This window comes from Amblyomma maculatum, chromosome 5, assembly GCF_055883805.1.
Source record: "Amblyomma maculatum isolate TAMU_Amacu chromosome 5, ASM5588380v1, whole genome shotgun sequence".
Classification (NCBI taxonomy): Eukaryota; Metazoa; Arthropoda; class Arachnida; order Ixodida; family Ixodidae; genus Amblyomma; species Amblyomma maculatum.
Window position 1 is genome coordinate 42,720,267 of NC_139348.1, and position 276,752 is coordinate 42,997,018.

General features: G+C 46.8%; 1 protein-coding gene and 1 pseudogene across 1 annotated transcript; one reads left to right on the forward strand and one right to left on the reverse strand.

Moving 5' to 3' along the window:
* Nucleotides 1-51,923: 51,923 nt before the first annotated feature.
* On the reverse strand, nt 51,924-52,832 carry LOC146188184 (uncharacterized; annotated as a pseudogene).
* Nucleotides 52,833-82,830: 29,998 nt separating this feature from the next.
* On the forward strand, nt 82,831-206,827 carry LOC146188185 (cytochrome P450 3A11-like). The gene is made up of 15 exons (XM_084603666.1): nt 82,831-83,024; nt 84,384-84,480; nt 86,872-86,924; nt 87,070-87,166; nt 92,908-93,033; nt 101,481-101,730; nt 110,882-111,012; nt 119,652-119,766; nt 139,078-139,165; nt 140,437-140,545; nt 150,280-150,368; nt 165,350-165,490; nt 181,497-181,662; nt 186,562-186,653; nt 206,520-206,827. Exons 1-14 carry the CDS (start codon nt 82,969-82,971, stop codon nt 186,640-186,642), a joined length of 1,599 nt encoding a protein of 532 aa, XP_084459792.1. The 5' UTR covers nt 82,831-82,968; the 3' UTR covers nt 186,643-186,653; nt 206,520-206,827.
* Nucleotides 206,828-276,752: the final 69,925 nt, after the last annotated feature.

The following is a 276,752-nucleotide window of genomic DNA, read 5'->3' on the forward strand; positions in this document are numbered from 1 at the left end:
CTTGACAAGGTCAATTTGGCATTTGCAGGTTGTCCACAAAGCAAAACATGCTTACAAAACAGGATTCCTGGAAACAGGCTCACTTAGAGCCATTGGACCATCACCACATATTCACAAAACTTATCCATGCCCACAGGCGAACAATAGAGCGCGCAATTGCGGATGCTTGGTCGTAACAAGACTGATTGACCAAAATGCAAATCGTAGATTCAGGCTCACATAGCTGGTGGTGTCTTCATTTTCAGCGCCAGCACACTGGACCCAAGCCATCATTACACACTACTTAATAGCACGTAGTCATCTTTAACTAACGCAGGTATCACGTAGGTATCAGGTGTTCTGAATCTTATTGAAAATCTTAAGGTCTCCTCCTCCTGCGGTGTTGACAATATTAATTCTAAGTTTCTGATAAACACAAAGTCATCCTGCTCCATAATCCTTACTAAATTATTTGATCAGTCTCTTGAAACAGGTTGAATTCCCAATGATTGGAAAGTTGGGAAGGTGATTCCTCTGCATAAGTCTGGAAATAAACATTGTCTTCACAACTTTCGCCCTATATCATTCACTAGTATCTCTTGTAAAATCATGGAACATGTTATATACTCGCATCTTGTTTCTTTTTTAGAGTCGAATTCCTTTTTCAGCATAACCCAGCATGGATTTCGTAAGTCATTTTCTTGCGAAACTCAGCTAATATGCTTCACACATGGCCTTCATTGCATCATTGATCGCGAGCGTCAGGCAGATTGTATATTTATTGACTTTTCTAAAGCGTTTGACAAGGTCTCTCATGAGCTTCTCTTCCTTAAATTAAATAACCTGAACACTGACTCTAAGGTGCTGGCATGGCTGTAGAGTTTTCTTTAAAACCGTTCCCAGTACGTTACAGCAAATAACGTTGATTCACATTCTATACCTGTCCGTTCTGGCGTGCCTCAGGGGTCCGTTCTCGGACCCCTCCTTTTCTCATCTATATAAATGACTTACCGGCTAACATTTTTTCAATTAACCTTTTTGCTGATGACTGCGTTATTTACCGTGTAATTATTGATGATAATGATGCCTCTTGCCTAAAGTCTGATATTAACAAGGTTCTTGATTGGTGTAAGGAATGGAATATGAAATTAAATAATAATAAGTTTAAGCATGTGCACATTTCTCGTAGTTCCAGTATACCCACTACTTATCAGATTAACATGTTTCTCTTGAGACTGTATTCTTACAAGTATCTAGGTGTTTACGTTTCTTCTAACCTATCTTGGAAACCCCACGTTGACTATATCATAACGCAAACCGCACGCTATTGTACCTTCGGAGAAATTCCTCTCGTTCATCCAGTTCTCTAAAATTATTGCTTTATAAAACTCTGGTACATCCAAATTAGAATATTCTGCATCTGTCTGGAGCCCTGGCATTGATTCACTCGTTTCCGATTTGGAAGCTGTGCAGAACCGCGCCTGTCGCTTCATATTGTCAAACTATTACAGAACAAGTAGTGTAACTGCAATGAAATCAAATTTGTCCCTTCCACTTCTATCTCACCGCAGATCAGTAGCATCATTATCCCTTTTTCAAAACATTTACCACAACAGCTACCTGAAATAAAGATTACTAACAAGACCATCTTACATATCAGTGCGCATTGATCGCTGCCATAAAGTTGGGGTTCCATCTAGTCACACAAAATGTTTCCATGGCTCATTCATACCTAGAACTTGCGTCAGTTGGAATCACCTTCACCATGATATCGCATGTATACCAGATAACGACGCATTTCGCAAAGCCATTGTTATTGTTTGAATATATCTATGCTTGTTACTCCGTTAATATTTGCCCTTTACTACCTGAACATAATTTTTCCTTATCTCCACTGCATTATGAAGTTTTGTTTCCCTTTTCCTTTTTGCGCATGTTTTTTGTGTACTTGTACTGTATTTGTTCTCTAACTTTGCTCTACTTTCATATACTTTTATGTATCCCACTCCCTCTGTAATGCCCCCAGGCGCTGAGGGTAAATAAATAAATAAATGTCGTCGTTGACGCCACCGTAGCAGATCCACCATCACCATTCGTCAGCACATCTTTATTGCTTCACTGTGAAGTAACCTCGTCTCCATAGCTTACTCTCTATAGTTTCCTCTACAAGGAATGCGAACCTTCCTCAGACAGCCACAGTAGCTGTGGCCCGGTGACACAGATTGTGTGCTGAACGGTGATGGAGAATGAAATATATCGCCTGATGACGCATACATCAGATGATACATGCTCCCATGTGCAGGTCGTCAATTTTCTGTTGTCGCTGGCCGGTGTGTGGTTTTGTGGCAGCAATGACAGAATTAAGCATGCCTATTTGTCTGTTCATAGATTCATCTGCAATGCCACGAGGATGCCATATAACCATCGACTTCGCTGCCTACCTGTTCTCCTGTGTCCCTCACTCTTTCCCAGAAAGATAGTGGGAAACTAGAAAGCTTGGCGTGATATGGTTTATAAGGACACACAGAGTTGGACGCGACTGAACTCATTCGTCTGCAGAGGCATGACAATGTGACTAGCCTCATCGCAATGGAAGCACAAGAGGCAGTGGTTTGAATTCCTCCATGCTCTGCTTTCCTGGGGCTTGGGCATCGCTTGTATGATGGGAGGGTGGCGTCCCTTCAACTACTGGTTCAAGTCAAAGAGGGTCTGGAGTGCAGAAATGCGACCCAGACTTTGTACTATAGAGGCATAAGTTATGGCTAGAGCTTCCACTACAGTCAAAAATGGCCAGTAGGCAAATGCATGCTAGACTTCTTCATGGACGTCCATAAGCATTGCCACCTGAGGCTGTTGGAACAACACTAGCAGCCAGCCAGCCTACGTCTTCCCGAACTATCTCGCAAATAAGATCCCGCAAGTTATCTCTACTTGTACGTGTGCAATCGTAGTGGCTTGCAGAGTATTTGAAGTGGTTGGTTGAATAATAGAGCGCAGAGAGTTAGAACATTTGGAGCAACGAGGAAGTAGTCATGCACTACTGCAATCAATCAAGATAAATATTGCTGCATCTCGCATTAAAAAAATTCATAAAGCTACATCTCGGCATAACAGCGTCAACAAATGAACAGCATAAATCTTTGGGTAGCATTGTTGCATGCAGTGATACTCATCTTGGAAATGGAGTAACTGTTCTAGAAAACACGGACAACAGAAACAGAAGTGGCCATGGACGTATACAGGCTCACAATTGCATTTTACTAACCGAAAGATGACATATATACAGCAAGCAAAAGTATAGCATTGAGCATGCGGTTTTGTGCACTTTATATGTGTCATCTTTACTTAGTAAAATCCAGTTGTGAGTCTGCAAGCCTCCTGTCCACTTGTTTCTGATGTCCAAGTTTCCTAGTGCCCTTACCGTATTTACAAGATATGCACCACTGCATGCTGCAATTATTGCTGTAAGGAATACAGAGATGAATTCTGCGACTGTTGACAAATACCTCAACTATGAAGGTCACTGCTTGCATGCTTGTCCATATTTTACTGAGAAAGGTAGCCTAAAAAAATGTTCCAAATTTTTTGAACGCAGGACATAAGCCAACACTTGTCTGAAAAGGCACAAGGTACTGACCAATTGAGGCAGACACAAGACAAAGTAGATAGACACATGACAGCTGTACAAAGATGTTCGGCAGTTCATTGCAAAGTGGCAGCTTTATACATGCGCCCTACCTGTTACCATCTCAAAGTTTCGTTCTTGAAATAGTCAATAAAAGCAAAATCCCGTGCTACGCTGCCAAACCCCCCGTCTACAGCTTTCCTAATACTGCTCATTGCCTTGTTGAAGGCAACATGATGAGGCTGCAGTACGACACCTCCAAACAGCTTGTAGAGTAGAGGCCACAGGGGGTAGGCTGGATCACTATAGATCGCATATTTATGACCCATGGTGATCTTCTGCAGGTTCTCAAAGTGCACCGTCTCCTTGAGGATCCCTAAAGATAGCAAGAATTAAAAATATAGCTAATGCGGGTCTACACCGGTGCCTCTGTCCTCTTTGTATAATGAGATGTAATTACAGTGGCAAGTTTTTAGATACAATTTTTTCCTGCAAATTTATAAAATGCCACATGTTACACAATCTTGCATCACATACTTAAGTGCCGCGTTTCTTTACAAATGAAATGCTGTTTTTCATGAGGTGGGTCATTGAGTACCTTTCCCAAAAACCAACTCAAAAAATATAAACGTACTTGTGGAATTTTTGCAGCAGAGATGTTAGGCTTTAATTTGGAAATGCACTCCCCTGGATATGAAAAACATATTATTTATTTATTTACTTATTGTACCTCAAAGGCCCCTGTTATGGGGCATTACATGAGGGATGGGCATGACAGGTAAAAAATTATGGTTTCGATCTTTTTCTTGAAATGGATAGGGTTGATAAGGTGCACGGCTTCCGGCGGCAGATCGTTTCAGTCCCTAGATGATTTCACAAAAAATGGTCGGAGATGAGCAGACGCTTTGGCAGGGGGAGGGTAGACGGTCTTGTGGTGGTCAATTCGACTGGAGAGACTATGAGCTGGTGATATGACTGATGCTCCTAGAGATGAATGATAAAACTTGTGAAAAAGGCACAATCTAAACATTTTTTGCCATGATTCAAGATTAGGTAATGAGGCTCGTGCTTTTAATGCAGACACGCTAGTATGGTATGAGTAATCTGAATATATAAAGCGGATAGCATGATTTTGAATTTTTTCTAGTGTTAACGATAGGTTAGCTTGATGAGGGTCCCATACTGATGAAGCGAGTTCTAATTTAGGCCGGACGAAAGTTAGGTATGCTAACAATTTAATAGAAGGGGTAGCAAAACGAAGATTACGACGCAAAAACCCAAGAGTGCGATTAGCGTTATTACTTATATGTAAGGACCAATTAAGGCTATGTGTTAGGGTAATGCCTAAATACTTACAGGTGGAAACGGGAGACACTTCAAAATGGAAAAGAATGCCTGCGATGAAAAGAGATCAAGCATGTTTTAGTAATATTAAGAGACATTAAACAATTGTTACACCAAGTTTCTATTTCTACAAAATCTTTTTGAAGGATGTCGGCGTCAGCGCGGTTAGAAATCGGGCGGTAAATTACACAATCGTCAGCGAATAAACGAATGGTAGAGGTGATGTTAGACGGAAGATTGTTAATTTAAATGAGGAAGAGCAAGGGCTCAAGCACGGTACCTTGGGGGACACCCGAGGTGACTGGAGAACGAGGGGAAGAGTATTTATTAGCATATACGAATTGTTCTCTGTTAGTCAAGAAGTTTCGAAGCCATTCCATCACCAAATGGTTAAGGTTTAGGCGCAAGAGTTTTAGCAGTAATTGTTTATGCGGAACTTTATCAAAAGCCTTTTCAAAGTCTAGTAAGAGCGCGTCAACCGAAATATTTAGGTCAAGGTTAGAACTAAGGTCGTTAATAAAAAGGGCTAGTTGGGAATCACAGGAAAGCCCTTTAAGAAGCCATGTTGGTTAGGGTGAAAAACGTTGACCGATACAAGAAATTTGACAATGTGTGAATAAATGACATGTTCCATTGACTTCGAGCAGACACTTGTGAGAAAAATGGGGCGGTAGATTTTACATGTAGAAGATGGATCTTTTTTCGGGACTGGAATGATCTTACCGATTTTCCAGTCTGGCGGAAGTACACCTGATGAGGACTGTTCGGAAAGGTGGCATAAAAAGACACTAACAACATTTTTAGTATTTTTTAATACTTTTGAGTTTAGGCCATCAATACCAGATGAAGATGTGACTTTCAATGGTTCAATTAATTTCATTATTCCGTTAACATCGAACAAAATGTCTTGCATGGCTGGGTGATCTAATACAGGGAAGTTTGGCAGTATGGTGTCGGGTTCTTCAGGAAAAACTGAGCAAAAAAACGTGTTAAGAGTGCAGCTAACATCGTGTTCTAGAATGGTGTTATTGTCTTCGTCGAGTAACGTTAGTGGCATGGGGCGTGTAGGGTTAATAGTGTTCCAAAACTTCTTGGGGTTGGCACGCAGCATGGACGGCAATACTGTAGAAAAAAAAGGAACGTTTTGTTTGGCTGGCTAGAGATAAGAATGCTTTTTCGGCACAATTATATTTCCTCCACGCGAAAGCGGTGTTCAAGCGTTCGCCGATCGAAACAGTCTTTTCTTTTTGTTGTTGAGGCGCTTCAACTCTTTACAGCTAGTTACTGCAATGAAGACATGACTGAACAGGCTGACCTGCATCGTGACGCCTGCCTTTAAATAGTCCATCCAGCTGGCAGACTATGGCATTGGCACACATCAGTGCCTGCCTGATATTTCTGCACAGGCTCCACTTGTACCCAGAGAAGTACTCCTTCTGAGCCACAGACGGTCGACAAATTTTCCTTGCTGTGCCATGATGAAGCCCCAGCAGTTGAGCACAGGGGCCTTCCTTTGCATGCACCGCCTGAGGAGGAAAAATTGAAGCGGATGCAAGCAACGATCGCTTATAGAGTCCCTATAAAGTGGTCACGAGAAAATAATGTTTCAGTGTGCACCTTCTTTACTGAACCGCAGCACAATACTTGTTGCATTGCTCTCGGAAGAGTTCACTAGAGCTCCCTCGTACAGGCCCATCAATTTTGAGGTGAAAATCTTTAATGGCTCATACTGTCGGCATTCCTTTGTTTGGTCACACTATAGCTGTCAATCAAATGACGTCATCATGATGCCATCAGAAAAAATTAAAATCCTGTTTCCACTGGGAGCCAAACCTCTATCCCTCGCATCCCCATCCGAGTGCTTTAGCCAAGTGTGCAACGCTCGGGATGGTGAAACACACATCAAAATTCTCCTTGTCTACTGTAAGGATGATATTAGTGATGACAATGAAGTTGGAATTAGCAGTGATAACATTAGCATTGATAATGACGGTGCATTTAGTTCATACTGATGATGAGAGCAAACGTGATGCACCGTGTGCACCAGCAACGCTTAGACTTTCACATTTCTGCAGTGTAGATTCCACAGTGCTCCCGGAATTTTTCAACACTATCATTGACATTTGATTTGTTTTTCAAAGCAAGCGAAATTCAGAAACCTACACTAGGTTATTTTCTTTTTTTTTTGTAATTGAAAGATCATATATACATCTCACTTTTGCTAACAGCTTGAGACAGTAAGGATGTAAATAAAGACCAGGTATTGCACAGCAGTTATGTGTCAAATCAAAAATGAACCAGATTCTGCTGATGTGCAGATGGAAATGAGCCAAATCTATTTTATTCTTGACAGCTTTCTTTCTCAGCTTTAGCATGATAGGGTGGACTACTGCCAGTGTAAGTTCAATTATTTCTTCTCCAAAGCTACTTCCTTATCGCTGCCTAGGATACGAAGAGATCAGAGGAAAATCTGAAGCCAGAAGATAAAACACTGCGAACATAGCCCTGCAGCAGACGAAGCAATTTGTGCATAAAGGTAGTAAAATAACATATAAAAGACTACATTTAGTTTAGCCTGTTGGCAATTGTCACCCGTTAATAATTAGGAGGTATTATTAACGATGCGCCCTTAACGGTGCGCACACTCCCAGACACCCTTAGAGTGAGTGGGGGTAGCTGTTCCGGTCGCGAAGGAGATGCCCTCGACCTGCGTGGCAAGCTCAGCCGGAATTCAACTACCTTGTAGTGACAGAAGGGGGTGGCCGTTTGGTGCCCAGCTGTCGCCGGTTCAAACCAGAGTAAGGGTCGGAGTCAGAAGTAACAAACAAAACACAATTTATGTAGAGCAAGAGATGATACAAAGGAATACACAAGATCACTTGAAATACAACAGACGAGAGGTTCACAGAATACAAACGCTAAGCACGCATCTACAGAATGATTCAATAACACAGAGGCTTTCCAACAGATCAAACACGAGAGAGTTACATAAACAAAGACCAAATTGTTCACCGGGCACTGTTGCAGTCCGACGCCTCAAGAGTCACGATGTGGCCGCCATACAAGTCGAGCGCCGCTCCCTTGCAGGTCCGTGGGCTTGCCAGCAGCGGGTGATCCCCGGGAGTCCAGCCGAAGCACAGGCGAGCACGTCGCAAAACACTGACGAACTGACTGACTGACTAAACAAGCGGCGCGGTCGCTTTAAATAGGGCGCGCCGCGTCTGTTTGTTAGCACGCGTCAAAGCTAGCGCGCACACACACTTAGCTTCGCTGGTTATAGCTCTCTCTTCTCCTCCCGTCGAGCCGCGCGTCGTCATTGGCTAGGTCACATAGAAGATTCTGGAATTTTCTGGCGTATTCCAGTCCGTTGAACCACCGTCCTCCCCGGGCAATGGGAGGAGGAGGAGGTAAACTTTATTAAAGAAGAGGTCGTAGGCGCGGGGTGGGTTGGCGTTCCCGTCCCCGCGGTGGGCTCCTCTTCTAGGCCGGACGCCAGGTGGCCGACCGACGATGTCGTTCGGCGAACCTCTTCGGCTCGCTCCGTGACTCGGAGTTGAACCTCAGGGTCGGAGCTGAGCAGCGCGGCCTCCCACTGAGATTGGGTAGAAAGCTGCAGACTCTGTGATGGCTTGTCTTGATTACATGAGTATAGGATGTGTGGTGTGTCTGCCTTTTGATGTCCACAGAGAGAACAGACAGGGCTGAACTGCTCTGGGAACCATATGGAGTACATGTACGGATTAAAGAAAGTGTCTGTTTGAAGCTGCCGCCAGGTGACTTGTTGTGTTTTACTTAGAGATCGATGTGGTTCTGGGAAGATTTGTCTTTCTTTCTTGAAGTGGGTAGTAATTTCTTTGTAGGTTGTCATCCGCTCCCTAGCCGACCTGAGCTCAGGGCAGCGCACCTCCCGGTTAACTACGAATCCTCGGGCAAATTGGTGCACTGCCTCGTTCCCAGGATGGTCCGAATGGGCAGGGACCCAGATCAATGTGATAAGGCGGGTATGGGAGATTTTTTGTAAGATTTTGATGGCTGCGGAGTGGGCCCTTCCTTTTGCAAAATATCGAATTGCGGTTTTAGAGTCGCTAAGGATGTATTTGGCAGTGGTGGAGGTAATGGCTAAAGCTATGGCAGCCTCTTCGGCCTCCTCCGGAAATTTTGTTTTATTGATTGTCGCCGATGCGAGGGGAGAACCTCGATGATCGACAACTGCCAGGGAAAAGGCATCTCTGTCCGCATGTTCTGCCACGTCCACGTGCGCCGTGTCTTTCTGTACTGAAAATCTTTCGTGTAATTTTTGTGCTCTAGCCCTTCTTCTGTCCGTATCATATTCTGGATGCATGTTTTTAGGCAGAGGACGGACTATTAATTGCTCGCGCACGTGTCTTGGAAGCGGCAAAGTGTGGGCCCGGGTCCCTTCATATTGTATTCCTGCTTTGTTTAGGATGAAACGTCCCGTTTCAGTGCTTGACAGTCGTTCGTACTGTGCGGTGAGGTGTGCTTCCACCATTTCCGCTAAGGTGTTATGAATTCCTAACTTTAGTAGTGTTTCATTTGGGGTATTGCGAGGGAGGTTAAGCGCAATTTTATAGGACTGCCTAATTAGTGAATCCAGGTCGTCTCTTTCTCTAACTGTGAGGGTGACGTATGGTGTAGAGTAGATAACTCTGCTAAGAACGAAGGCTTCTACTAGTTTCCTGGTCTCAGCTTCTTTAACTCCTCCACGCCTATTCGCGATTCGTCTCAGGAGGAGGGAAATTTGGTTGACGGTGTTTTTCAGTTTCTTAATTAGTGTGTTGTTTTTTTGGTTTGACTGTATGAGCATTCCCAAGATTCTTAGTGTTTCCACTTCTTGGATGGCTGCACCTTCCGCGTAGATTTTTATCGCAGGCGCTTTATTCTTTCTTTGACGCTTTGGGTGTAGAATGAGTAACTCAGATTTCTGGGGGGAACACGCGAGTCCCGCGGCTTGCGCCTCCTCTACGACTACGTCTACCGCTTGTTGTAGTGTATCTTGTATCGTGCCAATACTCCCCTTGGTGGTCCAAAGGGTGATATCGTCCGCGTACAAAGAGTGTCCTAGGTCTGCGATTCTTGCGAGTTCGTGCGCCATTTTGATTAGGGTTATATTGAATAAAAAGGGGGAGAGGACCGATCCTTGCGGAGTTCCTCTATCTCCTAAAGTGAAGGTGTCGGATTTGATAGTGCCAATTTGAATTTTAGCCGTCCTATCGGAGAGAAAGTCTTTGATGTAGTTAAACGTTCTTGCGCCTACATTCAGCAGTGAAAGAGATTCTAGGATTGCTTTGTGTTTAACGTTATCAAAGGCTTTGGTTAAATCTAGGGCTAGGATTGCCCTGGTACTCCTTTCTTGCTGAGATAGGACTTCGTTTGCTAGTCTTAGCATCGTATCCTGTGTTGATAAATGTGGTCTAAAGCCGACCATAGTGTTTGGATATAAATTCTCTTTTTGCATGTGGGATTGGAGTCTGTCTAGTATGACGTGCTCTATCAGTTTTCCTATGCAAGAAGTAAGCGAAATAGGTCTGAGGTTTTCGAGCGCGAGCTTTTTGCCAGGTTTTGGGATGAATTTAACGATGGTATGTTTCTAAGACGCTGGGAGTTTTCCCTCCCTCCAACACTCGTTCGCAAAGTCCGCGAGGGCTGTGATAGAAGCGTCGTCTAGATTTCTGAGTGTCTTATTGTTAATGCCGTCCTCTCCTGGGGCGGATGTTGTACGTACCTTAAAGAGGGCTGCTCTTATTTCCGCCATTGTTATGTCAGCATCCAGGATGGAGTTAGGCTCTCCTTTATAATTCGGCAGGGACTTCGTCTCACGGGTTGTGCAGAAGTATTTCTGTTGTAGCGTGTCTATAATATCTTGATCCGTGCCTGGGTTTATGTTTAAAATTTTGGTGATTTCCTTTTGAGTGGTAGCTTTGTTGGATTCCGGATCAAGGAGATGCCGCAGAAGATTCCATGTCTGCCTCGTGCCTAGATTGCCATTCACATTTTCACAGATATGGCTCCACTGCTGTCTCGCTAGTTCTGCGGTGTGGTGTTGAATTTCTTTCGTGAGTGTGACGATCCTGTTTCTAAGCTTTTTGTTATATTTTTGCTTAAGCCATCTTTTTTCTAGGCTCTGCCTTGCCTCCCACATGTGCGTAAGTCGGCTGTCAACCGTATTTACTCCTAAGTCATGTACTAGTACCTTAGTGGCCTTTCCCATATCCGATAGGAGGGTCTGTGTCCAGTGCTCTAAGTCTATGATTGGTTCGTTGTTTTGGTCGCGGATAGTCCTAAGTTTGTCCCAGTCGGTGATTTTGTTTTTTCTGGGTTGGGGTTTGAGATTGGCAATGGTGATTTTAGACATTATGATATAATGGTCACTTCCCAAATTTTGTCTGGTGTTGCTCCAGCTTAAGTCTGGGAGATTTTTGCCTATCGTTAGGTCCGGGCACGTGTCCCTGGTCACGCTGTTTCCTATCCTAGTAGGTTGCATGGGGTCCGTGTATTGGGTGAGCCCTCTTTGCTGGATAAAATCCATTAGGGCCGTTCCTTTCCTGGACATGGTTGCGTGTCCCCATTGCACGTGTTGAGCGTTGAAGTCGCCCACAATTAGGGTTGGGTTTTGGCCTGCGATTTGGAGGGTTTTGAGTATAGCGGCTTTCGCTGGTCCAGCCGGTGCCCTGGGGTGGCTGTATGCGTTTAGTACGAACAGACAAGAGGAGTTTCTTCGGCTAGGCAGAATTTCAATTAATATACAATCGAGCTCTACGTTTTCAATCTCGTGGTTAACCACGGTAAGATTTCTATGTACCAACGTAGTGGTTAAAGGCTTTTCTTCGATGTGACATGGCTGAACCGCCCGGTACCCTGGCAGTTTTAGTCGAGACATTCTGGGTTCTTGAATCGCTATAACGTCAGGTTTTTCGGATTGCGATTGAATGTGTAACTGCAGATCTGTTTTTTTGTTGCGCATAGACCTGCAGTTCCACTGCCAAATTGTTACGGTTTTAGGATTGGCCATTTTGCTGGGATAGATCGATTGGCGCCCCTTGAGCTAAAGGGGGAAGCCGGTGTAAAATTTCCTGTAAAACGGTGTCAATTACTCCGAATTTGTGATTTACATCCTGTATGTGTTGTTCGAGTCTTTGTGTTAAATTATCAACTCTTTGGGTTAGACTATCGAGTTTCTGGCTGTGCTCCTCCACTTTTTGTTCGAGTTTTGGGACTCTATCCTCCTCTGAGGTATTTCTTACGTCAGCTGCGACTGCTCGTTTTTTGCGAGGTGTTTCTTCCTTGCTAACTACGCTTACTGGGGTTTCGACTGAGGCGGTCACAGTAGTTTCCATTTCTGTGACTTCCGGCAATGGGAGTGGTTTCGAAGGTGGGTCCTTAGATATGGCGGGTGCTTTTAGTTTACTATTTTCCTCCTCCAAGTGTTTGATTCGATTCGTGAGAATTTGAATGTGATGGAGTGCCTGATCTAGTTTAGACTGTAATGTCTGCAGCTCCATCCCCTTCCCATGAGAGGCCACTCCTGCCCAGCTCACCTGTTTCGGCCCGGGGCTCTGAGTCCGGCTGCTAGTGCTGGCGCCTCCTCCATTGCTGCTGCTTCCGTTTCGTCCGCCGCTGCTGCTCCGTCCGCTACGGCTGCTGCTGCGTCCGCTGTCCAAGGACGGGAAGGAGCTCGAGCGGTCCTTCCTTTCGGTAGATGTTGGGTCGTCACATGTCCGTGATTTGGGTCTTGATTGGTGCTCCGACATTTTCGTTTGGTGTCGTTGAAATCGCTTCTTGCAGCTGTTATCGCCTGTGCGGTGCCCTCCTCCGCAGATAATGCAGACCGGGTCGCAGACTTCTTCTTTCAGTTGTTGGTTTCCGCAGTACGGGCACCGTTGTTGCGGTGGCTCCGGACATACGTCTCTTCTGTGGCCGACTCTTCTGCAGTTTGTGCCCGCCTCTACTTTAGGAATGAAGGGGTAAACTGGGTACAGGACTCCGAAGTAGACGATGCTATCTGGGAGTTCGTCCGCGTCGAAGTGAAGCAGGAGGGACTTTGATGTTCTTCCCATGGTGCGTGCTTGAACGATGTCCGGGTTTCTTTTTCGGAATTCGGTCATCATTTCTTGGTGCGTTTCGCCATCGTAAGCCCTATAGATAATGCCCTGCAGGGCCCTGTCCAGAGGGGCGATGTACGACGTCATAATGGAAAAAAGGGTGACGGCAACGCGTACAAAGCTACGCGCTCTCCCGCGCGGGGAAGGAGGCTTTTCTCTCCATGCTTTTGCACGCGACGCCGCGCGGGCCTCGCGCCGTGCCGGCTTGATGAAAATGTGCGCCGATTTCGTGACAGCAGCGGCTTTCTGCATTTAGCAACTTAAGCAAATAGCTGAAACTGGCAAAAAACAACAATATTTGCGGCTGTCTTGTCGCTTTGCATCCTTTGTGCGTCCCCGGCAATACAATGGTGCCCTGAATTAAAATAGGTAGTCATTAAACACATTCCAAATAATTTCTACCGATAGAAAATAGACTCACATCTTTGCTTGAAGCAGAGGCCCACTAAGCATTTATTTGCTCAATTTAGAGCAGATTAGTGCTGCTGATTGTGTGACAATGAATATTCCAACTCTTCATCAGCTGTATTTACAGGTATTATTTTCACAAAAAGACTAGAAACGACTCTGAAAAAAAATTCATTCAGTCAAAGTAGGGTCAAATATAGATTTTCATATTGATAAGGGCCAAATCCAAAATTGCTTATATTGTTTAAATTATTGCATAAAATTTTATAAAATTTCTGTGTGGAGTATTTCCAACACATGAAGCAAATTAAAAAATAATTTGTGCTGATAACAACCTTTTGCGTATTTCTCAGTTTGTGTTTCCGTGGACTTCCCTTATTTAAAAAACATTCACTTGTGTGTTAGTGTGTATGTTGATGACCTTATGCTGTGCTAATAGGAAAGATCGAAAAGCAGCATAGCACTGGTTGCATTAGGGACGTTAAACCGTTTCACTAAATTCGATGTCGACAAGAGACCCCTTCCCAAAGCTCTACAACCGAATTGGAGAGCAGGGGTATATATGCCTTTGCACAAGTGCGCCTAAGTTGATTAACGTAAAAAAAATGATTACAGCAGACGGCCGGTGACTGGGCACGAGTCAACTGCAATCGTTAATGTATATTATGTATTACAGTAGCCAAACTGCTCGCCTGCTAGGAACGACACAATGCCATTACGCGCCAGAGAGCACTGGCCCCATGCCGCCATCCCTAGGAGCATGAGCGCTGGTGCCTTTCGACTACAAAATGGTAGGGTTTTGACGTAGTTATATCGAGTAAAAGGCTCGGAGCGTTTATGCACACATGGAAGATGATAGAGATGATGTGCAATGAATAGCGCGAGAGTGCGTAGCAGTGTGCACGCGGGATGATACAACATCCCGCACGGCTTCTCACAAAGAATTTATCCCTTTAAATCCGCTCCGGCCTTTTTTTATTTGAAAGCGCTATAAGCGGTCGCAAAAGTGTTAGACTGTTTTGATGCGCTCTGACCCTCAGGATTAGCGCTAATTCGCATTCAAAGATGTCTACTGAAACGCTACAGCCAGTCAGCTTTGCTTTACATGTTTCGGCAGGCATATTTATTTGACACAGAAAGCACTGATATCAATAGTTTGGCTTGTAACCGTCAAGCCACCACAGCCACCACACCGTGCACTACTTACCTCGGAGAATCGATGAAGAGCTTGCAGATCAAGCCACTTGTCAAACCGTAGAGTAGATGACCGAAGTAAAAATCGAACTGTGCCAATGTGCCTCGGAGCCGGAGACCCTGACACGCTGCGCACTGATGACCTCGTTTGGAATTAGAAGGGCTAAAGCAGGAGACACATGTGCGAAAGCTTGACCGGCATGCCGGAGCGAACGCCGCAAAGCCAGCCGGGACACAAGGAGCACCGTTCGTCCGGCGAGCGAGCTCCCTCAAGCTCCGCCCACAGCCGGTGTCCGCGCAGCGGAGACGAGACTGTTTGGCTTGATAACCTTCACATGAATTCACGCTCGTACAAGAAATGACAAAACAGCGATGTTATCAGAAGGGTTGTCTACTGTACTCGTGCAACAACAGCATGCCTGAACACATATGAAGCGTTTGGCAACGATGCCACCCGCGGACGCGCTGGGCGACGAACTCCACCGATTCGTGCTTGCCCTAGTCGTCGCTAGGCCTAGTCGGTGTACCGAAGAGGCAGCGGACCGCGCTTCGAAACGGGCCGACGCTGTAATAAAGGTTCGAATTTTATCACCAGCGTAATGAGAAGGCCATCTTATAATAGAATGAATATAAGCTCCATTTGAGCGGCGCATTCGGCAGCGGAGCGAGCAGACGTTTGGCGATCGACCGGGCAGCAGCAGTGGTTGTGCGAACAAACTCGCTTGTGTCGCAGTTATCACTCGTAGCAGCACTTCAGTATTGGCCGGCGATCTTCACAATTTACTTGTAGTTGACAGTGCTGTATTTAGTGACTTTTTATGTACACGAAGAAACAATACTGAATTGTTTTTCAGATGCCAGCGGCCGGCGTGTCCGCGTCGTCTGCTCGGCAGCGCCTCGGAGTCGACGGTGCAGCCATAAAGAAAGAGATTGGTAAAGAGCGGTCACTCGGCGAAAACTGGCCTCAGGAAATGACGCGCGACTTTTTGCGCTGCGCCGATTGATGGATGGCGGCACCAACGTGCGCATGCGCGGACGCGCGCGCGACGGCACTCGCTGCAGCGGCATCCCGCCGGACCAGACGACAAGAAGTTGTCGAAGGGAGCGGTTGTGTGCTCGTGCCTCGCCGCGCTTGTGCGGCACAGACCTCTCGTGGGCTGCTGCGCGGAACGACAGCAATGTGAGCAACGTTTTTTTGCTTAACTATGCTGCATTTCAAGCAGTTTACGCTGACCATGCCGACCGGTGCCAATATGTTTCGCAGCTCGTGAACAGGCGCGCCGGCTGGTCAGGCGCAGTTCGTTACGCCGTAACTCTGGCGGTTCCCAACCACGGCGAGGTGTAATATGTTGTGTTCCCGAGAAACAACTTCATTTCGAACAGTTTAGCTTGTCACGCTTGACAAAGTGGCAGGTGAAGGCACCAAGGCACGCCGTTGCGCCAAAATGGCATGTTCGCCGGCCGGTGCGGCCATGCTGACGCAGTTTGTCGAACGGCTAGTTTTGCTAAGTGTCGCGTTTAGCAGAGCAACGGTAAAGTGAGAAACGTTTCATTCTTGACTTTCTTGTCAAACTGTGCAGTATTTCAGGCACTTTAGCTCAGTACGGCAGCGACTGCGCTTCACAAAGGCGCGCGTGAAGGGCAAGCTAACAGGCATGACAAGGCGTGCTGACCGCCGCGGTGACGTAACATGGCGATTTTGCGAACGGCTAGTTTTGCGTGGTGTCGCGTTTAACAGGGCAACCGCAAGGTGTTAAATGTTTCATTCTTGTCAAACTGCGAGGTATTTCGGGCACTTTAGCTCAGCATGGTGGTCTGCGCTTCACAAAGTCGCGTATGAAGGGCAAGCCAACATGGCATGCCCAACGGCCGCAGTTTTGCGTGGTGTCGCGTTGCATTTAACGTTAAAGTGAGAAATATTTTATTATGCAGCAAGGTTCATTGCTTCAGCTGTTCAGTGTTCTTGAGGAATATTCTTAATTTCGTGGCTGTTATTTCACTCACTGTAAAAATGCATTTTCAGATAGGTTCGGTTAGCCTGCATTTCCTGACCTCTACGTTGCAAGAGTAGCTTTTATATCAATTTTACGAATCACAGCTTTTCTGTTCTGGACCATAACTGCGGTTCACCAAGTCTTCAGTACGCACCCACATGCACAGATGTGTGCGCGGGGCAGGGGCCTTACATTTCATTGCAACCTTCTGCATCATATTCATTCCTTTTCCAACAGCACCGAATGGACCCACGGGCTGCAGCCGAAGCACGGCAGATGCGACGAGTGAACGGTGTGGCCTTCCCCCAAGCGTCAGTACTCCTCTCTGCCCTGAACAATACAAGTTACCCTTGCTAAGGCAGCCGCGACTGGGACTGTGTAGTTTATGTATAATGCCTGTTTTGTTACATATCATTTGCTATAATTCGGAAATCGACGTTATGCTATTTTTGTCTCTACCTAAGTGCTGTTTCTCGCCTTGTGTATTTTTATTTTTCTGTATTTTGAACATCGCCTAATGTGTGCCAAGTTTTGTCAATGTATCCGTCTACATCTGTTGCGTCTCTTGTGTGTTTTATATGCAGCAAAATAAATGTTCATTTCACAAAGCACTTGGCGTCTTTTCTGCAATACTGTTTTGCAAAGGCTGTGGCGCAGCTGCGTTGATGGCCAGTTTAGGGAACTGGGAATCTATTTTTCATGTTGTTATGCATGCTGAACATAAATAGAAACACTAACAGACCGTATAAAACCAAAATAATGCGCCAAAAGGGTAGGGAAGGGCACAGCGCATGCTAGCATTCAAATCACGCGCCTTTCAGAAAGGCCGGAAGTAGTTGCCGCCGGCCGCTTGGCGCACTACAGTCAAATGTGCCGCTGGGCCCTATGGGAGTGTCCGCCACAGCCAAGAGGCCCTCCACCGCACAGCCCCCTACGTCATCGTGACGTCGCCGCTGTTCGCGCTCGCATTGGCTGCAGCCACCCGCCGGAGCGTCGCTTCGCCAGGCTTCGCATGCGGACTGCCGGAGACATCTGGCCGGTTGGACGCGGGCGGCGAGCGCCGGTTTGCCGGATCGGACTCGTCCGGACGTGGCGCGCCGGAGTGGATCGCACTCGCTTTTCGGACATGTGTCCCCGCATTTAAGGTGGAGCATAAGTGCAACAACCATGCTTCACTCTTAACTGACATGACTGAGGCTTGCATTACACTGATGTCCTGTATCATTCTACGGATTCTGGAAGGTGTAAAAAGACCCATTTAGGTGCGGTTTTGAGAGTCATCAACATCGGAATTATAACCACAGCACGGCAAAGGCCCTCTCATATTCCTCTAATTACATCCACTTGAGCTTCACAAAAAAATTTTCTATAACATCCACCCACATAACTTTCTACCGCCCCCTGCTACACTTACCCTCCATTTGTAATCCAGTTTGTCAATCTCTGTTCACATTACATGTCCTGCCCATGGTCATTTCTTCTTCAATACCGTAGGGGCCTGGGCATGGTTTAAATGGGAGGTGTTCTATTTCACAACATAAGTCGTGAGCTGTAACTGAGATAGGTAGGAAAGGTAATTGATTTGGTTTTGTTTAGTGGTTTTTAACGTCCGAAAGCTATTTTGTGCCCTCTGCTGAAATTGCTACCTGAGACAGGACCCTCTGTTAGGCCATGTGCCTATAGTTCCTGCTCCACTTTCACTGCAGAAAGAAAAAATAAAGCGACTCAGTCTATGAGAGGTGCCATAGTGGGGAGTCCGAGAGTTTCGACCACCTGAGGTTTTTTAGCGTGTACTGACATCGCCTAGCACATGGGCACCTTGTTTTTCGCCTCCATCGAAAAACGGCCGCCGCAGCCGGGATTCGATCCTGCATTCCTGCGCAGAGGAGTCTAATACCCTAGCCACATGGGAAAGGAAATTGAATAGAAGATTCAGAGATGGGGTAATCTATTTAAGTGCAGTTCCTGTCTATATGCTTTACCAAAAGTATTGCTGAATGTCTTGCAGCAGTTGACTACTAGCAAAGGGTTGCCTGTGATTCATAGATCTAAATGTGATAACCTTGTCTTGGTTCATTGATTATTTCTATGAGACCATGATAGTGCATTAACAAATTTGTACTTAGCATATCTTTAATAGCTATTTTTCATCTTTTCATTCCTTCGAATGCTTTGTTTACTTTGTTTTTAGTTACCTGCAGGAAGTCTGATTTCTCTGCATTACTGCTGCTCCCATTATCGTCCTGATTGCATAGCCTACTATGTTGACCAGAGCGGCACTCCTTGGCAACTTTCACTATCCTACTGACGTATGGAAATGAAAATGCTTACTTACCTTGTCTTCTAGCTCATCGTTCAGATTTTTACCTATACCTAGACCATGTATTATTCGTTGTTTATTTAAAATTTGGTAGATGGTTTTTGGCACTTATATACTTTTTGAAATCAGTGTTTGTTTTGGTTAGTTGTGTAATGCAAACTAACATGCAGTGATTATCGCTGATAAAAATTCTCGAACCAAAAAAGATTAGAGAAGCAAAAGGGCACAAAATTCATTGACCTTGCAGCATATGCTACTTACAGTTGATTGCAATTATACTAGCATAGTTAAACCGACTCCCATCAAACATTCCAGCGCGCTTTTTTGTGTTGACAGCATGCAATTTTGAGAATTCTTGCTCAACATTAGCGCTTGGCATAGGAAAACCAACAATGTCAAAAGAAGCTTGGGCTAATATTGGCCAGCCACATGCATGCAGTTTCCAAAACAGAGAAGGCTAGGCAACAGCACTCACACTGTGCTGGTGGTAACTGTGGAACTCTGACTCAAGCTCCTTCATATTGCTTTTGCCCCGCACTACAAGTCTGTTCATACAAACTACATTCATTTGGCAGTTCTCTTAGGAAGACTTTTGCGGTTACTTCCATGGGGAATACTAGAGTGTTGTCTGCGAACAAGTCATTTCGGATGGAAAAATTCTTTACGAAGGAAGTGGTCCATGCCTACAGCAGAGACGCTGTTAGCATGTGCGGCTTGACAGCTGGAGGAACAGAGCCTCCAGCTCCCTCCTCCCAGACTTTTTTTCCATGTGGCCGCTGAGCCATTTCTGTACACTAAAGGAATGGAAAAGGGAATTTTTTTCGTGAATAGTGGGTCTTAGGCTATCACAGACGTATCAAAGTCATCTTTTTCAGTTTTATACAATTCTGCAGCATTTTCACCATCAGATGTTTATTAGCTTTTTTCGTTTAAAACCGGACAGTATGTGGTCTTACTACCTAGTTTTCTCATGACTGCTTCCAGGCTATTGCCTTTATTTAGAATATGCTCAATCTTTGCACTATTATGCTTCTTTTAATCAGTTGCTGTATGCTTTATGACTACCGTCAATAACTCTGCCAATAGTATTCTGTTGGTTGGATTAGAGGCTCTCATGCTTTGACAGTTATTAAATATCCTGTTGCTTGCTTCTACATTCACTGAGTAACAATATTTGTGACCTTGAATTTCTGTACTTTAGTTGTAACCTTACTTTTTTTCGTTGAGGTGCATCTTAATCACTAGTTCATTCTATTCTTTCTCTGAAAGTATACTGAGTTGAGACCTCAACCATTCGGTCGTATATGGATCGCTCCATTGTGATGACCTCTGCATCATAACACATGGTTTTGAGCACATTATGAAGTCCGTTATTTTTGGTCCCCCCATTCCAGCTTTTGCATATCTACTTCTGGTTTTTCTCAAGATGGTAATCATTACCATCTCAAGATGGTAATGGGCCTGCTACTGGCTTTGTAGCTGGGCCACCTCCGATGCCTTATGCGGACAGGAGAAAGTAGAGAAGAAACAAAAAGAAGAGGGAGAAAAAGACGCGTGCCGCAACAGCCATCGTCCACCACATAAGCGGTGGCGGGTGCAATGACGGCCTGCAACAGATAAAAATTCGGTGGCTGGCTAGCCCCCGCCACAAGCGGCGTTGACCTACCCGTCCCAGCCCCGTAGGGTCAGGAAGAGCCACGCTCCATCACCTTCCTTGCAAAGTCTGAAGTCACCTAAAAAGAAACAGAGCAAAAAAAGAAAACCACAAGCACAAACAGACAAAGGAATGAAAAAACAGAGAACTGTTTCAGGAGCCACTCATGGAGTGCTAGCTTCATTCATAAACTCTTTCAGGTCTGCGAACAACCTGCGCACAATGCCTGGGTGCTTGTTTTCTGAAATGAGCTTGCGCATTCTGCCTGCCTTCAAAAGCATTAGCTCATCCGAGCTTAAATTGCCTATACAGCCATGTGTGCACTTTTGTGTTGGTTTTTCATCCATTTTCTTTACACACAGAGCAAGAAGCACTTCTGCTGGCGTATGCTCTGCAGTCCGCCGTTTCCTCCGGATGACTCTTGGTCGTTGCGCGCTGCCATCTTCAGACAACCTCGTGTCATTTGGAGACGTGTGGGCACCGGGGGTGAGTTGCCAGAAGGTCCAACTTGTGCTTGCGCCAGGTCCTGTTGGAAATTTTACTGCTATATTTGGACAATTGATTTGGAGCAAAGCATGATTACATGGGCGTAATTGTCAGTATAAGTTGTTTGATCTGCCCGTGCAAACAGTAAAAGCACAATCCAAATTACCTGATGGCATTGTTTTAGTATTTAGAATAACCACTTGCTAGTAATGATTTAGTGATTTTTCTTTTATCTGCTATTCATGGCTCCCCCACTTAAAGTTGTAGGAATTATGTGTTGCTACCACGTAACTTTACTCGCACTGAATCAAGCGTTTGTAAATGGTGAAGAAAATTCACTCACACTTTGTAAAGCGGGCAACGGGAACCTTTGTGTCCCATTTGGAACGGGGTCACCGGAGGTCCCCTCCTCGATGATGACCTTATCTTGGTTCATGTTGGGCCCAAAACTGTTTTCATCTGCCGACTCATTACTTTGGCTCCATGTCTGGCACTGAAGGAGGATATCTGCAGGAAATTTCACATAACATACAACCACGCCAACAATGCAGAGAGCACTGTACAGATATATTGTAATTCGAAGGAAGGAAGCAACAGAATTACCTTCTGCAGTCTGGTGTGCTTGCTCAAGTGAGGCAGCTTCCAAATTGGGAGCGTCCTGCTGTATGCTTTTCTCATACAAGTCTCTCCTGAAGAAAATATGAGCGTGGTCATGTCAGATTAATTTCATTTCAACAAAGAGCATAGTTTCAAAAGAGGTGCTCCATAGCCATGATAAGAGTATGGTATGCTGAAAACCATTAATGTTTCGCTGATGCACTGAGAATCTGCATGTATGCTACAGATACACTTTAACCTTGTATACATGTGCATGTTGTCCCAGCTAAATTGAGGCAATGGCTAAAAAAGGCACTGTAAATCAGTTCCATACAGCTGCCTGCAGTATTGCATGCAAGGGAAATTTTTGTTTTTTCAAATAACTTCCCGAGTTAATTTTAATTTCTAATAAGTACAAGACTGCACAATATAATTTACAAAGTTTGAGTGCACCGCCAGAATTTCCCATTCCATTATGTGCAGTAAGAAAAAAAAACTTCACCTGAGTCATTTTGTCAGCCTATCTAGAAAACCTGCCCAAAATACAAAAAAAAAACTCCATGTGAGTAGCTCATTCACGTGTCACAACCGCGCTGCCTTCTCTGAGAGAAAGAAATTGGCTGCAGCAGTAGCTATGCACGGCACCGTTGCAGCGGTAGGCCGATGCGGCAACTTGGCGATAGTTCCTTCGCACGCGTCAATTAATTGGCCCGTGAAGATGCAAGCTGCAATTTACAAGCGCGGCGACGTCGCTACAACCATAGCCTACAAAACGGCGCGCCGCCGCACCGCTTCAAGGAACATGGTGACGCGGGAATACTCTAGTAACGAGATTTTAGTTTCGTATTTCGCGGGCTGTCTTTTTTATCACAAGTGGAGAATGAGGGTTTCTGGAGGTACACTGTGACCTTGCAAATCGAATCTATTGCCTCAGAACCGGTGTTTAGATATGTATAAACATTGCATTTCCATGTTAATTGCAAAACACAAAAAGCTCCAGCTGACAGATGTATGCACACGCGGATGTGAAATAGGCCACTAAATTTCGACTTACGTACCTCCGACTCGACGCGTGATCACGCAGGAACGACATCATGTGGAAATACGGCCAGCACCTGATGACCGTTCCTCCAGCTGAGCCACTCTTCGGCTTTTTATTCAGGTCTTTAAAAAAACTTATTGCGGAGATAAGCCCGTTTATTTTTTGTTGTTGTTTTTTTTACGGAGTCCACCTAAAAAGGAGTTAACAGACAAGTGTGACAATTAAATCCGACAACCAAACTGTCAAGTGACGAGACAAAGCTACAGTCAACCGCAAATGGAACAAATGAAATGGCACAAAATCGCGATAATGCTTTTTAAAATCCTGTTTTGTTTGTTTGATTTCTCCCCCGTGCCAACACAATGCCCGCGAAATTCAAAGACACATCAGTGCGCGCGATGTCATATCGCACGCAATATATTGGTTTCTCAGAACTTCCGTGTTGACGCGTCTAGGACAGGCTATCACTGTAAGCTGTGAAGCATGAGTGTTTAATGATGGTGTGCTGACAGCGATTCGAAAGCGAGGACGTACAGAGCGCTCTAAATTCTGAGCTCATTGCGTACGTGTTGATGCCTAACTCACAAGAATGTGCGATTTTCTCTTGCTTAATTGGTGCAGATGTGCGCCACGTGCCGAAACAGACGGCATGCAATTGATATTACGCCAGTACAGGTGCAAGTATATAGAGCACGCCGGACACGTTTTAATTGTATACAAAACGGAAAGCTGCGTTCACTGGCATATGCTGATTAGTCACAGTTGCGAATGTTGAATACTATACTTAGGACAAAAGGATGCCGTCAGAAATTGCACTTACCGTTGATGCCCAGTTCCTCTCCAACGGCTGCCCACACAAGGACCCTCCCCGACTTGTTTTTATAATTTGATGACGTTAAATCATAAAGAACGGGGTTCAATTGAACTATTTCGTTTAACTTCTGAGTGGCCTCATCAGTCCATATCTGGGACTCGTTTCCCAAAGACGCCTGTGAGAAACTTGCGGGATCTGCCATCTCGACACCACCTGCTAAGATACGCAATAAAGTCGCTTGTGCGAAGTTCGAAGAGGGCGGAATCAATACAGAAGAATGGGTGCGACCATAATCCTCTCCCTCGCGCAAGCCACGTGCTGCCTTTGTGCACGAGCGAAGCACTACACACGAGCCAAAAAAATATCTTCCGTGGATTGGTTGGTTGGGAACTTTGGGATGTTCACGGGGGGTGGGGGGGAACCGGACACGCGTTATGCCGGCCTAATGTCGCGGCGGCACTCTTGGTGTCGGGGGGATGGGGAAGTGGGATGTTGGGAGGGGTGAGGGGGGGGAGATCGCCTTGTCGTCTTGGCCCGCACCAAGCAAACAGCCCGGTGAGCATCGGCAGGTCGGTGGTCCGGTGCGCAGCCTCCGGTGCAGCAGCGCTTGCGGGGGGTCCAGGCGAAGCCTGGTACTGCGCCTCTGCGAGGCACAGGAAGGACTGCTGGTGACAGCAGGACGCCACGGCGATTGGGGCAACCGCCGCAGCAGGAGGGGACCGCGATAGACTGCTGCCAAGGCAGCAGCGCGGCGGGTGGCGCTGAGGAGACCGTCAGTAGACAGCGCGCCGAGGCCCGCGAGCAGGGAGCCCACGGGGAGCCGTCCCGGAGTATCCAGGTAGCAGCAGGAGGGGGTGCCAGGATTCACGAGAATACGTGGTCCATGGCGGCGAGGTGGAGCCGCCTCGGTGCACACAAGTGGTGCTGCGAGGACGGCGGGTGGCTTGCACGTGGCAAGCATGCTGGCTTGGCTGGAAGCGCGAGCGCAGCGAGGACTGCGGCATCACAAAGATGTCAGCAGGGAGTCACCGCGACGACGAAGTCGGGCGGCAACTGGGGAGGCCGCCGGGAACTGCTGCAGCAGCAGCAGCAGCAGCGCGGCGGGTAGGTCGCCGGATCCACAGCAACACATGGTCCGTGGCGATGGGGGAGGCAGGGTTCTCGCGCCACGAGGGTGCAGCGAGAGTTAGCCAGTGTGCGCGTCCCAGATCCAAGGAGCTGCAGGAAGCCGCGGGCGGTTCTGCAGGCTGCTGTCCATGAAGTAGGGAGGGGGGGGGGGGGGGGGGGGCCGCCGCCGCCGCAGCAAACGACGGCGGCCCCGAGGAAATCCTTTTTCGAGGAGTAGGGCGCCGCGGCCGCCGAAGCGGCCCGCCGAGCTAGGCCTCTAGGAGAGGTAGCGGGTGGCCGCTGACGCGGCCGACTGCTGGGAAGACCTGCTAGTAGAAGGAACTCGCCGGCGCTGGGGAGCGCGCGACGAGCGAGGACGTACGCCTGCCGCTACGGACGGTAGCGGGCGCAGGCGAAGGTGCTCGGCGGCAGCGAAGCTGGCGCGACGGAGCGAGGCGCGACGATATTGCGGGAGGCGAGCAGGTACACATCCGCACACCTCAAAAGCCTGAACGAGAATGTTCACAGAACTTTGCACGGTATAGCTTCTGCTAGGTAAAACCTCTTTCAACGCGGCTCGGAAACCTGCCGAGGCCGCGGAGCAGAAATTCCTCTGTCCTTTGTTGCTGTGACGGTAATGATTGCATGGTTCCAGGAAACCCTTCCCCAGCTGAGGAAAGCCGATTCCGCCATCGTTCCCCGGATATCCCGCCTGCCCTTCCCGACCTCTACGAAGGGAACGGAGAAGGGAAAAGCGCACTTGTGCATGGACAGCTTGCTAGCAGTCTGAAAAAATAACGTGGTTTACGATCGGTACATTACATCTGGGGCTGTCAAAAGACGGCAGTCCTCAATGCAACTTTTCCATGTAGCGGTACTGCGCATGCGCGAAACCTCTTCAGCCGCCATTCTCGCCGGGATGGCATGCGAAAATTGGGAGAGGACTTCGATGCACGTGCTTTTCAAGAAAACGACGATCCTCGCTTCGTGGATGCGAGGAACTGCAGCACAATAATTGCGTGCAGGGCTAGCATCTTCAAGGTCTTCGTTATGGACGCATTGTATTATCTCCGCCTCCGCTAGCTTGCCTAGCTTGCCTCAACAAAGAAGACATGGCCAGATTTTTCCAGTTTCCTGTTCTCATTGTCATAGTTTAACAGGGAGAAAGGGGGAAGGGGGTAGTGTGTCAAGGAATATTCACAGATAACTCACGCAGCCGGTCGTGACTCACGCATCTCCTCGAGACCACTTTGAACTACTGCTTGGAAAATAAGGCCATCCCACTACTAGGAATGAATTTCTGCACAAATTGCGGTACTGGAAAAAGGTACATTAAATGCCCACATATATGCACAAAGCCTTTAAAACCATAGAATGATTGAAGGCATTTAAGAAGGACAATTGAGCAATTATGTAATGGGAAATGGCAATAGCAAGACCAAAAAAGGTGGTGAAGGATGTTGTCAAGCAGCTCGAGGACTATATATATATATATATATATATATATATATATATATATATATATATATATATATATACGAAGGAAAGAAGCCAACAGTCGGCGAGGCCAAGGAAGCATTGGGGAGTGTACTTTGTCTTCTTTTTTTTAATTTTTACGTCGATAATCACATAAATTAGTAAAGTAATCTGTAACTGAGCTACATCGGCCGCTGTCCCACCTGCTACTTTCTTGGGTATTAATGTTGTCTGTATACTAACCTTGAGAGTGTTCACCATCGCCACCCTCAACTATAGCAGTGGACTTGGAACGTCCTGTGTTACCGCCAGCGTCACGTAGCACGTGATCAAGGGTGAGGACGAAAGCTGTGCTAGAATCCTCTTGCGCTACCTATGGCTTCAAGAATCCCAGAACCGAGACCCCCGTAAGCTACAAGCAGATAAATGAAGGGGAAATGAGGGTGCTCGTTATAATACACGAAGGAAAGAAGCCAACAGTCGGCGAGGCCAAGGAACATTGGGGAGTGTACTTTGTCTTTTTTTTTATTTTTACGTCGATATAATCACATAAATTAGTAAAGTAATCTGTTTAGAGGAAAGATAAATAAACACAAAGTAGAAGAAAAAACAACGTGCCGATGGTGGGAACCGAACCCACGACCTCCGAATATCGCGTCCGGTGCTCTTCCAACTGAGCTACATCGGCCGCTGTCCCACCTGCTACTTTCTTGGGTATTAATGTTGTCTGTATACTAACCTTGAGAGTGTTCACCACCGCCACCCTCAACTATAGCGGGGGACGTGGAACGTTCTGTGTTACCGCCAGCGTCACGTAGAACGTGATCAAGAGAAGAGCACCGGACGCGATATTCGGAGGTCGTGGGTTCGGTTCCCACAATCGGCACGTTGTTTTTCCTTCTACTTTGTGTTTATTTATATTTCCCCTAAACAGATTACTTTACTAATTTATGTGATTATCGACGTAAAAATTAAGACATAAAGTACACTCCCCAATGCTTCCTTGGCCTCGCCGACTGTTGGCCTCTTTCCTTCGTGTATTACAACGAGGACCCTCATTTCCCCTTCATTTATCTGCTTGTAGCTTAATGGGGTCTCGGTTCTGGCAGTCTTGAAGCCATAGGTAGCGTAAGAGGGTTCTAGCACAGCTTTCGCCCTCGCTCTTGATCACGTTCTATGTGGCGCTGGCGGTAACACAGGACGTTCCACGTCCACCGCTATAGTTGAGGTTGGCGCTGGTGAACACTCTCAAGGTTAGTATACATTAATACCCAAGAAATTAGCAGATGGGGCAGCGGCCGATGTAGCTCAGTTGGAAGAGTACCGGACGCGATACTCGGAGGTCGTGGGTTCGGTTGCCACCATCGGCACGTTGTTTTTCCTTCTACTTTGTGTTTATTTATCTTTCCCCTAAACAGATTACTTTACTAACTTATGTCATTGTCGACGTAAAAATTTTTTAAAAAAGACTTAAAGTACACTCCGCTATGCTTCCTTGGCCTCGCCGACTGTTGGCTTCTTTCCTTCGTGTATTATAACGAGCACCCTCATTTCCCCTTCATTTATCTGCTTATATATATATATATATATATATATAGCATGCAAGCTACACCATAAGCATTCATACAGCATATGTACATACGTATACCAATTATTATGTGGCAATATAAATGGTATGATAATAGAAAACTGGGCATGTTGGTAAGTATTCATCTTGTGGCGCTACAGGGACGAGGACAGATAAAGAGAAAGACAAACCAAGTGCTTACTATCAACTGTCAAAATTTATTGGGACATGTAATATATATGAAAAAAACAAAAGAATACAAAAATAACCAAAAGGCGACACATGCGCACTCCGGTCCATGGTTACAAGGCTCATATCAAAACCGACCTGGTGTCAAACCGTATCACCGTATCAAATGTTTTAGATAGTCAAATTCAGCAACAAGCAGATAAGGACGGCGCGCTTACACATTTGTCGGATGACTCTTTTATTTTAAACGCCTCCACAGTTTCTCGGGCTGTTTTGTCATTATGTTTCCAGATAACGCGTGATTCATGGAACAGCGGTGTGCAATCATGACTCTTGACATGCTTGGAGAAGTGTGTCCCCGACCCACCTTCGAGTTACCTGGCATGCTCACGTAGGCGCACATTAATACAGCGACCCGTCTGACCCGTATAGTGCAGGCCGCAGGAAAACGGAATGGTGTAAACCACCCCGCCGGCACATTCCCCCAACGGATCTGAGTGCTTAACACCACACCCATTCATCTGCACCCGCGGAGTGTCTCTCCGCTCGATAGCAGCACATAATCGATCCAGTTTATTTCTAGACGAAAACACCATGTTCACGTCGTAACGTCGAGCCACCTTCTTAAGGCCGTGGGAAACATCGTGAAAGTACGGGATGACGGCGAACTTTTCTTTCTCTTGGCCTCTTTCTTTTTGTGACCTTATGGGCACTAGGCTTAGATTCAGTCGCTTCAGGATGCTCTGCGCTGCCGCTGCCAACACTGAGCCTGGAAACCCTGCGTTTCTCAGCCTGGTCACCTGATCCGCAAAAGCTTTGTTAGTTTGATGTGGACATGACTTGGTAAGGGCCGAACTCAATGCATTAGAAGCAATGCCGTTCTTAATCAACTTCGAATGACTTGATGACAAATTTAACAATGGATTAGAAGACCTTTGTGAAAAAGACCAGCACACGTACTGACACTCAAAAAACAGACAGATCCAAAACTTGGATTGTCCCGTTATGAGGGGCTTCGCAAGTGAAGTTCAAACCACCGCCCCTTTCTTTGAAAGCCTTCAAAACGTTGACCATAACACGATTGGGGTCACAACAGTCCACAAAAACAAGATTCTTGGTCTGTCGTTCTCTGTACCTGTCCTCGCCCCTGTGGTGCCACAACAAGATGAATATAAATATAGTTACTGGCAAATAAGGAAATTATGTGCAGTTTACTACACACTGCGTGCCTTCTACAGTATGTTCTAGCTGCTGGCCCAAATTTGCTCCACAGGGCTCATTGTGCTGCTGTAGGAAAAGTCGAGAAGCATATATCTTTTATCACTTCCCACCGATAACGGTATCAAATAAAACATCTCGTGTAATATGTATAACAGAAGCTAGAATGTTCTCTTAATGTTAACTAATGTACTTGAAAAAGAAGGTCTTAAAAATACTGTGTCATGCACCAAATGTGTATGTTACTGTGCGAGTTGGTTATTCATAGTCAGAGAAAGAACGCTAGCAGACAATGGACCAGGAAGAGGAGGACACACACATATGCGCTCACTAACAACTTTATTTTGGAAAACAGCCGATCCGCGCCTTATATACACACAAAGAGTAAAAGTGCACATGGGCACGGTTATCAGAGCTCAAGCATCCAAGGAACGGCATCTGATATTGAACACAAATTAACGCTGTGACACGAAAAGTGTGGGGTGGGGCAGATGCAAAAACAGAACTGGAGTGCACGTAAAGCCCAGATAAAACGATAATTGAAGACAGCCAACAAATAACATGGCTAAAAGCGAAAATGAAAGCATGAGAACAATAACAAAAACAACAAAGCGCGGGCATAAGCTCAGTCTAAACGGCAAGGCTGTATAAGTCAGCGAAGCTTCCCCCAAGCTCTGTTTTTCTCTATTTCTTCTGGGTCATGTGTGTCAAGAAAACAGGCACAGGCATCAATGAATCCAAATACAGAAGCCATAGCACAAGGGAGGCGTCTGAGCTCCGCTGGCAAGGCTCATAAACGGCCCCAAGCTCAGCGTAGACACTCGCAAGTGGTCCCAGCGGACGGCCCACCTTCACCCACCTCTTCATCCTGCAATAAACTTGTGCGACCGCGACTTGAAAATGCCATAAAACTGCCCCCTCTCCTCAACAATGCGCCAAGCGCGCGATGCACTGTTATCCGGAAGAGTCCCTTCCATGGAAACTTCTCGCTGTCATTACAATTTCTGCTTTTTTTTTTAAGAAGCCCTCCGACAGGCGCACCCCAATCTCGAACAATTCCCACCAAAAGTTACTTTTCCGCCATTAACAACACCCTCGCAATACTACAACCAATAAACGAGTTTCCCGCCGCTTTCTCCAGAATTAAACACTTCATATAGAAATGAAAAACAGAACACATCACACAACAGCGCAGCTGCTCGCCACTCTGGCTAGTTAGCCTAAAAAAAAATGCTCGGTGCCCGATGCCCGGACTTGCGCTCCTCCGAAAGACAACACGGTTTTCGGCCGTTCGGACGAGAAACCCGAAACTCAAGCCTTGGTACCCTCGGAGTGCCAAACATCAATCTTTCCTGGAAGCGCGACGCAGTTTTGTGGTCAAGCTACAATGCCCTCTCAAGCAAGAGCCCCCTCTGCTTGCGTCTCTGCAGCGCCTTTGAAGAGTCTAGCCCGCTCGGCCTCTCCGTCCTCATTTGGCCTACGTGCACTAGTCCTTTCGCCCAATGGAGCGGAGAAGGCGGCTACTTTTCCTCAGAGGCATGCTTACATTAAAGCAAGCCCAGGTTCAAAATAGAAAAACATGGGTCCGCCCTTTGTGGCACCGCAGGAAGGCTGAAAGCGAATACTACACAGCGGTAAGTTCCATTTTATTATCGCTGAAATTTTGCCAGAACTGTAAAGTAGCTGTTTTTTCTTTTTTTTTCCTGTAGATGCAGGTCATGCGGGAACAGGACCCAGGATATTTCTTCAGGTACTACCGCATGACGCCTGACTTGTTTGAAAAGCTCACAACCTTGTCAAAGAAGGAAATACGAAGCAACATTTCGTCCGGGAGCCGATCACCTCCGGAGAGCGCCTGGCATTGACTCTGCGGTGAGGGGCCGGCGAAGTTAAACCTAATATTCTACGGGATCGCCCATCTGCTAGCTTATAGATGCAAATTGCTTTTCGCCTCAATCAGGTAAGACAAATTAACGATTTCCAAAGAATTTTTGGAACTCGCAACGTAAAAAAGCGCGCCAACCTTCGAACCCCGTTTATTCATTTCGTTTAAATTTAGCGATGAGATTTTGCGTCCAATATGCTGCAGTGCCCGCTGCTCATCTAAACAAGGCTTATCTGCATGCATATGCCATTTGATCTGTCTTTTGTTTGTTTTATTGAGCTCATTTTGTAGGAGAAAGTCAGCGAGAAATGCGATGCCGCTTAATTGAAACTTCTCACATTTCTCCTCAGATACCTCGCTTCGAAGAATGCCGTAATAGAAATTGCCAAAGAGTTTCGAGTGGGACTAGAAACAGCGCAAGAGGCTATTCATCTCACCTGTCAAGTGTTGTGGCAGGAGCTGGAACCATGTTACATGAAGATATGTGTTACTACACATTAAAGGGAGGAAAGCTATATATCTTAATGCCGAGTTCGCGTTAAGTATAAGAAATAATGTTACATACATATAATTAGTAGACACAAAAGGCCGGCGGTAAAAAGTTCATGAGGCCATATCAAATTTAGTTGTTTTGAAAATTCTACAATCTAGTTGTTTACACAGGCGTCCTACTATCTTGTCACAGAATACCTATGCAGTAGCGCTCGAAAAATTGTCACATCCATTTCAAAACTGCAAATATGCGCTATTTCAGACACCCACAAAGAAGGAGTGGCTGGAAATCGCAGCCGCCTTTTGGCAGCGTTGGCAATTTCCGAACTGCCTCGACGCTGTCGATGGCAAGCACGTACAAATCCAAAAGCTTCCCAGTACGCCTCTATTACAACTATAAGGTGTACGTATTCGAATTTCGAGCATTCTCTGTCCGCGAATTCGTGGCACAAACATAATTCAGCTGTATACGCTGCTTCATGCTTCTACATGCAGTCAGCTCTATGTCTGTCGTCTTGCAGTGCACTTTTTCCACAGTTTTAATGGCGATAGCGGACAGCAGGTACTTGTTTTGGCTGATCGGTGTCGGTGCCCCGGGACGCATCAGTGATGGTGGGACGTATTCAAGCGATCGCCCATGGGCAAACGGCTAAATGGAGGATTGTTGGATATCCCACAATCAAACCAGCTGCCAGGCTCCCGGACAACTCTGCCATGCGTCTTGTCGGCGCGAAGCCTTTCAACTTCGGACCGACTTCATGAGGCCATAACCGGGTTCCAGAGAAAAAACTTCTGAGCGGGTGAGCTATCGGCTCAGCCGTGCACGCTAGGTCTACGCAGCACTGTTCGCCTGGTATATCTTTATGTCGTGTACGATAGCGTGTCATCTAAATTTACTTTCGCACGACGCAAATGCGGCTCGAACATTTCAGACTTTGAAATTATAATCTTTGTACACTTTTCTTTTTACATGAAAAAGAGAAAGCTGACTTTGCAGAACAGAACCACATTATTTAGACAAGTTAAATTACAAAAAACTATATTTGGGCTAGCTGTTGAGCACTACAATTCTTTCTGCTAATAAATGGGGTATGGTTTACACAAAACGGCAGTTATACATTCTGCAGATGTATATTTTGCTTAATAATAATGTTTAGTGAGCATCAGCTATACCTAGTTGGATTACTGATTAAATTTTTCGCGTAGCTAATACTCGGTTTCTATGCTTTTAAACAGCTGAGTGAGCTGCCACATATAAAAAAAGAAAACCCCTATGCATGTTATACTTTTCAAGCTTGCCTTAGTTATCTGGCTTGAAACGATTTGAACCCCGAAAATACATGGTTCGGATTATATATAACGATTTCAATGAAATTCCTTTATAGGAGGTGTGTGGAGAACGCATTTGGGATCATGAGGGCACGATTTCGAATCTTCCGAGGGCCTATGAAGCTGAAGCCGAAGAATGCCGAAGGAGTAGTAAAGGCTGCATGTGCCCTGCACAATTTTCTACGCATTGACGGCCGCGGGCCCGCCCTTCACTGCCCTACCGGCTATAGGGACCATGAAGACGCGTTTCGAAATACCATCGATAGCGCATGGAGAGCCGACATTGAAGCGGACACAGCCACATTTGCCCTGAAGGCTACGTGTGCCAGGAACAGCCCGAGATCGGCGCAGGAGGTATGTGCCTCATATGCTGGTTTTTTTGTTTGTTTTTTTTTTTTGCAAGAGAGGGACATGGTCCCCTGGCAGTGGGATCTCTTGGAGATACCCCAGCCGAACAGCTAGGTATCCATGGACTCTAAAAAAATGAACAGAATTCTGTGTAAAATAGATGAACTTCTTTATTTATTCTATACATTCATACTTCGCTGCCACCTGCAGACACTCAATCTCCATTTCGGTGCGAAGGTGTCTTGGGCACTGCCGCAATTTTTCAGCTAGTACGAAACCAAAGTGTTCTGCGGAATCGGTTTCTTTAAGACCATTTGACCCAGTATGTTGATTTCTTTTTCAAATGCCTTTTCTGTTATTTTTTTTTTTTTTTTTTTGGTGGTGCACCGGGAACAACCCCACCTGTGCCGCTCGGTGTTGATGCGGCTACACAGACGGGTCGAGCTTCCGCATGTCTAGGAGTGTCCTGTAAATTGTCTGTCGATTCCTCTTCATCTACCGCGGATTCTTCTGTTGCCTTTTCATCATATATGCCTTCAAGCAGCGCCTCTGCTGCAGAGCAGTCTGCTGACCGTTTCCATTAGTGGCACGTTTCTACTTGTCCTGAATAAAATAGAAGAATATCGAAGGCATGACAACAGCTGCATTAAGTTCCGGAGAGTAACGGCAAATCTGTCTTTTTCGCATTCATCCAACTGCTATTATAATGCAATGTGCTCGCGCGGTGGTCCAGAACACACTGTGCTTTATTGCGCGGATTATAATGTAACTGACGTGTGTTTCTTGCTTGTGTTACTTATTTGTACCTTTAGGCTCCAATGAATTTTTTTTATATCTGGGCTGGGCTGCTCTTATGCCCAAAAAAAGAAGGCAATAATTTCAGCCAATAGTATTTCTCCCGAATTCTTGCAAGCGTACGACTAACTCCCAAGTGGCAGGCGAACGGTTCATCGCGACAAGCGCTCAAGATGCGCAGGTACTACCAGTAGAAATGTCTCTTTTGATCTTTCAAAATTGCGCTTGTAGAGAACTCCACTTCGTAAAGCGTATGACTGCAAGCCACGACGAAAAACAAGCCGTACTCTACCACCGCGTCCTTCCAGATAATCGATGAGCGGCGCCAGCTCCGGGTCTTTGCGTTGAAGATCAGCCATATGGGATTGGGTAATGGCCCAAATAAAGGGAAAATCGTCGGCGTTTTCCACTCCAGTGGAGTCCAATGGCGCGCGTGACAAGCAATTCCGCATCTTGGTGTTTATGTCCCGACTTATAGACAACAGTAACGTCATACTCTTGAAGACAGAGGTTCCAACGAGCTAAGCGTCCAGACGGGTCTTTAAGGCTTGCCAGCCAGCACAAGGAATGATGGTCGCTGACAATACGGAAGGGTCGTCCATGCAAATATGGTCGAAACTTGCTGACGGCCCAGATTACCGCAAGGCACTCCTTCGTTGTCGAATAGTTCGCCTCCGATTGCGAGAGGGTTCGGCTCGCGTAGGCGATAACCCGTTCTACTCCGCCTTGCCACTGAATGAGTACGGCGCCGAGGTCAACGTTGCTGGCATCAGTATGTACGTTAGTTGCGGCGTCTTCATCGAAATGGGCGACTATTGGGGGTCTGTGTAAGCGGCTTCTAAGCTCCTGGAAGGCTTGTTCTTGATCGTCTCCCCACAGGATGGGTATGCCTTCTCTGGTGGTTAGTCCTGTTAGTGGTTCAGCTATCTTAGAACAAACTTGGACGAAGCGTCGGTAGTTTGAACAAAGACCTAGAAATCGCGGAAGTGCCTTTTTGTCGGTGGGGCGTGGAAAATTTGACACTGCGGTAGTCTTCTCGGGATCAGGGAGAACGCCCTGTGTACTGACAACATGGCCAAGGAAGCGTAGTTCCTTGAAAGCAAAGTGGCATTTCTCAGGTTTGATCTTTAGTTGCGCGCCTTTGAGTGCTTGAAGCACGGTGCGCAACCGGTCCAAGTGTTGCTCGAAAGTAGGCGAGAAAATAACATCATCTAAGTACACCAAGCACGACTGCCACTTCAGACCTGATAAAACCGTGTCCATCATACTTTGGAACGTGGCCGGTGCAGGGCAAAGACCAAACGGAAGCACCTTAAACACGTATAGGCCGTGGGGCTTCACAAATGCAGTCTTCTCTCGGTCTCTCTGACCCACCTCGATTTGCCAGTATCTGCTTTTGAGGTCTAATTGTATCATGCTTCTAAAAGACGCAGGCTCTGATGGCAGCAAGCTGCTACGCCGACCAACGAATGCTCTCTCGGCGGTTTAGCTTCTGAGCTGATAAGCTGCAGTCTGATACCCATCTTCTCTTCCCAATAAAAAAATTATGACACTTGGTGAAAGTTGCTGTCATAATGAAGCCTTCGAGGTTCCGCACGTTGCCTGGTTGATCTTCGTAGGCTTCGCGAGTTGACTGAATGATCTGTACCAGGCGTCGGAGTAGTGCGATTTACCGTGCTTGGTCTAGGCCTTTGCGATTGTTGAGGGCTTGCGGCATCCCGGCTTGATCCGTGAATTACCGGTGTCGCATCCATCATATGTTGTTGGTCCGTGTCCGCGTGTCCCCCACGGCCGTCGATAATCTGGTCTTCACTTCCTTGAATCTGTTTTGCAGGGCTGCCGACGTTTTCGGGAATGGGTAGTAGGTGTTGCCTGTTCCGTCTCAGGAGCCGCTGGTCTTCCGTTTCCACCACGTACGACCTCGGTGCTGCTTTCTCAACTACCGTCGCCGTGCGGGCCCAGTTGTCGCCTTGGACGCGAACTGAAGTTCCCTCCTTGAGTGGTGACAGTACCTTGCCTACCGAAGACTGCCGATGTTTCAGCACTGCGACGCTTGGCTGCTCGTTGTACAGAGTCAGGGAACAACGGAGGTGCCGGCCTTGTAGCAGTTCGCCAGGAAAACGGCCATCTTCCAAGGGAGAAGAGCGATACGCTAACAGACCCAACCAAAAGTCGCTGCGTGACTCATTGGTCATAGGATGTGCTTGACTATTTGAACCCTCTTTTCCGCTAACCCATTAGACCTCGGGAATTCAGGACTCGACGTTATGTGGTGAAAGTCATACCTTTGAGCGAAGAGACGAAACTCTCTCGATGCGAACTGGGGCCCATCGTCAGTATAAACTTCTACCGGGATGCCGTGGCGCGAGAAAATAGCAGATATTTTCCCTATGACCTCTTTTGCCGTTGTGCCTCTTAGCTGCTCCACTTCATGGAAATTCGAGTGGGCGTCATATACTACCACATAGGAGGCGCCCCCGAACTGAAAGAGGTCAATTCCTACGCGATGCCATGGCCTATCGGGGGTAGGCTGCATGAGGAGAGGTTCACTCTGCTGCTTGTATGCATACTTTTGGCAAGTACCACACCCCCGAATGAGCGCCTCAATAGCACTGTTCAGGCCAGGCCAGAATACCAACCTCCGTGCTCTGGCCTTGCATTTTTTCAATCCGAGGTGCCCCTCGTGAACCCGTTGAAGGATTTCTTCTCTCATAGCTTTAGGTATGACGACTTTACAGCCCTTCAGCAGTATTCCGTTGTCACCCGTTAATAATTAGGGGGTATTATTAACGATGCGCCCTTAACGGTGCGCACACTCCCAGACACCCTTAGAGTGAGTGGGGGTAGCTGTTCCGGTCGCAAAGGAGATGCCCTCGACTTGCGTGGCAAGCTCAGCCGGAATTCAACTACCTTGTAGTGACAGAAGGGGTTGGTCGTTTGGTGCCCAGCGGTCGCCGGTTCAAACCAGAGTAAGGATCGGAGTCAGAAGTAACAAACAAAACACAATTTATGCACAGCAAGAGACGATACAAAGGAATACACAAGATCACTTGAAATACATAGACGAGAGGTTTCACAGAATACAAACGCTAAGCATGCAATTACACAGGTATCCAATAACGTAGAGGCTTTACAATAGATCAAACACGAGAGAGTTACATAAACAAACACCAAATTGTTCACCGGGCACTGTTGCAGTCCGACGCCTCAAGAGTCACGATGTGGCCGCCATACGAGACGAGCGCCGCTCCCTTGAAAGTCCGTGGGCTTGCCAGCAGCGGGTGATCCCCGGGAGTCCAGCCGAACACAGGCGAGCACGTCGCAAAACACTTGACGAACTGACTGACTGACTCATCAAGCGGCGCGGTCTCTTTAAATAGGGCGCGCCGCGTCTGTTTGTTAGCACGCGCCAAAGCTAGCGCGCACACACGCTTAGCTTCGCTGGTTATAGCGCACTCTCTTTCTCCCGTCGAGCCGCGCGTCGCCATTGGCCAGGTCCCATAGAACATGCTAGAAATTTCTGGCTGATTCCAGTCCGATGAACCACCGTCCTCCCCGGGCAATGGGAAAGAGGGTGACGGCAACGTGTAAAAATGCTACGCGCTCTCTCCCGCGGGGAAGGGGGCTTTTCTCTCTATGCCTTCCACGCGACGCCGTGCGGGCCTCGCGCCGTACCGGCTTGATGAAAATGGGCGCCGATTTCGTGACATCCGTCCACCACAGACAGCTCTCCTGCAAATGGCTTGAGCTCACCGTCGATGGCCGCACCCTGCGAAATTCGCTTTCTCACCTCGCTTAAGTACGGATCTTCGCTGCATTGCTTTTCCAACTGCTCTTTCATCGGCGTGCTTACGATGCTGGAAATGACCTGCATTGCATGCACGTCGCTGTCTGTTTTCCATGATGCAGTCGACAACTGGGTTTTCACCGGTGCACGCGACAGCATGTCCGCCTTGCCAGGCACGAACTCCAAAGTATAATCATACTGTAGAAGCCTGATAAAAAAACGCTGCAATCATGATGGCATGTCTCCAATGCTCTTTTGTAAAATGGTAAGCAGGGATCTATGGTCAGTTTCAATCAGGATCTTTCGTCCATAAACAAAATGGTGGAACTTTTCGCATGCGAACACTATCCCACTTCTGACACCATGTATCATGCTTCTAAAAGACACAAGCTCTGATGGCAGCAAGGTGATACGCCGACCAACGAATGCTCGCTCGGCGGTTTATTTCGGGCCTTTATCAAGACCACGGAACGAAAGGAGGGAAAGGGATTGGGAGGAGAAAAGTGACAAGTTGCTTTGCTTCCGAGCTGATAAGCTGCAGTCTGATACACTAATGAGGAGAAGTACCTAGCGTCGCGTAGTCGGTCGAGGTTATCATCAATCCTGGGCAGCGGATAGACGTCCTTTTTGGTCACGCTATTTAACTTTCGGTAATCGACGCAGAATCTCAAGGTGCCATCTTTATTTTTTGACAAAGACCACTGGCGACACCCATGGGCTCGTCGAAGGCTGGATCACGTCGTCCGCAAGCATTTAATCCACTTGCGTTTTAATGGCGTCACGTTCCTTAGGAGAAACCCGGTACGGGCGCTGGCATACCGGTAAAATGGTCTCATCAGTGATGATGCGGTGCTTGGCGACAAGAGTACGACCGACCTTGAAGCCTGTGGCGAAGCAGTCTGCGAAATCGCTCAGAAGAGCCGAGAGAACATTCCTCTGATCGGGCTTCAAGTCGGGGCTAATTTTAACGTTTTGCAGAGCATGACAAGGTGCGGCCCCTTCTTTACGGTTCGCTCCGGCGGTGCATAAATGAGGCAAGGCAGTAACATCGTGAAGGACGGCAACAGCTGTGTCCTTGGCGAGATGCTGCATCTCCTTAGCAAAATTTTTCAGGACAGTAGCACAACTGTTCTGGAGTTGTACGAGTCCTCGAGCAACAGCTAATTCCTTCTCAAGTAGTAGCGGAAGGTGCCCATCCGCGATGCCCTCGTAATCGCGGAATAAGTCATGCTTTACAACAACCAACACACTAGAACGTGCCGGAACCCTCACGTCATCGTCGACTATACGTAAAACGTTCAGACCCGGATCTTCGTTTTCAATGCGCGCCACGGCTCGTTTCGTCGAAAAGGAAACACGCGCTTCTTTCAGGTCAATGACAGTGCCGTTGGTCTGCAGGAAGTCTAGACCAAAAATCAAGTCTTTCGAACACTCAGGAAGCACGATAAATTCTCCGACATACACAAACCAACGGATGCCGACCCGCTCTGTGCACTTGCCTGCAGGTTCAATCAAGTGACTTCCCACCGTGCGAATTTTCGGGCCGGACCAATGTGTCAAAACTTTGAAATCTCGGGCGAGACCACGGCTCATTACTGAATAATCGGCACCAGTGTCGAGTAACGCAGTGGCATCCACTCCCTCAATCGTTACACATAGATCGGAGGAAGTATGCCGGATGCTGTCGCTACCTGACACAAGCGAAATCTCATCGGGTCGGCCTGACGATGCGGAGGATCTTCACATTTCCCGACATCAGCGACCCTGCCTCCGAAGGTCGCTGGTATTAGCTTTCCCGGCTAGGGCTGGGAGAGCGGCGTCGGGAAGAGTGAGGACTTGTCGAACGGTGGCTCGTCGGGGACGTAGACCGACGCTCTTGGTAACCGGACGTGACGGGATACTGTCGCGCTGCAAGGTCGCTTGCAATCTCAGTAGGCCGTTCGGCATTCCGAGGGTAGAGGTCCTCCGAGATGAAACCCTGCATATTGACGTGGCGGTACTGGCACGCCCGGTAAAGGTGACTGGCTTCACCGCAATGATAGCACAGGGGCCGACGGTCCCGGAGCCGCCATACTTGACTTTTACGGAGTCGCTGGTAGAGTGGCGGAGGGGAGTAGCGAGGCTCCATGCTGTTCCATGCGAGGTCCTCCATGCGAGGACCCTGCGGCTCCATTGCTAGAGCTGCGGCCTTGATACTATGGTCCGGCGGGGGAGCCTTACGTAGGACGGACGCGTAGGTGGGTCTCGCGTCGAATGTCTGGTGGGGAACGTGCTGCTGGGGAACGGCAGCAACTTGCTCAGCTGCCATACGCACCTCGTCCCGGACGACTTCAGCCAGTGAAGGAAGAGGTTGTATTGCAAGGCATCCGGAGCGCTTGCAGTTCCTCCCGCACGAGTGAACGGATGAGATTGCGTAATGCGTTAATGTCGCTGCCGACATGCACAGGGGTTGCGTCGGACCCAATGATGTTCACGTCACGGTTGTACTAACGGGCTCGGTGTTGCAGCGTTGTCTCCATGGTCGCTGCCTCGCTGAGAAACTCCGCCACAGCGCGCGGTGGATTGCGCACCAGTCCCGAAAAAAGTTCTTGTTTAACGCCCCGCATCAAGTGACGCAGCTTCTTATCTTCTGGCATTTGTGAGTCTGCACGCTTCAAAAGGCGTGTCATGTCCTCAAAGAACATACGCACGCTCTCGTTCTGGCGCTGACTGCGCGAGTGTAGCGCAGCTTCTGCTCGCTCCCGCCGGTCAGCGCTAGGAAAAGTGGCTTTCAAATCACGACAGAAGGCTGCCCAGGATGGGAAGGAAGCCTCATGGTTTTCAAACCATGTCCTTGCAGACTCTTCAAGAGCGAAGTACACGTTGTGAAGCTTACGCTCATCAGTCCATCCGTTGTAACGAGCGACTCGCTCGTAGGTCTTAAGCCAGTCCTCGGCGTCCTCGAACACGTCGCCATGAAAAGAGGGGGGTGTTCACGGCTGATGACACAAGATGTGGGTGGGAAGCCTGCTCTCAGATGTCATTGCAGCAGGTTCTATGGCCGTCTGAGGGTGCGTCGTCCTGGTAGCGGCCGGAAGGGGTCCGAATTCAGGGGGCTCTCCACCTAGGCGGCGACCGAGGCGTTGATGTACGGGGGTAAGCTCCGTAGTGACAGGTTGATTATGCAGGACTGGATCGATACCCAGCGCCTCCACCAGATTTGTAATGTAACTATACACAGAAGGCGCTCTGGCACCGAAGAACACCAACAACCAGTCAGATCAGCACGAAAGCCGAGCACCGTTTCGCTTCGTCGTTTTCTCCGAATCGCCCGTTCAAATCTTCGTCGTCTATGAATGGCATGTGTCAGTATGTACTTTGTCGAAGGTGATGTGTATGCACTATACAAATATTGCTAAATAAAACATAATTGTATTCGTCATCTCGCCAAGATATATAATGATCAATGTGTGTGAATAAAGATATATTTCTGTGCATATGTTTGCTGTTATTTCGTTTGTGCAAAGCCTGTTCATTCGCTAGCACATTAACTTTGACACCTGTTGACATTTCAAACGACACGTTTCAGCACACTAATAAAATGACAACACAAACAAGTTTGCAGAACTGGTTGGAGCTGGTTTTGCAGCTTCATTCTAGTTCGCGAACACTCCTTGTACTGAATTCTTGAAAAACACTCAATGAACAGGCTACTGAAACATAAGCAATTTCAGAGGTGCATAAGTAGTGAAAAGCAAGCCAAAATAACCACTCTACGTACTTTGGGTATTCGAGAGTGTATTGTAGGAAAGGCATCAGTTTATAAAAGGGCCATCTTATAAGACAACTGCTTCGGCTCCATCTCCCCGCTACGTGGGGTGGCTGCATCTTTCTTTTTTGGAAAGGTGGAAAGTCCCGGAGGGACTTCCACCTCTTCATGATCACCTGAACTATAAGAAAAACAATTATTTAGTTATACATGATAGAGTGAATGGAGACATCAATAAACAGGAGCAGAAAAAGTGCGCAATACACTACAGTATTTTCAACTTCCGGTATAAAATCGGCGACAAGGTAAGTTTTTCAGAACGGCCATCATGTCGGAATGACAGCAATGTGAACACATGTCTTATATGGGACCTTACGGTTGTCGCGAGGCGAGCATACATTGCCCGGTATTGCATAATTCATGCCTCGGAGCCCACTGGCCAGTGCACTATTGTGCATACGAACGCTGTCGCTACCGGCCAGAATCAGCTAATCACAAGATACATCTCAAATGAAAGAATCTTTGTCGTCGTAGGGGAATAATGTTACACATTTACCCGGGAGAACGCGACACAGTTATGGCGAAGTCGACAAATGCGCATTATTTAAGCTGTCCCATGCACAGACACAAGAGCAAATGACTACAGGGGAATACATACCACTTTCTCCGAGGGCAGCGGCTACGGCCTTTCATGCCGGTTCTTTCTTTGAGGTGTTTTTGTTGTCATTACTACGGACGTCCCAGAGAATTCGTCGTCTTTCTACTTTGGCTATCAGCCTTTCGTTAAAAACGCACCTGTCCATACTCGAATCACGGATGCGCAGGAAGCGAAGTGAAGCCGCTGGCTCTCGCGTGCATGTTGCGCGCGAACACCTGTTTCTCGCCGGGGCATGGCTTCGTCCAGAATCACGTGACGTACGCTTCGGCTCTCGATGGATGGATGGATTAAATATAGGAGCGTCTCCTTTGAAACAAGGTGGTACCAGTAGCTATCATGCTCATTTTTCTCCCCATATCTTAATTATTGTTTTAGATTGGTTCTAAACATAATTTACTGAATTTTTGCTTCCACATTACTAACATTATGTCACTTTTCTGCTTTCTCTCATTGGCCCTCTGCCGCTGCCCTCTCCCGGCTACATCCCAGCGTCGGCGCATCGCCGGCGTTTTTTTCTGTTCCGCCAGATCCCGACGATTTGAAAAAATCGTCCGCTCCGATGGCACAAAAAGGCTCCGCTGCCGTCGACGCCGACGAATCGCCCGGAAAAGAGACGATATCGACGCTCGGCGCGTCATGGAGGTGCAGCGACTTCAGCCTCAAACCATGCACTTGAAATCATCCGCAAGGGGCGCTGGGGGCTACAGGCCAGGCCCTGCAGGCCCTGTGGGGTACAGGGCAAAGTGTGGAGGGGTAGGCATGTTGATACACCAGGGAACAAATTGACAAATAATTAAATCATCTTGTAAAGAGCATATCTGGGTTTCAGGAACAAATACCGGCATAAGGACATGGCTAGGAGTAGTTTATTTAGGAACAGGACATCAATGCAGGCAAGAAAACAAGGATCTTGTTGAATGTCTCAGTGACGATATAAGCCAGTTTGGAAACGGAGCCAATATTATTCTACTGGCGGACATGAACGGCCACATCGACGATCTGGATGGATACACGGATTGTAACGGCAAGCTAATGCTAGATTTCTGTGAGCGACACGATCCAATTATAGTAAATAGAGAAACAAAATGTGAAGGCCAAATCACGTGGGAATTCCGCAACAGGCAGACGACCCTTGACTACTGACTAATGTCGCAGGAAATTTATAGCCAGGTCACAAAAATGGAAATAGATGAAGAAGGGGAGTGTAGTCTGGGAAGTGATCATAAACGTATTATTCTGCAGATGGGGCCCTTGATGAAAAGAGAAATGGAACATAGACAAAACGTAAACGCAAAATTAAACGACTATCAAATAGCGCAGATAGCAGCAGACATAGAGGAAGCAATAGACAAAAGCCCCATGGAAGACTGGGATTATGAACAGGTAGAACTACTCATAAGGAGGAAAATTAAGGAGGTTAAAGTAGCAAACCGCTGGAATGAAAAGAGGAAGCCACGGAGCTGGTGGAATCAAGAAATCAGGGAAGCTATTGAACAACGACGGACTGCTTCAAGGGAAAACCGAGTGGCAAAGAAAGCACAGGTATCTCAGGAGGAAATCGACCAAAAATGGGAATCATATCGACAAAAGAAACTTCAGGTGCAGGCCCTCGTCCAAAGTGTAATAAGGCAGTCCACCGATCGCTGGATGGCTGACATACACGATGCCTCTAGAGGCGGAGCAAGAAAATTCTGGAAACATATAAGCTGGCTAGGGAAGAAGAATCAAAGAAAGCAGGATCGGATTCAAGATAACGAGGGAAATTGTTTAAAGGGAGACAACGCAGGGAACTACATTACATCAGTTATAACCGAGTCATTTAAGAGCGACGATAGGGTAATCTCCGCAAATCAGGAAGCAACACAAGGTAGCAGAATACAAAGCAGCTTAGAACTGACCAATCTAAGCTGGAAAAAGGCGAAAAAGTATTCCAAAAAACACATCTACAGGAATAGATGGAATTCCGATCAAGCTGACTCATAAACTCGGTCCAAAAAGTAAGGAAACGCTGTTAAAAGCTCTGGAAACTGTCATAACGAATAAGCAAATTCCGGAAAGTTGGCGGCAGAGTAAAATGAATTTGATTTGTAAAGGGAAAGGAGACAGGATGCACATAAAATCCTACAGGCCGATTACCATAACATCTGTTATGTACAGGTTAGCCATGCAGGCGGTGAAATTAAAGGTGCAAGTATGGGTAGAAAGTGACAAGATACTCGGAGAACTTCAGAACGGCTTTAGAAATGGTAGGCGCTTAGATGATAGCCTGTTCGTGCTTACCCAATGCATCGAAATATCTAGAGTGGAAAATAGACCTTTGTATTTGGCCTTCCTGGACATAAACGGGGCGTACGAAAACGTAAGCAGGGACCTCCTGTGGAGCATATTAAAGGAAGAAGGTATCGGTTATGAGATAATAGAGTTCCTACAGGAAATATACCGGGAAAACAAAGTAGAAATTACGTGGGAAGGGATAAGAAGTACGGAAGATGTCAAAGTATGCAAAGGATTAAGACAAGGCTGTCCTCAATCCCCGGTGCTGTTCATGCTTTATATGATAAACCTGGAACGAAGGATACAAGACAGTAACCTAGGTTTTAACCTGTCATATAGATTAGGGGGAAAGGCGGTAGTGCAGCGCCTCCCCGGTTTGATGTATGCAGACGATATTGTGCTGCTAGCTGAGAGTCTGGAGGAATTGCAAACTCTAGTTAAGTGTTGCGGAGACGAAGGGGACGCTCTAGGCTTCAGTTTCAGCGCAGTTAAGTCGGAGCTGATGATTTTCAACGGCTCAACTGATCAGGGTCTTAAAATACAAGGCCATGAAATACCTAGAGTAGCTAAATATAAATATCTGGGGGTATGGGTAAACGAAGGATTGGCATACATTGGAAAGCATGAGCAATCACTTAAGGCCAAAGGGCGAAGGAATGCCGGGATAATGAAGCATAAGGCATTGTGGGGATACAATAGGTATGAGGTTTTGAGGGGTATTTGGAAAGGAATTATGGTGCCCGGTCTTACTTCCGTAAATGCGGTTTTGTGCCTAAAATCAGAGGTGCAGTCAACATTAGAAATAAATCAGAGATCCGTAGGACGATTAGCACTAGGTGCCCACGGCAAAAATACAAATGAGGCGGTACAGGGAGATATGGGCTGGGCATCTTTCAAAGTACGGGAAGCTCAGAGCAAAAAATTATATTAGCAACGCCTGAGGAAATCAGACTGTAACAGATGGGCAGCTAGAGTGTTTAAATACCTGTACCTAAAAAACGTTGACTCACAATGGAGGGAAAGAACTAGGAAACTAACTAGTAAGTATGCTAGTCACAAGGACGGAGAAATAAAGAGCATTAAGCAACAGGAGAAAAACACAGATGGTAAAAATTGGATAAATTCGATGGAAAAGAAACAGAGTGTGGAATTATACCGAAAGTGGAAAATGCAGATCAGGAAGGAAGCTTTTTTTGATAACTCAAGAGGCAGTGCCCTACTTTTTGAAGCTAGATCAGGGTGCCTTAGAACACACAGCTCCAAAAGGAAATTTGACAATGAAGATGACGCATAGGCTCTACGTGGTAACTCCAGTGAAACAATTTACCATATCATACTCGAGTGTAATGGTATCCATCCGGAAGTGGATGCAGGCGTAGTCACTGTTCCTGAAGCTCCGGGGTTTAGAGATAGCGATGGCCGGGTGAATAAACCGGCGATGGAAGCTAGCAAAAAATGACTGGAAGATTGGTGGCTTTTTTTTTTTAGTCGATATTTATTGCCTCAGGGCATCAGTAGGTTATGAGAGGAAGGATGAATAAATAGATTGGTGGCTTAAGAGCAGAAAAGTGACATAGTGTTAGTATTGTAGAAACAAAAATTCAATAAATAGAATGATGGTATAGTTAACCAATCTAAAACAATAATTAAGAAATAGGAGGAAAAATGAGCATGTTAGCTACTGCTACCACCCACTTTCAAAGGGGACGCTCCTATATTCCATCCATCCATCCAGGCCGCCATTGCCATGGTCGTCGTAGCAGACGAAGTGATGCCACGGCTGCTGATTTATCAGTAGATTTATTGATTTTTAATTTTTTGCGCTGTTACAACCGTGCATCATCCGCATTTGCGCGCTCTATTGTTTGCCTGTGGGCATGGATAAGTGCTGTGGATATGTGCTGTTGGTACAATGGCTCTAAGTGAGCCTGTTTCCATGAATCCTTTTTTGTAAGCCTGTTTTGCTATGTTGAGACCCTGCAAATGCCAAATTGGCCCTGTCAAGGGAACGTCTAGAAAAATACCAAGAAATGTCCCCCTGCGGCAAATAGCTGGAAGTGCTTTCGTTCAATTGTTCACCCTTCTCGTCGAGAAGCGCTATTGTCCAGTGAGGAATGCCTACTGTCCAAAGGAGACGACAGAGTGACACGTCCGCTGACGTACAGGACAAGAAAGGAGCAAGGTGATTACGGCCATTAGAGGATTTCCCGGGAATGCAGGAAAGATTTGCAATTGCTGGAAAGGGACAATGCTGGGAGCAGTATGTGGCGCGCACGTGCACTTGGGTTTCTGAGAAGGAAATCCACTTACCGGAACCAGCCTACCGGATCTTTGCTGAAGAATAGAAATGTACCTCCTCGCCGTTCCCAAGCTCTTCCCGCCAACAAGTGACCACGCCCAACGAAACAATGCCGGACCAGTCAGTGCATCAGACCATCAGTGCAGTGATGTGTTCGATTGGATGCCAATATCTGAGGGGCGTGCCCTGGAACTGGTTGGTCAGCATCTTCAGAGAGGGGCTGGACATAGGGGGTTTTAAGGACATTGCAGAGCACGAAATGTCGCTCTGAGCCCTGGGTAAACGGCTCATCCAGACGCTTCTCGCTATGAACTCGTAACGCTTGCCATTTTGCTGATGTACCCTTCTTTTTCATGTAAATAAGTTTTCTCAAAGTGCCAATAAACCTGCTTGTATATATTTTACCAACTTCGAAGATTCAATCCTTCATGAACCCGGAGTCTCTGCACGCTACCAAGTGAAGGCCGGGTCGACTTAGCCCCAGCGTCACGACAGCGCTGATTCAGTGATAAAGCGCTTGAACCTACTGATTTTCTTGCTTTACTACTGAAACGAAAGCAAAATTTGCTACTTTTTTCGTACAGAGTTAATATTAATATGATGCCACCTAGCGAGCGAAAACAAAAGCGGTTGGCTCCGAGTTCCACATACAACATACATCTCGTCACCCATTGCTTCGCATCAAGTTCAGCGTGCGTGCTTCATTACGAGCTCACCAGGTAAGTAATATCTATATATCTTGAGTTTTCGATATGTAAGTTCTAATAATTTAGTGATTCACCCATCGTGGTTATTAAGTGGATTTGGCGTTGCGCTGCATAGTGCGTGATTTCGAAACCAAATCCCGGCCGCGGCGACCGCATTTCGAGGGGCGAAATGCAATAACACTTGTGTATCGTGCATTTGGTGCACGTTAAAGAACCGCAAGAGGTCAAAATTAACCCGGAGTGCCCACTACGGCTTGCCTTATAATCATATCGTGGTTTGGACATGCAAAACTTCAGAATTGTTACTGTAGTGCTTTATTCCCGGTTATCTCGGCGCCAGATTTTGGACCGATGCGGCAACAACGCGACACGCATTATAATCGTCGCATAGTACTGGTACTGCTTGCGTACTGCTGATGAATCACATACTGCGCTTTCAGATATCACGTTTCAACCGTAAATAAATATGTATTTAAGAATAAGAAATTATGTTGTTTACTTGGCCGACATTGTTTTAGCTTTTATGAAGTGCGGTGACGCCAGTAGACATAATGGTGCAGCCGGTGAATGAATTCAGCGATCGCGCTTGCTGTGTCATCGAGCTCTCTTCACTTTTTCTTCCGAGCCCAAGTGAAATTCCTACAGTTTATTGTTCAAGTTCGTAAACCTGTCTGACTGCCTTCATACCATCACGCGACAGCGCGTGGTGACATTGCTTTGGTAGTAGGCAATCATACTTATGTCATTTACCTGCTCCTCATTAAGTGCATTGGTACTTGCACTACAGGTGTATTGGAAGCTTCAGCATAGTCAAAAGTGGCAGTGACACTGGTTCAGTCTTCAGACCGAACGAAGAGCAGTCCAAAGCCGAAAAAAAAAAGAAAATACCAGCAAAAATGCAAGCAAGCTTGGGAGCATGAGAAAGCGTTTCAAGGTTGGCTGCAACCAAGCAACAAGGGCAATTGTTATGCGTGCTGCAAAACATGCGATATGAACCTAAGCGCAGGCAAGGTGCTGTTTAAACAGCACATGAAATATTCGAATCATCAAGAAAGTACAAAAAAGCTCAAGTCCCAGACAACGCCGATGCAAGCAATGCCTGGAGCCTGATTCAAGGAGAATGCCTAATGCAAGCAGAATGGACGACTGGCACAAAGATAAGCATGAGTGCATTTGTGGCGGCTTTGCTGGCACAGCTGCTTGTGGAATTTCACAGCATATCTAGTCATATACATGGGAATTTTTAAGTTGCCTGTTCACGCGCAATAATTTTTTTTTTTTGCGTAAGCCATACGAAACTTACGTTTTCGTATTTCTGGATATCATCATCATGATCAATCTATTTTTATGTCCACGGCAGCACGGAGGCCTCTCCCAGAAATCCCCAATTACCCTTGTCTAGAATACACTATACTGTAAAGCTTTCAGGTACTATATAGCTACCATCTGATGCCTTTGAATAGGCCATCGAAGGGCTTCATGTTTCTAAATTCGGGCTAGATATTGGCTTCCTGGATCCCCGGGTTTTTCAAAAGTATCGCCAATAATATCGAGGTCAATTTGGTACTATTTTTTAGAAGCTAAAATACTACAACAGAGTACTAGTATAAGCGCTGAATTCGTGGGCTCATAGAATTAGTGCAAAAATTGAGACTAAAACTATACTGATTTTCTGCGAAGAAATATACTACTATTTTTTATGTGACGTAGCAACACTCAGCAGATGCCGTAGTAGCCTCGTGGTAGCGGTGCGATTGCTTTGCACGTGGCGTGGGTGCGACCGTGACACGAAGTACGATTGTTTTGCACTTGTCGGCGAAAATATGCAGCTCAGTGCACACGCGCGTGATCTGCATGGAGCAGAGAAGCACCGGTATTTTGAAAAGGTTCGGCTGTGCGGCGACATCGACCCTTACGACTACAGTGATTCTGACGTGGTGCGAAACGTGAGACTGCTGCCGCGAGTTGAATTCACCGACCTTAAAGACTATCTTGTGCACGGAACAAGTTTTGCGACGCGAGACCAGTTCAAAGCTTATAAATCTATAAAAGCACACAATTTTTTGACGAGCGGATTGGTGCAAGAACCATGCGTCAGAGTGCTTGCCGATGGCCGACGCGTCGTTCTCGGAAAGTGATTTGCGGAGGGGGGGCTGTTCATGTAGCTAGCCTACAAATATTGCCACTCTGATCTACTTTTAAGTGACGAGCTACAGATTGATCTAGCGGGATCGCTGCGTACTGGTTCACTGAAGATATATTTCTTGTTGCGTTCATTTGTAGCAGGTGCAAGCAGAATGGAAAAACGTTTTCGCTGTGCCATTCGTGCTGTGACCGCGGAAAGATTTTTTATGGATTGTTTTACTGCTCAAACACTGACGCGAAAATGCTTTATTAATGTGCTGGACCAGTGTCGGTAAAAACTTGTGCGGCTAGTCCACAACAGCTACCAAAATGTGTTGCCACATTCGGGCGTTTTTTTGTTGTTTTTTTTATTAGTGGAATGTTTACTTCTTATGCGCTTCCGCTATGTTGCGCGAATGGACGGTTTGGCGAGTTGGTTGTAGTACATGCTGAAATGTTGGTAGCGCTACAGACGAGGGGAAAATAAGACCCCGCGCGCTTGTCTGGTTTCATTTCTCTGATCTTGTGTGTTGAGCTATCCATATTTAAGTGCGTGTTATTTTGCGTCCTGCCTTAAGTAGCACAGTTTTTCAGTCTGTGTGCAAGGGGAACAGCCATACTGCTGTGTAGCCACCTATGTTATGAGCTGTGCTTCAATGCTAGAGAAGCATGTCATCATACTTTCTTACAGCAAAAACTTTTTTGCAGTGCTAAAGTCAACCACAGATGTTCAATTAGTGATCAGTTGTTTGTTTTTCAGGTCCGCCAATCCCAGTCATTCAGTGAAAAATGTTGTAACCGTTGCTTCTGGTAAAAGAAGATGGTGAAGTGCTGGCCGCTCACTGTACCTGTAAAGCGGGCCTAGGCGAGGCTTTCGCCTACATTGGAGCTGTTCTATTTTTCATTGAAGCCGCAGTGAAAAGAAGAAATTCAGAGATTTGCACGGACAAATAAAACGCGTGGTTGCCTCCTCATTTTCGATACCTTGAAGGGAAGCGTGCTGCAGAAGTTGATTTTGCTTCTGCTCAAATGACGCAATGTCTAATTGGTCAAACACAAGTTATGTAAAATAATGCCAGCGTAAACCAGTGAAGTAAACAACCGAATAAGAGTGGAATGCATTTTAGCTACATGCCATGAAAGTGGCAGCAGGTGAGGTCTGCTTTCATTAAAGAAAATTATGCTTCAGATTTTGTACCTATTGCAGTAAAATTCCCAACGGTTATGCTAAGAAACTTGTTTTAAGAAGACTCCCCACCAACTTGGACAGCAATCACGGAACACTGCCAAAATATCATGAAGAACCTGGCCATTGAACCCAAGGTATGTTCACCATATTGCAGTATTGCTTTTTTGTTGTGCAATACTTCACCTTTATCTGTCGATAGGAAAATTTAACAAATGTTTCCTGGTTGTAGGTTTCTGCCTTGGTGGAAGAGAAAACAAGGGCCCAGACAAAATCGAATAAGTGGTTCACATTTTGGACTGGACGTATCACAGCCTCAAATGCGAAAGCAGTGTGCAGAATATCTGACTGATCCTTCACTATCTTCGCTAAATAGGATTTGCCATCCTGAAGACGTGCAGTTTTGGTCACCTCAGACGGCGTGGGGAAAACAACATAAAACAAAAGCCAGAGACGCAAACATTGCAGTCTCTACTGACATTAATGTGGATTTAGGTGTACATCAGGGCTTTTAATATCTGCAGAAGAACCATTTATGGTCTGGTTAACTGTGCTTGATGTTGTGAGGGTGTGCTTGAAATTAATTGTCCATGCAATGTACGTGACAGTACTGTGAGGGCACTTGCAGCATCCAAGGCAGCTTGCATCTGTTTAAATGAAGAGAACATCAGGCTTCATACTAACCATGCTTACTACTATTAGGTGCAGTTTAAAATGTTGGCTTCAAAAAGGAAGTAGTGCGATTTTGTACTCTGGACTACAAAGACTTCGTAACAGTGCGGGTTTATAATGATTCTCAATTTTGCAAGAAGATGGAAGAGTGCTGCAAACAGTGCCTTAAACTTGTTTTGCTCCCTGAGCTTCGCTTTCACCACTGCAGCGGCAAAGTAAGCTGCAGTGAAGTAGCCGAAACAGAAGGCTCTGACATTCCAGATGATGTGTACTGCCTCTGCCGAAAGGCCGAGTCAGGCACTATGCAACAATGGAACATGTAAATATAAATGGTTCCACTTCGAGTGTGTGAGAATAAAGAGGGCACCAAAAGCGAAAAAATGGTACTGCCCTCCCTGCGCAAGGCACTGGCAAAAGTGTGATGTGTGAATATATGACCATGTACAAATAAAGTCGTCATTCGTAACATAGAAGTTCTGCCTTGTAAAACTTTATTTAGCATAGCATGCAAACATTATGTGCACTAAAGCGAAGTGCTTTTAAACATTTCAGCCAAATGGTGCTACAGAGCTTCCAAGGTTGGTCAGAGCTGAACACACAAACACTATTTTTTCGAGCGTTGTGGAGCCATTATGGTCAGTTGCTAGCACATCTGTCGGTAGCGTGCACTTCAAGATGAGGTATCTGCTCCGCACCAAACTAATGACCCGTTCTACATGTATCCTCACATTGGCCAGCTTACGTGTCTTTTGTGGATTTCATGAGCTGAGAGTTGTGGCTTGCCTTTTGTGGATGCTGGAATGACCAGCTTAGCACAATGCAAGCCAACAAATTCGGAGATAATGAAGCCCCTATCTGCTAAAACTGCATCACCTGGCAAGACATTTTCTAGCACGCCGTGCTTTTCAGTGATTACCTTGTCATTTGTCCGCCCGCTCTAGCCCCGTGAAATGAATTTGATTCTATCCTGCGGTGCAATGCCAATGAGGTACTTGATTGTGTTGTGGTGTTTATAAGGTGACCATGTGTACGATCGTGGCAGCATTGATGTTGGTCTCTCTATAAACAGCTGAAAACAGTCAAATGCCTTGCAAACTTGAGTGCCAAATGATCTGCGGAAGGCCATTGGCATTGGTTTGCGCAACACCCGACGGTCTGGCCATCTTACAACCCGTGACAGCCTCACAGAAGCCGCGTCAAGCTACTTGTTAACAGGCCTCAATACAGTTGCCTTGGACTAGCCACCCTACCTTGGACACGTTAAGCCTGCAAATATAAGTTTGACTTTAGCAACAAGAATCAAAAACGAAAAACAAAATGCAATACAGTGGGTACCTGCAAGCCAAATCTTGGAGTGGAGCATTCAGGCGAAGGTGAACAAGGAATACAATCATCTCCTGGAATTTTGTCAACGAGTTTCGAGGTGTGTGCGACACGCCTGATTCTAGCAGCCGGAACAGTACAAGCAGGAGAGCGAAGTTTGGCAGGCCGGTGTAGAAATGAACCATGTCTTGATTCTCTTCAAAGCACTGCTCAGTGAGCATATGTGCATCTCGCTTGCTTTTCACTTCACCAAGTTCTGAAAGGAGATGCTTGTTTTCGTCTTCAAGCAGTGATTGCTAACTCCGTGGTTTGTGTGAGATGAGCCATCTCTGAAAAAATGCACAAAAAAATGTGCTTATTATTGTTCATGCAGACCTGTTCATGCTTGCCGTGGCATTTTATAGCATAAATATCACTTTTGTGCTAACTTGCCATAAAGTTTGAATGCCTAGTTCGTTTTTTGTGACAGATACGCAGGAGAAACAATTGTAGAGAGTGCAAGGAAGAGCAGGTAAACAAAAGATGCACCGAACCTTTACATAATTTTTCAGATAACACGCCTGCTTACGTTTGTATTAGCAAACTGAACCCATGAAAGACGTGAAGATATGTCGTCATGTTAAGTTCCTCAGGCACATGCAGCCACAGTTCATTACAGCTTCAGAAATTTGAAAAGGCGCATGCTTGCAGTTACAATACAAGCTGAACAAGATGTGCAGCCATATGGCATTACAAAGTTTCTGCATATGCAACGATTGTTCGCTGTATCCTAGTCTTTTCAACAGCATCTCCAAATACAAACCAACAGCACAGCGCTCTTCCATAGAAGCTTGCTCACTGCATTCCCCTTCGGGAAGAAGAGCTACATCCTGAGCCTCCTCCTCTTAAGCAGAAGGATATGCACCTTGAGATAGCACTTGAGTTGGCGAATCAACAAGGTAAGTGTTGGCAGCGTCCATCAGTGGTTTTTTTTTTTTTTCAGCGTGCCTTGTGCTCTCTCAGACTGATTCAGCTTTCTTCCTTCTTTTTCGTTTGTTTGTTTGTTTTGTGGGGTTTAACGTCCCAAAGCGACTCAGACTATGAGAGACGCCGTAGTGGAGGACTCCGGAAATATCGAACACCTGGGGTTCTTAACGTGCACTGACATCGCACAGCACACAGGCGCCTTGCTTTTCGCCTCCATCGAAAAGCGGCCGCCGGGGCCGGGATTCGATCCCGCGTCCTTGCGAACAGTAGTCGAGCGCCGTAACCACTGCGCCACCCCAGCGGGGTCTTCCTTCTTTTTCGGTCATCAGCCAAGTGTGGGTCATCATAAAAGTTCAGGTAAATATGCATGAAACAAAGGGCAGTAAGCACAAACAAGAGAGCTTACCTGGACGCCAAAGCATCGCTTTTCGCCTCTTTTTCGTGCTCCAGATGCAGAGATGGTGAACAGAGCGGGTTGGCTTCTACCATCATGCACATAGACCATCCTGTAAAAAATAACCAATAAATTTGTGCCCACGACTTCACTGCACATGCTGCTCTGATGCCGTCTCTTCTGTGTTATCGCTGTAAATGTTCGGTCACATGGCGCGCATCTGTGAAATCTGGATAGCCATGGACAAGGTTCACGCGCATTTTTACGCTGTTCAAAACTTATTTACAAAGCCCGAGTGACGCCGCGACTCTATATGCCGGAAGTAAGACCATGGAATATATCCATATTCTGTTGTGATAACATTTGAAGTGCTTACCTGAGAGAAAGTGCTTGCCGCATACTTTGTAATGGGTTGCAGAGCTGTCCAAGCCTTTGAGATTACGTCAAAACCATTCCGCTCTCCGTCTTGTTGTGAGCTCTTCAGTTTTCTTACACTAATTGGTGACAACTTTGGGAATGCAAAAAAGCCGACCTGGGAGCGTTCTCATCGCCGTGCCCTTTTTTTTTTTTTTTTTGAGTGATTGCTACACCCAAACGCAGCACAGTTCACCATTGCTGGTACTCGGCAGCCGCGCTGGGCGACCCGGCGCAAAACACTGCCAACTTTCTCAGTACAGAAATCTCCACGTACGATGGTGGTTGCGGGCACGTGCAATTATATTGCGGGTCACTTCCGATGGTGCCTGGTGACGAACTTGATACTGCGAGCAGGATCATTTTCGAGGGTCAACGGTTAGTCCTTAAGAGTGTAACATAATAATACCTTTATTTTCCATCAAGGTGATGGGGGAGGCAGGGAGAAAAAGCCGAGCAATTGCTTGACGAGCTCCCCCCCCCCCCCCCCCCCCCGATGAAAATACAAAGTAAAAATACATAGGCAGAGCAGTGTAGCGTCCACATAAAACAGTAAAATAAAATAAATAGAAGTACATTCGACGAGACATCGCGTTCAATGATAGGGCATAAAAAATTGACAAGAACCAGCACCTTATTGCACATAAACATTGCAGAAAGTTCTCAACAAGTATAGTAATATACTTGTTGAGAACTTTCTGTGGCCACGTGTTGTGTTATTCAAACGCATGAGCCGTACATTGCACGAAGTGGACGCTCGTAAATGTGCGAAGCATGTAACTGTGAAGTGGCTAGCGTGCACTCGTAGCGTTAACCACATGGCTATGTAAAGCTTTTTTCTGGCATTCGTTCGCGCAGTGATGTAGCCACGATCTTCCGGAATAGAGAACTTGGCTGTTTTCATATTCTGTACAGTGGACTTCAGCCAACACAACTTGTACACGTGGCACAAAGGCTGTGTTAATAACGTTTTATTCTCGGTGACTATGGTCGTTTAGAGAGCGTAACACTCATGAAAGACACAGTGTCACTTTGGAACGTCTGCCGTTTATGTCTTTTCTTCGAAATTTATCATAATAATACAACATAAGAATTCACTTATCACGCCACTGACAATGTCGCATCACGTATCGATAACTTTTGTATAGAGGAAATACCTTATTTTCGAGCTGCATCTTATATTTCTTTATATTAAAATGTGCCTGCCTGGTACACTGGTATTTCCCGACAACGTCAAGGACTTCAAAAACAAGCTTTGTGTACTCTGCAATGATGGTTGATTCTCAATAAATAATTTGAGCCACGTGTCTTGCAGGTTATATTTTGCACATGAGCTTACCGTTGATAACGTTACGAGTTGTACGCAACTTAATATCTGCTCCTTTTTGTTTTGCTTTTATGGACGATGCTGACTGTATGCTATATCCTGAGCTTCATTGGTGTTTGTTTATTTTCCTAATACCACATTGGCCCCTGCTTCTGGCATCAAATAGTTTGCTACTTACGGTCGTAATCATTGTTGTTGTTTTTTTGCTATTAGTGTTTCGTTAGATAACTTCTGCATTGTCAACATCGTTTGGCTTCATAACCAACAATGTAATGTACCCTTGTTCTTCCCTCCCTCCTTTTCTTTTATTTATGTCCAGTCCCACTCTCGTCTGCATTGCCGACTGGGCTGGAAGATGCTAATTGAAATAAATAAAAAGCTTAAAAACTGCAGTTGAACTGTCTTGTTTTACATTCTTACACACATTCATGCAGCGGTGATCGAAGCACAATCAATCGGAGCTAGCTGTCTGGGGCGGGCGAGAATGAATAAAAATCAGTAGTACTTGCTAGCGGGCTAGTTGGCTATAAGACTCCGACGACCTCTGGTGTGCATGGTTATACACAAACACAACACACACACAAGAGAATTAAACCAAGACATTCACACAGATGATGCGCTCGCTACCAACTGCCTGTTTCTTCTTCTTATTGTAACCCTACGTTTTTTTTGTGATGCATTCTTCTTCTTCGTACCACAAAAAACAGGCAGTTGGTAGAGAGCGCATCATCTGTGTGAACGTCTTGGTTTAATTCTCTTATATGTGGGTGTGTTGTGTTTGTGTATAACCATGCAGCGCCAGAGGTCGTCGGAGGGGATTAATAAAAAGTTGGTCTCAGTGGTTAAATAGTTGGTCCTTTGAAATTCGTTCATATGGATCAACAGTTAATCTTGAGGCAGTAATATTTGCCCTCCCAAGGATAATTTCTGAGGATTAACAGCTAAATTCCGAGGGAGTAATATTTTCACTCCCCTCCCAGTGATCATTCCTGTGGACCAACAAGTAATCCTTACGAGAGTAGATGTGCTCTGCTTAGGATCATTTTCGAGGGTCAACGGTTAGTCCTTAAGAGTGTAACATAATAATACCTTTATTTTCCATCAAGGTGATGGGGGAGGCAGGGAGAAAAAGCCGAGCAATTGCTTGACGAGCTCCCCCCCCCCCCCCCCCCGATGAAAATACAAAGTAAAAATACATAGGCAGAGCAGTGTAGCGTCCACATAAAACAGTAAAGTAAAATAAAAAGAAGTACATTCGACGAGACATCGCGTTCAATGATAGGGCATAAAAAATTGACAAGAACCAGCACCTTATCGCACATAAACAGAGAGTTGGTAACAAAGAAAAGAAAAGCGAGATCGCAGTATGATCAGGCAAGGTAAAGCAACAGAAAAAGGACCAATTTCTTTCCATATAGCAGTAGTAATAATAGCAGTGTCAGCAATGCAGCAATGCAGCAGTGGCAGTAATAATAATAGCAATGTCAAACTGTCGCACACAGAAAAGAAGAAGAAAAAAAGACAGCAAAACATTCAAAAAGAGTTTTTACACAAAAGAAAAAGAATCGCAATCAATTCCCCTCACAAAGGTAGTACATCAAGATAACAACTTTGAAGGCCTCAAAAAGCATATCAAAGACAAACAGGTTCAGTCGCTGATAAAACTACTTTGACGTCATCTTTCGATGACTGTTCGAGTTGAAAATCATGCTTATGCGAGTTGAAAATCAGGCGACATTGAATCATCTGCTCAGCATAATTTGTGCGGCATTGAAATTCGTTCCATATGTCTGAGTTACGAGTAGGGTAATGCACTTCCTTTCTCTGCAGGCAAGCCAGTTCTCTCCAAAAGCTGACATTGTTACGTATTTCCTTTTTATAGGCTAAAGCTAAGTGATAAGCGTGCATATCATGTATCGCCATTATGTTATGTTTCTGGAAAAGTGGAAGAGATGGATGGTCATAAGGAACGTTAGATATAATTCTTAACATTTTTTTCTGCAGTCGATTTATTTTATGCATGTTTCTTAGGGTTGTCGTTCCCCACACCAAATGACAATATTTTATGTGCGAGTGAAAGAGTGCATTGTATATAAGAACTTTAACTTGAGTAGGGAAGGTGTGTTTGTTGTTGATATTAGTCAAGCCAACAGCACGTGACAACTTGTGTACATTGTAATCTACCTGGGCGTCTCATGACATCTGTTCTGTGAAAACGACACCAAGTATTTTAAATGAGCTAACGATATCTACTGTTGAATTATTATATCGGATATCTTCATTGATAAACACGTTTCTATTTTTCGGACGAAAGAGAATAGCTTTAGTTTTATTGGCATTTAATGTTAACTTCTTTCGTTCAGACCATTCTTCAAGCCTTATAAGCGCTCTGATTGCCTGGTCAATTAAATGATTAGGCGAAGTCGCCGAAAAAAGCAATGTCGTGTCGTCTGCATAAATGACAAATTTGGCTTGGTCGTCTATGTCAACAATATCATTTACGTATATATTAAATAAAAATAGCCCCAGGATGCTACCCTGAGGCACGCCAGATAAGATTGACTTGGTGTCAGAAAGATAGGGCCCAAGTTGAACAAACTGTCTACGGCTAGCCAAGTAAGATTTTAAAAGTGAGAGGGCAGTTCCACGGAAACCATATATTTCTAACTTTTTTAAACGTATATTGTGATTTATGCAATCAAAAGCTTTGGAAAAATCTACGTAAATTCCTAAAGCTAACTGTTTTTCTTCGAATGCTTTCATTATAAACTCTTTTTGTGTCAATAGAGCAAGTTCCGTTGATCGATGTTTGCGAAAACCAAACTGTGCAGAGTTCAGTAACCCGTACTTATTGCTGAAACTTAACATTCTGTTTAATATTATCTTTTCCAGCCCTTTAGAAAAACGGACAACACAGATATGGGTCTGTAGTGCGCGATATCGTTTTTGTTCCCTTTTTTGTGCAAAACTGTCACTTTAGCTATCTGCATTCGCTTAGGGAATCGGCCTTGAGACAAACAGAGGTTGAAAATGTGGCTTAGGCATGGTGATATTAAATCCAGTACAAATTTCACAGGCTTGATTTTTAGACCATCGGCATCGGTGCTAGCACTGTTGTTTAACCCTGCGAAGGTTGAAATCACTTCAACGTCAATCACAGGACTCAAGAAAATGGATTCATCATTCGCTGACCCAATATAGCTCAGCGAGTGGTTATCACTATTAGGTGAGCCTACTTCAACAAAATAATCATTAAACGTGTTAGCTAAACAGGACTCACTTAGCTGCACATCCTTCCATTTAATTTTCATTGGTTCACTTTGGCCAGGACTAGGATTTATTAAATAAGTGAGCTTTTTCCATGTCAGGTCAGTTCTGGTTCCGCTAAAAGAGAATTGATTATAGAAGCATTGTTCTCTTGCACGTCTAATTTCTTTTGTTAATTTATTTCGAAGCGACTTGTGCGACTTCAGAGTTTCAAGATCACGCGTCTTATGGAATTGTTTGTACAGGTTATCTTTAGCATTTATTCTGCTAAATAATTCAGGAGAAATCCAAGGTTTCCTAATTTTTTTTCCGTTTCGAAGAACTTTATACGGAAAACACTCCCTGTAGGCTTTCAAGAAATGATCCATGAACACATTGTAAGCGGAATCTGCATTGCTTTCTTGACGAACGTCTTCCCAGTTTATGTCGCATATTTTTCTTTGAAGATGCTCAAAGTGCGCTCCGAAATCTCTTGAAACAGTCGCGGTTCCGGTTTATATTTAATGTGTGCAATATTTGGAAGACACGGATATATGCCATAGTGATCGCTAATATCAGTACATACTACTCCTGCTTTATGACCAGTCCGGTGAATGTTTGTTATAAACATGTCAATTAAAGACGATGACGTGTGAGTTACCCGCGTAGGAGTTTTTATAACGTTCTCACATCCAAAAGGCTCAATTAGCTGCTCTAGTTTCTTTTTTGCTGGAGTGTCGGAAAGCATGTTTATGTTATAGTCACCACCGAGGACAACACTGGGCTTATTTTTATCTGCAAAACCGAGAAGAGACTCGAGAAAACTGAAAAAACTTTTACAGTTTATTTTATTTTTATTTACACATACTGCAGTCATAGAGACCAAGCAGGGGGGCAACATTCAAAAAGCAAAAATAAAATCAAACACTACGCAAATCCAGCGTTCCGGCAACAATAAAAGAAGAAAACCAAACAGAGGGCAATGATATTGTTAAGTTTACACATACAATAAGACACTCTTTTCAAAAGCAGCGGCATCCTGAGCCGAAAAGACATTTGCTGGCAGTGAGTTCCATGTTGTGATTGTTCGGGGAAAAAATGAGTTTTTGAACGTATTTGTGCGTGCAAAGTACGGGGTAAGGTTATGGTTGTGGCTATTGCGTGTCTGTCGTGTAGAACGGGGGGATATATAGGGAGCAGCATTAATATTAAATTGACTAGAGTAAAATGAGTACAGAAGTTTAAGCCTTGCAAGTGCTCTCCTTCTTTCTAGAGTGGATATGTTCTTCGTAGACATCAGAACGGATGGCGAGATAGAGCTATGGTAAGCGTTAAAAATGAAACGGACTGCTTTTTTTTGGATCATTTCAAGTTTCCTTATATCCTTTTTTAAGTGCGGATCCCATACGACGGAAGCATACTCAAGTTTCGGACGAATTAGTGTGTTGAAGGCAAGTTGTTTAAGTTCAGAGGGAGCGTGTTTTAATTTGTGTCTTAGAAGGCCGAGGTTCCTTGAAGCAGGCGAGCAAATGCTATTAATGTGGCTGGACCATGAAAGGCGATTTGTAATGGTGACTCCAAGATATTTGTATTCGCTCACCTGTAGCAGTGGAAGATTGTTTATTGCGTAATTAAAACTGTATGGCGCTTTCTTGTTAGTAACCTGAAGAAGAACCGATTTGTCGCTATTTATTTTCATGGACCAAAGGGTGCACCACTCTAGGACATTATTAAGATTTGACTGCAAGCATTTTTGGTCGGTAGTGCTGCTAATTTTCTTAAACAGAATGCAGTCATCTGCGAATAGTCTAATACTGACTTCGGACGTATTTACGGAGTTAACCAAATCATTGATATAAATAAGGAATAAAAGAGGCCCAAGTACGCTGCCCTGAGGCACACCAGAGGTAACGGGTAAAATACCTGAATGAGATTTTTTAACATCGACGAACTGTTTTCTGTTGGAAAGATAGGTTTTAATCCACCTGACAAGTGCTGTTGGAAGACCAAGATGTTGAAGTTTAAAGATGAGCTTATTGTGCATGACGCGATCAAACGCCTTGCTGAAATCTAAAAAAATGACGTCAACCTGTCCAGCATTGTCAATCGATGAAGCGAATTCATGCACTGTAGTGACGAGCTGAGTAACCGTAGATAAGCCTCTTCTAAAACCATGTTGAAAGGGAGACAGGATGTTATTTTTTTCCAGAAATGACATAAGATATTTAGATATAACATGCTCCATAAGCTTGCAGGTACCTGAAGTTAGCGATATGGGACGGTAATTGTTAACGTTCAAACGATCACCTTTCTTAAAAATTGGAACAACGCGAGCTAAGCGCCAGTCATCAGGGACAACAGAATCTTTTAATGAAAGTTCGAAGAGGCGAGTTAAAATGTGGGCTAATGGTTCGGAATAACGGCGCAGAAACTCATTAGGGATATCATCAGGCCCCACTGCCGATTTCGTTTTTAAGTTTAGCAGCATGTTTAGTACGCCTTCATAGCTTATAAAGTCATCTGATATATCAGATCCAGATACCTGCAGTTCCAAATCTTGATCACTCGAGGCAAAGACAGAGTGAAAGAAACTATTGAAGTGATTTGCAATATCCACAGGAATCTCCGAGACCATGCCGTCAATAGATAGCTGTTTTACCTCATCTTTAGAATCACGTAGGTAACGCCAAAACTTCTCAGGGCTCTCTCTCTTAAGAATTTGGGCAGTGCCTGCGAAAAGTAGTGTTTTTTTGCTTCGGAAAGCTTAGAAGCTAGCTGAGTTTTCAGCGTGCGAAAACAGGTAGTTTTATGACCGCTTCGTTTAGTGCGTTTAATTTTGCGGTGCAAATGAATGATTTCTCTAGTAATCCACGGATTAGGCTTATTTGTACGTACACGCTGGTTGGGAACGAAATTTTCAATGCAAAAGTGAATAGTGTCCTTAAGTGTAGTCCATAATGCTGTGACGTCGCTAGGCAGGTTATCACATAAATCCCAGAGTTTGTCTAGGATCGCAAGATCATCGGCACGTGAAAAATGTTTTACAGTGTTATTGTTCGCTATCTTATGGTTTTTCTGGGCATCAAGCAGCAAAGACAAATGAACGCTTTTGTGATCAGAGATAGCCGTGTCAACATACACACTGTATTCAGATAAACTAGCGCTGATAAATACCAAATCAAGAATTGAACGAGCGTTACCCACTTCTCTAGTGAAATCAGAGACAGTCTGCACCAAATCACACATCAGCATAATATTCAAAAGAGGGTTGGTTGAATCATTAAAAACAATCAGGGTTAGCCCAATCAAGTAAAGGAAGGTTGAAATCACCAGCGAGAATAAGGCGGTCATCTTTGAACAAGGACATATGATCATACAGCTCAACCAAGAAATCGGGGGAGGCAGATGGTGGTCTGTACACTGCGCAGACTGAACAAACTACCCCAGCAGTTTACCCTAACAAATAAACTCTCATGATCATCTATCTGGCTAAGAACAGTGCCAAACAGTTTTTTATTATGACGGCTACGCCCCCACCACGGGTAGGTCGGTCTCTTCGGAACATTTTATGTGACGCGGGGACAATAACACTGTCAGTAATGCCGTCATGCAACCAAGTTTCGGTAATTATCATTATGTGGGGATCATGGGCCAAAATGAGAAACTCAAGCTGGTCAACTTTATTGGCAATACTCTGTGCATTCAAGTTCACTACCCGTAATTCTTTGGGCGCAGTGGATGCATTCCGTCATGTCTCTACGGCGTTCCGAGAAGGAAGCGCGACGCGTGTGTTATTAACTTCGTCCCAAACGAACAGGTTACCGTCAATTTTCAACTTATCACAAACAAGATACACCTTTTGTTTATTATCTCTTTCTGCCTTCGAGCTTTCCCAAAGCAGTTTGCGTTTGCGCAGCGTGTGCTGGCTGTAATCGTTTTGTAGGTATATATTGCTACCTTTGAGCTTGCTTACGTTCCGCCAGACGGCTTGTTTTTCATTAAAATCTTGGAAGTACGCAATGACTGGTCTGCGAGTTCCGCTGAACCCAAGACGGTGAATGCGAGCGACGGACGTGCACTGGACGCCCAGTTTTACACCAAATACATCCGAAATCACCTTAGTTCTTAGTGTTTCTTCACTTTCATCCGGGGATTCATCAATGCCATACACAACAACGTTAGAGCGACGACTGCGGTCCTCAAGATCCGTTAATTTGTCCTTTTGCCAAGTAATAATGCTCTGAAGGGAAGCGGTAGAATTTTCTAAAGTGGCAATCTCAAGGGACTTTACATGCATTTGTTTCAGCTGTCCATCTAAAGAACGCAACCGAGAATCGACATCACGCAACAGTTGCTCGTTTTCTGATACACAGATTTTAATGGATTCAAGCTCTTTAAAGATTCGAGTCTGACCTTCCAAAATACACTGAAACATATCTTCGACTGAAGGTCCAGGGTTTTGCTCAACATCGCCGCAGAGTAGCATTTTGCACATGAAGTAAAATACATACACCAGGTTCATATAAGTGCGTGGGCACGGCACAACAACAAGAAAAATTTCGTTGCCAGAACGAACTTTTGAAAAGGAACAACTAACCTGTGTTGTGAAAAAGAATTTCGTGGTAAGCGACATGATGCCAATCGCTTCGCCGCGCCCACTGCCGAAGAACTGCTGTGGAGGCTCTCTTATAGCTGGGTTCAGTGTCGACGTAACGGATGTGCGAATGTCGGGTAGAAAAGTATCCGGTTTGCTGGCCAGGAACGGAGGATGCGCAGAAAAGGCAGTGTCCACAGCGCAGCTTGAAACCTTTGGCCGTGTACACATGCCGTTGACAGTTGATGAATCGGCGATCACACACAGGAGAACCTGTGTTGTGAAAAAGAATTTCGTGGTAAGCGACATGATGCCAATCGCTTCGCCGCGCCCACTGCCGAAGAACTGCTGTGGAGGCTCTTTTATAGCTGGGTTCAGTGTCGACGTAACGGATGTGCGAATGTCGGGTAGAAAAGTATCCGGTTTGCTGGCCAGGAACGGAGGATGCGCAGAAAAGGCAGTGTCCACAGCGCAGCTTGAAACCTTTGGCCGTGTACATATGCCGTTGACAGTTGATGAATCGGCGATCACACACAGAAGAACCTGTGTTGTGAAAAAGAATTTCGTGGTAAGCGACATGATGCCAATCGCTTCGCCGCGCCCACTCTGGAGGACGATAAACAACTGCTGTGAGTTGCGTATTGATTAGCAAACACAGAACTTCGAAGTCTTTGTGTGAGCATGTAAAATCGGGCAGTATTTCACCAGAAAAATACTTCTTAACCATTACCGAAACGCCTCCTCCACGACCTGAAGTACGATATAGGAAATAATTGTACATTGGCAAGCTTATTATATCAGCACTTTCGGTGTACCAAGTCTCCGTTAGCATAATAATATCAAACATGAAGTGAAACTGACTGAAAAGTACCTCAAGCTGGGCACACTTATTTTTTGCTGACTGGGTGTTCAGGTAAAATAATTTGAAGGTTTTCTTATATTCTGCTTGACAAATATCTTTAAAATCAGCTGGAAAGATATGATCCGTGCCATCCATGACCAAGAAGAAGAGGGGCTACACGACCGTCGCTCGGACACGCACAAAAACTACATGACATCGTCCAAGTCCTTTTCGTTGCGCACTTGCAACGCACTCGCCCCATCCCTCTTTCTGACGTATAGATATCTTCCGTTCCTGTGCCAAGCGTAATTGTACTGGTGTTCCCGAGCCCATTCTTTTGTCCTAGCCAGCAGTGTCCTGTTCCTCTTGGTCAAGTTTTCAAGCTTGTAACAGATGCTTTTGGAATCTCTTAATTCTGCTCTCTTTTGCAGAAACGATTCTTCCACAGCGCGCCTTGCAAATTGAACTGTCACACCCGGAATCTTATCTTTCGCGGAAGGCAGCCTATGTGCCGTGACAACGTCAGCGGCGTTGAGGACAGGAAGGCTTAGTTCAGCAGCTACATCGTTGACTTTGGATAGAATATCTTCATTGTCAGACACAGGGATGCCGTGAAACTCGATTGAGCTTCCTGCTTTGCCACTCGAGTGCATCAATCTCTTGCCTTATCGCATCCGTATCGGTGTCTCGTGCTCGCGCTTCGATTCCGGCAACCCGTTTTGATAGGCCAATTATCTTTTGATCGTGAGTGCGCACGTTTTTCAGGATTTCATCGTACATGTCGGACATTAATTGAACGGACTGCTGCATGCTTTCAACTGTGTCCTTAAGAGTGATTAGTGTGTCCAGTTTTTCATTGATGCCTACCAGCATGTCAGCAACGTCCACATCCTGAGGCCTCAACTTGCTACTCTGGCTACCTCTAGATTTTGCTGTACGGCATGTTGGACAGCGCCAGGCTTTCCTTCATGCTTCCCCTTTTGCTTTTGAACGTAGACTCGGCTACTCCAGAACAAGAACCGAAATGATAACAATAACCACACTCAACACACGGCACTCCTTCATTTGAGCATTCCTCGTTACAGGAAAAACATACGGAATCCTCGGGAGGAGGCATTTCAGCCAGTCTGGGTTAGAAAAATGGTGGCAGCAGTGGCAGCGGGAAACAGAAATGTTTGAAAACAAGCAAGTGCGCACCACTAACCTGCGAAATGCAGTAACCTTTAGCGTGCGGCAAGACGCTGTCACTGCTGCCAAATGAGCCGGCAGGTAGGAGGCCTGTGACGTGGGCTCTGCTGACGTCACTCCGAAGCTTGACACGTAGACGCCGTCAAAAAGGCCTTGCGCAGCAGAAGCAGCATAACTGTCCCACGACGAATGCGGTTCGTTGTCGGCTCGGCCAGCAGCACCCGCAATACGGCCACTTCGATGAAGCAAGCGTGCAGATGTGCCTGTGAAATGCAGTAACCTGCGAAATGCAGTAACCTTTAGCGTGCGGCAAGACGCTGTCACTGCTGCCAAAAATGTGCTCACATTAGGATCATTTTCAAGGATCAACTGTTAGTCTCTTGGGGAGCATCGGCAAGGAGTAACTGTTCGTTGGTTGGTTGGTTGGTTGGTTTGGTTTGTGGGGTTCAACGTCCCAAAGCGACTCAGGCTATGACAGACGCCGCAGTGGAGGACTCCAGAAATTTCGACCACCTGGGGTTCTTTAACGTGCACTGACATCTCACAGCACACGGGAGCCTTACTTTTCGCCTTCATCGAAAAGCGGCCGCCGGGGGCGGGATTCGATCCCGCATCCTTGGGAACAGTAGTCGAGCACCGTAACCAGTGCGCCACCCCGGCGGGATTACTTGCAGTTGATACCCAGAAGATTAATGGTTGTGGCCACCCAGTTGGTCCCTAAAAAAGACTACCTTCCTTACCCCTTTTAGTCCTTTTTTTTTCTTAGCATGCATGAGAGTGAGACCAGGCTACCCTCTCGTTGCGCGGGAGCGGTAGGCTTTGAGCCGTCGTCGGCAAACGGCGTTTTGCCATCCCGCGGATATCGCCCGGCGAGCTGCTTCACTGAACAGGGTCCGTAATACCAAGCTCGCGAATCAAGCGTCGGACACTGAGGAAGAGCAAGCCGTTCGGTTTGCAAACTGCCGGCAGTGGGGTACCACAACCATTGACAAACGACGAATGAATACCTATGTATAATCATTAAAGCTAAATCAAAAATTAACCAAATTACAACAAGACTTAACCAGGCTGAGTCAACCTTTTGCTTTGCGTATCCGGGGTTATCTGAGCTAAGCCCAAACAAATTTTTGATCATCCGTATTGGCCGCCTTCCACCTAATCTTGAGTGTCACCTACCGCCATCACTATGTTATTAGGTGATGAACAAGTGACCGGTCGGACTTACTGTGGATCACAAAACTCCTTTAGGTCATATCTCGACAGTCGATTAGTGCCGCTTGCGGTCATTCTCTGCGCCATGAAGCTGTTTGGTGTCATACGAGCGCGGTCTGCAAAATGGGAAGTACAAGTTTGATTTATTGACGACGTACACTTCGGGAACTGGGGTATTTCTTTGCGTATCCAGATTTGTTTAAGTACTTCGCAAAACAAATGTGAGCAAGAGTGACGTCAACGCGCGGCTACTTTTTATGGACTTCTAGCTTTCCGAAACTCTGCTTGCCGTTCACCACTTTTCCTTGAGGCCAACTAAATGATCCCTGATTTTGCCTTAATATTGGATATAGGTCCCCATGTACGAAACCAGACTCGGAAAAATCCTTACAAGGTTATTTCTCACGGGCGGCCGCATTTTACGTTATATGTTATAAGGCTCACATTTTTTCAGGCGTCTATTTCTGAGATCATACGAATTTGGGAAATGCAAGAAGCTGTACAATTACGCCTAGCATCTGTGCTGTGGTTCAGTGGAGAAGTTTTTGAGCGCTCATTGCTTAGATTGTCACTGCAATGTTATTCAAACCTACATTCATACTTTTCCTTTTTACATTTGTTTTGAAAAACAGCACTGTGCGCTGCCCAACATAAACTAGAAACGTGCCCTTGTTTATTGGAGAAATTCCTTTGCGTCTATCATTCACAATTGTTCTGCTATTTTATTCGAAGCTAAAATCGTAGCGTATGTTGCTACAGTTTGTTTTGAGGGACGTCAGATTGTACGGGACGGTTAGAGGAAGTTTGAACTTGTCACTTATGTCCTTGACAGACGTATGAAATGTTTTCCTTTAGCAGCTACGCCTGAAGGCTGGAACCCGGATGGGAGCAAATTCTACGCAAATAGCAGGCGCATTTTGACGAAACAGTATGCCTCTTACGGATAAATAACAATGACATTTTTAATGGTACTTTCCCTATTACTGATCCTCGGAGCTCTTCTTGTCTTGTGTTTATTAAGGCCAGTGGAATGTAAGGGGGCCTTATTAGACTTCTAATAGAACCACCCGAAGCAACAGTGGCACGCCCCAAGTGAGTAGCACTCCAATGGTTTTGAACTAGCTGGTTGCCATTGCTTCTATAAGAGAAATCGTGATACTGCAACGTACGTTACAAGCCGTATGAAGCTCTTTTGACTAACATTTCCAAACATCTGAATTAGGAGGGACGTGGTAACTTTCTTAGTTTATTGCTCGTACGAGAAGGCCATTTCGCATTTGTTTCAAACGTTAGTCTGTTGTTTACGAAACTGCAGGACGTTCTTACTTACAGCTATCCGACATTTATTAAGAAGTGGTTGATGCAAACTTAATATTTTTGTCAATAATTGTTTATAGGTTATTTCTGTAACCCCAAATGTACATGTATATTCAGATGGCTGAAACAGGTTGGGTGTATTTAATGCTGAAAATATATAGAGAAATATAAGTCCTCCCACTCCATATTATAAGTAAGGCTAAGAGTTGGCGGTATATGAAAAAAAAAAGCTACGGATTGCTTTTATCAACCGTATGTCACGACGTTTCGACCCATGGCACAGTCTCACGAGCTACATATAGGTATAGCTATGACAAATCTGAGTTTTATTGCCTCTTTGAACCCAGGAGTCCTTGATTCCGAGATGTAAAGCCGTCAAGGCGAGGCACGTTGTTTGTGTCCCTAGTCAATCGACCTCTAACGCCGTGTAATTACGCATACATTTTTTCTTATGTCCTCTGACATTGCTGAGCAGTCATATACGCTCCCAAGCCGCCATGGTACGTCTATCATTGCTGATTACGTTTTTAAGTACACTGTTGTGTGCACATATGTGCACAATGTTCCTATTTCCTCTTTTGGAAGCACAACTTTGTTCAGGCTCTCTTAGCAGCAACCATGAAGTGCTGCCTTTCAAGCAAGAGAAAAGATATAATTTTTCCTTAACAATATATTGTAACAGGCAAACAAAAATTAAGTTAGAACTAGCTTCTTAAACATTAAATAGCGCCAGCCCTTTCCTTTTCTACTAACATATTAATTGTGCCTATTATGAAACCAAGTTTGAGCTAAAGTTGCCTTCTGGGAGCAATCAAAATTACTTTGAGACGTGGGAATGTTCTGAAATTTGGGATAAGAAACCAACTATAGTCACTTGTTTTATTACTCCAAATCACTCAAATAGTGTGTTTTCGAAATTTTTTGAAACAAATAAGCGAATGCAATATTCCGTGAACGTTTGATTTTTTTTCTTCATAAGCGTCCCAAGTTTTGAATAAGATCCGCTTAGTGTTTTTTGTGCAACCACTGTTAGAAAAGCAGAGCCCAAAACGACGCTGAGTATCATCCTATAGCGCTCGGTATGCACAGGATGAAAGACCCAGCCACTCTACGCGTCCCATTCATAAGGCTTCGGTCATGATTCTAATGCATGGCCACAATCCTGGGGGACAAGTTCAAAAAGCTACCTTGACTCCCAACCTCCGGACTTTAAAACAGCAGTGATGGCTGTCTGGCATGAAAGCACCTGTACGTCAGATACTTACTTAGCGCTGATCCACTGTTTTCTCCTTCCAGCGGGCTGTTGCTGAATCACCGAGCCATGTCTGACGCTCCTCAAACTGCATCCTCTGGCTCCATAAACGACTGCTCCTCTAAATCGCCATGCGCACTCTCCGGCCTGCAAATATTCGTGGCTTAAAAGAAGCCGGAATATTCTTTCTGCTTGTACTTCGCAGCGTATACACGAAACCACCCATACGCTCGCCACAACCGGCCAGAATCTTGTCCGGTTTTTTGTGTCCGTGCCGTTGATTCAGACTAAATAAAAACCATCAAAGCAGATTGAAACCTGTCGGGTTAGAACACAGGTACTCACGTTCAGTTGCCGCTTGTCTCACCCCTGAGCCATCACGAAGCACTTTTGCTCGCTTGATAGCCTTAGTTAATTATGTGCCAAAACAAAAACAGACACAAAACGCTTTTGCTCGTTATAACCAGGTGTAAGTAAGGTTAAAGGGGGGATATGGAGGGCAAAATCGACCGAAACATGAATTTTTTAACTTTAGTGCCAAAATATGCCTGCATTCATCGAAAATGTTTCCACCAATTGCCATCCTCATATGCGCACCACAATTTTTTTTTAATGGCACCAAACACGCCTTACCGTGACTCTGCCTGCTAAATGCAAGTTTTGTGCGAATTCTGGCATTTGTCATGAGCACCAAGATGTGTACCAGGAAAATACCACAATTTCCGAACCCGTGATGAAATACATCAATTCTGCCTTTCAAACCCTTCCCGCTTCTGAGCTTGTCAAAGAAAGTGTCTCCATGGGCGGACCCAATACATCAACGAATCCTTGAACAACTTGATTTGGTGCAGGTGCCCAGAAACGATAATTGTTGGAGCATCTGCAGCAAAGGCTGCTGTCTATGAGGCAATAAGTTACTGTAATGATGGTAGCAATGCTAGAAGAAAGTCTTTTGGGCTCTTGGTGTCATAGCAGGCATGTTTTGCGATACTGAGCTGAGCAGGAGAGACTTCGAATAAGAAAGGCAGATTTTCAAGCCTTTGCTTGAAGAAAGTAAAACAGAAAAGTGAAGGCAAGTAAACGAAGAGGTTTTAACACGCAATCCGAGGCGAGTATTGATGAAAACTACGCAACACTGGCGTTTTAGGTCAGCTTGACTGAAGGTAAATCTTCAAACTGCGATTTCTTGAAACACTTTTTTTGCTGACAAAAGAAACTTTTTCCCTTGCGTTCGGGCAAGTGTCTACAAAGATTTTTATGAGTTGTTTCTAAATACCAACTGAACCCTAAAACAATATAGTCAGCGACTAGATGATGACCAAAAGCATTAAAAAAAACGAAAACATTGGAAGGAAGACTGGCATATAAAAATTAAGAAGTCAGTTCCTGCGTGATGAGTGAATATGGGATGAAGGCTTTATGATCAGTGCCTCACTAATGATTTTTTTTTTCGCGTGAGCGGACAGTAGGAATTCATAAAGGTTTCAGGATGGGTGCCGTTTGCTTCCTATACGGAATTTTTCAATGGAGGAGGGGACGTCCTTGTTCGTATGCCCAATCGTAGAAGTTCCACGGGTAAGAATTTCCTAGTAGACAAATTCAAGTCGAACTGCTGAACAGGTTTTCTGACAGGCGCCTTCGTAATGAGTAGCGGTACAACTACATTAACTATCCATAAAGTATTATTCTCCATTTGGTTCTCTAGTAAATAGCATCGTTGTGTATGAATAAATTGTGTTCTAAAGATGTTCAAAAACATTTTTCAATTATTTAGCTCGTTTGCATTATCTGATGAGCACCATATAGTTTTTTTCTTTTCACATTGTTAAAAATATCCCAATCCACAGGTAAACGGTTTTTCCCGCAGCCCCCATCCACTTCATCGCAGAAAAATAAACCATGTGCCTGCATGCATGCATGCATGTATGTATGTATGTATGTATGTATGTATGTATGTATGTATGTATGTATGTATGTATGTATGTATGTATGTATGTATGTATGTATGTATGTATGTATGTATGTATGTATGTATGTATGTATGTATGTATGCATGCATGCATGCATGCATGTATGTATGTATGTATGTATGTATGTATGTATGTATGTATGTATGTATGTATGTATGTATGTATGTATGTATGTATTTTGAGACTGTCAATCCCAATCAGGGATTTGTACAGGAGTAGGTTTTTTGCTCATACATGCATTCACACATATATGTACAGAAGGGTAAAATCGAAAACTCTTACAAAAAAAATGAAAAAGAAAAGGAGGCAAGCATATGAAACATAAAATGAAAGATACATATTGTGTCGAATTTTTTTATGAGAATTTGAAGAAACTAGGGCATACTGCTAACAGCACCAATAAATTGAAATACTGAATAAAAGAAAAAGAATTTTCACGCGGTATGTATGTATGTATGTATGTATGTATGTATGTATGTATGTATGTATGTATGTATGTATGTATGTATGTATGTATGTATGTATGTATGTATGTATGTATGTATGTATGTATGTATGTATGTATGTATGTATGTATGTTTAGTGTTCGTTGTGTGCCCTTATTTCGACAGCCAATAGTTACAACCACTATTATTGCTTTGGTTCAGACGGAAGCCCAACACATATAGAACATCAAGAAAAGGTTTCAAGTCTGTGCGAATAAATACCTTTCTAGATATCGCCACGAAACCTTCAAAACTGTATTTGTTGTTTTTAACAGCCGCCGGCATGCAGCCTTATCACTGTGATTCTAGCACGCGTATCAATTCTGTATCACGTGTTTGTTCATGCTCGTTGTCGCGATGCGACGTGTTATCATTTTCTTTGTCGCGAACGATGCACCGAGATCTGTCTCGAAGATTCCGATCACTTGCGTATGTTTCCACAATGTTCCAGGTTGTGCTACTAGCAGTTTGCGACGTTATCTAGATTGTTCTGAGCAGCCTTTAAATTGAGCGTTGACGAGTGTGACGAGCATTCTTTGTTCGATGATCGACGAGCACGTTTGTTGCTATCGCCGCCGCCGAGTTGCTTAGTTCTTTTGCGGGTGCAAGTCAGCCCAATAAAGAAGTAATTTCAGTACCACCAAGCCTGTGTCTTCTTTTGGTTTCAACGGCCTTGTCACCACTACGTGACAATATGATCCCTCATCGGAAAAAAAGGTAAAAAATTATTAACAGTATTCATATGTAGGTTTCAAAATTTTAGTATGATCTTTTGCATGCTGCTAGCAGCCTCTTATTGCAAAAAGCCCCTGAAATTTCGGCTCGATTCTAAAAAAAGAAACGGCGAAGATATTACCGAATGTATATCCCCACTGCCCATTCCACTTGAACATCCGACATGTTTGTTTCAGGTTTGGATCTTTCTTTCTTCTTCCTGAAATGCATGATATTCCTTTCGACCGAAGTAACAAACTTGCTCAAAGGTGCATACCAAACCAACTAGCGACATGAATTCTCTTTGGAGCGCGAGCTTCGAAATGAGCACACAAATCCTGCAAAGTGTCGAATTTTGTATGAGAATTTGAAGAAACTAGTGCACCCTGCTAACAGCACCAGTAAATTGAAATACTGAATAAAAGAGAAAGCTTTTCACGCAATTCAGAACATAAGAAAAAGGAAACCGTTCACCTCTAGTAACAAAATGTAAACCTTAAGACACGCTCTCCAAAGAAAAAAAAATCCTGAAATCAAAAGGTTTCAGGTTTCGAGTAACGAGAACCTGTAGCCATACTGGACAACATCAGACAGGCTGTAAAAGAACCTATCGCTGAGGCTGACAGGTTGTGTGTCATCGCACACATTGCAAAGAAGCGTCAACACAGATCATCATTGTAATAATAATAATAATTGGATCACAGGAAGGGAAAGGCACAGTATCTGTCACACTTGTTTCAGTGGACACCTGAACTGTGTAAGGGAAGAGAGGAAGGTGGGAGTGAAAGTGGAAAGAGAGAAAGAGGAGCCGTAGTGGAGGGCTACGGAGTAATTTCGACCACCTGGGATTTTGCTCACAATTCTTTATTCTTGCCCTGAGCATCTTCCACCTGCCGAATGGCAACTCACAAACCTCGAGCGATGGGAGGCTGCGGTGTCCAGTTCTGAGCCGGTTGCCCAACGGCAGCTGGTAGACTGGGCTTTGGAAGTCGCCGCGAAACGTCACCTTCCGGCCACGACACGCACCCAAGAGCCATTCCATCCCTAGGATGTCACAGCTAAGGCTCATCTTAATAAAGTTTGTCACCACCACCAGAGCAAACGACATAGAGCAGTCCCAAAAGTCGCCTGGTGCGCGCCACGGCTGCCCAAGAAGATGTGTCCACGCGTTCAAATTTTGCCTTGGCCAAGCATGCGTCTGCGTGGTTTTGCTTTGGGACTGATTTATGTGCGAAGTGTAGTACATGAAGACGCTGACAGTTGCGACTGAAGGAAGGAGGAAAAGAAAATGCACGGGACTGCTACTGGCTCTGTAGCTGAGCCACCTCCGCTGCCTCGTGCAGGTGCAAAGAAACCCGATTCCTCGAACAGATAACATCAGGATTTTGGGCTTGCATCTACAGGCCAACGGCAACAACATCACGTTCTAACGCCTCGGCCAGTCAGTGGTACAGATCGGACGCCTCCTTAAGCGAATCTCCAACAAGCATCATGGCATGCGAGAGTCCAACCTCCTGCGCCTCGTTCAAGCTTTCATCTGATCCCGCATTACGTATACTCTGGACCCTACTTACGTATCACTCGTACCGAAAGCGAACGGCTAGAGGCGCCGCTTCGAAAAGCGTACAAAACCGCCCTAGGTGTTCCCATGTCCACAGCTACCCATAAGCTCATGACTCTGCGAATCTCCAATACCGTGAACGAACTGATCGAAGCAACCCTCACCACCCAGTATGAGCGGCTCTCACTCGCACACGCTGGCCGAGCGGTATATTGCAGCAAGTTGGGATCTCCCCGCTGAGAGCGGCTCTAAGTTATGTTGAACTTACACCTTAATATCGCCTAAATCTCCGCATGCCTCCCATTTCCAAACAGATGCACCCGGAACACCACGCCGAGAGACGAGCTGACCGAGCTCGTCAATTCCAGAGACGCTTCAGCCGACGTCATCACGTATACGGATGCCTCTTACCATCCATCGAGGCCAGCGATGGTGGCGGTAGCTCTCGCCCCTCAACGCAGCTGGTACACAGCCTTCAGCATTCGCAATGCAGAAAAAGTCACCACAGCTGAGGAGGTTGCCATTGCGCTAGCGCTAGCCGACCCTAATACCAAAGTCGTCATCAGTGATTCCCAACAGGCTATCCGCAACTACGATGCTGGCCATATCTCTTGCCAGGCGTTACACATCCTACGTTCTACAGCACCCTCTTCCACATCTCGCTTACTTCTTTGGGCTCCAGCCCACGAGTCGCTCAGCGGAAACGCCCAAGCGCACACTCTTGCTCGAGATCTCCGCTGCCGAGCCGAGAGTATGATCAGCCACCCTGCTTCCGCTGACACTGATATCTCACGTGCTTCTCTACTCCCTGTTTACGCGGACATACTCCAGCACTACCGACTCCAAAGATGCACATATCCTCCCGCACACCGCGATCTAACAAGACGCGAGGCCGTCCAAAGGCGCAAACTACAGACTGGCAGCATCCCACAACCCCTCCTATACAGCATGATCTTTCCGGAACAGATAGCCCCCATGAGTAAACACTGCTCAACTCCGGCCACTCTCATACACATGGCGTGGACTTGTACACACTACAACACAGACAACTCAAACCCCTCAGAGACGTGGGAGTCTCTCCTGCGTACTTCCGAGCCAGCAGACCAACGCTGGCTTATCCAGCGCACGGTGGAGGCCGCGACACCCCAAGGGATTCCCGCCGACCTCCTCTAAGACAGCGCAGCCGGTCCTTTGACTGCTCCCCTGTTTTTGGGCGTAATAAGAGTTCACCACCACCACCACCTGCCTCGTGCGGAACAAAAGAGCGAAAATAGAGCAGAAAGAAAAAGAAGAGGGAGAGAAAGACGCGCGCCGCAACAGCCGTCGAGCTACCTACCACCTAAGCGGTGGCGGGTGCAGTGACGCCCTACAACAGATAAAAATTCGGTGGCAGGCTAGCCCCCGCAGCAAGCGGCGGTGACCTAACTGTGTCAGCCCCATCAGGACCAGGAAAAGCCACCCTTCACCACCTATTCCCTGTCTAATGAGGTTGTTGCTGTTGTGGCTGTAGGAAGAAAGAAAGGAAAATGCACGGGCCTGCTACTGGCTCTATAGCTGAGCCACCTGATTGATTGATTGACTTATAGGAAGGGAAAGGCGCGGTAACTGTCTCACTTGTTTTTTGTGGACACCTGAACCGCGCTGTAAGGGAAGGAACGAAGGTGGGAGTGAAAGTGGAAAGTGAGAAAGAGGAGCCGTAGTGGAGGGCTACGGGGTAATTTCGACCAGCTGACTTGCGGACTAGCTGGATAATCCAGGCTTGCTGGTCCAGGTTGTCGCTGGTCAGGGCCGCCTCCCACTGCTCGTGTGTCGGGCATGGCACTAGTAACGTTGGGTCAGATTTGTCCTGGCATTCTCAAGAGATGTGATAGAGTGTGGGGCTTGCACCGCACCAAGGACAGTAACTCGTGTATTTTGTTGGGCTTATCTTATTTAAAATGTGAAGATTAGGGAATGTGTTTGTTTGTATTTTTCTCCAGTCTATAGCGTCCGAGGAAGGACGCTATAGACCGGGCGGATCCCCATCCCTACCCCACCCCTCTCCTAGGACCCTACGGCGACAGGCTGGAACACCTACGGTTAGAAAGAATTTTCTCACCACCACACAAACAACTTCCTTCCTCGGACTTGCAGATTGAGAATCGAGGGGACAGTTGGGGATTAAACGTATTCAGAGGCGTCCTGGTGTATGCCCTCCTATAATTTTTGGTGCCGAAACCCGGGAGATAATGTGAGCTCCTCCATCTATCCTTCCTGGAGGTTACAAGAGAAACGGCAACGACCCCCCAAGAAAGATACCAGGAGCTCCGTCATCGAACCCCACCGGAGGAGGAAGAAGAGGACTTCAGCGATACGCCATGGAGAAGGAGGAAGAAGAAGAAGAACTTATCCTGAGGAAGCGCGTGATTCAACGAGAGTTTCAGACCCGTCTGTGCCATTAGACAAGTAATTTACTAAACTCGAACGAGCGGACTACTCTTGGCCTAAAGCTTATTCACGCCAGACTAAAAAGCTGCAACGATGGTCTGCGCGTTCTGAATAAGAAAGTGCATGCCTTCAAAGTCGACGTTGGTGCAGAAGACGTTACAACTACAAGGGAGTACGAGAAGACTGCCACACGGGCAATGAGGCTCCTCAGCCGCCACATCGAGGGTGTTCAGGCGCCTACTCCCGCTGCTGACAGCCGTCATTTTACGAAGCCAGCAGATGAGCTTTTTCACCGAACCACCTTTCGACTCAACCACCGATCCTACTATTGAGCTTAAAGAAAGGTAAGTCGTAAGTGCAACCGTTTTCGCAGCGGTGCCCGATTTGCGTTTATTCCAGTCAACCTCAAAGGCGCCTACGGTGGAAGCACAGTACAACGAGGCATCGCTGGAATTCATCGATAGGAGTGATGCTTTTACGGTCCAGAGGGATGCCAGCACTCACCAAGGAGCGCCTGTTGTACTGTGTGAAAGACCTTTCGGTGAGACGTATTACAATCACGAGTCAATCCAGGCGGGGATCTCAGACAGTAAAGAAACCATCGAGCCAGCTACACACGTTGAACGGCGGGCGAAAGATTCTGCGCAGTTTACAAGCGAGATTGTTTTCGGACTGCGAACGGAAGAAGACTTGGAAAGAGCGCAACATCTTGACCCTGTACCAGATGGCATACCCTTGTAGCGAATCCAAAAGAATCCAGAAGCAAACAATGGAGAAAGACGGAAGTTCATTCATTGACTCTGTGCAAGAGAAAGAAAGCAAACAGCATAAAGCCTACCTTGAAGAACTCACAAATGCAACTTCTGAAAATAACATGCGGAAGAAAGACGCCTTGACAATGATTCTATCAGACACGCCGACTTCTGCAGAGCTTGCGAAAGAGGCCGAGGTGGTAAACGAAAATCTTGTCACCAGTGCTATTGCACAAACGAGAGAACGAGGTCGGGCAATGCCGCAAGCACTTATGCAGTGTGCAAGGAAGAGAAAGAAAGTCAATGAATTATCGAACAGCCTGGTAAAGTGGCGGAAAGGGTTTCACAGGCACAGAAAGAAAGCAAGGCCAGTGCGCAGAAAAAGAACACGATGGAAAACAGGAGTGTTTTGTCAGAGTGTTCTGTTGTGACAGAGTGTGTGCGTGAGTTTTTCAGGATTTACATCAAGGATGTGTGTATAAACTCATTCTGCCCTTAACTCCCCATTTTAAGCTGATGAACTAGGTCAAAGCCTATTATGCTTACAGTGAAGTGGGGCAAAGTCACAATAACACCTTCATGAAGGACGCATGGCTACCCCCAGCAGATGGCCTCCAAGTCCTGCGTCCGTCCGCGTTGCGCCAGCCGTCCCACGTTGACTATATCGCGCCATACACGACAGTAACCAAGATGATTGAGAGCGAGCAGGAGATTTACGAAGTTAGCCTCAAGCTAGACGTACCGCATGAACTGCATGAAGTCATCAGTGCTTTGGACATCGAAACTGTCACGCTTTCAAAAAACACGGAACAGCTACGTGAACCCCCCTAGATACGTCCCCTAGAAACAGTGCAAGTGTTGCCAAAGCTGATACAAGAAGGGGCGAGGCGCTGGCCTCCGTCCAACAGAAACGGATCTTCTGGGCATTGTGCAGTATTGACCCATGGCTACGATAACGCTCATGCAGATCAGTGATGAATCTAATATCTCAGAATTACCAAGACCATGACGCGAAACTGAAGAAGACGCCGGACGAGCACAATGAACTTCCGGTATATGCATCTCTTACGGCAGCATCTTGCGCCCCATCCATCAGACGCCTCATCGCATCAGTCGCATGGTGGTCATAATAGGATATTGAGATGACACCGTTCAAGCTTCGAGCTACCTCTCACCTAAGGGCGCGAAACGTGTTGCAGATTCGCATAGGAATCTGCAATAAGAACGAAGAGAAGGATGACGAGGTGTGTGGGAGAGTGCGCGAGTGTGGGAGACTGAGCGCCATGTTGGCAGATTGAGAATCGATGGGACAGTCGGGGATTAAACGTATTCAGAGGCGTCCTGGTGTATGCCCTCCTCCTTCTGTACGTATAACTAATTAGGTTGTGCTCACGAACCGACCAGACATAATTAGAAAGCATCGTGGTGCTCTCTGAAATTCATTGTGTTTTGGTGGACGTTCTTTAACGCAGAGACAAAAAAAAAAAAAAAGAAAACACGGGACTAGCGCCTTTCTTTCTCTTCTTTTCTTCTCTTTGTCTCTGTGTTAAAGAACGCCCAACAAACCATCATGAACAACCTACAACTCGCCCAACTTTCTCTTCGGTTGCTCTATGAAATGCCTCGTCTCGCGCAAATCAACCGCTTGAGTTAGCGGGCCGCATCGCTGTGCTTGGCAACAACGGCGCGGATCGATTGTTTCTCTATGAGAGCAAATCGTTTGTAACGGGAGAGTAGCTTCGACTCTAGTGCTGCTGTAAATTTGCATCTTCAGTATTAACCCTCTAAAAAGATTGCGCAACTGAAAAGTATGCCCTTATGACGTCGTTTTAGCGTTTTCTGTAATTACAAGATGTCTCAACTTACTTCACCACCCACCAAACTGTCTACCAAACTGCGGTGAGCTAACAGCCGCCTATCCTGCACGTCGAATTCGCCGTGTTTTGTACGTGGCTGCCTCAAGAGTTCGAAATGCGGCACCCAACTTTGGTGACTTACAGCCATGGCAGCACATCCATTACGTAATGAAGCGTAATTTTGACATCATCATATAATGTTTATGCATGACGTATTTCCCGCCACACAACGTCAGCCAATCAGATTCAGGAGGCGGCTCTTAACAGTTGGCAGTTCATTTCAGCCAGTCGTAATACAAGCGTAAGTGCTTCCCTTTCAATCATCTATATCTCTTTTTCCCTCTATAATTGCTTGTCAATACCCTCCAGACATTACCAATAGCGCTACTAAAAATCAGTTTTCAGCTCACGTCATTTTTACGTCACCGCAAAAAGCCATTTCGACAGACTGCGATTTCGCGCCACAAATTTTAGACACATTACTTTTCTGACACTCAATCAGGGAAACAACACGGCGCCAAACGGCGGCCATGTGTGTCGAAAATAGGGCCCCCGGTGTCTTAACAACGTCGCGTTAAAATAGGCCTGGAACTCGACTGCACTATCGCAAGAGCGGAAAAGGATTCGTAGGAAAAGTGAGTACCGTCCCTTGTGAAGCTGCTCCCGAAGCCAGCACATGAACGACGTACTTCCTGACACGTGGCACGATAAACCTTGTCCTTGATGTGCTCTGATTATGCACAAGCTTGCCTCAGCTGAACGCGATGCGGAATAGCGCAGCACGGCGACAGCTGTGTGTAACCCGAGAACAGCAATCTATACCCGACGTCAGCGAGACTGACGCGTAAGAATAGAATGGGCTGATAACGGCAGGGCACGAGTGAAGGTCGGGGCTTCAGCGCGTTCACCATTAAGGCTTCTGGCAACAGACACCCTTTGAAGTAAGCCCACTTCGAGCGCTGACTTATGCGAGTCGCCGAATTGTCAGCTTTAGGACCTGAGCATAGTGTTCTTAAGGCAGATGCTGATGTACGTGTCTCAGCTCAATTATTGTATTCGGTAAAAATTGATCCCTTCACTGTCGCTGTCTATGCTGAAGTATATGGAGGGTACACGTATGATGCTAAAACACCTCAGAAAGCAAACAAAAATCTAAGGAACCCTTTAGGAGAAATTATTAACAATTAGCACTTTTAAAGGTGCTTTTGGTTCTAAAGCTCGTCAGAATGCAACATGACAGGTACGAAACACCAAGGAGGAAGTTGCAAATTTATTTGTTAGGCGTAATGGCTGTTTCAAGGAGGGAAAAAATTTGAAAACGTCTCTGTTGAGCTTACAGCCAATTTTCCTAAAAGTGTCTCAGAATGCAACCTAAAAGCCATGCACACCTTAATGGGTAGATGGCCAATGACTCGCGTTAGTTAAAAAATTATTACACAAAAACTACAAGCGAAAGTGGGATTTTAACTGCTGATATATGCGCGTAAAAACAGATCACTAGCCTACAGGTACACGCACTTTTTCTTTCGTTAGTGCATGGGAATTGCACCAGAAAGGAAAATCTCAAGCGTATCAACAAATATTATATTTTCCGCTTGGCAGCGTAGCTGACCTTCTGCACTGCGGGGTTGATATTTCGGAAATACGCTCTGTATCTTTTTTGCATAGAAGAAAACATGCCTCTGAAATTAGACGTCTATACTCCTTTAATTACCTCGAAACCATAAATTACTAAAAAAAGGAATCGATCACGGAGACAACTTGTGCGCAAGCGCAAATGCTGCATTATAGTATAGTATATTTGACCCGACCAAGTACACCTCCGTGAACGGTAATATCAGTCAGTGAACAAATGTTCTCACAGCGGCATTTCACAGCGCGCTATATATTCGCACGTGAAAGCACATGAAGGAAATGCGCTAGCCTATCCGGTACTCCCAGTACACCTGTCAGCGATGCTCTGTGTTAACAGGCTCGGCAGCAATACCCAGCCTTCAATTGGTAGCGTGCAGAGACTCCGGGTTGATGAAGGTTTGGTTTGGTTTGGTTTGTGGGGTTTAACGTCTCAAAGCAACTCAGGCTATGAGAGACGCCGTAGTGGAGGACTCCGGAAATTTCGACCACCTGGGGTTCTTTAACGTGCGCTGACATCGCACGTTAAAGATTGAATCTTCGAAGTTGGTAAAATATACATACAAGCAGGTTTAATGGCACTTTGAGAAAACTTACTTACATGAAAAAAAAAGGGTATATCAGCAAAATGGCAAGCGAATTTTGTTGCTCCTGTCCAGGTGCGTAGTCAGGGGGAATGTTTCGGTGTCAGAACTCCCATCTCTGCCTCTTTTAGGCCTGAACTGCCACGTAGTTTCTAGACATATTTTATGTAGTCCTTGTTCTTTAGTTTTCTAATCGCAATCATTCCCATGAGTGTCCGAGTCATAAACGCTTGAGCCCCACGCGACACATCAACAACAGAAATAAAAAGAAAATTAAAAATGACTACGACACCTCTACCATCCATGACCCTCCCTCAACAATCTCCCTAAAAATGTAAACCCCACCCCACTACCTAATTTCGACTCGGGAAACCAGCGTGTTCTTGCGCCAGTTAAGTACATTTTAAGCGTCCCCCAGCTGCTCATTCCGCTCGCCCACACCGAAGCGAAACCAAAAACACCAGCTTTAGGCCTGTCCAGACCTTCAAAAAAAAAAAAAAAAAAAATGCGGTTCACAATTAACTTTGACTGCAAAGGCCTCTGTCCAAGATCATTTATCAAATTTCCACGTGGCTGTGGCTTACGCCCGGTTCTGTTCAACTGTCAGGCTGATTTTCTTTGTGCAGTCTGCCTTTTTTAATTACATTTCTCCTCTGTACTTTGTAGCATATTTCTTCGGTTGCGTTTGATGGTTACTTTTTTGTTCCGGCGCTGTATTCTTGCATGTTAAGTTTTGATGTCATGAACTATATTTTTGTTATTGCTTTTGGGCTGTTAATCTGTTTTATTGCCTCTGCATTTTGTTGGTGCCTAATTTTTGCTCTTAATTCTAGTCTGTATAGCTTTACATTTGTCTATAAAATGTGTTGAATTAAGAAAAAAAAAAAATTCAAGGATCCGCAAGACTTGTGATCCATATTGTCGGCTCCCTCTTAATATTTGTCAGGAACAGTGCTTTGTATATGTGCTCAATATTCATACTTTCTTTAGAAGTAGGCTGATCATATCGACAGACAAAAGAAAGAGATCGAACACCTCTACCTCTTGAAATTACCCGTTCGGTTGGTACAAAATTCGCGCCCTACAGATTGGAAGTTTCGATGATCTGCGAATTCATGTTTTTTCAGGCACACATCAGCGATAATATCAAATGTTGAAAAAGTCGTAGGATTAACGGGGTTAACCAAACTTTACTTTTAAATGTGATTATAAATTTACTGTACAAACAAAACTGTGGACAAAGAACTACATTACTTCTCGCACTTATTTCAACGTGAGTGAGAAGGTCGCACCGCCTTTGCTTTCGCTGGCGCGGAGTGCTGCAGAGTCCGGAAGCCCGGAAGCGCCGGAAGCCGCTAGTCCGCGGATTCAGAGAAGTGTGTGTGTGTGCGACCGGCGTGGTGTGTTGGAGAAGCGTGCGAAAGCGAGTTGCCGTGACGAGCTCGTGGTGCCGTAGCTCTAAATACAACGAAGTCATGACGTTGTCACTATGGGTGGCTGTTTTGATTACTCTGCTCTCCACCTACATCTGGTGAGTGTCACTCGAGGAAACGCGCGCGCGAGCTGGCGTCCAAGTGGCTTAGATGTTTCATTCCGCATTCAAGTTCTCTTGTTTTACAAATTCTGACAGTGTGTAATAACTGTGCGTTTTAGTTTAGCACCTTTTGAGCAACCAATAGTCACATCGAAATAAAGTGTGAAAGCTGTAACCGATTTGTTGCCGAGAGGAAACGACGCAATTAGGAAGCAAACCACACAAAACACGGGCTCCGGCGCTGCAACAGACAGTTCACAGGGCGGGAAGTTCAAATTTAGCAGGAAGCAAAAGGGGCCTCTACATCGACGGCAATAAAGTTATCTTGAACTTGAACTTGAACACGTTTGATAGATGGTTTTTTCAGGACGAAAAAAGAATGGTAGGTGGTCATGCTTTGCTCAACGATGAAGTTTTTTTCGGTTGTGCAGAAAGAGGAGCCTGGCAAATAGACTTTCTGATTTGCGAAACTGAGACGAGTAGGAAAGTGAATGTGAGACAGCAAATAGCGCGAACGAAGAGCTATCCGCCATTCTTTTTTCTTTCGCATAATCAGCTTGGTGATATCACATATAATGTCAAAGACACCTTCGATGTTTGGTGTGTCTCTACATTTTTCCTAAAAATGGTGCTGAAGCCATAAATGCACTTTCGCTGGTTGAATATATTAGCCATAAATGCACCAGGTTTCGATCCATTTAACGCCTTCAAGCATGTGCCGTCAACTGAAATAGCGAACTATTAATAGAGTAATGTTGACATTTGCTTCTAGATACCTTTGCAGCATTTGAAAGCTCAACTCCGTGGCTCTCGTAACCTTCCGAAAACCTTTGTGATCTTCAACAGCTTTCATATGTAAATGTTTGCTTGCATTTGCATAACTACATTTTTGTCCACTGTTGACTACAAGAAATTTCTAGCTAATTGCCTACAGTTGGGTGCATGGATTGCAATCCTTTTATTAATTACTGAGCCTTTCTAAAAGGGCCGGAGATAAGAGGATAAATGCACCCCAAATGATGAAATGTTGTAATCAACTTTGCACGAACTTTGAGCATTCATTTGTTGGGCCCTAATCATTTGAAGCAAAGAAGAGGCAGTCCTTCTCACTTTTCATATCATAGCTCTGTGGCTACTGTTCCTCTGATGTACTTTAAGTTTGCTGATTGTACAATAATGCAGTAATTGTTTTTTGTGTTGACTGCAAGAAGTATCCTGGCGGAGGCTAGTCATATTTATTGCTGAGGCACAGTGAACAGAACGAACTTTATTGTGGTGTTTCTTTTACTTTGCCTTTGACATTTCTGACGCTTGTAAGATAGTTTGACACTGTTGTGTTCCTTTTTTGTAACAAAGGCAACGACGAAAGAGGTTCCTGTTGTTTAAAGAGCTGGGGATACCAGGACCTGAACCAAGCTTCTTTTCTGGAAACACTAGTGAAATTCTGAAGAAGGTAAGCACCATGGAAAGCAATGATGTTTGATGCCTTTCATACAAAAGAGCTATCAAGTTGAAAGCCTATTACATCAGGGTTGCAGAGTATGAGTTTGTTTGCACCCTTTGTTTTTGTTTTCTGCTGTTCATTAGGTTTTATTGCACCTCTGCTGGTCCTGTTCATTTTTATTGAGCCATTTTGCTGGTGTGCAGCTGTCCTCAAGGTTTTAATACTTCATTTTGTTTGAAATTAGCTGAAAACCAAAGGGAGTCATCTAAAATCAATGTTCTTGACCTCATTGCATGCTGAAGAGCTAATCTCGTCAATTACATGAAATATTTGCATCTTAATTCAAAGTGGTCTCCAGCTTTAACAGGAGGTTTCAGTCAAATCCATCTAAACAATGTTAGCAGGCAAAGCATAAGTAGTGGGAGCACACTTTGGTTAATGCCATCATTAAAAATAAATAATCTTCAATGCTGCCCTGGATTTCAGTGACTGCTGGGTTTTATACTGTAATGGTGCCCCTTCTCTTCTTCACCCTTGTCTGATGAATATATTTATCTAGGATCTTTGTTCTGAAGGTCTGGATGCCTCAGGTAGCATAACGTGACTCTAGCACAGGTGCCACTCTCACTATTTTATCATGTTCCTCTAGAAACCTGTCATATTGCTGCGAACCACTGAAGACTTCATTTGTTGTTTTCAAACTGCCGCTAGCACTTGGCCTTATCACTGTGATTGCAATGCATGTAATGACCTTGTTCATGCTCAGGGCTGCCCAGACGTGGCTGTATCATTTCCTTTGTTGCACGAGATGCATTGAGATGTATCTCGAACGTTTCCACAATGTTCCAGGCTGTTCTCCCCATCTTTTGCATGTTTATCTACATACTCCTTTGCCGACTTTAAATTGAGCACTTCCGAATGCAACGGGCATTCGTAGTTCGTTCGCCGCCGATTGCTTTAGGGCCGTAAGTCAGCCCAATAATAAGTTTATTCTAGTGAAATACAAGTCTCATTGATTGTGCATGAAGGAACATTCTTAATCCATCTTTAGTCGTACTGGGGAAAGCTTTCAAGGCTAGGCTACATGCAAAACTAATAGCTTTTGAATTGGAAGGATATCTGCTGCGTTGCTGAGGTGGCGTAGCATTATATTTGGTGGGTGGAGAGGTTGGAGGGGGGGGGGGGGGGGGGCTTGGTGGTTGCCTTTTCTGTTGCTGTCTGTGGAATTATTATTTATTTAAAAAAATGAGTACTCCACCAATTTCTCACTTAATCAACACCACATTTAAAAGAAAAAATTTCCTGCTTTCCTGGGTTTTAGTGATGGTTAACTTCTAACTAAATGGTGGCAGTTGGGTGTTTAATCATTGGTGTTTAAGTGGTCGCTTAATGAACTACCCCCAGCCACTCTTGACTAAGCTGAAGCTGAAAATCGTTAGCTTTTATGTCCCCAGTAGAAAAAACCTAGTGTTTTTTAATATTGTCTGCTTCTGCAGTAGGCAAGAGTTTGTTTGAAGAGTGTATATATATAATTTTAAACCTTTTTTGCTGCAGAGCGCCATCCTAATGCATTTTAACGGTAATGAGAAACTTGAAACATTCAGTGCAGGCCACTTCAGAACATATTTGTTGTCACTGACAACTGGTAAATTTATTATGTAATCACCACTACTCTGGAAGCAGCGCCAACTGTTGCATGGCTTGTAACAAAGTATGCAGAAGTGTAATTTTTTTTTTTTAACGGTTACCAATCACAAGTTTAAAATGAGCTGTGACAACAACTTTATCCAATTCTTGTTCTTAGTAAAATTTAGTTGTCTAGCTCCTTCAGACGATAATTATATTTTCTTAGCATCAGAAGATGTACTTACTGGTAAAAGAAATCGATTTTTACATATTTCTCGATTCAAGCTTTGGACATGAAGGCCATAAGGGACGTTGTGATCATGGTTAGGAATAATGTAATGGCCTTATAGCCTAGCCTCGGGGATTCATGGTGAAAAAAACTGTCTTCGCTTCATTAAATTCACTGTTGCAGAGGCGGCTGATGGTGGTGACAATGCCTGTATTATTTTTCTCCTTTTCTTCTCTATAAACTGTCTGTTATTAATAAATGTGAATTTTCGTCACAGCATGGTAATCTGCAATGTAGACTAACTTCAATTTTTTTCTCAATGTCCCTTTAGATATGTTGTGCAACTTTCCCATCTGCAAGCTCAAGAAATTGGCATTGTATTGGGGCACATGGTGATTAGCTGTGCTGATGTGACTGATCTCTTGTTTTCTCAGTGACATTAATTAGGGTTAAAGTTTACTCGAAAGCCAGGCAGCACGTCGAAGGCACCATTTTGGTGACTGATAAAGAATGACATCCTACAATTTCCTGTCGGGGTATTTCAGGGATCTGTGAAGGCATTCGACGACTGGATTAAGAAGTTTGGAGATGTTGTGGGGTGAGTACCTGCTTTCCTCCTCTTTTGAGAAGGAGAAGCCTTGATAGCATGGAGGATGTGCTTTGTTCAGGTGGTCAGGCCTAATGTAAATGTCAAGGGTTGGGCATTGCTCACATTTCGATTTGTGTGTACTGTTTTTTTCCAGTTTCTACAATGGTGGGACACCAGTTCTGATTGTGAAGGACACAGACTTGCTGCGGAAAATTCAGGTCAAGGATTTCGGAAACTTTTCCAGTCGAGGTGTGAGTAATTGCAATGTTCTCCTATGGACTCACAGTTTTTGACAGTGCATTGAAGAGTGTATACAAAATGAGCTTTTGCTTAAGATATGAAGTTTCACCAGTGGGGCAGAAGGTTATCATTAGCTACTAAAAACCCTGTAAAAAAAGCCATGTGTGCATCATTACGAAGAGATGGCTGCAGTTGAATATAAGTTCTTTAGTTTGCATAATTAATTGGGCTTGCCATAGCTTTTAGAGCTTTATGATTTAGCACCATGGAATCAGGATTATGTTACACCTGAAAATTAATCAAGCAGAACAAAATGGTGTGAGCTTATCACTGCATTATACAAAAGACAAAAAATGTCATAGAAGTTAAGATTTAATTCATGCATCGCTTAGTGAATGTTTTGTTGTTGGCATGCATCTTCAGAACATTGAAAAAACATTTGACTCAATATCCATTTCTTTCCTACTGTAAACAGTAAATATTATTTATGGCAAGATAGCTGCTGGCAGCTATCCCTTAAATGTATGGGAAAGCATACATTTACAGTTTGAAAACATTAAAAGACAGAACAAAACATGCTCGAATCTGATAAGGAAGGTGGAAGAAAACCCATGATTTTATGGCTTGACGGACTCCGTCTGTCTCAAAAATTGGTCACGCACTGCGACAATAGGTTGTGCTAAATATTTTCCTTACAGTATGTGGCTTCTTCAGTGATCCATAGTTTATTCAGCATAGTTTATTCAAGGCAGTGATCCCCTTCATGGATCACTGCCTTGTCGTGGCGGAGGGTCTTGCGAAACTCGATGAAGTCGTGAGCTCTGCTGTGTAGGGCCACCCAAGATAGACAGGTCACGGCAGAGAGTTCTGACAAAATGTGATTCACTGGAGAAGGTAATGGCAACCCACTCCAGGATTTCTTGCCAAGAAAACCCTATGGCCAGTCACAATACCATTAATGATATGGCGCCGGAAGATGAGCCCCCCAGGTTGGAAGGTGTCCCACATGTTACTGGGGATGAACAAAGGGCGATTCCTAGTAGCTCCAGGACGAATGAAGCGGCAGGGCTAAAGCCAAAAGGACGCTCAGTTGTGGATGTGTCGGGAAGCGACCGGAAAGTCCGATGTTGCAAGGAGATATATCACATAGCAACATGGAATGTAAGATCCATGACGCAAGGTAAACTGGACGTCGTCAGGCGAGAAATGGACAGATTGAACATTGATATCTTGGCTATCAGCGAGCTCAAGTGGACCGGAATGGGAGAATTTAACTCCGGCGACCATTATGTCTTTTATTGTGGGCACGAATCCAAGAGAAGGAATGGGGTCGCTCTCATAGTAAACAGAAGAATGGGCAAAGCAGTGCTAGGGTACAACCCCAAAAATGACCGAATGATTTCACTTCGGATCCAAGGTCACCCTTTCAACATAACAGTTATCCAAGTCTATGCACCGACCACTACTGCTGAAGAAGCTGACGTTGAGAGATTTTATTCGGACCTACAATGCCTTTTAGACTGCACCCCATCATCAGACGTCGTTTTTCTCATAGGAGACTGGAATGCTAAGGTCGGGAGTGAAGAAATATCCGGAATTATAGGCAAGTTCGGTCTTGGCGAGCCAAATGAAGCTGGGCAGAGGCTAGTAGAGTTTTGTCAAGAAAACAGCCTGACCATAGCGAATACCCATTTTCAACAGCACAAGAGGCGCCTGTACACATGGACTTCACCGGACGGTCTGTACAGAAATCAGATCGATTATATTCTTTGCCGGCAGAGATGGAGAAGCGCTATACAGGCAGTAAAAACAAGGCCTGGGGCCGATTGTGGCACCGATCATCAGCTTCTTGTTTCCAAAATTAAGCTTCGATTGAGGAAAACGCAGAAAACTAGACGGCCTTTCAGGTATCATCTGGATCAAATTCCATTAGAATATACTGTGGAAGTGAGGAATCGATTTCAAGAATTAGATCTAGAAGACAGAGAGTCCGAAGAGATGTGGACTGATGTTCGTGATATAATACAAGAAGTTGCTACTAAGGTAGTTCCAAAGCAAAAGAAATGCAAGAAAGCAAACTGGTTATCTGAAGAGGCTTTGCAAATAGCTGAGGAAAGGAGGATGGCTAAGGTTATGGGGGAAAGAGAAAGATACAAGGTTCTCAATGCGGATTTTCAGAAAATAGCAAGGAGAGATAAGAATGCCTTCCTGAACATACAGTGCCAAGCAGTTGAGGACAATAGCCAATTAAGGAACACAAGAGCTCTGTATAAGACAATCAAAGATATCAAAGGAAGCTTCTGTGCTAAGCTGGGCGTGATAAAGGACAAACGAGGCAAGGACCTCACTGAAGCCTCAGAGATAAAGAAGAGGTGGCAGGAATACACAGAAGAACTGTACAAGAAGGACCCGAATGTGCAAACCCAACATAAGACGGTTGTGATTACTGATCTCGAGCCGGGCATCCTGAAGAGTGAAGTTGAATGGGCCTTAGCCAGCCTTGCTAAGAACAAAGCTAGTGGAATTGATGGCATTCCAGCTGAGTTGCTTCAAAACCTCGACCATGACGCTGTTAACATTCTGCATACATTATGTCAGAAGATTTGGACAACCCTGCAGTGGCCGCAGGATTGGAGGAAGTCAGTTTACATCCCCATTCCAAAGAAAGGCAGTGCCAAAGAATGTTCCAACTACCGCACGATCGCGCTTATTTCGCATGCTAGCAAGGTGATGTTGAAAATCCTCCAAGGTAGGCTGCAGCAGTATGTGGATCGGGAGCTTCCGGACATGCAAGCTGGGTTTCGCAAGGGTAGAGGAACTAGAGACCAAATTGCCAACCTTCGCTGGATCATGGAAAAAGCAAGAGAGTTCCAGAAACCCATCTACTTCTGCTTTATTGACTATGCGAAAGCGTTTGACTGCGTAGATCACAGCAGATTGTGGCAAGCTCTCCAAGAGATGTGAGTTCCAATTCACCTCATCTGTCTCCTCAGGAACCTGTATGAAGGGCAAGAGGCCACAGTCAGAACTGGGCATGGTCTTACTGATTGGTTTCCGATCGAGAAAGGAGTGAGGCAAGGCTGTATACTGTCGCCCTGCCTATTTAACCTATATGCAGAGTGCATCATGAGGAAGGCCGGTCTGGACGAGTCTTCAGCTGGAGTGAAGATTGCTGGAAGACGTATCAACAACCTTAGATATGCGGATGATACCACTTTAATGGCAGAAAGTGAAGTGGAACTCAAGAGACTTCTGATGAGCGTACAAGAAGAGAGTGAGAAGTTTGGGCTTAAACTGAACATTAAAAAGACAAAGATCATGGCATCTTGCCCTGGCAAGTCCTGGATCATCAATGGACAAGAAGTGGAAGCTGTTACAGATTTTTTGTTCTTGGGCTCCAAGATTACCTCGGAAGGAGACTGCAGCCATGAAATTAGGAGACGCCTGCATCAGTCAAAGAGAGCAATGGTTAGCCTTGACCGCCTAGTAAAGAGCAGAGACATTAGTCTGCCAACCAAGATCCGTATAACTCGTGCTATAGTCTTTCCAGTTGTGATGTATGGATGCGAGAGTTGGACTGTGAAAAAGGCTGACCGCCGAAGAATTGACGCGTTTGAATTGTGGTGCTGGCGAAGACTCTTGAGAGTTCCTTGGATTGCCAGAAGATCAAATCAGTCGATATTGTCAACCATAAACCCTGACTGCTCATTGGAGAGTCAAATTCTAAAGTTAAAGCTCAGGTACTTTGGTCATCTGATGAGAAGAGAGGAGTCGCTGGAGAAAGACTTGATGTTGGGAAAAGTTGAGGGTCGCAGGAGAAGGGGTAGGCAGCGAACGCGATGGTTAGATGACATCCTCGAGGCACTGCAGATGAAGTTATGTGATGTTAGGAAGATAGTGAGAGACCGGAAAGCGTGGCGTGACATGTTCCATAGGGTCACGAAGAGTCGGACACGACTGAACGACTGAACTGAACTGAACTGAAATCAGCATGCTGTAAAATTCATGCAAGGTTTAGGTACATGCAAAAGTTCCGCAAGAGAGGTGTGTTTTCTGAAGTTTTGTGTGTGTGTTGTTTTCCATCTTTATATGCGAAGCATAAAGACACAAGCGGAGCATAATTTATCAGGCATAGAGGAATTGAAAGGTGCAATAACTCACTTCTCAGTGGTCACCTCAACTGTGGTGTAAAGGGAGTGAGAAAGGCAGGATGGAAGAAAGTAGGAAAGAGAGAGAGAAAAAGGTGCCATGTTGGTGAACGACGACTACCACAAGAAGCTTTTAGCAGTGGAAGAGGTACTGGAAGTAGGAGGGGATGCATTTATCAGGGACAGACAGTGACTGTAGATCCACACTGTGGCAGTGGAGTAGCCTGGCGTATAAGTATGGGATGGAGTGCTAGGGGCTGGTACTCTCAGGAGGAAAGTGTGCTACTACCACGCGGCTGTTTTGTTTGTGTATTCACGCTCAGTGCCGCCTGTTGCCGCTTTATCACTTTCTGTGTAATGCATGTTACGCCAAGATTCGTCAGAAGCAATCACGTCCACATGTGGCTGCTCCCTCTTAACTCTAGATTATTCTAGGCGTCTTTGGTGGGTTTGTCTTGATGTAAGTACATAGCAAGAACTGCTCTGCAAAGAATTGGTTTTCACAAGAAATGGCGATATGAAAAAGTAGAAAATATAAAACATGCATCTAATTTATAGTAATGAACAAAATTTCCGTGACAAGGTAAAACTAAACACTAAGAAAACTGCCTTTAACAAATATGTCATGGAATGCTCTGCAAGTGAAGCCCATGGAATAAAGTGAGCATTCAGAAGTTTGACGTCCGCTGAGCACACTTGTTGCTATTGCCACCGGCATTTTCTTAACATTTTTGTGGGCACAAGTCATCTCAATTAACGAGTTCATCTCAGTGCCACACCAGTTTCCTTATTTACTGCCTTCAGCGTATTCACCACCATGCAGCACTATAGTCGGATATTGTCAGTTTTCACTTGTAGAGCAGAATCTTGGAAGGTAATGAATGGTTAGAAAATTACACTGTTATTGTTCTAAATGCTCTTATTTGCCAAGAAAGGAGCATGAGAGGAAAGCAAGAAAGGAAGAAGAATGGGGAAAATAAACTGAGGAAAGCATAATGGGCTTCAGTAACCGAAATGACACTGCAGTATTAAAAGACAGGAAGAGAGTGAAGTGGGCCAAAGAGCAAACAGGAGTTAATGATATCCTACTTGAAAGCAAATGTGAAAGGAACTTAACTGATGGCACATTGACGTAATGAAAGAGATTCTAAAAGAAATTTAATGTTGCATGATGCAGCAGAATGGGATGTCTGCAAATGAAGTGAAGGAAATGTCATGGACAGACTGGCTGCAGCCGATATGAGACAGGGCTCACTATATCAGTGGGAGGCCCTTATATTATGTCATGTTCATGGTTAGGCAGATGATCAGGTCATTAGGGTGCTAGTGCCTTTCTCCGGCAGCATGTGTTTTTAGAAAAACAAAATTCATTCATCGTTCTGTTGCTGTATAACTTCTTTAGACATGAAGTGAACAGATATGAAAGAGAATGTAGCCAAGATAGATGCTTGTGGTTTCATATTCCGTAGGCATTGTTCGAGAATTTCCCTGCGGAAGGGTTCAGATGCCAAAGATCTACTTGTGAACATCTACTAGTAAAGGTTTAAGGTGCCAGTTGCATTGCATCATGTTTTGTGCTTTCTCCCCTGTGTGCGTTAGCTTAGGTGGTGTCTGTGACATCGCGCCATCATCGCATCAGCAAGATGAGTCTCACCAATGCGCCCAGCGAGAGATGGAAAGAGATGCGAAGTCTGATGACGCCAGCCTTCAAATCAAGTGCCATGAAATGTGTAAGGACATCTCTCTTGAGTGCTGTGTAAACAGTGTTGCGCTGCCATTAATAAATAATTTTTCTAGTCCGTAACAGTATCGCAGTTGGCAGTTGAGGAGAGTACACTCTGCCGGACTGATATTGCATGTTGTGCAGTTAGCAGGAATACTGGGCGCGGAGCAAAAGAAGAGAGGGACATTGGTAACGTTCGCCAGTGCTACTACCATTAGGTTATTCAGAATGTGTATGGGTGTCATACACAAGGGTAAAAGTAGGGGTGTGCGAATATTCAAAATTTTCGAATATCAAATCGAATATCATAATATTCGATTCGTTAAACGAATCAAATAGTGGAAATTGAAAATTATTCGAAACTGTTCGAATATCTTTGCAAATTTTCGAATAATTTTTGAATACTTTTCGAATAACTGGCACGAATTAACGTCTCGGTTACCTCCGACCATTCTCATGAAGGCAGCGTCAGCTCCGAGCAGGCACAGCTTGCTGCCGCAATAAACCTACGCGAGAAGTAGAGATCACCGTTTTAGGGAGCCTACATGCTTCAGCATGGCCGCGACACGGTCCATTCGCATGGAAACATTCTTAAAGATTGGACATATGACGAATCGCGGAGGCAACTTCTCGTAGTCGTGTCATAGTTCACACGTCTTTAATCTGCCGAGAAGTAACGCTACATGTTTATTCCCTGAAAATTTCATTCACTTCATTATCAGTAGTTGAGGTTAAGTTTATTATGCTAGTGGCGCATGACATGAGAGTTGCATGAATGTTGTCAGCTCATGCTCATACATACATCTCTCCACTATATATCTCAGGTCGCCTAGCGCCAGTTGTAATCGCCTAGCGCCAGCTAGAGGGGAGCACGCGAGCTAATTGAGAAAGAAAGAAAGCAACGAAAGTCACTGAAAAGAAGAGGACGATGAGGAGATCGCGCGCTCGGCGATAACTAGTTCGAAGAGCCAACAGCAGGGGAAGCGCAACACATCGCCTCGGGTTACACGGACGCAAGTCGGACGAAAGCGTCGCTCAGCCATTCGTAATCTCTGATATATTGTATCATGCAATCTAGTTCACTGAATAAACTCGTTGAAACGTAATTGTTGTAGGTAGATAAAAACAACCAGCAACTGACAATGTGCGTAGAGATTAATAGTTGTGCCCCCTAGAGGAGATCAGCATTTTCCCGTCAGATCTATTACTCCACGAGTTATAGCGCTCTACCGCAGCGCCGCCGCCACCACCACTACCGCTCCGCTGCTCCTGCGCGCACGCCACAAGTAAAACGGAACTATACTGCTGGTCTGTTTCTGCCTGTTGCTTTCTGCACGCCGATTGACGCCGCTGCTCCGACGCCTCTTGCTACCTCGTCATGAATGAAGGTGAAACAGCGACTTCGGCATGCCGAAAGAAACGCAGTGGTGTTTGGGCTTTTTACGAACGTGTAGAGGCAGGCTCGTCCAAGTGCGTCTTGTGCGGAGTGGTGCTCAAAACGCCAGCTAACACAATGACGCCTTTGATCAACCACCTCAGACGGCATCCGAGTGTCCGCAAAGAGTATGAGAGCGGAGCATCTGCTGCTCAGCAGCGTTCTACATCAAAGACAAGACAGGCAAGTGCTAGTTCGTTTTTCAAGCCACAGCTGAACCCTCAGAGCCCCCGTTCCAAGGCACTTACGGTGAAAATTGCTTCTTTCATTGTAAGTGGCCTGCATAGCTACTTTATTGTCGAAGAGCCAGGGTTTCAAGACCTGATGCGGTACACGGTCCCCGAATACAAGGTCCCCTGTCGCACGACATTCTCGAGGACCGTCGTGCCTGAAATGTACAACGCTCTCAAACGCTCCGTCCATGAGAAGCTGCACAGCGTCATCAGCACGGATGTAGGCTCTGTCGCCATCACAACTGACGGCTGGACGTCACGAGCTGGAGACAGTTAGGTGTCTGTGACGTGCCACTTGTTGAGTGACGACTTCGTGCATCACAGTTTTGTTCTTGCGTGCCGTCACCTGTGTGCAAACCATACTGCAGAGAACCTGCGTTTTTTACTCATGGACGTTTTGAAAGAGTGGGACATACCTGAGGACCTTCCTTGCTATGTAGTAACTGACCACGGCCGCTCAATGGAGGCGCACTTGGGTGCGGCCTGTCGCGTCGCCCAGAAGAGCCGTATTGCGCCTAGTTCTCATCGCCACCGCTCCGGGACGAGTCCGGGCGGACAGCTGCGCGCAGCGGCCGTGGCTATGCTTTTGTTTCGGCGTCCGCGTGGTGGGCGCTCGCTCAATTTAGGATTATGAGCGGCGTTTCACACATTATTTGATGCTATGTGCAAGTTTGCTATTGATAAGGTGATAGAGGCAAGTCATCATCAATAGGCTTTTCCAAGTCATTCGTAGTCTTCCGTTTACAACGAGAACGAGGCAGTCGTGTGCTTCGCTGAGTGCGCACCCATTGAGTTGCGTTTCAACCACTGTAATAACGTATTAGATATTGCAATCTTGAAATCGAGACATGGTCTGGGGCCATTTATTCAGCGTGCACTTTCAAAAGAAACAAAACAAGACAGCCAGTTCAACGACACGCCCGCAGGCTCAGGCAATTTTTTTCTCGTTTGATTATGAAGCCGCGTGATGCACAGAAGACACGCAAGCTTATCCTACAAGCGAAGAACTTTTCTTGAAAAAGTTTACGTGCAAGCGTGATTTTTTCCACTGTCTAATTGATGTTGCCTGTCCAGTTGGTCAGCAGTGGTCGTATTAGTTTGGTTAGGTCCTTAGTGTGACTGCGGTCTTCTCTCTCGAAAAACAACTCCGGAAATTGCACAAAATAGGGAAGAAGGGATGAAACTAGCATGTGGCATAGCTTGCTGCTTCTTATGACCTGGTGATTTTCAGATACCTTAGGTGTCCATCATCAAGGATTTTGATAAGTCCAGGGTTTTGCAGGAATCACAAGGCACAAAGTTAATAAATGGATGGGGGCTAATAAAATAAAATTATTGACACTCTAAAGTAAGCACTAGAAGTTATTTAAATTTTGGTAATATATAAATAATGAAAACATGAGATTCTGTAAAACTATTCGTATACTTTCTCTTCAAATGGACGTGCAAGGTAACCAGCCAAGAATGCAATCGGTGCTAACTCTATGTCAGCTGCTGGTTCACACCACACATGAATGAATCCAAGCTGACTCGAAAACTCTCTCGCAGCAGACTTGATATGGCAGTTGGCAAGGTACTTTCATAATCACGAATGCCAAGTTTTATAGCTGCCTATTGTTGATAGGTGCATTTGCAGACTGATGCTTGCAAGATGCCAACCTGCACAAAGCATGGCAAAATGTGTATAATCTCAGTCAATATATTCTTTTTTTTTTTGCTAGTGGTACCTTCAGTATTTTCTCCGAGGTGAAAACTGCAGCCCTTGCGTCAACTTTGTCGTTCCCACCTTTGAATTGCCTTAGGCTGCTAAAAAGCGATACTATAGACCCGCTTTCAGAGCCTGCTTTAGGGCGTATCGGAAGCTGAAAATAAGATTCGGGTAAATGCAATGCACTAGTAAGGCACACAGGAGACATTGTTGTAAGATACTTGATGTGATCAAGAAGATCCTTAATTTGAGCCACTGTGGATCTGGTAGTCATGGTTGTCACTTCGTACGTTTGTTTGGTTAGCCTTTGCTTCGACGTGCCTCCTTGGACCTGAATGTCTTTGATATTGCAAAATCCAACTCAAACCAAGAGAGTCGCTCGTCATCTGACAAATAGAGCGGCTCCTCTTGGTGTCTCCATGGCTTCACTTATGCGATGTTGGGCAAGGCATACCATTTTGATATCATCGTCATAAAAGTGATCGTGGCGCAGCTATCTTGAAACACACATGTTTCAGGATGACACGGGGGGTTGTCCAGGAGGAAATGAAGTGTAGCTATAACAAGTGGGGAAAATAAAGCTATTGACCTGTGCACATTAATTTTTTCAAGGTTGTTTGGCTCAACATGAGCCCGCGTGAGCAACTTAACTTGTAATGTAGGCAGTTTGGGAACACGGAGGAGACAGCTGAAGGAAGCAGGATCTTCAGTTTTATGTTCTTCCTGTAATCGTCATCTATGAAGTGCAGTGAGTGTACCAGTGACTTGTCACTCGGCTCCCACCTGCTTCCTTTTCCATCCTAGCCCTCCCGAGATATGTTTTCCAGCCATGCTGCTCGACGTTGTGAATCGCACGGGAACTCATGGTAACCGATCTTTTCTTGCTTTCGTGGTGCACAGCGGCACACAGCAGTTGCCTGGCATGGTGCTGCATACGCTTATGACGCTGTTGACACAGGCACCGATGACACGCATGCAGAACTATCAGAACCACGCGGTTATGCTGAGTAGTCAAAACGATAACACGCGCCAACCCAGCCAGCGCGCTCCTTCCGCCGCGTCGTCTGCTCGTCCGTGCCCGGCGTGCCGGCGGCACTTTGTCCTGGAGTGGTGGCGCCCCCGTGGAGAATGACGGCGGAAACTGTAACTTCTCCCAATACGCGCTTCCCCAGCCATTGAGGCGCGACGCGACGGGCCGCACCAAGTGCGCCTCCATTGAGCGGCCGTGGACTGACAATGGTCGGAACTTTGTGTCCGCGATTGGGCCAACTCCCTGGGTGCACGCTGCTTGTTTCGCGCACTCTGTGCAACTATGTGTTCAGGACGCGAAGAAAGAAAGCAACGGATTCGCAAGCGTGTGTGGAAAAGCACGGGCTATCGTTGGGCTGTACAAACGAAGCAGCAGCGCGAGAACAAGACTGCAAGAAATACAAAGGAGAATGGGCATAGGGGAGCCACTGGAGGTAATACAAGATGTTCCTACAAGATGGAATAGTGAATACGCCATGCTAGCGCGCTTGCATAAGCTGAAGTCAGCTGTGACACAAGACTTGGCAGAAATAGATTCTGTTAACAACCTGACCTCTCTTGAATGGCGGCAAGTAGCAGCGTTCGTGTCAGTGCTGCAACCGATTGAAGAAGCCACTACCGCTGCTTGTTCCGAGTCCCACCCAACATTGTCTCTTGTTATTCCCCTTGTTCACTGCATTCAGGTGCTGCTTTCTAAAGAGGCAAGTGGAGCTGAGGAGCTAGAGTTTTCAAAGAACCTACTGAGGTCTGTGAAAGCAAGATTTCAAGGTATAAGCACGCAGATGCCCCATGCTGTTGCCACTCTGCTTGACCCTCGTTTCAAGGATGTCTGCAGCGACCAGCAAGAAAAGGGGCACATGCGGTCCCTCTTGTATTTAGTACTTCAGGAACAGGAAGAGTCAAGGCTGTCACAGTTGGGCTCGCAAGAAACTTCTTCACAGGAGCAGATGGATTGGAGAGGAGAGCAGTCATCCGTTTGGGGAGTGTTTAATACTTTGGTATCATCAAAACACAATGAAAACCTTTGCTCTTTGATGCAAGAAATGTCCAACTATCTTCAGGCCCCTGTGTTGCCTCGTGATAGCTGTCTATTTCAGTGGTGGCAAACAAAAGGAAAAATCAAGTATGGAGCTCTTGCAACCATGGCCAGAAAGTACCTTGCCATTCCGGCTACTCAGGTGGCAAGCGAGAGACTCTTCTCAACTTGCTCCAACACAGTAACTTGTCGGCGGGAATGACTTTCATCGGACAGTGTGGAGCACCTTGTTTTTTTTGCACGGCAACTCAGTGTGGTCGAAGCTTCCATAACATTTCCCAACAGACCTGCTGTGCAATTTTACAGTTCATAACCATGTGTTGGTGAACAACCCTAGTTACATTATGATGCACAAGACTGCGTTTATTTTGTTCCCGTAGTTAAAACACTTTTTTTACGTATAGTGCTGCCATTGCAACATGCCCAGTGTTCCATATACTCATTTAAATCTTTATGAAATGAGCTTTGTTTCACTGCATCTGCACTACTTCTAATGTTCCACCTTCTGGGATATCAAATTTATCTTTGTGAATGGTCGTTTCTCATAACTGTTGCAACAAGTTTCAGTCCTAGTCATTAAAGGCTCAAATAAAAACTGCAGATTAATCTAGACATTTATCTGCATTTTCTGTGTGATTTCCCCGCAGTGTTAGAGTCAAGCATTTTTAAAATTTTTGATGACTAGTCTGAGAAAGTCTTGTCTTAGTTGATGTGATGTTGTTTGACTGATGCCATGTTGACAGTACTCAATTTGTAGTTGTGAATTCTAGTAGTGCCAGGCTGTACTTCTAGCCAAGTTGCATCTAGTAATTTTATTAACTCCTGCCAACTCCACTTGACTTTACTGAGTGCTATTTTCTTTTGCTTATGGCTCTGTGCAATCTTCTTGCTTTTAAATATTTAGACTTTATCTCGCCTGTAGTCAAGGTTGACGCAGCTGTACATTGTTGTGAACTATATATCAAACAGCATTTTGAATAAAATTGAATTTCAGACACTTTTTAATGTTTTGTAATCAACGTACAAATGATACACCAATGAACATAACTTGCAGAGTATTCGTTTCGTATTCGATTTGCTGCTTTCACTATTCAATTCATATTCGATTCGCTTTTTAGCTACATTATTCATATTCAATTCGATAACAAGAGTGCACTATTTGTATTCGATTCGGTTTGGAAAAAGTACTATTTGCACACCCCTAGGTAAAAGCAATCATATATGCACAGAGGGACAGTTGAGGCATACATAACGTGCAACCATGGTTTTTAGCAAAAACAACTGAAATAAGTGCATTTAGCAGAGTAGTGGTGTAAGGACAACTCGCCGACGCAGGGATTAGGCACTTTTTTATGTGATAAGTCTGTGGCAGAAGTAGAGCCTTTTCATTCACGCTTCTGCTTAGAACTTTGGGGCTTTAAACTATTCCCTACACTTTCTGACGCACGAATCAAAATCCAGCACAATATTTGCATTTTTGTTTTATATATGTTTTTCACTTGTGGCATGCCCAAAACAAAATATGAGATGTAATTGTCAAAACAGCAATATAAAATGGTTACTGCACAGAGGACGCCTTACAACACAGTCTGCAATATGCATGCATTGAAAACAAAAAACAATATGGCAGAGTGCAGAATGAAAAAAAAAAAATCTCATCACATCTTGCCTACTTATGATTGTTGTGGTAATTGTGATGCATGCTTACATTTTGTTTAGGCATTAGCACCGCTCATGCTATAATGGCAAGACTTCTTACACATACGCACACGCGCATGCACTCTATTATTGCTATCAGCACACTTTCATTCACTATCTCTATAAGACACTATCAGCAAACCATCCCTGGTGCCTTGTGGTTATGTTATCCCCACAACCTACCTTCATTAAAATTGAGTTAAACTCCTCCAAATGTAATGTCTCATGCTGTTCAATACAGTAGAACCCTTTTATAGTAAAGTCACTGGGACAAGCAAAAACCTTTACTATATCAGTTGTTGGTGATGACATCGTCCTGAAGATGCTGTCTAGTAATTAAATGGGTATTTACTGAACACGTCTGGTTGCTTAATGAAAAAAGAAAACACTCTGAAATACCTGCCATCTCTCTCTTATCACCTCCTTATGCCATTTTTTGTTACAAAATTTTTTGTTTGCATCTTGTGGAAGTACCTCTTAATCATAAGGACAATGTGACAACGAACACAACCAACTTCGATTTTAGGAGAAAACTAAAGCCTCGCATGAACATGACTCATTTTCTGCCCTTTCTAGTTGCTGGCAATAGATGATAAATGTGTGTGACAGTCAAATGCCACAAATGCTGCGCTCCACTTCTTGCCTTGTGCTGCACGGTGCTGCTAATGTTCGCCCGTTTCTTACACTTTTACTATCGTTTTTCTCGTTCTCGTTGCACTTTTACTCTCCTTTACTTTCGAACAGACTGTGCCGCCATCTTTCCATGTTTGTAGACAGCCTCACTTTTTTTTTCTCCTATGCGCTGCATGCTTTCCCTCACGGCTTCAAGGCGTACGAAAAGTTGGCTTCTTCTGAATGCTGCTAAGTGTAGTGGTAAAGCCATTTAAATTAACTTGATGTTATTTTTTTGTTTTTAGAAAAAAAAAAATTTTGCTTCGCGATTCTAGGTAGGGCGCGAGCGATGATGTCGTTTCGTGGAAAATGGTCGCTCTGGCCAGACGCACTTTACTATAACCGACTTTTACCAAAAATGTCTTTACTGTAAAGGAAGAAAAATGTCCAGTCGTATGGAAGATGAACTGGGACTTCGGTTTCACTAATGAGGCTTTGCAGTAATTGGCTGCGAATTTAAGATGTGTCCTTTCATTTGATCTTGGCAGGGGGGGAAGGGGGGGGGGGGAAATATTCATAGTGATTTCATTGTTTGTGAATAGGTGGGGCATGTAAAATAATTTTGGCACCGCAGTTTTCAGACCTGGCTTGCTTTGTACCGTAAACTGTGTGCAGACTTCCCATCCTTGTGTGCTTGTTACAGATGATTACACTCATTGAGAACTGTGTTGACACCTTCGTGGAGGTCGTCACGGTCAAGCGGGACGAAGCCAGTGCCTTGGAGATGCGCCATCTTTTCCAAAAGCTCTCTATGGACATCATAACACGGTCCGCATTTGGCACTGAAACCGGAATCCAGCAGAGTCCGGGTGACATGGCCGCTGACACTCTGTTGTCTTCAGTGCAGGATAGACTGGCTGAGTATCGCAGAGGCTGGCTCATGTACTTTGCAAGTAAGCGTATTGACCTTTATTGTTCTTTTTTTATCGCTACAGACTGCAGGATATTTGAGAAATTGAGTTGCTGAAATTGGCACTAAGGTTAGCAACGAGCTGTCTATCAGCTGTGACATGCCACCCCTTTCATGTTGCATCTGTATAAATGGTGACGTCCTTTTTATTTTTATTTTTGCCCATAAAATGAGTGCCAGTGTTCTGGTTGGTTCCATACTCATTGCTGCTTGCTTCAGTCAGTTTGAGTTGGCAAAACAGCAAGAAAAGTAGTCACGTCAAAAAAAACACTTTTGGCAGAAAGTACCAGAACCTATACTGCTTAGAATTTCTGCGCTCTTTAATTGTTATACCGTATTTACTCACATTATGATCGCACTTTAAAAAAAAAAGAACACGTAAATTTCGGGGTGCAATCATTATGCGGGGTCAATTTTCCAAAAAAACTTTTTGAGCGCCGAGAACGCAAACAAGTTGCAGGTCAGATGTCTTAGAACAGATATCTCGATGACGACCAAAAATAAAAGTTGAGTAAGGCTTACCTTCGCAATAAACACGCACATTAAATATCACATGAACTGCACAATGCCCATTTATTTTTTCTCGTCAGTACTCTAATCCAAGTCTGAATCCTTGCCATCCTCGCTTTCATTGCTGCACGACTCATCATCAGAAACGGCAGTGTCGTCGCTGGGAGCATCTTCACAATCCCACAGAAAGTCATCTTCCGTTCCATCCAAAGCGTTCGATATGCCTGTCTTCTTGCAGCTCTTGGCCACTACCTCGTCGAGGATACTGCTCCACGCTTCTGCAATCCACGAGCAAAGCATCTACACGGACGGCCTTCTGAGATTTCCGCTCGGCGTCAAATCATGCTGGTCCATCGCCATTCACTCTTTATAAAGTCTTCAAACGTTGTCCTTGAACGGTTTGTTTAGCGACACGTCGAGAGACTGCAGCAGCGAAGTCAGACACCCAGGTATCACTGCAATGTCCGTGCGCAGCTCTTTAAGCTTAACATACACGTTGTCCACAAGGTGACTCCTGAAACTGTCCCAAACCAGAAGCGAGGGAAGCAGAAGTGGTCCTGGTCTTCGTCCCCAAACAGGAACTTGCCCGTTTTGGGTCCGCGGAAAGCCCGCCGTGTCTTGTTTGCCGCCACCAGCTTCTCGCGCTGCTTCTTCCAATAGCGTATCCTGATTCCGTCGACGCCGAAATGCCTGCCAGCAGCGTGGTTGCCATGCTCCAGTGCATAGTCAACAGCCTTGAGCTTGAACGCGGTGGTGTAACTGGCATACCGCCCCATGGTGAAATGGCGTAAACTCACCCAAAACCACAAAGCACGCTGCGACACTACCGAATTGCAAAATGGCGAACGCCTCAAGGTGCGTTTTAATCAAAGAATAATGGGAACTCGGAATGATTCGCTGCAGGATGACTGCAGATCAACCAATAGGCGGCTGCCGATATAATAGTGCAGGACATAAAAACAAAAATGGTGGCTGAAGCAAATTCGGGGTGCGATCATTATGCGGGGAACTTAAAAAATGGAATTTTGACCTCAAAATTCAGGGGTGCGATCATTACGTGAGTGTGATCATCCTGCGAGTAAATATGGTATGTCATGCTTCTCTACAGTTGCATCATAATATTTTGTGTTGAGATTCTTGCACTAAGGAAGCTATCCTTTGGATCCGACCGATCTCATGGGCCTCGTAAAAATTAAGTTGAACCCAGGATACCTGCTTGTATTCAGAGCTATATTCACAAAATCATACACTTTTGACGTGTGTTTTAAATTCATGCTGTGTTTGTCTCACCAGCCATGCAGGTCTCGAAAGGGGCTTGTCAGTACTAGTGAAAAAACTGAAAGGGCCTCTTGAAAATCTGAAAGGAAAGCCTCTGGTAGCACAGAGAGCTGTCCGCAATGCTCTATGAATGGCAGTCTGGGTGGACAAGGTATAAATTGTAAATAAAATAGTAGTTCAGTTGGTGTAATTTACTTATTTATTTATTTACCCTCAGGGCCTGGGGGCATTACAGAGGGGAGTGGGATACATAAAAGTATATGAAAGTACAGCAAAGTTACAGAAAAAATGCAGTACAAGTACACAAAAAACATGTGCAAAAAGAAAAAGGAAAACAAAACTTCACAATGCAGTGGGGATAAGTAAATACTATGTTCAGGAAGTAAAGGGCAAACAACATAGTAACAAGCATGGATATAATCAAAGAAAAACAATGGCTTTGCGAGATGCATCGTTATCTGGTATACATGCGATATCATGGGGAAGGTGATTCCAACTGACACAAGTTCTAGGTATGAATGAGTCATGGAAACATTTTGTGTGACTAGATGGAACCCCAACTTTATGGCGGTTATCAATGCGCACTGATATGTAAGATGGTCTTGTTAGTAATCGTTATTTCAGGTAACTGTTGTAGTAAATTTTATGAAAAAGGGACAATGATGCTACTGATCTGCAGTTAGATAGAAATGGAAGGGACAAACTTGATTTCATGGCAGTTGCACTACTTGTTCTGTGATAGTTTGACAGTATGAAGCGACAGGCGTGGTTCTGCACAGCTTCCAAATCGGAAACGAGTGAATCAATGCCAGGGCTCCAGACAGATGCAGAATATTCTAATTTGGAGTGTACCAGAGTTTTATAAAGCAATAATTTTAGAGAACTGGATGAACGAGAGGAATTTCTCCGAAGGTACCCTAGCATGCGGTTTGCGTTATTGATATAGTCAACGTGGGGTTTCCAAGATAGGTTAGAAGAAACGTAAACACCTAGGTACTTGTTAGAGTACACAGTCTCAAGAGAAACATTGTTAATCTGATAAGTAGTGGGTACGCTGGAACTACGAGAAATGTGCACATGCTTACACTTATTAATATTTAATTCCATATTCCATTCCTTACACCAATCAAGAACCTTGTTAATATCAGACTGAAGGCAAGAGGCATCATTGTCATCATTAATTACACGGTAAATAACGCAGTTATCAGCAAAAGTGTAATCGAAGAAGAAATGTTAGCTGGTAAGTCATTTATATAGATCAGGAAAAGGAGGGGCCCGAGAACGGACCCCTGAGGTACGCCAGAACGGACAGGTATAGAATGTGAATCAACGTTATTTGCTGTAACATATTGTGAATTATTTGAAAGAAAGCTCTTCCGCCATGCAAGCACCTTAGGGGTCAATGTCCAGGTTATTTAATTTAAGGAAGAGCAGTGCATGAGAGACCTTGTCAAACGCTTTAGAAAAGTCAATAAATATGCAATCTGCCTGAAGCCCGCGATCAATGATGCAATGAAGGTCATGTGTGAAGCATATTAGCTGAGTTTCGCATGAAAATGACTTACGAAATCCATGCTGGATTATGCTGAAGAAGGAATTCGACTCTAAAAAAGAAACAAGATGCGAGTATATAACATGTTCCATAATCTTACAAGGGATACTAGGGAGTGATGTAGGATGAAAGTTGTGAGGACAATGTTTATTTCCAGACTTATGCAGAGGAATCACCTTCCCAACTTTCCAATCATTGGGAATACAACCTGTTTCAAGAGACTGATCAAATAATTTAGTAAGGATTATGGAGCAGGATGACTTTGTGTTTATCAAAAACTTAGAATTAATATTGTCAACACCGCAGGAGGAGGAGACCTTAAGATTTTCAGTAAGATTCAGAACGCCTGATATGTCAGATAGAACTGGATGCATGGGAACAACATCAAAAACGGGGCCCTTGCGATTAACAATAGAAACATTGTCAGAAAAAGCTGCCGCGAAAACATTGTTCAGAATAGAAGCACATTCGTTAGGTAGAAACGCAACACCGTCAGAAGATGTGAGTAATATTGTGGATGCGTCTTTCTTATTGACAATGTTCCAAAATTGTTTAGGATTGTTAATCAACATAGCAGGTAAAGTATGGTTAAAGAATGAGTCCTTGGCGCTTTTTAGCACAGTTTTGTACGCTGCTGCCGCGAGGAAATAGGATTCCCATCGTTACTTAGAATTCGACAACTTGGCAGAGCGAAACAAATGCTTCTTTTTATTGGAAAGTCTTTTTAAAAGATTATTAAATCAAGGGGATTCCCTGTTGCACCTCAAGGACCTAAGCGGCACGAAAGTTTTAGTGAGACGTTCGACGGTGTACTTAAGTAATTTCCAGTTAGTGTTAACAGAATGCAGTGAGAACCCAGGTAAGTATTCGTTTCGAAAAAGAGCTAGTTCGCGGTTAATGGCGTCAAAATCGGCCCGTTTATAATCTCTAATGCACTTAATCTGATTGAGGTGGCTACAAGCAGGAATTTGCACATCAAAGTGCAGCAAGGAATGATCACTAAGGCCAGGCAGGTGCAAAACCGAAGGGATAAAATGTGGTACGTTAGAACAAGATCTAAAACGCTAGATGTGGATGAAGTAGTTCGAGTAAGTTTAGAGACTAACACCCGTGCCACACGGCAAATTTAATGTCATTTCCATCGAATGACATTTGTTCAAAAAGACATTTGTTTGCTGCCACACGGGGAAATGTAATGACATTCGATGAGAACGACATTAGGCACCGAATGAGTTTGAGGACATTAGGCACCGAATGAGTTTGAGGAACTCATTCAAATGCGACTAACGAGGGCATGTGTTATCTCAACACCAGAGACTCAGCGAGAATATATAGCCAAAATAAACTGCAAAAGTGCCGCAGGCATTATAGTACTACTGTGCATCTACAATTTTGTAGCTAGTCAATAAATTATGTGAAGCATGTCAAATAGCATCGCGAGAAAAAAAAACAATTCAACCCTAGCTACCAGCCAACCAGCCACCGTACTCAGCGCGAGCGGCAATGGCCGCGGCTGCCGCAGTCCATGGGAGCTGGCACAGTGGTTTTCTTTCGCCATCGTCAGAAAACATGTCAAAATCTGCTGACCTTAAATAATACACGGTTGGATAAAGGAACCTCAAAAATAACCTTTATTGAGGATCGGTGATAAGTAACCAGAGCGATTTTCTACTCGCAGCCCCGTAGCAGCCGCAGCGCCAGTGTGAGGCAGCTCATCCGATCTCGTGCTTTACGTAGTACGTAGCTCCAATGCTAATGCGTCGCCGAAATTACACCTTCCGTTTACCGTCAGAAAATTTATGACACCATTGAAATTACAGTAAGCAGCTCCACGAATAGGCAACTGTATTCCCAACGCGCCGTCCGCTGTGGCTTCGATGCGAAACCGTTTAGACCTAGCGACGATCAGGGCGTAGCGCACGGCCAGAGCGCCGTCGTCCACCGCTCTCGCGGCCAGCACCGTTTCTGTAAGCGCAGCAAGTGATGCTATTTTGTTGTCTGCTTTCTTGATGAGGCTGGGGTCAGGCATTTTTCGACAGGAATTTATGCCGAGCAAATGATCTTGTGATGACGAGACTTGACGGGGCTGTGGTGCGCTACGCCGTCGGGCGATACTCGAATATTCAATAAAAGCGTCGTCGGTCAATACACCAGCCACTGCCTATTTTATGTGTTGCACTTGGAGTGTGCAAAATGTACGTTGTTGAAACAATTCGACCGCTTTCCACACCCACGCACCGACGCACGCACGTTCCCTACCCTTTCGTTAAACAAACGCAACCGGCGCAGTCGCTAACTTCATAATGGGTAGTCGTAATCAACAGGTTAGTTACGAGTCATGCAAGGCCTAAATGTGATTTTAAAGGCTGCTTTCGTTCACAGGGCTCATCATTCTCTCAAAGGCGCACCAACATTTGTGTATCTATCGCAGTTGCCATCATTTGCAAATGACATTAGCTTTGGTCGTGTAGCAGCGCGTCGAAAAAATGACATTAAATTGAACGAATGTCATTCGGTGGAAATGACATTAATTTTCCTGTGTGGAGTGGGTATAACTGTAACAGGTTGAAGTCCAAACACGTCATCAAAAACTTTTTACGTTCAGTGGAGAAAGGGCTCAGGTAAGGCGAAGTGTCAGTCCACACAATACTGGGGTAGTTACAGTCTCCAGCTAAGAGAATAGGCATGCTCGGAAAACGTACAGTGATTAGGTTAAGGGCGTCATGTAATTCGTCAGCAAAAGTCTGGCTCGAAGATGGGGGACGGTAACATATGCCCAAAATCATGCTCTTAAAATGTGCACAAAGTTCTACCCAAACCAACTCCAAGCTATTAGAAAAATTAACAGGTGATGCAACAAAATTATCTGCGACAGCTATTAAAACTTCTCCGCCACATCCTCTATCTAATCTAAACACATTATAACGCTTTCTACAATCAAACAGTTCTTTGTTGGCTATCATGGAAGAAAGCCATGTTTCCGTTAATAACACGTCAACATCACACGAATCAATGACAGAATTAAGTTTATCGCGCTTAAGTAATAAGCTTCTTATATTGGTAAAAAGAACAGAAAGCGAGTTTACAGTACCAGGTGCCGACCCACCGCCCCTCGCACATCCCTACGATGCGGGACCTGTCAGGTCAGGTGTATCGATACTTGAATGCTGATTGTGGTCCGGCGAAGAATCCAAGCGATCAACATGCTTAGTATGCGACGAGCCAGATGTGACGTCACTAGTTTCACCATCAGAAAATGGTGTAGGTTCCCGAAGATTACTCTCAATGAAAACGCAATCGCGAAAAGGGTTATGTGTAGCTGTAGCATTGGCCATTAATATGCAGTTTGTTGTACCTAAGTTTATAATACCCGTCCTGTCCCTTAGCGAACTGAAGCAACTTTTTCCTGGCCTGGCGTGTTTGAAACGAGTAATCTTCACTTGCGGTAATACTTTTATCTCTTAGTTTGGTAGACTGAGATAGAACCTGTTGCTTCGTTTTAAGTGAGCGGAACTTAACGATAACAGGGCGGCATTTTTCGTCTGAGAATGCACCAATTTTATGAGAACGTTCAAACGTATCCTTTGTAAGCACTGAACTAAAACAGCTGGAAATCATGTCTAACAGCTTTACTTCGGTTTCTTCCCATGTTTTCGATGGACTGTCAGGCAATACAAAAAATATTATGTTGTCTCTTCGCTGCCTGCCTTCCAGCTGAGCTTGAGAAACCCGCAGTCTGGCATTTTCACAAACCAGGTTGTCCGCGAGTTCAGGCGGGGTTAGCGACTCTTGTCGAGCTACGTCAGCGGATGATGTTTTGGTTTCAACTGCAGACGGCCTCGCATCAATATCAGAAATGCTCTTCTTCATAGTTTCCTGGCATTCTTTAATCTCAGTAATGGAAGTAACTAGACGTGACTGTTCCGTTTCCATTCTAGCAGTGCGTGCGTTAACACTTTGTAACAATTCAACATATCATTCAGCTTTTTCCCTGTAGTGTTTCACCTCTTTCATGGTCTCTAGGCCGCGTAACAACACCAGAACCACCGGAACCAGGACCAGGGTTAAGCTCAATGTCTCCCAACTGCAAGAGCAGCTGGCAACACACATCAAATGACTGCACAAGCAAACCTAGTAGGACTCGTGGGTGTGGGAATAGCAGAAGACAGGCATTACTGGACTTGCAAACATGGCAAACATGGAAGTGTCATTACTGACCTGCATAAACAAACGTATCGTCTCAAACAACCGTAGAATGATGCTAAAAATGCACAGAAAATAAAAATATAATCTTTGAGTAACGAACTGAATGGCACAGTAAGTCTGCAGCTTTGAATTTGAACTTCAGATCTGTCGATTGCTGGCGATAAAACCCAAGTGGCTTGGTAAGGAAAGTTTGTGTCTCCACCCAATTTTTCATGTTTTTAATTTCCACATTAATTGCGGTTAAAGGGTTAAAGAAACAAATTTTTGTTAAGTCTTCTGCCTTTGGAATCATGCGCAGTATATTGCAATACATGAATATCCATGTGCATAGCATGAACAAGTGATAAATAGCCTTTGTTTTTCTTTCGCCCACTTTGTTTCTGTTCTAAAAACTGAACAGCAGCTGTGATGTCACTGATGCATTTCAGTCACGTGAGGAGCACAAAAGCTACAGTATGATTGCCGCTTCTTTCCTTTTAATTTGCAACAGTCCTTATGCAAGCCTGTCCTAAAGCTGGAATCGCAAAAATGAATAAGCGGGGATTATATCGCAGTTTTTTTCTGGCTCATGTGGCTAGAACTCGCATGTTCCACCACAGCTGTTTTTTAGTGGCTGAAACTGGAACTGAAATTGCACAAGAAAAAGTTAAGTTTAAATTATTTGGCTGGTTTAGGTGAATTGCACGTCATCACTTGTGTAGTGTATGGGTTGCACACTACTCTAAATAAAAAAAAATGCAAAATTTTGGTGTCTGGATGGCTTAAGCTACACAATACTGTTATACCTTGACACACCTGAGTACTATGATGGCCTTGGTTTTGCTGGACTTATGCATAACTTATTTTAATGGCACCTCTGAATTGGAAGGTAGTCTCCTATCTCAATGCAGTGATGCTCACTTTCTTTGAAGTGCATTTTTTTTTACATTTTAAAAAGTGACATTCGAGAATTAAGGTTTTCTTTGACAGTTTAAGACCAAATTACTTTTATGCAAATTTTTACATTTTTACAGTTGTATTAGGCCTTGCATTGAAAATGGGATGAAATGGATTGGAACACTGCGCTCATGGCAAACCCGCATTCATATGCCCATTCTGTAACTTCTCATGTAACTTCTGTAACTTCTCAACTAAGCAGCCATGTATGCCCATGTTGGAGACCTGATGCTTTCCGCATTTGTTACTTTGTTTGCTGCCAGCTTGACACCGTATATACAGCACATAATATTCCTTGTATTAGGGCGTGGGATGTGATATGTATTGTCTGGTCTTGTGCGAATTTTTCGTTAAGTGTGGTGTTGCTTGAAGGAAAGAATAAACCAAATTTGGGCCTCTCTTGCTGTGTACATTCAGTTTGTGCTAGTGATCTCTCTATATATTACACATGTCGAAACGAAGTTCAAGGATGCACGAGAAATGTTGCCTGAAGAAATATTGCCTGTAAAATAGCCAGTGTCTATTACTGATGCCATAGTATGAGTCAGGCCAGTCGCAGTGTAGTAATTAAGACTGCTGATAATAAAGTTTATGACTAATACATATTGCCGTTTTGCATCAGTATTTCCTAAGGCACATGCATCTTTTACAGACTGCTTTCCAGAGTTCCACTTCCTGTGGCGGTTTCTGTTTTCTCGGGGCATGAACTCTGTGATGGTGCCAACGGACCACATTAAGAACAACCTGGCCTCAATCATCGAAGAAAGGCGAGCAAATAAAAAGGTACATTGCTTAATGATTGCACTACAAGGTATTGCTATGGAGGTTGCCATGTCTTTACTGTTCACCGGAAATGTCAGGCACTACTGTTTGTGAACTGGTGAATTAGTTCTGTACGGGCCCAAGGCTGCAAGGAGCTCATAACTTGATCATTCTTAACATGGAATTCTTCCTTGGCATCATTCAGAGCAGCTTCTCAAAGTTGTCCCCAGTGTAAAAAGGGAAATGGCAGTTAACTATAATGCTGAACATCTTACCTAGAGTTCCATCTGGCACTAATCGACTGCTGAGGCTGATTCTGTGGTTGACAGTTTTGTGCTCTCATGGAAGCTGGGTTTATTTTAGTATTGTCCTCTCATAGGGATCGTCTTTGGCCAGGTCTTATGCATGACTATGTAAACAGTTTCACTATTTAGGAACATGCTCTGTTACGAAGCTTAATCTAATTGTCACAACTATGGTGCTGATGCTAGAGGTGGGCACGGCCCTATTCTTGAAAAGTTTGCTGCAACTTTTTCCAAATTGATCATTGTACCTTTGATGCCTTGAATGCTCTTCTACACAAAATAAATGTCATATAATCTTTTGTTCCAGTTAAATGTAAACAAATAAAAAAAATGAAGCATCCTAGACTAGGGAAACCAACTGAGTACTGTTGACAGCCATATGGTCTAGACTGCAGCATTTTTTATTCTTCAATGTTAGTTGGGACTGGTTAGGTAACTTTTAAAAATGTTGGCTTCAAGAAAAAAATTTTCAGTACGAAAGTTGCAGATTATTTTGAAGAACAGCCCGCATGAAATATTTGCGACAAGGCACCATTCACATGGCAGTTTTTGCCAGCCATAAATGAATACTTGTGAAAGTCAGTGTCTACAGTTTTACAATTTTGTTTTTGAAAGGGTGAAAGATACACTCAAGGAAAACAAAAATGCTTATCTCTGGAACACTGTCTCCGACAGAGCATTTCCATTGGGAGAGGGTGTGGCATATGTAGTACTATGCATTATTTTTTCTCTCTGATATTGGGGCGCTCTTATGGTAGTGCTGTCAAATGGTGGATTTGGAGTTTTCAGTGTTCTGTATTAGGGCTCATATAAGAAGCTGTGTGGGTGGCACCTCATAGCAATCATTTGAGCAGGCTTCAGCGAGCAGATATTTCAGAATTTAGCTAGTTGCCTTAGCTATTTAACCAATTTTGCAGAATGAAAATATATGGCAGCCAAGGGCTTGTAATTGTGCACAGTATTATTTGTGTTTACAGTGGGCACCCAGTAAACAACACTTGGCCTAACAAAAATTACAGATAAAAGAAATCAAGTAGGCCTTTTTGGTTGGTTTTTCTATGTGCACAGTAGGGAAATTTTTTGGTTAATTGAAACACTGCTCTCAGGTAAATGTCACAAAAGCTGAGCATTAAGAGTCCTCATGGGTATATTTGGACACGCACATGCCAGAGAGAGTCTCAGAGCCATAAACTAATTCTTCATAGCCATTATATTGTCACATAGTGGTGACAAGGCCGTGCACACCAAAAGAAGACACAAGCGTGATAGTACTGAAATTAACTCTTTATTGGGCTGACTTGTGCCTGCAAAAGAACTAAGCAACTCAGCAGCGGTGATAGCAACAAATGTACTCGTCGATCGTCGAACTAAAAATGCCTGTCGCACACATTAACGCTCTATTTAAAGGGGGCTCAGAACCATCTAGATAACATCGCAAACTGTTACTAGCACAACCTGGAACATTGTAGAAACATAGGCGAGTGGCTGGAATCTTCGAAACAGATCTCGGCACACCTTGCGCGACAAAGAAACAAATAAAGGTGCGTCTCGCGACATCGAGCATTAACAAACAAAGAATACAGAATTGATACACGTGCCGAAATCACAGTAATAAGGCCGCGTGCCGGCGGCTGCTAAAAAACAACAAATACAGTCTTGAAAATTTCGCGTCATTACTCCCCCTTAAAAAAAACATGGCCTCGATGTTCCAAAATAAAAAAGCAACTTAAACAGACATTACAAAGTTCAAACACCACGGATTCTTTAACGCGCGTAATAAGGCTTCAGACGAACACTATGAACAATTTCTGGGTGTGCATGTCGCCGTTGTGATGCTGTCATACCGTCGGGAATGACTTCATTGTCGAGTTGTCCAGCGCGGCGAAGGATTTTATATGGCCCAAAGTATCGATATAGTAACTTTTCACTTAGTCCACAGCGGCGAATTGGAGTTTAAACTCACACTTGGTCTCCTGGATTGTACTCTGCATGGCATCGTCGTAAGTTGTATCGTCGGGTGTTGGTGCGCTGTTGGTCACTAATACGTAGCTGTGCGAGTCCTCTCTTGCTCTGCACGCTGCAGATAGGTGGCGACCTCAACGTTGTCCTTGTTCGTTATGTGCATCAGCATTGCGTCGAGCGTCATCGTGGGCTCCTTGCCGTACATAAGCTTGAACGGGGTCGCTCTGGTCGTCTCCTGGACTGCCGTGTTATACGCGAAGATCACATATGGCAAGATGGCGTCCCAGTCCTGTGTTCAGCGTCGACGTACATGGCGATCATATCCGGGATCGTTTTGTTCAGATGCTCCGTAAGTCTATTGATCAGAGGATGGTACGCAGTTGTTCATTGATGGTTTGTATGGCTGTATTGCAGGATGGCTTGTGTTAATTCTGCCGTAAACACCGTTCCTCTGTCAGTGATGAGCACTTCTGGGGCGCCGTGTCGCAAGGGAATTTGTTCGACAAAACATTTAGCAACCTCTGCTGCGGTATCGTTGGGCAGGGCTTTGGCTTCGGCGCAGTGGGTCATGTAATCGGTTGCCACGATGATCTATTTGCTCCCCGCTGATGAATTTGTGAAGGGGCCAAGGAGATCCATCCCAATTTGTTGAAAAGGCAGGGTTGGGGGCGGGATCGGGTTCAGTAGTCCCGCTGGTCTGATCGGCGGCGTCTTGTGTCGTTAGCACTCACGGCACGTTTCACGTAGTGGGCAACTTCGGCAGGCAGTCGCGGCCAGTAGTACTTCTCCTGGATTCGACGCAAAGTGCGCGCAAACCCGAGATGGCCTGCTGTGGGCTCATCATGCAGCGCCGCCAGAATTTCCTACCTGAGGCTTTTAGGCACAACAAGAAGCTGCACGGCCCTGTTGGGTGCGAAGTTCTTCCTCACGAGGAGGCCATTGCTTAACGCGAACGATGATAAATGATGCCTGAACATAGCAGGAGGGGAAGCGGTCTTTCCTTCTAAATAATCGACTAGCGCTTTCAGCTCAGGGTCTGATCGCTATTGTTCTGCAAAACTGCTGGTGCTTACTGGTTCCAAAAAGGCGTCTTCGTTGTCTTCTTTCGCTGGCACATCAACGAGGGCTCGTAACGAGCAGTCTGCACCAGGGTGCTTGCGGCCTGACTTTTAGATGACTGAAATATCGAATTCCTGAAGATGGAGGCTTCATCGGCCAAGGCAGCCGGAGGGGTCTTTCAAATTTGCCAGCCAGCAGAGCGCGTGGTGATCGCTTACCACCTTGAATGGTCGGCCGTAGAAGTACGGGTGGAACTTTGAAGTGGCCCAGATGATCGCGTGGCACTCCTTCTCGGCTGTCAAGTAATTGGCTTCGGCTTTCGAGAGGGACCTGCTAGTGCAGGCAATTACTTTCTCTTGTCCGGCATTCTTTTGAATGAGAATGGCACCTAGCCCCAGACTGCTCGCGTTGATATGTATCTCAGTCTCGGTGTTGTCATCAAAGTGGCCCAGCACAGGAGGGGACTGTAAGCGGCACTCAAGTTTCTCGAAGGTTTCCGCTTGCGGTGCTTTCCATTGAAATGGCACGTCTGCCTTTGTAAGCTGTGTCAAAGGTTCGGCGAGGTGCGAAAAGGTCTTGAAGAATCGTCGGTAATATGCGCACAACCTGAGGAATCGGCGCACAGCTTTCTTGTCACCGGGCTGTGGAAACTGTGCGATCGCAGCTGTTTTCTGTGGGTCGGGGTGAACTCCTTCCTTACTGACGATATGACCCAAAAACAACATCTCTTCGTAGGCGAAGTAGCACTTCTCTGCTTTCAACGTTAAACCTGAGGACTTGATTGCATCAAGTGCTGTTCGAAGCCTACTCAGATGGTCTTCAAAGTTCGAAGGTCGTCTAATTACACTAGACAAATTTGCCACTTCAAGCCAGTCAACACAGTATGCATTACACGCTGGAATGTCGCTGGTGCAGAGCAGAGGCAGAATTGCATTACCTTGAACTCGAAGAGGCCATCTGGCGTGATAAACGCGGTCTTCTCGTGGTCTCTTTCGTCGACCTCAATTTGCCAGAACCCGCTCTTCAGGTACATCGACGAGAAGTATGTAGCGTTACGGAGCCGGTCCAGTGTGTCGTCGATGCGGGAAAGCGGGTAGACATCTTTCTTCGTTATGCTGTTTAGGCGGCAGTAATCGACGCAGAAGCAAAGTGTGCCGTCTTTCTTCTTCATCAAAATGACTGGTACCACCCAAGGGCTGTGCAATGGTTGGATCACATCATCACGCAGCATTTCATCGACTTGCTGGCAGATGGCTTGGCGTTCTTGTGGCGATACGTGGTAGGGGCTTTGGCGTAGAGGTCGGGCGTGTTCGTCCATTAAAATGCGGTGCTTGGCCAGTGGTGTTTGTCCTACCTTTGATGATGATGAGAAGCACTCACTGTAGCTTCGAAGAAGACTGCGAATCTGGTCTTTTCTGCTGTGGGTCAATGCCGGGTTAAAGTCAAATGTGGGCTGACGAAATTGGTCAGGTGCGCCTTCCAGGGGTTGGGTTTGGAGGGCGAATACATCTAGGACGTCCGCTAATTAGTCGAGAAAAGTGATCATCGTGCCCTTGTTGAGATGCCGGTATTCTCCGGTGACGTTTGTTACCAGCACCTGAGCTTGTCCTCTCCGGAATTTTGCAATGCCTCTTGCGATGCCGACACCTCGTTTCAAGAACAATTGGATATTTCCTTTGACGATACCTTTAGCGGTTTCGATGTCTGCGCTACCTACGCAGACTGCGACACTTGATTGGGGTGGCACGGTAAATTCTCCGTCGAGGACGTTTAGAGTGGCGTGTTGCGTCGAAGTCGTCGTCGTAGCAGATATGGCTTTGTAGCTTTGATCGCAAGTCGATGATAGCCCTGCGTTCATAAGAAGTCCATGCCTAAAATCACGTCACGGGAGTACTGCTGCAAGACCACAAAGCTGGTGGGGTAAGTACACCCATTTACGGTTACTCTTGCAGTGCATCGTCTCGATGGAGTTATCAGGTTGCCACCTGCGATGCGAATTAGCGGGCCATCCCAAGTGGCTGTAACTTTCCTGAGGTGGGAGGCTAATGGTCCACTGATGACTGAATAGTCAGCTCCGGTGTCTACTAGGGCACTTACTCTGTGACTGTCGACAGCAACTTCAAGGTCGCTTGTTTGTCTTCTTGCATTGCACGTGAGCATTGATGTCCGATCTCGGCTCCGTCGTTTCTTCAGGTCACGGCCAGGGCATACCATTTTTACTTCGCTGGGCGGTGGTGTCGGCTTGCACTTTGGTCGTGTTGTCATCGATATCGTTGTGTGGAGCGGCGGTGAAAAGGCTGTGTCGTTATTGGTCGGCGGCGGCGGAGGATCTTCGTTTTTTCGCTGTTGAGCAACCTCACCTTCAAAGGTTGCTCTATTTAGTTTCTCCTGCGTGGGCTAGAGGACCTTCCTCGCATGTAGCTCTGGCCTGGCGATGCAAAGCGGGCCCTGAACGGTGAGGGTGAGCGTGGCAGACGACTTGGCGACGTGTGCTCTCCCCTCCGCAGGAAGTCGTCGTTCTCTTGTGGTCACTCACCAGGACGGGATCGTGGGGCGTTGATGGTGAAGCCGCGCAGGCCGATGTGTCTGTAAGGGCAGTGGCGTAGGGTGTGGCCAGCCTCACTGCAGTGGAAGCGGAGCAGTCGGTTATTAGACGTCCTCCAGGCATCGCATTTCCTGGGGCTTGCAGGTCATTAGTAGGCTTAACGGGCGGGGGCCAAGGGGCGGCTTTTGAGAGCAGGACGGTAGCGACGAGGGCTTGCAAGGTCGCAACGGGGTGCAGGACAACGTAGCGCGGCAGCGTAGTTCATCGCTGCTGCTTCTTGCACTGGAGCCATCGGAGCCGCTGCTTCAGGAACGCCCAGAGCCTGTTGGACTTCCTAACGGATGACGTCCGTGAGCATCGCCACCTGGGGTTGTTGAGATGATGGCAGCAATCGGCGGAGCTCCTCTCACACAATCTGCCAGATAAGGTCCGGAAGGTTCTCTCCGCTTGCAGATGCGCTGGGGTAGTGGCTTGAGTAGTCTGGTTGGAGTGGTCGCTCGTAGTGGCGCATCCGGGTGTCGAACGTCTTCTCGATGGTAGGTGCTTCTATTTTAAATTCTGCCTCGGCTTTTGGCGGATTTCGGACAAGACTTGCAAAAAGCGACTCTTTAGCGCCTCGCATTAAAAATTTGACTCTCTCACCTTCGGTCATGTTAGGGTCGGCGCAGCGAAAGAGACGCTTCATCTCCTCAACATAGCCAGGACAGGCTCGTTAGGGAGTTGAAGTTGTGATTGAAGGAGGGCCTGGGCTCTTTCCTTTCGGACGACGCTTGAAAAGGCAGTCAAAAACTCTTTTTTGAAAATCCCCCATTCCTTCAAAGCTGCCTCATGATTTTCGAACCATATTCGGGCAAACCCTTCAAAAGAAAAGTAGACTAGCCTGAGCTTCGTTTCGTCGTTTCAGGCGTTGAAAGTTGCCACGCGTTCGAACAGGTCGAGCAAGTCTTCCACATCCTCGTCCGGTCGTCCATGGAAGCAGGGCGGCTCACAGGGTTGGACGAAAACAACCGACGCTGTAGGCTGGGCCATTGTCAGCGTTGATGCCTTCCGAGATCGAACGGGGTCCGGCAGCAGAACGTGTTCAGGTTGGAGGCCTTGAAGGGGTAAACCGGGACTCGAAGGACAGCACTTCTGCCAGATGTCACGTAGTGGTGACAAGGCCATACACACCAAAAGAAGACACAGGCGTGATAGTACTGAAATCAACTCTTTATTGTGCTGACTTGGGCCTGCAAAAGAACTAAGCAACTCGGCGGCGGCGATAGCAAGAAATGTGCTCGTCGATCATCGAACTAAGAATGCCTGTCGCACACATCAACGCTCAATTTAAAGGCGGCTCAGCCATCTAGATAACATTGCAAATTGTCACTAGCACAACCTGGAACATTGTAGAAACATAGGCGAGGGGCAGGAATCTTCGAAACAGATCTCGGTGCATCTTGCATGACAAAGAAACTGATAAAGGTGCGTCTCGCGACATCGAGTATTAATAAACAAAGAATACAGAATTGATACGCATGCCGAAATCACAGTGATTAGGCCGCATGCCAACTGTGTGCGCTTCTTCTCCTGTCTTTCGTTTCTCGGGTTTCCAGCCTAGAAACAAACGCCCAGCAGGCAGCCAGGGCTTGTTCGTGTCTCTCCATGTTGTGTCGTGTGGTTCCCGCATTATTTATGCTTCGCTACATCACTCCAGCTGGCCCAAACTACCACCATTTCGCTTTGCGGACCCCGATTACATTCCCAAGGCTGCCTCTTTCAAGCGCGTGTCCTGCCCAGGCGGCCGCACTGGCCGCTACAAAAATCTTCCGGCGCCCACTCGTGCTGCCTGTTCGCAGCGAGTGCTGCCCCGGGGTTTCTGCACGGTGCCCATTGAGGGCCTTCTGCTGAACAATGCTTCCACTAAGCAGGATGTTCTTGGCTCGCGTTTCGACGAACCAGATGTAGACAACCTTATCGAGCTGCTCGCATGTTGGCTGCGTCGCCTTCTTATGTTGAGCTGAAGGGCCCGACGCAAGTGCCTTGCTGATGCTTTCTTTACTCTTCAGTATAGTTAGCGACGAACTCGGCGTGATGCCAATATTTGCGGCAATATGCGCCTTTTTCCCGCTTTCTGCTTCAGCAATAATACGCGCTTTTTCTTCTAGAGAAGGAAAAAAAAGCTTCTTCGCTGGTAGTGACATCCTAGGAAGTTAGCAGTGACTTGCAAAGACGAGACCACACTGAACGATGCACTCACAAACGACAAGGACGCACAAAGAAGAAAAATGGTGATGCAGAGTGGAGTGAACTTTACCTGCAGCGCTTTTCAGCCCGCCTTGCGCTTTTTTTTTTTGCGACAGGGCATGGAGCTCCGCCCACCAGTCCTCAGCCTGCCTGAAACGTGCTCGGTTCCTAGCAGACAACACCGCCGAAGCGAACATTTGCTTGCAAAGTACTTCGGTTTTGAGGAAATCTTAATACATTAAGTCCTATGGGGGTTTCACGGGGACTGCAAAATACTCGTGACGAAAATTTCGTTGAAGCGGCGTTCGTTGTACCGGGATTCAACTGTATATACAGCAACATTTGTTGTCGAGCATGCATATGAATGGACATTGCTGTAATCCACCTGTCGTAGCAGCTTGTGCATTATTCATTCCTTGAAACATTTGAACTTGTGCATTGGTTTTTCTTGAGGGTTATGCAAATTGCAGTGCAGAATACCACCTACTGGTGAGATCTGGAGAGACCAATGTGCATTGGGTCAATGTTTGACGAGAGATACTTTGCATCTGTGTCTGGTGCAGGCATCTCGTGAGGACCTGTTGCAGCTGATGCTGAATGCAGAGGAAGAGGCGGACTCTCCCATTGATGTGCACCAGCTGACGGTGCCACATGAAGAGGAATCTGTTGCTCATCAATGTGAGTGGCTGTCCATCCAGTGCATGGAGGTCTTTTGGAAGGCTACCCACTTTCTTCACCTGGCTGGCAGCCCTGGAGGGTATTTTGCTTCAGTCCTTGTTGGCAGCTGTTTTTAGAATGCAGTTTGTTTGCCTTTTACTTTTTTTTCCAGGATTGAATCCCAGCTGTGGCGGCTGCTTTTTGATGGACGTGAAAAGTAATGTGGCCGGGTGCTGTGCGATGTCATTGCACATTTAAGAACCGCAGGTGGTTGAAATTTCCGGCCCCCTCCACTACGGCACCTCATAGCATGAATTGCTTTGGGATGTTAAACGCCCTAAGCTAAATTAAACCATTGTATCTTTTTTTTTTTTCAGAATTCAAATTTCCAAAAGTACAGCAAGAAGGTGTTCTTCTATTAGTTTTAGTGAGGAGAAATATCTAAAGCACTCCCTTTGCATTGTAGGTGGAATGGTTTTAAAGTAAGCTATGTGCGAGAGCTGAGTCAAAGAGAATTATGTTAGAATGATCTTTAATATAATGGTTTAGGTGATCAATTTAATATTTAGCATTTAAAAAAAAGATGAGAACAGGACTGAAGGAGGAGCCATGGTCACAAGTATAGAGGTACAATGATCGGTGGCAGTGGTAATATTGACAAGTACTTACTTCTGCAGTGCAAAATGCAATCATACTTGACATTACTTAATTTATATTGGACCACAGAAAGGGATCAATGCTTGAAGGGGCACAAGTACTATAATGCATCAGAATTGGTTCTTGTAATCACAAGGAAACCCTGGCATTTCTTTTCTGAAAATCCTTTGTCATAGTAATGAGCAAGAAATCTACTGATTGTCGTCTAAAGAATTGGAAAAGGTACTATTATAGTGAGAGCAGCACTAATGAAACACCACACATTGTTTGTAAACCGAGGTTCATAGTTCCAAGGCATGCATATACCGTATTTACTCGCATAATGCTTTGCACTCGCGTAATGCTCGCACCCCCAACATTGGGCGTCAGAAATTGGATTTTTTTTTTCTCTCGCATAATCATCGCAACTCCAATATTAGCACTGCGAGAGTCGTCTGCTAGTAGTAACAAGCGCCATCTTTGGAGCACTACTGAACCTAGCTGGCCTCGTTGTGTGTACGCGCTACCAGGCAGCGATAGCGTGCTCGGGTAGATCATCACATCATAGGTTCGCAGTCGTCGCCATTTTGCGATGTGTCTCCATTTCTCGTCATTGTTCTTTCGTTCTGTTCATGTTACTTGCTTTGTTTCACCGTCTACCGTGTTCTTGTTGCCACATCGCGATGGGGCGGTACACAAGTTATACAGCTGCTCTTGAGGGGGGACATGGCTTTTAAAGCTATTTTTCTTAATTTTTGACTAAACCTGATAAAACTCGGTATTATGATTCAATTTTTTGCATTGATTTCAAACATGTAACTATTTTTCTAGTTGGTCAATTAGTTCAAAAGGTGAATGAAATTAAGTGTTCATAATTTGCGCAAACAATGAAAATATAACCGCACTACAAAAAATACACATGGACATTTTGCTAGATACTAGAAAGCATAAAGAATACAATGTTAGGAGCATTTTGTTTATACAGTCGAGCCCGCTTATAACGAACCTGAGCGTCACGCGGCGTCCATTCGTTATATCCCGAAGTTCGTAGTAACTGGACCACAAACTAAAAAAGAGAAAAAAAAAAGTTGGCGGTCAAAACACGAAATTTATTTCTTAGCAAAAAAATCTGTGATGCTCGTCTGTTTCTGCAGTGTAGATGCGATGAGGGCGGTCTCCAGTTTATTTAAAGCGCTAGCATGCTCTTCGCCGAGTCCCTTGGCATAGACAAGTTGTCTGAGGCCCTCTATATAGCCCATTGCTACAGATGTGCTTACGGGTGCTGGCTCAGACGTTTCATCTTCATCTGATTCTTCAGCGTCGCTCTCGGCCCGCACTTCAGAAACGATGCCTTCGTCCGTGCACGGTTCCGCAATATCCGCGCCTTCATCCGCAGAAATAAAATCCTGCCAACCAATGCCAGGGCCTCCCATGTCGGAGTCGACGACGCGCTGCCACAAATCGCCGCCGGAATCATCATCATTGGAGGCATCAGGCCCGACGTCCGGTACTGCGTCGACGAAGCCGGCCTTGCGGAAACAGTTTCGCACGCAAGCGGTCGTCACCTCCGCCCAGGCCGCCTTCACCATCTCAAGGGCTGAATACAATGAAACTCGGAGCGGCAAGTTAGCGGCCGGACGGTCAACGGCGGTGAGCAAGCTGCACAATGCGGCGCCTATACGATGCCTTAAAGGAGCGTATTATGCCCAAATCAAGAGGCTGCACTTTAGAAGTGGTATTGGGCGGCAGGAAAAGTACAGTCACTGCCGTCAGAGACGTTTGCACGTGGTGCGCTGAGCAGTTGTCGAGCAACAGCAGCACGCGCCTGCTTTGCCTCTGCATGTCGCGGTCAAACTCGCCCAGCCACTCTGCGAATAAATCCCGTGTCATCCAGGACTTAGTATTGTGCCTGTAGTGCACGGGTACATGGTTCCGAAAGCAACGAGGCTTCTTGGATTTTCCAACTACAAACGGCATGCGCCGGTCGCTGCCATTCATATTAGTGCACAGAAGAACTGTAACGCGCACTTTACTGTGTTTACCGCAGCGCATGACTCCCCTTTCATGGAGTGCGTCTTGTCTGGAAGCATCTGATAAAATAATGCAGTTTCATCTGCGTTATACACATCCTGCTCCGCGTAGCTTGCAATAATGGCTCGGTTTGTTGCAAGCCAATTGGCAACGTCCTGGTCACTTACCGAACGCGCCTCACCGACAATCGATTTAAAAATAATCCCATGCCGCACTTTGAACCGATGTAGCCAGCCATTGCCTGGGCAGAAGTCGGGAAAATCTAGTAGGAATGCGAAGTCTTTGGCTTTGCCCAGCATCATTGGTCCACTTATCGGAATGTTGCGAGCCCGTGCGTCGACGAACCACTTCAGCAGCGCATCCTCTATGTCCGCATAGGTGGCCTTCCGCAGGCGCTTTCTGTCCGCTGTGTTGGCGTCGGAGCTGGCGATCTTTTCCTTATTCTTCAGAATTGTCGAGATGGTTGATTTCGACACGTTGTACTTCTTCACCAGCTCGCAATTTTTAGCACTTTGAGACAGTTCCGTCACAATTGCTCGCTTCGTTGCCATGTCCAGCGCTTTTCGTTTCGTGACCGCTGGAGGCAGGCAATTCCCGTCCGCCATCCCGAATTATACGACTCAGGCCCGACAGACGAAGCGCTCACACCACACACACGAAAATGACAACAAAGCGTCGCAACTGACGGAGCACGTGCGCACGTGCGACAATCACGCGAGGCAAGCGAGGAAGTGCCTAAGGAATGGAACGGAACGGACACACAGCGGGCCATGGTATGCAGTGGGGAGACCAATGAGAGGCATCCCTGAGCGTCAGTGCTGCCACCTGTTGGCTCCTACCGTAGTTGCTTTCAACCGCCCATGGCCTCCGAGAGAGAGCGATCGATGTTCAAATGTGTCAGAGACAGACGCTGGAGTTCATCGTATTCAGATATGTGGCGCAAACAAAGACAAACACAGGAGAAGATCCACAACACACGCGCACACTACCAACTGTAAGAAGAACCGGAAAACACTTCCTCTTCTACACTCAGGCACGTCTCAACTTCTTCTTCTTCTCATCTCCCTCTTCTTTGCCAAGGGGAAAATGTCACACTCTTCCTCGCACACCATAACCTTGTCCAAACATGGCGGTGACCAATCTCTTCTTTCTTCTCTTCTATTCTTTCTCTTCTTTACCAAGGGGAAAGTGACACTTTCTTCCTCTCAGCCCAAAACATGACAGTCACAAATTCTATACTGTCTTGTAAATCCACACCACTGCATTGCCCAGTAACTCCTACCACACTGGACAGGTAAATATCACCACATAGTCACCAATCATACACTAAAAACACCACCACACAAATACAGCAAATACAGTAGGACATGTCCATCTACACACCATAACTTAAATAGTCCCTATCTATTGAGAAACTATATCTTGCCAACATCTAAGAAGCCACGAGGCCCATGTACTTAAGGGGGAAAAATTCTGCAAACTCCCATGGCCCCAAAAACGTAAGATGAGTCCAAGAATAACAACTTTAGGCCAAGAATAACAGCTTGAGGCCCGATAATAATCTCATTCTTTGCATAATTCAAGAGAATTGCTCAATAAAATTAAATTCTTTTCTACGTAAACTCAACGAAGCTTCACTAATGCATCTTTCATTCTTCTTCTGTATCCAATACGCCTCTAAAATTTCACGTGCCATCTTATCCCGACTCTTGCCTAATATGTTTAACCTACTAAACAACGGCTCACACTTGCACTTTTGGCAGTGCAAGGCTAAATTTGACCCTTTGCCATTTTCTATGGACTTTTCATGTTCCCTCATTCTATCATTAATACATCTTCCTGTTTGCCCAATATATAGATTACCGCACGTCAGAGGAACCTCATAAATCACCCCCACCCGACATCCAATAAAACTCTTAACATGCTTCTTATCGCATTGCCCTTTGTTTTTTCTCCCTATTATTGCACATAACCCACCCAGTTTATTGGGGGCAGAAAACACAACTGGCACCTCAAACCTACTAGCCACCTTTTTCAGGCCGTGTGCAACTCTATGTATATAAGGGATCACTTGTGGTCGTTTATTCCTCAACATATCTGGCGACCTTTTTTTCCCTTTCATTTTTTGAAGCAAAGACTCTGCCACCCCACATATAATCATACCCGGGAAACCAGCCGCATCAAGTCTTTGTAATTGATTATTAAAGCTTTCCTCTGCCATATGTACACATGATTTTAACAAGGCCGACTCCAAACAAAGGGAAGCTATCCCTCTTTTTATAGTCTTTGAATGGGCTGATCCATATGGAAGTAGCTCTTTTTTAGCCCTGGGAAAATATTTCCAACACACTTCGCCATTACAAATTTTTATATTTAAATCAAGAAACTGCAATTTGTTGTCCACCGGTAGCTCATGAGTAAACGTAAGCCCTTTTCCTTGTATCTTAAAAATAGAAAGCACACTTTCCACACTTTGACTCACTGCAGCGCCCTTATCCACAATGACTAAAATATTTTCCCAGGGCTAAAAAAGAGCTACTTCCATATGGATCAGCCCATTCAAAGACTATAAAAAGAGGGATAGCTTCCCTTTGTTTGGAGTCGGCCTTGTTAAAATCATGTGTACATATGGCAGAGGAAAGCTTTAATAATCAATTACAAAGACTTGATGCGGCTGGTTTCCCGGGTATGATTATATGTGGGGTGGCAGAGTCTTTGCTTCAAAAAATGAAAGGGAAAAAAAGGTCGCCAGATATGTTGAGGAATAAACGACCACAAGTGATCCCTTATATACATAGAGTTGCACACGGCCTGAAAAAGGTGGCTAGTAGGTTTGAGGTGCCAGTTGTGTTTTCTGCCCCCAATAAACTGGGTGGGTTATGTGCAATAATAGGGAGAAAAAACAAAGGGCAATGCGATAAGAAGCATGTTAAGAGTTTTATTGGATGTCGGGTGGGGGTGATTTATGAGGTTCCTCTGACGTGCGGTAATCTATATATTGGGCAAACAGGAAGATGTATTAATGATAGAATGAGGGAACATGAAAAGTCCATAGAAAATGGCAAAGGGTCAAATTTAGCCTTGCACTGCCAAAAGTGCAAGTGTGAGCCGTTGTTTAGTAGGTTAAACATATTAGGCAAGAGTCGGGATAAGATGGCACGTGAAATTTTAGAGGCGTATTGGATACAGAAGAAGAATGAAAGATGCATTAGTGAAGCTTCGTTGAGTTTACGTAGAAAAGAATTTAATTTTATTGAGCAATTCTCTTGAATTATGCAAAGAATGAGATTATTATCGGGCCTCAAGCTGTTATTCTTGGCCTAAAGTTGTTATTCTTGGACTCATCTTACGTTTTTGGGGCCATGGGAGTTTGCAGAATTTTTCCCCCTTAAGTACATGGGCCTCGTGGCTTCTTAGATGTTGGCAAGATATAGTTTCTCAATAGATAGGGACTATTTAAGTTATGGTGTGTAGATGGACATGTCCTACTGTATTTGCTGTATTTGTGTGGTGGTGTTTTTAGTGTATGATTGGTGACTATGTGGTGATATTTACCTGTCCAGTGTGGTAGGAGTTACTGGGCAATGCAGTGGTGTGGATTTACAAGACAGTATAGAATTTGTGACTGTCATGTTTTGGGCTGAGAGGAAGAAAGTGTCACTTTCCCCTTGGTAAAGAAGAGAAAGAATAGAAGAGAAGAAAGAAGAGATTGGTCACCGCCATGTTTGGACAAGGTTATGGTGTGCGAGGAAGAGTGTGACATTTTCCCCTTGGCAAAGAAGAGGGAGATGAGAAGAAGAAGAAGTTGAGACGTGCCTGAGTGTAGAAGAGGAAGTGTTTTCCGGTTCTTCTTACAGTTGGTAGTGTGCGCGTGTGTTGTGGATCTTCTCCTGTGTTTGTCTTTGTTTGCGCCACATATCTGAATACGATGATGCACCAACTAGCCTCTCAAGCCGTTATTTTGAGCTGGAGTTCATGCACGCTGGAGTTCATGCTCATGCTTCTTTAGCCGCCCGCTATCTCTAATTCTTAACCCGGAACTTATAATAGAGTTCTTGTGCTCAACTGACATCGGCAGCAATCCCGGGTATGTTTTAGACGGCTTTTTACATATACAGCCACACGCTCGAAAAAGAAGACGCTAGGCCTGTTAAGCCTAGCAGCCCTCGCTACAACGCTATGCCGGATGTCTCGGCTGATGCCGAGTCCACTGACCCGATGGACACTGACGCCCAGCAACCCCCCTGTGCCAGTACGAACGCCAGCTACTTGACGCCTGAGAACCTGCAAACAGTTACCAACTACCGTACCGATCTATAGGCGAAATGGAGCTCCTACATGGATGACGAAACACAGGCCAACAACCCGCACCAGTGGCAGACTGTGCCCGGCAAGAAACGTCTTCTGCAGCAATGTAAGCAAGCCAATTTTCAAATGTTAAGAGACATGCCTTACCATGTGGTAGTTATTAAACCCACGGAACGCCGAGACATCTCATCGTTCCCACGTGCCCGACTAGCAACATTACTCAACCAGCACGCCATAGACCCCAGCCTTGCCAAACTTGCAGTGTACTGGCCTGACAGTCGCAGCAATACAATAACGGCAATCGTGAAAGAATCGGAGCATGCTGTAAACATAACCCGCCATCTTCGGAAGCTTTGTGACCCCACATGGGGCTCAGTTTGAGTTACCAGCTACATGGCACCGCCTAAAAACACTGTATGCTTTGTGTTGCATTCCATCGAGCCAGGCAGCTCCAGCAAAGATTTGATTGCCAATATTTTTTCGCCGCATAGAACCATACTTGCCGCACGCATGCTTGGGAAATCGAACACTGCCCTAATTACAATGGAAGCCCCGAGCATACCGAAACGTGTTTATTATTATAACTGTCCTGTAAAGGCATACCCGTTCGAACATCGACCTGTTGTGTGCCTTCATTGTCACGAAGCAGGACACATGCAAGCGTTCTGTCCGAACGCCGCTGTATACGGCCGTTGTGGAACTGCACATACTGGAGACGCGGCCTGCACCTTGCCATACTGTGTTAGGTGTAAAGTACAGGGTCATCTTGCTACCAGCACAACAGGCCCCTCTAAAAAACCGGCAGTCCCACCGCCGACGCAGGCCCGGTCACACAGTAATAACCTCGGCAATGACACCGGCTCATCTGAGATTACCTGTTCTACATCGCAACTACAACTCACCCAAAAAACTCTCAAAGAGTCACATAACAGTAAAAAAAACAGCGAAGAATCCGCCTCAAGCAACTCGCAACAGAAATTAAAACCATCGGATTTACAGGTCGCACCTGATCTAAACAAGGCACTCGCCAAAGCACAAGCTGATCTCGAATGCGCGCGTTCCCTCATGCTGGACAAGCAGTTAGCGTTCCAACAGCTTTTCGAGGCCAAACAGGTCAAAGACAATGAGCCGAAACTTCGTCAAGCCTCAGTATGGTTTAAAAAATCTGCCCCTTTGACTGGCACAACCCCACCTTCTCAGTTTTCTTCAACAGCCTCTCCACCGCCAGACGCCCCGCAAAACCAGGCAGCACCTCCTTCCGCAACGCAGATCAATTGTGATTCGCCCACCACCACATATATCTGCAGCACTGGCCGCTCTCACGAAACGAGTTGACGATTACGAAGCACAACAAGCCGCACAAGAAAAGATTTTAACACAACTTGCAACTGTCATGACGCAGCTTACCGTCCTCGACACTATTAGCAGCCAACTTAAGCAACTCAATAATGCTCAAACGCAACTCACAGCCGAACAACAGCTTATACGGAATGACCAGGCTCACCTCGCACAACGCCTAGACGCTCTAGAAAACGGCCCTCGCGCTCCAAAGCGTCCCAACATAGCTGCGGTCGATAAACATCCGCCTCGCCCTACCGATTAACATGGCTATCGCCTCAATCGAAACCGTACCTGATGTCCTTCAGTGGAACTGCCGAAGCCTAGCAACCTGTGCGCACGAACTCAATCTCTTGTTTGAGCGCATAGGCTGCCCCCCAATTCTCCTTCTTCAAGAAACAAACGGAACATCCCCTGGAATCCGTCACTACAAGGCACTTTATTTTCCAAGTATTATGCATACGCCTCGTTACCAAAACGCCCCTGTAATCCGCACTCAGGCTGCTATATTTATTCGTAAAAATACTCCCCATGCCCAACTTGACACATCCGCGTTCTGCTCACCGCACCAAGAAATCGTAGCAGCGCGAGTGCGATACAACCGCAAACATCTTGTGGTTGTCAGCGCATACGTCAGACCCCACGCAAAGCCTCACGAAGTCAGTTTTGACTGGATACGGAAACTTCGCGACGCTCATCCTAAAGACGAGATGCTCATTGGCGGGGACTTCAACGCGCAGCATCAAACATGGGATTACAGATGCTCCAGTCTTCTCGGAACACGTCTGCACATCACATCCACAGAGGTAGCGGGACTATACCTTGGCAATGACACCGATTATCCGACACGACGAGGCATGCATCCTGGTCAACATGATACGTCTCCGGATCTGACCTGGCACTCCAGCAACATTATCCAAGATTGGCGATGTGGCCCTGAAACAATGGGCAGTGATCATTACCCTATATGGATACAGCTCCAGTCCAATCTACGCCGCCGCAAACGAAATACTCGTACCGTCAATTGGAAAAACTTCCGACAGGCTTTAGACGGTCATCTCGTCGAACTATAGCAAACGCCTTAGCAGAAGTCGATGGCTTGACTTTGGTAGCACTTTATCCTATAGGACCAACACCAGCAAGCTGTGGAGAGTATTCCGGGCCATGAACGGCAAGAGCAAATCCGCAAATACCGGAGAAACCCTTCTCCGCACTAGTCAGACTGCTACCGAGCTTGAACAGGAGGCAGCCCGCACTTTCCGCAACCCGCCTCACCACCCCCACCTGACACCTATGCACCTGTTCCATCCACAGACTCTACTGGCATTAACGCCCCCTTTAACACATTTGAATTCGAATATGCTCTTTCACAAGTTAAAAAGAACAGCGCTCCCGGCAAAGATGGCATCACTTGGAGCATGCTCCGGAACTCCAGCACACCTACTAAGGAAAAATTGCTTGACCTCATCAACCAGCACTGGGATACGGCACTGCCTACCACCACATTGGAAACACTCGGTAGTTGTCCCCATACCCAAGCCTGGAAAACACCCCACGCAACTTGTCAACTTGCGACTGATCTCTCTAACCTCAACCGTCTGCAAGGTAATGGAACGCATGGTCACCAATCGATTTACACATTACCTTGAGACCTCAAATCACTTTCACCCGTTCCAGACTGGCTTCCGCCCTCAGCTAGGAACACAGGACAGCCTTTATCTTCAACACACCAACCTGAACAGAGCACGCCGATGGTGCAAAGGCCGTCCTGACATACTCGTAGCTGTCGATTTACACAAGGCGTTCGATACCATCAGCCATCAAGCCATTGTCGACGCGCTCATCCACACTGGAGTTGGAGCCCGCGTCATCAACTTTGTGAAATCCTTCCTGAGTAATAGAACCTATGAAATTCAAATCGATACCAACCACATGGCACAACATTTTACAAACCGCACGGGTGTGCCTCAGGGCTCAGTCATTTCCCCCACCTTATTTAACATCGTCATGGCGAAAATCGCATGGCAACTAGACAAAATCGGTGGCCTACGGTTCACATTATATGCGGACGACATCACGCTCTGGACCACGTACCGTAATACGGCTCGAGAACAAATGGAGACGCTGCAACTAGCACTAGATACAAACGAGATTGAACTTCATTTTACAGGTATGCGTCCATCCCCAGAAAAAACTAAATTTCTGGTCATACATCCACCGCCTGGCGACGTCGACGTCAACCTTCACTTCGGCAGTCAAAACATCGCACAACCCCCGGAAGGTTATCTCCGGATACTTGGCGTTCCCATCAATCAGCATGGTACTGCTAAGGATTGGATCCAACAGCTAAAATCTCAATGGAGGCCAGCGCTCCACTTAATCAAACGGCTCAGCAGCAAGAGTGGGGGCGCAGGGACGGAGGTAGCGCGTCGCCTCACCGTCGCTATTCTGCTCGCTAAGCTCCGCTACGGTGCTCCTTACTTTGACTTGACCGCAGCCAATTACAAGACACTTGGCTTACTTTATAACTCTGCCTTGAGGGTTATAACTGGTCTACCCGTACACACGCGCATCACGGAGCTTCACAGATTCGCTCAGCTCCCACCAGTGGATGCACTTATTGCTGCGCACCGAGCCAATCATGAAACTCGCCTGCGTCACACACCCAACGAGCGTCGCCTCCTCACTCGAATCTTTGACGAAGCTAACCTACACTTGCCCATATTGGACCACCTTACAGCACCATGGACAGAAACATTGGTAACAGATCCAAAACCCCTTCCAACCAACACCAAAGGGCCAGAAAGAGATCACCGACAATGCCACATAATTAATACACAAGACTAGCACATCGGTCTCCGCATTTATACCGACGCCGCCCTATATCATGACGATGACACCGGCTTCACGTTTGCAACCACCGCTTACTACCAAGAGGGTTCACAGCTGCACGCTACTAGCCACAGTGGTCGCAGGTACTGGTCCGCAACTGAACTCGAATTAACAGCCATCGACGAGGCCCTTCAACACTGCACCAAAGGAACAGATCGCTTCATCCACATCTACACCGACAGTCAAGAGGCTATAAAAACCCTGCAAGCCCGTTCTTACAAGACCTCAGTACAATGCAGCATCAAAGAGCGCTGCCGATACCTGCGAGAGACCTCACAAGTCTCAGTACGAATTCATTGGACACCTGGACATCACGCACAAGGAACTGGGAACAGAATGGCCCACGAGGCCGCTGGCGCGCAGCTAGAGGAAGACCGCCAGCATAGCCTTGATGTGGGCGTCCAACTCCGACCATCCTTACTGTTCTCCCGTCTCCTTCATCATACCGGACTCTGTCATCACGCGGCTTAAACATGAGCGGAGGGGTCTGTTGCGGGACCTTGTCCCCGGTATTACTCCTCCGATCCCTTCCGGCATCTCTTGTCCAGCCCAAGTTCTAACTCACAAGGTGTGAGTCGGTGCAGCATACACACCGGACATCCTGAGTCAATGGCGCCGAACCAAGATCAGCTGCCCCAACTGCCCTGCTGACTCCGTTGACCTACAGCACTTGGTCTGGACCTGTCCTGGCACGGCTGGCCTCCACGCACGCTACACATCTGCTCACCACATTCAGAGTTACGAAGACTGGACAGCCCCCAATACCAACGCCAAGCGCAAGCTTAGTGCCCTGCTAAACTTCATGTCGGAGTCTGGCGCCCTCAACCTCACCTAACCCACCCCCTTCCCCTCTAGGCCTCAGGTCATCCTCATGAATAAAGGTTTATGAATGAATGAATGGCCTCCGAGATTACCTCCGCAAATCTCGAAGGCCACGAACCGTCACCGCCGTACTGAATGCAGCGGCGTGCGCGCTGCTGCGCATTCAGTCCGCCCGTGCAAACAGTACAACCGCTAGCGTAGGGAGAGGCCTACCTCCTGGCACCCCGCACCCCTGGCACGGCCGCTCAATGGAACAGCCAGGAAACGAAACGACGAAACTTCGAAGGCTATGCCGGCGGCCGGTGCCGTGGAGACAGGCGAAGACGAGGGAATGGCGAGAGGAGAGGGGAGCAGAGTTGCGAGGAGGGGCGGCAGCGTGGCCTTGGAGGCCACACCACGCACCGACACTCCACACTCGTAAGCAGCGCGCGTCGGCGAGCAAAGGGTAGCTCGCTTGCGAGGAGGATTGCGAAAACAGACCAAGAGGGATGGGAGCCCATCGTTATCTCGTATCGGGGCGCCGGGTTTACGCCGTCCGTTCGCTGTAACCGATCGGCAGCGCTCATGGACGTTCGTTATACGTGTGATCTTGTGCCATTGAAGTAATGTATATTTTGGCGGTCGCTCCGGTCTCGTTCGTTATAAGCGAAAGTTCGTCTTAAGTGGGTCCTTTATAAGTTGGCTCGACTGTATAGCAAATCTTGGCGATGTTATAGCAGTTCAAAGTTCACTGTTCCAAATGTAAGTGTCCTACTGTCTGATGTAGAGCAGAACTGAAAAACATTTGAAACGTAAATCGCAAAATCTGTTCCTAACATTGTGTGCTTTGCACTTTTAGCTACATGCCACAACAAATAATATGGTTCTACCTCCATTAAAGGCAGAGATATCGCTTCCGCAAATGAGCAAGAAGTCAAGAATGGGTGTTTTGAGAAAACTAGAAAAAAAAGATTTTTTTTTATTTATGGGCGGATTTGCACCAGATTTGCATAATTTGTGTATTTTCTCGTCCTCATTCCAAAACTGCAAACTGTTTTTATGTAATGCAGGTAGTTTTATATATATAATAAGGAAAACTGGTCTTTTGTTTGGAGGAAGCATGGTTAGTAAACATTCGATCTTGAGGAGAAGATTTCGATCCCTAAATGGTCTAGAATCATCAACAGACTGCAATAATGCATAAATGGGCCTTCTAGGATGATTTCGAAGAAAGTCAGAAGCCGAGATATTGCTGCTCCAAAATGGTGACTTTGTCAAAAATTCTGTTTTGAGAAATCGGCGAAAATATGTTTTTGGCACATTTTTGAATCACCAAGGCTAACAGCAAGTCAATAACTTGAGTTATGACTGGCTTTTGATGTGAAATTACTGTTTCCCACTGAGATAATTACCCCTGCAACTCAGAAGTAAATTTATTTCGACAAGGTTTGTGATTCCGCATGCCGCGTGCGACGCCGTTTTTCGATCGTCGCGCCACTAACACTTCCGAGTACTCGATCTGTCGCACCCATGAAAACTGCTTAGGTATCACTTTTTCATCTACATCTTCATGGTTACAATGCTCATAGCGGCAGGAATCGCTTCGAGTAAATCATTCGCTCTCTTATCTGTTGTGCCGAGCACCACCGGCTCGAAGCGTTGGCGCTTCGTCACTGATTGCGGATAGCACGATGCCGCGTTACTGGCGTGCCTCTTATCTCAACCTTTCTTCACTTTTTAGGCCAGTATGATGATCGAGACTAAATTTTCCGTGTTTTACGCCGTGGTCATGTTCACAAAGTGTCACTAAACGAGATAGGCCTAACTACGCGACCTTTTCAAAATGGCGCCAGGCCATGAGCAGTTGATGCCGGCAGCCAACCAAAAGTGGTCATTTGGGTCACATGCCTTCTGAGCTCAATAGCAGCGCGTGTTTCGCACAATTTTGTCCCTGTTTTCTGCTTCGGGTGTTCGCTCAAGGACACCAATCATGACATGGGAATAGCCTGAATCACGATCTTTTGAACGAGGCTAAAATGACACCAGTGGAGCACATATTTCTCAATCTGTGGCCGAACAAAACTTGGTGCAATTTGACCTCTATTTAAAGGGCCAAGCGTTCAGATTTCAGAACTTTGGAAGACTGTAACATGTGAAATAGGTGGTATTTTTCAACCAAAGTTTGCACATAGCTGTGGAAACGTCTCAGGACCGTGAAAATGACGAAGTCGAAAATCGATTTTTAGACAGGTTTTCGGCCGCACTCTCCTTCCGCTTTCACTCCCACCTCCCTCCCTTCCCTTACGGCGCGGTACAGGTGTCCACAGAGCAAGTGTGACAGATACTGTGCCTTTTCCTTCCTGTTAATCAATTATTATTATTATTAAGAGCTGTGTCCCCCCATAAGCTGAAAGTTTTCGAGTACGCGCTACAGCATAGCAACCGTGCTGCCAGCAAGCACTTCGGCGTCAACGAGTTCTGCGTAGTACGCTACTGGAGACAGCGATAAGCGTCTTGCGCTGCCCAGGGGCGCCACAAAAATGGTGCTAAAAAGCGCCCCTTAGGCATCTGCTGGGTAGTACAAATCCCCAGCGTCTGCATCCGATATGCATGGAGTCAGTATGGATCCACCATTTTAATTTGTATTGTGTATGAATTACAATGAATTTAAGGCACTGAAAATTCTTTTAGGCCTGTCACAACGGGACAAAGACAATAAATAATTCAACGTCAGGCATTATACGACATGCAGCAATCGGAGGCGAAGTCTCAGTGCGCTGCCATTCGATATAGCCGGGCGAGTGTCGCGCGAATTCGTGAAGCTCTACGAACTTTTTACACGCAATTGAGCTGAAGCAAGTGAATATACGAAACTGCAACACGGATAGGCAGCGGAAACAACCCCTCTGAGGCACAAACAGTCTTTCCGATGGGCATCTTTGTACTAGAAGGGGGCAGTGGGCTTACTCCCCAGCCGAGCTCACGCTAGTGGTGGTGCCGCAAATGTCAATGAATTTCGAGTGGTTGCGTCACAGCGCTGATGTCAAGTTCACTGTAGTGCTTGGCCATCCGCGTTAAAACCTGTGCGCGCGTGCTGTCATTGCGTTTTCCTACACGTCTTGCTCCATGCATTTTTTCTATGAAATTTTGCTTTCCATTAAAAGGAAGAAAAGGCGCTTGCAGTGAATGTGACGAAGACTTCATGCAAATTTGTTTAGCATGACTCAATGTCAAAAAAATCATTGTTACGCGTCAAGGAAGAGGACGGGTTACGTTCGCATCGAGGGTGCCCCAAATATATTTTTTGCAGTCCTGAGAAACGGAGAGGTACGGAAAGAATGGGAGAATATGCACTGCTGTCCTAGTTGCTAGAAATCTACTCAGATAATAATATACAAGTTGAAGTCACCCTGACCCTCCCAGCTTTCATGCAACCAGCTTGGCAGCAAAGATATCTTTGCCTGCACAAGCATTTCTGTCTGACCATAGCATGTCGCTAGCAGTTAATACTAGGTAATAGTTCATATTTCATGTTATGTTGGGCGTCAGTATGTGATGAAATTAGGAAGCAAAGTTTGTAGGCACTCCTCACAATGCCATCACCAGGGGATATGACTTCCAACTCACTTTGTTAACACATTTTCTTTAGAAGGGAAGGGGAGACTGCTGTAACCGTCGAGTCTGCTGTCGGCTTTGTCAGCAATCTAAAACATGTTCACTAAATGCTTGAGTTGCCATTAACTGCTGACTGCAACATTCAGTATGTGCTGACAGTTGTGAAAGCAAGATAGGGCCAAATGGCTGCTTAGCTCGCTTGTGCGCATACCTATTTTTGTGCCAGGATCACCAGCTTTTGTGTAAACGGCTGCACGTTTATATGAAAGGGAGTTTTGCTTGAAAGTAATGTTTTGATTATATTTACAATAGCTGGCCTAAGAATCCCGATTCACACCTATTTAAATTTGCATTTAGTGCTCCAAAACATTTTTCCGAAAATTTTCTTCGTACAATTATTGCACCCACAACTTAGCATCAATCTTCTGCGAAAAAAAGTGCGATCATTATGCGAGTAAATATGGTACATTTTTTTTTAATATGTATTACAACATTCTTGCTTTCATTCTTCAAGTGTCCGGACTTCAGAGAATTTCGGCTTGGATAAGGCACATGTGCACCCACGTCAGTGTTCATTAATTAGGGATTATACGCACGGCGAAGTCGATACTTTGGATGACGAGCCACGTACATGGTTGCTCCAATTCTTCTGTGGTATTTTGTGACACACGGTGCTAACATACTGGCGATGATTTTCTTTTGAGACTACACCTAGAACCACCGTCACTCTGGCCATTCATGCATCAGTGGCTGTACTAAGTTCAACAGAAAGTATAAAACAAAATGTTAGCACGATGCTCCCTGCAATGCAGAAAGAAAACTAGAATGCATCCATGCCATTCACTTGCGTACTAGGCAGTTGTAGGTTGTCACATATTGCTCGCTTGGTGTTGCTGCGCCTAATGTGCTCTGCATCGATGACACAGTGAAAGTGCTCTGGAACTATTCACTACATATCACAAAATATATGACATTGTTACCATTTCACTGTGGAGACAACAACTTCGCATTAAAATGAATGCACAACTGATTTTCCTTACACTTTCATCGGCAAGGCAAGTGAAAAAGCCTTGATTAAGGGAAGCTAAAATAGTAATTTAGTGTGCGGAAAAGTACACTCATAGGATCATCCAGGCTGAGCATTGGAATTACGTACACAGTCACTCCAATTGGCAAAGCTGTTTCGTTACATGATCAGCCATTTCGATAGTAGCCTACACCTTAGTTAAATACGCAGACCTTGGCATTCATCGTTTGAAGCTCACAACTTCAAGAAATGTTGAGCATGCTGCTGGGAGGAGGTGTTGGCCTGTTAAAAGGTCAAGATCAGATTGATTGCCAGGTTGTGTAATGCCACAAGATCAGATGGCGTGATTGAGTTGGAATAAGCTACCAGCTCGGGCATATGAGACGAGAATCGAACACTGTTGAACATTGTGTGCTGTCACTCTGATTGGCTAAGCTGTTTTGTGACGTCACAGCCATGTGGCCTTGCGCAAGTAATTCAATCTGAGGCTTGTTTTGAATAGCCTGTGACTAACCGTGACCTGACCTAGACTTGACCTTTGATTTAACATTTGACCTTGAATAAACCATTATCACAAACCAATGCTCAGTACACTGCCATTGACATAACCGGATTGTCTTTAATATTTTTCTTGCATTTGGATGAGATGCAACTATAAAGGTAAGCAAAGCTTTTGAGGTAAGCATACGAAGTAGTTAGCGCGAGTGTTTAAAAATGTGATGTAATTTCAGGTTAAAACCGTAACGAAGTTTAGACTTCTCCATGTATCAGAGGAATTTAGAGAAACTCATAGGGGTTATAATTACTGAATTTTTTATGGTTCCAAGCAATTCTTCGGGAGCCATTTCTTCAGCGGCTTAAGTTTTGTCCCACCCAACATCCATTTCTTTGCTTTAAACATAGCGCAGGTATACATGATGCTTTAACTGGGGCCCCAGCTCAGTGCTGCACGCTTCGAAGTGTGAGCGGCTATGTCACTTTATTTGTCAGTTGCATTTATAGTTCAGGCACTAGCACAGAAAGACTTTGTGTGATTTGCCAGCAAGCTTTATATCTTCGTACCCTTCTAAGCTCGCTGAATTCGGAAAACTCTCTAGCTTCCTTATGCGTGATCATTAAGTTCAATTCCACAGTAGTGCTATTAAAATTAAAACTCACCTTAGCAGTGATTTTGGTGAAACCAAACAAGATACAGTAAAATCTCTGTGATTTTAATCTGTTTGATACGAATTTTGGGATGATACGAATTCGCGAAATTTCCCAGCCAGAGTGCATTGTGTACAATGGGTAAAATTTTGGACGGTTCGAACACTCTCCCGCGCCACTTCTGATGATACGAATGCACGAACTGCGGCCGCAACCTTGAAGACTATGCACTGCCTGCACATCGTTCAGTCCGAGATCGCCAGCCGTGCTGTATGTACGCATCACGAACAGTTTGCGGCAACGCGTGGTCCGCACCTCGCCGACGTCACAATTTTCTGCCGGGCTCACGGCGCATGGCCCACAAACCACACTTGTCGCAACTGTAGTAGCTGGCGGCGGCGTACGCTGCCAGTGCGCACGGACCGAACATCGCTGGCTCCGCGATCGCGAGCAGTTTGCTGCACCGCGGAGTCCACATGTCGCCATTTCCATTCGTGTTGTACGTGCCGCGAGAAGCACGCGGATGCAGGCAAATCGCACATCGCCAGCATTGTGATTGTTTTTCACGCCGTGAAAGGTTTGCAGCGGTGTGCGGTCATGAGTAGTAGTCGGCGGCGCACGCGGCGGGCGCACACCGGCCGCACATCGTAGACTTCCCGACCGCTAGTCGTGCTGTGCACATCATGAGTACTCTGCGGCGCCACGCGACTGGCACGTCGCTGTCTCTTGTCGTGCTTTGCACGCCGCGAGAAGCCCGCGGAGGCACGCGGCCCGCGCTTCGCTGACGTCGCGATAGACTGTCACGCTGTGTGCGCCGCGAGTGGCGAGCTTTGACTGCACGACCGTAATAAAACTTCTCGGACATAAACATATATGCGCGACTGCCTTTCTTATGCTTCTGCATACTTATTTTCGTTCATTTTGATGATACGAATGTTCGGATGATACAAATTTTTTCACGACCTCGTGAGATTCATATCACCGAGGTTCTACTGTATTCACATGTTTCGATTCACAATAAAAAAGGTCAGTTGCCTTCACGCAACAGTTCGCTGTATTCTTGCTTGTTACTGGGGAGAAATGCCTTGATTGTTTTATATGGCTTGCTGACAGGGAATCTGTAATACTTCGCTGTGATAGATATTTTATCTAGTGACGTTTGTGTAACCGGGCTTGACTGTGAGGCCATATCTACTGCTCAGAATAATGGAGTGGTACGAATTTTCTTGGTGTGGCTCACCTGTGTTCATACAGTGACTGTCACATGCAATCATGAAATAGTCATTTGCTTTTTATATTCATTAATTTGCATTATATGGCAAAAACCTGGCTCAGTGCTTGAGCATCAGTGACTCATGAAAATTCATTTGAGCAGTTCTGTAACCAAGCTGGAGCTCATCTTCCTGTCCTTTTAATTGGGGCACATGATGTTTCCTTTGGGATTGACTACATTTGTGATTCTGAAATGAAACTTATTGAAATAAGATGCTTGAGGGTCTTCGTGGGGTATATTGAATGTCTGGTGCTTTTGCTTTCAGCTCATGAAAGCATTCCTGTGATACGGAAGAGGCGATTTATGACTACGATGGAGATTCAGTCGAATGCAGTCATGTTCCTGGTTGCTGGGTGAGTGTAGTGCGGAATTTTTAGACAATCAGAATATTTTGTATTGCCTATAGAAAGGAGATGTCGCGCTTTGATGCCTCTGGAGTGGCCACTGTTCTTACTATCCGCATATTATCTGGGAAAACATACGATTCGAAACGCTTCATTTTGAAAACTATAACCGGTGAATGAGGTATGAAGACTTTTAGTATTCACACTTTCACTTGATAAAAATGTAGATTAGCCTTTTCTGTCATAAGATAAGAACAGTCTAGTCCTTGTAGAGTTCAGTCCTTATTTGTGTTGCCCTTATTGCGCAAGGGATTTCGTAGCACATCCAGTCTATTGACCGCAAATGGCCAGTTAGGATTGCTTTGTTATTCTCTCCGGATGCTGCGCCTCCTTACGTCAGTGCACACTGGAGAAGCTATTGCGATGTAGCTGTCGCCCCATTTTCCCTCCTTGTGCTGCGTTCCACAGACGAGGCCAGCTTTTATGTAAGCGCACAGTTGTAGTAGTTTGATGCTTTGTCCCCTACCTTTAAGGCATTGCAAAGAATCCGCTATGTTTCTCCTCATGCGACGTGTCCGCTGAGACAGCCATCTCATGTTTCTTCGCCCCTGTCACATGGACTTGCAAAGAAGCCATTACGGTGGGCGAAAGTCGCTACCTTTTAGTTCATGTTGCATGCTTCAGGATTTGCTCGACCGTATGTTAGAGCATGCACAGCCGGTCACCAAGTGTATTATACAACCACAGTTTGTTGAAATTATGAATAGAGTAGCCTGGAAATTGCATTCCTTGAAAACATATTAACTGGGGGAAGGAAATATTGCAATTCTGTGAAGCATTTTTACTGCTCACAGTTTTGAGCTTATGAACTGGAAATATGTCCAAGGCTCTACTATACATCAATCGGGATAGCATGGCGCTCAGCATGGTTTAGCTACTTTATGAAACACATAGTGTTGGTTTAGAAGATAACCACTTCGAAATACCTTCCACTCGCTTTTATCATCTGCTTGCGCTAATTATTTGAAATATCACATTTTATATTAATCTATTTTCAATTCTGTCCATGCCTCATGCAAGTACCAGATGTGCAGAAATCTAATGAATACACAAAAATGTAATGGGGGGGAAAATCGGGAGTTCATGTGAAAATGAAACCTTTGCGTGAATGCTGTCATCTTTTGCGGTCAATAATTAAGTTACTCACTATATACCTGCTTGAGTATGGTCATTCTGTGTTGTACCACCTAATGACTCTTCATTAATCTTCACTTTGCCAGGTATGAAACAACTGGCACTACACTGTCGTTTACATCATATTTGCTGGCAAAGTACCCAGAAGTACAGGAGCGGACAAGAAGTGAAATACTGTCTGTGGTGGAAGCTGAGGTATGCAGTAGTTTTGGCGGAAGTCTTTGGGCAGTCATTTTTAGTGGCTTTCATTTGTATGGTGGTGTGAGTAAGCTCTTGTATTCCAAAGTCTTAATTGAGCACAGATGTCTGTGAGAGTACAGGTCAAAATGGGTAGCAATACAGTAGAGATGAAAAAAAAAATATGTGGCGCAGTTTGATATGCCACACATCTGAAGCGAATACTATATGTTTTGCTGACACTGAATGTTAGTTATGGGAAAGTTGAAACATATTATGGGAAAGTTGAAACATATTCCCTTTTGCACAGAGCATTGTTTATGCTCCTATTGAGAGGTAATATTTGCCTTTTCTATTCATTTGATGTTAACAGTGCTGTGTATCCATTAAAAAAAAGTGCATTGCTTCAGACTCACTACAGCTGCCTACATGTCATGCCATTTGTCTGACAGATTGGATTTAAGGCCATCAAAATAACTACGATAACTTATGGAAGCTTCCTATACCCCGGTCAGACGAGCAAGTTTAGTGTCACTTTCAATGAGTGCACTCGCATTTAGCGTTATTCGCATCGTGTCACATGATGAACTTTAATGACACTCGCTGCTGAATACACTCTGCGTGAAGTGAGTTTGGCAAACTCACTACACTTTGTCCAGCAGGCGAGTGTGTAGTCTCAACAGCAGGGCACTGACATATCACTCATACATTTTTGAAAATTACAATGTTTTGAAATGTTTATCGTAATTTCATGAGCGTTTCTATTAATAGGCAAGAGATTTAAGCTCTGACCAACTAAGAATGATGCGCACACTTGAATAGCTACCCTCGTTCTCAGTGCTTGCGCTAAGGCGAAGGCGTTCGTCTGCTGCTGCATGGTATGCGATATCTCAAGCTGCATCAACGAAGTGGGAGTTATTTGTAACCCAATCTCTAGAAAGTAGTCGCTTGGCAGGCAGCATTTCGCTCAAGCGCCAGCCGGAAACACTACCGCTTTTCCTCCCGCAAGCCGCCAGCGCCAAGCCCACTGATACTTCGATGCGAAACAAACTAAAGGCCTAGCGACGACCACGGAGGAGCGCACGGCCAAGCACTACTTGCACCGCCTGCTCTGCCGTTCACGGGTGCTCGATGGGCGGTACTACAGCGGAAAGCTAGTAGCGTTCGGTGCTGTGAACGCTGCGAACTTGTCACCTACTTTCGTGATACTGCGGAAACCGGACCTTTTTCGTCGTTGTGTACAACGGCAAGCAAATGCTGTGAAGACGTGACGATGCCGCCGTACGTGGGTGCTGCGCCGCTGGACATTTTAGGCTGCGTAGAAGAGCCGTCTGACATGATTTCGTGTGAAAAATGCATGCTGCTCTGAATCATACTAGCTTGATAACTTTTCGCGCTCGAACACCGGTGACTCTGCTCCATATGTATACTCACTACTGGCATTTTCTCGGATAACGATGCAAATAAGTCGCAAAGCTACGTTCGCGATAACCGCGGTTAGCAGCATAATTATATAGCATAAACGAGGTCGGTTTTGCATGTGAACAGCAGTAACCATACACGTTAGCGAAAAGCGCGGTCAAGCTAACATGCCCGTGCGACATCGCAATGTTTTTTTAGTCAAATCCATGTACTCAAATGCACAAATAAACGGAATATTACCTTGGGGTCATTGTGCTTGCAATAAAATTGAATTTTAAGGTATTTTCGTGAAAACCAATTAATTGACACATAGGGCTGCAGCATCCGCATCGGCACTGCCGTCATTTCGAAATGACACTTGATTTTGCCGTGTGACAGCGAGCACCGAAAGTGTCACTCTTCCTATGTAAGTGCACTTCGTGAAAGTGTCACTAAACTTGTCCGTGTGACTGGGGTATTATACGAGAGGGAACACCCCTCCCCCCCACTTAAGATAAAAATAATTGTACTTTGTGAAACTCTTCGTAATTGCTACTGAGTAGGGGTGTGCAAATAATTGAAATTTCGAATACAAATTTATTTGTATTCAAAATACAAATATGCTTATTTGATTCGTGTTTTTATTAAAAAAAAAAAAAACTGACATATTCAAAAATTTAGAATAAACAAGTTTTCGAATGCACCACAGACCCTTGTACTGCACGCTTCACTGCAATGCTTGACCTTGTAGACTGTGCAGTGAAGCATCCTCAAAACGCGATGGGGCCTTTTTGTGAAGAAGGCCTACCCTACAATGTGTGCAAAGCGAAGCATTGGAAGAAACCGGAAAAAAACATTGTTCCTAAATCAGTTTCATTTCAAATGCAGACATTCATTAGATAAAATTACTAGGGTGCAAACGGTTTTTGGCAGTTTTCTCAGGGCCATTGAATAATTTGCACTTTCAGTTAATTCAGACTCTTTTTCTGGTCTCTGGAATGTTGAATTAACAAGAGTTTGCTGTATTTATATTCAGCAATAATACGACAGCTCTACCCGGTTTCATGCAGGCTCTTCCTGTACAAAAAAAAACGGTACATACAATCCTGTATAAAATCAACTCGGGAGTTTTTAGCAGGGTGTTATACTCTTCTCTAAAATTTTAGTTTAATTTTATTGAAAATACCCTGGCAATTCTGAAATAAACCAGGCAAACAATGTTTGCCATTTCTTAATTTTTATTTTTTTTCTCTCATCACATGTTGAATATTCGAAGGAATGTTTTTTCCCATATTTGTATTTGATCCGTATTTGAAAATTTCAATATTCGGACACCCCAACTGTTGAATGTTCTGCCACTATGATTGCCTATTTCGCAAATCATTAGCCCAGTGAACATTGTTGTAAAATGTTCAGCCTCCTGTGGGGAACAGTCTTGAACACTGTAAAGCACCTTCTGCATAGTGATAGTTTTTGACCGCAATGAAAAGCGGATCTGCTTGAAATATTGCTTCCAGCTAAAAATTACGGCTGTATGAAATGCTCCAAGTGGCCTTCACAGTGACTTCATTGTGAACAACACACATGTGCTGGGTGCTGGAACGTCAACAGAAATTCATTTTTTTCACTGGTCGGTGTCTCTTGTTTTTTGCCAAAACAAAAGCACTGAGTGAGGCCCAGGTTTTCGGATAGTTTGTATAGTTAACCCTCTGAGAATCAGATCTTTTTTGAGGAGGGGCACACCTATTAAGTGGGAGGACTTTCAGTGGCCCAAAGTAAAAACAGGCAGCGTGCGAGTGAAAGATGAGAGAGATAGAAGAGTGAGGTAGCGACCTTGGCTTGCTGCTAGATAGAGACAGAAAACGGCATGGTGCAGAGTGGGCCCAATAATCGATTACGTGACAGCAGCTAATCTCAAAATGACCGCAGCGCCCCTCCACCCCCGCTGCGGTGGACGATTAAGGCGGAGACTTTTAAATGCTACTTACCCCCTTCTTTCAGCAACGCAACAAAAATAAAACTGTACTTGTGCTTTTTAAGCACACGTTTGTACGCATGAAAAGCCACTGCATTTGCAGACGTATCTCAGCAGGCAAGCAGCAGACGACACACTTGAGCCGCGTCTGCAACCTACTTGCTTCAGACATGTCAGTAGATGTGGTGGCTTTCATATGTGTACAAAAGTATGTTTAAAAATGCAAAGGTAGTTTTTTTTTTTATTGCATTGCTGAAAGAAGAAGGTAAGTAGCATTTAAAAATCTCCGCCTTAATCATCCATCGCTGTGGGGGAAAAAGGGTGCTGCGGTCATTTTGAGATCAGCTGACGTCATATATAGGCGACTGCTTAGGCCCACTCCGCAATGCTGCGCATCAGTGCAGTTTTTCAACTTTATCTAGGAACGTTGCCGCTGACAGCGGTGATTAAGCCCGTGGCGGAGTAGCAACGCATGGACTTTAAACTTGACGCCCCGTAGCAGGCACAGTGGGAGCATAACAGACACGATGACTTCTACAAATATGCAACAGATGGCATGCACCCTTGCAAATTTTTGAACAAATAAAAATTGCAAGCATAGGGGGGCTCAGGCACAGAGAGGCCTCCACTCCATTTGTTGGCTGGAGTGCATGGTGCTAGCGCCATGAGACCGTGCCTCAGCCACCAAGATGGAGGGTATTGGGGCGGTTTCTGTGCATTCCGTGTCCTTCAGCTGACAGACTGAGTGTAGAGACGGTCGTACGCACTTCTAGAATGTGCTACACACAATTGCACCATCCCAGGTTTTGTGTCCAGGTGTACATTTTTTAATGCACACCGGAATGCACACGCCTACGTCAATGCAACAGGAATGAATACTATTGGACCCGTATATATCGAACCCAGATAATTCGAATTTTGGTTATATCGAACTCACGGAATATCCCCTTGAAAATCCCATGTAAAAGTATAGGAAAGCTGCGTCGTATATCAAACTCAATTTCACCGGTCGTTCGATATATCGAACTCCGCACCACGCATTGGACGGTGCACCGTCCTCGAAGATGATTGCAACACCCTCGGCAGTTTGGCGCGTGACGTTTTCAAGCCACGTGCAAAAGGAATGAGAAGGCAGAGTTCGGCAACGACTGGTCTAGGGCAGCACCGCACCCTTTCCCAAAGGCGGCCGCATCTGTGATGATCGCTGCCGCACGCCAGCACGTGACGTTTGCAAGCCATGTGCGTGAAGGAACGAGAGGGGATCAATGCAGCCGTGGTGTTGGGAGAGGGGAAAAACCCGATAAAGCGAAGTGCAAGGGTGTGCCCACTTCTCTCCCCTTCCTCTCTCTTTCTTGGTCTTCGCACGCAGCAGCACGCACTAGGCATGCGCGGACAAGCCAGCTCATCCCGTGGCAGATGCTTTCTACAGTGTTTGTTGTGAATGCTCTGCGTGCGGTGGCTGACACGTGATGGGTGCGATGTGCATTTCATGTCGTCATGCTGCACGTGTGAAAGCTACGGAGGCTGCGAACGCAGAAGCGGCAGTTCTTTTTTTTGCGGAGTCGTTCATCCTTGTCGTCGTGCTGAACGTGCGGCGCAGCGTAAGCCATGGCGGCTGTGGACGTTAAGAAGCGGCAGGCTTTTTTTTTTTTTTTGCGAGAGTCGTCCATTCTTACATCTATGAATCAACAAAAGCATGCGGTCAGCTGCGATCATGACACCGACTTTTAGCATTGTTTTCTTTAGACAGCATTTGCATCTGTCACACTTTCAATGATTTTTTGGCAGTGAACTACGCCCACCCCAAGTGCGGGGTGATAAATCGAACCAGGCTTGTGCAATCAAGTCATCACGGGCACTCTGACAAGTTCGCGCCTTGCCGCCGCAGGATCTATCAAAAGTATAGTCAAAGGATATACACACCATAACGTTATTGGCGCGCTGCCAATAAATGAGCTGTGGATGCGACAGTCAAAACAAAGGAACGAGCCACCAAACATTTTTTTTTTTTTCAAATTCTCGGGGGCAAAAGTGTAGTTCATTATGCGAATAGGTTGATTATGCGACAAACACAGTATCATTTTTCGGGGTTGCAAGTGGCGTCTATAGCTGATTTCTGTATATCGAATTATTGATATATCGAACGATTTCAGAATCCCCTTCAAGTTTGATATATCCGGGTTCGACTGTCGAACCCGGATATATCAAACTTGAAGGGGATTCTGAAATCGTTCGATATATCAGTAATTCGATATACAGAAATCAGCTATAGACGCCACTTGCAATCCCGAAAAATGATACTGTGTTTGTCGCGTAACCAACCCACTTCAATAACGAACCCACCCGCCACTTTTGCCGCAGAGAATGTGAAAAAAAATAAACAGCGTTAGTCAGTGGCGCATCCCTCCATTTCGCTCCACCGCAGGTCACAGCTTTTATTGGAAACTCACCAAGCTGCTGCGCAGATGTCACGACATATTTATTTTCTTATACCTTGTAACGCTAGCTCCTGCAGTGGCAGGAAGCGAACTTGGCAGAGTGCTCATGATGGTTGGATTGCACAGCTAGTTCCATTTAATCACGTTACACTAGGGATGGACAGCGTCACTGCCACAAAATCATTGGAACGCGTGACAGCAGCAAATGCCATTTGAAGCGAACGATGCCAAAAGCCAGCGTCGTGATCCCAGCAGACCGATTGCCTTCGTTGATTCATGCATAAACAACTTGCAAATAAAAAAAAAATGCCTCCGTAATGAACCTTTCCCCTCAAACTGATGTCAGTTTTTAAAAAAATGGGTTCATTATGAGAGTACATATATCGGCAGCTTATCATTCGGAGCATTCAGGAAAATTCCGCAAACACAACGTGAAGAGGCACTTTATTTCACAGAAAAAAATCACTAATCTTGACTGCTTCATCCTCTGGGCAAAAATTAAAGAGCACTGCAGAATCTGCATTGGAGTAATGCGAAAGCACGGATGCTGCTGTTGGTTGCTTCTAGTTGCTTAATTCACTTATTGTTTGCCCATTTTAGTGTTTAGTACTTTCAAATTGTGTGCCAATCCCTTCCTATGCCCTTTTTTGGGTCTACTTCCGGTTGCATGATTTCACATCCTTGACGTCATATCCACACGGCACCCCTTTCTCGCTTTCCGCTTTCACTCCCACCTTCCTCTCTTCCCTTACTAGTGTGGTTCAGGTGTCCACTGAACAAGTGTGGCAGATACTGCGCTTTTCCTTTCCTGTGAACCAGTTATTCTAATTAATTACCTAATTAACTTCTTTGCATAATTGTTTTTCCTGCAGCAATATTACGTCACCCTCTGTCGATCGACACCACTCGTTAACCTCTATCACTTCTCAGTTGCTCACAACAGTTGCGGACACAGTCTCTGGACAGAAATCTCCGAACACAGCGTGGTAATGCTCTCGCATTAATAAAGCGGAAAACGCTGGTCTTGATCTGGTCCAGATTGTCTAGATGTGAAAGGCCGGTGCCCTCCATTTCACCGCAACAGCGCCGAATCAAATTGAACGCCGAAGCCAGCTCCGCAGTTGTGTATGGGTGCATTTCATCGAGATCACAGTGGTGGTCATCATCACTTGAATCGCCGTCCTCATGAGTGCCCGCTACTCCTGCCACAATGTCTTCGTCAGCCAAGATGGCCACGGCTTGAACGTCGCTGTCGACGTTGACAAAATTGTCAACTGTGATTTCAGGTGGGACGACACCTGGAAAACGTGAGAGATTGCGGAATGCCCCATGTAAGCATCCGTCTTAGTCCGAGGCTTCTGGGCAGTCACCTGCGGCCACTGCAAGACCTGCCTTGCGAAAACAATTGACCACTGTGTCCTGTTTTACGTCATTCCAGGCGCCAGTAATCATTTGAATGGCCCCCAGCAAGTCAATCTTCAGATCGGCTCCCATTCTAAGGTTAATCAGGAGCTGCTGAACAAGTCTCCTGTAGCCGACCCTAAATGCCTTTATAACGTCCTGATCAAGTGGCTGCAACCTCGCTATCGTGTTAGGGGGAAGAAATTTCAATTCTATATGATGTAGCTCGCACGTGGTGTGATGGGCCGAGCAGTTGTCGACGAGAAGGCAAACTCGGCGGCCTGACTTGCTTAACTTTGCGTCCCATGCCTGAAGCCATTCAGAAAAAATTTGACGCGTCACCCACGCTTTCCTGTAAAGCCATAGCATACTGGAAGCTGCTTGCAGTTCTTGAAACACCGAGGCGACATGCTTTTTCTAATCACGAATGGCTTTAACTTGCAAGATCCATCCATATTTGCCGCAAGCAAAACAGTGACGCTCACTTTGCTCTGTGACATGTGCTCCCTCGGAGGTCGAGCGTCTTGCCTGGCAACATCTGCCAAAAAAGGCCAGTCTCATCTGCATCAAAGATTTCTGCAGGAGAAAACTCTTTGGCGATCTTTGGCCACTCCTTGAAAAGGCACTGTTGCATTTCTTAGCTGCTGACGCTTTCACTCTCGCCTGAAATCGCTTTTCCCACTATGCTGTGGCGGCTTTTAAACCTGTGCAGCCACCCAGTTCTGCGGAAAAGTTTTCCTCGCCAAGAACAGTTGCGAACCATTTCGCCTTTTCCATTAACATGGGCTCATCTACGGGAATGTTTTTAGCGCGGACCTCCAGAAACCATGTGTAAAGGGCCTGCTCAACTTTCTCAAAAGCCGCAGGGCGCGTACAACACAGTCCGGAGCGACTTTGCTCATCTGCTTTGAGCTTAATGTCTTTGTTTCTTAGCAGCATGCTTAGAGTGCTCCTTGAAATGCCAAATGCATCTGCCACCGATGACTCCTCGCCCTCTTCGATGCTTCGTATGGCTGCCAACTTGGTTTCGAAATCTAAATTCTTCCGCTTTTTAACGTTCATAGCCGCCATAGCTTATGCGATGCCGCACGCTACCCGCCGCGAAACAAACAGAAATGCGCACTGCATAAAGCGTCCGACACATTAACGATGGGGCGGTGGTCTAACATTCTGTCTGTCACGCGCCGAGCTGGCCTGTCGGCGCATATGTAGTGCGTGCTGTGCTGCAGTGAAGACCGAAAAAGAGGAAGGAAAGAATGGGTACATGGGTACATCCTTGCGCTTCACTCTATCCCGTCGTTTCTCCTCGCACCAACGCCACGGCTGCATTGCTGCGTCTGCTTTTGGTCTGCTCCGTACCGGCCACCCGTCTCCAAAACGGTTCCCTCTCATTCTTTCTCGCTCATGGCTTGCAAACGTCACTTGCTGCCGCGCGGGTCACCGCAGATGCGTGCCTTTGGGGAAAGGGCGCGGCGCTGCTTTAGACCGGCCGTCGCTGAACCGGTTCTTTCTTGTTCCGCACGTAGCTTGAAAAGCGCCATGCAGTAAACGGCCGTGGGTGATGCGATCATCTTTGTGGATGGCGCGCCTTCCAATGCGTGGTGCGGAGTTCGGTATATTGAACACCAGTGAATTGAAGTTCGATATACGACGCAGCTTTCCTATACTTTTACATGGGATTTTCAAGGGGATATTCCATGAGTTTGATATAGTCAAAATTCGATATATCCGGGTTCAACCGTATGAGCATTGAAGGTCATCCTGCGTATGGGCTCCCGTTAGGTCCTTTTGACAAAACTGTTGAACATGTTCAAGCAAATTACAACAAGAACCATTGATACAAGATTCACGATATTTCAGATGCAACAGTTAAGGGTTTATTTGAACATCAGAAGCTTAGCTGTGATGTTTGTTCTCTGGCCACTCACTCACACAGGTGTTTGGTGTGAAAGCAATGGTGCACTGGGAATTTGTTCCTCCTGGACAGAAAGTTAATGAGGAACTTTACTTGGAGGTTTTTAAGATAACTGACAAAGTTAAAAAAAATAACCCTGCTGGAATTCTGAAGATCAGGTAACTGATGTTTCTATCGTTGCGATGCCTCGAAACGCACAGCTTCGTCTGTCTCCTAGTACCTGGCTTCCCTGAGAAAGACAGTTTTTTTCCAAACCCCATATTCATTGTGCCTCACTCTACTTTTTTTTTTTCTGAAAACATTGCAAGCAAAGACATTTTTCACTGTAAAGGGGGTGAAAACAGCTTCGCAGCATCATGCTTGATCAGTTCCAGAGATGCTTCAAACAGTGGGAAGGATAATTGGATAATTGTGTTGTTCCCAGTGAAGACACTTTCAAATGGATTGAATGTTTTTGAATGTAATGTAATGAATCAAATTTTTTTTCAAGGTGCCCTCCTGTGTATGTTTTGGCAAATGTTCGGTTTCATGCTGAAATTTTTATACCGATAAAGGCATGTCTAGACTGTGTGTGATCTAATCTTTGGTGATATTCCTTTTTTTGTCTTTGTTTTTCAAACAGGATGGCCTGACATATGACAGCATATCCAAAATGCGCTACTTGGACCAAGTAATCTCTGAGGCCCTTCGATACTACCCTGTTGTTGTCGGGTAAGCATTTGCTGCATGTTTAGTCTGCATTCAAAAACATTTTTACAGAATAACACGGTCGAGTCGGGACGTACTATTGAACTCTAAGGATCGCAAAATAGTTAATACATAAAACACGACAATGCGTATCTATAATCTAGAAGGGAGAAAACTTGGCTCACATGCTAGTGATATGCTTCTTGCAGTGGCTAGCTGCCTGTTTATGTGCTGGCAGCTCACCATGCATTAGGCGTTGCCAAGTTTAACATGCTTTTCACTGATGCCACTGCAGACGGTTTTTTGGAACTAGCAGTTGCCTATTATAAGGTGGCTAATCCCATTACCAGAACACCATAAATGGAAATAAAACTCACTCAAATTCAGGTACAGTTGCACTTCCTAATGTCTTCAGTAGTGCAGCATGATACACAAGGGCTGCCACTGGGCATTAGTTGGGTTGGCTTCACCATATGACTGCAGTGTATTGTTGAGGAATAAACTCAGTGCACTGAAGGCCATCACGCAGTTTCACAGCTCTGACGCTTAACATCGGGTGCAAAGGGTGGCGCTGCCGAGCCATCTGTGTACCGAAAAGGGTAGAAGGGAGCTATTGGCCCCGCAAGGCGGAGCTAAAGTATTGAAGAATAATTGAAATTTGAATTCGACATACAGCGCAGCTTTCAGTACTTCTGTGTGGGATCTTCAAGGGGATGATCTCTGTGTTTGACATAGCTATTAATTCAGAACAGCCAGGTTTTATGTATCCCATGGCTGCCAGTTCTGCTTCAGCCACATCTAGTATTGTGCTCCAAGCCAGAATTTCTGCTCCGTCTTGATAAACTAGCCAAACTTGTGTTAAGTTGCTTCATACTGCTTAAAAATGAATGCTGTGAACAGTGAAGCAAGAAGAAGAAATGGGCATGAACAGAGCGTGCATTCTGAAAACAGGATAACCGATGCTTACAAAGGGTAACAAATGGGAGTCCAATGGAAGGAAAGCATAGCAGGGGGCGGCTGAAAGTTAGGTGGGCGGATGAGGTTAAGAGGGGTCAAGTAGCTGTCGCTGGCACAGGACCGGGTTAGTTGGAGTAATATGGGAGAGGCCTTCTCCCTGCAGTGGGTATAATCTGGCTGATGATGATTATGATGAACAGGGACGATGTCAGGCCTCAAGATGGTTCAGAGCGGCTGGAGCAGAGCCTATGGATTGCCTCTGGGGTGATGTAAGTCAGGGCAGAGCTGATTCATCAATGATGCATCTGTCGTCTTTTATTACTACTGAACGTATCGACCTGTTTTAGCATAAAAAAAAGAAAAGTGCTACATAGCCAATGCCAAGTTTACCAAATGCAGCTGCGATGATGATGTTAATACAACTAGTGCCATCTTGCGGCGAGTGCGCCAATCCAAGCCGTAAACTAACTGTGACCTCTGAGTGCCGTGCCGCCGGAGCCGATCACGGAGTCATCCACATACTCCATCCTCCCCCTAGTGGGCCCTATTTTGGACCAGTCCGAGCGACCACCCCTTCTTGCTCCATGCCCCTTGAACGCCTACGCCTTGGTTTACTTTCTTTCGCACGTGTGACGACGTGACTTTTAGCGGTGTGCGTTGCGAGTTCTCCATCCGTCTGCATCATGCCGAAGCTTGGACAGAAACATTGGGTGCTTAGTATAAATGACAAGGTGGAGATTGTCCGTGCCATCGAGAGAGGGGCAAAAAATTTGTGCTGGCACGTGAGAGAAACTTGCTGCTAACTACTGTGTGTGGCATTTGGAATGCCAGAGTAAAGCTACCCGGCAGAGCTGCCGCGACTTCAAAGAGATGTCGAGTACGAGGATCAACATTTCCGGATGTGGAAGAGGCACTGGTGCGATGGCTGAGTCGAAAAACCAACCAGTTAGCGGACCTCTCCTCATTGAGAAAGCCCTGGTTTTCGCCTCGCAGTTCAACCATGACAACTTCGTGTGCAGCAATGGCAGCTAGCCAGATTCAAAGAAAGACACGGAATAAGCACGAAGACCGTAGCTGAAGAAGGTGCCCCGGCTGACACTGAAGGTGCAGAGGATTGGAGGAATGGCCAGCTTGAAGAAGTTTTGGAAGACTGTGCGCCTGACGACATATTCAACCTCGATGAGTCCGCACTTTTCTGCAAGCTGCTGCCGAATAGAACGCTTGCTTTCAAGGGAGAACCGTGCACCGGCGGCAAGCATACCAAGGACCGCATTTCAGTTGCATTCACATGCAGTATGTCTGGAAGCGAGAAGTTGCCACTTCTCGTCATTGGCAAGTCAGCCAAGCCAAGGTGCTTTAAAGGCGCCCCACTGCCATCAGGAGTCCTTTGTAGGAATAACACCAAGGCTTGGATGACTGGGAAGCTTTTTGAAGAGTACGTGCACTTCATTGACCGCCGTTTTGAGGCGAAAGGAAGAAATGCTGTTATCCTTGACAATGCATCGGCGCACGTTGCGGTGGATGGCCTCAAGGCACTGAAGCTGGTGTTTTTGCCACCAAACACCACAGCGACTGCCCAGCCCTCGGACCAGGGCATCATTAGAGCTGTCAAGCAGCTCTACAGGAAGAACCTACTGCGCACGATGCTGCTTGCACTGGAATGCGGCAAGGTGTACGCCATTGACCTGCTGGGTGCGATTCACCTGCTGGAAAACTCATGGTGCAGTAGGTCGAGTCTGCTACCGTGCAGAACTGTTTTAAGCACGCAGGTTTTCGTGAAGTGTGCGCGGCTGAGGTAGACGACGCAAGCGATATCACTGGCGTCCCGGACCAAACATGCGAGAATCAGCTGACCGGAGTACTTGAGAGGGAAGGTTCTTCAGAAGGCACAACCTTCTCTGAATTCAGGGACATCGACAACGAAGTGGAAACTTCGCCAGACATGTCGGATCAAGCCATCGTTGCCTCAGTGGTGGTGAAGGTGGCTCCAACTGACAGTGACGATGACACAGAAAGTGTGGAAGACCCGGGCCCAACAGTGGCAGAAGCTGCACGCGCTGTGAGTGTCATGCGGCTGTTCGCCGAAAAAAGAGGACTGGCCGAAAAGCTGGCTCGCGGCCTGAACGAGTTTGAAGCTGCTGTTGTCGCTGCTAGAGCACCGCAGCCTCAGACTAAGATTACCGACTTTTGCAGTGCAAAATAAAGGTTACATTTTTTTTTTTTTTCAACCTACTGCCCGTTTCCGCTTGTTTTTCGGCAGGTAAGTGGGTAATTTTATGCTACTCCTGTTAAGCCGTAGTACTGTTTAGTACGTACTTTTTCCGAGTTCCGGCCAACTACGGCTTAACGAGGTTTTATTGTAGCACTTGCTAACGGAAAAATGTTGCCAAAAACACTGTTCTTGAGAAGCACTGCCACACTTTTCGTCAGGTTTCAGACTATCTTTCCGAGGCATGGGCTATTGATTCATGCAGTCCCATCTGAAGTACTAGACATCATGATGAATTTCTTGGCTCACTTTGTTAAGCATCAAGTATATTCTGTCTTTTTGTGTCCAGAGCTCAAGCAGCTGCTGCAATTTGCTTGCTGAAGAAACTTTTGCTGCTCAACAAATTGGTGTGTCCTCTACACTTTAATGACTGACCAGTACATCTGCCAGTGGAGGACATTGTTCACTAGGGACAGAGCTCTATCAAATGTGTGGATGCCTGTGTGATCCACATTAGCAGGAGTGATCTGGTAGCACTTCTGAGTGACGAATGACATTCTCTGCATTGCCAGCCCATTGAAGGTGTTCCAACCGGCACCTCCAGTGTTGACAGCTATTGGGGATCCGTCTGTGAAAAACAGGGTCAGAATTAAGTATCCCCTGCTCCCTCCGCTTGTCTGTGCATTACTGTCCTTCCCACATTGGACTGCTGCCTGCAAACATGGTTTCAGGGAAAACAAAACACACCGCGAACAATCGGCCAACTCCTCGAATTGTGACCATCAGTGGCATCTACCAAGTGAAAGCGTACATGAAATGCTTTAAAAGTTTATGCAAAGTACCTTTGACGGTGGATTTGTTAGAGGCAGTAAAGAATTCATTTATCATTCATCTTGACTGTCACACGAGGTAGAGGTCAGTGAGAGACAGAAAAGTAAGCTGCCTGGCTGGACAGCGCAGTTTCCGATGAGAAAATGAAAGTTCTAGAAGAAAAAGAAAAGCTCTGCTTGCAAAGGTACCTAGGATCCTCCTAGGCAATGCTGGAGTGAGCCCCCAGAGCCTCATCAAAGCAGGGGTGGCAGGATAAAATGTAAATGGCATTGAATCCCACCACATTCCAAGGGCTGAGCAAATACAAGCCTTGCAGACATGAACAAAAAACGGCGGATTCAGGGAAATAATTTCAATACCTGTAAAAGCTGGGCAGTGTGTTTCAGTAGACACTGACAAAAATCAATGTGTAAAGTATACATTTAAGCCCCGCTACAACAAACGCCGCTTCAACAACATTTTTGCTTCACTGAAACATTTACTATTCCCCGTCATCACCATATAGACAAATGGAACAAAGTTCTTGCCACAGTGAACTGCTTTTTGGGGAGTTTTTTCGCTTCAACAAAATTCCGGCAAAGAAGGCTAGATTTGAAAATGCATTTAACAGCAAAATAAGGACGATTACCAATACAATCGAACCCGGATATATTGAACTCAAAGGGGATAGAGAAATAGTTCGATATATCGATAATTCAATATACAGCTTGAGATGCCGCTTATAATCGAGAAAAATGATACCATTTTTGTTGCATAATCAATCCACTCGCATAATGAACCCTTCCTCCACTTTTGCCACCGAGAATTTCAAAAACAAAAATTGCGTTAGTCGGTGGCGTGTCCTTTTGTTTCGGCCGTCACATCCACAGCTCATTTATTGCCAGCGCGCCAAGATGCTGCACAGTGATAACTTCGGTATGTTTATCTTTTGACGATAGTTTTAATGTTATCTCCTGCGTGGGTGGGAAGTGAAGTTGGCAGAGTGCCTATGATGGCTTGATTGCGCAAGCCTAGTTTGATTTATCACGCACACGTTTGTTGGGGCGGGCAGAGTCATCTGCCACAAATATCATTGGAAAGCATGATAGCAGCCAACGCCGTTTAAAGCGAACAATGCTAAAACTGGTGTCACGATCGCAGCTGACTGCATAATTTTGTTGATTCATACATGCAAGGGTGCACGACTCTCGCAAAAAAAAAATGCTGCTTCTTAACGTCCACAGCCGCCATAACTTATGGTACGCCGCACGTTAAGCACAACGACAAGGATGGGCGACTCTCGCAAGAAAGGGAAATCTTCCGCTTCTTAACGTCCGCACCCGCCACGCTACGCCGCACACTTAGCACGACAACACAAGGTGCACATCGCTTGTCTCCTGCTGCGCACAGAGGGTTCACAACACACACTGGAGAAAGCACCCGATGTTCTGTCTGCCACAGGTTGAGCTGGCTTGTTGGCATATGCGTAGTACATGCAGCTGCAAATCAAGACTGGAAGAGAGAAAGAAAGAATGGGCGCACGCTTGCACTTCACTTTATTGCGTTGTTGCCTCTCTGTCTCGAATGGCATGGCTGCATTGGCTGTGTCTGCTCCGTAGAGGCCGTACCCAAACCGGCTTCCTCTTGTTTCTTCACTCACATGGCTCGCAAACGTCACGTGCTGGCGCGCAGCAAACGATCTCTGCAGATGCGCATGCCTTTGAGGAAAGAGCATGGTGTCGAACTGTTCTCTCATTCCTTCTGTGCGTGGCTTGATAGCGTCACGCGGCAAACAGCCGAGGGTGATGCCGTCGTCTTTGGGGAGGCACACCTTCCAGCGTGTGGTGCGGAGTTCAATATATTAAACAACCGGTAAGGTGAAATTGTTGTTCGAGATACGAGTGCGCAGCTTTCCTATACAGTCGCGCCTCGTTAATATGGACACTTTGGTTTCCACCAAAACTGTCCATAAAGCGAGTCACCCATAATAGCGAGTTATGATTAAAAACAAAAAGGATTTTATTGAGAAAAAAATTGTAATTAATGACTAGTTTTGTACATGACGGTGGGCACTGGACTCAAAATTTCACAGAATACAGGCAATTCTGAGTGCATTATCCTCGTCATTGTTGTCTTCCAAAAATTGTAGTGCGTACAGTCTGAAGCGACTCGCGTACCATGACACCCGTGATGGTGGGCTTTGTGCTGATCGAACTTTCGAGCACGAACTCCTCACTGGCCAATAAATCAGCGTCCGATTCTCTACTCACCGCTACTTCCAAAATGGCCTTTTCACTAAGCAAAGTAGCAGCTAAGTAGCTGCTTGAGATTCTCCTAAGGCGAGGAAACAGCTGAGCTGTCGATACTAGTCCATCACGGCTTGGATTGACTGAGATGGCTTTTGCTGCCTGTATTCACAGATTTCTTCGCGCCTACGTTCAGCTCTGTTCTTTTGCGTTTAACTCCCGCCATGCCAAATAGACTCAAGTTGAGGGTTACAGGCTCCTGATGCTTTGCACTTTTTTGCCTAGTTAACCTTTCTGCCTTTCCGTTCTGATGTTTTCTTTTTGTGCCTTGTATTGTTTCCGTAAGGAAGCAAGGGAGTCAAGTTGGCAAGCTGCTATGCAGAGGGCTATCGAACATTCCATCTTCTTCGCGCTGTTTCTATGTGTTCTTATAGACAAGCGTCATGTTTGTAAACAAAGGTGGCGCTGCGATCGGCAGCAACATGGAGTGTAGGCAAAACGCAGCGTGCCTACACTGTGCCAAGCGACACTGCCTTTGGAACCAGTTCGCGCATGCGAATATTTTGAAGCGTAAGCTTCACTTCTGCGTAGAAATAGTTTGGTTTATGCCTGGAAAGTAGTTAAGCACTTTATCAGCCAATTACTGCTGGAATTACCTGGCGAAGAGCATTGCATTGGCCTCCTTTTCCGTGGCCTCAACGGTGCGCGGCTACGGTACGTAGGCGACTGCAGTGAGTGATTAAGTTAAACAAAAATGAGAAAGCGTAATGCATTAGAAAGACTAATAGTCAACACTGTTCAACTCCCTGGCCTATTCCTAGTGCATGCAAGGAGGCCAACGATATATGAATGACTGGAAGTGTGTTTTTCATATGACGACTCTTTTGGCTGGCTTTCGCTGCTTCAGGCACTTTCACTCTAAACAACAATATTATCGGCAACTATAGTGAGCTAAAAATCACATTTCTAGCTCACTGTACCGGCAACTTAAGTCATAGAATTTCATATTTAATAAGAACTCAATCTTATATAGTTCTTTGTAACATATTCGCCTAGTGCGCTGCGAACTTGTTTTAGCCTACTAGCAAAAAATATGTCTAACGTCTCTCTCATCTTACATACGTAGCCAAGATCATTCACAGGATAATATACACATGAAGGCCCATAGGAATGCTCTCATTTTGTTCTCTTTGCTCTATAGGAGACACGCATGAATGCAGATGCAACATTCTCCACGAAAGCTTGAAACGAAATTTGCTCAATCTCCTGACCTTTTTTTAAATATACTTCGAAAATTTTATTCAAATGCGCGTCATCTTATTCTGCTTATTTGCACCCCTCATAGCCGATTTCACTTTAGGACATTAAACTCCACGTATCATATATACTTAAATATCCTTCTCGATCAAAGCTAGGTTGTACGTGGATGTTTAATTCGTTCATCAGGAATTTAATTGATGATCTTCAAAAAGAAAATTTAAGATTATGAGAAATAACGCTGCGTGGCTGCCCACGCTTTCTAGAACTGGTGATAAAGAGTTACTCGTTGAAACTCACGAGAGTAAAAAAAAAGTGAAAAGCTACCTTCACAAGTCCGGGCCTGTAATTTCAGCAATATCGCGCTGGAGTGACTGCTCAAGGTAATTGCAGTTACCTTCGCAGCAGCTTTTGTGTCCTTTTCTGTGTGGACGTATGCATGGACAGTACTGCAGGTGAATAGAACTCACAGTGCAACTTCCCTGCGGAATCATACGCACACGGAATATCGCGTCTAAACAATTGTTATGACTTGATAGTGTATACAATAAAACGAGCACGAGCTGCATTTGTTCTTGCGCTATTTGTCGTGCCACCGAAAAGCTATAACGACAATCAAGGGTTGCAAACGACCTGACCTAGTTTCAGTGCAGAACTGCAACGCACGTTAGCCACAAAGGCAATCCATCACCGAAGAGTCTACTTGTCGCGCTCAACGCCGCTGCCCTTCGCTCTCATCTTTATTCGACCGCAATAAACATGTTGAAACAAGTGCCATTTTGTTTTTTGTGCCTTGTGGCACAATCAACCGCACCACAGCTTGCAGAAATATTGGGAATTATGCCCGAAAACACGGCAAGCGCCGCGCATCCAATGCAGACAGCCAGCGCCGCCGCATCTCCACTGACGTCACGGGCTGACGCTTGTCTATAAAACAAACACTGCAAGCTGAAGTACAGTTTAGAACGATGGCTAGCCGACTACGAAGAGCTCAGACCTTGTCAAGGCCGCATCGTTGACTCAAAACGAAGCCGACATGCGGACTGCCTGGTGTGCATAATGTGGCAGTTAGGCAGTGCAACAGGGAAGAAAACCAGGAGCATGAAGGGGAAGCGCCTCCAGGACGGGACGCCCGGTCCCGGTTGCATGTTCGTACGTCGCCTTTCTTTTGTCGCTCTACTTTGTTAAGATCTTAACTCTCACCGAAAAGCATTAACGGCTTTATGGAACACACATTGTGCTTTGGGAAAGAAAACTTCAGTTCCCACAACCACTGTAGGCACTTGTCTTCGTCATTTCTTTCTTACGCTTTTACCGGCCTCTTTGTTTACGTTCAGCCTCTCTGTTTACGGCGGCACTTCCGCTGCACCCAGAAATCTTCTGGTTCCCCCCTTTCGGGGTATTTCTTACACTGACCCTCGGTTTGCTGTGTACGTTCCTTTCCGCTCTTGCGCCCCCCCCACCCCCCCTTCTAAAACGGCGATATGCCCGCTTTGGCTCTTTCCAACCCCACAGGACTGGTTCAGGCATCCCGCTGTATCGGCTGTCGAGTAGGTTCGCGGGCGGCGCGCCCTTTAACTTGCGTTCAGACTCCTCTGCTTTTTTTCAAGCACTGTCCATATTAACGAGACAAAATTACATGGGCCCAAGTGGGCTGTGTGCATTCTTCCTCTGTCCATTGTTCAGACAGCGAGTTTCCATATTAATGAGGCATAAATACATTGAAAAGGTTTCGTCCCCAGAAAAACTGTCCATAATTCGGAACGTCCATGTTAACGGGGGTCATATTAACAGGGCACGACTGTACTTGTACTTGGGATTTTCAAAGGGATATTCTGTGAGTTTGATTTAACTAAAATTCGAATTATCCAGGTTCGACTGTATGTTTAGTCCTTTTGTCGGTGCTAATAAAAGTACATCGTTGTAATTATTCATTCCATTGTTGACTGGATGAATATGTAAAGATCACTAGTATAAATAAGAATGCATGTATACAGTGAACCCAGACATATTGTATTTTGGTTATATTGAACTCATGGAATGTCCCCATGAAAATCCCATTTAAAAGTATAGGAAAGCCGCGTCATATATCGAACTTAATTTCATCGGTCCTTCGATATATTGAACTCCGCACCACACACTGGAAAGTGTGCCTTCCCCAAAGACGGTCGCATCAGCCTCGGCCGTTTGCCACGTGACATTTTCAAGCCACGCGCGGAAGAAATGAGAGGGGACAGTTCGGTGACGGCTGGTCTGGGAAGCGCCGCGCCCATTGCCCAAAGGCGCGCGCATCTGCAATTATTGTTTCCCGCGCGCCAGCACATGATGTTTGCAAGCCAAGTGCGTAGGTGTGCCCATCCTTTTGCCGAGCTATCTCTCTCCTGCAGCACGCGCTACGCATGCGCCAGGCCAGCTCAGCCCGTTTTCAGACAGACATCGGACGCTTTCTCCAGCGTGGGTTGCAAACTCTCTGCGTGCGGTAGCTGACGTTGCTATGGCGCCTGCGGACGTTAAGAAGCGCCAGATCTCTCTCTTTTTTTCTGTTTTTTTGTCATACCGTTGCGCTGTATGCGTGGCGTAGCGTAAGATATGGCAGCTGCGAACGTTAAGAAGTAGCAGTTTTTTTTTTTTTTGCGGGAGTTGTTTATTCTTGCATGTACGAATCAATGAAAGCACGCTGTCAGTTGCGATCATGACACCAGCTTTTAGCATTTTTCGCTTCAAACGGCATTTGCAGCTATCACGCTTTCCAATGACATTGTGGCAGTGGACTACACCCGCCCCAAGTGCGGCGTGATAAATCGAACCAGGCTTGATACAAGCCTTCACGGGCACTTTGCCAAGTTCGCTCCCTGCCAACACTGAAAATTTGACCCGCATCGTGCGTCGTGAACTGGAAGTGCTCGCTCCTGCTGCATCCGACCCGCCCTCCTCGGACAGCAACCTAGCGGCGATATCCCTCATTCAAGCCGTTGTTCGTCAAGAGGTTGCCAACTTGGGCGTCCCCTATAGCCACACCGTGGAACACCAAAGTTCGAGCCCCGTCCCTCCCATGGTCACCACCGCTACGCCCCGCAACACCTACATGCCACGCTACCGATACCGCAATCCTGATGAGTGGTGCACCCCTGACGACAGGCCGATCTGTTTCACATGCTCTCGTATTGGCCACATCTCTCGCCACTGCCGCAGCCGCTGGACATCACCACCTCGACGTTTTCCTTACGTTGACCACTACTCTGATTACGGTCACCGCCGTTTCACGCCTCGTTATGAGCCGTCCCGCACCGATACCACTCCGCCTCCTCCTGTGTCCAGTCGCTCTCCTTTCCCGCCAACCCGCCGTTCCCGTTCACCTCTTCCTAGCCGCAGTTCCTCGCCGTCCTCTGCCAGCCGCTTCACGGGAAACTAGCCAATGCAGCTCCCGGAGGTGACGCTGCATTGGTACTTCGACCTGGAAATCCTCTATTGCCCATTTCTTTGACCTGTAACCTCCTCTCCCTGTTCGTGGATGGTGTTCCTGTCTCTGCCCTCATTGACACTGCTGACCAAGTCTCGATCATGAGCTCATCGTTTTGCTGCCGGCTCAAGAAAGTACAGACCCCCGCCGCATCGCCCACCGTTCGTCGTGCCGATGGCAGTACTGCTGCCGTCACTGGGCTGTGCACTGCCCGAGTCACCCTTGCCGGTCACCACACCCCTGTTTTGTTCACCATCCTCAACCAGTGCCCTCACAATGTGATCCTCGGCCTTGACTTCTTAAAGGCCCACTCTGCCCTTATCAACTGCTCCAGCGGCCTTCTTCGTTTGGACCTACCTGTTTGCTCAGAACATCCTCCATCTACCTTCTCCATCTCCAGCGGCCTTCGCTCCACCGAGTTCGCCCGCCTGCCCCCTGACTCTGCTGTTTGCCTACCTCTGTCACCTTTCCCGCCTGTGCCTGACGGTGACTATGTTGCTTGCCCTATCACCGAGGTCTTTCTTGACCGCAACGTCGTTCTTCCTCATGTCATCGTACGCGTTACACAGGACAGCACCTACCTTCCTATCCTGAACTTCAGTCTGTCACCCCAAGTCCTCCCCGAAGGAATATCCCTTGCTACCTTGTCCCCTCTCACAGACTGCACCATTTGTGCACTCACTCCTGGCCCACATTCAAGCGTCCTTCCAACACCCGTACTCCCTACCACAATTACTGACCCTATTTCCGCAATGATTGCCTCTGACCTCAGCCCCGAACACGCTCAGGACCTGCACAACCTTTAGTTATCCTTCTCCGACATTTTTGACTTTGCTGCCGGTTCTCTGGGCCAAACATCAGTGGTGACTCACCGCATTGACACCGGCGATGCAAAACCTGTACATCAGAGGCCTTATCGTGTGTCCCTTTCTGAGCGCCAAGTCATCCAGCAGGAGGTCAACAAGATGTTGGGCAACAATATCATCGAACCTTCGAACAGCCCCTGGGCATCTCCTGTCGTGCTCGTTAGAAAGAAAGACAACAGTTTGGCGCTTTTGCGTCGACTATCGACATCTGAACAAGATTACAAGGAAAGATGTTTACCTGCTGCCGCAAATAGACGATGCCTTGGACATGGAGCCCGCTACTTTTCCTCCATCGACCTTCGTAGTGGCTACTGGCAGATCTCTGTCGACGAACAAGACCGCGAGAAGACGGACTTTACCAATTTAAGGTTATGCCTTTTGGACTTTGCAACGCCCCTGCTACGTTTGAACGAATGATGGACTCCTTACTCCGCGGCTTCAAATGGACGACTTGTCTATGTTACTTGGATGACGTGATTGTCTTCTCGCCCTCGTTCAAAAGCCATCTTCGTCGCCTTTCTTCCATCTTGGCACTTTTCCGCCGTGCCGGACTTCAGCTGAACTCAAAGAAGTGCAGTTTTGGTCGCCGCGAACTTTTGGTGAATGCCACCGGCGTGCAACTCAATCCCGACAAAGTTTGCGCTGTCAGTGCTTTTCCATCTCCCCGTTCACCCCGTGATGTCTGCAGCTTTATAGGACTCTGCTCTTATTTTCGCCGGTTCGTCCCAAACTTTGCCGCTGTTGCTCATCCTCTCACCAATCTGCTGAAGAAAGGCATTCCTTTCTCGTGGGGACCAGAGCAGGCTAACGCGTTCTCCACCCTCATCGCTGTTCTCACCGATCCTCCTGTGTTGTCCCATTTCAGCCCGTCTGCCCCGACGGAACTTCGCACCGACGCCAGTGGCCACGGGATTGGTGCCATTCTTGCACAGCGACAATGCGGCCAACACTATGTGATTGCCTACGCCAGTCGTCTCCTGTCATTAGCGGAACAGAACTATTCTATTACGGAACGGGAGTGCCTGGCTCTCGTTTGGGCCATTGGAAAATTCAGACCCTACTTGTTTGGCCGACCCTTCACTGTAATTACCGATCACCATGCCTTATGTTGGCTCTCTTCCCTCAAGGATCCTGCTGACCGCCTCGGCCGCTAGGCACTGCGCTTGCAGGAGTATACATTTTCCGTTATATACAAATCCAGTCGGCTCCACCAGGATGCAGATTGCCTGTCCCGTTATCCCGTCGATCCCCCTTCCTCTACTGACCATGAGTTGGACCCCTGTGTCTTCTCTATATCGGACTTTTCCCACATAGCCGACGAACAGCGCTTGGACCCAACCCTCAGTTCTCTTATCGACCGCCTCCGCACACACAGCCGTGACTCTTCCCTCGCCCTGTTCTTCCTTCATGGGAATACGCTATACCGCCGCAACATGCGACCTGATGGCGCTGAGCACTTGGTCGTTCTCCAACACCTACGCTCTGCCATTCTCAAACAAATGCACGACGCCCCTACAGCTGGTCATCTTGGCCTCTCACGCACATACGACCGCGTGTGCCGGCGTTTCTTCTGGCCTGGACTTTACCGCTCTGTCCAACGTTATGTAGCCTCTTGCGACCTCTGTCAACGCCGGAAGAAACCCCCTGTGCTACCACCTGGACACCTGCAGCCGATTGCTATCCCGACTAAGCCATTTTCTCGTGTTGGCCTTGACCTTCTAGGACCCTTCTCCGAGTCCTTGTCAGGAAACAAATGGATCGCTGTGGCCACCAATTATGCCACGCGGTACGTGATCACTCGCGCCATTCCAACCAGCTGCGCCACAGATGTTGCTGACTTCCTTTGCACAACGTCATACATCACCATGGTGCTCCCCGTCAACTACTTACCGACCATGGCCGCTGTTTCCTTTCCCGAGTTGTTGAGGAAATACTTCATTCTTGCTCCGTTCCACACGTTCACCACTGCGAATCACCCTCAGACGAACGGCCTTACGGAGCGTATTAACCGCACACTCACCGACATGCTCGTAATGTACGTATCCGACAGTCATCGCGACTGGGATATTAGTCTGCCATTTGTCACCTTTGCATATAACTCTTCGCGTCATGACACTGCTGGGTACTCTCCATTCTATCTTCTCTTCGGAAGGGACCCCTTACTGCCCTTCGACACTTTGCTTCCCGCTGCTGGCCCCGTCACAACCTATGCCCGCGATACCATCGCCTGAGCCGACGCTACTCGCCAGGTTGCTTGTCACAATCTCACCATCTCTCAAGAAGCTCAAAAACGCCGTTACGACGCTCACCACTGCGATGTGCACTATCGTCCCGGATCTCTGGTGTTGCTCTGGCCTCCGTGCCGTCGTGTGAAGTTGTGTCAAAAACTTCTGCCCCACTACACAGGTCCTTACCGTGTACTGTGCCCAGTGACCGACGTGACCTATGAGATTGCACCGCTCCACCCAAAGTCACCGACTGCTACACCCACTTCCGAAATCGTACATGTCACCCGCCTCAAGCCATACTACTCCACCTCCACACCGCACGCCTAATACGCACCGGGACGCTGCCTTTTGCCGAGGGGGTAGTGTTACCGGGAAACGCGGGACCAAAGTGATGTGCTCACTGACAAAGACGACGACCAAGGAACGCGGGCATGACGAAGCGTTGAGAAAGAGGACGACGCTGACAGAGCGAATACTGCACGGCTACTGAAGTCTTAGCGTCGAGTTCAGCTCATCGCAGTGCCGTTACATTAAGTACATCCCCGCAATAATATATTGAACTATTTCGCGATCCCCTTTGAGTTCGATATATCTGTATTCTACTGTAGTACTGCTTTTTTGTGTAATGCAGCATGAAGTGATGGCCAAAGAAAGCCAACTGTAAGGTATTAGCCATGATCTTATTTGTTTATAGTTTAATTATGGTTTAAAATTTGCTCCTTTTGCAGGCTATGTGTCACTAGATATAATGCAGAGCTCCTCCAAACGGCTCCAAATTTCTCTGTTACGGTGTTCCCTAGTGCTCCAAAGTTCACTTTTATTGCCCTAGAAATCGTTCCAAATTGCAGTAACTTCATACTCTAGCAGAGTAGAATCATACATATATACATAGTGGGACTCAAGTGCATGTGTTTGTGGAATTCGAGGTTGTGAACTGCAGAAATCTTCTAATTCATGTGCTTCCCATGACAGGTTCATCACCAGGAAGTGTGAGCAGGAGTATGAATACAAGAACATCAAGATTCCCAGTGGGATGTCGGTCTTGATTCCTGCGTACCAGTTGCACCATGACCCTGCCCTGTGGAATGACCCTGAAGCATTCATTCCTGAAAGGCAGGTTACCTATGCATGTGTAATTAGTTCATCTTTATGCATAGCTTTATTCTGTTGTCTGTAGCAGTATGTAGCAAAAGCATTCCTTCTCAGTAAAAGCAGCTCTCAGTTGTTTCGATTCACCGAAATTTTATTTCAGTTATGTGGATTTCCAATTCCTTTGCTCATTTCATCGAATTAACTGTCTCAGCAGGTTCTCTTATTTTTTGGCTATCAAATGATGGGAGATTAGAAATTCCACCTGTTTTCTTTAGTAAAAGAAAGGTTACAAATTGAGATTGCACCAAAATAATATCTGATCGGTCAACATTTCTCTACATATTCGCCACCAGCGTCGCCACCAGCGTGTATTTTCTTTTGTGACATGCTTGAGGAGCAATTTTTTCTGACTCGCAATGCAGTGCTCCTAGCAGCAGTGATCTCATTTTTTTCGCTACACCTTTCCAGGAAGGAACTGTCTCGTATCAGAAGAGACGTGGCTTAGGGATTAGATGGTGGCTTCAAAATACAGCATTGTAGTGCGAAGTGAACGATGTACTGAGTGATTGTGATACAGTGTAACCTCAATAGAACGAAGTTCGCGACGCAACAAACTTTTTTTGTTTCAGTTTCTTGCTTCCATTGAAATGCATCTGTTTTTTTCCCTCGATTTAACGAAGTGGTTTCGCACCGGAGTTTCGATGCAACAAAGTTTTGGCGAGCAAAGAAAAACTATTTTGGAAAAACTCCGCCACTTTGTAAAGTAAATTCAAATTTTATTTTGTAAAAACGTGTTTGTAGAGGAGAATGTTTCCCCACTTCGGCGCCCCGGGCGCACAGACGTGTAAACAGTGCCCCCTCTGACGTTTCCACGTCTTGAGCAACCTTGTCAATCCAATCCAATCCAAGCCTAGAGCGTCTCGTTGTCGTTGGCACGGGAAGGCACGCTGGGGCAGTCATTTCCTTCTCTGATCGTGGTGCTCTTTTGTGCAACAATGAGTGGTGCGTCCCGGAAGAGAAAAGTGCTTTCTCTTGATCTTAAAGTCAAAATGATCAAGGAAGTAGCCACCGGCGAGAAGAAAAAGAAAGTGGCGGACAGGTATGATACATCTCTGAGTACCCTTTCAACCATTTTAAAGGCGAAGGACAGCATAATGTGCGCTGTCAGCGACAGCGGCCTGAGTGTGAAAAGGAAGAGGCTGAAAGCAGCTACGTATGGCGACGTGGAGAAAGCCACATTCACGTGGTTCATGGAAATGCGCGCTAAGAACATGCCTCTGAGTGGCGCCATATTTCAGCAGAAAGCCCTGGACTTTGCAAGTGTCCTTGGGTGCGATGAATTTAAGGCTAGCAGCGGGTGGCTACAACGTTTCAAAGAGCGCCACAATATCGTTGGCAAAGCAATCAGCGGTGAAAGTGCGGAGGCGAATGCCATTGGAGCTGCTGATTGGCTTCGTGACCGCGTTCCAGACATTCTCGCCCGCTATGACATCGCGGACATTTATAACGCCGATGAAACGACTTTATTCTATCGCCTTTCGCCGAAGAGGACCCTGGCTCTGAAAAATGAACGTTGCCATGGCGGCAAACAGAGCAAGCAATGTCTGACAGTGTTGCTATGTGCAAACATGGACAGAACGGATAAACGCAAGCCACTAGTTATCGGAGTTAGTGGAAGACCACGTTGTTTCGCTGGAAGGGTGATGCCCGTCAAGTATACGTCAGCAACACAAAGGCGTGGATGACACAAGCCCTGTTCAGCGACTGGCTTAAAGAGCTGGATGAGGAAATGGGCCAGCAGAAGAGAAAAATCTGCCTTCTCCTGGACAACTGTTCAGTGCATCATGATGACGTGGAGCTGTCAAACGTCGACTTGGAATTTTTTCCTGCAAGTTGCACATCTCTAATCCAGCCATTGGATCAAGTTGTAATGAACAGCGTAAAGTGTGCTTACAAGAAGCGCATGATCGAGAGAATTTTGCTCAGCATGCGCTTTAAACGGGACACCAAGATTGACGTGTTTATGGGCATTGAAATGCTATCTGCGTCCTGGCAGTCTACGAGCAAGGACACTATAGTAAACTGCTTTAGAAAGGCTGGCATAAAAGCTGTGTGCGACTCTTTGGATGTGGCAGACAACGATGAAGCGAGCGAAGGAAAGATGCCTGCACAGTCAGATTTCGCTGATGCGTGGCAACAGCTGAGCGACGAAGGCGGCGTTCCCGAGGATGTAAGCCTTACAGACTTCATCACCAGTGATGAAAATGCTGTCACAACAGAACTGGATGACACCGCAATAATCGAAAGAGTTCAAGAAAAAAAACGTTGTAGAGGACGGTGATGACATCGACCAAGGCACTGAGGAGGCAACGCAGGCGCCTACAGCAACAGAAGTGCTCAATGCTATAGACATTTTGCGGAGGCATGCCGGCGCGCAAGAGCACGAACAAGCATTGGTAGCGGTAGCCACCTATGAACGCCTCATTACGCCGACGCTCATGAGCAAACGTCAGGCAAAAATAACTGACTTCATGAAGTGATTTGATGCAGTCATGAAGTCAGTTGCCTTTTGCAAAGATTTGACAATAAAGATTCTTGGTTTTTGAACTCGCGTCAATCTCGCCCGGTCGCGGTGGCTCCACGGTGCTGTACAGCTGACCCAGACGCGGCGGCCGCGTTTGATGGAGGCGAAATGCAAGGCGCCCGTGTATTGCGTGACGTAACGCTGGTTAAACCCCATGTGGTCGTAATTTTCGGAGCCCTCCGCTACGCCCTGTCCTGTGAAGTTACAGTTGACAGTCAGTAAATCACGCCCCGCACCGCATGCGTTGCACTACGCCAGCCAAACCACCTGCGCTATTTTGCGGGGCCTCCTACTTGCACGTCTCATTCCCATCAGCCCCCGCAAGATGGCGATGGCGATATGGTCGTACCCTTTTGAACGGGCGATCACCCAGTGGGATCTGACCAGCCAAAAAAAAAAAATAATAATAAAAAAGAAAGAAAAGGAAAAAGGAGAGTATAGATGTTAGTTCACTCCACGTCTTTGCGCCGCTCCAGCCGCACTGCTCCTCGTGCCCACCAGAACTCCAGCCGTCTCTTCGTACATTCCACGACTGCACCAAGGGATTCTACTCCGTGAAGTATCATGTGATCGCATTGTGCGCGATTGGTATGTAGTGTCACGTGATGCTGTGACGTGTGTGAATGGCAACGCCGAGAGGGGGAGCGTGGCACTTGTTAAGAGGTCAGCGCGCAGATCGCTCGTGCGGGTCTCTTAATCTGTACGGCCCAGCATGCCGAATAAACATGTTGCTTAGTCGCTCTGCCTCTGCTTCGCTCGCCGCGGCTACAACATAATTGGCGACGAGGATGGGATCCCGCTGGACTACGTAAAACGCATCGCGGCGTTCGTGATCCCGCTGGACTACGTAAAACGCATCGCGGCGTTCGTGATCCTGCTGTACTGCGTGAAACTCATCGCGGCGTGCGTGGAAGCACCGGCGTTCGTGGAGAGCGTTTGGGCGAGGCACAGGGATGGCAACGCTTGGAAGTTTCGACCAGTTCGTCGAGGACGGAGACGAGGACTTTGGGTCCTACGTGGAAAGGTTCGAGCACTTCCTGAAGGCCTCCCAGGTGAGCGACGACCTCAAGGTCTCGATGTTTATTACGGCAATAGGCAAAAGGGCTTACAAGACGCTGAAGACTTTGCTAGAGCCTAAAACGCCAGAGGACAAGACTTATGCGGAACTCGTAGAAGTGCTGGGAAGTCATTTCACCCCAAAGCCCATGGTCATCGCAGAACGATTCAAGTTTAATCGGCGGTACCAGCATCAGGGAGAGTCCATAGCAGCATATGCAGTGGAGTTGAGGCGTTTGGCAGCTTCATGCAAATTCGGGGAATTCCTCGATGAGGCTCTTCGAGACCGCTTTGTAGTGGGCCTCTGCGACAGCGCAACGCAAGCAGAGTTGCTGAAGAGAAGCAAGTTGACGTTTTCGGACGCCTGCGACGTTGCGAAAAGCATCGAGCTAGCGCGGAAGGAAAGTCGGGGAATTTCAACCGACCGGGACGCAAGGTACAGTCGACGCCGTACGTCATAAGCCAGGCGGTGGGAAACGCCAGCAGCAGCGTTCAACCGGTGCAGGACTAGCAAGGGACCGAGTGTCTGAATCGCCGGTCTGTTTTCGGTGTGGCTCAGCGCACGAAGCATCGAACTGCAAATTTCGCAAGTATCGTTGTCGTGCATGCAAGCGTTACGGACACTTGGCGAAAATGTGCAAGTTCAAGTCTAGAGACGCGGCTAATTCGGTAGCTGTGGAGGACGCGGATTGTGACCAAGTGTTGTTGTACAATGTCTATTCTTGTGCAGAACGCCCAGGGCATTATGAAATTTGTCTCAAGGTAGCCAAGAAGGATGTTAACATGCAAATAGACACGGGTGCGTCTGTTTCCATTGTGCCAGAAACGCTATACAGGAAATTGTGGCCCAGTCTACCTAAAGAGCCTTGCCACATAAAGCTGAGGACATACGGTGGGTCGCCGCTAACAGTCACAGGGAAGTTGACGGTTCCAGTCGAACATAATGGTCAGTGCAAGCAACTTCCGCTCATTGTCGTTAAAACCGACAACAATAGCGACATTGCGTTGCTAGGGCGTGACTGGCTGGAGGCTCTTAAGCTAGACTGGTCAAGTGTGCATGGCGTGTGTTTAGACAAAGTTGCGGCGCTACTTGAGAAGTACGCAAAGGTGTTCGAGCCCACTCTGGGGCTGATCAAAGGTAGTCCAGTCAGGCTGGTTTTGAAGGAGGGGAGCAACCCCGTATTTTGCAAAGCGCGACAGGTGCCATTTTCTTTGAGGGAAACCGTGTCACTTGAATTGCAGCCTCTTGTGAACAGGGGAGTGTTAGTCCCTGTACAGAAAAGCGACTGGGCGACGCCCCTAGTTGTTGTGCCTAAGGCGAACAACAAAGTCAGAGTGTGTGGGGACTTCAAGGTTACATTGAATCCGTGCCTGCGAACTGACCATTATCCACTTCCCGTGATGGAAGATTTGTTTGCAAAGTTGTCAGGATGCAAGTATTTCACAGTGCTTGATTTGTCGACAGCGTACCAACAGCTGGAACTGCATCCGGAGGCACAATCAATGGTGGTTGTCAATACACACCTGGGGCTTTTCAAGTACACGCGCTTGCCCTATGGCATCACAAGTGCACCTGCTATTTTCCAGTCTGTCATGGATGATGTGTTAAAAGGGCTTGAGCGGGTAAGCTGCTACTTGGATGATGTGCTTATCGCAGGTTCAACATTTGACGAATGTTTTCATCGAGTAGAAAGGGTGTTGGCACGTTTTCTAGAAAGAGGCATGCGATTGCAAAAGGAAAAGTGTAAATTCTTTCAGACATCTGTCTCTTACCTAGGCCACATTCTGGACGACAGGGGCGTTCGGCCATGAGATGAAAAGGTGAAAGCGATAAAAGAGGCACCAAGTCCAAAAGATGCGGCACAGTTGCGAGCTTACCTGGGCTTGATTAACTTCTATGGGAAGTTTGTACCGAACATGTCAGCTAAGCTTAAGCCTCTGTATAATGCTCTAAAAAAAGAAAAGGGATTTCAGTGGTCACAGGAAGCTGAGCAAGCGTTTCAAGAAAGTAAGAGCTGGTTGACACAAAGCAATGTGCTGACATACTACGACCAGAAAAAGCCGATAGGACTAGTGTGCGACGCTTCGGCTTACGGCGTAGGAGCCATTCTTTTTCATAAGATTGGAAGCGACGAAAGGCCAATTGCCTATGCTTCCAGAACGTTAAGTAAGGCAGAGCAGGGGTATGCTCACATCGAAAAAGAAGCCTTGGCTGTTGTTTTTGGGCTGAAAAAGTTCCACAAATATCTGTTCGGGCATCGCTTTGAGATTTACTCCGACCATCAGCCATTGGTAGGCTTGCTCGCTCATGGTAAGCCCGTACCAGTGATGACAGCAGCCCGCATGCAGCGCTGGGCTTTACTGCTTGCAGCGTACAATTATCGTTGGGTTTACCGCAAAGGTCGAGAGGTTGGAAATGCTGACGGTTTTTCAAGGTTACCACTTGCAAATCGCAATGATGTCTCGGATTATGCACATTTCTTTTCAGTTGTTGATGAAGTGCCATTGTCTGCTGTTGAAATTCAGAACTGCACTCGAACTGACAGAGTATTGTCGAAAGTGCTGTGTTATACTATGAGTGGTTGGCCGCCGCATGTTAAAGATGATGAGTTAATGCCTTATTTAATTCGTCGACATGAGCTATCTGTAGATCAGCAGTGTGTTACATGGGGAATCGAGTGATTATACCTCGTGGGTTGCGCAAACGGGTGTTGCATCTTTTGCACGAAGGACACGCCGGGATGACGCGCATGAAAATGCTCGCCCGTAGCTTTGTGTGGTGGCCTCAGCTCACGGAGGATATTGAGCAGATTGTGAAAAGCTGTGACACGTGTCAGTTAACACAAAATGCTCCGCCACGTATTCCACTGATAACTTGGGGTTGGCCAATTCGCAGATGGCAAAGAATCCATCTGGACTTTGCTTTTACCGATAACCAGTGGCTCCTAGTCCTAGTGGATGTGCATTCCAAGTGGACAGAAGTGTTCGTCATGCCATCCACCTCTACCGAGAAGACCATTGAAAAGCTGCGGAGTGTCTTTGCGTCCTACGGCCTGCCAGAAGAAGTAGTTACGGACAATGGTCCACAGTTCTGTGCCAAGAATTTCGCAGACTTTCTCTGCAGGAATGGGGTGCGGCATACCAGGACGCCACCGTACCATCCCGCATCAAATGGAAGCGCAGAGCGGTACGTACAGACCATTAAGCGGGACCTTTTGCGACAGGTTCTCGACGAGAGAAGAACAGGGATCAAGAAAACCTTGCAACATCGGGTTGACCAATTTCTGTTCACGTACCGAAACACACCAACCGCAACCACGGGGCTGACACCCGCGGAATTGTTTCTGTCATGGAAGCCGCGCACACGCCTGACCTTTCTCCAACCGAACTTGGAAAAACGTATGGACGACAGGTTCTACCAGACGAAAGAGAAGGCTAACGAGAGAGGGCGGTCATGGAGATCATTTGAGGAAGGCGACCATGTGCTCGTCCAAGGACTACGTCCTGGGGAATCGAAGTGGTTGCGAGGCGCTATAGAACAGCGGTGCAGTGCATCCACCTACAATGTTAGAATAGGGCAGGAACAGAGGTTTGTGCATGCTGACAACCTACGTCCGTGTTCGTTTCAAAGTGTGGAATCCGGGCCAACTGTGTATCCTTCTGTGCCTAGTTCAATGCCTGATTCTGTACCGGAAGAGTCGTCTACTAAGACCCCTTCCTTAGATACGTCTGAGCCACAGGATTCCTCAGCACCACAGCCTGCCCAAGCATCTACGTTGCGGGGACAGAACGCCAGTTCGCCTGCAAGGTCCACGCTGCCTGCACCACCGCTCCGGGAGCATGCGCCACCTCCGGACACGCCACCTCTTCGGCGCAGTGCTCGTTCTCGGAAGCCTCCTGATCGTTATACCCCATAGAGCTGGTGTAAAACAGTTAGGGGAAAAGGGAATGAAGTATCATGTGATCGCATTGTGCGCGATTGGTATGTAGTGTCACGTGATGCTGTGACGTGTGTGAATGGCAACACCGAGAGGGGGAGCGTGGCACTTGTTAAGAGGTCAACGCGCAGATCGCTCGTGCGGGTCTCTTAATCTGTACGGCCCAGCATGCCGAATAAACATGTTGCTTAGTCGCTCTGCCTCTGCTTCGCTCGCCGCGGCTACAACACTCCGCTCCCCTCTTCGTGTGACGCCGCAGCCCCGTTGGTGCTTCCTTCTGCCGTGTCAGCCGTGCTGCCTGCGAAGCCAAGGGCGACCGGCAGCGACGCCGTGCGAGGGGCGGGAGAAATCGCAACAGATGGCGATGGCGATATGGCGATGGCGATATGGTCGTACCCTTTTGAACGGGCGATCACCCAGTGGGATCTGACCAGCAAAAAAAAATTAAAAAAGAAAGAAAAGGAAAAAGGAGTGTATAGGTGTTAGTTCACTCCACGCCTTTGCGCCGCTCCGGCCGCACTGCTCCTCGTGCCCACCAGAACTCCAGCCGTCTCTTCGTACATTCCACGACTGCACCAAGGGATTCTACTCCGCTCCCCTTTTGTGTGAAGCCGCAGCCCCGTCGGTGCTTCCTTCTGCCGTGTCAGCCGTGCTGCCTGCGAAGCCAAGGGCGACCGGCAGCGACGCCGTGCGAGGGGCGGGAGAAATCGCAACACATCCAAGTATCATGTGCTCCAAAGTTTCCTCCTCCGCTCCGCAGAGGGCGCAGTCGAATACGCACTTGCTAGTGAACTTAGATCGCCACTGCCGCGTCCTCAAGGCTCCACACCTGGCTTCAGCCAGTAGCCCGCTCCCCACGGAGTTGTCATAAAATGGTTCTGGGCTAATCTCTGTCTTCTGCGCGCTGTACAATGCCCGGGATGACTTCTCCTTTGCCCTGCGCATCCACTCAGCTGTCTCAGCTTCCTTCACCTTCAGCTTGAGCTTCTTCCCCTGGCTCACCACCGGTACATCCCAGAGGCATACCGTTGGCAGATGGTACCTTCTCTGCAGCCTCGCTATCCACCTTGTCCACTTCGTTGCTATTGCAGCATACACCAGGTGGATTAGCGTCTGATGTGCCAGGTTACTTGCCGGGAGGCGCATCAGTCGGTCCTCATATTTTGCTTTGGCCGCCGCCTCTCTCGCTGAGAAAGAGGACCATCTGACCTCGCCTTGGACTCCCTCCACCGCTATGTGTTTGGGCACCCCTAAAGCTACCCGGCCGACTGCCCTCTGCTGTCGCTCAAGAAACTCCCGAGTGCCAGCGGAGATGCACAGAACTGCATTTGAATATGTCAGCGCTGGCACCGCCACCATTTTCCATAGGGCTCTCGTCACCTCGTAGCGGTTAAACGCCCAGAGCGACCGACGGCCCAACATACCCTTACAGCGAGCCGTTTTCCCCCGCATTTCCCTCTCGTGTTGCCCGAGGTAGTTTGCCCCTGCCGACAACCGGACGCCGAGGTATTTGGCGGAATCCACCCTCTATCTGATTTCCCTGAAGTTCCCACCTGTGCCCGCTCAGCTTGTCCCTTTCGCCCCATGCCATCACTACACACTTTGCTGGGCTGAACTTCAGTCGACGCTCGCTCATTCCCGTAGCACAAATGTCCAGTAGTCTCTGTAGCTCTTCTGGTGTCCCTGCGAGGACCGCAACATCATCGGCATACACCAGCGCTGGTATACATTGCTCGACCTTCACCCCGGCCTCTAGATGCTCAAACCGACATCCGTGCCCAGACACCTCCAGCTGCTCCGTGACCCCTGCGACGTACAACATGAACAGCAGTGGTGACAGTGGACACCCCTGCTGTAGCCCCTTCGGGCTCTTTAAGAAGCTAGTCCTCTGACCCGTCCACTCCACGCAAGCTCTGACATCGGCGTACAGATCTTGCAGTAGCTCGATGCTGGACTCCTCAAGGCCAAAACCTCGCAGGATGCTCCACAATATGGCTCGGTCCACATTATCATAAGCCTTAGCGATGTGCAGGTACGCCACGAAGAGTGGGTTTCCCGTCTGCTGTGCTATTTCTATGCACTGTGTGAGGACAAATAAATTGTCCTCAATGCGCCGTCCCTCCCGGAAACCATTTTGGAGCTCCCCAAGAGCCCAATTTCTCTCTGCCCATGCTTGCAATCGGGCCTTTGCCACCTGTGCGGCTACTCTGTACAGTACCGAGGTCACTGCTATTGGCCTGTAGTTTTCCAGGCACTCTTTGTCCTCGGTCCCCTTATACAGAGGCTTTATTCTTGTCAGTCTCCAGTCCTCCGGGATCTTTGCATCCTCCAGCACCTGTGCAACGGAGTCTTTCGACTTTGACTGTGCCTTAGGCCCCAGTGCCTTGATCAGGCTCATGGGGATGCCATCACACCCCATTGCGGTCTTGGCCTCCACCCTCTTCACTGCCCGTCCCCACCCCCGATTCGTAGGTGCTGCACGAAGGTCTGCCGCAAAGTCTTCTGCTAACTGTTTTCGGGGCTCGCTCATCTCTCTTCCTTCGAGCTCTGTGTCCACCGGCGACCCCTGCATCATGCACCACCACTTCTCCAGGATTGGGACACAGGCCGCCCTGTAACCGCCTCGCCCCCTGGGGCCGCTTTCAACGCTGCTGGGCTCTGGGTCTGCCCTGTCACCTTAACCCAGCGCCAAAAACGCTGAGGCACCTGCCGGCCCGCTGCTCTCAGCTCATCCATCATCTTGCGGTTAAAGATGTGGAGCCGCGACTGGATCAAAGCCGCTGCCTCCTGTTTCCGGGTCCTATATAAGTCCCACGCATTGGCAATGGCCTCCTTGTCCTGCCCCTTGACAGCTTGGCGGTGTATTCATCTCGCCGCTCGACGCAGGAGTATGGCCGCCGCCACCTCTGGGCTCCACCAAGCTTTCGCCCTATGATGGCCTCTGGTACGCCCCTTGCATGCCGTGAGCTGTCCCACCATCTCTCCTATCATCGCGTCATAGGAGTCTAAGAACGCCACTCGTGCCTCCAGGCACTTTGCTATCTTTCGCAGCTCGACCTCGCTAAGCCGCCCTTGTGTTGACTTCTGGGGCAGTTCCCGTCCCCGGTGCATGTGCCCAAACAGCAGGCGCAACCGATTGTGGTCGCTCCCCAAATTTCCTTCGCCCTCCTCATCAACGACCATTCGCTCTAGCTCCTCGTAGAGCCTTTCTGTCATCAGGCAGAAATCAATGCACGACTGCATGCCCCTGCACGCCCAGGTTGTACGCCCCTCGCATTTGCCCGAGCAGTTCACCATGACAAGCCACTCCCCTTCCACCAACTTTAACAGCTGCCTGCCGTTTGCGTCTGTGTGCCCGTCGAGGTCCTCGATGTGAGCATTAAAGTCCCCGACTATCACGAGTTCCGACTGCGCTCGAAGCGCTCGTATGTCCTGCGTTAGACGCTCGTACAGACCCTCGTTGTACTCTACAGCCCCGCCCGAGCGCATGTATACCACTGCCAACGCCACTGATTTACCTCCTATCGCTCCAGCTAGCCACATGTGCTCCTGGCACGACTGCCTGGTGCGACTCCACCTGCCAGGCTCCGCCCATAAACACCCTACTCCTCCCCCTTGGCGTTTCGACCCTTGGCGGTTACAGCCCTCCCACCCGTATCCATCGACTTGAGGGGGAGTCTCTACTTCCCACAGATGCATTTCTGCCACTGCGAAAACGTCAGTCTGGTGTTTTGCAAGTTCCGTGCTCAGCTCTGCCCATTTTTTCGCCCTCCGACCTCCTTGCATATTCAGGAAGGCGATAGATAGATTCGTTGGCCTTCGCTGTTTGCGGTGTTTATCTCTTCGTGTGCGGGTTCCCACTCTTGAACTACACTGTCCCTGGGGTTGACGCTTACCCACGCCTGGTTTTGGGGAGCCATTATCTTCCAGCCCATCTGAGTCCCCGCGCCTCCGGTAGTGAGTCAGTAACCCACTCCCGCCTGAAGCAGCAGTTTCGCCAGCGCCCTCACCATTTTCTGAGTGCGCTGATCGTCCGGTCGCCCCACCCTCTCGTGGTGGGGCCCCCTGGGGCTGCCTTTCGGTTTCGCTGCCCCTGCACCTTGCTGGGAACGGGCTTCTCGCTGGTTGCCGGTCCCCGACGGACGCCCTAAAAGAGCGCACGCTCGTCTGCCCAGCTTTCCTCCTAACTGCCCTGCAGGCTCTCTCGCATACAGCCGTCTGCCGGCTCCTGTCTGTGTCACCTCTCCCCTGTAACGAATGAACTCTACTCGTGGTCCCAGTTCCTGGCATACACCCTCAATCAGTCCATTCGCCGTCCTGCATTTCTCTCGGACCTGTGCTTCCATTTCCCCGCCTTCTGGAAGCGCACAGATGGCATAGAAAAGATCGGGGAATTGTACCTGCCCCTGCATCACCCATTTCTTCAGGGAGCCCACCATCTCCTCGGGCCTTGTTCCCTCCTCTACGTCCTCCAGCCCGGCATGTATGATCACTAGACATTGATCATCCTGACGTGCCTGCAGCTTCTCGTGTACCTGCTCCATAGTGTCCGCCAGTGTCGCTCTCGCCTTTGTGAAGAAAGACACTCGACTGTCCCTGTCCACAACGTTCAGGGCGCCCGTCTTTAGTCTAAACGCATTTTCGTCCCCGGCCACCAATACCTTTCGGGGCTGTATGGCCCGTTTCTCGTTGGACGCTCCTAGCTTCTGCGGGCTCTCCTGCTGCTCACTAGGCTTCCCGCTCTCCAGTGTTCCGGTTTCCCTCTCGCGCATCTTCTTTTCAGTGCCTTTCATCTGATGTTTCTTCCCGTGTACGGTTTCTCCTGATCCTCGTTGTTCGCCCTCCTGCCACACTTCCGCCTCCGTCTTGAGAGCGAGGATCGGCGAGCCCCTGCAAGGAGTCGTTCTCCCTGGCGCACTGCACTTCGGAGTGCAGTTCGCTCCCCTCGCTGACCTTATTCGTCCTTAGTCCTCCCTGCTCGGGTTGTAGCCCTCCGATGGGTCCGCTGCCATCTGTATGCCCTTCACTCCTCTCTAGCGGCCCCGTCGCCGTCCGTTCTGGCTCATACGACCGGCCCGGAATCACTTTGCCCAACTCCCCCGACACCACGTCCAGCCTGCCGAGTGCTCTAAGGGTCCCTAGCCTCTGCAACTCTTCTCCCTGTTTGCTTACTCTCTTCAGCAGTTCCTGCACCTGCTCTTCCAAACTTTCGCGTCTGCCTATCTCTTGCTCCAGTTGGCGCCGTAGGTCCTCAACCCTCGACCTTTCCTCTGTGCCCGAGCCTTTCTCCGCTCTGGCCTCCATATTCTGTATACGCAGGGTCCACTCCTCCTTTTGCTGACTCAACTTGAGTGCTAACTCTGTCTCTATAATGTTCATCCTTGCACATCGTTTGCACACGTAGTGCGATGCGGCGTTAGCTTCTTCCAAATTTTTAAAGGGAGTGTCGTGAAGCTGCAGCCACATGTCGCAGCTCGTGCATGCGACCCAGTTATCGCCATCCTCCTCGCTCTCGGCATGCTGATTCCTTCATGGCTTACCCATGCTGTGGCCCGGCTTGAAACTCCCGCGTTTCCGCTTGTCGGGACTCACTGCACTTTCACCACTTTCACCGCTTCACTACTCTTTCCCGAGATCCGTGCAGACTTCAAACGCTGCCACCAACGCTGCAGCCGCCAGGATCACAAGTTGCCCCCACGGCAGCGATGTGGTCGCATGTCTGTGCTGGCATCGTAAAATGGCGTGCAACGCTAAATTTACTGCGCTGCAAGCACTTACGCGCCTAAAACGCGGGCATCTTTAGGGGTGGTGATCCTACGAACACGCAACTCAGTGATTAACTACTGAGTTTAATAACGCATTAAGACCATTGTTTACATGCCGTTCATGCACAGAGCACGTGATAGATCGCAGTGTTGCTTGACGCCATTAATGGATTTCCGTGCCGCTCGGTTTCGTTTTCGGTGATACCGCACGCTTCGTGACGTCTTCACAGCAACACGCGAAGCTCGCTTTAATTTTTCAATGGCGGCATTTGTCTCGATCTCTCAGTCAAGATTTAAAGATGCCCGCAATTCATTCGCGGGGAGCAGCTCGGCTCTACAGAAAATTTCAACTGAAGCAATATTTTGAGATTTGCGATTTCGAGGCAACGAAGCTTGACTGACCTACTATTGCCGCTCTATTTGCTTGTCGTTACTTCTAAAATCGGTTGTAATATCGTCACGAACGCACGTGAGCGGAATAAATAGAATAGCGAATGTTGTTTGAATGCACAGTTTCATTAGCGGCACTGAAAGACAAAACCCTCGATGGAACGAAGTGCGCGATATAACGAAGTTTTTCCCCGAAACCTACTACTTCGTTATATCGAGGTTCAACAGTAGTATTTGAGTATGTCAAGTACTGGTGACGGGCAGTGCTCTGTAGAAGCAGTGGTTCTATCTTTAATGTTCAACTAACAGGATAGTATTGAGGGCCTTCTCTCAGGTGAAGAGACTGATTGGTGACGACTTGAAACAGTAAAATTGCACTGAAGCACGGTCTTGCTTCTTGTTCCACTCTGCTCATTGGTGCTTGGTTTCTGGATCTGTTTTGTGAAACCATGCATATATACTTAAACTTTGCAATTGTCTACAGTAAAAAACAATGCAGGAACCTGCAGTGAGAATTAATTTTAGCAGTTCTTTCAAAATTTGAGTGATAGATAACCCAGAGTTTGAAGTGCTGATTTTTATGCTCAGTTTGGTTATTCTTGTGGGATACTTACAGTTTTAGTTTCTGAAGTATGAACGTGTCCATGAGCCTCCTATTATTCTTCTCACACGAGTTTCTCGTTAGCAACAACCGTCATCAGTTGATGACTCTGGATACCTGGTGTGTTCGCCTCTGTTGTTGAATTACTGAAATAACTAGAGCATTGTGGCTCTGAATTGCACTTCATCTTGAAGAGAAGGTGGAAACTTAAGTCACTAGGTGAGACCGATATTACAGAGAACTTCAGTATCACAAAGTCTCACCTTTACGGTCAGCAGAGGTGCAGAATCCCTTTTACAGTCACCCGTCGTCCCTCTATGAGGTTTGAGAACACAGGTAAAAGTTAGGCCGGTCAACCCGTGAAGTACGTGATTCGGTGTGTGATTGAGGAATAAGTTCAAGAAAATCACTTTTTTTCTTTCAAACAATTCACTATTTATAGCTGGTAGTCCAAATTACACTGCATAATAATAGAACGAAAAAAAAAAAAAAAAAAGAATGCCACGGCACGATAGTGATAAAAGACGACTCACTAAATCACAAGAGGGAAAAAGCCCGACAAACCAAGCACTGCGATAAGAGAAGACTATAAAGATAACAAAGCAAGTATTCAAACTTAAGTTGGGGCAAGAGTTACACACAAAACACGACGTAAAATACTAAGCCAGATTTAAACAAAGGTTTAAACAAAGGCAAAAACAGTATTAAATTTACCGACCGTCTGTGGCAAAAAGGAATTCTCACGGCCTTCTTTTTCGATGAGACGTCATAGCTGCAGAGTTGATCAGTAGTGGTGGCCGTACAAGATGAGGAGAAAAACATCGAGTTGATCGCAGGCTTGGTTAAGAAAAATAACACTTTCCCAGAGTGAGTGGCTGCGAGAGTTGCTCGAGAGACTACATCTCTCGAAAATGCACTGCCGCGGGGGTGTTGCGATCTGCCTTTTTATACTCTCGGCTGGCTGTGCTGCGGCTCATTATCAAGGACGCGCACTGCCCGGTTGCTGCCCCTATGAGTCATGTCGAAGCATGCTCGGAGGAGTGGGGAGATCCCGTTGCTTCCGCTCTATATGTGAGGCAGCTTGTGACATTCAGCATGGTCATTAATTTGGCTTCTTCAAGAATGTTTCGTTTGTCTTCGCGATAGCTGCACCTCTATTTACCCTACCTGTCTACCTGTCTACCGAGGCAAGAAATATGAAATTTGTGCCTACGATTAAGTGACACTCAGGTTCAGGTTCAGGTTTTTTTATTTTCAGAAATATATTACACAAATTAGTATGATTTATTTGGTACAGAAGGAGGTCCCAAAGCGAAGCTGTCAGGGGGACCTCCTATAACAAAATGCTTAAAACAAATTCACAAATATGGCAGAAATTGAACATTAAATTATGTTCAAATCCATGAACAACAAGAACAACAATACATAAAAAAAAGAAAAACATGTGTGTGGTTATAATTACTTTGTTGATAAAAATGTTTTGATGTTATTAGTGAAGAGCCTATACGACTGAACTGTTTTAACAAATGAGGGTAGTGAATTTTTTTTTTTAACTAAAACATCGCTTCAAAAATAGACTACGATTTCACATGGTAAAGTTTACTATCAAAAGTCCTGCCAACCGTCCCTCTACGCACATTATTTTGCAGCCACTGACGTATGTTCCTACAGCGTAATGCATTAATCCGTGCAGATTCAGCCCTGAGAACAGAAGCAAGCTGGACCCGATGGCGTACCAGGCATACGGAAGTGGGCCGCGCAACTGTGTTGCCATGCGCTTTGCACAGCTAGTGCTGAAGCTGACCTTGGCTAAACTGCTCTTGCGATATCGGCTGACCCTGGATGCTGACAGGCACCAGGTATGATTGATTTTATCTGTAAACACATTGTCAGCTGTGCAGTATACTGATGTGGTACGCACACAAAATTTTTAATGAGTTCAGCGAATAGAAGTATCGTTGTCTTGTCGAAAAAGACAAGTGGACTATATCCTTATTCAGTTCATTTGTTTCTTGTTAATTTGGGGGTTGACAAAATGAATGTAGCAAGAATTTAATATACGAGGTCGTATTGCAAGGAAACTCATGAAAAATATGCTCACATGCGTACCATATTTACTAGCATAATTAACCTGCCCATATCACGAACACACCTCTTAATCCTTTGACCGTCGAATATTAAAAAAAAAATTCATCTCTAGTGTCGAATATTTTTACACGCCGTGCGCTCAGCGTAGTACCCGAACGGCAAAAGCACTGCGGGATGGAATGTGGCCCCAGTACCCATACGGCAAAAACGGTCAAAAAGCTAATGTGGCTTTAAAGAAACAACCTTTTTTTCTTTGCATAGTAAATTTATTCTTTTCTCTTAGTCTGCAGTCTGCTGATAACAACAGTGAATACTAAGCTAGCAGCCTGCTCATTGTGAATGCTAAAACAGCTGCTTCACTTCTCGAATGTCGAGTTTCCTACCACACGTGATAAGCAACTAATTATAGTGTTACATGTGGATACTGATAACTAGTAAATAGTGAAAGCTCGTTAATTCGACCCCCGTTAATTCGGCAAATCGGTTAATTCGACGTGCACGCGAGGTCCCTTCAATTATACATAGGAGTTTATGGAGCAAAACTCTCGTTAATTCGACGAAATTTTGCCGTGCGTCGGTTAATTCGACGTAGCTCCATAGCCCCATAGCCCGCCATTTCGCATTTCACTGCGGAAGGGGTAAAAAAAAAAAAACACAGCCAAGGGCGGCGCTAGTGTGAAGCTGAAAAAAAAAAAAGGGCAGCGTACGCCATCCGCACTGTCATCGCCATCAGCAGAATGACGCGACCCTACCTTTGCGCAGTGAAGTCATCGAGCTTCGCCTCAGCCACGTGCTTTTTGCATCTACGGTCACGCTTCGCCTACGTGTTTACTGTGCTGCGTGTGTGTATAGAGTGCTGTGCCTGCGCATCTTGACACTGAGTGCTGCTGCGTTGGCGACACCAGCAAAGCGGCCGAAGTATGAAGCGAAGGACCTGGCCAGAAAAGTGCAAATATTGAAGGCGATCAAAGACGGCGTTTCACGCCAAGACGTGATGAACAAGTATGGAGTGAAGAGGACAACCTCGGCCACGTATGTCAAAAATGAAAAGAGCATCTTGGAGGGGTTCGACAGTGAAAGCTTCAATGCTAAAAGGAAAAGACTGTGGACGGCGACCCACCCGGAGCTCGAAGAAGCCATACTGCGTTGGATCACAAACGCACGAGAGGCCTATCTCCCTGTCAGTGGGCCACTAATTTGTGCACAGGCTGAAAGATTCGCCGCAAGAATGAATGTGGAAGATTTTAAAGCCTCCGAAGGTTGGCTCGCTCGTTTCAAAAGCCGGCACAATCTCACATTCAAAAATGTGTGCGGCGAAAGATCTGCCACGAGCGAAGAAGCAATCGAGGTGTGGCGGACCAACGACCTGCTTGAACATCTGGCTGCATATGATGCGAGAAACATATTCAACGCCGACGAAACAGCACTGTTTTTTAAAGCTCTCCCGGACAAGACGATAACTTTCAAAGGTGACCCGTGCACAGCAGGAAAATGCAGCAAGGAAAGAGTAACTATTCTACTTGCCGCCAACATGACGGGAACAGAGCGGTTGCCGCTCTTAGTGATTGGAAAGGCGCAGAAGCCTAGATGCTTTAAAAACGCAAGGAACCTTCCTGTTAATTATCACGCTAACAGGAAGGCTTGGATGACACCCAGCATTTTTCAGACGTGGCTGCATCAGCTTGACTGGCGTTTTGGAATGGAGAAGCACAAGGTCCTCATGGTTGTAGATAATTGCAGTGCTCACTGCAAGGTGTCAGGCCTTGAATGGATCAAGCTGGTGTTTCTCTCACCTAATACAACCTCAGCCCTACAACCCATAGATCAGGGAATAATTCAGTTCGTGAAATGCAAATACAGAAAGCACGTCTTGCAGCGCATGCTTCTGTGTATGGAAGCGGGGAAGAAATATGAGCTTACGCTCCTCAGCGCTATAAACATTCTGGCTCACAAATGGACCAAGACGCCTCCAGAAGTGATCACTAACTGCTTCAGGCATAGCTGTTTTGTATCACTGGACTGCCGTGCAGAGACACTGCCATGTGAGACGGCTGACGCAAACGCAGAGGACGATAGCTGTTTTGACAATGTCTTGCCTTCTTCTGTGCGGCTTGCTGATTACATCACCATCGATGATGGCGTCGCAGTCGCCAGACAGCTGACTGAGAACGACATAATTCAGGAAGTTAAAAATACCGGCAACGACGATTCATCAGAAGATGACTGTGAACAGCTGCCCTCGGCGTCGACGCGCACGGTTATAGAAGCCACAGAAGCGCTGTCCGTTCTGGAAGAATTCTGCGAACAGATTACCGATGGGGCGCATGCCATGGACCATCTGGCAGCGATTAGCGCTATTGTCGCCGGTCAAATTCGCCCGAAAAAACAGATGGTGATAACTAACTTCTTTACCAAATAAAGGTATCTCATCCAGGGGCTCATTTCATTTTTTTTTTTATTCGATAATTCGACAGTCAGATAATTCGACAATTTTTCACGGTCCCGTCGATGTCGAATTAACAAGCTTTTACTGTATTTCACTTGTTTACAGAGGGCTTCCCTAAGTAGCTTCTTACAATAAAAATTGTAGCAACTTGCTACTGACTAGCTTTGTATTGATTGCCATGATTTACGTTGGAGAGTACTCTAGTTGTGCTCTCTTTTAGATAGAATTATGAGTTGCTAAGCAAGTTATACATGTGGATTTAAAGATCCTTGTCTATACTCTTGAGCACGGAAATCGCGTTCAGGAGTGCATTATTATTTTTTTTAAAAGGTGACTCGTATTGCGTTTAATATTTAATTCACCACTCCAATTTTTGTTCCTTTTACCACTTAAAACTTTTATGAATATTTTACCCTGCATAACGAATGCAACATGCAAGTTTTCAGTGCTATTTAAGGTAAAAAGTATGTTCATTATTTAGTACGAAGAGAATGCGAGTCATAGTGGTTGCAGCACTTGCCAGAGCCACCTGGACACTTGCTCATGAAATAATTTTCATTATTTTCACCTGCCGGATTGAGGTGTAGTAGTAATAGCTTCACAGCCTGCTCCCCCCCCCCCCCCCGATTTCCTCATTCCATACAAGTGTGTCCACTTCAAGGCTTTCTGTGTGATGTAACCAAAGAGAAGATCCTAGATTATGCCTATCCACTGCTTCCTATGGCTAGCATTTCCAGTCCTGAGAAGGTGAATCAAAACCTCTCTATTACTGCATACTTAGAGGCAATGTTAATGCCATTTACCGCAGAGGAAGTCCTCGATGCAGTTCTTGTAAAAGCATTTTTTTTTCTTAATATGCTGTGCATTTGCAGCTGTGCGGTGTAATAGTGCATGTACCCCAGAACTGAAATGATATGTTCCCCACAGATGATTAGAATATTGTTAGTTCCAGAAAAGCAAGGCATCCAGGTTTACCAGATTGAATGAAAGCCACGTATGTACTGATGTTTAGCTAAAACAGTTCATTTTACAAACCTGGCCAGCTTTGAATGCATATTGCAGCAAAATTCGTTTCTCCTGCCCTGAGGGGTTAGGGCTACGGAAATATGCTGCTGCGAGGGATGTATTGAAAAGTGCAGCAGGCACTGATACAAGGCTGAAGTACAGTGCTAGAACACAGCTGTAGCAGCTGGGGTGAACGTTGCTGTCTTAGCCACCATTTCGCTGTCAAAATTGAAGTCTCAACAACTTGTAATTAGAAATTTGTTGCAAGGTATTCAATTGAGTTTTCCATGTGGAAGCTCATGCATCCTAATGTGCTACCAAAAATTTCCCTTCTGTACACATTTAGCGTCCGCTTGCATGAGACATGGTTAATGAAAGTTGGCCATTATGAATGACATGCTGAAATGCGCTTAACGCACGATCACATTTTTTTACTTGTACCAGGATATTTATAGCAGCAGCGGAAAGTATTTATGCCGTGCACATTGTTTACCTTTATGTGGTTCCCTCAAACATTACATTGGGTAGCGAAGTACTGGAAGTAGTAGGCGAATATGTCTACTTAGGACAGGTAGTAACCGCAGATCCGGACCATGAAAAGGAAATAACAAGAAGAATAAGATTGGGATGGAGCGCATTTGGCAAGTACTCTCAGATTATGACTAGCAGCTTACCAGTATCTCTCAAGAGGAAAGTATACAACAGTTGCGTCTTACCTGTACTCACCTATGAGGCTGAAACGTGGAGGCTAACCAAGAGAGTTCTACTTAAGTTGAGGACAACCCAGAGGGCTATGGAACGAAAAATGGTAGGGGTAACATTAGGAGATATAAAGCGTGCAGAGTGGGTCAGAGAAATAACTCAAGTTACCGACATTCTAGTGGAAATTAAGAAGAAGAAATGGGCATGGGCAGGACATGTAGTGCAAAGAGAGGATAACCGATGGTCGCTTAGGGTAACAAACTAGATTCCAAGGGAAAGAAAGCGTAGCAGGGGGCGGCAGAAAGTTAGTTGGGCGGATGAGGTTAAGAAGTTCGCAGGGGTAAAGTGGATGCAGCTAGCACAGAACCGGGTTAAGTGGAGAAATGTGGGAGAGGCCTTCGCCCTGCAGTGGGTATAGTCAGGCTGATGATGATGATGATGATGGTTCCCTCAAACATGCCACAGCTATGATTGTGCGGTACTTTAATGACTGAAGTGCTCATTGCTTTAAAACCAGGGCGAACTGAAGATAGGCTCATCGTTCACACTGGCGTATCCATCCGAGGGTGTCTGGCTGAACCTGCAAGAACTGCATTGACTGTCCTGAAGGTGAGTAGAAAAAGAAAAATGTTTAACTTAATTTGGGATGTAAGGCAGAGATAGGCAGGCCAAAATTGAGTAAAATAAGGGACGGTGAGAAGATGTGCTAACATTATTTTCTTGCTAAACCCTTGTATGTAGCAAGAAAATAATGTTGTTACAGATGGGATGGATTTATTCGCAGGTGATGGGGGATGAACTCAAGGCAGAGCAGGTAGCCAGGCCAACTTTCTTCACACTTTGTCAGCCTCCTCTTCTAACTACAATTACTTCCACTTTGTTCACACCAGTCGCTGCGCAGCGCATGACAATTTAGCCCCTTGCAGATGAAGCTCGTCCTCGAGCAAGTCAGGTTGGACGACAGACACAGCGCTTAAGATGGGCCACATGGGCTTGTGTGGTACGAGAACGGCGATTGGGAGCAGTAACTTTGGTGATCACATAGTTGACTTTGCTTAACGTAGTGGCCATGATGAAGAGGCCAGTTTACTTAAACAAGAACTTGTGGTACAATTCCTCTCTTTCGTAAAGTTGTCCAAAGCCACACAAAATTTCCAGGCGCATATGTGGCCTCAATGTGGCGTTTGTCATAGCATTCTTGGGAGTGGAGCTGTGAGGACAATGTGCGGAGGGAGGCCTGGCGAGGAGCTTCCTCAGCACGACATACCATCTGATAGAAGGGTTGTCGTGAGGCAAGAAGGAGAACGTGGTATCTAAAAACGTGCGGGGCATCCTGAAATAGAGCAGATAGAACGGGGAATACCCGGTGATTTCATGCTTCGTAGTGTTATATGCGTATGTCACGATGGCAACACGGTTTCCCAGTTCCGGTGGTCTGATGCGACATACATGGACAGCATGTTGGTGAGGGTGCGGTTTGTGCGCTCACTCAGACCATTGGTTTGTGTATGGTAAGGTGTGGAGTGGTGGTAGTTGGAGCCGCACAACCGAAGTAATTCTTCTACGATGTCAGCAGTTAACTGTCGTCTGCAGTCGCTGGTGATGACGCGGGGAGCAGCATGACGGAGAACAATCGAGTGCAGCATAAACGACAATACGTTATTTGCCTTGGTGGATACAAGCGCTGCAATCTCCACATATCTTGTCAAATAATCCACGCAGAAGGACACCCAGCGGTGTCCTTCTGCAGACTTGGGAAATGGGCCGAGCAAGTCGGTGCCAACTTTTTCAAAAAGCGGTGGCAACTTTTTCAAACATGCTCCTGTGTTGGCCGCAGCAACAAAAGATTGCAACGTCAGGTCATTTTGTTGCTTTTGACAGGTCTCTGTGCTTGGAAATGGCATGGAGAGTGAGGCCAAACATCCCTCAAGGTCTGTCTCTTCAGTCGTTATTGGCAACGGATGGCGCGACAAGCATTCAGCATCACTGTGGCGACAACCACTTTTGTATGTGACAGAAAGGTCATATTCCTGAAGGCATAATGCCCAACGTGCCAGACGACCAGATGGATCGCATAGACCTATGAGCCAGCATAAGGAATGATGATCGGTCACGATCGTAAACGAATGTCCATATAGGTATGGGCAAAATTTCTGGACTGCAAAGACAACAGCTAGGCATTCTAGTTCAGTTACGATGTAATTGCCCCCTGACTTCGTTAAGGTGCGACTAGCATACGCAATTACATGCTCGGCACCGCCATTAATCTGTATGAGCACCGCCAGGGACCGACGCCACTATCGTCAGTGTGCAAGGGCCGTTAGCGGATGTGCAAGGTGCACAAAGCCAGGGTTAAAGCGGCAGAAATACGACGACAGTCCAAGAAAACTCCGACGACTTTTGATTGTATGTGGCTTCTCAAAGTCTCTAACTGCAGCCAGCTTCTGCGTATCAGGTCGAATGCTGTCCTTGTCCACGAGGAAGCCAAGGACAAGAGTTTGTCGTTCTTCAAAGTGGTTTTTTTTAGAATTTAAGATGAGCCCAGATTTGCTGATACAGTCAAGGATGATTCCAATGCGTTCATTGTGCTCTTCAAATGTTTTTCCAAATATAATAACATCATCCAAATAGCACGTACAAATATCCCATTTGAGGCCACGAAGAACCATATCCATGAACTGCTCGAATGTCACAGGGACATTACACAAGCCGGACGGTATTACTTTAAATTCGAGCAAGCCGTTGGGAGTCATGCAGCAGTCTTCTCTGTCGCAAGGGGGCATCGGTATTTGCCTATACCCGTAGCGGAGATCAACGGACGAGAAGCACGACGCCGAGCGCAGACAGTCGACAGCATCGACAATGTGTAGCAGTTGGTACACGTCCTTTTTCGGGACCGAATTCAAGCGGCGGTAATCGATGTAGAATCGCCATGAATTGTCCTTCTTTCTCCCAAGTATTACGGGCGTGACCCAAGGACTGAAAGACTCCCGAATCACTCCATTCTGCAGCATCTCTTGGACTTGATCGTGAATTATTTTGCGCTCGGCGGAAGAGACTCATATGGTTTCTGCCTGATGGAATTGGCATTGCCCATGTTAATTAGATATTGCATGCAAGAGTCTGGCACAGAGAAGGAAGAGATGATCCTGTGCTGGCAGAATGTCCTCCAATGTATGTCGATTAGTAGAGGATAACGAGTTGCTGATCATCGCTCGCAACTCATCAGAATAGTCTAGCGTTTTGGGTGAAGTTAGGGGCAATCAGAAATGGCCGGTATAGTTTCGGTAACATAGTGTTCAAATCTTGCAAGTTTAGAGCCATTCAGCAAACGCACAGGCTTGCGGATAGGGTCAGGGCTCACATGTGCGTGCAACCGACTTCTGCGTCCCCAACAGTACGAGGGACCAACACATTTTTCTTCAACACATTGCAGGTGTCCGGTTCAATTACAAGTTAACAGTGCCCCTGACAAATTCCGGAAGTATGCGGGGGGACAAAAGTGGCTGTCTGAGCTGGCAAGACCACATCTTGTGTGAGAAAAAGCAAATTCTTGCAACTCGAGGACGAAACAGCATGTGTCGCCGCACAGAAATTTCGCTTCTAAATGAAAGTGTCATCGCAGACACAGCGGTACCAGTGTCCACTAAAGCAATTGTATTTACATTGTTCACACGCACACACACTTTGTTAAGCATAACAATAGGAAGAGGTATGAGCGAAGTTGACTGGCCGGAGACCCTACCTCCATCGGTCGCACCAGCTTGTCTCCCCATGAGTGGTGGACTGCAGTGGCGATGGTGAACATCACGGCTGGATAGTAGGCGGAGTCATGCTGCGCTCGGAGGCAGGAGAATCAGCGCGGTACGGGAGAAAGAGGGTTGGCGAAGAGAAGCAGGCAGCTGCCATGGTGCATCATCTTGAAATCGAGATGGACGTCATGCTGAAGTTCACGTAGATCGACGACGCTGGCAATATTGGGAGATGTGTCCGCTGCAGCTGCACCTGTAACAGACTGGCACCTCTTGGGTACCGTAGACGTAAGAGGGATGACTCCGCGTCGAATGAGAATACCTGGTGGGCGTGTGTTGAGGTGTTGAGGTGGTTCAGATGGAAACTATTCATTATACTGATCTGGTTGATGTTGGTGTTCGTAAAATTCGGAAAGAAGGGGCCGATCATGTCCGCCCTGGCCGGTGCGTTGCTTGTTGTTGGTACATTCAGCCTAGGGAGTAAGCTGGACTATCCATGGTTCAAGCAGTGAAAATGCGTGGTGCGCTTCATCGCGGACGGCACCTTGTAGCTGAGAGGTTAACTCCTCACGCACGATCCGCCGAACCATTGAGGCGATGTCTTCAGAAGCAGGAAGGTTGATTCTGTCGGCACTTGTGACTTTAGATAGCCGACCAAATTTTGTGGAAATTCGCCGCAACTTGAGTGCCTCAAACGCACGACACTGCTGCATCACGTCAGCTGTAGAGGCAAGGTTAACCTTGTCTTTCGTGATGAGAAAGATGTACACGTGTTTTGTGATTTTTTGAAGAGGTGACCCACCTTGTCCTCTTCAGACATGTTTCTGTTGACAAGCCGACAAAGTCTGAGCACTTCCTCGATGTACATAGTGCATGTCTCACCTGAAACCTGAGCTCTTTGGGCAAGGGTCTGTTCGGCTCTCTTCTTCTTGGCCGAACTGTCGCCGAAGCACTTGGTGATTTCGTCCACAAACCGGGTCCAAGTGATAAGTGTGTCCGTGATTTTCAAACCACAGAACAGTGGTCCCCGGGAGAAACAAGACATTACGAAACTAAGCAGTCAGATCCCAACGGTTGTAATTGTTGATGGGTCAGCCAGTCTTCCAACATTGTCAACAGATTCCCCTGTAAAATTGTGAGGTTCCCAATGAGGTGGCCAAGACCTGGGTTGTTTGGAAGTTGTGTCTGAGCCTCCTGAGTTGCCATAACAATGGTGTTCCAGCTGAAGAGATGGCAGAGCAGCTAAGTGGTGGCTGAGACTAATGACCAGCAGATCCAGGGTTACGTAGCCAGCCAATCTCCACCAGATATTGTGATGGATGGGATGGATTTATTCACAGATGATGGGGGATGAACTCGAGGCAGAACAGGTAGCCAGGCCAACGTTCTTCGCACTTCGTCAGCCTCCTCTTCTAACTACAGTCACTTTCAGTTCGTTCACACCAGCCACTGCGCAGCGCGTAACAATATGTAATGTGAAGAGAGGATAGTCGATGGTTGCTGTGGGTAACAGATTGGATTCCAAGGGAAGAAAAGGCTAACGAAAAGGGTTTTACTTAATTTGAGAACAACACAGAGAGCTATGCAGTGGAAAATGGCAGGTGTAACGTTAAGAAAAGAGGAGCATGCAGTGTGAGTTAGAGAGGTAACTCTAGTTACTGATATCTTAGGCGCATTCAAGAAGTGGAAATGGGCATGGGCAGGCCATGTAGTGCGAAGAGACGATACCGATGGTCACTTGGGGTAACAAATTGGATACCAAGGAAAGGAAAGCATAGCAGGGGGCAGCAGAAAGTTAGGTTCGCAGATGAGGTTAATCCTGCAGTAGTTATTATCCATCTGATGATGGTATGATGATGAAAATGATGACATCCTGTATACAAGTAATGTTAAATGTGCAAATAGAGTACACATACAAACCTACTGTTAGGGTGGCTAGAATGGGCAGGTGTGAAAACCGGTTCCTGAAAGCTGGCCCTAAAACGCATTAGTGCCGCGCGGCGGCGCTGCTGGCGGAGGCGCCGTTGCTCCTCACGGTGGCTGCACTGCTCCTGCTTGCCCGAATGATTTGATCACATTGATATTTTTCCGCTGGAGCACTAGATGCAGAAGAATATTGTTTTTTCATGTAGTAAATACCGTTAAATCTTGATATAACGAATCCTGCGGGACCGCAAAAAATTATTCGTTATTTTGAAATATAGTCGTAATGAAAAATCTGCGATTATAAGCCAGTGGTCAAACCTAGGTAGGCAAATGATGTACCTTGGCAGTGGGCACCAGTGTGGACAAACAAAACCTGAAATTAAAATGTTGCAGTAACTCCAAAGCTGATTTATTTGAAGAAATCAATTATTTTCTTCCGCCGCGTGCAGCAAACACGACCGTGCACTACATTACACCACTACAGCACATACATCTTCCACTTTGCGGAACACCTCGCCGTATGCGTGATTGCACTGAGTGATGAAAGTACGAACTTTGTCCATGTGCAAAAAAAAAAAAAAAAAAAACATGAGTTCGATATGACCTCATCTTCAATGCTCCCTGATGTCTGAAAATCTCATCTCGGTCTTTCAAAATGATTGCGGCGGTCGATGGGGCAATGCTACCTGTCTGTAGAGGTCGAATCGCTTTTTCCCTGCTTCAATTTCTTGTAGTGAAAGCGGCTGCGTTCATATCTTCTTGGCACTTAGCTGGCTAATATCATTGCTCTCGCACAAACTTTGCAATAAGATAATCCGGGCCATAAAAAAAAACTTCCAGCCCACACAAGAAAAAAACGCAGGCGACTGGGCCTGCTGGTTACTGCGTAATAAACTATAGCTTCGTGGTAGCGCTCGGAGCTAGTACTAGATGTGCTGATGATGATAGCTACAGCCCATGGACCATACACACAGAAACAGCGGTTTCTGTTTCACGCGAGAGTTGCAAGCTGCGGCGCTGTTAATTTTAGCCGAATTTGTAATAAAGATGTTCCAAAATTATAGAAGGAGAAATAAAATGCATTCATTATTCTGAAATATACGCTATTTTGAAATTCATAATTCTGAAAGTTTTATATTGAAAATATAGCAAATCTGCCGGGGATTCTTAAAAAATCGTTAATGTGGTGTTCGTAGTAACGAGATTTCACTGTATTGTCACATAGTGGTGACAAGGCCGTAGACACCAAAAGAAGATGCAGACTTAGTTGTACTGAAACAACTCTTTGGTATGGGCTGACTTGCACCCGCAAAAAAACTAAGCAACTTGGCGGCGGTGATAGCAACAAACGTGCTCGTCGATCGTCGAACAAAGAATGCTTGTCGCAAATGTCAACGTTCAATTTAAAGGCGGCTCAGAACCATTTAGATAATGTCCAAACTATTACTAGCACAACCTGGAACATTGTAAAAACATATGCGAGTGGCCGTAATCTTCGAGACAGATTTCGGCACATCTTGTGCAAAAACAGACTGATAAAGGTGCGGCTCGCGACATCAAGCATTAACAAACAAAGAATACAAAATCGATATACATGCCAGAATCACAGTGATAAGGCCGCATGCCGGCGGCTGCTAAAAAACAACAAATACAGTTTTGAAGGTTTCGCGGCAATATGGGTATTTGTTAAGTGATATTGTCACGAAGACAGGAATTTATGGGAAACGGCAACATGGGCAGAGACACAGTCAAGGCAGAAGTTCAGGGGAACACTAACACAGAGACACAGGCTCAAGAGTCTGCAGTCTTAGCCAGTTGAAGTGCGCGAGGGTCTCTAACTTCTTCGTCTTTCAAGCGCTACCTCAAACCGCCAGGTGGTATTATTCCTCCCCTCGAAAAAAAAAAAACGCAAGCCCACAGAAAAAACTGATCCGGATGGTAAATAGAGCTTTCAGCGGGTGAAATACGGCTTGATGCGAAGCACATGCACTAGGTCAGACGACCACTGACGACTAGAACTCGGTACAGTTACGTCTGGAATAACCTTGTACGTAACTTCTGAGAGGCGACGCAACGCTCTGTAGGGTCCAAAGTAACGATTGAGAAATCTTTCTGACAGGCCTGGGCGCCGGACGGGTGTCCACACCCAGACTTCGTCACCAGGCTGGAACACGATGTAGCGATGTCGGTTGTTATATCGGCATGCATCTGTTGCTTTGCTGTTTTGTAATGTGATTACGGGTGAGTTGGCGAGCTTCCTCACACTAGTTGGTGAATTCTTCTGCTTCAGCGGTAAGCAGCTGGTTGTCAGCCGCACACGGCAGCATGGCGTCGAGCATGGTCTGTACATCGCGTCCATATACTAGGCGAAACGGAGTGAATCGAGTTGTTTCTGGATGGCCGTGTTATATGCAAATGTGTCATAAGGCAATATCTCGTCCCATGTTTTATGCTGCACATCTACGTACATGGCGAGCATGTCCGCTATTGTTTTGTTTAGTCTCTCCGTAAGGCCATTAGACTGAGGATGGTAGGCAGTAGTCTTTCGGTGATGTGTCTGGCTTAGTTGGAAAACTTCTTCAAGGAGACGCGCTGTAAATGCCTTGCCACGATCAATGATGACGTATGAAGGGGCACCACGGCGGAGGACAATCTGCGTCATGAAAAATTGTGCCACTTCAGAGGATATTGCACGTGGCACCGCCATAGTTTCCGCGTAATGTGTCAGATGATCTGTAGCCATGATAATCCACTTATTGCCAGCTGACGATTGAGGAAAAGGGCCGAGAAAGTCCATATCAATTTGGTCGAATGGTACTAGTGATGGGGGAATAGGCTGCAGGAAACCCGCTGGCTTCAGTGGCGGTGTTTTGCATCGCTGGCACTCGCGGCAACCTCTAACATATCGACGAATGGTGGCAGCAAGTTTGGGCCAGCAGTATGCCTGGCGAGTGCGTGCAAAGCCCAAGTGTCCAGCAGTGGGTTCGTCATGGCAAGCATGAAGGATTTCATCGTGGAGATCTGCAGGGGTGACCAGAAGATAGGCTCGGTCACTGTTGCCGGCGCTTTTCTTGTGGAGGATTCCGTCGCGCGTACAGAAGGATGACAAGTTCTTAGCAGACAGTCGAGATACTGTAGAATCGAAACATTCCAGATGATCGATCACAGTTTTGAGGTCTGGATCAGCCCGTTCCGGGCCTTTAAATCAGAGGAACTGATAATGCCAAGAAAATGGGCGTCTTCGTCCGTACTGTCATGGGCCAACTCCACGGGTGATCGAGACAGTGTGTCAGCATCTTCATGTTTACGTCCAGATTTATAAACGACAGAGTAATCAAATTCCTGCATACGAAGACTCCACCGTCCAAGATGTCCTGATGGGTCTCTGAGACTAGCCAGCCAACACGAAGCATGATGATCTGTCACAACTCTAAATTTACGGCCGTAGAGGTAAGGTCGGAATTTCATTGTGGCCCAAACGACGGCGAGACACTCCTTTTCAGAAGTTGAATAGTTTGATTCTGCCCGAGAAAGGGTGCGGCTGGCATAAGTGATCACTTTTTCCTCGCCTTGCTGGTGCTAGATCAGAACAGCACCCAGACCGACGTTGCTGGCGTTGGTGTGAATTTCGGTGGCGGCGTCCTCATCGAAGTGTGCAAGAACGGGGGGGGTTGTGCAGCCGTTGGCATAGATCGGTGAATGCCTCCTGCTGCTCGGAAGACCAGACATACGGGATGTCATCACGTGTCAGGTGCGTCAAAGGTTCTGCAATCTTGGAAAAGTCATCAATGAAACGGCGATAGTACACGCACAGGCCCAGGAAACGTCGGACTGCTTTCTTCGTGGTAGGAATGGGGAAGTTGGCTACAGTGGCTGTTTTGTCAGGATGAGGCCGAACACCGTCAGCGCTAACGAGAAATTTCAGCTGCCGATATCCAAAGTGACATTTTTCCGGTTTGAGTGTCAAATCGGCCGAGCGAAGAGCTTCCAATACCTTTCGCAGCCGTTTAAGATGTGGGTCAAACATTTCTGAAAACACGATGACGTCGTCCAAATAATCCGAACAGGTTTGCCATTTAAGGCCAGCAAGTATGGTGTCCATCATTCTCTGGAACGTCGCTGGCACTGAACACAGACCGAAAGGCAATACTTTAAATTCAGATAAGCCTTCCGGAGTCACAAAGGCAGTCTTTTTCCGATCGCGCTGATCAACTTCCATCTGCCAATAATCACTTTTTAAATCGATAGAGGAAAAGAATTTGGCCTTGCGAAGTCGGTCGAGCAAATCGTTGATATGGGGCAATGGATATACATCTTTTTATGATGTCATTCAGTTTCCTGTAATCAACACAAAAGTGCAGCATGCCATCCTTTTTCTTAACCAACACGACTGATGACGACCACGGACTTTTAGACGGCTGAATAACATCATCATTAAGCATTTCCTGGACTTGTGTCCGAATTGCTTTATGTTCTTTGGCCGAAACACGGTACGGCTGCTGTCGGGCATCGTCAGATGTTAAGATGCGATGCTTGGTGATAGAAGTTTGCCTGACTTTCGATGATGAGGCAAAGCACGGGGCATACTCCAGCAGTAAGTAACGCAGGTCGCGTTGTTGACAGGCAGAAAGGTCACTGCTAAGATCGATGTGGTCTAGAGCACCAGGAGTATCAATAATGTCAGACGCAAAGCATTCGGAAACTTCGTTTAGCAGATCGGCGAAAGCGATGGCAGTAGAACGATACAGGTGGCAAGATTCATTCGTGTAGTTTGTGACGAGAAGCTCAGAGTGACCACTACTGAGAATAATTAAGCGAACAAAAGCGAACGGTTGGCTTCAGCAATTATCGGCCCGTCACGTAGTTCGTCGCACAAAACACTCACAAACATGCTGGAGCGGGGAGGCACTGAGATACACTCGGCTGAAACTCGTAGGGCGCACGTATGTTGGCCGTCGGTGGGGCTGGCAGCCGCTTTCTCCATTGAGAACTAGACCGTTCGCTGTCGGAGATCAATGATGGCGCCATATTCCTGCAGGAAATCCACACCGAGAATCAAATCACCAGAACATTCCGGGAGAACGACGCAGCTGACAACAAACGTTGACGTACGAATCTAGATTCTAGCCGGGCCCTGTCCAATAGAAGTAATTACATGCTCCCCAGCCGTGCGTATCTGCATGCTACACCGTGGTGTCATGACCTTCCTAAGATGCGCTGCCAGTTTACTACTAAAAATTGAAAAGGCTGCTCCGGTATCCACTGAAGCACTGATGTAATGACCATCGATGCACACAGGGATGTCCAGCGATAGCCGGTCTCGTGAACCAAATGCTGTCGTTTCTGCTCCAAAATCCATATCTGTTCTTATTGGGGGGACTTCTTTGTGCTGACATTTAGCGGCCCCGCCCCCGGAGGTCGCTCTACTCAGTTTTCTCGGTGGGGGCTTGGCGAGCGACCAGGCAGTGCTCGCAGGAAGTCACCAGTTGTTGAAGGGGATGACCGACGTGGGGATGGAGACCTGGATTGTCGGCTTGCCATCTGGAGGTTCTTTTGTGTGAGGTTGTCTTTAATGTCACGAGGTCGTTGACCGAACATGCGTCTAGGTGCGTTGGCATAAAAACCCTCCAGTCCGAGTTCCCGATAAGGGCACCATCGAAAAATGTGACCAGGTTCCCCACAGTGGTAGCAAAGGCGGCGGCTTCCAAGGGTCTGACAGACGTCCGTTTGTCGTATGTGTGACCGCGGTGGCCGCACGTACGGCGTTGGTTGCTGTACAGGAATGTATTGTTCTGGCTGCTGGACGGGCATGCACTGGGTTGGTGGTAATGTAGACAACGGAGCTTGGACTGAAACTGGGCGTCGGAGAATGCCAGCCTAAGTCGGACGAGGATAATCAGGAACAGGGGTACTTTGCGCTTCAGCAACATGCAGAGATGGCTGCGTGACTTGCTGAATCTCTTCGCGGATTATATGTGCGAGAGAATCACCCCTGGGTTGGAATTTGCCGCGAACCTTCTGCAGTCCCTCGCGTATAATTGCACGAATAAGATTTTGGAGGTGGTCAGTATTGCTTACAGCAGCTGTAAGAGGCTCAGCAGCAGTCGTAGAGAGGATTGGGCTGTCGTAGACAACCGAGTGCTGGTGCAGGGTCTTTTCCATCGTGACCGCCTCTGTTAAAAATGAGTTAACTGTAGTTCGTGGGCTACACACAAGACCAAAAAGCTGTTCTTTAACCCCACGCATCAGGTGGCGCAGCTTTCTGTCTTCAGACATGTTGGGAACCGCTCGTCGAAATAGTTTCGTCATGTCCTCAACATCATGACGGACTCATTTGGCATCTGTAACCGAGATTGTAGAGCACGTTCTGCTCGTTCGTGCCTATCCAGGCTGACATACGCCTCTATGATAAGATGGCGGAACTGAGGCCATGATGTTAATGTGCCTTCTCGGTTCTCATGCCATGTCAAAGCATGGTCTTCCAGGCAGAAATAGCGTTTCATGACTTTAAGTCGTCGTCCCACTGATTAAAGGATGCGACTCGTTCGGACTGAGTTAGCCAGTCCTCAACGTCTTCATGCGCAGTGCCATGGAACGATGTCAGCACTCGGGAATTTTGAAGGTAAACAGGAGTACCTTGCATGACTGACGTAGTGCTTTGCATTGCTGGCCGGAGGCTCGTTGTTGAAATGAACTCTAAGGGCCCGTGTTCGGGAAGAAGGCCCAGGTTCCTCCGGCTGACGCGATGAACTGGCATGTCCACAGGCAAAAGGTCGGTGTCGTTGGTTCGTGGAGGGGCGTGCGGCATTGAGAGGACAATTACCCGGTCTGCTCCACCAAAACTGTCACGAAGACAGGGATTTATGGGAAGCGGCAACAGGGGCAGAGACACACAGTCAAGGCAGGGGTTCATGGGAAACAGTAACACAGAGACACAGGCTCAAGAGTCTACAGTCCTAGCCAGCTGAAGCTCGGGAGAGTCTCTAACTTCGTCTTTCAGGCGCTACCCCAAACCACCAGGTGGCAATATCTTATAGAGCTCGTTCGAAATAATTGGGGCGCTGCATTTAAGAATCTTATCATAGTTATTTCTGATTCTATAACAGTAATCGATTTTTGTGTGATAGGCGTTAACAAGTTAACGAAATCAATGTAATCAGTCAATTGATAAATTAAACAAATGAAAAAAATGGGAAAGGGGGTTCAAAGGTGTCCAAATGTTCAGAATGAAAACACAATATATTTTTTGATGCTAATTAAAACATGTATAATTGGTCAAATAATTCTTTGTAATTGAAAAAAAATTGAAAAAAGAAGGGGTTCAAAGGTTAAGATTCACTAGTACGTCGGCAATGACGTTGACCAACGAGGGATATAGTACAGCTTGGTGAGCATTTTTTCTTGATTTCAAACACAGGTACACAGTGCAAGGTAACTGTCAGGAGGTATTTTGTTTTCATAGAACTCAGCTGTTTGTTAAGACACTACTTCGTGCTGGAACATTCGGCACTACCAGCTGTTCACTCTTAGCTGAAGACCAAAAATAATATTGTCATGCTAATGACGACGATGAAGGATGGTGATGGTGTGACAGAAGAGGAGGAAGAAGCGTTGGTTTCAGGGCGCTAGTAGGCTTCATCTTGTTCCGATACATCAGCACTGTAAATAAACACCCCTTCTTATTTCATCGTAACAACTTGGTGGAAGGTGCTCCGTACGATCCCCTCGATCCCTACCTACAGCGCTGCAAGGCCAACCGGAGCTTCGACGTAGTCGCCGCATCGCTGGACTGCCACCGCTCACGACCATTATGGACCACACCGACACAAACCATGCAAGCCGCGACGCTGCAAGCCAGGCTGGCGGCATGCCTGCCCACTCCAACCCAATTCCGTCCCAGCCTTACCGGTAACCACGACCTTTTGCCAGAGAAGAAGGTGAGGACGTTGAGAAGTGGCTACTTGATTATCAACGAGTTAGTCGGTACAACCGGTGGGACCCCCTTACCATGCTAACAAACGTCGTTTTCTTTCTCACTCACACGGCTCTGACCTGGTTTGAGAATAACGAGGATAACTTAATGACTTGGGAACGGTTCGCCACCGAGTTAAAACTCCGTTTTGGCGACTCTGTGCCCAGCAAAAAGCGGGCTGAGCAGACCCTTGCACAAAGAGCTCAATTGCCCGATGAAACTTGTACAACTTACACAGAAGAGATCCTGAAGTTGTGCAAATGTGTCAATTCCAACATGCCCGAGGAAGACAGAGTCGGTCACATTTTGAAAGGTATCGCGGCGGGCGTGTACAACTTCTTAATCGCCAAAGACAGCCTTGACACTGTCTCCGATGTCATTAGACACATCCGCGCGTTTCAAGCTTTTAAAACACATCGTATTGCGCCGAAATTTGAGCGGCTGGCCAACGTGCCTACCGTGGCCAGTCTTGATGACCATGCCCAACTAGATCTTCCGTCAACTATCCGGCAAATCGTGCGCGAAGAACTTCTACGGATCAACACGCTTCCCCTGCATGAATCTGCTGAGGTTTCTGTCCAGAGGGCCTCTAGACGGCCGGCTTCACCACCACAAGCGATTCAAGTACAGCATTTCTCTCAAGCTCCTGAAATTGCAGCTTCTATTGACTACCCGCCAATGCATTTTGCCAACCCGACTGCGTCGATGCTTGAAGCCCCAAGGTATGACGTCACCTCAAGTGCACCTAGATCTTCTATTCGATCTACAAGGATTCCTGTGCAGTGAGCATTCAGCCAGACCTACGATGCGCCCTGCTGTGCCTGGCTCGTATCCACAACACCATTTTATACCTTCCCCACCGATATGCTACCGCTGCGGCGTCGAAGGTCACATCGCCAGGTACTGCCGCAGTAGGTTCCCGCCACGCTATAACCGCCCGGTGCCTCCAGCAGTACCCAACAATCGGCAATACAGCCCCGTTTTCCAGCAATCCACTCCCCGTGGGTACTTCGGCAACATCCAGAACGGGAATCTCCGCGACCATTCCCCAGCATCTGAGCGAAGTGTTACTCCTCCACCCGCCTTCCGTGCCCGTCGTTCTCCATCACCGCGGCGGCGCCCCATGCCGCCCCATTCGGAAAACTAACCAGCGCGACCGATGGGGGTGAGGCCGCTGGAAATGTGCTGTGTGCCAACATCCCTCCAACTGCAATGCTCAAAAACAAAATTCGTGTGTTCATTGATGGTGTGTGTACATTAGCTTTGGTAGATACGGGTGCGACTGTGTCTGTGATGAGTAATCAGTTTAGGCGCTTGTTGGGACGCAAAGTGATGTTTGAATATGACCGTGCTTCAACGTTTTGTGGTGTGAGTGGAGAAGCGTTGCGACCACTGGGTGTGTGTAGTGCGCAAGTGTCTGTGGGTGGTGCAAGTTTTCAAGCCGAATTCGTAGTCTTACCCCACTCTACGCATGACATCATTTTAGGAATGGACTTCTTGAAGTTTTGTGGCGCTACCGTGGACTGCCGAAGTCAAGAGGTTCATTTTGATGGCTCGCATCTGCCGACACTTTTTGAAAGTGGCCGTGATGAAGAAACAGTTTTTAGTATTATTGAAGACACCGTAGTTCCACCCTTGTCTGCCATGTTCGTCCCCGTATCCGTTCCACTTCTTGAGAAGGTTTCATTCCAGGCCGTGGTGCACCCAGTTCACTCAGCATGCCTGAAGAAAAATGTAATTATCCCTCACTGTATGACCTCCGTGCATCACTGTAGTGCCTCGTTATGGACCATCAATCCATCGTCCGAACCCGCAGTTTTACCAACGGGATTGAAGCTTGCCTACTGTGGACCCGATGCGCCCCACGTCGTTGCTTTGGTCACAGATGCTACGAGTGCCACCGTACCTCTGCCTGCTGATGAAACTTCGATCATCCGCATGATCAGCGCCGATCTCAGCTCACCTCAACGCCGTACTCTTGTGGATATTCTTTTACCTTTTTCGCCCATGTTTGACTTTTCTGAAACAGATGGACCAACCTCTCGCCCTGCACATCGGACCCATCATAGCATCGACACTGGTTCGGCTCGTCCCATTCGTCAAAAGCCATATCGCGTGTCCCCATCTGAGCGCAAAGTCATTCATGAGCAAGTGGAGGACATGCTGCGGAAGAAGGTGATACAGGAGTCATCTAGCCCCTGGGCTGCCCCTGTTATTCTTGTACGCAAGAAAGACGGTTCGTGGCGATTCTGCGTCGATTATCGGCGTCTAAATTCTGTTACGAAAAAGGACGTCTATCCTCTTCCTCGCATAGACGATGCCCTCGACTGCCTCTCTGGTGCGTCCTATTTTTCTTGTCTTGATCTCAGATCTGGCTACTGGCAAATTCCAATGGACCCTGCGGATAAGAAAAAAACAGCCTTCGTAACGCCAGATGGCCTTTATGAGTTTAATGTTATGCCATTCGGGCTGTGTAATGCACCAGCCACATTTGAACGCTTTATGGACACAGTTTTGCGCGGCTTAAAATGGGACATTTGTCTTTGCTATCTGGACGATGTCGTCATATCTGGGAAATCCTTCCAAGAACACAATGACCGTCTAGTACGTGTCTTGAATTGTCTGCACAACGCCGCCCTAATTCTGAACTCCAAAAAGTGCCGCTTTGGAGAGCGCCAAGCGCTGGTGCTAGGACACCTTGTCAATGGTGATGGTGTAATGCCGGATCCCCAGAAAACTGCCGCTGTTGAGTCTTTTAAACCCCCGCAGACAGTGAAGGAGTTGCGCAGTTTTCTAGGATTGTGCTCGTATTTTAGACGCTTTATACATCGCTTTGCTGACGTTGCTTACCCATTGACGTGCCTTCTCCACAAAAACTCTACTATTAACTGGACACCAGACTGCGACGCGTCATTCCGTCAACTGAAGTTTCTTTTAATATCGAAACCCATCCTACGTCACTTCGATCCTACTGCAATGACAGAAGTACACACGGACGCTAGTGGAATCGGTCTTGGTGCAGTCCTTGTCCAACGGCACGATGAACGAGAGCGTGTTATCGCGTACGCAAGTCGTACCCTGAGCAAACCGGAGCGAAACTACACCGTCACCGAGCAGGAATGCCTAGCTGTAGTTTTCGCTGTGCAGCGTTACCGTTCATATTTGTACGGACGTTCGTTTACTATCGTAACTGACCATCATTCACTCTGTTGGTTGCGGAACCTTCGAGACCCATGTTGTCGCCTCGCACGCTGGGCCCTCCGGTTACAGGAATATGACTTTGCCGTGGTGTACACAAGCGGGAGGCGTCATGCAGATGCAGATTGTCTTTCTAGGATGCCAATGGCCACGACTGGACCTGAAAGCGACGATTTCGACAATTATATATCGACCCTCGAGCCAGCGTTCCCCGACACAAATGTTTTCAAAACAGAACAGCAAAATGATACCAGTCTGCAGCCTCTCTTTGCCCAAGCCAACATACCTACAAGCCGTTTTTGTGTGCGTGATGGCCTCCTATGGAAAAAGAGTTATTCGCCTGTCGGCCAGCGATACCTACTCGTAGTTCCCAAGACGTTGTGCACGGACGTATTGCGTGTTATGCATGATGATCCAACTTCTGGGCATTTGGGATCGGTTCGAACACTCCACCGTGCTCAAGAAAGATTTTACTGGCCCAGAATGCGCTCGACGGTTGAACAATACGTTGCCAGTTGCAAGCAATGTCAACGCCACAAACGTCCAACTGCAACTCCGTCTGGCTTGCTGCACCCTGTGAAGACCCCGACAGCACCGTTTGATCAAGTAGGCATTGACCTCGTAGGTCCGTTTCCGAAGTCCGTGAATGGAAATCGCTGGATTGTAATCTGCGTGGACTATCTCACATGTTACTGTGAAACCGCCGCTCTTCCATCTGCTACGGCGCATCAGGTGTCGCTTTTCTTGCTGCACTCAGTCATCTTACGACACGGGCCGCCATGAATTGTCATCACTGACCGGGGCCGACAATTCACTGCTGATGTTGTTGAAGAGCTCATGCGTTTATGCGCCGTAACTTTCCGACACTCGACGCCATACCATCCCCAGACAAATGGCTTGACTGAGCGCGTCAACAGAGCGCTTATCAACATGCTAGCCATGTATGTGGACGCAGGGCATAAGAACTGGGACACCATACTGCCCTTCATCATGTATGCGTTTAATACCGCCACGCATGAGACGACTGGGTACAGTCCATTTTTTCTGCTCTATGCCAGACCACCACGCTACTCTCTGGATACTATCCTGCCCTTCACAAGCCGTGAAGACCCCTGCCTGGCTGAGACCCTCTGCCTCGCCGAAGAAGCTCGGAGAATCGCCCGATTACGGTCTGGTGCTTCACAAGAACGTTCTAAAGTGCGATACAATGCCAGTCACCGGCGGGTCACGTACTCTGTAGGTGATTTAGTCTGGCTATGGCGTCCAGTTCGGTGCCGTGGCCTACATCAAAAACTCTTGGCCCATTATGACGGCCCATATGTGGTTATCAAACGCATTAGTGATTTAACTTATGGAATAGCCCGCCTGACAGCATCGGGTCGCCGGCCTGCCAAAACCGAACTGTGTCATGTTGCCCGCTTGAAGCCGTGTCAGCCTCGCACGACTCATGAACACGCCCAGAGGGCTTCGTCTGAGTAGGGGGGAAATGTCACGCTAATGACGACGATGAAGGATGGTGATGGTGTGACAGAAGAGGAAGAAGAAGCGTTGGTTTCGGGGCGCTAGTAGGCTTCATCTTGTTCCGATACATCAGCACTTTAAATAAACACCCCTTCTTATTTCATCGTAACAATATGCTTCTCAGGTTCTTCATCCATCGTTCCGCGCAAATCATAATCAGGAGTGAGCTGAAACTGATTGATAACCAGACTCTAGAGGGTCTTGATCTGCGGCTTTTTTTCGCAGACATGGGTGGGCGCTGTTCCCCTCTTCTTTTCCTTTCTTTCAGCAGACTCTTTGTGGGGTACTCGGGAATATTTAGAAAAATTTTGAGACAGCACCAGCTTTCAGGGTGTGCAACATCACGTGTCATGAAGGCTTTGTTTCTATTCGTGACCTGCATGAAGTGTGTCAGAATTAATAAACCTAAAAAACATAGCCTCCTCTGCAGGGAAACTATCCGGGCTGGAATGCAATGACAACCACAGCGAAACTATGAATTAGAAAACTGACACACGTCCTGCCATGTTGCATGGGTTGCATTCTGGCTTGTTAGGCGAAACGCAAAACACACATCCATGTGCTGTGTGATGTCGGTCCATGTTTTGAAGCTCCGGTCATCTCAGTTAAAGCTGAGCAGTTCACTACAGATCACAGCTTGCATGTCGCATCCAGTCGTTAGATCCTAAAATTTTTTTTTTCAGTCGTACTCTAAGCGTCAGCTTGTGAGAACCGCCAAAACACTTAGCTTAACTGGGCCGAAATGCCTTTAACAAACCATAGAATTCTATTGTTGCTGCTTCTGAGCCCCTAGGATAACACGTGCCAACTTTTAAATTAACTTTGCAGGCAGGGGCACGAGAGGGAGTTTTTCTCTGCACAACTGGTAGGCGCGCTGTCGCAACCTGCAGAAAACACCATCTTTATTTTTTTTCTTCACATTGAAGGCATTCTTCGGAACGTGTCAAGGAAAGGGGACAGCCACTCACACCATCTACACTGATGAATTACATAGAAGAGAAAACAGGCCAGCACTAAACAAAACTTACGTGGTGCCATGACTTACGATGCCTGCTAGTCTGCCGCGCGCCAGCACTTCCGGGCTAGCGGCGCTCCCGACAGAAGTGCCAACTTTCACCAAGCGGCAGGAACAGGCAGCGGTGCCTCACTTGGCAATGGTAGTGACGGTGCAGTTTTCACACCTCCCCATTCTAGCCACCCTACTACAGTGCAGTCAACTTATAACGATATTGAGAAAACCTGAAAATCCGATCAATATATCTGGACCGGTGAAAAAAAAAAAAGAAAAAAAAAACACATCCACATATTTTCTCATGCATGTAGGCTTGCCTACTTACTAGCGATGCAGGCTGAACAACGCTAATCATCGTAAAGAGCACTAAAGACTTTATTACAGTATACATCAGTAGCCATAAAATAACTTAAATACTTATACAAGTCGGAAACTCGCGCTCGCTTGAGCAGCAGCGAAAGCTTGACATTCACTGTGAGCGTCGCTTCCAGTAGTGAGTACGCTGGCGGCAGTCCCTTTTGTGTGCACGAAACCAATTAACGACTGGATGAACTGAAGAACATCTCCAGCCTTGATGATCGCTAAACCGTAGAGTGCGAATGTTCGTATTTTTTCACGAGGCTTCCAACCTTGAAACCCTGCCAAAAATCGTGATGAATCTGCCTTTTTATATCGTGAGCTATCACGCCGCCCGTCAATGTGGGCGCCGCCATCTTCCACAGACGCAGAATCGGCGATGGCGATGACGATATGGCCGCAGCAGCACCCTTTGCGTGGCTGCGATTGCGATGATGATGGTGCTAATTTCCTTCCGTTTTCGCTGCATGCGTAACAGCTAAAAAGCTGTTACGTCATTGTCTTTTTAATATTTTATTTTTTATTGAATATTCAGTAAAATTTTCGTGGTAAACACCTGCCGGGCGCCAATAAAGCTATTGTATCCGATGTACCGCCGATAATAGATTGTTATATCTGGTTTGTTACAGTCACAAAACATTGTGCAGACTTTCTGGCATTAATCAGAAATGAATGCTTGCCTTAGTGTATGCTTTTGGTAGAGCTGACCTTTTTTATTAATGTCTTTTTCTTTGCAGACTCTCCCGGATAATACAACACTGTTTTGAAGCTGTTCATTGAGATCCAGTGCCAAAGGTAAACTGTGTTCTGGTGTGGGAAACATTTCACCAAAGTTCAAATGCACTTTACATCATTATAGCCTTTGGATTGCGCTAAGTCTGGCACCTGCATTATGAGCCTATTGTGCCTGACTGAGTTTCAACAGTAGTAGCTTGGTAAAGCTTTATTGATCATTTTTTTTTCCTTTTTCTGCCCTACTTTGTGTAAAGATATATATTTGTCCTTTGCATAATGGAGATCCTAATAAAGACTGCAAAACATTCTACTGACAGCATGTTATTTATGCGCGCCTAAAATGAGAGCTTGCTGTGTTGTTTGGTTGCCAAAAGCTGCCTTTGCTGAAAGAAATGGTTTTAATCATTCAGCCACCTGATGAGTCATATTTTTCACCATAGCTTGGGAAGTTGTACCAGAGCCATAGGCTTCATTTTTCAATCAGTCATTACTGATTGAAGTTTCAAATTTTGTGCGTTTACATTCAAAAGCATTACACGTGCCACCAAAACAAAAGCTGGTGGTGGTGGCCGTGGCACGAAAAGTTACAAGCATGCCTTTGGCAGTTGGCAGGTGCCAAAGCCGGACAAAGGTAGGTCAGTGGTTTGGGCGACATTGCTAGAGGCCATCCCAGGTGGATGCCTTGAGCAGTGAAGCTGGTTTGTTGAACAATTTCCAGTTAATGAACTAGTTCATGCTCACATTTTGATTCACCCCTATGGACAGTACTGCTGCTAGAAGCATTGTTAATCAAACAGAATACACAAACACGCATAAGTAATCCTTCAATAGTTATATCACTGAAAAAGCGCATTTTTTATGTCCTCTTTCTTCTTGGTCGGAGCACGTTCTCACGCAAATACAATATTTATTTCTTATTTTCTTCTGTTTCTTTTTTGAAATAGATCAGTTGTAAGTCCAGGGATGTTTTTTGTGCACCTCCTCTTTCCGCCTTCGCTGGTTCCACCTTTGTAAGCATTATCAACGAGCTAGCCCAGCAAATTATGCTCTTGAAGGATTAAAGAGACTTTAGCACAACTTGGTGAAACAAATGGCATATCGCTTGCCAACATGTAGCACTCCTTAAAGTATTTTTTTATATTCCACCTAATTAGCTAATTAACTAGGAATAATTGTGCAAAGTGTTTAATATTCAGTTTATGGCCAAGTGTGTTCCATTAGGTTGTTGAGGGGTTCAGGAAGTGCCTATTCAGTTTTTTTCTGCTAACGTATCTCTTGCTTGGCTTTTTTTTGTATTTAAAGAAAGCTCACAATATATGTAAGAATACTATGTGAGTGCATTCGTGCGCTGCATATTTTAGTGCATGTGTTGAATGAATAAGACATGCGTACTGTTTGTGCCCAAGTAAGAGGCTGCTACACAATGGTAGAAACAAACAAAGTTATGTCTACCATCAGTTGCGTGACTTCATTGCTTTTTTTGCCACCGTGATAGCTCATTAAAATCTGAATTGTCTGTAGGTGGCCAGCCCATTACTTATCGCTGTCACAGTTCAGGCTTTCTGCATTTTGCTGAATGTGCTGCTGCACCCTTAGACTGTGGTGATAGTGGTGACCGTTGACTTCGGCATGGTCAACAAGAGGGGATTATGAAGTGGGGAGGGGATCAACGTCATCTATGAAGCACGGCTCTTTGTTGCTGGCGCTGCCAAAAGGCGTTGCAAGTAAGACCGCTAAAAGGCTAAAAAAATTGTCTGTAGGTGTTTTCTTGGGAACATCGGGCATAATTTCAGGTATACAGTCGTGCCTCATTAACAACACCTCCGTTAAAATTGACGACTCGTATTATGGAAACATTTGCGAGGACCAAGGCTAAAAAAAAATTACCTAGCACGAAAAGTCATTGGGTCATAAAAACGCCGTTTACCAGCACAGCAGCCTGCAGTCGACTTTGGTTCATGACCAAGTCTCCACACATGCCTTGAGGCAGCATGAGGTATACCTAGATAATGGCTGAAAGTTATTTTTCAGGCATCCAAGTATCTTCTGTGCCAAAGTCTACGGTTTCATGGTCACACAGATAAGGAAGGCGATTTCCACCAGTACTGATGTCACAAGCAGAAGATAGTGAACAGTTCACAACTTGGTTGACAAGATATATGACTTACACCTCTTCATTGCTGCAAAATGAGATAATTAACCATTTTGGAAAGATTGTGAAAGAAACACTGAGCAGCATTATTACAAAAAACAACTATGCCATATTTGTAGATGTTGCCAGTGTTGAGCATGTGCATGTGCAATGCTGATTAGCACCTCGGACCGAGTGAAATATTCCTGGGTCTGTGCACTTTGTCAAACACCAAAGGTGTGACATGTAGTTTTTGAACACGGAGGGGCTTCTGTCACTTTTCGGTTGCAGGGCGCAAACTTTTGATGAAGATGCGAACATGAGCGGGGAGTATGGCTGTTAGGCAATCATACAATCTAAAAACTCGCTTGCAGTTTACGCTCTTTGTGGAGCACGCAACTTGAACTTCGTAGTCGCAAGCTGCTGTCCAGAGCTTCGAGAGGCCATTATGCTATGAGAGATCTGGGCACACTTTCAGTGTGATCTGTCAAATTTAAGCAGCTTTTCAAAGCGAAAATCAAGCAAAAGTAGCAAACCCTTATGTCCAGTGATCTTCATGTGTAGGAGGTCAGAAATTTCCACTGCGTTGAACGAGCTTGATGCTGTGATCGTGTCCACTAAACAAATGACAGATGACGCACCTGCTGAATGGTCACCGAAATTAAGAGATTCGGCACAGCAAAGAATCTGGCAACACATAGCTCCAGTTTACATCGCATTCCTGGTGTTCTCTTTGACAGAGGACTTTCACGTGTACCTGGAAGGATGCTCGTCCACCGTGTGCGGAATGTTGCAGATGGTTGAGAGCTAAGAGAGAGTTAAAAAAATTGCACTTCAAAGAAAACTTCAATGACGTTTATAGAAAGCCGTTAAAGCTGCCGAAGCTGCCGTACATGCAGTGGAAGCTCCTGTAGACCACGACAGCACCCCACAATGTACCAACAGAGAAGTCACCGAAGTGCCTCTCTGAACTAGGCCACACATTCGGCGTGTCTTTTTTTTTTCCACTTATACTGATTTGACTGGCAGGCATCGAAAGACGACTTGACCTCGCCTCGGAGGGCATAGTAACATAAAAAGAAACGATCTTGAAAAAGGGACCCCCAGAAGCCGACATTGAAGGGATCCACCTCTGCAACGAAGTCAATTGTGGGAAACATGGCTCGAGTGCTCTTATGCATGAAAAACAGCCCGATTTGAAGTTTGTGGAAGGCGTAGTAGAAGTACTTCGAAATATGAACGAATCAGCCCGCCAGTATTTTAAGGAAGTAGACACTACTGTTAAGATTATAACAGTGATGCCAATATCCTCGTGTGAGCCAGAACAGCCTTTCAGTACTCTGAAGAGACTGACTACATTGCGTCGGTGTACTATGGAGGAGAAACTTGTGCAGTATAGCAGTAGCGCATGTCCATCAATATATTGGGTCAATATTAGCATAACGAATCTGATGAAAAGAAATTCAGTACCTGTCCCAGTCCTGCTTTGGTTTCTGGACCTCCTGAAGAGGTTTAAAATTGTGCAAGTTACTTTATGCAATGTATTTGTGACAGCGTAAGTGCATGTCGGGTTTGGTGTTACTCGACACATTTGGTTCCATGAAAGACTAACCCGACCAAACAGCTTTGGCTGAATTGTGTTAGGGGCCTTTTTTTCTATTTTATATCTATATTTATCTGAACTACATTTTATGGTGTACAATAAAGATGGCGATAATGGTAACTCTGTCACTGTGGTCTACACCTATCTATTGCTTGAACCCGCTGCTGGTGAGCAATTCAGATGTGCTGATTGAATTCCTTCAGCGGGCTACGCCTCTCAGGTGTTTCTCTGTTGATGCGAAAGATCTGTTCTACAACATCCCTCCACGGATGGCCATCCTCGTTGTTGAAGCAATTTATGCTTACGGAGTACTATTGAAGTTTCAAAATGAAAATGGGATGAGCACTGACCGTTTTTTAGGTCTGCTGATCCTGGAGCAAGAAGAAGGAATTAGCATAAGATCTTCGATTACTCCTATATTGTCACGTAGTGGCGACAAGGTTGGCGACACAAATGAAGGGGGTCGATGATTGCACTAAAGAAACTCTTTATTTGGGCTGACTTGCGCCCGCAAAAGAAATAAGCAACTCGGCGGCGGCGATAGAAACAAACGTGCTCGTCGATCGTCGAACAAAGAATGCTCGTCACACTCGGCAACGCTCAATTTAAAGGCTGCACAGAAGAATCTAGATAACGTCGCAAACAGCTACCAGCACGGGCTGGAACATTGTGAAAAGACAAGCGAGTGGCCGGAACCTTCGAGACAGATCTCGGTGCGTCTTGCGCTACAACAAAACTGATAAAGGTGTGACTCGCGACATCGAGCAGTAACAAACAAAAATTACGGAACTGATACGCGGTCCGGAATCAGAGTGATAAGCCTGTATGCCGGCGGCTGTTAAAAAACAACAAATACTGTTTTGAAGGTTTCGCGGCATTACTCCCCCCTTAAAAAAACATCGCCTCGATGTTTCAAAACAAAGAAACCTAAACATAAACACTGCAAAGTTTAAACACCACAGATTCTTTAACGCGCGTAATATGGCTTCAGTCGTACAACATGTACAATTTCTGGGCGTGCGCGTCGCCGTTGTGATGCTGATGTTCCGTCGGGAATGACTTCATAGTCCAGTGGTCCGACGCGGCGAAGGATTTTGTATGGCCCAAAGTATCGACGCAACAACTTTTCACTTAATCCGCGACGGCGAATTGGTGTCCAAACCCACACTTGGTCTCCTGGATTGTACTCTGCGTGGCGTCGTCGTAAATTGTATCGTCGGCTGTCGGTGCGCTGTTGGTCTTTAATACGCAGCCGTGCGAGTCGTCGGGCTTCCTCTGCACGCTGCAGGTAGGCGGCGACGTCAAGGTTGTTTTCGCTGGTTACGTGCGGCAGCATTGCGTCGAGCGTCGTCGTGGGCTCCCTGCCGTACACAAGCTTAAACGGGGTCGCTCTGGTCGTCTCCTGGACTGCCGTGTTATACGCGAAGATCACGTACGGCAAGATGGCGTCCCAGGTCTTGTGTTCAGCGTCGACGTACATAGCGATCATGTCCGCGATCGTTTTGTTCAGGCGCTCCGTAAGGCCATTGGTCTGGGGATGGTACGCAGTTGTTCGTCGATGGCTTGTGTGACTGTATTCCAGGATGGCTTGCGTCAACTCTGCCGTAAACGCTGTTCCCCTGTCCGTGATGAGCACTTCTGGGGCGCCGTGTCGCAAGAGAATTTGTTCGACAAAAAATTTGGCGACTTCTGCCGCGGTACCATTTGGTAGTGCTCTTGCTTTGGCGTAACGGGTAAGGTAGTGAGTGGCCACGATGATCCACTTGTTACCCATAGACGAAGATGGAAAGGGGCCGAGGAGATCCATCCCAATTTGTTGAAAGGGCACGATTGGGGGCGGAATAGGGTTTAGTAGTCCTGCTGGTCTGTTCGGCGGCGTCTTGCGTCGTTGGCACTCACGACACGTCTTCACGTAGTGGGCAACTTCGGCAGGCAGTCGCGGCCAGTAATACTTCTCCTGGATTCGACGCAATGTGCGCGCAAATCCGAGGTGGCCTGCTGTGGGCTCATCGTGCAACGCCTGCAGAATTTCTTGCCGAAGGGTTTTAGGCACTACGAGAAGCTGCGTGGTCTTGTTAGGTGCGAAGTTCTTCTTCACGAGGAGGCCATTGTTTAACGTGAAGGATGGTAAATGTCGCCTGAACACACCAGGAGGGGAAGCGGTCTTTCCTTCCAAGTAATCGGCTAGCGCTTTCAGCTCAGGGTCTGATCGCTGTTGTTCTGCGAAACTGCTGGCGCTTACCGGTCCCAAAAAGGCGTCGTCATCGTCCTTCGGGGGAGCATCGACCGGAGCGCGGGATAAGCAGTCTGCGTCGGAATGCTTCCGGCCCGACTTATAGACTACAGTCATGTCAAATTCTTGAAGTCGTAGGCTCCATCTGGCAAGGCGGCCGGAAGGATCTTTCAAATTAGCCAGCCAGCAGAGCGCGTGATGGTCGCTTACCACCTTGAATGGTCGGCCGTATAGGTATGGACGAAACTTCCCTAGCGAAAAAATCCAATAGAAAACTTATAGCCTATCAGATTATTGATATTGGTTTTATAGGTCTTCCAGAGTATTGGTCTTATGGGTATTCTAGCCTATAGGTTTTACAGGTCTGCTGGACTATTGGTTTTATAGGTCAATTGTTTACTGGTCGTATAGGTTATGGTTTTATCGGTCCTATGGCATCTGATAAAACAGATAGGTCTGTAATGCTAGTACACCCAAAGCTGTCAATAATCTGATAGACCTACAAAACCAGTAGGCTTCCTATTGGTTTTGTAGGCCCTATGGAATATTGGTCTCATCGAGTAGCTGCGGGTGTTTACCTCTCCGGATACCTGAAGGGAGAGGGCAGCTATGTTCCATTTTCTAGGGATGAGTTACGCAGTAGGTACATGTATACACATTTTAATCCACAATGACAGCGGCAACGCATACTGGCACATAATCCAAACATTAATCCAGGTAGCCCTCGATTCCAAGATTGCCGACTTCGGCCCGATGATGTAGTCTCTCCAATACTACGGCACCTGAAAGAAATAAAAAATTGCGTTACAGCTTGAAAAATAAGCGATTTCATGAGCGCGACAACACCACGACTTCAAAAAATCGGCCCGCACATATACCGGCAACCGCGATTACGCGCGTATTCATGCGGAGGCGGAGGCAGTTAGGAGAGGCGCCGCCATTATTGAACGCCGAGGTAGCTGCTGAACCAACATTCCGCCTTGCGCCTCACCACAGGTTCTGCCACTAGAACACAGTGCGCACGACATTCGGAAACAGATTAACGCTAAAAAGTTCTATCAATACTTTCAAGGAATCGTGCCGACAACTTTCAAACTCGGCGGTGCGTTATATCACACCGCGCGATTCAAATTTCTTTGTTGGCGCGCAGGCAACGGCATTCTGCAACGCAAAGCCACATCATACACTGACAAAGTATAAACGTCAGCCCGAAGTTGTAAGTGATGCACACGCACCTGATCAAAAGCTGAACGTGCGCTGGAACGTTGATATCCTCGAGAAGCACCCCGATAAAACGGCATAAACACAGGGCACCGACCGAGCTGCCGCCAGCCCGATCAGCTGACAGCCGCCAGCGATCGCACCAGCGCCAATGCCTCTACGGAGCTGCGCATGCGCGCCCAGAGGAGAGGTGGAAAGGAGAATGAGAGAGGCCAGCATGGGAACGCTTGCGCGGAGTGGGAGTGAGAGAAAGGAAACCTACCTCTCCGCTGCGAACACCGCCGGCATCGCGCTACCGCGTCGGCAGCCCGATCCGTACTCGTCGCGTGCCCGATGTCGACTCCTCTCGCTTCGGCGGCGGTTGCAGTTGCTTGGACGCGCGCCTCTCAATCCATTTCACTACCCTGCTCTGCACATGTAGGTGATTGTGACTCAGCTGGGCTCCGACAGAACAGTGCGTTTTCCCATCTTCATTTAGTGATCCAGTAGCAACAGCGTCGCGCGTCTTGCAGCTCCAACCGTACGTAGTTTGTTGAGACCGCGCGTAGAATTAAGTAAGAATATTTTGTGTCGCGGCGTTCTCAATTGTTATTGCGGCTAATATTGTACGTACGGCAACACTCAATAAACGGGATGAATGCGTGAGTTTTGGGGATGTGTCAGAGATGGGAAAGGAAACAATAAAAAAGACCTAAAATCTCCAACTGGCTGATCCTGCATGTAAGACTCATAAACAAGGGCATACTGACGTATCAGACACATGAACCAATATGTAGTGGTCTATAAGACAAGCATGTATCAGCCTATAAGATGTATGGGCTTCTACACTGGTCTGATACTTTTCTTATACAACCCACAGATAAACCTATGAAACCAATACTATTGCCTATAGGACAAATATGTACCAGTCTATAAGATTTATGAGTTTCTGTATAAGTCCCATAGAAATGCAGATACAACACATAGAATACCTACAGAACCAATACCGATTCTTATAGAACCGATAACGCTCCCTATTGGTCTTTTTTGCTAGGGTTAGAAGTGGCCCAGATGATTGCAAGGCACTCCTTCTCGGTCGTCGAGTAATTGACTTCGGCTTTTGTGAGGGATCTGCTAGCGTAGGCGATTACTTTCTCCTGTCCGGCACTCTTCTGGACAAGAACGGCTCCTAGGCCCACACTGCTCGCGTCGGTGTGAATTTCGGTCTCGGCGTTTTCATCAGTGGCCAAGTACAGGAGGGCATTGCAGGCGGCGCTTAAGTTCGTCGAAGGCTTCTCCTTGCGGCGCTTCCCATTTAAAAGGTACGTCAGCCTTTGTAAGCTGCGTCAACGGTTCGGCGATCCGCGATAAGTTTCTAACAAATCGTCGGTAATAAGCGCACAGCCCAAGGAATCGGCGCACAGCTTTCCTGTCGGCAGGCGGTGGGAATTGTGCGATTGCAGCTGTTTTCTCCGGGTCTGGGCGAATACCGTCCTTGCTAACGATGTGACCTAGGAACCGGAGTTCTTCGTAGGCGAAGTGACACTTCTCTGCTTTTAGCGTTAGTCCCGATGACTTGATGGCTTCCAGCACTGTTTGTAGTCGTTTTAGGTGGTCTTCAAAGTTTGACGAGAAGACAACAACGTCGTCCAAATATACCAAACAAATTTGCCACTTCAAGCCTGCCAGGACTGTGTCCATTACTCGTTGAAACGTGGCTGGTGCGGAGCAGAGGCCAAATGGCATCACCTTGAACTCATAAAGGCCATCCGGTGTGATGAATGCGGTCTTTTCGCGATCTCTTTCGTCGACCTCAATTTGCCAATATCCGCTCTTCAGGTCCATCGATGAGAAGTACCTTGCATTGCAGAGCCGGTCTAGAGTGTCGTCGATGCGGGGAAGCGGGTAGACATCCTTCGTTATGCTATTCAAGCGGCGGTAATCAACGCAGAAGCGAAGTGTGCTGTCTTTCTTGACCAAAACGACTGGTGCCGCCCAGGGGCTGTTCGAGGGCTGGATTACGTCATCACGTAGCATTTCCTCAACTTGATCGCGAATGGCCTGGCGTTCTCGCGGCGATACACGATAAGGGCTTTGGCGCAGAGGTCGGGCGTGTTCGTCCGTTATAATGCGGTGCTTGGCCAGTGGTGTTTGTCGTGCCTTCGATGATGACGAGAAGCACTCCCCGTAGCTTCGAAGAAGACTAAGAATCTGGTCTTTCCTGCTGTGGGTCAATGCCGGGTTGATGTCAAATTTGGGCTGACGGAATTGGTCCGGTGAGTCTTCCAGCGTTTGGTCGTGGAGGGCGAATACATCTTTGAGGTCGGCTAATTCGTCGAGAAAAGCGATCGTCGTGCCCTTGTTGAGATGCCGGTATTCTTCGGTGAAGTTTGTTACCAGCACCTGAGTTTGACCTCTCCGGAATTTCGCGATGCCTCTTGCGATACCGACACCTCGTTCTAAGAGCAATTGGATATTTCCTTCGACGATGCCTTCAGCGGTTTCGATGTTTGCGCTACCTACGCAGACTGCGATGCTTGATCGGGGCGGGACGGTCAATTCTTCATCGAGGACGTTTAGAGCGATGTGTTGCATCGACGTCGTCGTAGCAGGAATTGCTTTGTCTGCAGAGAGCTTGATGAGCTTGGATCGCAGGTCGATGATAGCCCTATGTTCATTTAGGAAGTCCATGCCTAACATCACGTCGCGGGAGCACTGCTGCAAGACCACAAAGCTGGTGGGGTAAGTACGCCCATTTACGGTTATTCTTGCAGTGCATCGTCCCGATGGAGTAATCAGGTTGCCACCTGCTGTGCGAATCAGCGGGCCATCCCAAGCGGTGGTAACTTTTCTTAGCTGAGAGGCTAACGGTCCACTAATGACTGAATAGTCAACTCCGGTGTCTACTAGGGCAGTGACTCTGCGACCGTCGACATCAACTTCAAGGTCACTTGTTCGCGTCCTCGCATTGCACGTGGGCCTTAGTGTCCGATCCCGGCTGCGTCGTTTCTTCAGGTCATGGCCGGGGCATACCGTTGTTACTTCGCTGGGCGGCGGTCTCTGCTTATTGCACTTTGGTCGTGTTTTCGTCGATGACGTCGTGTGGAGCGGTGGTGAAACGGCTGCGTCGTCGTTAGTGGTCGTCGGCGGCGGAGGATCTTCGTCTTTTCGCCGTTGAGCAACCTCACCTCCAAAGGTTGCTGCCTTTAGTTTCCCCTACGGGGGCTTGGGGACCTTCCGCGCACACTATCGTCATAGTTACGTCCTGGCGACGCAAAGCGGGCCCTGTACGGCGATGGAGACCTGAATCGACGGCTTGGTGGCGCAATCTCACCGCTACGCAGATAGTTGTCGATTTCTTGCGGTCGTTCACCAGGGCGTGGTCGTGGAGCGTCGACTGCAAATCCGCGGAGACCGATTCGTCGGTACGGGCAGTGCCGCAGAATGTGGCCGGCCTCACCGCAGTGGAAGCATAATGGCCGGTTGTTTGCAGTCCTCCAGGCGTCGCACTTCCTGGGGTTTGGGGGTCGTTGGTAGGCTTGGCGGGCGGGGGCCAAGGGGCGGTTTTCAGGAACAGGACGGTTGCGGCGAGGGCTCAGAAAGTCATCACGTCGGGGCGGAGGGCGACGTAATGCACCAGCGTAGTTCATCGCTGTTGCCTCGTGTGCTGGAACAGTCGCAGCCGTCGCTTGAGGAACACCCAGCGCCTGCTGGACTTCTTCACGGACGACGTCCGCGAGCGTCGCCACCTGCGGTTGTTGCGATAATGGCATCAGTCGGCGGAGCTCCTCTCGCACGATCTCCCGGATGAGGTCCCGAAGGTTCTCTCCGCTTGTAGATGCGCTGGGGTAGTGGATTGAGCAGTCCGGCTGAAGTGGTCGCTCGTAGTGGCGCGTTCGGGTGGCCAACGTCTTCTCAATAGTAGACGCCTCCGTTTCAAATTCCGCCACAGTTCTTGGCGGATTTCGCACAAGACCCGCAAAGAGCGACTCTTTAACGCCTCGCAATAGAAGTTTGACTTGCTCACCTTCGGTCATATTAGGGTCGGCGCGGCGAAAGAGGCGCTTCATCTCCTCAACATACGCCAAGACAGGCTCGTTAGGGAGTTGAAGTCTTGACTGAAGGAGGGCCTGGGCTCTTTCCTTTCGGACGGCGCTTGAAAAGGCAGTCAGAAACGCTTCCTTGAAAATCTCCCAATCCTTCATAGCTGCCTCATGATTTTCGAACCAAACTCGGGCATGTCCTTGAAGAACAAAGTAGACTTGCCTGAGTTTCGCGGCGTCGTTCCAGCCATTGAATTCTGCAACACGGTCGAAAAGGTCCATCCAGTCTTCTGCATCTTCGTCCGGTCGTCCATGGAAGCAGGGGGGCTCACGGGGTTGAACGAAAACAACCGGTGCTGTAGGCTGGGCCATTGTCAGCGTCGATGTCTTCCGAAATCGAATGGGGTCAGGTAGCAGACCGTGCTCTGGCTGTAGGCCTTGAAGTCGGCGGCTGGCTCGGTGACCTGTAGGCTGGTCTTCCAGGGCGACAGGAACACGGCTTGGCTCTTCGCTTGAAGGATAAAAGGCAGCACCTCCACCAGATGTCACGTAGTGGCGACAAGGTTGGCGACACAAATGAAGGGGGTGGATGATTGCACTAAAGAACCTCTTTATTTGGGCTGACTTGCGCCCGCAAAAGAAATAAGCAACTCGGCGGCGGCGATAGAAACAAACGTGCTCGTCGATCGTCGTACAAAGAATGCTCGTCACACTCGGCAACGCTCAATTTAAAGGTTGCACAGAAGAATCTAGATAACGTCGCAAACAGCTACCAGCACGGGCTGGAACATTGTGAAAAGACAAGCGAGTGGCTGGAACCTTCGAGACAGATCTCGGTGCGTCTTGCGCTACAACAAAACTGATAAAGGTGTGACTCGCGACATCGAGCAGTAACAAACAAAAATTACGGAACTGATACGCGGTCCGGAATCAGAGTGATAAGCCTGTATGCCGGCGGCTGTTAAAAAACAACAAATACTGTTTTGAAGGTTTCGCGGCAATATTGAGTGATCTCTTCCTTCCTAAGGGTGATAGGACACTCTTTAACCATAAGAAGGAAACTGGAGTTGCCAAGGCATTCCAGTGTGTAGATGATTTTTTTGGTATGCCTGCCATACAGAGAGTAAGGTTGAGAGCATTGTGGCACTGTTCCAGAAAGTGCATCTGAGCTGTTGGAGCTCCCAGAAAATGCACTGATACAGTATTTGAATATTAGGCTGGTGCTTAATGCAGATCAGAAGTGTTTTTACAGGACACGAGGGGCAAAAGGCCTCCGCTGTGACCCAGGCCATACAAAGTTGGTCAAGAGGGGGCTTGTTATTTCGTGTTTATGGCAGGCACTCACTAAGTCCTGTCCGCACTTGATGGCAGAGATTGTTAACCTACAGAAGGAGAGGCTGAATAGGAGTGGATACTTTTAAGAGCCTTTTGGTATCTGCAGCTGAAAGTTGTTTCATGGGACTGCGGCCAAGAGAGCTTAAGGTTGTGGTCCTGCCCTACATACACGAAATTTCATATGTTAGAAAGATTGAGAGCTGATTTAAAGTTAGGGTTGTGCTGTCTGCACCAAATAAGTTAAATAGTCTGTGTAGGAAGGTGAACGGAATGAGTGAGCCCAAGGAAGGTGGCGGCATGCTGCATAAGGAGTGCTTTGTCAACTGCTTGGAAGGGTTGGTGTATAACATTCTTCTGACATGTGGGAAGACGTGTGCGGGACAGACTGGCCGCTGCCTCAATGAGAGGTTAAGGGAGCACAGGGATACGTGTGAAGCATTGCCGGCCCCAGGGAACTTGGCAACCCACCGCTGTGTATGCGGAATAGATGGCACTGAACAAGGTCCAAGGGTAAAGCCTTGCAGCCAGATTTGTACACACAAAGGTGCTGGCTCGGTCAAAAAAGCTACATTGAAGAGATATTATCGAAGCCTCTAAAATGATTTGGGGTCAGGAAGGGGAGTGCGTAAGTGTGCTGTCAGTAGTGCAAGCTAAAGGAAATGCTAATGCTAATGCAATGACGGTGGCGGGGGGGGGGGGGGGGGGGGCACTGGTCGAAGTGAGTGCTGGTGGTGGCTTGCTCAGCTCGTACATCTGGTCATGCATGTCCGGTTTTCAGTATACATTTGTTTTTTCAATATACATTCGTGACTGGGGCGGGTGTCATCCACTGCCACAAAATCACTGGAACACGTGATAGCAGCAAACGCCTTTTGAAGGGACCAATGTTAGAAGTCAGTGTCATGGTCGACTGATGATGATGAAGACTGATAGAAAGATGGATGACTTGCAAAAAAAAAGATGTCGTTTATTGCCAGTAATGAAGCCTCCCTCAAATCGATGCCAATTTTTATTGAAAAAAAGTGAGGTAACTACGCGAGTAAATATGGTATTTAGGTGAAAATTTGGCGACGATCACCGCTTTTTATACGAAAACAGCGTGCTAGGGTCATTTTTACATTGCAGTCAATGCTTTATTGCCTGCATATGTGTTTTGCACCAAAACAGAATTGCTCAAAAATAATAGGTGCCTCCCCGGCATCCTTAACAGTGCGAAGCGGTAGCAACAGTGCTCTTCACAAGCAGCCTGCGTCCCGCGTGATGCTTCACCGCAGGACGCATTGAGTGACACTTAGTGAGCGCACATTTTGGGAGCAGCTGAAGAACCACGCCGCGCACCTGCTATCAGTTAGCTGACTGGTGTGCACTAGTCACTCAATAATTTTCAGAGTACCGCGAAGGTACCATCGGGTACTGGCAACCATGACCGGCACGGCCATGAAGCTTCCAACTGCTCGAGGCATATCTCTGATGTGGCTATATTCAAAGCAAATGCAGAGGACATTTTGAAAACAGCACAGGCATTTGCCCGTGCATTGCCTTGAAGCATCGAAGCTATTGTAGAAACAGTAGAATTTGCGAACTGTGAACGGTAAGCTTGTACGGAAGGCTGAGCGGTATGCGGATCATTCCAGTCGAAGAGGTCTCGATTAATCCGATACCTTGCTATTCTGTTGTGTGTTTTCATGGTATTGTAACCACTCGCACTTTTTTGCCTTCCTCGATTTCCAGCGCAAATGATCACATTGAGTGATTCTCTGTGGCGATGCAGATGCAAACTAATTACGTCGTTGCACATGCGCACACACTTTGACGCAAGGCCACTCGTGCTTGCTTGTTGAACACCTTTATTGATGCAGTCAAAATCCTTATCACATACCGCTAAGCCTTGTTACTCATTTCGAGTCAGTTATGGTCATTCAAGTTGTCGATTTATGTATTGGTCGTTTCATAGTCATTTGTCATGCCTAGTCATTGTAATAGTTACCATTCATAGTTAAGCACTTTTACTCATTTCCAACAAGTTGTGATCATTACAAGTCGTCGTTTGTCATGTGGGTCATTTTGTAGTCATTAGCAGTCGTGATGAGTCATGCCTAGTCATTTTACTCATTTCCAATCAGTTCAGATCATTTCAAGTCGTTGTTTGACTTATTTCTTGTTTTGTAGTCATAAGTCATACCTACTCGTAGTCATTACCACTCATAGCTAAGCATTTTAATCGCTTGCAATCAGTTGCGGTTATTACAAGCCATTGAAATATTGGTCGTTTTATAGTCATTACCAGACTTGATGAGCCATGCCTAGTCACTGTAGTCATTACTGCTCATCGCAAAGCATTACTCATTTCCAATCAATTACGGTCATACAAGTCATAGTTTGGCACCTGGTCATTACAAGTCATTATAAATCATTATGTAGTCATTAACTACATCGATGTCTATAACTTTTATTCGTTACCTATCAACATCAGTTGTTTTCGTTATCCCCTCACGTCCGCTATTTGCAAGGGACACAGCGACGCGGAGATCACACGCACACATTTCCGCTAAAGGAGCTTTGTCAGCCTTTGCAGCTCATGATGACACAATCGATGTTTTCAAAGAAAGGAAATTTAATAAAGATTAAACTGGATAATATTAGAATAGGTGGTGTCCAATCTGAACGGGCTACAAAGCCCGCTGGGTAATTCCGACTTCCGGGTCGATCTGCGAGGCGCGCGTCTGCTGTGCTGGGCTTGAAACTCGGCATTGGCAATCTTCAATTCAACTTTTCACGTGTTTTATAAGCAAGAATAAGGTCGTAGAAAAGGTCATAATGATCTGCACACATGTTGTGACCCTATTTAACATTTCGTATTTGAATAAAACGGGTGGAAAATCACTGCAAGTGCAACCATTATGACGTGTGTCTGTTCGCGCTGAAGTTTGCATGCATCATTCATTCGGTCAAAGTTCGTTTTTCGTTGATGTCACCATGCAGTTGCCACATATATCTCTAAAATATTCTAGAATAACCATTTTTTAGAGGTATTTTGCTAGCAGAAACCGGTTAACTAGACTGCCGGCAGCCGCAGTTTAGCGATACCTAGGAGCCGACTGTCGCGCAAGCTGTAGCTGCGACGGCTAGAGCTGAAAGCATGCAAATACCACGCAGACATTGTGTGCTTTTTTTGCAGCCTTTAAAAAGTTTTAGCAGTTTATGCTGCACTGCCCGAGATAGTCAGAGCAGCTAGGGTTTCTTGTGTTGCGGTGTACTGCAGCTATCTGCCAGCATGGCTGGTACACCACATTTTAGTTACTCAGCTAAAATTGTGACATCCGATTCTAACAGTATGCAGTACTATTCCTCCAGAAGATCTAGATTTACTTACCAGTGCTTCGAAACCTTAGAAGTGCGCACAATCTTCGCTATTTTAAGCTACATGCTCTTGACAGCTCAACTGATTTTGTTTACATATGTGCTTTTTTTTCTGGAAACTGTAGGAGGTAGAATGCCAAAGAACTGTATCATGGTAAACATCATACTGTCAGTCAATGAAAACATTAGAAGCATCACGAAATAAATAATAATCTCTCAAACATTTGATTTTTACATGAGCTGTACTACGAAAATGGAACTGCATATGATATGTATGAGTTGCATTTTTAGCACTGCTGTATTCCTTTTGCATGCATCATACCCCAAACTGTATGTAGCCAAGACTGTACGGCCAAAACCCTCTACTGATGTTTGTTGAGGGCCTGGATCGGCTGCTATTCTGGCAGTCAGAGAGACATGTCCACTAGCCGAGGCTGCAGTGCATGCGAGAAAACCCCACTCATAAACAAAATTAACCGAGCATAATGTGTGGGACATTTTACGTCATTCACATACAACCGTGGAAGCTCTCCATGCTTGAAATCCCCATGCTTGATTCCCCAATACTGATTGCTGCATTATGTCGGCCGAAACGGGGAAGTAGTAAAACAAAAGCTTTGTTTTATTGGCATCTCTTGAAGCTTCCAGAAACTTGAGAATCAGAATGCGAAACCACTATTTCTTCCAATAAAAGCTGGGAAGAGCCTGTCACTATTCTGCTGTTGTGTACTTTGTGCTGGAGTCGGACAGAAAAACTAGATTGTGTGCATTCAGATGTTTCCAGCAGGCACATAGGCTATTAATGCATGCATACTGAAATATGGGAATGTATAACTTCTGCACTATATGCAATGTGTTCAAGGTAAAGGAGGCAAGTACAAAAATCCAGGCATAAAGTCTGGTTCTTCATAATGAAAACATCAATTGAAAGCAAGGTATGAACGCTTAGCACAGCTTTGCTACGAGCACCAAAAGAAACAGTCAGGCACAAGAAAATAGCCAAAGATAAAAGTGACTAGTGTTTATTATACAGCCATGAAAGAGCAAAGATACTAGGAAATGAGAAACCGTTCTTGTACTGCAATTACACCTGCTATTGCTTTCTCCAGGAGAACTTTTGCAGCACATATGTGATTAATCGACCTCCATAGCAAAGCTCACGCAGAGCAAGGAATAGTAAACTGTGACAAAATGCCTAGTACAGGCTGTAGAAATGAGCTTCAATAGACCTGTGGACAAGTAACAGCAAGTTGTAGGAGCACAGAGCACAGAAATCTTCAAGATTCATACTACTTATCCCTACAGTCATAAAAGCTGCCTGTATAGGCTAGCCCCGGCCTACCTTGCAGAATTTTGCACTTCTTGAGGTAGTCAATGACCCCCAGCGCCTTGTTTTCCTTCTGAAGGCCACACAGCAAATGAAAATAACACATGAACATCACGTATGCAGCACCTTGCATTGCCTCACCAGATAGCTTATATGTAAATATTCATTTCATTTTCGCATCCACGTTTAGGAGCACATAGGCCATTGTAAAACTGCTTTACTGAACAGCAAAATTTGGTTTTATACCGTGTACCTCAGCTGTCAGCTTTTGTATGTGCCATACAATGAAAGATGAAAAATAGCTGGACAATGTTAGTGCTGTCCTGAAGTGAAGATTTTCATGGTTCTGACCCAGAGCATATAAAACTACTGTTAATTTTTATCCCTGAAACAGTCTTCAAGTGTCTCTCTTTCCACACAGGAAAAGAATAAACACCACAGCATCATGTAGTAGGTCTGCACAAGCAGGAAACTATCCATCTTGCTCGTATTTCTTCGCAATTTTGTGCATACTCAGGCTGATTGCTTGGCTAGTGAAATCATGTTTTGTTGTCTGGAGTTAAATCAGCAAATGATACACAACAATGTATACACAACATTGTACAAATCTTATACTAGCGGTGACAAGCTGGCCTAGTCAGGCAACGAGACCAACCATCGACAGCTGATATTGCACTGGGCGTGGTTGTAGAAACTTGCATTTAGCAGAAATGGCTGGGGAGAAAATTGCTCAGTACCTATAATATATGACGCTGTACTGATGCAGGCCAAACAACACAATTTGTGAACCTTTTGAAGATGTGGAACGACCGATCGCTGCTACCGTCATCATGTGAAAACAGCTGTAGCCAAAGTCACCCGAGCGATAACTTGGTGCTCCTGAACGAGAAAAAACAACCTACTTTACAAAGTTTCCTAGTGTTCACAGCGCTTTCCAATACTTGCCATTGACAAAATACTCGAAATAAAGCCTCGTGTTCCACGTGCAACTCATCGTCGACGGTCAGCCAGCGGATTGCAACGGCCAACTGTATTCGCCGTTCACAACTCGACGGCACTCGGAACATCTTGACCCCGCCGGGGTGGCACAGTGGTTACAGCGCTTGACTACTGTTCCCAAGGACGCGGGATCGAATCCCAGCCTCGGCGGCCGCTTTTCGATTGCGGCGAAAAGTAAGGCGCCCGTGTTCTATGCGATGTCAGTGCACGTTAAAGAACCCCATGTGGTCGAAATTTCCGGACTCCTCTACTATAGTGTCTCCCATAGCCTGAGTTGCTTTGGGACGTTAAACCCAACAAACCACAACCATCGGAACATCTTGTATCACATTCTATTTGAGATACCGTAGTTGGAAGTCGAGCACAACACCACATTCCCAGCAAATTGGGCGCAAATATCAAGAGAATAAAGGTCACGTCCGCCCGCTTGCATGCAATGCCAGCAGAAACCAAACCACAAAAACGACCCGGAAGTCAAAATTCATGTGATAAAGCCTGGCCGTGATGCAATGTCCGCCAAAACTTGGACACCACCTATAGAGCTTATTCACGCGACGTCATTGCAGCTTTACTGGCAACCATAGCACGCACAACACAACATTGGAGAGGGGGAAACAAAGAGAGAGAGAGAGCGCCTGCAGCGAATCATGATACAGCATCGGTGAGATCAGAGCTCTGGTTAGACTGCGTTGCAAACGTCTTAAGTGTCCGACGAATGAGTGGCGCACAGCAGGGAAGACACCGGCGCCAATGCATCGGAAACATTTTTTGTGCGCTTTTAGTTTCGAACCGCCCAACGTTATGGCGTCTCCAAATACAAGGTTGCCACAACTGCTGCCTGCTAAACCTGATAATGAATAGGGTCTATAGGTTACAGAACACATAAAAGGGCCCGTTGTACTAGAAATGTAATTAAAAAGGGTAGATATTTGGGCTTGTTGGTACATGATCGAAGGGAACAAAATGTAGCGCACCAAGACAAGGATTTAGAAAGAAGACACACAGCGCTAAATTCCAACTAATATTTATTCAAGGAAGAAAGAATGGTTTTTATACCACCGCATATCACATGCGCCAAAAGAACATGCACTAGCAAGTCGTATCAACCAGATATACAATCTCCTTTGGCAGCAACGTGACAGAAGGGTTACTTATACATTCATCTTTCAAAAGAGTGATCCATTCAGCTTCAACTAATTCACACCTTAAACGGTTTTTGTGCGCTTTTAAAATCACTTTTTTATAGAAGAGGAATGCAATTGCAAACTCGGCAATGAGCCGACAAACCTTCACTAATCATGTTTTAACATCCCGGCCATGCTCACGAAGCCTATCATTGAGGCATATGCCCGTTTGACCAATACTGTGAGCGATTTTGGCGCCACCTACCGCTTACAGCTCCACCAAGGCCAAGCCAAGTGTAGTGTGTGTATGCAAGTGTCAGTTGAACACATTCTTTAGTGCAGAGACGTGAAACTGAGTAGTGGGGCACCATGCCTCGTTAATAAAGTTTGTCTCCATTACCTGAGCCCTGTTCAATGCCAGACGCCTCGCCCAACTTCCGCCCAGCCTTTTCTCAGCCTTAAGTCCTCGCCCATGCCCTCACAACTGGCGCAGTCGACCTCGAGCCATGCCCGAAACATCCCCACTCGCCCACCTACGAAGTAACCCGACTTCCTCTTTGTCCCGTTCGCTTCTCACTACTTGTGCTGCCCGACCGATAGAGTAAGTAGCTCGCTCGCTGTACGTGAACTCTTCGCGCTGCTCATCTTTTGCCGATTCACTTGTGCTGCGCCGTGAATTGCCATGTTCTCGTGAACTGGAACGAGGCTATGCCGGAGGACCTCGCAGGTTTTACTGCAGATTACCTCCGTGAAGAGCTGGCTCGCTGAAATCTCGACGCTGCCGGATCGAACGAAGATGTCATAAATTGCCTTCTCACCGACATCGGCAACAACCGCACAACGCCACCCTGTTTGCTTACCCCGGACTCTGGCACAGCCACCCAGCGCCCCGACCTCACACCTCTTTCAACGAGTCTCGATGCAACCCAAACAACAGAGTTGCTCATGGGTTTACTCCAGCAACTCCTCCATGTGTCACAGCGCCCTACAGCCCTGGTTCAAGTCACTACCCTGCCAGACCTGTCCGCTTCACTTTCAACTTACAGTGGTGACGGCAGCATATCAGTGTCTCACTGGATATAAGAGTTGGAGCGTACGCGAAACCTGGCTTCATGGGAACTGTCAACACTTCTCGCCGTCGCCCTGGGAAAACTTTGTGGAGCCGCATCTGATTGGAAATCCATCATTGGCCGCCAATGCCCAACATGGGAGAGTTTCAGGCAGGCCTTTCTAGAGCAGTTCAGTGACAAGCTCACATTGCTGCAGTAGCAACAGGCAGTTGTTGCATGCAAGCACATGGAGAGAGCCTTGTTAACTATTCTCTGGCGAAGTTCAAGCTAATATCTGGTTGCCCAGTCGCCCTGACCGACCCTCAGCGCATCGAGTATGCCCTTCAAGGAATTGCCGACGCAAATCTGGCTACCACTATTGCTGCGCAATGTCCAGCCACAGTCGCAGCATATATGGAAATAGCTACTCTACTTGACCAGACATTAAGCCGTTGATCTCTTCGACTCTTGCGCACTGAGAGTTCAGGTGCTAAGGTACCAATATCAGGCCACAAGCGTCACAACGCAGCACAGAGCGCATAAACTCCCAGTCTTGGTCAGACAGAATCGATCGGCCACAGTGCATTTCAGCTCTCCCGCCGGACCAACGAGATGCTCGCTACCACAATATCTCCACTAAGCACGGTGCCCCTGCCTACTGCCCTGGCCAGAACCTGGCAGACGCTGTGTTTTCAGTGCCGTCAAAAAGGACATCTCGCATCCAAGTGCCTCTCAAAATCCACTGCTTCAAAGTCTACTGAGTATCCTTCCTCAGCTCTCCACAGCAGCCCTTCTGAGACCCTTGATGGATCACTGGTTCAGTGTGCCTTTGTCAGCGCCATTATTGCTGGGATTGGCCAAGTCGACGAATGTCCTGACAGTGGATCTAAAGTAACACTAATTTCAGGCCACCTAATCAGCTTCTTGCCCCTCTTGCCCTGGAAAAGAGCTCCCTTAGTCGTCGTCGGAGGAACATCAGTAACTCCTGCTGGTGCCGTCTGCTTGAAGATTTCTGTTGGGCCCCTCACTGGTTTGGTTGAAGCAGCTGCTCTTGACAATAATCCCGTACTACTTATCTTGGGTGAAGACTGGTTTTCTTCAAGCCACGCACAGTTAGTATTTCAACCACCCATGCCTACTGAAATCTGCCATTCCCCAACAAACACAAGTGTGCTGTGCCATGAATGACTGTTGCCTAGGATGTCAAATGCTGTTCTTCTCCAAGGGTCAGCTTTTGACCACTGTGTGCCTGGCCACCACAGCTCAGCAAGGCGTACAACGATTGCCTCTTTTCGGACCAGACCAGCCCTTGTGGAAAGCATTGTCTTGTTGTCTTGCCAAGAAGATCTTTCAAACAATTGCAACTACCCCTCTGAATCCAAGGAAGCTGCTTCCCCAACAGTTGAGATTTGCATTGATCCATTCTTGCCCACCGCACAGATTGGTAGCCACTTGCAAGTGCCTCAGCAACAAGAAATTACAAGCCTCCTGTCGAAACATGCTGAAGTATTCGCTCGTGAAGAGGATGACTTGGGTCTGTAAGAAGGTGTGAACTTGCCATTGACCTTCTTCCTGATGCCTTGCCATAGAGTCGATCCCCTTACCGCTATTCTTCTGCAGACCGTCATTTACTAGAGGATCAAACAAGCACACTTTTTCACCAAGGTATCATTCTCCCAGCCTCAGGACCTTGAGCATTCCCTCGGCTACCCGAGCGGTTGAAAGAATACTCCCTCGCCCAGTGAGTGCCTCACGGCACATTTCATTGCTTGACCAAAGGGACTTGGTTTAACTGAGAGGGGCTAGATGTGAGCGACTCACCACTGGCACCACCTACCGCTTACAGCTCCACCGAGGCCAAGCGGCCAAGCCGAGTGTGGCGTGTCTGTGCGAGTGTCAGTTGAATGCATTCTTCGGCGCGGAGACATGAAGCTGAGTATTGGGGCACCATGCCTCGTTAATAAATTTTATCTCCATTACCTGAGCCCTGTTCAATGACGGACGCCTCGCCCAGCTTCCTCCCAGCCTTTTCTCGGCCTTAAGTCCTCGCCCATGCCCTTACAATATATTGCTTACCACAGGATAGAGGTATCTGATAGACTACATTTTGGATGCAATTAACAAGTTTTTCTTTGTTTCCTTTTGCAGCCTACCACCTTCTTGACTTCTGACGAAGTTTTAATGCATAGCTGAATCAACTTATTTGGAGCCAAGAAAGCCACTCTAACTCCCAATCGCTGTGCTACCTTTTTTGAGATTATGGGACAGCCTATGAATGTAAGGGATGATGGCAACTTTTTCTTTCTTACATGGGGCCTCTTGACTGGTATCCGCTTTTTTCTGGCATAATGTCTTCAGAACACCTTTGGCCACAGACACAAGAAGATGGCAGGGTACCCGGTGCATTCCAGCCGCTTACACTGTTGTGAAAAACTCATACATGAGGTGCGGGCGAGACTTCCTGAGAGAATTCACAAATGAAAGGCGAACAGTGGAACGTTTCACAAGTTTAGAGGGCGATGAAAGGTAACAATGATTTTTCGCCTCAAGGCTTGAACATCCAGCACGTCCGATCATGATGCAGAATGAAGTTAATATCTGGGAAATTGAATAACACCTGTTTCAGGTATTTCAAACGTTAGTCCTAGAGGTTTGAAGTGGTCACGAAACAGCGCGAGGACATTAAAGGCGTCACCCATGAAGGAACCGTTATTTCTGTGAAGTACGAGATAGTCGTCAATATATTTAAAAATCCTAATAACATTGGTATCAGTTACTGTATCAGCAAAAGACCTGTCCAGCCTGGCTAAAAATAAATTGCTTAGGAGGGGGGCTATGCACGACCCAACGCAGATGCCTTGTTTCTAAAGGTACGATTTTCCATCCAGTACTATGAAAGCACAAGTCTAATAAAGTCTTAGTAGCTCTAAAAATTCATTTACTGAAATACCACAAGCATTTTGAAAGGCAATCAGTCCATACTGATCAATAGCGTCATGCGGAATGGAATAGTACAAGTCTTATATCAACAGAAAAAGCAAATACGCCTTGATCTGCATGTGAACTGACAAAATCTAACACCTGCTCAAAGTTACAGACAAGGAAGGGACCTTGAACAGAAAGCAGTTTTAGTTTTTCTTGTAACCACAGGGCCACAGGTTTTTGCCATGTGTCATTCTCAGATACAATAGCATGGAATGGTACATCAGGTTTATGGGTCTTTGCACTAAAGAAAACCTGAAGGAACTCCTTTTTACAATCTGTAATCCTTTTGAGAAAAGACCCAAGGTCCATTTTCTTGCATAGTTTCTTTGCTTCAGCTTTAAGTTTTGACATATTAAGTTTTGGATGACAGTTGAAAGCAGATGACACAGCTTCACATGCTCTTTTATAAAAAAGGACAGACGGCATTACAGCAAACCCTCCTTCTTTGTCTGCAGGAACAAGGCTCGACAAATGCTGCTCAAGATAGGTCTTAACTCGATTTACAGGAAGTCTAGAAGGCTGCAACTTACGTCGCTGTAAGGTGTCTACACTGCGGAAACACATTGGTTGGACTCTTGTTTGGGTAGGAACCTAGAAATTTGGTGTACGAACGTGAGCCGCTCCACTGAAGACGGGTTTGGCTCCTGGGCGAACTTCGGTCCCAGTGACAAAACAGATTTCACATGATCAGGTAGAGCCAAATCTTGAGGTGCATGGATGACGCACTGGGGTTTAGGAGCCTTGTTTCTATGCTGTCTTCTGAGGTGGTCCAGTTGTCGCTGCCAAATGAATTCCGTAGTCTGGCTCACAAGCCGCTGGCACTCTCGAAGCTTCTTCCCTGCTGTGGATAGCCTTGACCTTTGGCAAACAAGAAGGTGAAGGTATTCCCTGTAGAGGCGAGCTAGCCGAAATGACTCGGCCTTCAAAATCTTGCAATCCCTGATGCCATGACCTTGCGATGGGATGAACCCACCGAAGAGCCCCCTCACTTCATCTGGAAGCACTTTGTTCCGACAGCAAAACGAGAGTGTCCGTGCATGACTGATGGCCACAGCAATGATAGCTACGGTAGTTGAAAGATCCACAGAACACGTATAACGGTTCTTTGTACTAGAAGCGTAATTCAGGAGGGTAGATTCTTGGGCTTGTTGGTACATGGTCGAAGGGAACAAAATGTAGCACACCAAGACAAGGACTGAGAAAGAAGACACACACAGCACTAAATTCCAACTAATATTTATTCAAGGAAGAAAGAATGGTTTTTATACCACCGCATATCACATGTGCTAACAAGTTGTATCAGCCAGATATGCAACCTCCTTTGGCAGCAACGTGACAGAAGGGTTGCTTATACATTCATCTTTCGAAAGAGCGATCCATTCAGCTTTATTTCTTGCGTTAAATGGTTTCTGTGCACTTTTAAAGGCAAACTTTTTTTTTGAGAAGAGGAATGCAATTGCAAACACGGAAATGAGCCGACAAACCTTTACCACGCATGTTGCTAACATTCCGGCCATGCTCAGGAAGCCTATCATTGAGGCATCTGCCCGTTTGACCAATATATTGCTTCCCATAGGACAGAGGTATCTGATAGACTACATTTTGGATGGAATTTGCAAATTTTTATTCCTGCTTCTTTGTGCAGCCTACCACCTTCTTGGCTTGTGACGAAGTTTTAGTGCATATCTGAATCAACTTATTGGGAACCGAAAAAGCCGCTCTAACTCCCGATCGCTGTGCTACTTTTTTGAGATTATGGGGCAGCCTATGAATATAAGAGATTACGGCAATTTTTTCTTTCTTACACGGGGCCTCTTGACTGGTATCTGCTTTTTTCTGATATACTTTCTTCAGAACACCTTCGGCCACAACACAAGAAGATGGGAAGGGTACCCGGCGCATTTCATCCACTTACAATATTGAGAAAAACTGTCATACATGAGGTGCGGGCAAGACTTCTTGAAAAAATTAACAAATGAAAGGCGAGCAATGGAACGTTTCACAAGTTTAGAGAGCGATGGATTGAAAGGTAACAATGATTTTTTGCCTCGATGTTTGAACATCCAGCACGTCCAGTCATGATCAGAATGAAGCTAATATCTAGGAATAGAATAACCCTTGTTTCAGGTAATTCAATCGTTCGTGCTAACGGTTTGAAGTGGTCACAAAACAGCGCGAGGACATTCGTGACCACTTCAAACCTCTAGAATTAACATGCTCCAAACATTAAGCTTACGATAAAAGCACTATGCATGAAATAGAAAGCTCCAACTCCGCTGATGGGCACATGGCACGGTACTGCGAGTGGCGTGCTTCGTCCTACCATAGCCTCCGAGATCACCTCCGCGCGCATGTTTCTCTCCGGCCGTTCCAATCGGCCGGGGGAAGAGAGAGGGGAAGAGAACAAACCTCCTCCCTTTATAACTGCGTCACCAGGCCGCGCCGGCGGGCGCAGCGCCGCCTCTTGGAAGCGATACTGCTCCTTCGCCCGGCGCGTTGGGCTGCAAATTTCTGCAACAGATGGTACATCAAGCTTCAGTATCCATTAAAATACATTAGTTAAAAAACAGTAGTTTTGTTATGTTTGGTTTGTAAACATGACAGACGCCGTAATGGAGGGCTGAAAAATTTCGACCACGTCCAGTGACATCGCACAGAACACGGGCGCCTTGCTTTCCACCTCCACCGACAAGCGGCCGCCGCAGGCGGGATTCAATCCCGCATCCTTGCAAGGTATATGCAGTAGTTTTACAATACGCAAATGACATTAAACGTGTTATACTTGAAAATATTGTTACGGATGAGGAACAAGTGGCTTGCCACCCCGTAACATTTGGTTGGAGGTGCCAGTGCCAGATATGTCATCATTACTCTCATCCTGGCCCAGAGCTTTGGCGCCCTGTGTCTTCTTGCTGTGCTGTTGGCAAAAGGTCTAGGAGGCATCGCATGGCCGGTCCCCAGCCTGCCAGACCCGACATGACCTCTACGTTCTTCTGCCCAGTCCCCCGCCCTGACCACAAGACACGACGAAGGAGAGATTGACACGAGACGCCACCCATGCGACCACAAGACACGACAGAACCTAACGACCATTTGACACCACTGACCTGTTGACTCCACTGCCGAGATGCTCACCAGAACCCCACCGACTCAAGACTACACCACATATGAGGACATCCCCTCGCCCATGCCATGCGGTGCATGCCTAGGTCTTGCGAGCATCAATTGTTGGCGACATCTGGGCCGAAAGCATTCTGGTCCAGGTTTCGCCAGTAATGATGATGATTATGATGACCTCAGTCAAAATGGCACATACCCACGGCGGAGGATTGGCCAGGGTACATTGTAGATACTAAATATATATGGTCAAGGTTTGGTGTATTTAGATAAATATGGGTGTTATAACTGGAATTTGGAGAAAAAAAAGGAAAAGAAAAAGAAGTCTCACCTAGCACAGGAATCTGCCTGATGAAATTATGTAATCATGAATAGAAATGCACACTGGTTTCAAGGCATATCCCATGACGCTTGCGCTAAAGGAGAGCACTGGAATGGTTAGAGGAAGGCCTAATCTAGAAAGGGGAGTTGTTAATTTTACGGATAGATGCAAACTGCCAGCAGAAGAGAAAAAAATGATCTAATGATTCAATTTCTCTACCAGACTCACGGAGGTTATTAATGGATTGACCCGAACGACATAAATACAGATTTATTTTCGGTCATCTGTAGTACAATAGAGTCATATACACTTCACATTGCTTTGAACTGCACATGTTTTCACGCCAAGGACATTTAAGATGTTGGTAATCCGATGCAGAAATGAAAGGCTCGTGATTCAGGTAATGTAGAAATTGGAAATTTTGAAATCATGGTAAAGTTAAGTAAACGATATTAGATATGTATGGAACTAGAGGTCCACCAAGGGCAGACTTTGCTAACAAATCTGCCCTCTCATTAGCTGTGTATGAGGAGGAATAAAAAAATAAAGGGAACGGCAAAGCAAAGTATCCCTTGAATTTTCGAGTGCTGTGAACACTGACAGGCTGTCAGAAAGAAACATTACCCTAGTGATTTGACTAGAAATCTTTGTCAAGGCCAACTCAATGGCTAGAAACTCGGCAGCAAAAAGAGGCATATAGTCAAGTACCCGAAATGAATAACTCCAGTCAAAAGCCCGGGAATATATGCCAGCTGCTTTTTTATTCTGCTGGGAGGCAACTGTAAAAATGGCAATATGGCTTGGAAAATTCTCTAGATACTCCTTTATAAGGCCATTTAATACGTTGGCAGACAAATTCTTAGTATTCCCTGGGATGGTGTCATCTAATGAAAGTATAGTATCAGGCCGCCAGTGGTTAGGTTGTACCATATAATTTATTGATACAGAAAGTTTCAGCAGCAGGGAATTGGTAAACACAACATGAGGGAGCTTAGCTAAGGCCAAATATTATCAAAGTATGATTGGATCGAAGTAAATATGGGGTTAGCCAATCCAGGGACAGGCTCCAATGACCTAGCTTAAACGTGTTCGCACATTGAGAAGCTGAAACCGTGAATTTAGATTAGGTATCCGAGCTTCCAAGTACACACAATATTTGTCACTGATTTCAGCAGACCTACGCAAAGGCGCAGAGCTCATCTTTCCAAAACAAACGGGTTCGTGCTTTTGCCTTGGGCAGCCAGAAAAGAGAATGGAGCCGAATTCAAGTATTGGCCTTACGTAGGTCTTATAAAGCAAGAGCAGAGTGTCCTGATGCATACCAAGGGCACGTTCATTTTTAATTAAAAGACTTCTAATTTGGGGCCTCCAATCTAACTGTGGGCATTATATTATACCCAAAATATTTAATAAAACCAACCTGCAGGATTAGACACAATGATGTGACAAGGAAATGTTAACCGGCGGTTGTCTGTGGGAATACGAGGATGACCCATTTGTTGACATTTAAAGCTAGCCTTAGGCTGTCCAGCCAGACTTCCAGGACATTTAGATAATCTTGTAACAAGCGATATAGGTTGTGAATATTCGTGGCAGAAGCAAGAAAAGCAATATCGTCTGCATACACATAAACTTTGGTGGCCGGGTGAGTAGGAATATTACGCATTAATATTTAAAAAAAAAGGCGATAGGACTTAGCCTTGTGGACACCTCTTGACTGGGAGTAAGTGTTGGAATTTAATGCACCCTCTGTGCAAAAGAATAATCTATCCTTTAAAAACTCCATTATCTATGCAAAGATGTACAAAGGAGGATGTAGACCAGCTAGTTTATGAAGCAAAATGCTGTACTCTAAGCTGTCGTACACCATGGTGATATCCAAAGTAACTAAAGCTGAAATCTCTTTTTGCCTCATGGCAACCCTAATACGGTTTCTCCAAATCTACTTGTGCCCTCCAAATCGAGAACCCCCTCGGAATTCAATCTGAGCCTCTCTAAAGTCATGAAAGGATAGAACATGATCCGTGAGATGACAGTTGACTAATTGGTCTATCAGCTTAACTAAATTTGAAGCGATAACAATCGGCCAAATATTGTTGAGATCACAACCCTACCCGAGGTCTTTCAGTAGAAAAATTATTTTTGCTGTTTTCAAAGCTTATAGAATCCAGGCTTTTTCCAAAGGCCAATTCACAATCTGCAATAGGCAGTCTTTCAATAGAGTTTTCAGCATGGAAACTGATACTCTGTCAGCACCAAGTGCAGCCGACTACAGGCAGTTACCTACATGACACTAATTCAGATATAGATACCTTATTGAAGTTTCTACCAAACTGAAATTGGGTTGAAGAAAAGGTAGTGCGAGCTTGAAAGAGGGCCACAAGGCCTTATGCAATTGAATCCAATTGATATAATTCTTATTGTGTGGACGAAACCATGAACTGGGTGGTATGAAAGGAGGGCAACACTTTTGTACGTTCCATGTGTCATAGAGAGATTCCCGGTTGACTGGGTTAGACAAATAGGTGTTCAGATTCACATTATAATCCTTAGCCTTACATTGTTCTTTAAAACGAAGCTGGAAATAATTTGTAATTCTGTTGTTTAGGCACTAGTTATGGGCTAGGCGCTTCCATGCAGCTCTCCTCTGACGATAGGTGTTTCGCTTTCTTCATTCCACCACCTCGAAGGAGTCTTGCTCTTAATGGCAGACTGAATAATAAACTCTGATCGCCGAGTTGCATCTAACACTGACGACAATACTTGAGGACCACGATTCGATTTATCAGAAGGGGCAGATGACCTGAAGGCCTCTCCTAGAAATTTCTTGAACAGTGTAGTGTTGACAAAGTACTGCAGTCTATTGTTGACCACAATGATACTCGTATACCATTTGTTGCTAACCTTAAATCAATAACTGAATGAGAATTTGCTCTCATATAAGTAAAGGCGTGACAATTATAACAATGTACATCATTTCTTGACATCCAAGACCAAAGCAACTGCCCGCTATAGGCTGTTCTGAAACCCCATTCTCATATGCATGAATATTGTAACGGGTATTGAGCCAAACGTTCAGGCAGCGCCCTGAGCCTAGAAGACTGCCGAAGTCCGAGAGCGGTCCGAGCAGCGGTCTGAGCGCGGTTCCAGGCAACCAACTTCGTCGTCTACGCCAACTAGCAACCACTTCATCGTCTACGTCAACTAGCCACTGATTGTCTCCGCTTCGTCGTCGACTATAGTTTGTATCACTGCCCCCCTCCTCTGTAGCATCGACTCGATGCAACGAGGTGCTACTAGGAAGAAGTCAGCAAAAGGGTCCCAGCGGCGTTGACGAAAAGTTCAGTCATGTACGATTGTGATAGGGCTTCAGCCGAACCACGTGCACGACTTCAGGACGCTGTGGCCTTCGGGATGGAGCTGAAGCTACGGGAACAACGGTGTTGGTGACTTCACTGATACGGCGAACAATCTCGTAAGGGCCGAAGTATCGGCGCAGTAATTTTTCAGATAGGCCGCGATAACAGGTGTCCAAACCCAGACGAGGTCGCCCGGTTCGTAAGTGACGATTCTTCGGCTGAGGTTATACCGAGCAGCGTCATTCGCCTGTTGTCGGTGGATTCTGAGGCGTGCTAGTTGCCGCGCTTCCTCAGCACGCTGAACAAAGATGTCGGCATCAAGTTCGGCGTCAGAGCCGCAAGAAGGACTAACTGGCATCATGGCATCCAACGGCGTGCTCACTTGGCGACCGAAGACAAGTTGGAACGGGGTCAGTCACGTCGTCTCTTGAGTGGCGGTATTGTACGCGAAAGTTATATAGGGCAAAATCGCATCCCAGGTGTGATGTTCTGCGTCCACATACATAGAAATCATGTCAGTGAGGGTGCGATTGAGGCGCTCCACCAGCCCGTTGGTCTGAGGGTGATACGCCATCGCACGTCGATGGCTAGTGTGAGTCAGAGTCATGACCATTCGGATTAGACGAGCCGTAAAAGCTGTTCCACGGTCAGTGATTACCACGGTGGGGGCGCCATGACGTAGGACAATGTTATGAACGAAAAATTGAGCAACTTCGGCTGCAGTACCTTTAACAAGGGACACGGTATCTGCGTACCGTGTTAGGTAGTCTGTTGCGACGACTACAAAACGGTTGCCAGACGAGGACTTCGGAAAAGGACCGAGAAGATCCATGCCCACTTGATGGAAAGGGGTCTTCGGCGGAGCAATAGGCTGAAGAAATCCATCGGGTTTCAATGGCGGAGACTTGCGACGTTGGCAGTCACGACATGAGCATACATAAGCCCACACCGATGGGAGTAACCTGGGCCAATAATACTTTTGACGAATTCGTGCAAGTGTACGGCTCACCCCCAGGTGGCCGGCGGTGGGTTCATCATGACAGGCACTCAATATATCTCGGCGCAACTCGGAGGGCACAACAAGGAGAAACTTCTCTTCACTGTTAGCGAAATTTCGCTTGTAGAGCACGTTACCACGCAGAGTGAACGTTTGAAGCCCACGATGAAAAACACGGGGAATACGGGCGTCGACGCCCTGCAGATAGTCGACGAGTGACGCTAACCCTGGGTCCATTCTCTGCAGCTGTGCCATTTGGGTTGTACTAATAGCCCCAGAAAGGGAAAATCATCGGCCGTTTCTTCTGGACATATGGCGATAGGCAAGCGTGACAGACAGTCAGCATCCTGATGCTTCCGTCCTGATTTGTGTACGACTGTTACATCATACTCTTGTAATCTAAGGCTCCATCTAGCCAATCGTCCTGAGGGGTCTCTGAGGCTCGTGAGCCAGCATAATGAATGGTGGTCGCTTATAACGCGGAAAGGTCGGCCGTAGAGGTATGGTCGGAACTTGGTGAGGGCCCATATTACCGCCAGACATTCTTTCTCAGTTGTTGAATAGTTGGTTTCGGAGCGGGTAAGTGTTCGGCTCGCATAAGTGATGACCCGTTCTGCACCGTCTTGCCACTGAATTAGTACTGCACCAACCCCAACGCTGCTGGCATCAGTGTGAACGTCAGTTGCGGCGTTTTCGTCAAAATGGCCTAGTATCGGAGGATTCTGTAGGCGGCTGCGAAGCTCAAGGAAAGCGGCCTCTTGTTCACTTCCCCACAGGAATGGCGTGTCATCTCGAGTCAGTGTGGTTAGCGGTTCTGCGATGTGCGAAAAATCTCGTACAAAGCGTCTGTAATAGGAGCACAAACCTAAGAACCGTCGAACCGCTTTCTTGTCAGTAGGGTGCGGAAAACCAGAAACGGCAGCTGTCTTTTCAGGGTCCGGGCGAACACCTTTTGCGCTGACCACATGACCAAGGAAGCGAAGTTCCTCAAAGCCGAAGTGACATTTCTCCGGTTTGATTGTCAGATTGCCGTCTCGGAGAGCTTTTAACACAAGGCGTAACCTTTCTAGGTGTTGGTCGAAGGTGGTCGAAAATATGACGACATCGTCCAGGTAAACCAAACACGACTGCCACTTCAAACCGGACAGAACGGTGTCCATTTTGGAACGTGGCCGGTGCCGAACATAGGCCACGTAGCACCTTAAACTCATACAAGTCATCGGGTGTCACGAAAGCTGTCTTCTCCCAGTCTCTCTCATCCACTTCTATTTGCCAGTACCCACTTTTTAGGTCTAGCGACGAGAAGTATCGTGCATCTCGCAGTCGATCGAGTGCGTCGTCTATGCGGGGAAGTGGGTAAACGTCCTTTTTAGTGACGAGATTAAGTTTTCTGTAATCGACACAGAACCGCAGAGTATCGTCCTTCTTTCTGACGAGAACAACCGGCGAAGCCCACGGGCTTGTAGATGGCTGAATGACATTCGGAAAGCATTTCGGTGACTTGTCTCTGAATCGCTGCTCGTTCCGTTGAAGAAACGCGGTATCCAGCAGCAGCGGAATATGACCCTCCGTCATGCCCTCAAAGTCATGAAATAGGTCATTCTGCACGCGCATTACGACACTGCACCGTGGTGGCACCGTGACATCATCCTCCACAATACGCAGAGCATAGCTATAGGGATCGCGGGTGTCGAGGCGCGCCACTGCCCGTTTAGTCGAGAATGTGACTTGTGCCTCGTGTAGGTCGATCACAGCACCGTTTGCCTGCAGAAAGTCCAGCCCCAGAATCAAATCTCTCGAACATTCGCGCAAAACAGCGAATTCCCCGACGTAGACGAAACCGCGGATGCCAATTCGGGCTGTGCACCTTCCGGCCGGGCTAATGAGGTGACCTCCAGCCGTGCGAATGCTGGGGCCCAACCATGGCGTCACAACTTTGCTCAATTCCTGGGCGAGGGCGTGGCTCATCACTGAATAGTCTGCACCGGTGTCAAGTAGAGCGATCGTGTCAGTTCCGTCAAGTGTCACGCACAAATCAGAAGTGCGCGTCGGATGCTGTCGCTACCTTGCCCCTGTGAGAAGTCAGCGTATCGGTGTATCGGCGGCGGAGGATCTTCAATGTTTCCGACAGCAGCGGCCCTGCCTCCGGAGACCGCTGGAATTATTTTTCCCGGTGTGGACTTTGAGAACGCCGCTCAGTATTGCTGGCGCGTCTCTGCGAGGGCTTGGGGAACGGTACTGCAGCGGAGATGACGATCCTGAGTCAAGCGCCTGTATCTCCCAGGCCTCTGACTGGCCGACAGATGAGCTTCTTTTTCAAGCAGCCGTTCGCCGTTCCGTGGACAGGGCGCATCGGGTGCGAAGCCGCGAAGTCCCACTCGGCGATACGGGCATGCACGGTAAAGGTGGCCGGCCTCCCCGCAGTGGTAGCAGATTGGCCTGCGGTCCCGCGTACGCCACACGTCCGACTTGCGAGGGCGTGTGACAGGCACCACAGCTTGAGCCGATGCGTCATACGGTCTGATGTGGCTAACCACCGGTGTCGGGTCAATAGGCCCACAGGCAGCTGCTTGACGTGCAACGAACGCGTACGTTCGTTTGTCGTCGATCCGTGGAGGCATGGTAGCGACAGGATCGTAGGCAGCTGCCTGACGAACAACGGATGTGTGCGTGGGCATAATTCATCGACGCGCTGCAGTACGTTGGTGACCGGGAATTCACGAGCAGCCTGGCGTACTTCATCTCTGACGACTTCCCTAGCAAAAAAATCCGATAGAAAACTAATAGCCTATCAGATTATTGATATTGGTTTTCTAGGTCTGCCAGAGTATTAGTCTTATGGGTATCCTAGCCGATTGGTTTTACAGGTCTACTGGAGTATTGGTTTTATAGGTCAATTGTTTACTGTACTCGTATAGGCTATGGTTTTATCGGTCCTATGGCATCTGATAAACTGATAGGTCTGTAATGCTAGTACACCCATAGCTGTCAATAATCTGATAGACCTACAAAACCAGTAGGCTTCCTATTGGTTTTGTATGGAACATTGGTCTCATCGAGTAGCTGCGGGTGTTTTACCTCTCCGGACACCTGAAAGGAGAGGGCAGCTATGTTCCATTTTCTAGGGATGAGTTATGCAGCAGGTGCATGTATACACATTTTAATCCACAATGACAGCGGCAACGCATACTGGCACATAATCCAAACATTGACTGCATCCAGGTAGCCCTCGATTCCAAGATTGCGGAATTCGGCCCGATGATGTAGTCTCTCGAATGCTAAGGCACCTGAAAGAAATAAAAAATTGCGTTACAGCTTGAAAAATAAGCGATTTCAAGAACGCGACACCACCATGACTTCAAAAAATCGGTCCACACATATACCGGCAACCGCGATTGCGCGCGTCAGTTAGGAGAGGCGCCGCCATTACTGAACGCCGAGGTAGCTGCTGAACCAACATTCCGCCTTGCGCCTCACCACAGGTTCTGCCACTTAAACACAGTGCGCACAATATTCGAAAACAGATTAACGCTAAAAAGATTCATCAATACTTTCAAGAAATCGTGCCGACAACTTTAAAACTCGACGCTGCGTTATATCCCACCGCGCGATTCAAATTCCTTTGTTGGCGTGCAGGCAACGGCATTCTGCAACGCAAAGCCACATCATACACTGACAAAGTATAAACGTCAGCCCGAAGTTGCAAGTGATGCACACGCACCTGATCGAAAGCTGAACGTGCGCTGGAACGTTGATATCCTCGAGAAGCACCCCGAAAATCGGCGAAAACTTATAAACACAGGGCAGCGACCGAACTGCCGCCCGATCAGCGATCGCGCCAGCGCCAATGCCTCTACGGAGCTGCGCATGCGCGCCCAGAGGAGAGGTGGAAAGGAGGATGAGAGAGGCCAGCACGGGAACGCTTGCGCGGGAGTGGGAGTGAGAGAAAGGAAACCTACCTCCTTACCTCCCCGCTGCTATAGTGTTCTAGAATTGGGAAGTGTGCCGTCTTCGGCGCGCGGCAAAGGGAGCGACGTGGTCGCCGGAGCGATGAAAAGCGTAGGTGGCGCTGTCAGCCGTAGGAGCGCATCACAAGCGCGCGCGCCGCAGAGGAAACGCTTGGGGCGTCTGCTTCTGCGGCTCGTTTCCTGCGTGAATTTTGTTGCATCGCGTTTGCTTCTCTGGCTGTTGTACTATGGCGCGTTGTTGAGCGAAGAGCGATGATTGGTCAAGCAGGAAAACACATGTTTGCAGAGAGCACAGTAACAGTTCCGTCCGTCTCGTATGACTTTCGCCCCCCCCCCCCCCCCCTTCTTTTACTGAATGCTCTTTTCCTTTCTTTCGTTCTTTATTCTTGCTCATTGCGGGCTCTTTCTGCTGCCTTCCCTATTCGCACCCTTCCCTTCTCGAAATACACTCAAGGCATGGTTGACTCAAAGCATGGTTTTCTAAGCAACAGCACCGCGGAAGGCTTTCGGGTAACTTTGCAGTCCACAGTCGACCTCGTTGACTACTTATCTGCAAAATGCGGTTGTGCATACATTATTACATCGAGACGAAGCCAAGACAAACTAGAAAACCTCTTCGGCATCGTGAGGTAATTTAATGGCTGCAACGATCATCCCACGCCGGCTCAATTTTTAGTGACAGTTAATGCCCTGGCATTTTACAACTTAGCGAAACCCCCAAGGACAGGAAATTGTAATGCTGAAATTGTAAATGCCTTACTTGGAATTAGCCGTACAAGCGAGAATCCTACGCAGCTTCTTTCAAATCTTATTGATGAGCTTGACCGTTTGGTTGACGAGGGAAGGCTCGAGGACGTCGAAGCTACTTTGAATTCCCTTCCTTCAGATGACCACAGATACGTCACTAGGCACAGTTCTAGCCGTCTCATAGCTTATATTGCAGGATATGTCGCTAGAAAGTTCATGAAGTCAAAATGCAGTACTTGCTCCGCTTATCTCATTTCAAGCAAATCGTGCGCGGCACAAAAAGAAGAAAATCAATTTATCTCAAACTTCGACCACGGAGGTCTTCTTTATCCGTCCTCGGAGATTGCAAAGCTCGGGCACACACTGAAAGAGTCTTTCACGGTTTTTTTTTTTAGTTCAAGGAAGATTAACGCAAATAGCATGCATGAATTTGCTTTTTTTTTTTTTGCAAAGCGCAGAGGTTTCCAAGTTTGGTTGCCCTACTCATGACAAAGAAATGACACTTAACATAGTGAAGTTCTACGTCCTCATGCGATTGCGTTTTTATGCCAAGTCGCTAAACCAAGAGCAGACCTCTAAAGCAGAGCAGGTAAAGCACCTAAAGCTGAGGAGGTGCAAGTAATCGTGTTTGAGGACTTTAATCATTCTGCCTTTCTCTTGCGTGTTTTCAAATTTAGCAGCTTAATTTATTCACGCCCTAGTACAGTTCATTAATATTCTCATATAGTTCTGTACAGTTTTATACGTTTGTACCATATTCTTGCACTAAGGCGCGATTTTTTTTTTTCACGTCGTCCATTAGTGGTTTCGTTCGTTGCTATGTGCTCTCATTTATTCATTTCGTTTTGAGTAGGACTGCCAGTTCATATGTATTCGCCCACATTTAAATAAAGTCATCAGTAAGCGCTGGCATAAATTCTGTCTTCAAGCAATCTTCGCATACCTCTATTTACATGTGGCGCAAAACGTACGCTAGCCTAGCCTAAAACACCATTCACTGCGTTTTCAGTACGTGCGAGCGTTGATGGAAGACTTCAGTCTAGCCCGCATAAACCGGTGCATCCAATATTAAAAATTTACACGATCATAGAAATACGTTAGACATTCGTCATTGAACCTCCCGCTAGTGTTCGAGAAATAAAGCACCCAATACGTTCAGGAAATATATCTTGCCGTTGCTTGTCAGTTCGTCGGCAATCTGTATCTTACATTGCCTGTACGTATATTGCCGTTCCCTGACGACGGCCGCTTATTTTAAAGGGAAGTAGTTGTATTGCTAAAGACATAACCGTATTAATAAATTTGGACAAGCGTGTGAGAGCTAAAGCGCCTTCGGAGTCCGATTGAACTAGCGGTGACGGTTCACCCAGCTGTCTGCTCCGCGCTCACTGCGCTCCTCCTGCACACAGCGCCCTCTCTCCTGTCATCGCTGAAACGACCAGCTCGCCGGCGGTAGACGGCACACTTCTCAATTCTAGAACACTATACCGCTGCGAAGCGCCGCCGGCATCGCGCTACCGCGTCGGCAGCTCGAGCCGTACTCGTCGCGTGCTCGATGTCGACTCCTCTCGCTTCGGCGGCGGTTGCAGCGTTGCAGTTGCTTGGACGCGCGCCTCTCAATCCATTTGACCGTCCTGCTCTCTACATGTAGGTGATTGTGACTGAGCTGGGCCCCGACAGAACCGTGCTATATCCGCGTGCTTTCCCATCTCCATTCATTGATCCAGTAGCAACAGCGTCTTGCGGCTCCAACCGTACGTAGTTTGTTGAGATTGCGCGCAGCGTTCTCAATTGTTATTGCGGAATGGGATGAATGCGTGAGTTTTGGGGATGTGTCCGAGATGGAAAAGGAAACAATGAAAGACCTAAAATCTCCAACGTACTGATCCTGCATGCAAGACCCATAAACAAAGGCATACTGATGTATCAGACACATGAACCAATATGTAGTAGTCTACAAGACCAAGCATGTATCAGCCTATAAGATGTATGGGCTTCTGCACTGGTCTGATACTTTTCTTATACAACCCACCGATAAACCTATGAAACCAATACTATTGCCTATAGGACATATGTACCAGTCTATAAGATTTATGAGTTTCTGAATAAGTCTCATAGAAATGCAGATAAAACACATAGAATACCTACAGAACCAATACCGATTCTTATAAGACCAATAACGCACCCTATTGGTCTTTTTTGCTAGGGTTCGGTCAGTGATGTCACTGGCGCACTCTGAGGCAGATGGAAACGTTGAAGTTCCTCTCGAACAACCGACCGAATGAGGTCACGTAAGGCGTCCACACCTCCTCCATGGCACGACGAAAAAACATCTGGGGCCAGGCTGCTGACATCTCGGTTGTACTGCCGGGCCCGTTGTTGGAGCGTCGTTTCCATGGTCGTTGCTTCCGCGAGGAATTCAGCAACGGTACGGGGTGGACTGCGAACGAGGCCCGCAAACAGCTCCTGCTTAACTCCACGCATGAGGTGGCGAAGCTTCGTCTCCTCTTTCATACTGGGGTCTGCGCGCTGGAAAAGACGGGTCATGTCTTCACAGAACATGCGTACACTTTCATAATTGGCCGCTGGTTTCTGGACTAAAGTGCAGCTTCAGCTTTTTAACTGTGAAAGGGCGATTAGGAGAGAGGCTAGTTTCTTGCAGTAAGATAATATCGGGGGTAAGTTTAGGAATAAGGTGCTGTAGGTCGTGTAGAGATAATCAGATAAAGTAACATTTTCACTGGAGTACAGAGATCCCCGCCATGATTATTGCTTTAAAAATGAGGCAGCAACAGCCTCTTTCAACACATCAGATTTTTTTTGTAAATCCTTGTAAACCTTTCTTAGATTGGCATGCAGATGATCTGATTTAATTATTAAGAGAGGAAGAATCACGCTTATGAGATGGACTGGCCATCTCAACATCTGACTGACATGCGTCAGAAATCAAGATTGGGTCAGTATTGTTTACATCCACAGGCGTGGACGCAGAAGAGGAGGTAGGTGGAGAATCATCTGTTGTAGTATAGGAAATAGAGCAGGTATACAGAGTTAGAGTACATATAACCGACCACAGCTAGACTGGTCGTCTCGCAACATGTCTGCATTCGTTGGATTTCAATTTCATGCGTTTTCACTTAGCTTCAACTGTTGCTAGCATTACTAGTCACCCTTCTTTTGTGACATATTTTTTACGCTGTTTAGATCAGCATCCTTGTTAATGGTGGTCTCGAGCATTCTCGATGCTATCATTTTCACATCTTCCTCACCTGGAAGAATGAAGGAAATGACAATCCTTGAGCAGACAAAAAATTGGGGAGGCACCCAATCTCCACCTGTAAGGGTATGATGCACCAGTGTTAATGGCTCTTGTCTGCAGATCCCACTGTGGATTCCCATTCATTTACATGCCCTTTGCTACAAACTTTAATCACTAATTCCTTAATTCATGTCTCTGTTATCTCACACATACTCATTAGCATATGGTTTTAGGCTGCCCTGTTATGTAATAGACAACCTTGCATCGACCTCTGTAAGCCTCGCATTAACCAAACTGTACAAACATGCCTCCATAGCCTAGGAGTAACCTTTCTTACTCGGGGCTGAAACGTCCTTGAATGTGATTACAGGACGTGGACGCTAAGCAGTTAGTTTATCAACAATCTATTTGATTATTTAAGGGAGACCTATTTACACTCCTTCTTCTAGCTTCCTCCTACTCCCCGCTCCTTTTTCACTATGCCTGAGGGCAAACCTAAAAAAAAAATGAAGCGATACTCGAGACAATTATGCAAATGCTATATAAAATGTCGATGCTTCCATTTATAAACATCACTGAACAAAGCCGCACCACACTGAGAGTACTCTGCTAACCCTGTTGCATAGGCTTAGCGATTCCTTAGAGGGTGTAGGGAAGAAAAAAACAAAGAAAGCCAGTTTTGAACTACGTCACGTCCGGTTAAGCATCGAGCGCGACACGGAAAACGTCACGCCAGGCCGCTGAGTGTGCACCAATAAGCTTTCCAGCCAGCTACCCCGAAACGCTTCTTCCCATATACCGAATCTGTAAATTTCTAGCCTCCAGGAAAGATCAGTCAGGAGATCGAATAGTACAAAAACGGAGCTGACTCCTGACAGCTTTGTCATGGAGTCCCGGAGTTCTGATGTTGTTGTGGCTGTAGGAAGAAAGAAAAGAAAATGCAACGGGCCTGCTACTGGCTCTGTAGCTGAGCCACCTCCGCTGCCTCGTGTGGGCAGAAGAGAGAAAGTAGAGAAGAAAGTAAAAGAAGACAGAAAGATGCGCGCCGCAACAGCCGTCGTCCACCACCTAAGGTGCAATGACGACGTACAACAGATAAGATTTCGGTTGCTGGCTAACCCCCACCGCAAGCGGCGTTAACCTACTGCCCCAGCCCCGTAGGGCCAGGAACAGCCACAATTCCGAACAGCAGATGAGATAGCTTGAGGTTTAGTCGACCCAGCCGACTCAACACTCTGCAGGGCACCTTTGAACCTGTTATCGCCACGTACGTAGATATAGCAGATCATTACAGAGGCCAGCGAAAACGACGCCCAGCACCACCCAAAAGGCTAACCAAAGAGGAGGCAGTAGACCTGCGCAGATTAAACCGTCACTTATCCACATCTGCACAAATTACACAAGACTATTTCTACGCAGTACGTAGATGAATGCCCATGGTGTAATGGTACACCGGCACTCGAGCAAATTACATGGACCAGTCCTGAGGCAGACTTGGAAACTTAAATAGAAAACCCGAGTGTGACGCAGTGGGAGCCCTTGCTGGCCAACGAGGACGAGGAAGAGCAAATATTTCTCGTTCTGCGAGCCACAATAGCAGCAGTGAAATGTCGCATCCTGGACCTAGGATCGACCACGGCCCACTAGTGACCAGCAACGGCAACAAACGCATCGAACCTGTAGAAAATAAATTTGTTTCCATCCATCCCTCCATGCATATACAAAGCTGACCCCGCCGGGCATCCGATCCAGGCATTCCTGCGGCGCCTTTCATTTGCTGCTTCCTCGAACGCCGCACCACACAGCAAACAGAAGCAGAGCCAGATGTCCAGGAAGCGTTAGTACAGCATGCGTAAGCGGTGTTTGAAATTGATTTACAGGATAGAAAAGCCGCAGTATTTGTCACAATGCTGCGCGGACACATGTACCATGCCGTAAAGGAAGGGAGAAAGGTGGGAGTGAACGAAGAGGGGCAGATAGTGACAACTCACCTGCGCAGCTCCTCTTTGTTGAATGTGTTGAGGCTAATAAGAATAGTGAAGGCGGCTCTGTGAGGAACTGGAGCCTTTCGTCATTGGTTAATTTTATGAAGTCTGAAAAGCGTGTAATGGTTTCTGATAGCGAAGAATTTTTTGCTGTGTTGCCGGTAAAACTGTTTAATGAGAAAGCTTGCAAAGCCACCACAAAAACTTTAAAACTGTACGTACGAGTGTGAAAAGAAAAAGGCGCGAAGTTTTGCGTGTACTTGAGGAATTGAATTTAGATAGCCTTAACTCCTCCGTAAAGAAAGCAGAAAAGGGAGTGTGTGGATTTTTTGTTTGTCGGCAGAAACCCACAGATCCGATATTCTGTTCGGCTGCATTGTTACTGAACGCGCTACATGGCAACATCAGGTGTCAATTTTTCTGCATAGGAACCTGTGTTCATTGGCAATAGACGATTCGTTTCCGATGCTTAATTCTTTGGCAGTCGTTGAGTATTTGAAGTGCCAGAACCCAGGGTTTTGTAATGTGCTTTATTCTATCCCGCGCGATACACTTCTGCGGTGTGTCAGCGATTGCATAAAAGAGGGTAGCGATGAAGAAGGATTTATTTCGATAAGCGGAATCTCTGTGGGAGCCTTTTTAGAGCTGCTGCCTATATTTTTCAGCTAGTGTGGTTGAATGGCGAGGACAAGAAAGAAAATGAACAAGAAAAAAGAAGAGGGAGAGAAAGGTGCGCGCCGCAACAACAGCCGTCGTCCACCCTCACCGAAGCGGTGGCGGGTGCAATGACGGCCCACAACAAATTAAAATTCATTTTGCCGTTGTCAGATGGGGAGGGGGATTGACACCCGGAGGTGCCGTGCCCCAGAGTCACACATAACTCATCAGCCCATCATCATCCATTCAACACCTCCGGCAAAGTCCCCCCCAGGGCCAAGTGGGGTCTGGGAGAGTTTTTTAGTTTGAGGTGAGGGTCCTACCCGGACAAGGGGGCCGCCGCGCGATGCCCTCACAGGAGTGAGTGTCATCAAACGCAAAGACGGCCTGCAGCGCCATCGTGGCATCGAGCCGACGAGGCGAACCTTCATGACAACACAAGTGTCACTAAGGACAACCAATCCCTGTGAGAAAATCATAATGACACAGAGAGTGTTCCACCCTTAACCGAAAAAATCACAGACGGTCCGCACCAAATCTTCGAGAACCTCTGCTCGCCAAGAATGCGACGTTCCCGCTGCAGGCAGAACCAGACCTCTTTCCGTACTTTTGCAATTACTTCATGGAGGCCTGGAACTCTGCTGTTGTATGCGGCCGCGCAGCGTGCCAGCCATACTTGGTACGCGCACTCCACGAGCAAGAGGACGAACTGGTTAACGGCCACGCCTGGCAACGGGTTCAGGTATTGCACGGTCTGGTACGGTATACCCGGAAGCTGGAAGAGGTTAGCTACACGACGGAGAAGCGCTTCAGGAAGGAGACACTGCGAGAATATGTGCACAGTGTCCTCTCTACCACCACAAGTCGGACAAGTTGGTCGCAGGCTGGTCCGTGTAAACGCCGGCGCCTTAATGGGGAGGACTCCCCTGGCGAAGCGGTACATAAAGGACGCTCTGCTTGCTTCCAAAAAATCCGCTGTGATATACCGCCAGCTGGGCTTAACATTAGCGAGGTCGTAAAGACGGAGGTGAGGGGGAAGACTAGGAGTCAAAAGCCTAACTAGTTCCTTTAGGGGCACCGAAACCACATCAATGTCCGCCTCCTCCTTACGCAGACGCTCAAGGCAGGTAGCTGCCTGAGCATAAAAAGGGGAAGGAGAGCCCGATCGTGGCACGCAATGAGAATACGTGCTCTGGGCGAAAAGGCGGAGTCGAGTACTCAGAAAAAACGAAGTCAGGCTTTGAGTCAGAGGCATGTCCGAGTTCAATGCCACTTGGGTCCACCTGACGTGCAAGGCTGAGGCTACGATGCCAAGGTCGGAGATGCCGAGGCCTCCCCTCTCCCTAGGCAGCTTCACCACAAGTCTTTTGACCTTGTCAGGAGCTCCACTCCACAAGAAACGGAAAAGGATCCGCTCCAGGTGAAGCTTCGTCCGTGCTGACAGAGGTGTTACGCCAGCGACATAGGTCAGCACCGAGAACAGGAGGGACCGAGTGATAGTGGCTCGAGCCGTAAGCGGACACAAGAGCTTCTCATACTCTCTTGCCCTCGATTCAATTTTCTCTTGAGCAGAGGACCAATTCCTATCTGAAAGGCCTTGTGAATTGAAATAAAAACCAAGGAGACGGACTTCAGCCTTCACGGGAAGACCATGAGCGGGCTGAGGACTGGATGGTGCACACCCAAAATAGAGGGTGGCACTCTTCGACCTATTAACCTTAGCCCCACTCGCCTTACAGTACACCTCCATGACATCCAGAACGGAGGAGACGGAAGCCTCATCCGGGACGACAATGGTTAGGTCATCTGCATAGGCAAAGATGGGAGCTGGTGGAGAACCTGGCGGCAGCGGAAAGCGAGCTATGCGACTGTCTCGAGAGAGCCTTTGTAACAGGGGTTCAAATGCGAGCACGTAGAGGGCAGGAGATAGGGGGCATCCCTGCCTGACTCCACGGCCCACGTCAAAAACTTCGGAGGTGCGTCCGAGCACAGTAACGGCTGAAACTGGCCTGGTATATAGAGCTCTGACCATGCGCTGGAAATCAGAGTCTATACCAGCTTCCTCCAGGACTTGGAATAAGTAGGAATGACTAACAACATCAAAAGCCTTCTCCTGATCAAACGAACAAAGAATACCCTGAAGATTTCTATGTTGAGCCCAGAGGAAAAGGTCCCTAAGGGCAAAACCGTGAAGCTGAGTGGAACGACCAGGAACACTACAAGCCTGATATGGGCCTATAATGTCTGGAAGAAAAGAAGTTAACCGAGAGGACAGGCACTTGGCTATGAGCTTGTAGTCGACGTTCAGGAGCGTGATGGGACGCCAGGCTCGTAGGTCAGTGCGTCTCGACTCATCCTTACAAAGGAGAGTGATCCGTCCTTCCCTCTGAGTACCTGAGAGCGTCCCCTCACCCAGGAGCCTGTTTACAAGAGCGGTGAAAGGCTTCCCGAGCTGCTTCCAGAACTTGACATAAAACTCAACAGTCAGGCCGTCCGAACCTGGGCTACGATTTCTGTGGAACGATTTGAGCGCCGCTTCTAATTCTGTCTCATCCAAGGGAGCTCCTGATAGGTGAACTGGTTTGGGGGGGGATTCAAGTGGAAAAGTAGCTGTGGTTGGAGCTGGAGCTTGATATAGGACGGAATAAAACTGCCGTGTTGCTTTAAGAACAGCATCCGGAGTGTTGGAGATGGACCCCGTAACCGGGTCTACCAATTCAGTGAGGGAAGTCTCTGTGCGCGCTAAGCGGCGTCGGAGGAGGTGTCTGCTGCACCAATGTTCCCTCTCCCACCGCTCAGCTCGCGCCATAGCCCTAAGACCATCCCAGCGTTGCTGGAGCAATTTTCGGAGCCGGATGCGCTGCGAGGCGAGTGCTTCGGTGACCCCTTGGCCAGCAGAAAGAGGCTTAGAAAGCAGGAGGATGACATCAGAGACAATGGTGATCTCCTGCCGTTCCTCACGTGCCCGCCTCATTCCCGCCGCCTTGAAACAGTCACGCACATCTGCCTTAATGCCATCCCATCCGACACCGTCTAAGCCTAGGTTGGACTGCAGAGAGTTTCGAAGAATACCAGAGACCTCCTTAACAACCTCCTGGTCCTCTAAAAGCCGCGAGTTGAGGCGCCAGGTCCCCTTCTCGCGAGGGACCAGGATCCCATCACTGAAGCGAAGGATGACACACTTGTGATCGCTCAACGCGGAGGGGACCGACCACATGGAGTGCATGCCGGAGGCTAGTGTTGGAGAGACGTAGAAGCGGTCTAGCCTGCTCTGAAGGCGCCTCCCAGTCCAAGTCATCCCTGACTGTCCTGAGCGGAGCACCTTCCAGGCATCGACCAAATCTAGCTCCTCGACCAGCTCCCTAAGTGCACGCGCCCCCTGCCTATCCCGCTCCTTGGGCGGAGTGCCTCGAAAAGAGAGGCGATCCGCCCTGTCAAGGACACAGTTGAAATCACCCACTAGAACTAACTTGGATGGACCTATTAGCTGGGAGTCAAGGTGCTTGAAGAAGGCACCCAGATCACGACCTCTGTTCGGAGCATAAATGTTAACTATGCGAATGCCAGAATCAAGGTCTACAGACAGGACGCGGCCCTCAGCATCCCTGGAGTGGCGCAAAACCGAGCCGCGGAAGCGTGGCATAAGAATAATACCAACGCCGCGGGAACCCGACGCACCATAGCTCCAGTAAGACCTGGTGCCAAATGTTCTGTCAAAGCTCCTGATCTGGCCAAGGCGATGGATGTAGGTCTCTTGCAAGACCAAAATATCTATGTTTTTAGAGCTAGCAAGCTGAAGGATCTCAGCTTGCTTGGGACGACGGGACATGCCACGACAGTTAAAAGTAGCTAATGTGAGCGATGCCATGATGAATTGAGAAAGAAGCTGCCTAGAAACCTAATAAACGGAAAAGAAAACCCGCGAAAGGCGGAACTATCGGAGCAAGAGACCTGGAAAAATAAACACCCTATTGAGAACCTGGGGCTGCCCCAACCTGACGGTCGGGGGGGGACTCCTCTTTAGCAGAGGAGTCGGAAGTGGAGGGGGAAGGAGACGAGGACGAGGAGGAACTGGAACGCTGAGAGCATTCGCAGTCAACCACGCCACAGAAGGAGCAAGCGGACCTTACGGACGGTGAGGACGAGGGGGGAAGCTCTGCCTCATCGGCCTCAGCAAAACACTCACAACCCTTACCCTTACATAGCAAACAGGGAGCTAGCTCAATGGGAGGAGAAATAGAATGCTGCCTCTCACCAATGCTGACTTCCTGCTCCATGTCTGAACCTTCGTCCTGGCTGGAAGATGTCGCGCCAGGTTCCTCGTCCCCGTCGGAGGGGTTCCGTGCCACCGCCACGACCACCCGCTTGGCAGCAGGCCGTCCGGTCTTAGCCTGGGAGGAGGTACCCTCGGAGTCGGTGTCGATCTCCGCTCCTTCTTGTTTTTGCGCGCGCTTCCTGCGCCGCTTCGTCTTTACCGCCACAAACCCCGCGTCGATAGCGGCGGTTTGTGTCGGCTCAGCAGCCGGGACCGCCGCAGCGGCCCTCTGCAAGGCTGCATCCTCAGGCTCCTTTTCAGCCTGTGCGGCGTCGGCAGCGGCCGCCGGCGCGGTCGCTTCCAATGCCGGCGCCGCATCGGGCGCGGGTGGAGCCCACCACTCGCACACCTCGGCCGAAGCGTGCGGGACGGGAAGCTCCTCCGCAGCAGCGGGCGCGGCGAGAACGGCCTCCTCACTCACGCCATCGCCAAGCTGCTCCTCCTCTCCGTTCTCCTTGGCTGGTGACTCAACAGCAACCTGCGCCAGGGATGGGGGCGGCAGCGGCGGCTGCCCCGCGGCGGCTGCCGGCCCGCTCGAAGCGGCGGCGACAGTCACCGAAGCAAACGACCGTTTCGTGCATGCGGAAATGGCGTGGTCACATTTGTTTGGTTCTGATGAGAGGCATCTCAAGACTGTAGGTATCAAACTGTCATAGAGGCGCGGAATTCTGACGAATAGACTTCCAAACTCTATACTGGTAAGCGCGCTTACATGCACAGAACCGTTCCGAAGTAGACATCCATAAAAAACGAGAAGTTTCCTACGGCAGCACGATTCTTCAACAGCTTCATTGTATTTGTTCTATAGCATGCAGCTGTTATCAAAGAAAAATTCTAGCCCATGCACTTAGCGGTCACGTGACAAACGCGGACAAATCGACACGAAATTGTAAAAAATTAGCTGGGGTTTAGCTTTAGTTAAACCCGGTAGGTTGTGTAGGCAATACTGCATTAAATCCATTAATCCATTGTCGTTCTTCCGCCTCTTGAGCCCGTTGTTGCTTCCTGGCTGCAGCAAGCCGACGTAGCTTCTCTTTTTCAGACACCATGTCGAATGGTCGGGCAAAGCGAGCGAATATGCATTTTTTATACTCAGTTTTCACCTTCTCTCCACATTCCGAAACATCCGGCGAGAGCGTAGCGCAGCGCTTCCCGGATGGATGGATGGAATATAGGAGGGTCCCCTTTGGAACGGGGTGGTAGCAGTTGCTATCATGCTCATTCCCCCCCCCCCCCCCCCCCCCTATATGTTAATTATTGCTTTAGATTGGTTAACTATGCCAGCATTTTATTTATTGTAGTTTTGTTTCTACAATACTAACATTATGTCACTTCTCTGATTTTAAGCCGCCAATCTTCCAGTCGTTTTTTGCTAGCTTCCACCGCCAGTTTATTCACCCAGCCACTGGCATCTCTAAACCCCAGAGCTGCAGGAACAGTGACTGCGCCTGCATCAACTTCCGGATGAATACCATTACATTCGAGTATAATATGGTCAATTGTTTCACTGGAGTTACCACATACAACACATGTTTCATCTTCATTGTTAAATTTCTTTTTGTAGCTGCGTGTTCTAAGGCACCCTGATCTAACTTCAAAAAGTAAGGCACTGCATGCCTCTTGAGTTATCAAAGAAAGCTTCTTTCCTGATTTGCCTTTTCTACTTTCGGTATAGTTCCACACTCTGTTTCTTTTCCATCGAATTTATCCAATTTTCGCATTCTGTGTTTTTCACCTGTTGCTTAAAGGGACACTGCAGCACTTTTTTGCGAAAATTGGGCTTTCAGCAGAAACCCAGTTTTTCATGCTGCGAACTCGACTATCAAGTTGAAATTAGGCAGAAGAAAGCAGAAATAGCCTTTTTTCAGCAGAATTACGCAGCCCGCGCGACGAGGCTCACCGCAGGTCGCGCTGCCGCCTGTGATTGGCCAAGACGTCGGGTGACGACATTTGGAGAACCGGGGAAGCTGCCGATGCGGCTCCTTCGCTGCGCTGTGTGCTGATCGCCTGATCGCAGCTCTCTGCGGCTTTGTGAATGTCATTATGGCATGCCATTTCCACACGAATGACCATCGGGATTTTCACCGACCAGATGCGCCCACAAACGATGCAGCACTTCCGATGCAGCACAGAAGCCGTTGCGCGAAGCTTTTGCGAAAAAAAAAAAAAAAAAAAAAAAAAAAAAACGAGGCACGCGAATTCAACCATGCGCCGATTGTGTCTGCCCGTCCCATCGCGAGTTTTCAACTCAATCAATGGATCGCAGTCAACGCTAAACGCAACGGTTCACATACAAATGAAGCCTAAATAGTCAAAGTAATGGAACTACGAAGTTCAAGCCTTACCTTCCTTTTCTTCCTTTCATAACCGCGGTTCTAGGAAATGATGACTGTCCCGACGCTTTTGTGCAAGGAAATAGAAAGAACCGCGCCATGGTTCAGCCACGCATTTTAGACAAAGCCCTATAGAAATCGCATTAGAAACAAACAGCATGTAGTCACAGTAAGAAAAATGCTTCGAGTAAAATGTTTCCCTTGCTCGGCTTGAATTTATCTCTCTTCTCAACAAAGCCGCATTGCGCCGCGAGCTTTTAACACAATGGAAGATTACATCGTCGCGTCCACAGCTGTTAGTGTATCCAAACACATGCAGATTTGTGTTGTATCAGGTGCACAACACTAAATTGATGTGTTTTGTACGTCCGCAACGCACGCAAGACGAGGAACAGCGCGCGCCGAAAGCGCCCTCCGTTGGTTCTGAATGCCTCCGGCTCCTCACGGTGACGTCACGATGGACGGAGAAGCGAGGTTTCTCTCTCCGCTTTCCTCTTTTGTAGCAGACATGTGGGGTGCGGGGAATTTGAATTGCGCGCATTCAGTCGCCGATTGCGTAAGTGTGTTATGCATAATCGAAAAAATAACTTCACAGGCATGATCAAAAAATAACCTACCTCAAAAATCTTTACTATTGGCACAGTTGAAAACCGCTTCAGTGTCTCTTTAACGCTCTTCATTTCTTCGTCTTTGTGTCTAGCATACTTACTAGTTATTTTCCTAGTTGTTTTCCTCCATTGTGCGTCAACGCTTATTAGCGTTGACGCACAATGGAGGAAAACTATACTTAATAAAGTATAGGTATTTAAATACTTTAGCTGCCCATCTGTTACTGTCCAATTTCCTCAGGCGTTCCTCATATAATATTTTACTCTGAGCTTCCCGTACTTCGAAAGATGCCCAGCCCATATCTCCCTGTACCGCCTCATTTGTGGTTTTGCCGTGGGCACCCAGTGCTAATAGGCCGACGGCTCTTTGATCTATTTCTAATGTCGACTGTACCTCTGAGTTTAGGCACAAAACCGCATTTCCGAAAGTAAGCTCGGGCACCATAATTCATTTCCAAATACCCCTCAAAACCTCATACCCGTTGTATCCCCACAATTCCCTATGCTTCATTATCCCTGCATTTCTTCGCCCTTTTTGCCTTAAGTGATTGCTCATTCTTTTCAATGTATGCCAATCCTTCGTTTACGCGTACCCCGAGATATTTATATTCTGCTACTCTGGGTATTTCATAGCTTTGTAATTTAAGGCCCCGATCAGTTGAGCCGCTGAAAAGCATCAGGCCCGCCTTAACTGTGCTGAAACTGAAGCCTAGAGCATCCCCTTCGTCTCCGCTCTATTTAACTAGAGTTTGAAATTCTTCTTGACTTTCAGCTAGCAGCACATCATCGTCTGCATATATCTAACCGGGGAGGCACTGCTCTACCGCCTTTTCGCATAATGTAAATGACAGGTTAAAACCTAGGTTACTTTCTTGTATCCTTCGTTCCAGGTTTATCATATAAAGCATGAACAGCAGCGGTGATAGCGGACAACCTTGTCTTAATCCTTTGCATACCTTGACAGCTTCCGTAATTCTTATCCCTTCACATGTAATTTCTACTTTGTTATCCCGGTATATTTCCTGTAGGAACTCTGTTATCCGATACCTTCTTCATGTTCCACAGGAGTTCTTCGTTTACGTTGTCGTACGCCCCGTTTATGTCCAGGAAGGACAAATACCAAGGTCTATTTTCCACTCTAGATATTTCGATGTATTGGGTAAGCACGAACCGGCTATCATCTAAGCGCCTACCATTTCTAAAGGCGTTCTGAAGTTCTCCGAGTATCTTGATACTTTTTACCAATGCTTGCACCTTTAATTTCACCGCCTGCATGACCAACCTGTACATAACAGGTTGGCCACGTCTTATGTACAGGTGGCCAACCACCTGGCCACCATAACGGGAATAACCTTTCCAGCATACTAGAAGCAACACAAAATCGCGCGGCAAGATTCATATACTCGGCCTATTCTTATCATGTAAGTGTCACTGAACTAAAACAAAATGGTCACCTTACTAACTTAGCGCACAGAATCAAAACTGCTAGACTTCGCTTTTTCACAAGTTTTATCATCACCCCCTGCTCACGTCTGTCATCAGCCCTGCCCACCATACATCCAGCCGCACGCACCATGAAAAGACCGTTTACCCTCCACCTGCCCGGACATCTGCGCATCCGTCTTTTTTTGTTCGCACACCACGGGACTGGAATGATTTGCCAAACACCGTCGTACTTCATACCGACCCATCAACCTTCAGATCATCCATCGAATGATTCATGTACTCATCAACCACTCCCTCATGTAATACCCCTTAAATGGGGCCTTTGAGGTATCAATAAATAAATAAATAAATAAATAAATAAATAAATAAATAAATAAATAAATAAATAAATAAATAAATAAATAAATAAATAAATAAATAAATAAATAAATAAATAAATAAATAAATAAATAAATAAACAGATGTTACGGTAATCGGCCTTTCTGCCTTCTCTTTATAAATCAAATTCATTTTACTCTGCCGCCAGCTGTCCAGAATTTGCTTATTCGTTATGCCTGTTTCCAAAGCTTTTAACAACGTTTCCTCACTTCGTGGACCAAGTTCATTAATCAGCTTGATCGGAATTCCATCTATTCCTGTAGATGTGTTTTTAGGAATATTTTTTTCTGCCTTTTTCCAGTTTAGATTGGTCAGTTCTAAGCTGCTTTGTGTTCTGCTACCTTGTGTTGCTTCCTGATTTGCGGAGATTACCCTATCGTCGTTCTTAAATGACTCGGCTATAACTGATGTAATGTAGTTCACTGCGTTGTCTTCCTTTAAACAATTTCCTTCGTTATATTGAATGCGGCCCTACTTTATTTGATTCTTTTTACCTAGTCAGCTTTTATGGTTCCTGAATTTTCTTGGTCCGCCTCTAGTGTCATCGTGTATGTCATCCATCCAGCGATCGATGGACTGCTTTATTTTACTTTGGACGAGTGCCTATACATCAAGTTTCTTTTGTCGATATGATTGCCATTTCTGGTCGATTTCCTTATGAGATACCTGTACTTTCTTTGCCACTCGGTGTTCCCTTGAAGCAGCCCGTCGTTGTTCAATAGCTTCCCTGATTTCCTTATTCCACCAGCTCCGTGGCTTCCTCTTTCCATTCCAGCGGTTTGCTACTTTAACCTCCTTAATTTTCCTCCTTATGAGTAGTTATAACTGTTTTCTAATCCCAGACTTCCATGGGGCTTTTCTCTATTGCTTCCTCTATGTCTGCTATCATCTGCTATATTTGATCGTCGTTTAATTTTACGTTTACTTTTTGTCTAAGTTCGATTTCTCTTTTCATCAAGGGCCCAATCTGCAGACTAATGCGTTTATGATCACTTCCCAGACTACACTATCCTTCTTCGTCTATTCCATTTTTGTGACTTTGCTATAAATTCCCTGCGACATTAGACCGTAGTCAATGGTCGTCTGCCTGTTGCGGAATTCCCACGTTATTTGTCCGTCGAATTTTGTTTCTCTGTTTACTATAACTAGGTTGTCGCTCATAGAAATCTAGCCTTAGCTTCCCGTTACAATCCGTGTATCCATCCAGATCGTCGATGTGGCCGTCCATGTCCCCCAGCAGAATGATATCTGCCCCGTCTCCAAAAAGCTACAGCCCTGCCTGCCAGGCGCCAGCCAATCTCTGCTCGCACTTTTCTGTTAAAATGGATGCCATCTCGCAGAAAAGCCCTGCCAAAACCTGCTTTATGCACCTCCCTGTTTACCTCAATCACTTCGATACGCTTCTAAACAAAATAGTTAAAGAATGAACGCTGAGAAAACCTAGCTGCCGGAACGAAAAACCGGGCCGCAAGGACAAAGAGCTAAAATCTATTCTTTAGGCAGCACTTAACCTAACTAGCTAAAAACAAAATAAAGTTAATAAAACAGAGAAATCATCTATTTGACGCTTTCGCAAGCTGTCGCTAGTCCGTCCGTATCCGGTAGCCACGTGCAATCGGAGGAGCGATGGGATACGCGTCCGCACCACACGGCTGTCAACAACTGTCCCCCTCAGCGACGCCAGCGCCTTCACTCGGCAGCGTAGCAGCTGTAGCTGAGGCGCGGCGTGGCTACTGGTACCGGGTTTACCCGACGGCTTGAAGGGGGGCCCCATCTGTGGTCGCTTTTGTTGCTATGGCAACGACGGGTCATCTGCGGCGCGGCGTGGCTACCGACCGGGTTTACCCGGCGGCTTGAAGAGGGGCCTCAGCTGCGGTCACGCTAAAGGTCAAACGTGGCTACCGGCCGGGTTTACGCGATGGGCTGAAACCTGGCGTAGTATCGCTTACGCAATAAAATTAATTTGAAAACTATCTACTGCGGGGAATGAGCTCAAATTTCTGGGATTTATAATTTAACGTGTGATGAGAGAAATTAAATAATCAGTTTATGATCAGTACCCAAAAATGCGGCGCAACGAACACAATGACGTGAATATAAGACAGAAAACAGGCGCACATTACCAACTGTAATAAGAAACTGAACACACACTTCCTCTTCAACACTCAGCCACAACTTCCTCTTCTACATCCAAGTACATCTCCTTTGCGCACCTCTTCTTTGCCAAGCAGATGTTTAGGAAGCAGTAAAAGTTAGCAGCACAATCATCCCAGAACAACACTAACATCGTCCAAGCATGACAGTAAAAAATTCCACCTCATTGACACTAACTTCAATAAATGACTACACATCTGCGCCTGCCACATATAACGTTCACGTTCGCTCCTCATCATGTAGGTCACCCTTCCGAAACATCCTCAGGAAGAAAAGTCCACCAAAAAGCGCCTCTAAAAGACACAAATAGTTCCATCACCTCAGCAGGATTCAAGAAAGGAAATTTCTTTCCTGCGTTAACAGTGAGGCTCCACTAACACATGTGCCATCTTTCTTCTGAATCCAAAACGCCTATAAAATTTCGCGGGCAATCTTGTCTTGGCTATTCTCTAAAATGCTAAGCCTACTAAAAAACGACTCACACTTGCACTTTTGACAATGAAGGGGTAAATCGGACCCCTTCCAGCTTTCTATGGACTTCTAATGCTCCCTTGTTCTATCGTTAGTACACCTTCCAGTCTGGCCTATACTTTCCCGCACCTCGCGGATGCTCATAAACCACACCCACCACACATTCTATAAAACTCTATACATGCCTTTAATCAGATTGTGCTTTCTTACTCTTCCCTACTCTTTTACACAAACCACTGCTAGATGTGGGACCCTCGCTTCGGCTCTCACTCTGGTCAAACTCTTCTCGGGTCCCGTCTTGAAGAGATAGTGAGCAATGGGGGTTTGGAAGGATGGGCAGAGGCTTACGGCAGGCAAGACATTACATGACATTTATCTACATGTTTACAGGACTACAGGAATTCATAAGAGAGACATATTTAGAGCGTAAAATACAGCATATCGAAAGCTGTCCGTGGGCTGCTTAAATACAGTCCGTCGTCCCCAGATCGTTAGAGTTGTCGACTTCAACTGCTTCTTGATCGTTCAATAGTCTTCGAGCCACTTCTTATGCTCCACCCCCACGTGATTCATCACACACACACACACACACACACACACACACACACACACACACACACACACACACACACACACACACACACACACACACACACACACACACACACACACACACACACACACACACACACACACACACACACACACACACACACACACACACACACACACACACACACACACACACACACACACACACACACACACACACACACACACACACACACACACACACACACACACACACACACACACACACACACACACACACACACACACACACACACACACACACACACACACACACACACACACACACACACACACACACACACACACACACACGTTGGTGTAGAGTGCACCCCTGTCCAGGAGTGACATGTTCGATGCGGTCGATCTCAGAGAGGATGGTGTGGCGGTCTCGGAGATGTTGTCGCTATCCCGGAGACGTGGCGATCTCGAAGATGTTGTTGCGATCTCGGAGCTATCTCGGAGATGTTGTGGCTACTTGCAGTCACGGGCCACAATTCAGACTTGGCGCCAGCTGGGCGCATCGGATTGTAGTCCCAGGCCTCGACCGTAATGGCGCTAGTCCGGCAGAACACTACCCTGGCTTGCGACACAACGCGAGTGCCATTACTCGACCGGACGTCGAGCCTGCGTTCTCACCGCAGAACCGTACAGCTCGCTCACGAAAGCTTCGCTGATCCGATCACTTCATACGTGTTCATCATCAGCCTCCGGCCTTGATCCAAGCCGCGAGAACCAAGGCACCGACGTAGAAGTGGTTGTCTGGCGCGCGGCGAAATTCCGAAGTGTTGTCTTACACCGCTGCGTTTTACAGACAAGGGAGCTAGCAGTGCACAGAGTTGCCGCCGCCGTTGCCGCCGCATCATCGCCTCTCGAGTTGAACATCCGGTCGCGTGGAAGGGAGCTGAACCTTCGATCTTAACACCACCCAGTGTTTTTGGCGCAGAAAACACAACAAGAACCTTATACCTGCCTGCCACCGTCTTCAGGCAATGTGCCACGCTTTGAATGTAAGGAGCCACTTCTGGGTGTTTATTTCCAATTTAGCTGCAACCCTTCCTTTGCCTTTCATTTTTTGAAGAAGAGTAGTCTCTGCCACTCCACAAATAACCGTACCCGGGAATCCGGCCACCCTGAAGCCTTTCTATTTGATTAACGAAGCTAGCCTCCAACTTATGGTCACATGACTAACAGGGCTGACTCCAAACAAAGAGAAGCAATCGCTCGTTTAACAGTGATGGAATTGGCGGACCCATACGGAAGTAGCTCTTTTTTAGTCCGAGGAAAATTCTTCCAACACGCTTCGCCATCACAAAGATCTGAGTCGCTTTGGGACGTTAAACCCCACAAACCAAACCAACAAATTTTGATATTTAAATCTAGGAACAGCAGCTTGTTATCCACAGGTAGCTCATGGGTAAAAGCAAGTCCTTTTCCTTATATCCCCAAAATAGAAAGGACACTTGCAACTCGCTGCATCAATGTAGAGGCCTTATTTATAGTCACTAAGAAATCAACATACCTAAAATTTGAATACTTGGACCATTAAGTGATGCACTAATTGCTCTCTGAACTGAAGATAAAAAGATGTTGCATAGAACTGGGGCAACACGACCCAATACAAATGCGCCCCTTCTCTGTACATACTTATCTGTCCCAAACGACACGACAGCGGACTTAAGGTAAAACTCGACTAGGAAAAGAAAATTGTCAACATTAACACTAGCAGAGTTCTGAAAAGCTACCCTCGCACACAGGCTACTAACACGCTTCTACTCTTGACACCAGGCGCCATCTGTTGGGCGCGTGGCCTGGGGAGTGCGGGTCGCGCGGGCACCTCGCCTATAATTCGTGTTGGTGAGCAAGCGTTCTGCAATTATGTCGTTAACGCGCTCTAACATCTATGCATGTAAGTGCATGCTGTGCTTCGTTTTCCATCTTCTAAAGATTACGGTAGCAATTTGAAGCGGACTGTTTCCTTGTTTACGCGATATCCGAGGGTAGTCTACCATGCAGGTTACGAACTGGAAATCACCGTGTATGAACAGTAATACGCTAATAATAATAATAATAATAATAATAATAATAATAATAATAATAATAATAATAATAATAATAATAATAATAATAATAATAATAATGGTTCACAGGAAGGGAAAGGTGCAGTATCTGTCACACTTGTAGCTGTGGATACCTGAACCGTGCCGTAAGGCGTTATTTACTTTTGTGGCTGCCCTTCACATGTGATAAATGTACATTTTTTACTTTTTGATTCTGTGCACGATTATGAAAGTTTTCTTCTTTTGATTGTAACTCACATGGGCATCCTCACGAGGGTGAACCCTCATGAGGGCGTCCTCACCCTCACATCGTGAGGATTTGACTAGGTGAGGTGAGAGTGAGGGAGGATCGGCGCTGAAAAAATTCGTGAGGGCGAGGATGAGGGAGGGCATAGGTGGTGAGGGGAGGGTGAGGGAGGGAAGATACAGTGTTTGAGGGGCGAGGGCAAATGTTCAACAGTTTCTGTAGTAAGAAAAAGCACGCGGCAACACGAAAGGCACGAGTTACCATACACTTTCTCCTTCACTGGGCATGTTTTGTATAGAAAACAGATGTAATGGAACGGGGTACAGGCGCTGCAGCTAGAAGAAGCAGCAACGGAAGCCACAAATTGTCCCGGTGATCGTGATGAACAAAAGTCTAAAAACGACCCTAGGAGCTGCAAGGAGTCACCGAGAGCGATGTCGCTGTTTCCAGGCTCAAAGAAAGCGACGGGATCGGCAAAATTCATAAGACCGCCGTTTCTAACCGCTAATGTATCTTTGCCATTTAGGGAAAAGCAGGCCCAGAAAAAGAAAAGTGCGGCCAAAAGAGAGGGGACGCGCAGAAGAAACGTTGAACACTAAAGACCGAGGTGGGGCGATCTTATCTGCTGCAGTCCCGCCGCACGTTTTTTTTTTTCCTTGTCCAGTGTAGCTTCCATGAGTAGCCGATGCATGCGAAGTGTTTCTTAAGACCGTTTCTTGACTGTTTGGTTAGCAAGGATTTACATAAAACATAAGTTGTGTAAATTACAATTCGCAACAAAACCAACAGAAAATAAACAAACAGCAGATAATTTGTGCTGAAAAGAGCTCCAATAAAATAAACCGCAGTTCAATATCCGTTGCAATCTTGTCATGCGTTTGCCGAACCAAGCAGAATTTTCGAATTTTTTTTACCTATTTTCGCTTTTTTATGGATTAGCAAAATCGCCATATCGCGCATTAATATGAGCGGCTCATAATTCCACCGCTTTTTTTTGTGTAATTTCTATAGCCATTAAGTTTTTGATTTTTCTATTTTTTAAAAGTTTTCTTCAGATGGGTTTTAATACAGTTTTAGAAGTAATTACTATAGCGTGTTAGCATTGAGCACGATTTCGCGAAAGAGTTGTTTCATTTCCAGTATCCAAAGTCTAGTGTGTTTTCATTTCGTGTTAACTTGTTGGAGTCCTGTACCGGAGTAAGGTTCTTTAATATTCTTTATTTGATTTTAGCATCCGTTCTGTAGTCGAAATAAGTTTCATGCATCGTAATGCCCGACAATCGTAAGGCCGTATGTTGTGATAGACTCACGCAATGCTGAACAGGGGGGTATGACAATGCTGAACCGGGTTCTATAAATCTTTGCCGAATGCGCTTTCGGGCTGGGTGCGCAAAGGTGCTTGACGCTGTTCGCAAAATTAAAGCGTATTGGAGGTATCAGCCTCGCTATAAAAAAGAAGGTATTTTAAGCCACCAGTCAGGTCATTCCAAGGCTCCTAAGGGCATTGCTAAAAACTACCTGCATGCCGCTCTTGACAAATCCTCTATGTCGTCTATGTCGCCACTGCCGTGGTTCTGTTTCACAGAATCGAGGCGCACGCCTCGATTCCGCGAAACGACAATCTTGATGAAGTTTGCGTCCGAACACAGCAGAAAAGTACACGAAACATACTGCATTAAGATGGAATTCACCCTCGGTCGTCTTATCCAATAACGTAAGAAGCTGCACGTACGCCAGCGTGCCAGTGTTCTTACTTTGCCATTATGTTGCCAAGATCAGCTTCACTACAGGGGTGGACAATGTTTATGTCGGCTTTCAATGGCTTCATATCCAAAGCATGGTTTCCTGTGTTTGGTACGTCATGAAAGAAAGCGAAAAAGTGATGCAGGTTCAATGCTGCAGAATAGAGAAACCGCTGAACGGGAATTTTTAATTGACGCAAAGCAGAGTTTAAATTCGTGGAAAGCTACGAAACAATTCACACTCGATGATAGAGGTCCGCACAGGCTGGGCCCGACCAGCTAGGAATGTTGTGACCTATTGAGATGAGAGGGTGACATTGAAGTACAGCCCCCTAGGATGCTTGGACCTTGAGTAAGGCCCGCTGCTCCAAAGCCACGCAGGCGCATTTGTTGGGTTTGGTTGAAACGGGCTGTAATTTTAGCTTACGACTTTATGAGAACGTTTATTAAGTGAGCCTACATTTCTTAACAATAAGCTGAGATGAAGTACCTTTATGCATGCTGCCAAGGCTAGAGCCGCACCAGAGAGCACCTGTCTTGCATACTGTTAAAACGTCTGCCAGGTCGGAACAAGAGAAAGACTTCGGGGAAGAAAGCTTCGAGGGTTTTCGTGATGCCTACTCTCGAATGCGCAACACTAGCTCAGCTTCAGCGCCTCAAACTCATTCTAAGACTGACTAAATAATAATAAAGTAAACAGCTGATGTTAAACCCAATTCCGCGTAGTCATGGTATGTCCTTGGATCTTTAGCTGGCAGGTTAAAATTATGACAGCACTGCTTTTTATACACCTCATTATGTCTATAGCTATTTCTGTTTGGTTTGGTTTGTGGGGTTTAACGTTCCAAAGCGACTGTGGAAGGAAACAGGTCTCCTCTCTTCCGTGGATTCCCCATGTTGCTGTGCAAGTGGTTGATCGCTTCTCGTGTGAGGCTGTGGAATGAGCTACGAGATATGACTGATACGTTTTCTGCCTCAGTGTGCCAAACACACGCATACACCATGTGTGTGTTGCTAAACAAACTAAAAATGAAGCGACGAACGCCACTACTCGTACTAGGCCGGGAAGATGTTCCATTCGGCGGATTCGATGGGCTACAGTGTTCTAAAAGGTTGTAGGCGGAAAGTTGTTAGCCGGGGCGCACCTCAGCTTGCACGCTCGAGAGTTCTGGTAGGCGGCGCTTCGTTTGAAGACGGCGCTGCTTGGGAGCGCGACAGATGACGCACAAAGCAAGGAAGAGTGCTTTGCCCCCTGTGGCAATGCGCCGATGACAGGCAGACTCCCCCCCCCCCCCCCCATAGCGAAGGCTGCTGTCGTTAGGAAAGCTGTTCGAAAAAAAAAAAAAGAAGACATCCTTGCGGCGGGCAGAACCACGCTGGTGCACGGCCGCGCTCATGCGGCGGTTATGACCAGTATTATCAGATCTCCCTGAGGCACCGGGTGGAGACATGGGTGCACGTGACAGCATTGCTCTCAGAAGGGTACACACGCGCACACCACCGTTCGTTCCTATCCCGCTCTCTCTGCCCAAAGAAAGTCTTCCTTCAGCCCAGTCTTAAAAAAAAAGTCGAATGGCCGGAACGGCTGGTGAAGCCCTTCAGTTTGTGTTGCTGTGTGCATTCGATCGAACCACTCAAGTTGTTGATGCTTATGTTGGAAACAGCCCTTTCGTGCGCCGTTACAAATTTTATATGCTCAAGGACGTCCGTGTACAATGTGCACGAATAAGTTTCCGCGGTACAAGTGAAAGGTGTGTACGACGTCATGCAGGTTCGAGGTGAGTTTCATTCTTTTGCTGTTCTTGCCTTCACAGTGCAGGCAATCCGTTTTCCGGCTTATTGCATATTGAAGCAGATCAGACAGGAGAAGTGAACTTAAGCGAACTGAATTAGAGTGCTTATTCCGGCTAGTTGGCGCATATATGTGTTGCTTTTCTCTCCCCTTTCCAAGCGCTGCATTTTTTATAAGCCAACCTAGATTAAGCACACTGTCCAGGAGGGATAATCAAACCTTATAGGGGAGAAAACCTGGGCCAGGGGGCGCTGCGCCGCTCTGTGCGTCAGCGCCCTCCATGGAGACCCCGTCAAAATCTACGCGCAGCCCGGCCGCGTCGTCTGCTAGCCGCCGCATAGAAAAACATGTTGTCGTCTGCTCCGCGCTGCTTTCTAGCACGTGTTTGCGCGCGCGTGCTCGGTTGTTTCTCTCCTCCTCCGACCGCATTGTGGCCACCGTCGCGCTCTAACAATGAGGGGGGAAGAAGAAAGAAAAGAGCTAGAATGAAAAAAATGACGGCGCACTTTTTTCGCGAAGCTTGTGTGGAAACGGTAACGGAATGGTTGTGGGCCTTTCTTTCTTTCTTTGTTTTTTTTTTTTTTTTGGGGGGGGGGATATCTCGTACCGTTCGTGTGTCGTACTTCTCTAACTGGCGGTGCCGAAGCAGCCATCGTGGAACCGAGTCGGCCTCAAGAAACAGATATTCGTCATTAATGCGATCACTTTGCGTCAATCATCCTATCCTCATACGCGATCCTTCTTCGGGAGCTCAAAACTGCGCGTTCGCTATAGGAGATAACTGAACTAGGAATTGCGCAGCGTAACAGTGGAATTAAGAAGACAAAGGTTTCCGTGGAGAGATGTCCCCGTCTGCATGGAAAGTCGTCAGACATTTCCTCGCTGTTTGTCTCGTGGAGAGGAAACTGCCGCAAAAATGGCATGCCTCGGCTTCTGGTGAATGACCCAAGTCGTTAGGAACCCCCCATCGTTAAAGGTAGATAGGTCATTGATTTCGAATGGCAGCGCCGCAGCAGCGAACTTCCCCTGGCCGGTGTCGGCAGGAACCAAAGGGTAAGGCGGCATGCTTTGTGCCTTTGTACGGAACGCATCCTAAACGCGCCGAAAACAGGCCCCACGGCGCCGGCAGCACTGCCTAAAACATTTGTCCCCAAAGAGCTGAATAGGCCCCTTTCAAGTGACCAGTCACAAAGGGAAAGGAAGGAGCACTCGTCGCTGTGTACAAACCTATCGGTTATTCTCAACCAGAAGGCTGGACCCTTCATTCTGTGCACATGGATAGAGGCATCAAGAGGTGCCGCCTCAAGTCCTTCAAGATACCTGTCGTTTGCCTCCCGCCTTCAAGTAGCGAATTCGTGTTCATTTTATTTTTTTTATGTCTGAGCCTGCCAACAAGCGCTCTTTGAAAACAATGTCCGGCGATCAATTAATCATAATTTCTTGCTTTCGAAAGCACCGATAAAAAACATGCCTCCAGCCAGCCACTATGTCAGCCGGGGCACAGAAAAAAGCAAAATTAAGAAATCCCACTGGCAAAGAGCGCCGGCTTTGCGCGCGAAGACGCGCCACCAACCTCCCTCGTCCTCACTCTCCTTCTCCCGCTCCGCGTGCACGCGCGGCTGAACGTAGGACGCGCTCCCGAGCGAGCAGGCTGCGCAGACTCCGCAGACAGCCGCGCGCAGCGCGGGCGCGAATGCGCGTAGGTTTTGTAGTTCCTCTCCGCTCCGCTGGAAACCGAGCGCTGGCCTCGCGGAGCAAACTCCAGCTTTGGCTCCCTATACACGAAATGCTGGCCTGTTCACTTTGCATGTGGCGCTGTCGTTCTGTTCTCGTGTAACTTTAATAGAAATTGAAATCAATAAATTGATTTTAGGCAACACTGCGGCGGCGTTCGTAAAAATCAGAAATAAAACAGAGTCATGTGTTTCACTTTGCGTTTTCTGTTCTTGGAGGCAGTCGGTATGGGATCGGGGTACATCGTCAGTGGCACCTGCGGGGTCATGTCTTAACAACCGCATTTTTACGCGGCGTCTCCCAAATGACACTGCATGTACTGTCGCGCACGGTCCCGGGCTTGTATACGATGTCCCCCCATCCCACGCCTTCTGCGAAGCGATTGATCGGTCAGGACCCCCAGACTTCCTCGAAATTTACGCCTCTGTGTGATAGCGTTTTGCTGTTACTTGAATTAGATTACATTGTCCTGTTGTCTAATATGCTTATACGCCTCATGCCTTCCGTCTGCGGCCGGTTAGAAGTTCGAACCACCTCTGTTGCGTTCTACCGGCCAAAGGCCGGCAGCTAAGCGATGAAAACCAGGCAGATTCACAGAGCGAAAAGACGACGCTTTATTTCCGGCTCGGAAATATATAGCGAAGGAAAGAAAGGAGGGGAAGAAGGAAAGAGGGACTATCTACGCATGCGCTGGTTATCTGCAGCGTTGTTGTCAGCAGCATTTCCTTCCCCTAATAGCCATAGCGCTCCACTGGCTTTCTAGTTCTTGTGGACCGGCGTAGCTCAGGAACAGGCCATTCGGGAAGGTCGTGAGCCTCGTCTGTCGGGGCCCCTAAGGTCGCAGGAGGCGATTCTGCAGGACTTGATACTTCTCTGCTTCCGTCGGTGTCTGATGAGCGTTTTCGGATCTGCTAGACATGACGTCGAACGACTCCGTCCTCAGTAGCCACAGTGACTAGACGGGCACCACTCGTCGATTTCACTTTGCCTGGTGTCCACTTTTCTCCTACGCCGTAGTTGCGCACGTAGACTGCGTCTCCCGGGGTGAAGTACCAACTGGCGGAATCAGTCTCTGAATGCTTGGGCATTTCGTAGTTCCTGGGAGGAAAACACATATCTAATTTTGTACGCAAACGGTATCCCAGAAGAAGTTCGGACGGAGTAGAGCCTGAAGCTTGTGGCGAATTTCTGTAGTTACAAAGAACTCTAGCCAGAGCAGTTGTCAACTCCACGCCCGGCATTTTCTTCAAGCCTTCCTTGACTGTTCTTAGTTCCGCAAGACCATTGCTCTGGGGGTGATAAGGCGGGGTACGAATATGCTCGATTCCATTTTTCTGTAGGAATACCGCAAACTCTAACCCAGTAAAGGGTGTACCGTTGTCGGTAACTATGGTGCGGGGCAATCCAAACCTGCTAAACAAGATTCTCATGCAATCGGCAGTGGCTTTAGCGGTTGCTCTAGATACTGGAATGGCTTCTATCTAATTGCTGTGTGCATCGACAATTACCAACAACATTTTGTTTCCAATAGGCCCTGCATAGTCTGCATTCAGCCGTGACCACCTCTCTCTTGAAATCGGCCAGCTGACAGGATTTCTAGGGGGCAATGGCAAAGCCTGCACACAGCTTCGACAATTGGAGACCAATCTACAAATATCTTGATCTAAACCGGGCCACCAAAACTTAGCCCTCGCCCTTGTCTTCATGGTTGACGCACCCTGATGAGACTCGTGTAGCATCGTCAACAGTTTCTCACGCGCCGCACTTGGTATCACCACACGATGCCCCCAGTACAACAGCCCCTTCTCCATGGACAACTCATGTCTCCTTTTCCGGAATTCCGCCACTTCCCTGCTGTCACCTTCTACGACGGAGGGCCATCCGTTAGTCATGTACCTGCATATCTCTTGCAAAAGCCCGTCAGCTGCTGTGAGCGCTTGAATCTCTTGGTGGGAAACCGCTGTTTGGTCCCATTCATCAATTATAAGCACCATTTCCGACAGATCTGTTTCCGCTTGCGGCTCCTGCAGCGATCGAGGCAAACGGCTTAGAGCGTCAGAAATTAACATCTGTTTTCCAGGTTTACAAATGAGCTTGTACTTGTATGCCCCTAGCAAAAGCGCCCAGCGCTGAATTCGGGCGGCAGCCATGACAGAAGTTTGACGATCCTGTCGGAGTAGACCTAATAAGGGGCGGTGGTCCGTTACAAGCGTGAACTCCCGGCCCAACAGGTAATCGCGAAATCGTGTCACGCCAAACACCAGGGCTAAAGCCTCTCGCTCAATTTGGGAGTAGTTTCTCTCAGCTGAGGTGAGCGTCCGTGATCGGAAGCCAATTGGCCTGTCTTCACCATTTATTCGGTGGAAAAGGGCAGCACCGACACCGTAAGGTGAAGCACCGCATTCCAACATCAACTCCAGCTGCGGATTAAAGTACGTTAGCACTGGGGCTGAACACAAAGCATCCTTGGCCTTCTTAAATGCCGCGTCTTCTTTTTCGTGCGAAACCCATTTTGCACCTTTTTCAAGAAGGCTGTACAGGGGTGCAAGCATAGTGGAAAGATTTGGCAAAAACTTGTTGTAAAATGTAACCAATCCCACAAAGGATCGCAACTCGGCAACATTTCGCGGTAAAGGGGCTAGCCTGATTGCATCCACGTGCTTCTCGAGGGGGTGTAGCCCTTCAACATCAATACGATGACCAAGATACGTCACCGATTGTTCGCCAAACTTGCACTTGTCATAACGAAGTTTGATACCGTTCTCGCGGAAACGCTGTAGCACCGCTTGCAGATTTGCGTTATCAGCATCGCTGCTCTCGGCTACCAGAACATCGTCTAGATAAGCCTGAGTCCCTCTTAGTCCTTGCAGCACCGATTCAATCTTTCGTTGGAATATCGCTGGCGCTGATGCGATGCCAAACGGTAGCCTGTTGTAGCAAAAGAGCCCCTTGTGTGTGTTTATCACTGCTAATTTCCGCGAGTCTTCATCTAGCTCAACCTGATTGTAAGCATCGCGAAGGTCTAAAGTACTGAATTTTTTTCCTCCACATAGATTTGCAAAAATGTCGTCTATGACAGGCAAGGGGTACTGCTCAACCTCGCACACAGGGTTTAGTGTAATCTTAAAGTCCCCGCAAATGCGCACTGTTCCGTCCTTCTTCAAGACTGGCACGATGGGCGTTGCTCATTCAGAATGAGGAACTGGTGATATTATGCCAGCCGAGACTAATCTGTCAAGCTCTTTAGACACTTTATCACGAAGTGCAAAAGAAATTTTCCTTGCCTTAAAGAACTTGGGGTTTGCTCCGGCCTTGATGTGCGGTCGGGCTGGCGGACCTTTCATGAGACCAGCGCCTTCAGTGAACAGGTCGCAGTTTTGCTGGAGCAGCATCGGCACGTCCTCCCTGGCTTGCTTTGATACGGAAGGCTTCGAATACATGGTCAGCACCGGAATGCGTTCGTCTGTCAATTTTTTCAGCAGGTGCCGACCGCAAAGACTGGGGCCATTGCAGTCTAAAACCGTCAGACTGCATTGTACTGTGGTACCTTCATAGGAAACTGGCATGGTCAGTGTACCGAGGAGTGGCAACTTTCCGAGATAGCATGAAAGCTGTACTTCCGACTTTTGCAGCTGCGGCCATTGATGGGAGTGCACTTGGTAAATGCTTTTGGGAATGACGCAAACAGGAGGGCCAGTACCAATATCCATCATTATTTCGATGCCATTCCATGCAAACGATTTTCTGATGGGGGGTATAAGAGAGCGCGTGGTGGTCAAGGACCAGATTTGGGACGCGCTACTATCACTCTCCGGTTTCTGGCGTCTGTGCTGTTAGTGCTAGCGTCCTGCTTGTCTCATTTGCCGCACACATTCGCGCTAAATGCCCTGGCCGTGCACACTTAAAACATTTGCGCTTGATTAGTCGACAAGCCTTTGTATAATGACCATGCTTACCGCAACATTTGCATTGTTGCACGCCCTGTGACTTCGTGCGCGATTCGTATTGGCCAGAGAGCTTTAGCAATCTCGCTTGTTCTTGGTCAGTAACAATCCCTTGCGAATCGCGTTCAGCGTTCTCTGCGGCGAGGGCAAGAGCCTCGGCTTCTTCGAGATTCAGATTTTTCTTCGCTAACAGCTGCTTCTGCAGATTGTTGGATCTGACACCACACACAATACGGTCCCTTATCATTCTGTATAGCATCGTTCCAAAATTGCAGTTGTGTGCCATCTGCCGTATTGCCACAATGAATGCATGTACAGATTCCCCTTCTTGCTGGCAGCGATGGAAGAACTTGAAACTTTCAGAGATTTCATTCGGTACCGGGTCGTAGTAGCTGCTTAGCGTCTCCACAACTTCATTGTAGGTAAGGTCGTTAGGCTTTCGCGGTGCTACTTTCGCGTTCAAAATTTCTATTGTCCTTGTTCCAAGCGCCGCTACCAGCAGGGCTCTTTTCTTAGCATCGTCTATCAGATCATTCGCTTCGAAATAAGCTTGAACCTTGACAAGGTACGGCTGCCACTTATCTTTTTCGAATTCCGGTAGCCTGTGTGCCATGGCTGATCCTTGGCGGTGGGTTCCTTCTGCGTGACTGTCGTACTTGGGCGTATTGCTGGTTTCCTTGCTGCAGCAGAATCCTCGTCGCCACTGTTGCGCTCTACTGGCCAAAGGCCGGCAGCCACGCGATGAAAGCCAGGCAGATTCACAGAGCGAAAAGACGACGCGTTATTTCCGGCTAGGAAATATATAGAGAAGGAAAGAAAGGAGGGGAAGAAGGAAAGAGGACTATCTACGCATGCGCTGGTTATCTGCAGCGTTGTTGTCAGCAGCAACCTCCTTCCTCAAGCGCGGCGTAAATTTATTTCGTAACTCTATCGCCTTCAAGCACATGTAGTTTGAACTGGTGGGCAGGTTTGCCAGGTTAACTATGGCAATGGTTATTTTCCTTCCTCCTCGAAGCTCGCCTTTGATTGGCATGCTTAGGGAACTGTCAGAATTATCGTTCTTTTCACTGCCCATGGTTACCCTGCGCAGTGCATATCTCTTCCTCAGCAGCTGTCTGGACGAGTACCAGATATGGTTCTTGCCAGTGATACGTTACAGCATGAATGCAGCCCCGTCATTTTAAGTTCATTGTTAGCTTCGAGAAATTCGGATTGCTAAATGATCAACGCGGCTTGACACCACCAAAAGCAGACGCAGAGAATAGTTTGCGCCTACTTAGACCACGTTGCCATAGATCGAAAGTAATGAAAAATAACTAGGATGTTAAAACTGCTGAGCGTGAGGTTAAGGGTGAGGGAGGGCAGACGAAATGAGGGTTAGGGTGAGTGAGGACCAGAAATATTTTTTAGTGAGGCTGATGGCGAGGGGGGGCCAGGAAATTTTTTAAAGTGAGGGTGAGGGAGGGCCGCCAATTGGAAATTGAGGGCGAGGGAGGAAAGGCCAAAATGAGGGCATTTGTCCACCTCCGGTAACTAGAGCGGTGAACTTCGGGCTGAAGGTTGCTTAGACAAAATGCTTACGTTTTCGGTCATCAGCGGTCCGTTTGCTTCCTATTTACCATTCTTTTACGGAAATATAAGCATGACCACCAGCAATAAAAACTGTTATTTCCGTATTTCAGATAGAGGATGGCGCTGAAAACGGTTGAGTGCAGTCAGTATCTACCTGAAACACAACACAAATACGATTTCATTACAGACTGTGATGCTGGTACAAACGGCTGCGGAGTGCCTTCACACATAGCAATAGCTTCAAAATGAAATTTACTCGTCTTCCGGCTGCAGAAGTCAAGGGATCACATCTCCGCTCTGTTAGTATTTATTCAAGATTTACGAATAGGGAAGTGGTGTTGTGCCACACAGCGGCGGCCCAGTAGTTAAAACTATTGATTGCTTAGCCCGAAGACGTAGGTGCGACCACGGCAGCGACCGCCGCTCTTCGATGAAGGTGAAGCGGAAGGCACCCATGTAGATTGTAATGTCAGCGCGCGTTAAAGAGCCCCAGCTGGTCCAAATTACTGGAGCAATCACCTACGGCGTGCATTATAGCCGATACCATTTTGGGATGCTAAACTTCGTATACCATATGCAAACCGAGCTATGCTCCAGCTAGCATTTCTTTGCTTCTTTCTTTGGCATGTACTACTATGTACGTCAGGGATTTAAAAAGGCGTATCATGCGTGACATGCAGGCGCAACAGTTTACTAGGCGCTATATAGATATTCCAGGTATAAAAAACTACTCTAATGAGGCGGTGTTTATAAAAAATGAGCAACAAATCTTGCCCGCTGTCAGCGTGCCACTAGAGATGAGCACACAGCGATAATATTTTATGTGACTGGTGCACCACCCACAGGTGACAACACAGCCTAATTGGTGAGGTTCGCTAGGGCGTGCAGGAAGTATGAAGAGCACTTTGGAACTCTCAAGAATTATATATGAGTCGTGCACATACGAGTAATACCTGCAACTGTTTAAAAAGGTTTGTTTTGTAACTTTTGTTCTGCTGTAGGGTACCAAAACAGCAGCATTAGCATGGCTGCGCACCGAATATCACCACAATAAACGTGACTGTAAAACGAAATCTCAAAAATAACACGCCAATTTTCACTCTTACAATGGGAATAAGCTCGCTCCTGAACAACAGGGCGGTGAAAATATCTCTGGCACTCTTCTGTAGCGCCCGAAGGCGAGCTAATCATGGCTGCCGTGCAGGCGCGGCCGCGGAGATCCCTAGCCCCGCAGTCTCCAAGGAAACGCCAGCGCGGCGGCGCGCCAGTCGACAAAAAATGGCCGCACCCGAGAACGGCTAAAGAATCTGTTATAAAAGGTGGGGACGAAATAGGCGGCTGTATCACAACGTTTGACATGGATGCAGAGAAGAAGAGTTCGGCCGCTGCTAAACGTATAGACGGTATAGACAAGAGCAGATTAACTCTTTTGAGCCTAAGGTTGTCTACCGAAGAGATTCCACCAAATCGAAATACTTTATAGATAAATTTGGACCGCTGCATACTACTTCACATATCATTGCGCAGTCTTAGTCTGTGTCAAACAAAATGAATAAAAAAAGTGTATACCCAATGGCTCTCATTGCTAAATATAGGGACCACAACACCAGGGAAATGATTCTCTCGCTATGTATACATCCTGGTATAGCCGATCTATGCCAATTTTTTTTCTCGTTCGTGTGTCTCGCAATTTGCCTCATGACCCCACGTCTGCTGAAAAGCGGGTTTCTCTTCATATCTTAAATCTCCGCATCTTAAAAGGTACGTGGTTAGCACAAACACTACGAGGTTTGTGTTATTTTGAGTATCTACTGCTTCTGAATGACCTTGCGAACCTATACTAATCTCGCGGACACCGATGCCATCGTTCCGCAGGAATGAGTTCATCACAATAAGACGCTCTTTACCATTACCGTTACTTTATTAATATTGCTTTTATTACGAAGAAATAAAATGTACAGTTTGAGAACCTTGCACTGCTACTTTAATATTTTTTATATATCGGTGATTATTATAAAGGAAGACGTACTCTATGTTGTGTAAAGCCTTATAAAAATGTGCGACAGAACAGCACCTCTTTCAGAGCTGCCAAACTGTTTTGAGGACAATAATGCTGCTTGTAGCTTTAGAATAGGACTGTGTGCAAGTCCCATAACCTGGCTGTATATATTGGGAGATGCAGTGACAGCAAACTTCGGTCTTCATGGAAATAACAGAATTTGCCTTATTGCTAGTAAGCCAGTGATTGAAAATTTGGAAATGCAGCTATTTCTATTCAGCACAAGGGAGCCTTTATATCCAGGCGAGTATAAGTAATGCACAAGAGCACGTCTGGCTAAGAGGAGGTGAGTACCCTCCTGTCCATTTTGCCGGTTCACTTCTACTCTGCGTTTGTTTCTCGCAGCTAACTAGATCTTGGCAAGGAACTTGCGCTGACGGCTAGTTCTACCCGTAATTTTGAAGGCCATGTGTTCTGACTTGATTGAGCACGAAAGAAATAACTCTAGAGGGAAGCGAGACTCCTCCGGTCGTCTTCGAAAAAACAAACAAAAAACAAGCCACTGTCTTTGTGCTAGTCTTGCGGGAATTCTGTGAGCAATTTTTTGGTTAATATGCAGACGAACGTGCGACTGAAACCGATAATATAAAGCCGGTATTTGCTCACTGCAGGTCGGGTTGAAGCAGGAAGCACGTCATTGCTATACTTCTATAACTATACCCGAGCAACGTTTTCTATAGTTTTCCCATCACACGCAGCGGTTTGTGATGTGGAGATAGATCCGTACCGAAATAAAACGCTCCTAATAACATTTTTGAAGCATGGAGCATTACTCATATCTCCAGTTTTGTTATAATTAGCTGTTGCTACTATAGATATCCCATAATTTCTAAAAACAGAAGCGGTGCCTCTATATGAAAGCACGACGTTCCCTTGCCACGCGGCCACTTCGGTGTCGTCAAAAGTAATGTAGCTTGGCCATATTCGTCTTCTGTGTCCGCCCAGCCGATCCATACTGATTTCACGCGGTCTCCAAACTGCTTGTGTCT

Coding starts and splice junctions, on each gene's coding strand:
- LOC146188185 (XM_084603666.1), top strand. CDS start 82,969: ATGACGTTGTCACTATGGGTGGCTGTTTTGATTACTCTGCTCTCCACC. Junction 84,481..86,871: donor CTAGTGAAATTCTGAAGAAG/GTAAGCACCATG, acceptor GGGGTATTTCAG/GGATCTGTGAAGGCATTCGA. Junction 165,491..181,496: donor GAAGCATTCATTCCTGAAAG/GCAGGTTACCTA, acceptor TAATCCGTGCAG/ATTCAGCCCTGAGAACAGAA.